This window comes from Pristiophorus japonicus, chromosome 2 (genome assembly GCF_044704955.1).
Source record: "Pristiophorus japonicus isolate sPriJap1 chromosome 2, sPriJap1.hap1, whole genome shotgun sequence".
Taxonomy (NCBI): domain Eukaryota; kingdom Metazoa; phylum Chordata; class Chondrichthyes; family Pristiophoridae; genus Pristiophorus; species Pristiophorus japonicus.
In genome coordinates, this window is record NC_091978.1 from 105,320,377 (window position 1) to 105,608,734 (window position 288,358).

A 288,358-nucleotide genomic window follows, 5' to 3' on the forward strand; every position below is an offset into this window, starting at 1 on the left:
AAAGATTCACCAGATTGATTCCCGGGATGGCGGGACTGACCTATCAAGAAAGACTGGATCAACTGGGCTTGTATTCACTGGAGTTCAGAAGAATAAGAGGGGACCTCATAGAAACGTTTAAAATTCTGACGGGTTTAGACAAGTTAGATGCAGGAAGAATGTTCCCAATGTTGGGGAAGTCCAGAACCAGGGGTCACAGTCTGAGGACAAGGGGTAAGCCATTTAGGACCGAGATGAGGAGAAACTTCTTCACCCAGAGAGTGGTGAACCTGTGGAATTCTCTACCACAGAAAGTAGTTGAGGCCAATTCACTAAATATATTCAAAAGGGAGTTAGATGAAGTCCTTACTACTCGGGGGATCAAGGGTTATGGCGAGAAAGCAGGAAGGGGGTACTGAAGTTTCATGTTCAGCCATGAACTCATTGAATGGCGGTGCAGGCTAGAAGGGCTGAATGGCCTGCTCCTGCACCTATTTTCTATGTTTCTATGTTTCCTCTACAATCTCCGACAGACTGTGGGAGCTTCCTGGGAGCCAGTCTAATATATTCTGGAATTGCTGATGTGTAGAAAGCTTTTTTCTTTCAAATGCTGGGCCTCTCAAGTCTGAAAATCTGTCCTCTTCAGCACAGCTAGGATCTGAGCATGCCCTTTGGAGAGTTGTTTCTTAAGTTATTCTTTCCATTATCACTTTCTTATCACTTGTGCTCTGAGAATCACCCAGTGCAGACTCCTCTATTTCACTAACTATACCACACAGGGTGCCAATTACTGTGTTGGTGCTGGGAAAGGTCTGAACAAGGGACATCTTCAGGAGGGATGTCCCCTTCTGTCTGCTTGGCTGCAGGACCTGAGTTTTCTGAAAAACCCAGAAAAATGGTTGTGGGACAAAAGTTAATACATAATGGGAATGGCAAACAGTAGCAGATGAGTGACAATGCAATCCAGCCGCAGGTTGTCATGCTGTGTATGTGTAAATACGTGAGCTAGAGAGTTAAGTGGAAAGAGTAAAGAGAGGGAAAATGCCCAAACATCCTGCTATGCGTGGCCTACGCCTTGCCATCTCCAATGCAGCATGTCCTCCCTCTTTCAATTATGGGGATGACATAATTCTCTGTTGGAATCAAAGTTTACACCGGAGCGGGACCTTCTCCTGTTTTAGAGGTCTCCCTTCGATTGTGTGTGATCTTCTCCTGGAAGAAGAGTGGGAGTCAATCAATGTGTGCTTTGTTGAAAGGTTGTGAAACTATGTGAGATAGCTTAAAATAGTGTGCACGCTGGGAGGAGAAAGGAGCAAGTGTGAGCAAAAGGGGAAAGTGGTTGTGAAAGGCAATTGGAGGTGTGGAGCATATGAGCATAAGCAGAAAGAGGTCTAGTGAAGTGCCCTGTTGAAATTGGAGGAGAAGCTTGTGGAGCAGGGAGGGAAGGATGGGTGGTGCCAGGGCTAATATAAGGTGTTGCAATGCTATGTAGAGAGTAGGAGAGATGTGGAGAGGAGTCTTACCTTGATCTTACCTGGTAAGGTCATCAAATTCCTACAGCTATGTCCACCTCTCTCACTGCTGCTGACTAATTTTCTGGGTCACCCGTCGTCTATCTGAAAGCCACCTCCTATTTATGAGCTGCACCCAGTAGCAGAGGCATGTTGTAGAACCTCGTCTCCATTAGGTTTGTGACATTCTCCACCTTCCCATTGAACGGCCTGCTCTTATATAACATCTGTAAATCTGTGCACCATCCACCGTAGCACTCACCACACACACCTTGGTGGCACCATTACTTGCCTACATGGTAATATGAGCGAAGGTAGATTATTCTTCAGAAGGAAAAGGCTGCACTCAACTGAAGGAAGGAAATGCACCTGGAGGGTGGCTGTGTTGGAGCATGTGATCTTACCTCATTCGAAGAGAGGGTCCTGGAGATTAATAGACAGGATATTCTTCGGGAGGAGAGAGATGGTGATGCTGGAGGCTGTGTCCCTGTGCAGGGATTGTATAAAACAAATGGTACTTGCTCATTGTCCTGACCATAAGCACAACCACACAAGCTGTGAACCAGTTATAGCAACATACCAGCTTCCTGCCCTTCCAGCTGTGTTCAAAGTCCAGCAGATTTATCTCTATACCTTGTCTATTTAAACATTTGCAGGTATGGTTCATGAAGAACCAGTCGGTCCGAGGAGTAGCCACCAGACACCTCAACTTCCACTCGTCACTGAGTCCTACTGTCACAGGCACCGGCTCATAAGAACATAAGAACATAAGAATTAGGAGCAGGAGTAGACCGTATGGCCCCACGAGCCTGCTCTGCTTTTCAGTAAGATCATGGCTGATCTTCGACCTCAACTTCACTTTCCCGCCTGTTCCATATATCCCTTGATTCCCCGAGAGACCAAAGATCTATCTATCTCAGCCTTGAATATACTCAACAGATTAAGCATCCACAGCCCATTGGGGCAGAGAAGTCCAAAGATTCGGAACCCCCTGAGTGAAGAAGTTCCTCCTCATCTCAGTCTTAAATGGCCAACTCCTTGTCCTGAGATTAAGCCCTCTAGTTCTAGACTCTCCAGTCAGGGGAAGCAACCTCTCATCATCTACCCTGTCAACCCCCCTCAGAATCTTATATGTTTCAATGAGATCACTTCGCATTCTTCTAAACTCCAGAGAGTATAGGCAATCTCTCCTTTTACGACAACCCTCATCCCAGGAATCAATCTTTGTTGCTCTGTCTGCAAGGCAATTGTATCCTTCCTCAAGTAAAGAGACCAAAACTGTGCACAGTACTCCAGGTGTAGTCTCACCAAAGATCTGTACAATTGCGGCAAGACTTCCGTACTCTTGTACTCCAAACCCGTGCAATAAAGGCCAACATGCCATTTGCCTTCCTACTTGCTTGCTACCTGCATGTTAACTCTCTTCCGACTAAAAGTAGGTGCACCTACACTTTTTGAAGATTTTTCTCTGCCCCAATCCATGGGGAGGTGAATTGAGCAGCATTCAGGACTTTCTTTTTTTTTCTCCTTCTGTGCGGTGTTGAGGGGCGGAAGTGGTTGGAGTCATCAGCGCCGTGATGACATCAGCGCAACATGGACGTGCCGCGTCGAACTGATGCATCACAATGTCCCTCCCATTCAGTTAAAGGGCAGGACCACTGCGAACTCTGCAACCACTTCAATGGCACAAACTGGGCCACCAGGGAGGGTTTCGGCCGGGCCAGCGGTCCAGTACCCAAGAGGGGGTGCCAGGCTGTCTGTTGGTGACCCGGCCGAACCCATGGCCACCATTGCCGGGCCAACCTTGCAGTTGGCGATAATTAAAATAAAATGGCGGCCACGGCAGTGTGCCCTCCCCTTTAAAGTCGGACGTGCCACCGAGCCAGAAACAGCTTCCCGTCGGGAAAGCTCTTGGGGGCGCTGACTGGCATTGGCTTCGCTCCCGCGGGTCAATTTCCCTCAGGGGTTGGAAAGGGGGTCGGCGTGCGCTCGACAGGACGACAACACAGGCAGTGCGGAAACCTGTGGCAGAAGATTGCTGAAAGTGAAAAATCACTCAAAGTGTAAGTCAAACTGACGAGGCACATTCTTTGGCAAATACAAATGAACCGAATGTTGATGTCTTTAAATAAAGGTCCTCCAGCGGCCATCCCATTGCACACCGTCTCCTCTTCCCGCCATAGTTGACGGCAGACGCTCAGGCAGGGGGCGAGAGGGAATTTCTGATCCGGCGCGATAATGGAGCACTGCACACCGGATGACGTCACAATCAACAGGGCACTAGAGACTGAGGCGATAAGTCTTAGCACCAGCGCAAAACCAGCAAGACAGTTCCCGGCCGTCGCCCCTATTTAAAAAAAGGAGGCAAACAAAAACCAGGAAACTATAGACCAGTTAGCCTAACATCTGTCGTTGGAAAAATGCTGGAGTCCATTATTAAGGAAGCAATAGCGTGACATTTGGAAAAGCATAATTCAATCAAGCTGAGTCAGCATGGTTTTATGAAAGGGAAATCATGTTTGACAAATTTGCTGGAGTTCTTTGAGGATGTAATGAGCAGGATGGATAATGGGGAACCAGTGGATGTTGTGTATTTGGATTTCCAGAAGGCACTCGATAAGGTGCCACGTATAAAGGTTACTGCACAAGATAAAAGTTCACGGGGTTGGGGGTAATATATTAGCATGGATAGAGGATTGACTAACTAACAGAAAACAGAGAGTCGGGATAAATGGGTCAGTGACTAGTGGGGTACCACAGGGATTGGTGTTGGGTCCTCAACTATTTACAATCTATATTAATGACTTGGATGAAGGGACCAAGTATAATGTAGCCAAGTTTGCTGATGATACAAAGATGGGTGAGAAAGCAAATTGTGAGGAGGACACAAAAAATCTGCAAAAGGATATAGGCAGGCTAAGTGAGTGGGCAAAAATTTGGCAGTTGAAAAAATGTGAGGTTATCCATGTTGGCAGAATAAATAGAAAAGCAAATTATAATTTAAATGGAGAAAAATTGCAAAGTGCAGCAGTACAGAGAGAGTTGGGGGTCCTTGTGCATGAAACACAAATCGTTAGTATGCAGTTACAGCAAGTAATGAGGAAGGCAAATTGAATGTTGGCCTTTATTGCAAGGGGGATAGAATATAAAAGCAGAGAAGTCCTGCTACAACTCTACAGGGTATTGGTGAGGCCACACCTGGAGTATTGCGTACAGTTTTGGGCTCCATATTTAAGGAAGGATATATTTACATTGGCTGTTCAGAGAAGGTTCACTCATTTGATTCCGGAGATGAGGGGGTTGACTTATGAAGATAGGTTGAGTATGTTGGGCTTCTCCTCATTGGAGTTCAGAAGAATGAGAGGTGATCTTATAGAAACATATGATAATGAGGGGGCTCAACAAGGTGGATGCAGGGAGGATGTTTCCACTCATAGGGGAAACTAAAACTAGGGGACACAGTCTCAGAATAAGAGGCCGCCCATTTAAAACTGAAATGAGGAGGAATTTCTTCTCTCAGTGGGTTGTAAATCTATGGAATTCTCTGCCCCAGAGAGCTGTGGAAGTTGGGTCATTGAATATATTTAAGGTGGAGATAGACAGATTTTGAGCGATAAGGGAATAAAGAGTTATTGGGAGTGGACAGGGAAATGGAGCTGAGTCCATGATCAGATCAGCCATGATATTAAATGGCGGAGCAGGCTTGAGGGGCCTAATGGCCTACTCCTGCTCCTATTTCTTATGTTCTTATGTTCTTATGAAGATACAATTGTGAAGGGATGTAGAGGTTGGTGAATCCTGCTGTTGGTGCCATAATGTGCCTGCCCAGGACTTCCTTCACTGATCTTGACAAAGTTCTCAAATGATGCTTGTTGGACTGGGAAAGATGGGAATCCTAAAGTTTGGATGGGAGGCCCAGTCCCTCAGCAGCATCTGAATCGAGTCCCCACCTTTACGTTGGGGCTGAAAAAATCTTACAATTTTATTAGAATCAAGATGGGCCCCACAACTGTCATCCCCAAGGCCTGTGTGCCTTGCTCTTCTGGTTGTAAAGGCTAATAATCCCCTTACTGTTTTTTTTCCAGGGAGGACTAAATGGCCCTACCCCTTTTATACAAATGGTCTCGTTTGTGGTGGCCACAAGCTCTGCCTCCAACAAGGTCAAGTGAGCGCTCTGGTATTAGGCCAGGGTTTGGCATATCTGGGTCCCAGCCTAATTTGTGGCCTTTCAGCCACAGTCCCGCCTGACTTATGGTGACACTGTGCCTGAAGGACCTATGATTTTTGCTCCCCCGCTCTGAAATGGTAGACAGTTATCTATTTGATATGATAGGTAGGTGCTGCTTTTTAAAATCGCGATTATATTTTGAAAGAAATTATAGTTTTTATTAATTTTGCACAAAACATTGCATTTTATACCTGCAATCATGAAGGCAATGTCGAAGAAAATGAAAGGCAGACTATTAGGTTTAACGATTGTTATAAAAGTACCCCAATTTCAGTCAATGAACCCCACTCCCTTTTCCACCTCTCAGAAATCAGGTGGGATTTAAGGGTGCACGTATAATATGTCTTCTTATAAATGGACGGATATATTAGAGGACCAAGCAAATGAAGGAATATGTCATATGATGTAATTCCCATCATTTATAGCTTAGTAATGTTGGGCATCAGGGGTAAGTGTGTGTCTTTGGATGTTCAACTTTTTAAGGGCATTTAGATGCATTTCAACATAAAAGCAATTTCTGGCGATAGACTATTGACAAACACACTATAAGCCCACTGACTCCCACAGCTACTTGGACTATACTTCCTCCCAGCTGGCTTCCTGTAAGGACTCCATTGCATTCTCCCAGTTTCTCCATGTCCGTCTCATCTGTTCTGGCTACATCACCTTCCATATAAGTGTTTCCGAGATGTCTTCCTTTTTCCTGAATCGAGGATTCCCCTTCAGCGTGGTTGACATGACCCTCAGCCTTGTCCGTTCTATTCTCCGCACTTCTGCTCTCACCCCTTCCCCTCCCTCCCTTAATTTGTACTGTGCGCTCTGCTGCACCTTTTGAAGCAGGATGATATGGTGGAACTTTGGTATGTTTCACACCATTTCTGCTCGTGAACTGTGCAAATTTTTTTGAACAAAATTGTGGCCCATTATCAGACACACTTTCTTCTGGGAGGCCATATGAAGAAAACAATCCATGAGTATCCTGGTTTCTGCAATGTCTACTTGGATGATGATACTTCGCGAATCATTGTTAGATACCCTCGTGCTCCTGATGACGTGTTTCTCCAGAACCTCCTCATCCTGCTGCTTCTCTTCAATGCTATGATGATGATTTCCACTTCTAGCATTGAAAGTTGGTTTACTCTTCAGTTGGCATGCCTTCGCAAGATGCCCAGTTTTCTTGCAGAAGAAACACTCTGCCTTCACATATGGACAACTTTGAGCAATGTGCTGTCTGTGACACCGATAGCATGACTTCAATGCTCTGTTACCTTGGCCAGTTGCTGAGGCCTTGGGGCCCAACTGCCTTTTATTTTTAACCTGCAGGCGATTCACCTCGGTTGTCTGATGACTGGAAATGGTGCAAAATTCCCGGGAGTATTGGCCGGCCATATCCATCGATATAGCTGTCTGACAAGCTAAATCAAAAGTCAAGTTAGGGATTGTCAACAACTTTCATCTGATTGCTTCATTTTTCTTCCCCCAAACAAAGCGATCGCGCAATGCTCGGTCCTGAAAGTTTCCGAAATGACAGTGAATGGATAGTTTTTTTAAAGCTACAATGTACTCACTGATGCCCTTGTCAATTAATTGATCTCGTATTCCAAAACAATAACTTTGGGCAATTTCCAGGGGCTCAGGACTGTGGTGCTATTCTAACTTGGTTAGAATCTCTGTCAATGGCTCAATGGGAACAAACACATTTTTCAGGATATTCATACACCTCGGGGTCTGCTTCAGTCATGGAAATAGCTCGTTTTCTTTCGAAAACGACCTGGTAATGGTTTTCATCATCAAGGACTTTGACGATACTATTTGTGATGAAAAATATTTCTAACCACTCCACATTTGTTCCGTAAATTTCTCAGTCATGATGGAACTCACTCAAGTACCCTATTATTCCCATAGGCATGGCCATCTGGACTCTGGCAATGTCGACAGTTCAGGCAAGTGTGCCTGTAATTTACCTTGGATTTTTAGCTGTTCTGCAAAACAAAGAGCCTCTCAAAGGGCCCAAGTTTCGAGCCGCGCCTAGAACGGCGCAGTCCCGACCTGGACGCCCGTTTTTCGCGCCACAAAGTGCGCCTAAAAAAACCCTCCAGATTCTCCAGCTCCCTGCAGGTCCTCTGGCCCTCGGCGCAGCGCAGCACGAGCTGTAGGGGGCGGAGCCAGGTCCCTGCGCTGAAAACAGTGCCAGGACCTCTGCACATGCGCGCTACAGTGGGCACACAAGTGCAGTAGCTCCAGGCGCCCGAAACTGTGTGGGAGGGGCCAAAACACGCAGCCCTTAGCTCTGGCCGAATGGCCTCACTGGGGCTGCGTGAATAAGGCTCCTCCCACGCCCAGCTCCTGCTTCCTCCCGACCCGACTCAACTCCCGCTTCCCGCCTCCGGACCGGACCCGACACCGACCTGACTCCCGCTTCCCCCCCGCACCCCCGGACTGGACCCGACCTGACTCCCGCTCCCCCCCCCCCACCCCCGGACTGGATCCGACCTGACCTCCCTCCCCCCGAGCTGACCTCCCTCTCCCTCCCTCCCCCCGACCCAAACCGAACCGACCTCCCTCCCACTACCCCCCCCCCCCGACCCGCGCTCCCCCCGACCTGACCCAACGCCACCTACCTGTAAATCTGGTGCTGGGAACGGGCCCTGCCCGAAGTCTCGGGCCCGGCCCGTTCAGCCTCCCTCCCCCTTCTCCTTTCCCCCCCACAATCTCCTTCCCCCCCAATCTCCTTCCCCCCATCTTCTTCCCCCCCATCTCCTTCTCCCCATCTCCTTCCCCCCCATCTCCTTCCCCCCCATCTCCTTTCCCCCATCTCCTTTCCCCCCATCTCCTTTCCCCCCCATCTCCTTTCCCCCCATTTCCTTTCTCCCCTTATCCCCTTTTCCCCCCCTTCTCCCCCCTCCCCTCTTCTCCCCCTCCCCTTCTCCCCCTCCCTCTTCTCCCCCCCTCCCCCTTCTCCCCCCCTCACCCTTCTCCCCCATCCCTCCCCCTTAGTCACATTACCACAATAGTCCACTAGGTGCAGCAGTAGTTTACTCGGGGGAGCTCGATTACATGTAATATTTTGAAATAAAGCAGGGTTTTGTTTAGGTCTTGTACAAAAATGCCATGTAGTCCTCAGAGTGTTATCCATTCAGGTTGTGCCTTTACGCCTTCTGCATGGGAGCTCATGCTGCATCACTGTGCCAACACTCTCCAACCGAACTGCAGCATCCTGAGCCTGCTCCAATCTTCAGCCACTCTTAGCTTTTTAAAGGCTGCATTCCTAACTTTCAAGCAATCTCCAGTGCACAGCTCCCATGTTACATGGGAGTTGTGCTACTGAACCACCATTGGATATGCAATTTATGCTGGGGTCAGCGCTGGAAAGGATTGATGAGGTGGAAATAACCCCATCGACTTTTGTTAATTCATGGGGATAAATGTTACCCCTACCTGCCAGGCAGTTAAAATGGACCGGGTGACTTACCCATTGCTGTCCTGCCTGGATCCCACCGTCTTCAACTTTAACCTGCTCTGAGCCGGCCTGAAGCCAGTGGGTCCTTCTTTAAATATACAGATAAGGATCCAATGATATCATCAGACCCAGAATGAGATTTTTAACTCTGACCAGCAAGGGTGCTCCTTTGGGTCCCAGAAGGAGAGTTTAGGCACCACTTGCTCTGTACTGGCCCGCCTTCCGTACCGCGAGACTCGCCACGAACACTCGACCTTACACATACCTGAGTGCTGGCAGGCACCCAAGAGTCGTCCGGTGTTCCACAGGCCAGCAGCTGCTCCCTGTCCACTTCTCGACTCGTGGTTAACATTGCCGTGACCTCATTCTGCTGCGAGTGGGAATCTAGCTAAACCAACGGTTTCCCACCGGAAAACTGATGGAAATAAAAATCGCCCTGCTCCATAGTACTTTTGAAACAAAGCAGGATTTAAAAAAAATCTTATACAGAAATACTGTACAGGATTCAGAGGGCAAAACTGTCTTCCAGTATCTTCATGCCTTCTGTATGGGGAGCTCACGCTGAGTCATATTTACTAAACCATTCAGAACAATGAATTCTGATGAATTACAGGGTGATTGCTTTATTTCACATCGTTTTGCTCTGAGATAAAGGGCACCAACCAAAGTGCTTGAAATGTGTTGTGTCCTTAGTATGTTGGAGATACAGTCACACCAACAGCACAACAACATTTATGAGACTGCACTTCCTGATTATTTTTAATGAGAAGCAGAACCAATTTAAAGTTATGTTTGTGGGCGTTCCTGACCACTGGAATTGCTCTGAAAATCCTACACTAGGACAATCATGTCAAATAATTTAAAACTAACTGCAACCACATTTAAAAATCTGTACTTTTTCCGGTTCAAATTCATAAGTCAGAAACCATTCTCTTGCTATAAGAAAAGTTGCTGTAATGGTGGCATCAACAATACAAAGAACCCGTTTCATCCAGTGGGAGCAAACAGCCCACTCTTAAATGGAAGCATCCCATTAGATTGAGGAACCCAGAAAATGTATGCAAACAGCTCGGCCTTATTCATTTATCATTTCTTACGTGTTTTAATTAATGTTCTGGTGTATCAGACTTTTCTTTACAAGCAGGATGCAAATATTTTGTTGTAAAAAATCCTATAATGTGGAATGTAGGGTAGGGTGAATGATTTCATTAAGAAGTGGACAAATGTCAGCACAGGTGTTTCTAGTCAAAAGTTCCCAGGAGATCAATTTAGGTTGTTTCTGTTTCTCTGATGCATGCTATAAAAGAGTCCTTTCGACATTAACCAAGGTGCCTTTTGTTTGTATGAAGGGTGTCCCTTTTACTAGTGCTGCTGGTACGGCCAACATTTCTGCCTTGGATCAATGACACAAATACTATTTGCAGAAGGGCGAATAGTGTTAAAGCTGGTGCAAATATTGCTCTGGGGTTGAGACGTGAGCTGCTATTTGTGCCTCTGTCAGAATGCTAGCGTTTGCAGATCTGCGGAGGTGAGTATGAAGTCAGCTCTCTTTGTACTGTGTGTCAGATTTTGTTCCCCTATTGTAATCATGAAAAAGGTCTGTTCACTACAGCTGAGACAGCTCTGTTATTGGTGGACTTCAACAAGAAAGAAAATGCTGATATTTACCCTGTATTCAGTTTTCACTTTTTACAGATACCAAACCAAAGCCTGTCTTATGTGGTCAGTATATATATATATAATCAGTCCTTGTTGTTCAATAACATAAGAACATAAGAAATAGGAGCAGGGGTAGGCCATTTGACCCCCCGAGCCTGCTCTGCCATTCAATAAGATCATGGCTGATCTGATCATGGACCCAGCTCCACTTCCCTGCCTGCTCCCCATAACCCTCTACTCCCTCATCGCTCAAAAATCTGTCTATCTCTGCCTTAAATATATTCAATGATCCAGTCTCCACAACTCTCTGGGGCAGAAACTTCCACAGATTACAACCCTCTGAGAGAAGAAATTCCTCCTCATCTCAGTTTTAAATGGGCGACCCCTTATTCTGAAACTATGTCCCCTAGTTCTAGATTCATCCATGAGTAGAAGCATCTTCTCTGCATTTACCTTGTCGAGCCCCCTCATTATCTTATATGTTTCAATAAGATCATCTCTCATTCTTCTGAATTCCAATGTCTATAGCCCCAACCTACTCAACCTATCCTCATAAGTCAACCCCTTCATCTCAGAAATCAAGTTAGTGAAACCTTCTCTGAACTGCTTCCAGTGCAAGTATAGCCCTCCTTAAATAAAGAGACCAAAACTGTACACAGTATTCTAGGTGTGGCCTCAACAATACCCTGTACAGTTGTAGCAGGACTTCTCTGCTTTTATACTCCATCCCCCTTGCAAGCAAGGCCAACATTCCATTTGCATTCCTGATTACTTGCTGTAGCTGCATACTAACATTTTGTATTTCATGCACAAGGGCCCCCAGGTCCCTCTGTACTGCAGCACTTTGCATTTTTTCTCCATTTGAAGTATAATTTGTGTTTCTATTTTTTCTGCCAAAGTGGATAACCTCACATTTTTATACATTATACTCCATCTGCCAAATTTTTGCCCACTCACTTAGCTTGTCTCTATCCCTTTGCAGATTGTTTGTGTCCTCCTCACAATTTGCTTTCCCACCCATCTTTGCATCATTAGCAAACTTGGTTACATTACACTCGGTCCCTTCATCCAAGTCATTAATATAGATTGTAAATAGTTGAGGCCCCAGCACCAATCCCTGCGGCACCCCACGAGTCACTGTTTGCCAACCGGAAAATGACCCATTTATCCCAACTCTCTGTTTTCTGTTAGTTAGCCAATCATCTGTCCATGCTAATATATTACCCCCAACCCCGTGAACTTTTATCTTGTGCAGTAACCTTTTATGTGGCACCTTATCGAATGCCTTCTGGAAATCCAAATATTACTATATACACTGGTTCCCCTTTATCCACCCTGTTTGTTACATCTGCAAAGAACTCCAGCAAATATGTCAAACATGATTTCTCTTTCATAATTCACTCTGCCTAAGTGAATTATGCTTTTCCAAATGTCCTGCTGCTGCTTCCTTAATAATGGACTCTAACATTTTCTGAATGACAGATGTTAGGCTAACTGGTCTATAATTTCCTGCTTTCTGTCTTCCTCCTTTTTTAAATAGGGGCGTTACATTTGTGGTTTTCCAATCTACTAGTAGCTCCCCAGAATCCAGGGAATTTGGCTGGATTCAACTTGTTTTATTAACCGTCCTTTTTCAAGATTTTTTTCATGTAGTGCGTAAGTTTCGCCCTCTTCCTGTTCCTCCCTTTCTTTGCCTTGCCTGGCCTAGCCTGGCCTGGTCTGATGAAAGACGCTTTATCTGCTCTCACACTGACACAAAGAGCCACTGCGACCAGTTACTACAAGGTGCCAGGAACTACCCAAGAATGCTGGCCCCTCCAATTTTGTTTCCTCCCTGCTGGGAGATGCTGCAGGCTCCACTTGGCACATTCGTACAACTCCGACTGGGATCTGAGTAGAGAGGAGGGGGGATTTCAAGCTGCCACCTGTCCCTGCACCATGGTACTACAAGTTACTCGCTCAGTGCTACTGTAGGTTAACGTTCTGATGAGCACCTTGGCAGTGATTATGTAACACTTATCCTGATTGTCAACACAAATTGTGAGAGGAACATATGATAGGCTGGATTTTCGACCTGCTTGCGCCTCTATTAGTACCCCGGAGGGGCAGTAAAGTGTGTCTGAAAACGTAAGGGTTGGTGGCCAGCTTTTACCACCCGGCCGGTAAATTCGGCTCATGGTTTGCGGCGACGCAAAAACTTACCGCTCCGCCATCTAGTTTCACTGAGATCATGACGTCAATCATCGTGCAATGATCCGCTAGTGCCCCGGATGCAAAATGAGGTGCCAACACCGCATTACCTGTCTGTCCCAAGTGACACCGTAAAAACCAGGTGCTCCAACGGTCCATTGAGGGAGGAGAATCCTAAAACGGAGGTCATATTGACTGCAATATTTGCACACAGCACGCTGCATGAAACTCAGACTTTAAAGCGGTAGATTTATCTGCCGTTACCCATCCATCTTCATAGGCAGTCCCTCGGAATCGAGGAAGACGTGCTTCCACTTTTAACATGAGTTCTTAGGTGGCTGCACAGTCCAATACGAGAACCACAGTCTCTCTCCTGACGTTCCAGGTCCCAAACTTCATGTTGAAGGAGTGGAAGATGCCTGTGCATGAGTTCTTTTAACGTGGGGTGGCCGTTGCACACCGCTACCACAGGCTTAGCTGAGCAAGGTCTTGATCCAGTGGCAAGGGGGTGCAAGACGACTGGAGACCAGGCACTGCTGTATGAGCCTAATTGCCTACCGCGAGATGTTGGCTCTGCCATTACAGTGTCCTTACAACGTCAGTGAAAAGATTTAGGGGCCGAAATTGCCCCTTCCTTTAAGGCCTGCGACCGCCGGAAATAGGTGGCCACGCTGCTGAGTGGAATGACCACCATTTTGAAAATTCCGCTCCTGTGGTATCCCGGTGGTGACCCACTCCCCACACTACCACTCCGCTGCTGCTGATCCATCCTAAATACGTCATCAGAGCTCGCACCGCTGATGTTCCCCCCCCGAACGTGGAATTCCAAGCTGAAAATGTTGCTGTCGCTGCTCGGTGCCATCTGCTCCTTCCGGGCTGCAGCAGGGGACATATGCAGCGCCCCCTGCAGGAAACTATAGACCAGTCAGCCTAACATCTGTGGTTGAGAAAATGTTTGAGTGCATTATTAAAGAAGCAGTAGCAGGACATTTGGAAAAGCAAAGTTTGGTCAGGCAGAGTCAGCATGGATTTATGAAGGGGAAGTCATGTTTGACAAATTTGCTGGAGTTCTTTGAGGATGTAACAAACAGGGTGGATAAAGGGGAACCAGTGGATGTGGTGTATTTGGACTTCCAGAAGGCATTTGACAAGGCGCCATATAAAAGATTACTGCACAAGATAAAAGTTCACAGGTTGGGGTAAATATATTAGCATGGATAGAGGATTGGCTAACGAACACAGAAGAGAGAGTAGGGATAAATGGTTCATTCTCTGGTTGGCAACCAGTAACTAGTGGGGTGCTGCATGGATCAGTGCTGGGATCCCAACTATTTACAATCTATATTAATGACTTGGAAGAAGGGACTGAGTGTAACGTAGCCAAGTTTGCTGATGATACAAAGATGGGAGGAAAAGCAATGTGTGAGGAGGACACAAAAAATCTGCAAAAGGACATAGACAGGCTAAGTGAGTGGGCAAAAATTTGGCAGATGGAGTATAATGTTGGAAAGTGTGAGGTCATGCACTTTGGCAGAAAAAAATCAAAGAGCGAGTTATTATTTAAATGGAGAAAGATTGCTGTCATGTATGTAGCCATCATGCAATGGTAATCTTCATGTAACTGTAACTGTATACCTGGGTTTCCAGATATAAAAGGGGAGGTCACACCCAGGGTCAGCATTCCTTGGTCCTGGGAATAAAGGTTAAGGTCACGTAGTGACTGTGTCTGCAGTACATGCCTCGAGTGAATTTGTAATAAGGTGCAGGGACACCACATTTGGCGACGAGAAACAGGAATCACCAAACCACGAGGATGGCCACCGGCAACACAGAGGAATGTTACTGTGTGGGTGAGGACTGGGACGACTTCGTGGAGAGACTCCAGCAGAGCTTTGTCATGAAGGACTGGCTGGGAGCGGTTGACAAGCGGAGGGCACATCTACTGACCAGCTGCGGACCACAGACGTATGCGCTGATGAAAGACCTGCTCGCACCCCAAAAGCCAGTGGACAAGTCCTTTGAAGAGCTCGGCCAGCTGATCAGTGAGCATCTCAAGCCGGCGAGTAGCGTACACATGGCCGGGCACCGGTTCTACACACACCGGCGTCGAGAGGGACAAAACATCTCGGACTTCGTTGCGGACCTGCGGCGCTTGGCCAGTCTCTGTAAGTTCACAGACGCCTGCAGGGGGGAGATGTTAAGGGATTTCTTCATTGAGCGCATTAATCATGCCGGGATTTTCAGGAAGCTCATAGAGGCCAAGGACTTGACTTTAGAAGGGGCGGAATGATAGCTCAGACCTTCATGGCAGGGGAAGAGGAGACCAAACTAATTTACGTGCACAGCCCTGGTCTCAACGTGGTGATAGACCAGGGAGTTAACATTGTGAATGCGGCTAGGGACCCCGCAGGCAGGCAAGGGCATTTCAAAACCGCCCAGGCAGCAACAGACTCCAGGGTGGGCCCGCAACAGGGACAATGGAAAGGGGATCGGAAATTCACGCCATCACGAGGAACAATGCGTCCCGCGATGGGACTATTAACACCCACCATTAGAGTGCTTCGAAACAACCAAATGGGCAATCAGAGAGGAATGCCTGGTAACAGTCCTTTTGTTAACAACAATCGCAGCTCATGCTGGAGGTGCGGGGGTAGACATACTGCGAAAAGCTGCAGGTTTCAGCAATATACCTGTAGGATTTGTAACGTCAGTGGACACTTGGCCAGGATGTGCAAAAAGGCTGTAGCGAGGCTTATCTGCAAGACAGAGGAACCAGACAAGGGGTCTGCAATGCAGAATGATGCCTGGGGAAGAGCCTTCGTTGCTGAAGTTCAGCGGGTTCACGTGGCTGACGTCCACAGCTCATACACTAAAACGCCACCCATGATGATGAAAGTTTTATTGAATGGCATCCCGGTGCGCATGGAGCTGGATACGAGAGCTAGCCAGTCACTTATGAGTGCCCAACAATTTGAGAGACTATGGCCACACAGAGCTAGCAGGCCCAAACTGGAACGCATTGACACACAGCTACGGACGAACACCAAAGAGATCATCCCAGTGCTAGGCAGTGCAAACTTGGTGGTAACACATAATGGATCACAGAACCGGCTGCCACTCTGGATCGTCCCGGGGAATGGCCAGAGCGGTGCTGTATGTGATGCATGAGAAAATTGAAAGTGAATTGGACAGGCTGCTCAGAGAGGGCATAATTTCGGCTGTTGAATTCAGCTCCTTGGGGAGGAGTTGGCTAACCGAGAAGAATTGGAAATGGGGGGATGTGCACGCCATTTCATCTGTGGAGCGAAGTTCATGCTCACAGGTCCTACAAAAATTCGGGTCACTGTTTCAACCCGGTGTCCGAATGTTCAAGGGCACTAAAGTAGTGATACGCATCACTCCGGATGCCAGACCAGTGCACCACAAAGCCAGAGCGGTGCTGTATGTGATGCATGAGAAAATTGAAAGTGAATTGGACAGGCTGCTCAGAGAGGGCATAATTTCGGCTGTTGAATTCAGCGACTGGGCAAGTCCCATCGTTCCTGTCCTTAAAGCAGATGGCTCGGTCAGGATTTGTGGTGACGACAAAGCCACCATCAACCGAGTGTCGCTGGAAGACCAATACACGCTCCCGAGAGCGGAGGACCTTTTTGCCACACTGGCAGGTGGCAAGCTGTTCACGAAGCTAGACCTCACTTTGGCCTAACATGACTCAGGAACTGGCTGAAGAATCCAAGCTTCTGACCACCATCACGACGCACAAGGGATTATTTATCTACAACAGGTGTCCGTTTGGCATTCGTTCGGCGGCAGCCATCTTTCAGAGAAACATGGAAAGCTTGCTCAAATCCATTCCTGGAACAATCGTATTCCAAGATGTCATCCTTATAACGGAACGAAACACCGAGGAACACCTCCACAACCTGGAGGAGGTGCTATGCCGAATGGACCGGGTAGGCTTGCGGCTGAAAAAGGCCAAGTGTGTGTTTTTGGCCCCAGAGGTCGAGTTTTTGGGCAGGAGGGTTGCCGCAGACGGGATCCGCGCACTGAATCAAAAACAGAGGCAATCCGCCGGGCGCCCAGGCCCGGCAACACGTCGGAGTTGCGATAATTCCTGGGACTTTTGAACTATTTCGGGAACTTTCTGCCGAACTTAAGCACATTGTTGGAGCCGTTACACATGCTCCTGCGTAAAGGTTGTGAATGGGTTTGGGGGGACTGTCAAGAACGGGCTTTCAATAAGGCGAGGAACCTGCTGTGTTCTAACAAATTGTTGACCTTGTATGACCCCTGTAAAAAACTGGTTTTAACGTGCGATGCATCATCCTACGGGGTTGGGTGTGTGTTGCAGCAAGGTAATGATGACAGCCGACTCCAACCGGTGGCTTATGCCTCGAGGTCACTCTCCCAGGCAGAGCGTGGATACGGCATGGTCGAAAAGGAAGCACTCGCTTGTGTTTACGGTGTGAAAAAGATGCACCAGTACCTTTTCGGTAGACGGTTCGAGCTAGAAACGGACCACAAGCCGTTAACATCCCTGTTGTCCGACAGCAAGGCTGTCAATGCCAATGCATCTGCTCGCATACAGCAATGGGCTCTCACGCTGGCTGCGTATGACTACACCATACGGCACTGGCCAGGCACCGAAAATTAGGCTCAGCAGGCTCCCACTGGCCACCACTAAGTGGGCGTCGGAGCAAAGCGCTGAGATGGTCATGGCTGTTGAGGCTTTTGACACCGCAGGCTCCCACATCACAGCCCGCCAGATCAAACTCTGGACCAACAGAGACCCCCTCCTATCCATGATAAAGAAATGTGTTCTGAGTGGGGATTGGGCGCCTGCACACGGGCCGTGCCCCGAAGAGGTCAGACCGTTTCAGAGATGGAAGGATGAGCTCTCCATCCAAGCCGACTGCCTGCTATGGGGCAGCCGGGTAGTCATGCCCCAGAAGGGAAGGGAAGCGTTCATCAGAGAACTCCACAGCGAGCACCCTGGCATCGTGTTAATGAAGGCCATTGCCCGGTCACATGTATGGTGGCCGGGGATTGACTCAGACCTGGAACACTCGGTTCGCAAGTGCATAGCGTGTGCCCAGCTGGGCAATGCCCCCAGGGAGGCCCCACTCAGCCCGTGGCCCTGGCCCATCAGGCCATGGTCACATTTTCATGTAGACTATGCGGGCCCATTCATGGGGAAAATGTTCCTGATTGTTGTCGATGCATACTCGAAGTGGATCGAGTACATCATATTAAACTCGTGCACGACATCCATCACCGTGGAGAGTCTGCGTACGGTTTTCACGACCCACGGCTTGCCGGACATCCTGGTCAGCAACAATGGCCCGTGTTTCACCAGCTATGAATTCCAGGAGTTTATGTCAGGCAATGGTATCAAACACGTCCGGACAGCGCCGTTCACCCGGCTTCCAATGGACAAGTGGAACGTGCGGTCCAAGTCATAAAACAGGGCATGCTACGCATCCAAGGACCCTCCCTTCAGTACCGCCTATCGCACCTCCTGCTGGCCTACAGGTCCCGCCCGCACTCGCTCACGGGAGTCCCGCCAGCGGAACTCCTCATGAAATGCACGCTTAAAACGCGGCTGTCCCTCATTCACCCAGCCCTGGCAGACATTGTTGAGGGCAAGCGCCAGTCCCAAACCGAGTTCCATGATCGAAACTCAAGGGGGAGGTGTATAGAAATGGATGACCCGGTATTTGTTCTTAACCATGCTTTGGGACCCAAGTGGCTTGAGGGCACAGTAATCGGCAAAGAAGGGAATAGGATCATAGTGGTCAGACTGAACAATGGGCAGATATGCTGCAAACGCTTGGACCAAGTAAAGAAAAGGTTCAGCACAGACATGGAGGAACCTAAAGAAGAGCATGAGATGTCACCCACACCACTGCCAGTGGAAGAGCAACAAGGACAGTCCACAGCATGCACAGTCCCTGCGGCCAGCCCGGACAGGCCGGAATCACCTCAGGTGACAGAGACACATGCCAAGGCTCAGCCACCAGAGCTCCAACTGTGGCACTCCACGAGAGAGTGTCGACCACCTGATAGACTTAACCTTTGACACAAAAAGACCTAAGGGGTGTGGTGATGTCATGTATGTAACCATCATGCAACGGTAATCTTCATGTAACTGTAACCTTCATGCAACTCCTGTACACTGTACTTATACCCGAGAAATGCACACCCTGACCACAGGGGGTGAACTTGTGGGAGACACTCTTCACCTCGGTTTCCAGGTATAAAAGGGGAGGTCCCACCCAGGGTTAGCACTTCTTGGTCCTGGGAATAAAGGTTAAGGTCACGTAGTGACTGTGTCTGTAGTACATGCCTCGTGTGAATTTGTAGTAAGGTGCAGGGACACCACAATTGCAAAAGTGCCACAGTACAGTGGGACCTGGGGATACTTGTACACGAAACACAAAAGGATAGAATGCAGGTACAGCAAGTGATCAGAAAGGCCAATGGTATCTTGGCCTTTATTGCAAAGGGGATGGACTATAAAAGCAGGGAAGTCTTGCAACAGCTATGCAAGGTATTGGTGAGGTCACACCTGGAATACCGAGTGCAGTTTTGGTTTCCATATTTACGAAAGGATATACTTGCTTTGGAGGCAGTTCAGAGAAGGTTCACTAGGTTGATTCCGGGGATGAGGGAGTTGACTTATGAAGAAAGGTTGAGTAGGTTGAGCCTCTACTCATTGGAATTCAGAAGAATGAGAGACGATCTTATCGAAACATATAAGATTATGAGGGGGCTTGACAAGGTGGATGCAGAGAGGATGTTTCCACTGATGGGGGAGCCTAGAACTAGAGGGCATGATCTTAGAATAAGGGGCCACCCATTTATAAAAGAGATGAGGAGGAATTTCTCCTCTCAGAGGGTTATAAATCTGTGGAATTTGCTGCCTCAGAGAGCTGTGGAAGCTGGGACATTGAATAAATTTAAGACAGAAATAGACAGTTTCTTGAACGATAAGCGGATAAGGGGTTATGGAGAGTGGGCATAGAAGTGGAGCTGAGTCCATGATCCAATCAGCCATGATCTTATTGAATGGCGGAGCAGGCTCGAGGGGCCGTATGGCCCAATCCTATTCCTATTCCTATTTCTTATGTTCTTATGTTCTTATGTCTCTCAATACGCTGCACATCACTGCATTCGTCTCGTCACAATAGCTCTGTACGCTCTCAGAATGGACTTCATAACATTCCCAATGAGCAGAGAGAGCCAGAATGAACAGGCACGTGGGTTTGGCAGAATTGCGGACTTCCCGAGGGTTCAAGTAGCCATTGATTGCACATACGTGGCCCCTCCTCTGTGGGACACTACCCAATGCACCCATGAGATCACGGTGCATTTCCGTGTTTTCCCTGGACATAGCCACCAAGTCCAGGTCCACGTCTGCCTGTTTCTAAGCAAGACTGCTGTGCCGACCCACCCTCCAGGGAGCTGGCCTCTGAGCTTCCCCTCCGACTGGGTGTTGATGCAGGCCAATGGTGCCAGGAGCCTCAGATTCCTCAAATCCCTCTAAAATCAGCCTCCTCCACCGATGTTGTGTTCCCACATGGTGGGACTGATGGGGTCCACTTCCTCGTCATTTCCCCCGTGCCCAGATGTTGATGGCTCATGGGAAGGCTGCTATGCTTCTGGCTGGTCATCTGTAAGCACAACGCAACAGGCGAGCAGCAGGTGAGAGGGCAGGCTGATAAGTGGAAGGAGGCATTGGACAAGTATATGTAAAGTGGGTAGGCCACTTGATATTAGAGGGCAATGAAGTCGCATAAATCGCAAATGCCATTCACATACCATCACTACCCGTAGGGGGCTCGGCCTCGCCACTGGCCACCATGCAAACTGGGATGCCCATGGGGACCGACACTTGCTGCTCCACCTCGGTGAGGTCCTGCAGATCAGATGCTCCGAGCGCTTAGAGAAGGGGCAGCGATCTTGCAACCATGGCAGTGGTCCATAAATGTAAAGGGTACTCACCCTCGTGAGGTCGTTAAACTTCTTGCCGTATTGGTGACAGTTCTAGGTACCATGTCTGCCACTGACACCTCCTGGGCTGTCTCCCTCCAAATCCTTTTGAACATCCTTGGCACGGTCCTCCTTCCACTCACTAGATGCCCTCAGTGGCCATTGCAGAGAAGTGGCATGCTCTCTGTCATCCCTCCTGCTGCGCCATGTCTCCCGCTCTGAGCAAAGTGGGCCGGTGCATCTGCGCATGCATAAACAAAATCCGCACACCCTAAAGTTTCGGCTGGGCCCGGGGAGTTTTGAGCCCGTCTGCGCTTGCACAAACTGTCGAGCTTTTTTAGCACTGTGATTTTCGTCTGGGGCGGCCAAGCACAGGTGTGTAACGCCTGATTTAGCACCCCCAATCATTGAACCTCACTTTCTGCCGAATTTTACAGACGGAGGCGCAAACTTTTTCCAGGCGCTATCAGGACTGCCCCACCATCATTAAAGCCCCGAAATCTCAAAAGCCGAAAATCCAGTCTGATGTGTGCAAGTTATGACTTTCACTTAATGGAAACAGAACATCTAGATGATAGTCATTACACACCAGCGAGTTAAAATGTTTTACAGGAGCTTTTACATGTTTAAAAGACACATTACTTAGCCTGCAGCTAGTGGTACGCAACATAAACTCCTCACATAAGCTATGAGTTATAAAGATTAAAATTGTAAATATTTATATGCTGACGGACCGTAAACCTCCAATTTCCAGAATTTACAAAGGGAAACAAGAAGACTGTAATAACACATCTAACACTGACTCTAGACATTGTGACAAGTTCTAAAAAGAAATCTGTAAATTTGTAATATAGAAATAAGTTTTCTGCCTCATTTATTCATAGTCATCTATTCCTGTGTAACACAAGTTTTTATTTGCATTCATTCGCTCTTAATCCATCTTACAAAAGCAAACTGTGCTGGGACACGTGGAGAATCCAAGGCATTTGATTGTTATTACAATACAAATAGCCTATTCAGACATGCGAAAAATTACCAAAAGCATACAAAAATTTCCTGGAACTTTTCTTTTTAAAGACTAACGTGACAAAAATTGTAAAGGGATGCCCCTCCTTGCCCAACTATTACCAGAAGATTTTTGTAGCCAGCTGCTAAATATATTATTTACCATTACAATCAGAAATGATTCTTTGGGCTGGATTTTCATGGGGAAGGCGGGTTGGGGGCCTTCTGTTTCCCACCCACAGCCAACCAGATGGAGAGGCTGGCTGGCTGCGGGCGAGTAGGCATGTGGCCTACAGAGGAGGGAGGGAGGGTGGGGCCTGGTGCCAGCCTCTGGAGGGGCGTGGGAGTGGGAGGAAGCAAGTGGAGATCGGGACCGTCGAGGGACCAGGATGGGGGCGGAAAGCTGGAGGAGATTGGTGCAGGATCTTGCCGGCCTCAGGATCTGTGGTGGGGGTGGGGGGAAGGGGGTCTGAGAAGGCGATCGGAGTCTTTGTGAGGGGGTGTTCGATCGTGGGAGTTTGTTAGGCAGGGATCCTGTGTCCAGGAGATAGGTGTAAAGGCACTTACCTCCTGGATCCAGCAGTCCCCGCCTGCCTTGCTGGGTTCTATGAAGTGATTAAAACCCGACCAGATGGAGTTACAAACAAAATGGAGGTTAAAAAGAAGTGTCCAGCCTCATTATAATATTTCAGTAGATGCCCTGCCTCCTGAGAGCAGGTTTGCTGCCCACCTCCTGTCCATTCAAACTAGAAGTAGGTGGGTTGGAGGCCAGTTCAGGTCAGGAATCCGATTTTTAACAATTTTACTGCCTCCATGCTCCAATCCTATGTATGTTGAGGTTAAAATACCCCCCCAGAAAAGTCAGATTTCTCAGTTAGAGGCAAAGGGCTGGATTTTCGGATTTTTGCGATTTCGCCCGTTACCGGGCGCAATTTCCGGCGGATTCAAAAATTTAGCGCCAGGTTAGTGTTAGCGCCAGAGCGCGCAACTTTCGGCAAATGCAAGTTCACAAGGAGCATTAGCGCTAACTCTAGCGTTGCACCACACAATGTGTGTGCTGGAGCCGAAAGTTTCGGTGCTAAAAAAAAATCGGCTGTTCTGCGCATGCACAAATTATTTTTTTTCTTTCCACGCTTCTGATCTGCTGTCCGATTTTGTGATACCATCATGAGAATAAAGTAAATCTGAAATCTCCATGGCACCTCCATGGCTCAGTTGGTAGATTCACGGTCCAGTGTTGACCATATGGACCAGGAACGTTTCAGGTTCAATCCTTGATCAGTGCTTTCAGCGAGGGAGGTGGTTCGCACTCTTGCACTACAATTAGCCTCGGTGCACCTGAGCGACAGATGGAAAGAAATAGCCAGGCCTCCCACTCCTGTTCATGATTCAGCGCCTTCTTCTGGAAAACACAGACGTGTGGACATCGGATAAGGATAGGATAGGTTTGGCATCAGTTGTGATTTCTGCCCTCAACGTCCATGGCCGAATAACCTGCCAGCACTCTCTGGCTATGCTCACACATGAACATTAGCCACATGAATGAGGTACACATTATCAACATGCCAAATATGTTCAGCTTCAGGAATTGATCAAAGGAAAGAAGATATTTTATATCTTTAAAATAAAAGCTGAAAAATCCATGTTCATAGTAAAAGTTTATTAAAATCATAAAATCTAACTCCAATTAAATTTTATAGCATTACACATGACTCATATTATGTTTTATAAGGTCCATGTCCCCTGTTTAAAGTGTAATGTTGTGAAATGGAACATGATGCTCCTCACTCTGATCCAAATGACATAAATGGCTAAATTCCCCAAAGACTGGAAAAGCCAACTGATCTTTGTAGAGTTAGGATTTGTGAACTGAACTATTAGATTGATAGGAAAACTTGCACTTCCATTTGGAACAGTATGAATGATGTTTTCAGTAATGGAAGGCTTAGTTTAATTGCATGCCATATCCTTCAGTGTACATCTTCCTTTTCCACAAAATTACATGCTACGGGAGTCTTCTCTCTCACTAATGCCATAAGACTGATATCATACTGCACTCTTGGAGAGTTAAAAAACCTAATCCTTTGCATCATTTCCTTAAGGAACAACTGAGTTTGGAGTAGTGTGGATGCATGGAAGTAACTCAGAATAAAGATGCCAGTAAATATAACCGATAAATCAAAAGGGGAATGGATTGTAACCCTTCAGATGAAGTAAAGTGAATTATTTTCATGAACTACATATTTTTTCAACCTTTTTATTAACTCTACAATTATAATCGCATAATAATTTAATGGTTGTGGAAGCTTGTGAACCTGGTGACACAAGTTATGAGGCACCAGCAGATATTACTCATTGAGTATAATCAACAAGTAGTGTGATGACTTCTCAGTGGGAAGCAAAGCGTTCTCTTTGTCCAAATCTTTCTGTTCGGCTAAAATCATTGAAAGAAATATATGCTTACCAATTTAAAAAGGTGGTTATGTGTCCTATAAGCCAAGAATTAATGTCATTACTGTCACTCTAATGGCAGGTTTTTATTAAGATGATTTCCTGAGCTCCATAAAGAAATAACACCTTTCGTGGCCTCTGGACATTCCAAAACATTTTACAGGCAATGAAGCACTTTTGAAGTATAGCCACTGTTGTAATGTAGTAATCATGGTAGTCAACTTGTGCACACAAGCAGCAATGTGTTAATGACCAGATAATCTGTTTCAGTGATGTTGGTTGAGGAATAAATATTGACCAGGATACTGGAGAGAACTCCCCTTCTTCTTCGAAATAGTGCCGTGGGATTTTTTACATCCACCCGAGAAGTCAGACCGGGCCTTGGTTTAATGTCTCATCCAAAAGACGGCACCTCCAACAGTGCAGATCTCTCTCAGTGCTGCCTAATATTATGCTAAGATTATGAGCTCAAGTCTCTGGAGTGGATTTGGATTCACAATCTTTTGACTCAGAGGTGAGAGTGCTATCCACTGAGCCAAGGCGAAGGCTACAATAATTTGAATGCACATTGACCCATAGCAAAGCCTACTGTGATGCAGTAGAGTTTGGTAATGTTAAAGATACTGAAACAATTACACGCTGTACTTCACTTGTGCGCCAGTTGAGGTGCGGATCCGTTGCAGGGCTATCTAAGAGTTATGCTTTAAAGTAACAATTCCCACTCTAAAACTGTTCCTATCAACTAGCATTTCCATTTGAATGTAAAGGCAACACATTGTTCCTGTTTAATAAGACATTCCCAATAATAGTGTGCCATCTGAGCTGCTTGGTCTGTATTTAATGTTCTGATAAAGATTTAGTGGATGCAGTACAGTGGAGGTCAGATTGGTTCAGCTGAGATAAAAACCCACTTACAAAATTGTTTCCATTCATCTCACTGATTCGCCATTTGTCTCATGATTCAAACTTATAGAGACTACATCCCATTTAACATCACATCTACTATCATTTTAATGTCTATTGATATAAAACCAAAATTTACACCTCTGACCTGATATCAAATTGCAATGCAAATGGGGATGAGCTCCTCTTCCCCCCCGCCCCACCTCTCCTCTGGGTGCTAACACTGGCTAGTGTACTGTTCCTTGGATGATGTCAGCCCTCCTGCATTTCAACAAAGTGATCATTCTTCATGTGTGAGATTATATACTGAGTGTTGCCAGGCTATTTAAACACAGGAGGCATTGCAGTCTGTCCTGCCCTCGCCTGACAACCATACACACACACTTTCCACCAAGACTAATTCAAAAAGAATTAGGATTAAGAACCAATGTTGATTTCTCCTTTTATGCCCAGGATACAGATGATAGTTGTAGTGCCCCATTGCTATTGTTTAAAATTCTTAACCTGATAAGAAAACAAAAGTAAAAATAAATCAATTGTTCGTTTAATATAGGCCCTGAATATCTTCAAAGGGCGAGCATCCCGGCATAAAAAATGAGATGCGCCCACTAATGTTCCCTCTAATTCTTTGCGGTATCTTTTCCAGCTGCAACAGCTGGTGAGCAGCCTGTGTGAGACCTCCCGGTCGCTGTGCGGCCACATGCCCGTGCACCTTAGGGGGAATGTTGGCGCCTGCCCATGACCTCTGTTACTGACCCCACCATAGATTGCAGGGTCAGGAGACCGTCACTGCATAACATGGCAACGGCTGGCGCCTGCACCACGAGGGGTGCATCTAGCCTGCCCACCATGTTAATGGGCCCAGGAAGTCCGGCCAAAGAGTGGCCTGCACAGCGGGGGCCCCAAGAAACATTTGGAAGCTGCCCCCTGTGGCCCTCTTTGCATGTTTAAAAAAAAGATAGAATCCTCTTATGGACTTCAGGCCACAATCCCCGCCAAGACCTCTAGCTAGGCCCTACTTCCTCCATTCTTATCCTGGTACATCTGATCTCACCAGGCATACTGGCCACCAATACTATCACCACCGGCTGAAAGGCTGGGGATTTCAGAACTCTGATGTTTTAAGTCCCTATCCCTGGCCCTGCCTAGTCTTACGCCTCTGGCCTTATAAGCAGTGGGTAGACAGAGGCTGTGCCCAAGTGGGAATTCTCAGACTAGGGCGGATCCTGGTGTTCTGGACCTCAGCCTAGATTCCGGTCCGTCCAGCAGATTCCCTCTGAAGTTACAAAAGGGGTCCACCAGGAAGGCCATGGATTTTTAGGACTATCTTTTGTGATATAAAAAAGGGTCACAATGTCTAATTGTAATTGTCTAAATTCTTATGGTGCTCTGTATTTCTGCTTTACGATGCAAATTATTTTCAATACATTTGCTCTGGTATGAAAAGCGAAGCGGCTCTGTGCTAACTTGATATCTTGGGCATATGCCAATGAGTTAAGGGATTTAAGGGATCATCATTTGAGTCATTCCCATTGCCAACAGCAAGTTTGAAATTATTAACAATTTGTAGATTTGACAGGTTATAAAATATTATTACACACTCTGTGATAAAGATTCTGCTGCAGGACCACTGGAAAATTCATGCAATTTAACTGCTTGAAAAAGATTTAAGTAGGGTTTCATGATGGGTCAATGTGTAAATAAACTGCTACTGAGAAAAACCTTGGTCTGATCCTCAGTCTGTGTTAGTTCCAAATGACTTTCATGCCACACAAAAGGTACATCTTCTTGGCACTACCACAGCAATGTTGAAAATAGATGGCTAGCCATCAATGTCCTAGCCATGATGTGATTTGACAAAAGTTAGGAGTGCAGCACAAATTGACTGGTACACTTTATAAAATGGCTGCACAATCTTCTATGGTACAGTATTCAACAAGTAAACCAGTGACAGAAAAGCTCAACATCCAATATTGACTTTATTTCCATTATTTTACCAAAGAACAAAAGAACTCTATAACTATTAAAACTTACTTAAGATCAGCTTTTCTCTGACTAAATAATTAAATAAATAAATAGTGCTCCACTGTATGCCTATTGTTTATTGTAACCTTCTGTATACTATTAGCCTAAAGGATTCTACTGCTATGATGAATAGAGATTATGACAATAAAAGAAAGGGGACGGAAGAAAGATAGAAATGAATCGTATAAATATATAGTAAAAGTGTTGTGGTCTGGTAGTGTAGTGGTTTAGACACTCCCTTCATGCTGCTGTGGTTGCTGGCTCGGGTTCCAATTGTGGTTGACACTCAAATCTGCCAGCCACATGTATAGTGTGTTTTGAGAATTCTTAGACATCCCTTATGTTTATCAGTGAGTTGTCTTTTTTTTCCTGTTATATTCAGCTCTAGAAAACCTTTATATCCAGAGTGCAGATTCCTGGCTCATTTGCCGAGATACTGCAGTGTCGCTACAAAGTTTGTCTTTTTTTCAATTGGAGTGTAACATACTCTGTGTTGTTAATGTAATAATACAACATGGTTATTACAATTGGAGTGTAACATACTCTGTGTTGTTAATGTAATAATACAACATGGTTATTACAATTGGAGTGTAACATACTCTGTGTTGTTAATGTAATAATACAACATGGTTATTACAATTGGAGTGTAACATACTCTGTGTTGTTAATGTAATAATACAACATGGTTATTACAATTGGAGTGTAACATACTCTGTGTTGTTAATGTAATAATACAACATTATTACATTACAATGTAATAATACAACATGGTTATTACAATTGGAGTGTAACATACTCTGTGTTGTTAATGTAATAATACAACATGGTTATTACAATTGGAGTGTAACATACTCTGTGTTGTTAATGTAATAATACAACATGGTTATTACAATTGGAGTGTAACATACTCTGTGTTGTTAATGTAATAATACAACATGGTTATTACAATTGGAGTGTAACATACTCTGTGTTGTTAATGTAATAATACAACATGGTTATTACAATTGGAGTGTAACATACTCTGTGTTGTTAATGTAATAATACAACATGGTTATTACAATTGGAGTGTAACATACTCTGTGTTGTTAATGTAATAATACAACATGGTTATTACAATTGGAGTGCAACATACTCTGTGTTGTTAATGTTATAATACAACATGGTTATTACAATGAGAAAACATTATGTTACACTCTAATTGAAAACATGCACATTAGAATACATGACAGTCTTATGTCAAAACTCCATGCTTTGTATCTGATGCTTGATATATTCATGTAGCAATTCTGTATTGTAGGATAATCTTTTATTTCAATGAATGATGTAACAGTGCCTTACTGTAAACACTTAAAGATAGTTGTTAAGAAGAAACTGCTCTAATTTCTTGCCAGCTACAAAACCAAACCGCACTTAATTACTAAAGTGATATTTCTCTAAATGCTACACCAAAATCCAGTAGGTTCTGCTATTGAAAACAGGCGCAAAAATGTTGAAGGTTTAGGCCTCTTTACTGGTTATCAGACCAGTCCAAACTGAAGTGCTTTATTTTCCAGTAAACCCTCACAATGTATGTTGTATATGGATTGGTCTGGAAACCAGTAAAGCAGTTATCAAAAAGATGCCTAAACATTCAATGTTTTTGAGTATGTTTTCAAAAGCAAAAATAACAGAGAAGGTTGATGAGGCAAAGCAGTTGACGTAGTGTACATGGATTTCCTAAAGCCGTTCGACAAAGTGCCACATAATAGGCTTGCCAGCAAAGTTCAAGCCCATGGAATAAAAGGGACAGTGGCAGCATGGATACAAAATTGGCCAAGTGACAGGAAACAGAGAGTAGTGGTGAATGGTTGTTTTTCGGTCTGGAGGAAGGTATACAGTGCGAGTGGTTAGGATCTGGAATGCACTACCTGAAAGGGTGGTGGAGCAGACTCAATCACTGCTTTCAAAAGGGAGTTGTATAAGTACCTGAAAGAAAACACATTGCAGGTCTATGGGGAAAGGGTGGGGGAGTGGGACTAGCTGAGATGCTCTTGCAGAGAAACAGCACGGACTTGTGCTGTAACCATTCTATGATTCTATACTATTCCCAAACAACAAAACAAACAAATTGTTTTACAATAACGAAGTATGAAGGGAATGCAGCATCAATATTAATCATATTAGAAATACCTTCAAAAGCAGAACCTTCTGGATTTTGGTGTAGCATTTAGTGAAATATTAATTTAGGTTTGGTTCTGTAAACCGGTAAGAACTTGGGGCAGCTCATTAACAGTTATATTTAAATGTTTACAGCAATGCACAGTTACAATCAGCAATTGTTCTTACAGGGCTTGACAGGGTAGGTGCAGAGAGGATGCTTCCCCTGGCTGGGAGTCTAGAACCAGGGGTCACAGTCTCAAAATAAGGGGCCGGCCATTTAGGACTGATAGGAGGAGACATTTCTTCACTCAGAGGGTGGTGAATCTTTGGAATTCCCTACCCCAAAAGGCTGTGGAGGCGCAGTCGTTAAGTATATTCAAAACAGAGATTGATAGATTTTTTGATATTAAGGGAATCAAGTGATATGGGGATAGTGCAGGAAAGTGGAGTTGAATCGAAGACCAGCCATGAGCTTATTGAATGCGGGAGCTGGCTCCTAGTTCTTATGCTCTTATGTAACGATCACCATGTGACAACAATGGGGAAGAAGATTAGATGGTTCTGATGTCATGGCTTTCCTTACTTTCCAGCAGACCAATACCCACCAAAGTTACATGTTTTGTACCAGATGTTGTAAGGCACCTCCACAGGAAGAAGTAAAGCAATGCTCACATATGAAAGGTAATTTTATGAGATAATGCTCCTGGCTGGGAGTCTTGCCTACTGGGACTGCATATAAAGAGCTCAGTACACAATCCCCTGTGTTTTTTCCTTCATTGAAATGAATGGATGGGAAATGGTGGGCGGCATGTGCCCGAATTCCCATATGTTGTTCAGACGGGGCAAAGCTCTGTGCTGAAAGATCGACTTTGTAAAAATTTCTCCTCTGATCTCTGAACTAATTCCAAGGAATTCTTCACTGTGGTAGTTTCAAAAGGAATTCTTCAGCAAGAATGCCAGATTTTAGAGTCAGGAAAACTATTGTCAACTCCCCTGATGGCCTGGTCAGCAGGTGAACCATGTGGTTTGGTAGTGAGCCGATACAAGCAAGAAAGGGCCAGGGTTAAATCCTTGATCTTGCTGAGTTAGGATATCTCAGCTGCACAACAATGAGGGTGATAAAATTGGCCTATATATTCCCAAAATACAGAGGGCAAAAATTGACCAATTTTCCCACTGCTGATCCAGGGATCCAATGCGAAAGTGTACAAATGTGAATATTAATTCTTTAAAAATGGTTCAGTTGTGATGAATACTCCACAATTGAATAACCCTTCAACCAACTGTCCAGGCCCACACATGAACAATAGTTACTCTGGTGGAGCATTGAAGCATTGTCAGTGTCTGCAGAACCATATCCCAGCCATAAGTCGCTGCTGCTAGTCAGAAGGGAAAAGAGGAGAAAACTGTAAAGAAAATAAAAACATTTCTCACTGGGAAGGTGAAAATTTGGGAAATGATTCTGTTCAAGTTCTAATTCTTTCAACTGAAATACAAATTCTAACTTGGATCTATTGTCCCATGTGTAAGAGACAACCAACTTTATTAAAGAACCCAGGAGAGTGATCAAATGATTGTTTCCACTATGCAACGTAGAACGCATCTTTTGTACAGCTAGTGTTCAAACAAACAACAGATTAAACATCTGACATGCTGGCTAGAAATGCCTGGGATGGCACAAGTTAAATAATCATGGGACACCAGCAACAAAGGGGTTAAATTCTAGAACAAATCTACAATCCAACTTGTCAAAAATTCTTCTTTGTACCAAAAGTACTATTCCCAAACAACAAAAATAAACAAACTATTTTACAATAACGAAGTATGAAGGGACTGCAGCATCAATATTAATCTTAATAGAAATATCCTTAAAAGATTTCGAACAAAATACAATTTGACTACTACTTGTATTTTTCTACTCACACTGCAAAAGAGGCTTAATGCAACTTACAATGTGTTACAATGAGAAAGGGATGTACACTGTTACTATTTTTGACCTGCTCTATCAAAATGAATCTAGTTTTTAGCAAAATGGTTGGGGCCATTTTTAAAAGATTAATAATTGTGCTGTAATATTATCACTATTTTAATGACAAACAAAAGTATTTATTTTCTAGAGATCATTTTCAATCAAGGGTCAGTACCAAGCTAATTTTACAACCATTTGTTCTGTGAAGTCTTGCTGCTTCTGTAACGTAAGCACATTTTAAAATTGAATTTAGAATTGATCAACTGAAGAGCAACTCAAGACTCATTTTGTTAGAGCAGCTTTACATTTCTTGTATTTATATCTACTTGTAGTGCCTGTCTATTTGCTGAAGTGTAGTTACAGAAAGCAGTTGTTCTCACATCTGACCCAAAGTGCTTCCAGATAAACGTTTGCGTGTTTAACCGCTCATTGGATAATCAGGCTTGAATGAGCATAATGTCTTTGATATGGGTTAGTACTCCATAAATAACATCTTCTCACAAAGATCATACAACATTGTACAACTGCAATGCCTCTCGTGCTTTAGGTTGCATCACAAGACATTTTGACATTGCTCGCCAGTGAAATATGTTCTCTCCAATTGCTTCAATCTTTACTGGCATGGGAACTTCTTGTGCCAGTAACAATCATTTGAATATCAAAGGCTTGTTCAAAGTTTTACAAGCAGATGTCTGAGTTTACTGCCTGAGCTCTGATAATGTTCTTCATTAGACTTCCACATTTTAATAGAGTCTTGTCTTGCTTGGAAAGAAACGTAGTGTTGAATTAAGACCAGCAGGACTCATTACTGCGATGCAGTGTCTTCACTGATTCTATTCTGATATTATAGAGACATCCTGTCTCACCACTATTGGTAGAAAATGGGCTGAAGGGTGTTTCCGCCTTGTTTTGTGTCCTCTCCGTGGAGCCCCTTTTCCATTCAAGGCCACAAACATTTGCCGTTCATTGTGCTTCCACTTCATGGAAGCGTAGGTGTTGTAACCATTCTCTTCTATCCTTTCTTTAAGTTTGCAGTCAATATTAAACTCTTTCTGCAAAATTAAAATTAAAACACTATTACAAACATCAAACTCCCAAAATTACACAATATTCCTTAATACTCTGTGCTTTGTGATAATGGATTAGAACATCTTCAAGGCGTTATTTTGGTGTAAAGCCTTGCACCAGAGTTACCAATATTAATAAATTAATTTACTGTGAACTGAATGATTAACATATATTCCGATTAAAGGTCCTACTTGTTAACGAAGTTCTTATGCTAAAAGAAGTTTATTACTTGGTTGCTCAAGCACAAGGAGTGCTCAACTGACAGCCAATGGGTCGAGCGATCATGTGATTAGATTGTGTGTTAGTCCACTTCACTTGCTGCAGTTTGGCAGATCTCAGCTGAGTTGTTGAACGGAGTGTCATGTGGAGGTGAGATATTCCTTCTTGGAGATGGATAGGGACGAAAACTATCATAACCCAGAATAACTTACTTGAATTTCCTCTGTTCCCCCACTGACTAATTATATACAAATCTTCTTCTTATTGCTTTCCACCCTTTGCATGTGCATGTGTTAAAATTCTGATTCATCGCTCCATGCACTACGCCAACTTATTGATACCTGGGACCTCAAAACAATAGAACATCTCACCTCACTAAGTTTTCAAAAACTCAAGCTGGGCCTCAACTAAACACTAATTACTTATCTCACTTTTGTCTCATTTTCTTTCTCAACTTTGCTAGTGTTTCCGACTGAGAACTGCCCCTAACAAATAATAGGTGAACAGTTAAAATGCATTATTAAGTAAATATAAAAACAAAATACTGTGGATGCTGGAATCTGAAATAAAAACAGAAAATAATGGAAATCTCAGCAAGTCAATCAGCATCTGTGGAGAGAAACAAAGTTAACGTTTCAGGTCTATGACCTTTCGTCAGAACTCCTGACGAAGGATCATCGACCTGAAACAATGGCTCTGAAATTCCGTTCGAGCTCTTCCCGCGGGCAAACGACAGAAAAAGAGAAAAAAGATGCGCACTTACCTGTTGCTGCTGCACCCGTTGGAACTTCCGAGCCTGAGGCCTCTGGTGACTGCGCATTGCAGCGCATGCACGTGAGGACATGCGCAGGCCGGGATCTGGAGACAGCAGCCAATCAGGTGAGGTATAGATTCTCATTCATAGTAATAGGAGTTCCGTAAGTCCGAATGAGAAACCCCCCCAAAACACCCAAAACACAATAAAAAATAGAAAATAAACTACATATTTAACATTCATTTAAATTAAAGTTGTTATAAAAAAAAATATTTTCCCGACTTTTTAAAAGTGTTTTTAAATTAAGCCTTAAAATAAACTTACCATAGTGGGGAGGGTTTTTAACAATCAAATGTGTTTTTATAACTTTATTTTAAATTGTTTTTGTGTATTTTTAAACACTTGCGCCTGTAAAAATAGGCTATACGCTTCCTTTTTCAGGCGTAAGATTTTAAAGGACATTTGCAGGGCAAGATATTCGTAAATATTAGAAATCTTGCCCTGCAAGTGTCCTCGCTCCCGATATGCGTTGGATCTGTCAAGCCAGAAACGTGACAGATCTGAAAAGCCAGTTTTCAGCGCATGCGCATTGCGCATTCCGGCTTTTCCGATGCCTTCCCGGGTCCGTAGAAACTACGTACGGATCTGGGACATCGGAATTTCAGGGCCATCTCTCCACAGATGCTGCCTGACCTGCTGAGATTGCCAGCATTTTCTGTTTTTATTATTGAGTAAATGTCTTGGCATAACATTAAGTTTCGGTGTCTCACAAAGCTATTTTTGACCAAAGATTGCCTTGACAATTTTGACACGACTATTTTTTAAAAATCATGTTGAAAGATTTGACTTTTCCTGATTATCTACTATTACTCACTTAAAAAAGTAGATTTAATTGTTTATACAATAACTTGAAGTTAAATGAAAACAAAATAAAATACAATTGGTTTGGCACTAGAGGTCGTGTGTCACCTTATTTTATTCAGATTGGTCATGTGAATAAATTGCTCTCAGACTGCTTATTCATTGCAGCAGATGATCTTAGAAGCCCTATTCCACAGGGAGGGTTATTCAGGTGCAATAGAGTGTGACTGTTCTCAAAATCTGACAGTATCATTTTATATGGACAGGAATCAGAGAAACTGCATACACAGAGCAATCCAGCTATTTCAGGTCTATCACTCTGATTGGGAAGAAGTTACCTGGATGGACAAAAGAAAAACCTGTTGCATATTTTTCAGATCGGCAAGTAATAATTGGAGTACTTGCATCTCTGCTTGTTACAGTGTTAAAACCATCACCCAGTGATTTGTCTGAATTGTATTTTTATGTAACAGATTTTACTTTTTTACATTTATTAGTCTGATACTATTAAAACAGTGTCAATATATTCATTCTAAGTTTAAATCATTTAAGAAGTAGAAAGTTGCCCACGAATTTTACAGAAAAATGTTGTTCTTCAGTAAATAAACCAGAGTTTTGCGCCAAGTTTCCTCTCTTGCCTGTCCATCACCTCCTGTTCTGTCATGTATTCAACTATCATTGTAACTCATGTATAAGCTGACCTAAGTTGTACACCTTGAGAACATTGACCACAAGGGGGTGAACTTGTGGGAGACACTCCTAACCTGGACTTTCAGGTATAAAAGGGGAAGCCCCACCCACCTTCATCACTTGAGGTCTTGGTAATAAAGGTAACTGGTCACAGAGTGACCTTCTCTCAAGTATGGGCCTCGTATGCATTTATACTGTATAGTAAGGACATATCATTGGCAACGAGAAACTGGGATTTAAACCACGCGATCATGGCCACTAGCAGCACAGAAGAGAGGTACTGTGTTGGTGATGATTGGGACAACTTTATTGAGAGACTACAGCAAAGTTTTGTCACTAAGGAATGGTTGGGACAGGATTCGGCCGACAAACGCAGGGTTCATCTCCTGACGGTTTGTGGATCCAGAACGTACTCCCTGATGAGGGACCTTCTAGCGTCAGAGAAGCCGGCGGACAAGACGTTTAAAGAGCTCAGTAAGTTGATCGGGGAACACCTTAAACCGGCGAGCAGCATGCACCTGGCGAGACACTGGTTTTACACGCACCGGCGGCGAGAAGGGCAAAGCGTTCCTGACTTCGTGGCAGATCTCCGGCAACTGGCGAGCCTATGTAAGTTCACAGATGCATGCAGAGCGGAGATGCTGCGAGACTTTTTTATTGAGGGCATCGGGCACGCTGGGGTTTTCAGGAAACTGATTGAGACCAAAGACTTAACCTTGGAAGCGGCGGCTATGATAGCCCAGACATTTTAATCTCAGGGGAGGAAGAGACCAGAATGATGTATGACAAAAATCTTGGCTCAAATACGACAAACGACCAGGGAGTCAACATTGTTAACAGGGCACACAGTTCTCTAGGGGGAATTCAACAGAGACAGTCAGAGACGATCGACTGATAATGGACCTTTTGTTTCCAACAATGGGGCCTCCAGCTCATGCTGGAGGTGTGGAGGCAAACACCCAGCCAGAGCTTGCAGATATCAGCAATATACCTGTAGAAACTGCAACGTCAGCGGTCACTTGGCGCATATGTGCAGGAAGCCTGCAGCCAGATTGATGTATGAGGAGGACTGGCCTGATGTAAGCCGTACGAGGCCAAATGAATACTGGGGGAAATCGCTGGAAGCTGAAGTTCAGCGAGTTCATGTGGAGCACATATATAGTTCATATACCAGGATGCCATCGATAATGATGAAAGTGCTCCTCAATGGCATCCCAGTATTAATGGAGTTAGACATGGGGCCAGACAATCCCTGATAAGTATCAAACAGTTTGAAAGTTTGTGGGTGTCCAAGGCCAGGAGGCCAAAATTATTGCCGATTGACGCACAGCTACGGACATATACAAAGGCGATCATTGTGGTGCTAGGCAGCGCCACGGTAGTCGTGACCTACAAAGATTCGGAGAACAGGTTGCCACTCTGGATTGTCATGGGGGACGGTCCCGCACTACTGGGGAGGAGTTGGCTTGCTGTCATGAACTGGAAATAGGGTGATGTCAATGCAATTTCTTCTGTGGAGCGAGTATCATGCTCACAGGTCCTGGACAAATTTGACTCATTATTTCAACCTGGCATCGGCACTTTCATCAGGGCCAAGGTAGTGATTCATATAAACCCGGATGCCAGGCCAGTGCACCACAAGGCCAGAGTGGTGCTGTATGTGATGCGGGAAAAGATAGAATGAGAATTTGACTGCCTACTGAGGGAAGGCATCATCTCGCCTGTCGAATTCCGTGACTGGGCAAGCCCGATCATGCCGGTGCTCAAGGCGGATGGGTCGGTCAGGATATGTGGTGATTACAAGGCCACCATCAATCGGGTGTCACTTCAAGACCAGTACCCGCAACCGAGAGTGGAGGACCTCTTTGCGATGCTATCCGGTGGCAAACCTTTTTCAAAATTGGACCTGACCTCAGCTTACATGACCCAGGAGCTGGCGAGTGAGTCGAAGAAGCTGACCACCATCACGACACACAAGGGGTTGTTTGAGTCTAACAGATGTCCGTTCGGGATTCGTTCAGCCGCTGCGATCTTTCAGCGAAATATGGAAAGCCTCCTCAAGTCGATTCCAAGGATGGTGGTTTTTCAAGACGACATCCTCATCACGGGTCGCGATACTGAAGAACACTTCCACAACCTGGAGGAGTGCTACGCAGACTGAACCAGGTAGGGCTGCGAATGAAAAAGGCGAAGTGCGTCTTCTTAGCTCCAGAGGTAGAATTCCTGGGGAGGAGGGTAGCAGCAGACGGGATCAGACCCACTGCGTCCAAAATGGAAGCGATCCAGAGAGCACCCAGACCCCGTAACACGACGGAGCTGCGTTCGTTCCTGGGGCTCCTGAACTATTTTGGTAACTTTCTTCCCAAATTGAGCACGCTGTTAGAGCTGCTACACGCGCTCCTATGCAAAGGGCGCGATTGGGTCTGGGGGGACATCCAGGAAAGGGCTTTTGATAGAGCACGCAACTTGTTATGCTCCTACAAACTGTTAACGTTATATGATCCGTGTAAAAAACTTGTCCTAACGTGCGATGCGTCGTCCTATGGGGTCGGGTGTGTGTTTCAGCATGTGAATGCCAATGGTCAGTTACAGCCGGTAGCTTATGCCTCCAAGAGTTTGTCCCAGGCAGAAAGGGGCTATGGGATGGTAGAAAAGGAAGCGCTAGCATGTGTATATGCAGTAAAAAAAAATGCACCAGTACCTGTTTGGCAGGAAATTTGAGCTGGAGACAGATCACAAACCGCTAACGTCCCTTTTGGCTGACAACAGAGGTGGGCACTTACATTAGCTGCCTATGACTACACAATTCGGCACAGACAGGTCACTGAAAACTGCGCCGATGCACTCATCAGGCTCCCACTAGCCACCACTGAGGGGGCAACTGAGCATGATGCTGAGATGGTCATGGCTGTTGAAGATTTCAAAAGCAAAGGCTCACCTGTGACAGCCCGTCAGATTAAAGTCTGGACAAATAAAGACCTGCTACTGTCTTTCGTTTAGAAATGTGTCCTGAATGGGGACTAGGCAGCCACGGGGCACGCCCTGAGGAATTTAAACCGTTTCACAGGCGCAAGGATGAACTCTCGATTCAGGCCGATTGCCTACTGTGGGGAAACCGAGTAATCATGCCCCAGAGAGGCAGAGAGGTGTTTATCGGAGAACTTCACAATTACACCCGGGCATTGTCATGATGAAGGCAATTGCCAGGTCACACGTTTGGTGGCCAGGGATAGATGCAGACCTGGAACTTTGTGTTCGCAGGTGCAACACGTGTGCTCAGCAGGTCCTTTCATGGGAAAAATGTTTTGGTTGTAGTCGACGCCTACTCCATGATCGAAAGTCTACGGGGAATGTTTGCCGTCCATGGTCTACCGGATGTCTTGGTCAGCGATAACGGCCCATGCTTCACAAGCACTGAATTCCAGGACTTCATGCCAGGAAGTGGAATCAACCATGTCAGAACGGCACCGTTCAAGCCGGCCTCAAACGACTAGACAGAACAGGCAGTGCAGATAATCAAACAGGGAATGCTCAGAATCCAAGGGGCTTCCTTACAAAGCCGCTTATCACGCCTCCTGTTGGCCTATAGATCCCGACCACACTCGCTCACAGGAGTTCCACCCGCAGAGCTGCTAATGAAAAGGATGCTCAAAACCAGGTTATCCATTATACACCCTACTATGAAAGAAATTGTTGAGAGCAGGCGTCAGTCACAATGTGACTACCATGACAGGAATGCGAGGACGCGATGTACTGATGTCAATGACCCTGTCTTTGTCCTCAACTACGCTGCAGGGCCCAAATGGCTCACAGGCACTGTGATTGCCAAAGAGGGGGATAGGGTTTTGGTAGTTAAACTTACCAATGGACAAATCTGCCGCAAACACGTGGATCAAACTAAAAGGAGGTTCAGCAACCCCATAGAAGAAGCAGAGGAAGAACACGACATAGAGTTTACTCCACCACAGGTGACCGAACACCGGAACCAAGTGGAGGAGAGCCCAGTCACTGTGGGCAGTCCAGACAGGCCTGAGGCACCGCAAACAGCAGGCACTCAGGCCAGCGCCCAACAACCGGAGCCTCAACTCAGGCGCTCTACAAGGGAGCATAAACCACCAGAGAGACTTAACCTGTGATCCCAATAAGACCTTGGGGGGGTAGGTGATGTCATGTATTCAACTATCATTGTAACCCATGTATAAGCTGACCTAAGTTGTACACCGTGAGAACATTGACCACAAGAGGGTGAACTTGTGGGAGGCACTCCTAACCTGGACTTTCCGGTATGAAAGGGGAAGCTCCACCCACCTTCACCACTTGAGGTCTTGGTAATAAAGGTAACTGTCACAGAGTGACCTTCTCTCAAGTATGGGCCTCGTGTGCATTTATACTGTACAGTAAGGACATATCACGTTCCTTCCCCCTTCCATTCCAACATACCTGTTAAGGTCCTTGTGCCTCAGTAAACTGATTTCAAAGTCTTTAATTTCAAACTCTCCATTTGAAATATCCTCAGTTTCAATCCCCCCCGCCCCCCCCACAATTACTTCACTCCACACTATCTGAGCAATCTTCTGTAGAAATATGTCCTGCAAGCTCTCTCCACTCCTCCACTGCTAATTTCCTGCTCCTTCTCCTCTACCATTGGAGGCCATCCTTTCAGTTATTAGGCTGTAAATTGGATCTCGCATCTGAAAAATGACAATTCTGTGACCAATGTACTGTGCCCCAAGAATGTCTGAATAATGCCCGATCAGGAATTGGGTTGGGCCATTTTTCAGGTTTCTCTGGCAGTTGCCTAAAACTGGCATTAGATCCCTTACATATGTAACTGAGGAGCCTAACATCGGTTTACAGTACCCTCACATAAATTGCGCAGTGATGAATGGGTCGGACGTTGGGCCTGGCCTGCTCAGGATTCTTCAACAGCTGCCAACTCAAGGCAAGTTTTTTTTGAAGTGCTCCCTCGACTCCAAAGTCCTCGCGATTGTGACCTCCCTCACCCCCCCACCGCCCCCCCCATCCGCCGACCCATACCCACTCCAACTCCCCTTCTACGTAACATGTGCAGTGCCTGTGGAGATGAGATAGGTCCCAGCTCTCACAAATAATATTCGAGGCCCATGACCCAATTTTGGGCTGGCCTCGAGCTTGTGCAGCCCCGATCCTCTGCCTTGAAAAGCTTTCCAAAATATAATTCTCGAGATCTCTCCAAATTCCTACTTTTCCAGCAGTTGACCAGCTACTTATCTTTGAAAGTGCTTTGAGGTGTCCTCTTACACCAGCAGCTTTATTTAAATGCTAAAATAAAAACAGACAATGCTGGAAATACTCAGCAGTTCAGGCAGCATCTGTGTAGAGAGAAACAAAGTTAACGTTTCAGGTCGATGACCTTCACTGACCTGAAAGGTTAACTCTGTTTCTCTCTCCACAGATGCTGCCTAACTTGCTGAGTATTCCCAGCTTTTTCTGTTTCTAGTCCAGATTTCCAGTATCTGCAGTATTTTGCGTTTGTGTTTATGTAAATGCTAATTGTTATAGTGACGAAAGCCCAGACACACCACAGCTAAATAATAACATTCTAGAGAAAATTATTTCGCGTCTGTGTTCATGTCAAAGCTCCCAGAAAAATGGTGGTAATATTTGACTTTAGCATGTGATGTTGGGGATTTAATTGCTTTGCAAACAGGACTAAACTTATCCTTTCAAAAGCTGTTTTTATTTTGTTTTGAATCTACAGCACGTACTTTTGGCTTATTTTCAAATACTGAAGGATAATAATGACATATCCGTGACCCTTGTTCAGTGCCGAGTTAGCTGAGTGGCGGTTGGGATGCTACAATTGGCTTTGCTCTCTCTAGACTAGATGGAGGGGTAAATCAGCTCTGGTTCCTGCTCCTGATTGTTCTACTGAAGGAAAACACATGCATGTGGACAAGACTGGGCTGAACTATGACACCGTCACAACTAAAAAGCTGCAAACTCTTATATGAAGAATGTCCCCTTGGACGAGGTGAGGTCCAAGGTCCGGGGGCCACTCAGTACCTGTGGAGCTGTACCTCAGTGTAAGTTGGCATCTTCAGGATAGTTGGGGAGGAAAAAGTTGATGAGAAAAAAAATCGAAGCATTAAAAGAGGTAAGGCTTCTTCAGATCCCACAGTACCCCAGAACCCACAAGAGGAATAAAGTTAATACAGTAATTCTTCAACAATTAGTTCAATTAAATCTAATCTAATCAGTCCAAACAAGCCCAGCAGTAATCTGACAGTTGATATGTTCTGTGATTTAGGCTTTGGCCTATTAGTAACTAAGTCAATTGCTGACCACATTATAATCTGCAGATAATGGAGTCATTAATCATTATAATCTCTTTTTAACTGCTTTATAATTGAAATGCTTTTAAGAGTACTTACTGAGCCATAGATCTTTCCTCTCTTGTTCATGGCCAAATAATAATTGCTGTTAATTGCTTTAATAGCCACAACCCCAACTTCCACAGACGTAATTTTCAGTATACCTGAAACAAAACAAAATAATCTTGTTACCATGAAGACTACAGCTGGGGTTATTTCATAGAATATAGTTTAAATACCGGCTATTGCAAAAAGGAAAATGATTGGAACAAAGGTTGTAAAAATGTCATATTCCTCATGTTGCACATATGCTTTACAGAGGAAACAATGGAAATTCAGGGTGCCACGGAAATGAAGTTTGAACAATATTAGCTAGTTAGTTCGCAATAAACTCAAGTCCTCAAGCACATTTGAATTCTGCACCATGTGATATTAATTTCTCAGTCTCACTGTGAGAGGACAGAAAAAGGAATGCTGTAGCAGAGAGTGTCATTGGAATAGTGGTTGGCTTACAATGCTGAATTAACAAACGACAAATGCTTCATTCCATCTGATTTGAATTTTGTTGTAACAGAACTTAAAGTACTGCCATTGAGTATGAAGTGAGGAAAAAGGCCCAGAAGTACATTTTGGTCTCTCCCTACCCCCAGCCTGCTTTTCGGCAGAAGCAGAGGTGTAGCAAGACTAAAATCGCAATGAGAAGCCTCCTGTTGTCCTTGCACCTAATATGTCCTTACTATACAGTATAAATGCACACGAGGCCCATACTTGAGAAAAGATCACTATGTGACCTGTTACCTTTATTACCAAGACCTCAAGAGGCAGACGGAGGGTGGAGCTTCCCCGTTTATGCCGGAAAGTCCAGGTTAGGAGTGTCTCCCCCTGTGGTCAGTGTTCTCAAGGTATACAACTTAGGATAGCTTATACATGGGTTACAATGGCAGTTGAATACATGACATCACCTCCCTCCAAAAGTGTTATTGGGATCACAGGTTAAGTCTCTCTGGTGGTTTACGCTTCCTTGTAGAGCTCCTGAGTTGGGGCTCCGGTTGTTGGGCGCTGGCCTGAGTGTCTGCTGTTTGCAGTGCCTCAGGCCTGTCTGGACTGCCCACAGTGACTGGGCTCTCCTCCACTTGGTTCCAGTGTTCGGTCACCTGTGGTGGAGTAAACTCTACGTCGTGTTCTTCCTCTGCTTCTTCTATGGGGTTGCTGAACCTCCTTTTAGTTTGATCCACGTGTTTGTGGCAGGTTTGTTCATTGGTAAGTTTAACTACCAAAACCCTATTCCCCTCTTTGGCAATCACAGTGCCTGCAAGCCATTTGGGCCCTGCAGCATAATTAAGGACAAAAACAGGGTCATTGACATCAATGCATCGTGCCCTCGCATTCCTGTCATGGTAGTCACATTATGACTGACGCCTGCTCTCAACAATTTCTTTCATAGTAGGGTGTATAAGGGAAACCTGGTTTTGAGCGTCCTTTTCATTAGCAGCTCTGCGGGTGGAACCCCTGTGAGCGAGTGTGGTCGGGATCTATTGGTCAACAGGAGGCATGATAAGTGGCTTTGTAGCGAAGCCCTTGGATTCTGAGCATCCCCTGTTTGATTATCTGCACTGCTCGTTCCACCTGGCCGTTTGAGGCTGGCTTGAACGGTGCCGTTCTGACATGGTTGATTCCATTGCCTGCCATGAAGTCCTGGAATTCAGTGCTTGTGAAGCACGGACCATTGTCGCTGACCAAGACATCCGGTAGACCATGGGCGGCGAACATTGCCCGTAGACTTTCTACTGTGGCAGAGGATGTGCTTGAATTTAAAATGGCACACTCAATCCATTTGCAGTAGGCGTCTACTACAACCAAAAACATTTTTCCCATGAAAGGACCTGCGTAGTCCACATGGATGCATGACCATGGCTTGGTGGGCCAGGACCAGGGACTAAGGGGGGCTTCCCTGGGTGCGTTGCCCAGCTGAGCACACGTGTTGCACCTGTGAACACAAAGTTCCAGGTCTGCATCTATCCCTGGCCACCAAATGTGTTATCTGCAAATTGCCTTCATCATGACAATGCCTGGGTGCTCATTGTGAAGTTCTCTGATGGACACCTCTCTGCCCACCTGGGACATGACTACTCGGTTTCCCCATAGTAGGCAATCAGCCTGAATCGAGAGTTCATCCTTGCGCCTCTGAAACGGTTTAAATTTCTCAGGGCATGCCCCGTACGTGGCTGCCCAGTCCCCATTCAGGACACATTTCTTAACTAAAGACAGTAGCAGGTCTTTGTTTGTCCAGACTTTAATCTGACGGGCTGTCACAGGTGAGCATTTGCTTTTGAAAGCTTCAACAGCCATGACCATCTCAGCATCATGCTCAGCTGCCCCCTCAGTGGTGACTAGTGGGAGCCTACTGAGTGCATCGGCACAGTTTTCAGTGTCCGGTCTGTGCCAAATTATGTAGTCATAGGCGGCTAAAGTAAATGCCCACCTCTGTGTGTGGGCCGATGGTTTCGCATTTATGGCCTTGTTGTTGGCCAAAAGGGACGTTAGGGGTTTGTGATCTGTCTCCAGCTCAAATTTCCTGCCAAACAGGTACTGGAGCATTTTTTTTTACTGCACATACTCATGCTAGCGCTTCCTTTTCTACCATCCCGTAACCCCTTTCTGCCCGGGACAGACTTCTGGAGGCAGAAGCTACCGGCTGTAACTGACCATTGGCATTCACATGCAGCACACACACCCGACCCCATAGGACGACGCATCACACGTTGAAACTAGTTTCTTACATGGGTCATATAACGTTAACAGTTTGTTGGAGCATAACAAATTGCGTGCTCTATCAAAAGCCCTTTGCTGGCTGGCCCTCCAGACCCAATCGCGACCTTTGCGTAGGAGCACATGTAGCGGCTCTCACAGCGTGCACAATTTGGGAAGAAAGTTGCCAAAATAGTTCAGTAGCCTCAGGAACAAATGCAGCTCCGTCGTGTTATGAAGTCTGGGTGCTCTCTGGATCGTTTCCGTTTTGGACGCAGTTGGTCTCATCCCGTCTGCTGCCTCTGGAGCTAAGAAGACGCACTTCACCTTTTTCAGTCGCAGCCCTACCCGGTCCAGTCTTCGTAGCACCTCCTTCAGGTTGTGGTGGTGTTCTTCAGTATTGCGACCCGTGATGAGGATGTCGTCTTGAAAAACCACCGTCCTTGGAATCGACTTGAGGAGGCTTTCCATATTTTGCTGAAAGATCGCGGTGGCTGAACGAATCCCGAACGGACATCTGTTATACTCAAACAACCCTGTGTGTGTCGTGTTGGTGGTCAGCTTCTTCGACTCACTCGCCAGCTCCTGGGTCATGTAAGCTGAGGTCGGGTCCAATTTTGAAAAAGTTTGCCACCGGATAGCATCGCAAAGAGGTCCTCCGGCCTCGCTAGAGGGTACTGGTCTTGGAGTGACACCCGATTGATGGTGGCCTTGTAATCGCCACATATCCTGACCGACCCAACCACCTTGAGCACCGGCACAATCGGGCTCGCCCAGTCACTGAATTCGACTGGCGAGATGATGCCTTCCCTCAGCAGGCGGTCCAATTCGCATTCTATCTTTTCCCGCATCATGTACGTCACCGCTCTGGCCTTGTGGTGTACTGGCCTGGCATCCGGGTTTATGTGAATTACTATCTTGGCCCCGATGAAAGTGCCGATGCCGGGTTGAAATAATGAGTCAAATTTGTCCAGGACCTGTGAGCATGATACTCGCTCCACAGAAGAAATTGCATTGACATCGCCCCATTTCCGGTTCATGACAGCAAAGCCAACTCCTCCCCAGTAGTGCGGGACCGTCCCCCGGGACAATCCAGAGTGGCAACCTGTTCTCCGAATCTTTGTGGGTCACGACTACCGTGACGCTGCCTAGCACCAGAATGATCGCCTTTGTATATGTCCGTAGCAGTGCGTCATTCGGCAATAATTTTGGCCTCCTGGCCTTGGACACCCACAAACTTTCGAACTGTTTGATACTCATCAGGGACTGCCTGGCTCACGAGTCTAGCTCCATTAATACTGGGATGCCATTGAGGAGCACTTTCATCATTATCGGTGGCGTCCTGGTATATGAACTGTATACGTGCTCCACATGAACTCGCTGAACTTCAGCTTCCAGCGATTTCCAGTATTCATTTGGCCTCGTAGGGCTTAGATCGGGCCTATCCTCCTCGTACATCAACCTGGCTGCAGGCTTCCTGCACATACGCGTCAAGTGACTGTTAAAGTTGCAGTTTCTGCAGGTATATTGCTGATACCTGCAAGCTCTGGCTAGGTGTTTGCCTCCACACCTCCAGCACGAGCTGGAGGCCCCGTTGTTGGAAACAAAAGGTCCATTACCAGTCGATCGTCTCTGACTGTCTCTGTAACTGTCCTTAAGCGCACCATTAGCAGGTGTTGATGGCCCCATTACTGGCCGCATTGTCCATTGCGATGGCATGAATCACCGTTCAGCTAGCCATTGTCTCTGTTGAATTCCCCCTTTGTGTTCGACTGCATGCTGGGGCATGTCCGATTGCCCTTGTCTGCCTAGCGAACTGTGTGCCGCGTTAACAATGTTGACTCCCTGGTCGTTTGCCGCATTTGAGCCAAGATTTTTGCCATAAATCATTCTGGTCTCTTCCTCCCCTGAGATAATTGTCTGGGCTATTATAGCCACTGCTTCCAAGGTCAAGTCTTTGGTCTCAATCAGTTTCCTGAAAACCCCAGCGTGCCCGATGCCCTCAATAAAAAAGTCTCGCAGCATTTCCGCTCTGCATGCATCTGTGAACTTACATAGGCTTGCCAGTCGCCGGAGATCTGCCACGAAGTCAGGAACGCTTTGCCCTTCTCGCCACCGGTGCGTGTAAAACCAGTGTCTCGCCATGTGCATGCTGCTCGCCGGTTTAAGGTGTTCCCTGATCAACTTACTGAGCTCTTCGAACGTCTTGTACGCTGACTTCTCTGGTGCTAGAAGGTCCTTCATCAGGGAGTACGTTCTGGATCCACAAACCGTCAGGAGATGAGCCCTGCGTTTGTCAGCTGAATCCTGTCCCAACCATTCCTTAGTGACAAAACTTTGCTGTCGTCTCTCAATAAAGTCGTCCCAATCATCACCAACACAGTACTTCTCTTCTGTGCTGCTAGTGGCCATGCTCACATGGTTTAAATCCCAGTGTCTCGTCGCCAATAATATGTCCTTACTATACAGTATAAATGCACATGAGGCCCATACTTGAGAAAAGATCACTCTGTGACCAGTTATCTTTATTACCAAGGCCTCAAGAGGCAGACGGTGGGTGGAGCATCCCCTTTTATACTGGAAAGTCCAGGTTAGGAGTGTCTCCCACAAGTTCGCCCCCTGTGATCAGTGTTCTCAAGGTATACAACTTAGGTCAGCTTAAACATGGGTTACAATGACAGTTGAATACATGACAGCTTCCACTGCACTTTTACAACAGCGGGCGAAATAGGCGACCAGGGTTCCTGACGGAAATGGGTGGAAGCCTCATTAATATGTGCATCGAGGTCCTATGACGTTTTCGGACCTCGATGCAGTTTTGAACTGAAAGCGTGCAGCGTCTGCACTGCGCAAGCCCTGATCGCTGATGCTGAGCAGTAAAACCCAGCTTAAAGGGATCACCGCTGGTAGCTCAGAAGATGCTAAAATTCAAGTTTGAGAGGCTGGGTGAGTGTGTTAGCTCTTCCTGTGCCTCCACAAAAATCCTCCTGACTGCTGCTGAACTTTCCGATCCTCATAGTCCTGCCCCTTCACTTTAACGAACCCTCTTCCAGTTCAGGTGTATGGGCTGCTGGGTTTCCCCTTCCCCCCCCCCCCCCACCACCAATCCACAAGCTGCCAATCAGTTTTAGAAATACATGAGCAGTTCACCAGTTTTATGCAAATGAGGTCAAACCAACCAAATCGTTTGGGCCTCTTTCTGGCAACATTGGGTGGGTGTTCTGACCCTTCCAACCACTGACAGCATACACTGAAAATGAAAATAACCCTGACCATTTTTTGCCTCAGCCATTCATTCCTCGAGCAGCAGGCCAGGACACCTTCCCTCTAGCTTCTTGCACTTTGAAGAGAATTTCCATACACTTGACTGGAAATTATCTGGTTTGGCCTAACCGAGACAGACTAATCAACACGAACTTAAACAAACATTTGAGTCAATGCCAAACTTGATGTTGTAATGTTGAAGCTGCGAAGAAAAGCACAAGATGAAAAGTAGATGATTGGAACAGCATACAGGAGACATCATGGATGTACGATGTATCCTCTAAGTTTACTAGATATGACTGTGTTTGTTTCATTGATTTACATCTACATTGTTAAATATCCTAAGTAGGGTTTTACTTTTTTTTAATTAAATATTTTAATAATTGTTCAACATAAACAGTACAGACAACCATCAATTCCAACGTCATTTCATTAGGAATCAGGCAGTATTGATACCAATGAGCAGGCATTTGGATGAAATGTTAAGCAATGTGGTAAGGCAGATTTCGAGCACAAGTTGCTGCATGTCAGCACCCAGGCTTTCTGAGGTCTGAGCTCCGAGAGCTCGCTGACCATGACATCTCAGGAATCCTTGAACCACAGCAGCCCTCCACCTCTGCCTACCTTTGGCTTGTTTGCCGTGAAGGAGTTCCGAGTAGATCGCTTGCTTTGGGAGTCTTGTGTCTGGCATGCGAACTATATAAAAGCTTCATGGCAGCTGCCAGGAAAGTGGGCACAGACCTGCATAATGCGCTATTAGTTATCACACATGAATACAGTGGAAGTCCTTGAGATTCATCGTGGCAAAAGTGCCGGAGCCTGCAGGGCGATATGGGTGCAGTAAGTGAGGGTCTGACTTGGGGGGAGCTCTGCAATCTGTGCAAACCCGAGCGTGCAATCCTGCTGCTTCTGGTTGTCCATAAAGTGATGCAAGTGCTTGCTTTAAGAAACATGACCTCAGTCACCTGCTTAATGCAAGCATGAACTGCAGACTGACTGGTGTTACTGATATCCCCTCTGACAGCCTGGAAGGAGCCGGAGGCAAGGAAGTTCAGGGTTGCAGTGACCTTGACTGCTACAGACAATGCTGCGCTAGATGTAGCAGTTGGTTGTCAGTCATGCCAGAAGGACACCATTAAGAAAAAAGTGCAATGCCAGCAGCCCCTTGAGACTTCAGAACACTCTGCAGTCACTACAGCACTTTGAAATAATGTAAGCAGTAAAAAATCACGATATCATTCAAGCCAAATAGCCCCCAAAACTTTTCAGTGTTTTACCAGAAAATCCCGCCTGCCGAACTTGTACCACCCATGGCTTGTGGGTGGAAGCAGGAATAAGCAATGCGGACGAAAGTGAAAATGATGCTCGGGATCCCAATTACATCAGCTGAGCTTGATTAGTAAATGTTCATTGTGTCCCCGCCAGTTATCGTTGGGAGCTCCAGGCACCTAAATTGTGATGCGCCCGAAAATCAGAATGGACAGATAACCAGCCAGTGGTTCTGTGTCCCATGTGATCATTTTTTCCCACTACCACCCTGTTTTTAGCTGTAAACAGGGTGGTAATAAGATGGAAATCGCCCCCACTAACTCCTTGGGATGATGTTGCCTTTGACAGTTTTAAGATAACCAAATTACAGTGATTGTGCTGCATAATGAGATCTCTGTACTGTCGTACTATAAAACTGGTCACTTACAGATTGACAGTCCCCTGGCGATGGGCTTGGGGGCAATTTTAACCCCCGACCCTACCTGGCGGAAACCGGGCATGAGTGGCAGTTAAAATGAAATGAAGGACTTACTGTCTTCCGTCTTGATCTGGCTGTTTGCAATTTAAATTGCAGATGGCAATGACATCTACCTGAAGAGTTGGATTGAGAGCCAGAAGAGGTCCAGGTAAATTTAAATTCTATATTTTTTAAAGGTTTTTCAAGTGTTCTAAGAGGAACAGGAGTTTTCCCACAAAGAAACGTTATCAAATCCGATTGCTGGTCATGATATATCTTCTATTAGTTGGGGGACATGTTCAGATGATGATACTGTTTGAGTTGAAATAATCTTTTAGAAAAGCTTTGCAGTAAAGGCAAAATTGAAAAAAAAGCAACTTTTTGAAGTCCGCAAAAATACTTGTATATTGGTTACCTCGATGCTTGCTGTGTTTTGGATTAATGTTTAATGAACTACATGCAGTTACCTTGTAGATTTCTTAAATAAGATACAGACTGCATGCAAATTAAATCCTGCACTCACAATTTGATTTTCTTTTTTGATATATTCATAGTTTCCAGGAATTGCAACCAACTGTGATTAAATGGTAAACTTTAGTTGAAGTCATGGGAAAAGACATGTAGTAGGTAATAACAGTTTTAGTTAATGGTCTCTCAAATTATCTTCGGACTCCTTGGGGCTTACATTCTACAGAGATAAGTACAGAGTATGCCCCATTCACATTTCTACAGGAACTGTTTTGTATTTGTTCTGAGTTATTATATACTTGAGCTGTTAATAATTACTTTTCATTTAACATCTTTGACAATTCATATCTTTTTCAATCAAGCAAAATAGTTCCTATTTACTATAATAATTCAAAGCATCTATTTTGACTGTGTGTGTGTTTTGGAGGAGAAGGACTGCCATGCACATAAAGATTTACGAGTTGACAAATACATGCAACAGGCACTAGATTTCCAATCAAATAGGAAGCATGCAGAATAGGCTTCATTTCATTAATAACACGAAGCATTCATGAAAGTTATTGCGTTACGAGCAACATTGGAATAGTGGATCTAGAACTCTGGAATTTAACACCTGCTCGGCTGGATGGCAGAACGTGTGGGCAGACAGACCAGGAGGTGCTGCGGGAGGCCCAGTCCATATTAATGGTTGGACCTCATTTAAACGGCGTCAGTGAGCTGCTCACTCCAAATGGACATCCAGAGGCAGTTCGCCAGGTTTGGGCTGGCGCAATATGGCCGCCGAACAAGTAGCAAGGTAAATAAAAGTTTTAATAACCTTGGGTAGCCTCTGCTTCTGGTCCGATAGCTTCGACTGCGCGGAGTGTCCATAGCGGACATTCCCCTCAGTGGGCCAAAGAAGTGGTTTTGGGGTCCTATCTACACAATAGGATCTCAGTCAGCGTAAATTCCTGTGGTGGGCGTCTCAGCTGCTTGACTTTAAAATAACTGTGGGGGTGGAAAAAGAGCGGTAAGTGGATCACTTTGATTTTAACTCCCATACCACCTGCTTTCTGTTGGGTGAAGGGTGTTTCAATCCTTCTATATTTTTTATATTTAATGCTTTAACAATTTGTCAGGTAAATGTACATCGATGGATTATTCCTACTTCAATGGCTAAAAAAAATTGAATGCAAAATTTATGAAGTAATTGCTCAATTAAATGTTTTAACCTGATTCTCTTTTATGTGCATTATAAATATTGCATTATAAGTGTCAGGTATCCACCGAATGGATATTTCACCTACTTCCAACTGTGTTTCATCATTAAACAGGTTATGAGGTCAACCTTTGTAGAAATAAAATCCACATATTATATCCATTGTGTATCTTACACTTACCGCCGAGAAACAAACTCAAAGATTAAAGGCAGTGGATCTTTGTGAAAATGTGTTTGACAAAGCTTTTCTTTTCATGTTTGGGAGGGGGAGGAATAAAGCTAGGAACTAAACTTTTGTCATGGTGACATCGAAAGGGCCAGTTTTATGGAATCGCTTCCAGGTGGAACCTTGCACACCAACAGTGCTTTTGGATATTGCAGATCGGCGCGCCATGATTTTCCATCCATTAAAATAAATAGGTAAGGACAAAAAAAACACGAGGTTTGTGTAACAGTGCTCCCGTCATGATTGGCTTTCACAAAATTAGCCGTCAGGAAGAAGTGATGTAGAATGATAGAATGATACAGCGCAGAAGGAGGCCATTCAGCCATCGTGCCTGTGCCAGCTCTTTGGTAGAGCTATTCAATTAGTCTTGCTCTACTTTCTCACAGATTCGTTTGGTCACAGATCAGCCATTGAATGGCGGAACAGGCTCGAGGGGCTAAATGGCCTATTCCTGTTCCTATATTCCTATGTACACTTTCCCCATGACCCTGTAATTTTTTCCCCTTCAAGTTTTTATCCAATTCTCTTTTGAACGTTACTATTGAATCTGCTTTCACCACCCTTTCAGGCAGTGCATTCCAGATCACAACTCACTGTATAAAAAATATTTCCTCATGTCGCCTTTGCCAATCAGTTTAAATCTGTGTCCTCTGGTTACCAACCCTTCTGCAACTGGAAACAATTTTTTCTTATATACTCTATCAAAACCATAAATGATTTTAAACACCTCTTAACCTTCTCTGCTCTAAGGAGAACTACCCCAGCTTCTCCAGTTTCTCCACTTAATTGAAGTCCCTCATCTCTGGTTCCAATCTAGTAAATCTCTTTTGCAGAAGGTACAGTAGTGGAGTGGTTATGGTACTGGATTAGCAATCCAGAGGCCTGGTCTAATAATCCAGCGAATGTAAGTTCATATCCCACCAGGAAAGTTTAAGAATTTGAATTCAGTTCAAATAAGCTGGAAATAAAACGCTGGTATTAGTAAAAATCATCATGATTGTTATAAAAATCTAATCTAGCTACTAACCTGGAAACTGGAAACCTGCTGTCCTTATCTGATCTGGCCTATATGTGACTCCAGTTCCACACTAATGTGGTTGACTTTTAACTTTCCTCTGAATTGGCCTAGCAAACCACTGGGTTTCTAGGGATGGACAATATGAATGACCAAATCCCAAACATGAATTTAAAAAAATGAAAATTCTCCCTTGTTTGCTGGTTATAACAGGCCAACATAAAATAAGTGTAGCTAGTCTCAATCCAATTCATGGTGAACATAGGTCATGGCATAAATGGCCCTAACTTGGTGCTAATTGCCAGTATCTACATTGGCAAGATCACTCATATTAAACTGTAACAGCAGAATAAAGGGTCACAAGTTTAACCCAATGGAAACTAAATTGAGGACTTATCTCAGGTGCTTCTTCACACAAAGAATGACCAATATATAGAATAGTCTTTCAGGTAGGGGAATGGAGCCAAAAACTTTGGAATTATTTTGGGCACAATTGCTGTGATGGGGAGTCTGTGGGTGTTTGATGGATAAGATAAGGATGGGCGAACTAGCCCTCCTCATCTGTATCGAACTAATAATCTTCACGGAGGTCACAGAATGGCTGGAGTAGAAAATGGGAAAAAGTCACACTGGTGCAGTATTGATTGCTTTTCTGAGGTTTGGTTGAGGCACAATGTTGGGTGGAGCAGAGGGAACTTTGCTCGTCCCCAAACCATGTTATACCTGATCTCAGAGTGCTTGATGCTTGTGATATATTCACAGAGCACAGCACACACAGCTTCCTAACATGACAGGCAGCTCTCTCGGAAACCTCCGGAAATCTGCCTGGTTCTGTTTATTATTAACCCTGTACTTGCTGTACCCAATACGTCCACATCCACAGTGTGGAGCTACAAACATTACAAGCTTACAAACATTACACTTCTCCCTCCTTAATGAAGAAGCCATCATAACAAACATCAGACATAACTTTCATGTTTATACATAACACAGGATATAAACTTATTTTTTTTTCCATATTTACAAATTTACCTTTACCACTTGTTTTCTGTTTCGAAGAGGATACCTTCGCGCTCGAACTGAACCTTCCAAACATGGCGTCGAATCTAAACTCATTCGAGGCTCATCCTGAGGAACGTTTACCTCCATTGAATTTCCTTGATCTTCATTTGAACTCACTCTAACTTCAGGCTCTTTGTTTTCCTGACTCGGACTCAGACTTTCATTCTGATTCTCTCCTGGATTTGTTTCCAGTACATTGGATTTAGGATTTTCACACTTCTCTCTTTTACTCTACCTCTATCATGATTCTCTTTCTGTCTTAATTGTGTCTCTTCTATGGATTGTGCCAAATTTGGCTTTAACAATGAGAATCTGGTTCGTGGCTGTCGTTTGAGAAACAACTCTGCTGGTATTCTACCAGTAGTTGTATGAGGAGTATTTCGATATGTATTCAAAAAATTAGCCAATTTGTGATCCAATGACAACTGTCGTTTCCTTGGATTTAGATCTAACATTTGTTTTATGAGGGCACGTTTTACAATTTGTACATTGTGCTCTGCTGCACCATTCAAAGCAGGATGGTATGGTGGAACCTTGGTATGTTTCACACCATTTTCGCTTGTGAATTGTGCAAATTCTTTTGAACGAAATTGTGGTCCGTTATCCGAAACAATTTCTTCAGGGAGGCCAAATGAAGAAAATAATTTTCGTAAAATGTCCAATGTTTTACTTGTTGTTATTTTCCATATCGGAAACACCTCATTTCGAATGGCTATCAATCACAATGAACAATTGTTGTCCTTCTAACTCAGCAAAATCAATATGTAGCCTTTGCCACACACTGGGAGGCCATTTCCATGGCTGTAATGGTACTGGTGGTGGTTGCTTGCTTACCGATTGACATGTCGTACAGTGACTCATGATGTACTCTATATCTTTATCAAGACTTGGCCACCATAAATAACTGCGTGCAAAACTATTGGTCAAGCACACTCCCAGGTGCTGGTCATGGAGGTCTCCTAATAAGTTGGACCTGAATTTATTTGGTATAACCACTCTTGCACCCCACATGATACAATCTTTATCGACTGATAATTCATTCCTACGAATGAAGAATGGATGTGTATCTTTGTCTGTTACCTGGTTTGGCCATCCATTTGCAATATACTCATACAACTTTGACATCACTGGGTTACGTTTGGTTGCTGTACCAATCTCTTCAGCTGTGACTGGCAGTTCATCAATGTATGAAAAATAAAACACTTCTTCCCTATTGGGTGTAACTTGTGATGGGGAAGGCAATCTAGACATTGCATCAGCATTAATGTGATCTGCTGATCATCTGAATTCAATATCATATGTATATGCTGACAAAATCAAAGCCCATCTCTGCATTCGGGCTGCAGCTAATGTTGGAACTGGGGACTTTGGATGGAGGATTGCTGTTAGGGGCTTATGGTCCATAACGATGGTAAACTTACGACCATACAAGTATTTGTGAAACTTCTTGACCCCAAAAATTAATCCCAAAGCTTCACTTTCAATTTGCGCATAATTACTCTCACTGGCACTGAGAGTGCGTGAAGCAAAAGCAATTGGACTCTCCTCCCCACTACGTAATACATGAGAGATCCTGAGAGATCACTGCCCCAACTCCATATGGAGAGGCATCACATGCTAGCTTAATCTCCTTAGATATGTCAGAGTGAACTAACATGGTGCTCACTACCACGAGATTCAAGAACTAATAGACTGCAAGCGCAGGGCATTTCTGAGCCTTAAACAGCAACCCAACTCTGGAACAGCAAAGCAGCATTACAGACAGCTAAAGGCTAAGGTCCAACAAAAAACTCGGGACCTAAAGAACAGGTGGTGAATGGAGAAAGCACAGGAGATACAGCAGCTGGCCAACAGCCATGATGTGCGAGAGTTCTTCACCGCAGTAAAGGCCACATACGGACCAAATTCCCAAGGCCCCACCCCACTCCTGGCCAAGAACAGGGAAATACTCATCAAGGACACCGAGGCAGTCAGAGCCCGCTGGAAGGAACACTTCGAAGATCTCCTCAATTGAGACTCTGCCTTTGGCTCGAGTGTTCTCGACTCCATTCCACAGCATGCTACCCGCCACCACTTCAGTGAGACCCCAACACTGCAATAGGTAGAAAAAGCCATAAGACAGCTAAAAAACAACAAGGCTACGGGAGTGGATGGAATCCCTGCTGACGCACTGAAGTATGGCGGAGAGGCACTACTGGCGCGAATATACAACCTCATCTCTCTCATCTGGAGGGAGGAGAGCATGCTGGGAGATCTTAGAGATGCAGTGATCGTTACCATCTTTAAAAAAGGGGACAAGTCCGAATGTGGCAACTACAGAGGAATCTTCCTGCTATCAACCACTGGGAAAGTCTTCGCTAGAGTCCTCCTCAATCGTCTTCCTCCCGGAGTCGCAGTGCGGATTTCGTCCCCTCCGGGGCACAACGGACATGATTTTTGCAGCGCGACAGTTGCAGGAAAAGTGCAGGGAACAGCGCCAGCCCTTATACATGGCCTTCTTCGACCTTACAAAGGCCTTTGACACTGTCAACCGCGAGGGTCTATGGAGCGTCCTCCTTCATTTCGGATGCCCCCAAAAATACGTCACCATACTCCGCCTGCTCCATGACGATAAGCAAGCCGTGATCCTTACCAATGAATCCATCACAGACCCAATTCATGTCCGGACCGGGGTCAAGCAGGGCTGCGTCATCGCCCCAACCCTCTTCTCAATCTTCCTCGCTGCCATGCTCCACCTCACAGTTGATAAGCTCCCCGCTGGAGTGGAGCTAAATTACAAAAACAGTGGGAAGCTGTTCAACCTTCGTGTCTCCAGGCCAGGTTCAAGACCACTCCAATCTCTGTCGTCGAACTACAGTACGTGGATGACGCCTGCGTCTGTGCACACACAGAGGCTGAACTCCAGGACATAGTCGACGTATTTACCGAGACGTACGAAAGCATGGGCATTACGCTAAACATTAGTAAGACAAAGGTCCTACACCAGCCTGTCCTCGCCGCACAGCACTGCCCCCCAAACATCAAGATCCACGGCGTGGCCCTGGACAACGTGGACCACTTTCCCTATCTCGGGAGCCTCCTATTGACAAGAGCAGGCATTGATGATGAGATCCAACACCGCCTCCAGTGCGCCAGTGCAGCCTTCGGCCGTCTGAGGAAAAGAGTTTTTGAAGATCAGTCCCTCAAAACTGTCACCAAGCTTATGGTCTACAGGGTCATAGTAATACCCGCCCTCCTGCATGGCTCAGAGACGTGGACCATGTACAGTAGACACCTCAAGTCACTGGAGAAATACCACCAGCGATGTCGCCGCAAGATCCTGCAAATCCCCTGGGAGGACAGACGCACAAACGTTAGCGTTCTCGTCCAGGCCAACATCCCCAGCATTGAAGCACTGACCACACTTGATCAGCTCCGCTGGGCAGGCCACGTAGTTCGCATGCCAGACACGAGACTCCCAAAGCAAGTGCTCTACTCGGAACTCATCCACGGCAAAGGAGCCAAAGGCGGGCAGAGGAAATGTTACAAGGACACCCTCAAAGCCTCCCTGATAAAGTGCAACATCCCCACTGAAACCTGGGAGTCCTTGGCCATAGACCGCCCTAAGTGGAGGAATTGCATCCGGGAGGGCGCTGAGCTCCTCGAGTATCGTCGCCGAGAGCGTGGAGAAATCAAGCGCAGGCAGCGGAAGGAACATGCGGCAAACCAGGCTCCCTGCCCACCCTTTCCCACAACGACTATCTGTCCCACCTGTGACAGAAACTGTGGTTTTCGTATTGGACTGTACAGCCACCTAAGAACTCATGCTAAGAGTGGGAGCAAGTCTTCCTCGATCCCGAGGGACTGCCTATGATGATGATGATGAGCACAAAATTTACAAATAAAGTGATAAAGTATAGTGCACCTTTAAAATTCAAAGACAATACTGAAAAAAAAATAGTTCTGTCATCATTTGAAAGATGTGCGGTCATTTCATTATGGCAAATTTTACAACCATTTTAATGGTGCATTTACACTCCAGATCTAGTGATGCCGCAGCAGTAGTGAAAATGCACCCTGAGAATATTCTGTTTGAATGAACCCAGTTTCAAATTCAGAAATCTCTGGTGTCAAAAAAGTGAATGCAGTGAAAATGATCACCTGTTGCAAACTCTCTCCACCTCCCAATTTTAAATCTTCTGAATTACACACATCGGAATCAGTCTGATCCAAATACAAACAGCAGACATGCACCAATGTGTCTGTCAGAGGCTGAACCTCTCTCTAATAAACTTAATAAAATGAAAGGCTAAATATTTTTGTCGTAATACAGTACAGACAGTAGTCAAAATAATCTTATAAAGTTAGTTTTTCCTATAATTAATTTATTGTCTTGTTTCAGTCTGTTAGCCCTAGTTAGACTCATTAAAGAATATAATTTTACATTAACTTTAATCTTTTCTCATTGTTTCACATTCATATGCTATTAATACTTTTTGATAGAGTTTATTTTCTATTTCTTTCCTTATTCATCCACTGAAACTTCAGCTACTTTAACATTTAACCATCACATAAGTGGCAAACATTGGCAAAGAACATTTTTTTCCCCCTGTTGACATGTTGTTCGCTGTTTTTACCCATCGACTTGACCACATTTAACTGAGCTGCATTCTGGAAATGATCAAATAATCTTGCTTTAAGGAACATTTATCTGAAACAAAACCTGCGTGTGAAGAGCAGGACTGGCAGTTATAGTTCCATACTTGCTAACTTAGCAAATTATCAAAAGCTAACCACCAGCTTCGAAAAACTGACACAGCCTCTATAAAGTTGAAAATTCAAAAACAGTCCTGAATAGTGGCCATCACATGTAGCTGTACTGAAAGTGCAGTGGCTTCTCATAATCTAAGTTGCAGACACACTTGACATTCCAATAGCCAAGGGGAAGGGAGTATTGATAGTATGAAAATCATTTTCGAGTGGATTTTGGGGGCATGTTACCCTTAAAAAAACCGGGGGTAGAAATTCGGTCGCTTAGCGCCCCTGGAAAGGGTCGGAACAGGGGCGGTAAAGGGTCAGAGCCGTGAGCGGCGGCATTCGCGCCACTCAGCACATTCAGTGTGTCGGTGTTAGCGGCACTGACCACTACCGCCCGGGAGCATCAATCTGGTGTGCAATGCCCCCGGTTTCGATGTGCTATGATTTTTGTTCCGCGCTGACCCTGTAGCGCCCCGTAGCGCGCCATAGTGTGATCGCCTGGGAAAGCGGGTGGTCCAAACTATTCCAGCGGCGGTGAGGGAAGAAATGACTACATGAGGTAAGTGGAATTGCTTTCTTTTTCCTTTTTATGTGATTTATTTTTATGTGGGGTAAGCAAGGTATTGGGGATGTTTTTTGTGATTCTTTGGGTGATTTTTCCTTTCCAGGGAAGCTTCTCTTAGGGCCAGCTCTTTATCTCGGTATTTTCCATTGCTCAGCCAGCCTAGTGCCCGAAGAGAGGTGTGGAATGCCTCCCTTAGCACTTCGCTCCACACTCAAGGCCCAGCTGCTGAATTTTGCGGCTGAGGACACAAACTATTGCCCGGCACAAAATTTACTGTCCCCCCGCCTTTATCGTCCTAAGTAGCCTCCAACCGAATTTCCACCCCCTGATCTTTGACACTTTATTTGGTTCTGTTTTATAGCATTTTGGAGTCTACTGCCATTCAGTTACAGCCAAAAAATATTTATCTTGGAAGGATTACAGATATTGTGAATATGAACATAAAGTAATTGTCCAGATTTCACTATGACTTTATAGACCTCAGTTTTCTTCCATTGGAATGTAACCTCAGACACACAATGTTGGCCTTTATCAATTGTAATTTGTTTCTATTCAATTAACACTGTTGTTGCCTGTTTGTTACTTTCATAGATGATTCTAATCTTTTTTTTGTTCATTCTGATTTGTTATATTAAGGTTACACTGTATTTGATTCCATTTAACAACAATAATCATTTAAAAAAACATTGAAAACATTGGATCCAAACCAGTTAACAGCAGCCAAAAAGCCCACAAACCTAACACAAGGTGCAAAGATGTGATTTATAGTACTTTGAATTCAACTTTCACAAATCATAAATATATTTCTAATAAATTATAATAAATAAAATAAAAAATGAATTAATAACTATAAAGAGCCTAAATCAGTCAACTTTTAAATTATAGATAATAATGTGGAGTCTGAAGATTATCTTAGAAAAGTTCTTCAAGCATGCCAGCTGTCTGGATCTGAGGATATAACAAATTATGCTGCTATTATTCAAATGAAATGACCTGAGCAAATGTTCTACTCTACTGTAAAATACCAGCACCATCGTAGTTGGTCAGAACAAAGGTGTGTAGCTTGCTGGTTGGGAGAGAGTCACAAATCCTTTTTTATTAAGTGTGTCACAGTCTACAACTTACTGCCTCATGTTTGCTGCTGACTAAACCAATGAGCTACCTGATAGAAACATAGAAACATAGAAATTTACAGTGCAGAAGGAAACCATTTCGACCCATCGTGTCCGCGCCGGCCGACAAAGAGCCACACGGCCCTTGGTCAGCAGCCCTAAAGGTTACATATAAACCTATGAACAATGACGGAAAGGCAAAGAGCACCAAGCCTCACACAACTGCGACACCCCTTATACAGAATACCTAATGGAGCCAGGCATGTGCAGAAGAGCTTTTCTGAGGTGCATTATGGGGTGCCGTAAGGGCAGAGTGGACAGTTTAAATACCATGTTCATTTTCAGTAGAAAACATTGAAGTGGACATGAATTGAGAAGTGTTTACTGCGTAAAATGTGGACAGTTGGCATATGTGTAGCTCTTTGATGCAAAATCCATTCTTAGCATTGAATTCTTCAACACTCCGCAGAGTATTGCTTGCATGTTTATTCAAAGCTTTCATACTTTTGAGTATCAAACAGGTTCAGGGTCATACAGTCAAGATTGATCTTACTTAATTCCACGATCCCATGCTCTGTCTGGGGGTGGCATATTCACAAGGAGTGCAGACCAGATATCTGGCTGCAGCTGCTGACACTGGGACATGAAACCAGCCTGTATAGTCTTATCTAAGATGATCTATTTGTACCTCCAATATTCTTCTCTCTTCCAGTTCCACAGACTGTAGGCATCCTCCGGTACCTTTACTAAGTGGCTAGTCCTCATGTGGGAACCTAGAGTGTGAGTGTTGTCAGGCTAATTGACCATACAAGGTATCACAGCCAAGTCCAATACTGTTGCAGCCTGATCAGGTTCACACACACACACTTTGCAACAAGTAGAAGGCATGGAAAATATTTATAGCTTAAAAAAGATAAAAAGGGAAAACACTTGGGCCCCATTATTTTCTCTTGTAGGCATGAGTGCAGAATCAGGCCTCTACATTTAAATTGCATCTGAAAACAAAAAAGCTATTTTTCCAGTGGGCACTATGTGGTTCGACTTTGAATGTTAAAATTAGGCAAACGTCAGGAAGCTGCTGTGTTGTGATACTGTAGCTGAGACATGGCCATTGGCCTCAGGCTAATTGGTCATCACCAGTGCCTAAAATAAGGTAAGTGAGGAATCCTCTGGGATTTTATTATTTTCAGAAATCTCAGATTACAACTAAACATATGTGTTCCTAGGGTGTTGGGCCACCTGTTCTATTGGGCCTCAGAGCCCATTTTCAACTTTGTATCTAGTTACAAAATGGGAGCAAAGTTGTCTTTATGTTTGCTTGTGGAATAAATGCCTGTGGGAACTTCAAGGCCTTTATGTCTTGGGAAAGAGATTAAATCAGTCAGACCCAGACCATTAGTAATAAGCAATTTGTGAAAAGCTGATTGAATTAAATGACGGTGCAGAATTTACAGGACAGAGGAACTTTATGGGATGTCTGTGGTTCATAGTCTTGTGGCACTCACTAATTTGTTAAAAGTATTATCTAATTGTATATTTGACAACGTAATGTGATTAAATTGGTGATCTTATCTTCAGTTTTAATCCACAGAATATATTTACAGGACAACATATTTTGCCCAGTGTAGTAGGTTTTCAATTTCCTGCTCAGGATCCCTTCATGATGATCTAAACTGATTGAGATGGTTTTTGATCAATAGTTAGTGAGTTGAAAAGCTTCTTTTAACATGTTTCAGATTTTGCATATTCTGTTTCCATCCAATCGGGCGCCTTCTAACTGGCACCTTTATAGCCACACTTGGCCATTGAACTTTCTGACAAGGTGTTTTACAGTTCCTTGTAACGCTCACACAGGGCAAGCAGCTACAACTGAGGCAGCTGCTTCCTGTCACAACATGTGCATCGTGTTACTCCCCACAAGTCATCTACCTTAAGCTGAAGCGGGAGATGGGGGTCAAGGCTTTGGGCTTTATATTATAATTAAACTTGACTTTATATTCACTAAGTTCAGACAGCAAGCTAGTTACTATAAGCCGTTACCTCACTATACATCTCAACAATGAGCTAGGCAAATTAAAGACATGCACTATCCAAATGAAGGGCAGATGAGGATAATGTTTGGCAAGAGGAAGATTTGGTGCAATTAATGGAAAAAAGCAATAAAATAGACTACACTGCCCTAAATTACCTTCATATATTTGTACTTAGTTAAATTTGTATCCTCCTTTCATACCCTTGCACTGAAAAATAGTGCAATAAAACTTAACCAAGCAGATGGTTAGGTCAAGAGTGGCAATAATTCATTCGGCTCGCTTGAAACACTCAGGATAAGTGTGCTACTACCTTACTTCCGTATTTTGTGCTTCATATCCTCTGCGACATCACAGAATAATTTGTAGCTTCGCTGGAAGATTTAATTTATTTATCTTTTGTTCTGAGCCCCTCTCTTGTGTATTTCACCCTGTGCAATGGCCACGTTGTCACAGTGACAGCTCCTGATGGGACCTTGACTTCTGCAGCACAACATTGCAACATTTCTAATTAAAACCACAAAATGAAATAATGCTTATATCAGGTCAATGGGCTAAGCTATATAAAATCTACACCTCTCCCTCTCTTCAAAAATCTCCTCAAAACATATGTCCTTGGCCATACCATATGGCTCCCCCATTCATTTTTCATTTCCTGTTTGGTGTCCATAGGGCCAGTTTTAACTTGATTGCGGCCCTAAAATCAGAGAGCTGCACTTACTGCCCCATTCCCGCTCCGATCCTGTCCTCCACCCAGCCGCTTGCCTGAATCAGGCGTGAGCCTCAATAAATTATTGCAAGTCAGAATCTTATGATGTACACAGGACTGATTGCATGCTCAAGCTACAAATGTGTGGAGTGTGTGCCATGTTCCATTTGTACCAGGCGGTGAGTGCCCTAACCAGTAGTTCTTAAAGGGAATGCTGAAGGCTGCTCACAAAATAGCCCTGGAAATATCTAATTTCTTTAGTTGGTGGGGTTAGGAGGAACAGGAGAGGTCCGACTGGGCTCACAAAAAATCCTGGCCGCTGCCGGCCGACTCTGGGATTGTTCCCCGCCCCCCCGTCCCCGGCTCTGACTGTTGGCCATCTCAGCGTGCGCGCCGGACGATCTCCCGTCCTTTCAGAACAGGAATGCTGAAGCGGAGCGCGCCTGTTTGATGACCGCAGCTTGTCAACGGAATGGAAATGAGCCCCCGGCTGCTAAGCGGCTTTGACCTGCTGACGACAAGGGTGGGCGGGCACCTGCCACCTGCTGCCCTCCACCCACCACCCTCTGCCCTCTGTCCACCGGTAGTTAAAATCAGCCCATCTCCCCTCCTTTTAAAGAGATTTCGGCTTGGATTTTAGCTAGGAATGGGTTTCCGGTATGAAACTGCACTGACGAGTTAACTTCCTGCCTGCTTGCGGCAGGTGGAAGCCCTGTCAATTTTATCAGCCAGGCTTTACTTAAAATCCAACCACCAACTTACCGCCTGGAACAGCTTTGGCTGGGTGTCCTTGCCACCTACTCAGGAGTTAAAATTGTGGTTGGCAGGATTGTGGTGGCACCAGGGGTAGATAAGATACTTGGTTGGGTGGGTCAGCTTGAATCACTCCCAATCTTTTACACAAGGCGTGCAATGTACATATGAGATGTAAATAATGTAAATAAATGGACCTATGGTGTTTTGGTGAAATAATGTTAGGTGGGATCCTTACTACACAGTATAAATGCACACGAGGCCCATGCTTGAGAGAAGGTCAGTCTGTGACCTGTCCTTTATTCCTTAGCACTCAAGTGATGAAGGTGGGTGGAACTTCCCCTTTTATACCTAAAGGTCCAGGTTAGGAGTGTCTCCCACCTAGTGGTCAGTGTTCTCCCGGTGTACAACTTAGGTCAGCTTATACATGGGTTACAATGCTGGTTGAATACATGACATCACCTCCCCCCGCAAAGTCTTATTGGGATCACAGGTTGAGTCTCTCTGGTGGTTTACGCTCCCTTGTAGAGCGCCTGAGTTGGGGCTCCGGTTGTTGGACGCTGGCCTGAGTGTCTGCTGTTTGCAGTGCCTCAGGCCTGTCCGGACTGCCCACAGTGACTGGGCTCTCCTCCCTTTGGTTCCGGTGTTCGGTCTCCTGTGGTGGAGTGAACTCTATATCGTGTTCTTCCTCTGCTTCTTCTATGGGGTTGCTGAACCTCCTTTTTGTTTGACCCACATGTTTGCGGCAGATTTGTCCATTGGTAAGTTTAACTACCAGAATCCTATTTCCCGCTTTGGCAACCACAGTGCCTGCGAGCCATTTGGGCCCTGCAGCATAGTTGAGGACAAAAACAGGATCATTTACATCAATACATCGTGCCCTCGCATTCCTGTCATGGTAGTGATATTGTGACTGGCGCCTGCTCTCGACAATTTCTTTCATGGTGGGGTGTATAAGGGATAATCGGGTTTTGAGCGTCCTTTTCATTAGTAGCTCTGCGGGTGGAACCCCTGTGAGCGAGTGTGGTCGGGATCTACAGGCCAATAGGAGGCGTGATAAGCGGGTTTGTAGGGAACCCCCTTGAAATCTGAGCATCCCCTGTTTGATTATCTGCACTGCTCGTTCTGTCTGGCTGTTTGAGGCCGGCTTGAACGGTGCCGTTCTAACATGGTTAATTCCATTGCCTGCCATGAAGTCCTGGAATTCAGTGCTTGTGAAGCACGGGCCATTGTCGCTGACCAAGATGTCCGGTAGACCGTGGGCGGCGAACATTGCCCGTAGACTTTCTACCGTGGCAGAGGATGTGCTTGAATTTAAAATGTTACTCTCGATCCATTTGGAGTAGGCGTCTACTACAACCAAAAGCATTTTCCCCATGAAAGGACCTGCGTAGTCCACATGGATGCGTGACCAAGGCTTGGCGGGCCATGGCCAGGGGCTAAGGGGGGCTTCCCTGGGCGCATGGCCGAGCTGGGCACACGTGTTGCACCTGCGAACACAAAGTTCCAGATCTGCGTCTATCCCTGGCCACCAAACGTGTGACCTGGCAATTGCCTTCATCGTGACAATGCCCGGGTGCCCATTGTGGAGTTCTCTGATGAACACCTCTGCCCATCTGGGGCATGACTACGCGGTTTCCCCACAGTAGGCAATCGGCCTGAATCGAGAGTTCGTCCTTGCGCCTGTGAAATCGTTTAAATTTCTCAGGGCATGCCCTGTATGTGGCTGCCCAGTCCCCATTCAGGACACATTTCTTGACTAGAGACAATAGCGGGTCTCTATTTGTCCAGACTTTAATCTGACGGGCTGTCACGGGTGAGCCTTCGCTTCCGAAAGCTTAACCAGCCATGACCATCTCAGCACCATGCTCGGTAGCCTCCTCAGTGGTGGCTAGTGGGAGCCTGCTGAGTGCATCGGCGCAGTTTTCGGTGCCCGGTCTGTGCCGAATTGTGTAGTCATAGGCAGCTAACGTGAGTGCCCACCTCTGTATGCGGGCCGATGCGTTTGCATTTATGGCCTTGTTGTCGGCCAAAAGGGACGTTAGCGGTTTGTGATCTGTCTCCAGCTCAAATTTCCTGCCAAACAGGTACTGGTGCATTTTCTTTACCGCATATACACATGCGAGCGCCTCCTTTTCTACCATCCCGTAGCCCCTTTCTGCCTGGGACAGACTCCTGGAGGCATAAGCTACCGGCTGTAACTGACCCTTGGCATTGACGTGCTGCAACACACACCCGACACCATAGGACGACGCATCGCACGTTAACACAAGTTTCTTACATGGGTCATATAGCGTTAACAGATTGTTGGAACATAACAAATTGCGTGCTCTATTAAAAGCCCTTTCCTGGCTGTCCCCCCAGACCCATTCGTGATCTTTGCGTAGGAGCACGTGTAGCGGCTCTAGCAGCATGCTCAATTTGGGAAGAAAGTTACCAAAATAGTTCAGGAGCCCCAGGAACGAACACAGCTCCATCGTGTTACGGGGTCTGGGTGCTCTCTGGATCGCTTCCGTCTTGGATGCAGTAGGGCTGATCTCGTCTGCTGCTACCCTCATCCCCAGGAATTCTACCTCTGGAGCTAGGAAGACGCACTTCGCCTTTTTCAGTCGCAGACCTACCCGGTCCAGTCTGCGTAGCACCTCCTCCAGGTTGTGGAGGTGTTCTTCAGTATCATAACCCGTAATGAGGATGTCGTCCTGAAAAACCACCGTCCCTGGAATCGACTTGAGGAGGCTTTCCATATTTCGTTGGAAGATTGCGGCGGCCGAGCGAATCCCGAACGGACATCTGTTGTACTCAAACAACCCTTGTGTGTCGTGATGGTGGTCAGCTTCTTCGACTCACTCGCCAGCTCCTGGGTCATGTAAGCTGAGGTCAGGTCCAATTTTGAAAAAAGTTTGCCACCGGATAGCGTCGCAAAGAGGTCCTCCGCTTTCGGTAGCGGGTACTGGTCTTGGAGTGACACCCGATTGATGGTGGCCTTGTAATCGCCACATATCCTGACCAACCCATCCACCTTGAGCACCGGCACAATCGGGCTCGCCCAGTCACTGAATTCGACTGGCGAGATGATGCCTTCCCTCAACAGGCGGTCCAATTCCCCTTCTATCTTTTCCCGCATCACGTACGGCACCGCTCTGGCCTTGTGGTGTACTGGTCTGGCATCCGGGTTTATGTGAATCACTACCTTGGCCCCCATGAAAGTGCCAATGCCAGGTTGAAATAATGAGTCAAATTTGTCCAGGACCTGTGAGCATGATACTCGCTCCACAGAGGAAATTGCATTGACATCGCCCCATTTCCAGCTCATGACAGCAAGCCAACTCCTCCCCAGTAGTGCGGGACCATCCCCTGGGACAATCCAGAGTGGCAACTTGTTCTCCGAATCTTTGTGGGTCACGACTACCGTGGCGCTGCCTAGCACCAGAATGATCTGCTTTGTGTAAGTCCGTAGCTGTGCGTCAATCGGCGATAATTTTGGCCTCCTGGCTTTGGATGCCCCCAACTTTTTGAACTGTTTGATACCCATCAGGGACTGGCTGGTACCCGTGTCTAACTCCATTGATACTGGGATGCCATTGAGGAGCACTTTCATCATTATCGGTGGCGTCCTGGTGTATGAACTGTATACGTGCTCCACATGAACTCGCTGAACTTCAGCTTCCAGCGATTTCCCCCAGTGTCCATTTCTGCAATTTCTGCAGGTATTTTGCTCATCTCTGCAAACTCCGGCTGAATGTATGCCTCCATGCCTCCAGCATGAGTTGCGGTTTGAAACAAAAGGTCTCTTGCCAGTCGATCGTCCCTGACTGCCCCTGTTATTGTCCTTGAGTGCACCATTAACAGGTGTTGATGGCCCCATTACTTGCCGCATTGTCCCTTGCAATGGCGTGAATCGCTGTTCAGCTTGCCATTGTCTCTGTCGAACTCCCCCTCTGGGTTCGACTACATGTTGGGGCATGCCTGACTGCCCTTGTCTGCCTGGAGAACTGTGGCTGCTTTAACAATGTTGAATCTCTGTCCCAACCATTCCTTAACACAGTACCTCTCGTCTGTTCTGCTAGTGGCCATGCTCGCGTGGTTTAAATCTCAGTTTCTTGTCGCCATTGATACGTCCTTACTACACGGTATAAATGCACACAAGGCCCATGCTTGAGAGAAGGTCAGTCTGTGACCTGTCCTTTATTCCTTAGCACTCAAGTGATGAAGGTGGGTGAAGCTTCCCCTTTTATACCTGAAGGTCCAGGTTAGGAGTGCCTCCCACCTAGTGGTCAGTGTTCTCCCGGTGTACAACTTAGGTCAGTTTATACATGGGTTACAATGCTGGTTGAATACATGACAGGATCCTAAACCTGGTTGAATATAATTACTTCCATGTCATCTGCTATGCTTTCAGTGTATCATATCTGGGATCCTTATTGCGTTATCTTCATGGATAGTGATTATTCCATACGCCCATGAGATAACGATCAAAGATTTGCTATTACATCACATTATACTGGATCTGGACTGACACATAGCTCAACAGAATCATTTCCTCATACATCGCCCGCCAATGTTTATTATGCTTATTCAATATCTACATATTTATCTTGGATAAGGAATGAACACCATCAATTTATTTGATTTATAGCAACATGTTGGAATGAGTAACTCTGCTCATTATGGCTCTCAATATGGTGCCTGTGCGTGATTTATGGATTCCAACACAGCTGCTATAAGTTTTAAGTTAGGGTAACATTACAATGTGGAAGAAATACAGTAGCGCTATTGCCTTATGAGCACTTGTCACTAAAAATCAATTTAATTTCAAATCATGTGATTCCAAACAGGGTCAATTGTTGAATCTAGTAAGCCTTATACAACACCTGATCACACTCAATGGCATTTGTTGAGGTGGTTCTTCCTGTGCAGATGGACATAATGTCTATTGGCTGTCCATTTTCTAGCTCAGCAATATCGGATTAAAACAGGTGCACACAGCTATCCAGAACATTCAGAAGCAACACACAATACCCGTAGGAATAAATCTAGAAGAAGTCAGATTCTAATACAGGTTTAACAATCCTCAAAATTCACAGTGGTAGATGGAGTCAGCGCTTGTTCGAACCAAAAGTGACAAGGATCAATAGAAATTGGTCGTCGGGCTTTATCTGCATATTTGGGATTAGCTGCTGGAGCTGGTTACACCTCCACAGGCAGCTCACCCCACGGGAAAATTCATCTCACCTCACTGACCCACAGGTAAACCCTGGTAGGGAGATTGGAGAGGGCTGTGGGGCAAAGGTTGGGGTGGGGGGGAGAGTTGGGGACAGGGATTGGCAGTGATCGCAACTTCTTTGGAGTCAGGGGAGCAGGTGTGCTCCATGGACACTAATCATCGGCAAGTTTTTGAATTTGATTTCCAAAAACATCTTTCTATGGATCCAGGGAGAGCAGGTGTATATCTAGATTAGCATCCATGGATACGACTGAAGAATACTGATGTAACCAATTTCTCAAAGGTGTCCTTTAACTGGTGTTATGCCCCTAAGTAAAGGGGCCTAAAGCCTGGGTCCCACAAATTTGGCAATGGGACCAATGTCTGCATAGATTTGGTGCAGGATGACCCATTGTTAAATTGGTCTGCTTTGTGCCCGATTCATGCCCGAAAACAGACACATTCTAATTTCTAACTGTTCAGCATAATTGAATAGTTTAAAATTATGTTGCAGTTATTGAATGGATACAGAAGAGAGCAACCAGAATGACTGAGGGGATGGAGGGATTGGATTATGAGGTGTGATTAATTGGGCATGTTCCCACTGGAAAAGAGAAGGTTGAGAGGTGGTATGATTGTTGTTTGTTGGATTCTAAAGGGAATAGAAAATGCAAACCATGACGAGCTATTCCAGAACAGCAGAACCAGAGGACACGGCTTTGAGGGAGGGTAAATTCAAAGCTACGCTACAAAAAGATTATTTCAGTGAGCGAGTGGCCAATCTATGGCTCAGGCTCCCGAGGGAGATGGTGGAAGCAGCTAGTAATGATTTATTCAAATGCAAATTCGATAGATTTCTTTCAGAAAATAACATTTTGAGATACAGTATATGTGTAATTTGATACATGACATATGATAAGTGAAGTATGCTTGTAAGGAACAGGTGACTTTGGACCTATGGTTCTCAAAGCTTTCCACCACTGGGGGCTTTCCTCACCTCACGTCTGGGGTTGTTCTAGAGATTGATTCCTATAATTAGTCAACAACTCCATTATCGTTGTATCAGGATGGTAGAAACCAATCTAGTTCGACTGTAGTCTATGTTCATCTAGCAGTTCCTATGTTCCTAATGCTAATTGTACTCTGCTTATGCAAACAATGTCTCAATGTAATTTTGATGCAGATATTATTCTAAATATGAATTGCATGATTATACTTGACAGAGAATGGCCATGTCCAATCCACCTCTGCACAGTAAGTGTTGTCACTGATTCTCTTACTAACGAAGTCTCATGACTTTACGAAATACATCATACTGTATTGTTCCACATTAGCAATATGGCATATGTCATCATCATCATCTTCGGCAGTCCCTCGGAATCGAGGAAGATTTGCTTCCACTCTTAGCATGAGTTCTTAGGTGGCTGTACAGTCCAATACGAGAACCACAGTCTCTATCACAGGTGGGACAGACAGTGGTTGAAGGAAAGGGTGGGCGGGGTATCTGGTTTGCTGCATGCTCCTTCCGTTGCCTGCGCTTGATTTCTGCATGCTCTCAGCGTCGAGACTCGAGGAGCTCAGCACCCTCCCGGATGCACTTCCTCCACTTAGGGCGGTCTTTGGCCATGGGCTCCCAGATGTCAGTGGGGATGTCGCACTTTATCAGGGAGGCTTTGAGGGTGTCCTTGTAACGTTTCCGCTGCCACCTTTGGCTCGTTTGCTGTGGACGAGTTCTGAGTAGAGCGCCTGCTTTGGGAGTCTCATGCCTGGCATGTGAACTATGTGGTCTGCCCAGTGGAGCTGATCAAGTGTGGTCAGTGCTTCAATGCTAGAGATAGTGGCCTGGTTGAGGATGCTAATGTTGGTGCGTCTGTCCTCCCAGGGGATTTGTAGGATCTTGCGGAGACATCGTTGGTGGTATTTCTCCAGCGACTTGAGGTGTCTACTGTACATGGTCCAAATCTCTGAGCCATACAGGAGGGCAGGTATTACTACGACCCTGTAGACCATGAGCTTGGTGACAGTTTTGAGGGCCTAGTCTTCAAACACTCTTTTCCTCAGGCAGCCGAAGGCTGCACTGGCGCTCTGGCGCACTGTACATGGAGTGGACCATGTACAGTAGACACCTCAAGTCGCTGGAGAAATACCACCAACGATGTCTCTGCAAGATCCTACAAATCCCCTGGGAGCACAGACACACCAACGTTAGCGTCCTCGTCCAGGCCAATATCCCCAGCATTGAGGCTCTGACCACACTTGATCAGCTCCACTGGGCAGGCCACACAGTTCACATGCCAGACATGAGACTCCCAAATCAGGTGTTGGATCTCGTCGTCAATGCCTGCTCTTGTTGATAGGAAGTTCCCGAGAAAAGGGAAGTGGTCCACATTGTCCAGGGTCGCGCCGTGGATCTTGATGACTGGGGGGCAATGCTGTGCGGCGAGTACAGGTTGGTGGAGGACCTTTGTCCTACTGATGTTTAGCGTAAGGCCCATGCTTTCATACACCTCAGTAAATACGTCGACTATGTCCTGGAGTTAAGTCTCTGTGTGTGCACAGACGCAGGCGTCGTCCGTATACTGTAGCTCGACAACAGAGGTTGGGGTGGTCTTGGACCTGGCCTGGACACTGCGAAGGTTGAACAGGTTCCCACTGGTTCTGTAGTTTAGTTCCACTCCAGCGGGGAGCTTGTCGACTATGCGGTGGAGCATGGCAATGAGGAAGATTGAGAAGAGGGTTGGGGCGATGACGCAGCCCTGCTTGACCCTGGTCTGGACGTGGATTGGGTCTGTGATGGATCGGTTGGTAAGGATCACGGCCTGCATGTCGTCGTGTAGCAGGTGGAGGATGGTGACATACTTTTGGGGGCATCCGAAACGGAGGAGGACACTCCATAGACCCTCGCGGTTGACAATGTCAAAGGCCTTTGTAAGGTCGAAGAAGGCCATGTATAACGGCTGGCGCTGTTCCCTGCATTTTTCCTGCAGCTGTCGCACTTCAAAAATCATGTCTGTTGTGCCTCAGAGGTGACAAAATCCGCACTGCGAATCCGGGAGGAGCTCCTCGACCACAGGGAGAAGATGGGTGAGGAGGACTCTAGCGACGACTTTCCCAGTGGCTGATAGCAGGGAGATTCCTCTGTAGTTGCCGCAGTCGGACTTGTCCACTTTTTTAAAGATGGGCATATGTGGTACTTTGTACAAATACTGTTTTACTCTTTCTTTAGTCCTATTCAGAGACTGTGGCTCTCGCATTGGACTGTACAGCCACCTAAGAACTCATATTAAGAGTGGAAGCAAGTCTTCCTCGATTCCGAGGGACTGCCTATGATGGTGATGAGTCCTATTCATACAAACATTGCAGCCATTGGAGGTAATAGATATGTTTGAAACTTACAGTATAATCAGGCATTCAACAGCTTGTCTGGCCATTCAGATTAATGGGTTAAGTTTTCTCAACTGCTATCCAAACATGTTTATGGATCACTGGTTTTGCAGATTATATTTCTATTTTGCTTTAGAAACATTAAATTTAGGGAGTACAGAGAAAACGGAATGATAAACACCTAGAAATAAGCTATGAGGAATGTCAATTCTTGAAAGGTTTTTAAGAATTATATAAAATAAAAAGTACATCATTGGTCATCATTTTAAGTATATTTACAAAATTAGTGGCGATACATGAGGTATAATCTTATAGAAATTATTGTTTGCACATTTAAGTTTGAGCGATGGAATATTTACACATTCGATATGTTGGACGACATCCATATCTGGTAACATTCATTACAAAGCAAGGATTATCAAAAAATAAACCTAATTATATATTACAAAGTGATATGTAGTAGCTGCTTACTAATTTATTCATTCTTTCGCTGTAGCAGCATTAGAAATGTTGTACGAAAGACATGAGAGAGTTATTTTGCAGATCTTCTGCATTTCCAAACATATCAAATTCCCCCCTATCTTTGGAGATGTAAATTAATAGCTTCCCCCTCCCAACCCTCAGGTTCAAGAACATAAGTATAGAAGAGAAGGAAGGTGAAATTAGATGACAGAAGATGCTGGGAGATTTTTAAATCCTTTCCGATCAAAGGTAAACAGTCCTTACGCAACAAAGGGATAGCATGAGAAGTCCATAGTATCTAGTGATTTCTGAAAATGCAAATGCAAAACGCATCTCTGACTATCCTGACCTCTTTTACCTCGGGAATGATACATAATTTCTGGTGCTCCAGATTGGAAAATCAGATACACTTCATAGCATTAAAAGCATTTGTCCTGGCTGCTTAGTCCCAAAGCTTTGATGTGGCTTTTAAACTATCAACAAGTTTTTTTTCCCTCTTTCTTTCCCTCTTGTATGACTGCGCTAAGAGCTGAAAAGCACATAATACAACTGTATTGTAACAAGGCTCCAAATACCTTTGAAATCAAACACAAAGCTTTGCTGCTTACCTCTGTGGCCTTATTTAACAGGGAGCCTGCACAGCTGACCAAAAGCACCTGATTAATTTTTATCAATGGTTCAGCAATTGCATTATTCTCCTTTTCTTATAATTCTTGCACACTAAAAAAAATTGGTTGGTGCTTTGTTACTGCAAAATACTTTGAAGAACAGATGAAGGTGAAATATGAAAGAAGCTCTGGAGCCACCTGCTTGTGGTTATGTGGAAAGAATAAAGAGAGCATTTCCTAAAGGCGAGATGTGGTTGAATAAAAAAATAAAATAGTTAGCGTATGTATACAAATCAGGAATAATAAAAAAAGGTATGTGAATTATAGCAGTTAATCATTTGAAGATACACGACCATGGAAATTTGTATTTTCTTTAGCCATGGAGAAAAGACAGAAGAGTTTTGCATTGTTTTGTTGTGTTTACAGGATCTCACATGTTGATACATTTTTATACAATTTTATGTAATATGTTTGTAAACAAATTAATAAATATTTTGCCAGATACATTGTATAAAGGCGGTGCCTTTAATTGTGTTGGGGAATACATTGTAGAACCATGTATTGATACCAACAGGAGCAAAGCAGTCACTGAATAAAGATTGGCCCTGTGGTATCCTTCGCCTTAGTCAGCACCCACCGACCTTTCTAGTATGGTAATACTGTCAATCGTGTTGTAGTTTTAAGCAAGTATACACTGATAAAATTGAGATGATTCATACTAAGCACATTTCAGTACATTCTTTTATTTTAAACAGTTCTGACATATTTAGAAAAAATAGTATGGTTCATGCTATCAGAATTTGGTTTCTGGTACTGGCTGGGTTTTGAGTTGATAATGGTTTCCAGAAGCTAAACCAAATTTCAGCTTCGGGTTATGAGAGGTGGATCTGTGAATTTTCCAGCCACTGTTCCAAATTTCCATTTTGTTTAAATGTCAGTGGAGATAAGGATAATTTGTGGTTAGTCTTAACTCTACACTCACAATTAAAAGAAAATAGGTTGTAAAGTCATTTCTAATGTTTACTCCCTCAGCTCTCTAATCAGGACCGTCTATAGTATTATGTGGACCACCAGTGCACTTGTGGCACGAGTGCTGCCAGGCCATAACGTGACTATTCTGATATAGGAGCAGTGCCACAAAGTGAAGCAGCTCAATTTTGATTGCTGCATTCCCTGATCAGCTGTGTTATTGCCAGCTCACTGCCATATGCCTTCGACTGGCCAGCTGCAGAGAAACATTTCAATGAGAAATGCAAAGATAATATAGAAGGGGCAAACAGAGAAATTCCAAACCCTCTGAAAAAAAATGATATTATTCTAACCTGTCCCCAGTGAAAACTAACTCTTTTAGAAAATAGTTATCATTTGTGGTAAGCCATTACTGACCACATGGAGGGAAATGCAGATAGATTATTTTTCCATTCATCGCATTGTTTTCAGTAATATTGTTGAATGGAATGTGCACTTTATGATTTTACACAATTAGATGTAAGGATACAAGAGTCTGATTAAATATTTTAGCCTTCTAGTGCCCAAGTTTTGTATGAACAAAGATTGCATTCGGTGTTACACAAAATTATAATTTACCATATCTCATTGCAAAATGGGAACATCATTTGCATTTGATTTACATAAGATACCTCACTTGGATCACAACAACTTACATTTATATAATATATGATTAACTTTATATAATAAACTTTACAACCTTCTAGACTCAACATTGAGTTCACCAATTTTTAAAATATTTATTCGTTCATGGGATGTGGGCGTCACCGGTAAGGCCAGCATTTATTGCCCATCCCTAATTGGCCTTGAGAAGAACCGCTGTTGTTTTTGTAGTGGTTTGGTACAACTGATTGGCTCCCTAGGCCATTTCAGATCATAGAATCATACAATAGTTACAGCATGGAAGAAGGCCATTTAGCCCATCGAGCCTGTGCCGGCTCTCAGCTAGTCCCACTCCCCTGCTCTTTCCCTGTAGCTCTGCAATTTTTTTCCTTCAGCTACTTATCCCTTTTGAAAGCTACGATTGATTTTGCCTCCACCACCCTTTCAGGCAGTGCATTCCTGACCCTAACTACTCGCTGCATAAAAAAGTTTTTCTTATGTCACCTTTGGTTCTTTTGCACTTATACATGGTCTTCTTCGACTTTACAAAGGCCTTTGACACTGTCAACTGTGAGGGTCTATGGAGCGTCCTCCTCCATTTCGGATGCCCCCCAAAAGTACGTCACCATCCTCCACCAGCTCCACGACGACATGCAGGCCGTGATCCTTACCAATGGATCCATCACAGACCCAATGCACTTCCGGATCGGGGTCAAGCAGGGCTGCGTCATCGCTCCAACTCTCTTCTCAATCTTCCTCGCTGCCATGCTCCACCTCACAGTCAACAAGCTTCCCGCTGGAGTGGAACTAAACTACAGGACCAATGGGAACCTGTTCAGCCTTCGCCATCTCCAGGCCAGGTCCAAGACCACTCCAACCTCTGTCATCGAGCTACAGTACACAGATGATGCCTGCATCTGTGCACACACAGAGGCTGAACTCCAGGACATAGTCGATGTATTTACCAAGGCGTACAAAAGCATGGGCCTTCTGCTAAACATCGGTAAGACAAAGGTCCTCCACCAGCCTGTCCTCGGCGCACAGCATTGCCCCCCAGTCATCAAGATCCACGGCGTGGCCCTGGACAACGTGGACCACTTCCCTTATCTCGGGAGCCTCCTATCAACAAGAGCAGGCATTGACAACGAGATCCAACACAGACTCCAGTGTGCCAGTGCAGCCTTCGGCTGCCTGAGGAAAAGAGTGTTTGAAGACCAGGCTCTCAAAACTGTCACCAAGCTCATGGTCTACAGCGCTGTAGTAATACCCGCCCTCCTGTATGGTTCAGAGACGTGGACCATGTACAGTAGACACCTCAAGTCATTGGAGAAATACCATCAACGATATCTCCGCAAGATCCTATAAATCCCCTGGGAGGATAGACGCACCAACGTTAGCGTTCTCGTCCAGGCCAACATCCCCAGCATTGAAGCACTGACCACAATTTGCAGGCCACATAATTCACATGCCAGACACGAGACTTCCAAAGCAAGTGCTCTACTTGGCAATGGCAAACGAGCCAAAGGTGGGCAGCAGAACCATTACAAGGACACCCTCAAAGCCTTCCTGATAAAGTGCGACATCCCCACTGACACCTGGGAGTCCCTGGCCAAAGACCGCCCTAAGTGGAGAAAATGCATCAGGGAGGGTGCTGAGCTCCTTAAGTCTCGTCGCCGAGAGCACGCAGAAATCAAGCGCAGGCAGCAGAAGTAGCGTGTGGCAAACCAGACTCCCCGCCCACCCTTTCCTTCAACTACTGTCTGTCCCACGTGTGACAGAGACTGTGGTTCTCGTATTGGACTGTACAGCCCCTAAGAACTCATGCTAAGAGTGGAAGCAAGTCTTCCTCGATTCCGAGGGACTGCCTATGATGATGATTCCAATCACCTTAAACCAATGTCCTCTGATTCTCAACCCTTCTGCCAATGGGAACAGTTTCCCTCTATCTACTCTGTCCAGACCTCTCATGATTTTGAACACTTCTATCAAATCTCCTATCAATCTTTTCTGCTCCAAGGAGAACAACCCCAGCTTCTCCAATTTGCAATGTAACTGAAGTTCCTCATTCCTGGAATTATTCTTGTAAATCTTTCCTGCACCTTCTCTAAGTCATTCACATCTTTCCTAAAATAAAAACAGATAATGCTGGAAATCTTAGTATCTTTCCTTACTGTGCTGCCCAGAATTGGACACAGTACTCCAGTTGGGGCTGAACCTGTGTTTTATACAGGTTCATCATAATTTCCACACTTTTGTACTCTATACCTCTATTTATGAAGCCCAAGATCCCGTAAGGCTTTTTAACTGCTTTCTCAACCTGCTGTGCCACCTTCAACGATTTGTGCACACATACCCCGAGGCCTATCAGTTCGTGCACCCCTTTAGGATTGAAGCATTTAGTTTATATTGCCTCTGCTCATTCCTTCTTCCAAAATGTATCACTTCACACTTTTATGCATTAAATTTCATCTGCTAGGTGTCTGCCCATTTCACCAGCCTGTCTATGTCTTCCTGAAGTCTATCACTCCCCTCCTCACTATTCACTATACGTCCAAGTTTTGTGTCATCTGTAAATTTTTAAATTGTGCCTGGTACCTCCACATCCAAGTCATTAATCATAACCACTGCTCCAATTTTTTCAGATGGCAGGTGCTGGTAATGGCTCTGCTGTTGCCATTTACAGTCCCTCTATCACATCTTTTGTTTCTTTACTTGCCATCCCCTTTTGCCATTCAATCATTCCTGCCTTCCACCCAATCACAGACCTTCCCTTTTGTTCTTTCCTCCCCTCCAACCTTTCCCTGCCTCTGCACTTGCTTAAAAACTGCTGCAACTCCAACTTTTTCCAGTTCTGATGAAAGGTCATCGACCTGAAATGTTAACTCTGCTTCTCTCTCTGCAGTTACTGTCTGACCTGCTGAGTATTTCCAGCATTTTCTGTTTGTTATTCAGATTGCCAGCATCTGCAGTACTTTGCATTTATATAATGCCTTTAGTGCAGTTTGACAGTTGATGAGTCAGACCCGAATAGGAATAGGTGAGGTGGGAGTCCAGGGCAGCGTCAGAGGCCTATAAAAAGGCCCAGCAGGAGATCGAGGAGGCAATCGGTGAAGTGGGAGTCCGGGGCAGCGTCGGAGAGGCCAGCTGGTGCAGCTTCAGGGGCAGAAGGTAAACAAAGAAGTAGAAAGAAATTGAAAGGTGACATCACAGCCAAGGGGGTAAGTGATTGGCTGGTGAATGGTGAGTGGTTTTTCTTTTCTTTTCCTTATCAGTAGGTAACCTTTATCATTGTTGTTGCCAAATTAAGTTAATCTTGGGGTTAAGTCATGGCAGGAGAGCTCAGACACGTGTTATGCTCCTCCTGTACTATGTGGGAACTCAGCGACCCATCCAGTGTCCCTGACGACTACATGTGCGGGAAGTGTGTCCTGCTGCAGCTCCTGACAGACCGCATTATGGCGCTGGAGCTGTGGGTGGATTCACTCTGGAGCATCCGCGATGCTGAGGATATCGTGAATAGCATGTTTAGTGAGTTGGCCATACCACAGGTAAGCGTTACACAGACAGATACGGAATGGATGACCAACAGGAAGAGCAGTGGAAGGAAGGTAGTGCAGAGGTCCCCTGCAGTCATCCCCCTCCGAAACAGATACACCATTTTGGGTATTGTTGGGGGGAATGACTCATCAGGGGAAGGCAGCCAGCAGCCAAGTCCATGGCACCGTGGGTGGCTCTGCTGCACAGGAGGGCAGGAAAAAGAGTGGGAGAGCTATAGTGGTAGAGGATATTATTGTAAGGGGAATAGATAGACGTGTCTGCGGCTGCAATCGCGACTCCAGGTGCAAGAGTCAAGGATGTCTCAGAGCGGTTGCAGGACATTTTGGAGCAGGAGGATGAACAGCCAGTTGTCGTGGTGCATATAGGTACAAACGATATAGGTAAAAAAAACGGGATGAGGTCCTACAAGATGAATTTAGGGAACAAGGAGTTAAATTAAAAAGTAGGATCTCAAAGGTAATAATCTCAGGATTGCTACCAGTGCCACATGCTAGTCATAGTAGGAATCGCAGGATAGCTCAGATGAATACGTGGCTTGAGGAGTGATGTAGAAGGGAGGGATTCAAATTCATGGGACATTGATACCGGTTCTGGGGGAGGTGGAACCAGTACAAACCGGATGGTCAGGACCGGAACCAATGTCCTTGGGAGAGTGTTTGCTATTGCTGTTGGGGAGGAGTTAAACTAATATGGCAGGGGGATGGGAAACCATCCGGGGAGGCAGAGGAAAGTAGAATGGGGACAGAAGCAAAAGATAGAAAGAAGAAAAGTAAAAGTGGAGGGCAGAGAAACCCAAGGCAAAAATCAAAAAGGGCCGCATTACAGCAAAATTCTAAAAAGGTAAAGTGTGTTAAAAAGACAAGCCTGAAGGCTCTGTGCCTCAATGCGAGGAGTATTCATAATAAGGTGGACGAGTTAACTGCACAGGCAGCAATTAATGAATATGATATGATTAGCATCACGGAGACATGGCTCCAGGGTGACCAAGCCTGGGAACTCAACATCCAGGGGTATTCAACATTCAGGAAGGATAGACAGAAAGGAAAAGAAGGTGGGGTAGCATTGCTGGTTAAAGAGGAAATTAACGCAATAGTAAGGAAGGACATTAGCTTGGATGATGTGGAATCTGTATGGGTAGAGCTACGGAATACCAAAGGGCAGAAAACGCTAGTGGGAGTTGTGTACAGACCACCAAACAGTAGTAGTGAAGTTGGGGACAGCATCAAACAAGAAATTAGGGATGTGTGCAATAAAGGTACAGCAGTTATCATGGGCGACTTTAATCTACATATAGATTGGGATAACCAAACTAGTACCAATACATTGGAGGAGGATTTCCTGGAGTGTATTCGGGATGGCTTTCTAGACCAAAATGTCGAGGAACCAACTCAAGGACTGGCCATCCTAGACTGCGTGATGTGCAATGAGAAAGGACTAATAAGCAATCTTGTTGTGCGAGGCTCCTTGGGGAAGAGTGACTATAACATGGTAGAATTCTTTATTAAGATGGAGAGTGACACAGTTAATTCAGAGACTAGGGTCCTGAACTTAAGGAAAGGTAACTTTGATGGTATTGAGGCGTGAATTGGCTAGAATTGACTGGCAAATGATACTTAAAGGGTTGACGGTGGATAGGCAATGGCAAACATTTAAAGATCACATGGATGAACTTCAACAATTGTACATCCCTGTCTGGAGTAAAAATAAAATGGGGAAGAGGCATATAAATTGGCCAGAAAAAGCAGCAAACCTAAAGACTGGGAGAAATTTAGAATTCAGCAGAGGAGGACTAAGGGTTTAATTAGGAGGGGGGAAATAGAGTATGAGAGGAAGCTTGCTGGGAACATATAAACTCACTGCAAAAGCTTCTATAGATATGTAAAGAGAAAAGGATTAGTGAAGGCACACTTAGGTCCCTTGCAGTCAGATTCAGGTGAATTTATAATGGGGAACAAAGAAATGGCAGACCAGTTGAACAAATATTTTGGTTCTGTCTTCACGAGGGAAGACACAAATAAACTTCCGAAAGTACTAGGGGACCGAGGGTCTAGTGAGAAGGAGGAACTGAAAGAAATCCTTATTAGGCGGGAAATTGTGAGAGGGAAATTGAGCGTATTGAAGGCCGATAAATCCCCGGGCCTGATAGTCTGCATCCCAGAGTACTTAAGTAAATGCCCATAGAAATAATGGATGCATTGGTGATCATTTTCCAACAGTCTATTGACTCTGGATCAGTTCCTATGGACTGGAGGGTAGCTAATGTCACATCACTTTTTAAAAAAGGAGGGAGAGAGAAATCAAGTAATTATAGACCGGTTAGCCTGACATCAGTAGTGGGGAAAATGTTGGAATCAATTATTAAAGATGAAATAGCAGCGCATTTGAAAAGCAGTGACAGGATCGGTCCAAGTCAACATGCATTTATGAAAGGGAAATCATGCTTGACAAATCTGCTTGAATTTTTTGAGGATGCAACTAGTAGAGTGGACAAGGGAGAACTAGGGGATGTGGTGTATTTGGACTTTCAAAAGGCTTTTGACAAGGTCCCACACAAGAGATTGGTTTGCAAAATCAAAGCACATGGTATTGGGGGTAATGTACTGATGTGGATAGAGAACTGGTTGGCAGACAGGAAGCAGAGAGTCGGGATAAACGGGTCCTTTTCAGAATGACAGGCAGTGACTAGTGGGTGCCCCAGGGCTCAGTGCTGGGACCCCAGCTCTTTACAATATATATTAATGATTTAGATGATGGAATTGAGTGTAATATCTCCAAGTTTACCCATGTCACTAAACTGGGTGGCGGTGTGAGCTGTGAGGAGGATGCTAAGAGGCTGCAGTGTGACTTGGACAGGTAAGGTGAGTGAGCAAATGCATGGCAGATGCAGTATAATGTGGATAAATGTGAGGTTACCCACTTTGGGGGCACAAACACGAAGGCAGAATATTATCTAAATGGTGGCAGATTAGGAAAAGGGGAGGTGTAACGAGACCTGGTAATGTCATGGTTCATCAGTCATTGAAAGTTGGCATGCAGGTAGAGCAGGCGGTGAAGAAGGCAAATAGTATGTTGGCCTTCATAGCTAGGGGATTTGAGTGTAAGAGCAGGGAGGTCTTACTGCAGTTGTGCAGGGTCTTGGTGAGGCCTCACCTGGAATATTGTGTTCAGTTTTGGTCTCCTAATCTGAGGAAGGATGTTCTTGCTATTGAGGGAATGCAGCGAAGGTTCACCAGACTGATTCCCGGGATGGCTGGACTGACATATGAGGAGAGACTGGATCAACTGGGCCTTTATACACTGGAGTTTAGAAGGATGAGAGAGGATCTCATAGAAACATCTAAAATTCTGACAGGAATGGACAGGTTAGATGCAGGAAGAATGTTCCCAATGTTGGAGAAGTCCAGAACCAGGGGACACAGTCTGAGGATAAGGGGTCGGCCATTTAGGACTGAGATAAGGAGAAACTTCTTCAATCAGAGAGTTGTTAACCTGTGGAACTCCCTACCACAGAGAGTTGTTGATGCTAGTTCATTGGATATATTCAAGAGGGAGTTAGATATGGCCTTTACGGCTAAAGGTATCAAGGGGTGTGGCGAGAAAGCAGGAAAGGGGTACTGAGTGAATGATCAGCCATGATCTTATTGAATGGTGGTGCAGGCTTGAAGGGCCAAATGGCCTACTCCTAAACCTGTTTTCTATGTTTCTATGTTAAGAGCAAAATTAGGGGAGATAATTAAAAACTTGTCGAAGAGGTAGGCTTTAAGGAATTTTTCATTGGTGGGTAGAGATGTACCAAATTGGAAGAAGAGAAAATTCCAGACTTTTGGGCAAAATGGCTGAAGGTTGTGCCACTATTGGTCGAGAGAAGAGAAGGTGAATTGGAGAACCTAAGAAGGGCTGGCGCAGGTTGCAAAGGTAGGTGGAGCTGTTGAGGGATTTGTAGATCAAGATATGGATTTTGAGATTTGAAATTGATACACTAAGGGGTGGAGAACAAATGAAGATCAGCAAGGACAGGGGTGGTAGAAGAAAGGGACTTTAGGGGAAACAGTGGAGTTTATGTCAGGTGAATCTCAGAAAGCCAGCAGGATGGCTGTGGAGTCTGAAAGTGACAAAGATATAGGGCGGGATGTTGTTGGCACTCAGAGAGCAGGTTTGGAGATGGGTCCGCTGTCAAAATCTAAAAGATTGACAGCTGGGTAGGATCCCACTGTGAACCCACCTCCCTGCCAGTTTCCCATGTGGGAGGTCTGCCTGCGCTTTACAAACTCGACACTAAGCAACGGGAGAGCCAATTGAAATAGTTAAGAGCTTGCTAAAAGTTACTTGAATAGCATTTTACATCTACTCACCATTTTTCCAGCTTTTTGAAGAGTTTCACAGCGCTCGGGGATCACGCCAAGGAAGTAGGGCGGGTTTTCAAGTACTCTCCGTTCCTCTGAACAGGTGACAGCTGAAAAAGTGGTATAAAAGCTACTATTTCACAGCTGTTCACTTTCCAATGTTAGAAGCTGGAGCCTTCAGGATTTGGAATACATTTTTCAGCTTTAGAAAGGTTGGAAGTGTTTGAAGTAAACACTTTATCCAGTGTCACCTCCTTGGAGCAAACTCTCTCACCATTGATAGATCGCTTCTGTCATCTCAACTTCAGCTGCCATCTATTCCATCAGCATCGGTGTTCTTGAAAAAATCTCACCTTGGTCCTCAGAATCCGACCATGATCAGCCCCAACACCAACATCCCCAGGCACACCAACATCACCAACCACAGCACAAACCTTCCCGCAATCACCTGATGCTGCACAGGGCACAGGGCATCAGCACATGATGACATTGCTGCCCGGGAGGCCAAGGATGGCCTCAGCATGATGTCACTTGATGCGGCACACCCTGGCTGCCAAATAATGCACCAGGTTGGCACCTCCCCACACCAGCACCATAAAACATCTCTGCAATGCCCAACCCATTCCTTTCACACTCATCACCATTGCGGGGGGTATCCTTATGTCTCACCATTCACTGCAACTCACTAAGCCACTTCCAAAGGAGCACACAAATCTGTCCAAGAAGGCAAAGTATTGAAAATAAAAATGTCAATGGTTGACAATGCATTAACAGAAACTTTACATGAATATTGGCTAAAATACCCAAGTGCCTATTCTTGTGTGTTAGTTGGTATGATTGGACAAGGATGCGGGTGAGTATGAGGGGCTGGTGAGATGGAGCAGTGATAATGTAGGTAGCGAGAGTGGGATAGGTAGAGGTGCAAGGTAAGTTGGTGTGAGTAAGGATGTGTAGGAGTAGAGTAGGGAAGGCAGAGTGATGGGGATGTGATGAGTGGCACAGCAGGAAGAGGTTGAGTGTGGCGTTGCAGTAACATTTCGTGATCTACTGAGATCATTGAAAGGTTTGCACCACTGCAGCCTGGTCATCCTGACGACATCCCTGCTTGTGTCCTCCTCTGCAATGTGCGACCAGGCTGCGGTGTCCTGGGGAAGTCTCTTCCACCCATTGGAAGGGAAGAGAATCTTCCAGTTTGCTGTGGCTCCTTCCATAAGCATATGGATGGAGTCATGAGAGAGCCGGAGTGCAGCCGTGCACCTTTGTGCATTGATTGTCGGTATTTACAGCGCCTCAATGCTTCGGAACACTGATAGCACAACTGTCAAAATGAATGTGGACATGGTCCCTTTAAGGAAATTGGCTGATGACATGTCATCAGACCCGCTTCCTTTTAAATGGCCGGGAATCTCGCAGGTTTTTCCCATAGGGGATAGTTGTGGGCGAAGCCGTGATGGAGGAAGATGAGCTCAGGGTTTAGTAGGACACTGTGGTTGTGAACTATTGGGTTGTGATTGAGCAGGCATCCAAAAAGTGGGGGAACGGGGTAGTATCAGGGTCTCTGGAGGGGAACACACAAGATGGCTTTAGTCTTGCTAATTTTGGGCTGGAAGAATGTCTGTCACATCAAGAGCCGAATGTTGGTCAGGCAGCTGATGAGCAAAATGATAGTTGTAGTATCAAGGGTGATGATAGAAAAGTAAAGTTGGGTTTCGTCAATATGCATTTGAAAGGTGACCGATACGTATGTACATTCTGCCGAATTCCTGCTGTAACTTCAGTGGTATTCTGCAGATATACACTGGCTCCCTGCCTTACCTGGGAGTTTCCAGTAACCTTGTCTTCACCCACCCAAACAATGCCACAGCCATGGCGGCAGCGGGAGCTAAGGATGAGGACTGCCTATGCTGGGAATTTTCACTTTCTTGGCCTCAATGGGATACGACTAATGGGTTGGAGACAGGCATGCCTGGTAACATAAGGCATTCTGGCATCCCGAAGGGTACAAATGGGCCCCAGCAGGTCCCTTGGTCCCTGAAGATTCAGGACCGGCTATTATTTTTAAAGTGGCTCCCTGAATTTCGCTAGGTTCAGCAACACCTCACCTCTGTGGATTTTCAGGATCAATTTTACCAAGGGAAAATTTTTAGGCGAGGAATGGAAGGGAATCAAGGATGGAAGCTTAGGGCACATCGGACATGTCATTGCAGACCTGAAGGAGAAGGCATTGCGGAAGATGTGCTGGCTGCATTGAGACAACTATAAATGGAACCATGCAAGCGCAGTAACAGTCAGCTTTGGCACAGAATATATGAAATCACAATTTTGTCACTTTTTTTTCTGTTGTGACAGAAGCCAGAGCTCTGTCATGCCGGAACAGAAACAAATGGTATTACAGGCGTTTTTATATATGCAGAGCAATGTGATTTAAAGACTGGTTTGGGATAGTTGTATTCTTAAAAAGAGTTATTTTTGTCTTTGTGGGGAGAAGAACTACACAAAATGATGAATTCGTTTTGAGAGCCATTGGTAATGATACTGCCTGCAATCAGCATCTAATTAGGTCACATTTATTTGGTCAGTTAATGCATACAAACTTTCAGGCTTATGTCAGACATTCTGGATAGTTCCTGTTGCAGCCAGGAGTCAAGAGCAAATGACTTAATAAACAGCCAAAATACCACTGTTCACAATTTCTATGTCAGTGGCAGTAATTATTAATGTTTTGATTGACGAACCATTGAGATAAAATCTGTTCTTTGGAAACCCTGAAGAATACTTGTTTAAGTATGGCATGGAGCACTTCATGAGCATCTCGTTAAAAGATTCTAGAAACAACTTCAAAGAGTTTTTCTCTATTGTTTATGGAATAGTTAAAGTATAAGTCAGGCACTGCACTACTAGATATATACCGGGCAAGGGAGGCAAGGATGTCAGGGGACCAGTGGCAGTTGCAAGTAATTTTGTTTCTTCGAATGCTTTTATTTTACGAAGTAACTATTTGCACTATACTTTTTTGACAGACAGCCATCCGTCCAGCCCCCCACCCACCCCCTCCCGGGCCCTGAATCATTCCCTCCAAGTGGTGCCGAGAAGCAGGACCTGAGGCCCGAGACTCTGCTGATTCCCCGAGGACTCGCCCTCGCTAGGCCCAACTTGCTCGGACTCTCCACTGCCGACTCTCTTTCCTCCCCTCCAGGACTCGCGGAGGACTCTCTAGGCCCCTACTTGTTCCCTTGCCGACTCTCTTCCTTCCCCCAACGCATTCCCTCACCAATAGCTGCGGTCCTGGGCCCAAGAGCGACTGACATGGGCTCGATAGCGAAAGAGAGAGTCTGGAGGGGGAGAGAGGCAGGGGAGAGAGAGGCTGGGGTGGAGACAGAATCCAGGTGTTTGCGGCAGATTTGTCCATTGGTAAGTTTAACTACCAAAACCCTATTCCCCTCTTTGGCAATCCAGTGCCTGCAAGCCATTTGGGCCCTGCAGCGTAATTAAGGACAAAAACAGGGTCATTGACATCAATACATCGCGCCCTCGCATTCCTGTCATGGTAGTCACATTGTGACTGACGCCTGCTCTCAACAATTTCTTTCATAGTAGGGTGTATAAGGGATAACCTGGTTTTGAGCATCCTTTTCATTAGCAGCTCTGCGGGTGGAACACCTGTGAGCGAGTGTGGTCGGGATCTATTGGTCAACAGGAGGCGTGATAAGCGGCTTTGTAGGGAACCCCCTTGGATTCTGAGCATTCCCTGTTTGATTATCTGCACTGCTCGTTCCGCCTGGCTGTTTGAGGCCGGCTTGAACGGTGCCGTTCTGACATGGTTGATTCCATTGCCTGCCATGATGTCCTGGAATTCAGTGCTTGTGAAGCACGGGCCATTGTCACAGACCAAGACGCCCAGGTAGACCCTGGGCGGCGAACATTCTCCGTAGACTTTCTACCATGGCCGAGGATGTGCTTGAATTTAAAATGGCACACTCAATCCATTTGCAGTAGGCGTCTACAACAACCAAAAAAATGTTTCCCATGAAAGGACCTGCGTAGTCCACATGGATGCGTGACCATGGCTTGGCGGGCCAGGACCAGGGGTTAAGGGGGGCTTCCCTGGGTGTGTTGCCCAGCTGAGCACACATGTTGCGAACACAAAGTTCCAGGTCTGCATCTATCCTTGGCCACCAAACGTGTGACCTGGCAATTGTCTTCATCATGACAATGCCCGGGTGCTCATTGTGAAGTTCTCTGATAAATACCTCTCTGCCCCTCTGGGGCATGACTACTCGGTTTCCCCAGAGTAGGCAATTGGCTTGAATCAAGGGTTCATCCTTGCGCCTATGAAACGGTTTAAATTCCTCAGGGCATGCCCCGTATGTGGCTGCCCAGTCCCCATTCAGGACACATTTCTTAACTAAAGACAGTAGCGGGTCTTTATTTGTCCAGACTTTAATCTGATGGGCTGTCACAGGTGAGCCTTCGCTTTCGAAAGTTTCAACAGCCATGACCATCTCAGCATCATGCTCAGTTGTCCCCTCAGTGGTGGCTATTGGGAGCCTGCTGAGTGCATCGGCGCAGTTTACAGTGCCCGGTCTGTGCTGAATTGTGTAGTCATAGGTGGCTAACGTAAGTACCCACTCTGTGTGCGGGCCGATGCATTCACATTTATGGCCTTGTTGTCGGCCAAAAGGGATGCTAGGGGTTTGTGATCTGTCTCCAGCTCAAATTTCCTGCCAAACAGGTACTGGTGCATTTTTTTTACTGCATATACACATGCTAGCACTTCCTTTTCTACCATCCCGTAGCCCCTTTCAGCCTGGGACATACTTCTGGAGGCATAAACTACTGGCTGTAACTGACCATTGGCGTTCACATGCTGCAACACACACCCGACCCCATAGGACGACGCATCGCACGTTAGAACAAGTTTCTTACATGGGTCATATAACGTTAACAGTTTGTTGGAACATAACAAGTTGCATGCTCTGTCAAAAGCCTTTTCCTGGCTGTCCCCCCAGACCCAATCGCGACCTTTGCTTAGGAGCACGTGTAGCGGCTCTAACAGCGTGCTCAATTTGGGAAGAAAGTTACCAAAATAGTTCAAGAGCCCCAGGAACGAACGCAGCTCCGTCGTGTTACGGGGTCTGGGTGCTCTCTAGATCGCTTCCGTTTTGGACGCAGTGGGTCTGATCCCGTCTGCTGCTACCCTCCTCCCCAGAAATTCTACCTCTGGAGCTAAGAAGACGCATTTCGCCTTTTTCATTCGCAGCACTACCCAGTCCAGTCTGCGTAGCACCTCCTCCAGGTTGTGGAGGTGTTCTTCAGTATCGCGATCCGTGATGAGGATGTCGTCTTGAAAAACCACCGTCCTTGGAATCGACTTGAGGAGGCTTTTCATATTTCGCTGAAAGATCGCGGCGGCCGAGCGAATCCCGAACGGACATCTGTTATACTCAAACAACCCCTTGTGTTGTCGTGATGGTGGTCAGCTTCTTCGACTCACTCGGCAGCTCCTGGGTCATGTAAGCTGAGGTCAGGTCCAATTTTGAAAAAGGTTTGCCACCGGATAGCGTCGCAAAGAGGTCCTCCGCTCTCGGTAGCGGGTACCGGTCTTGGAGTGACACCTGATTGATGATGGCCTTGTAATCGCCACATATCCTGACCGACCCATCCGCCTTGAGCACCAGCACGATCGGGCTCGCCCAGTCACTGAATTCAACTGGCGAGATGATGCCTTCGCTCAGCAGGCAGTCCAATTCGCATTCTATCTTTTCCCGCATCATGTCTGGCATGTCATGCCTTGTGGTGTACTGGCCTGGCGTCTGGGTTTATGTGAATCACTACCTTGGCCCCCATGAAAGTGCCGATGCCGGGTTGAAATAATGAGTCAAATTTATCCAGGACCTTTGAGCATGATACTTGCTCCACAGAAGAAATTGCATTGACATCGCCCCATTTCCAGTTTATGACAGCAAGCCAACAGTAGTGCGGAACCATCCCCTGGGACAATCCAGACTGGCAACCTGTTCTCCGAATCTTTGTGGGTCACAACTACCGAGGCGCTGCCTAGCACCGGAATGATCTCCTTTGTATATGTCCGTAGCTGTGCGTCAATCGGCAATAATTTTGGCCTCCTGGCCTTGGACGCCCTCAACTTGTCAAACTGTTTGATACTCATCAGGGACTCGCTGGCCCCCGTGTCTAGCTCCATTAATACTGGGATGCCATTGAGGAGCACTTTCATCATTATCGGTGGCGTCTTGGTATATGAATTCGCTCCACATGAACTCGCTGAACGTCAACTTCCAGCGATTTCCCCCAGTATTCATTTGCCCTCGTAGGGCTTAAACCGGGCCCGTCCTCCTCGTACATCAACCTGGCTGCAGGCTTCCTGCACATAAGCGCCAAGTGACCGCTGACATTGCAGTTTCTGCAGGTGTATTGCTGATACCTGCAAGCTCTGGCTAGCTGTTTGCCTCCACACCTCCAGCATGAGTTGGAGGCCCCGTTGTTGGAAACAAAAGGTCCATTACCAGTCGATCATCTGTAACTGTCCTTAAGCGCACCATTAACAGGTGTTGATGGCCCCATTACTGGCCCCATTGTCCATTGCGATGGCATGAATCACCGTTCAGTTAGCCATTGTCTCTGTCGAATTCTCCCTTTGGATTCGAGTACTTGCTGGGGCATGTCCAATTGCCCTTGTCTGCCTAAGAACTGTGTGCTGCGTTAACAATGTTGACTCCCTGGTCGTTTGCCGCATTTGAGCCAAGATTTTTGTCATATATGATTCTGATCTCTTCCTCCCCGAGATAAATGTCTGGGCTATCAGAGCCGCCGCTTCCAAGGTCAAGTCTTTGGTCTCAATCAGTTTCTTGAAAACCCCAGCGTGCCCGATGCCCTCAATAAAAAAGGCTCGCAGCATCTCCGCTCTGCATGCATCTGTGAACTTACATAGGCTCGCCAGTCACCGGAGATCTGCCACGAAGTCAGGAACGCTTTGCCCTTCTCGCCGCCGGTGCGTGTAAAACCGATGTCTCGCCATGTGCATGCTGCTCGCCGGTTTAAGGTGTTCCCCGATCAATTTACTGAGCTCTTTGAACATCTTGTCCACCGGCTTCTCTGGCACTAGAAGGTCCTTCATCAGGGAGTACGTTCTGGATCCACAAACTGTCAGGAGATGTGCCCTGCGTTTGTCGGCTGAATCCTGTCCCAACCATTCCTTAGTGACAAAACTTTGCTGTAGTCTCTCAATAAAGTCGTCCCAATCATCACCAACACAGTACCTCTCTTCTGTGCTGCTAGTGGCCATGCTCGCGTGTTTAAATCCCAGTTTCTCGTCGCCAATGATATGTCCTTACTATACAGTATAAATGCACACAAGGCCCATACTTGAGAGAAGGTCACTCTGTGACCAGTTACCTTTATTACCAAGACCTCATGTGATGAAGGTGGATGGAGCTTCCCCTTTTTATACTGGAAAGTCCAGGTTAGGAGTGTCTCCCACAAGTTCACCCCCTTGTGGTCAATGTTCTCAAGGTGTACAACTTAGGTCAGCTTCTACATGGATTACAATGATAGTTGAATACATGACATGGGGAGAGAGAGAGGCCAGGGGGAGAGAGAGAGAGAGGCTGTGGGGAGAGAGAATTTGGGGAGAAAGAGAGGCTGGGGGGAGAGAGAGAGACTGGGGGGAGAGAATGGGGAAGAGAGAGAGGCTGGGGGGAGAGAGAGAGAGAGGCTGGGGGGAGAGAGAGAGGCTGGAGGGAGAGAGAGAGAGAGGCTGGGGGTGAGTGAGAGAAAGAGAGGCTGCGGGGGGAGAGAGAGAGGCTGGGGGGGAGAGTGAGAGACAATGGTGGGGGGGGGGAAACACAGGTGAGGGTAAGACGGATCACGTTCTTCCAACCCCCTACAAGGGATATTGTTGGAGTGGATGATATCCAGAAGTCACGACACTGTCACTATTCACTTCATATCCAATAAACCTGTTACCAATCCGTACATAATGCCCCATCTGTGGTGGGGGTGGGGCGGGGGAGGCGGTGGAGGATACACTTGCGCTGGGGTAAGGCACTTTGGCTGGGGGAGGCACGCACTTGGACTGGGGTAAGGTACTTCGGCTGGGGGAGGCATGCACTTGGACTGGGATAAAGCACTTTGGCTGGGGGAGGCATGCATTTGGACTGGGGTAAGGCACTTTGGCTGGGGGAGGCATGCACTTGGACTGTGGTAAGGCACTACAGCTGGCCCTTGCTGTTTTCTGGGGAGCTCTGTTCTCTGTCACTTCAGGAAGTCAAAGTGGATAGAGTTACAATTTGCAAAGTCAGTGTGACCTTGGGATGGGCGGTTCCGGTTACACATTCCTGTGAAACTTCAGGGTGTGGCTTATCCGCCAAGGGGACCAATCATAGACAAAGGGTGGAGTATGGCGGCCATTTTCACAGTACAAATAAGCGCGTCCTTTATTTTATTGTTGGGATACAGGCTTTGCTGGCAAGATTGGCATTTACGTCCATCTCTAGTTGTCCTTGAAAAGGTGGTTGAGGGTCTTCTTCTTGAACCATTGCCATCTGTGTGGTGAAGATGCACCCACAATTGCGATCGGTAGGGGGTTCCAGGATTTTAACTTAACGATGATGAAAGAATGCTAGTGTATAATCCATGTAACTATGGTATGTGACTTGGAGGTAATGGTTTTCCCACGCACCTTTTGCCCTTGCCCCTCTAGTGGTGGAGTTTGCATGTTTGGGAGATGCTGCAGTAGTGTCCCCATCATTCCAAATGGCCACTGAGCAGCTAGAGTATCACTCAGGTGCTCTAATCACAATATGGGGTATTTACATGGTAGTTGGTCAGTGTCAGCTTGGCTCACTGGTCGTACTCTTGCCTCTGAGTCAAAAAGTTGCAGGTTCTAAGCCTCACTCTAGGACTTAACGCACATATCTGGGCTGAGATGTTGGTGCAGTACTCAGGGAGCACTGCATTGTAGGAGGTGCTATCCTTCAGATGAGATGTTGAAGTGATGTTTTTCCTGCCTGTTTAGATGGACATAAATGAAGCTAAGGTGTTAACCCGGTATCTTACCAAAATTCATTTCTCAACCACACCGTCAGGACAGATGAAATGGTTAGTTATCCAGTTTCCTGTTTAGAAAACAATAGTGACTACACTTCAAAAATAATCAATTGGCTGTGAAGTGCTTTGGGACAACCAGGGGATGTAAAATATGCTATACTAATGCAAGTTCATTCTTTCTTTCTATTGAGCCAAATGGACAGCTGTGCACAGGCTCCCAGTTCCCTTTGTGTCCCCACCTACGTTGGGTGGCTCAGGCACATTGCAGGCCTAATATTCCACCATTATATTATCAGCCTCCTCTGTCAGACCTCTCCTTCCACCAGACTCAGATGAAGTGAACACTGCAGTACCGCACTACATTCTATACTTATTAAGGCCCTTAAAGGCTGATTTTCTGAATGTATGCTCCCACTGTACAGCAGTGCCTGCAGGGAACATAATAAGGAAATTGTGGTCATGCTCCCTGCAATTTTTCTTCTATCTGCCTCAGAACATTGTATTCATTCTTGGTGGTTTGGTTTCCTTCTTGGATCAGGATTTTCATAGAATCATAGATTTTGATGAACTTACTGCCCACTGCCACCGACATTCCTCCACTTGAACAGCCCAGTGTCACTTTCGACGTGGTCTGGAGTGGGCGCAAGGGGAGAGCCGCCGGGAAGCGCCCGCCGACATCAACGGACGGCCGATGCGCGTAAGTACACTCCCGCCCACCGAGATGCCAGATTGGTGCGGGTTGGAGTCAGCTGCAGGACGGCAATGGACCGCTGCGTGGAGGTTGATCTGTCCTGAATGGTGAGTGTCAAGACCCTGTAAAAAAGGGAAGTGGAATGTTTTTAAATTATTTCTTTACAGGTACTTACCTAGATGGGGTCCCCTGAAGGTCCTCAGATGTTTTTTTTTGTTGGTGATGATTCCTTTTTTTACCTCTTCGACCCTCCGTGGAGCTGACTCCATCCTCGGCGGCACTTGGGCAGCAAGCGCCTCTGCCGCCGAGAATGAGACATCCCGCCCGCTGCCACCCAGAATAACGGTGTACGTCGTTCATTTGCCACCAGCCAACCTTCGAAGGACCTCGGCGATGAAAATCCCGCTGAACGTACCATCCGGTACCTCGGCAGCCATTGGCAGCACTTTGGTGGCACTTCGGCGGGTGGAGGCCTTGACCAAATTCGGCCCCAAAGAATCATAGAAATTTACAGCACGGAAGGAGGCCATTTTGGCCTATTGGGTCCGTGCTGGCCAACCACGAGCTATCCAGCCTAACCCCTCTTTCCAGCTCTTGGTCCGTAGCCCTGTAGGTTAGGGCACTTCAAGTGCACATCCAAGTATTTTTTAAATGTGGTGAGGGTTTCTGCCTCGACCACCCTTTCAGACAGTGAGTTCCAGAGCCCCACCACCCTCTAGGTGAAGACATTTCCCCTCATATCTTCTCTATACCTTCCCCCAATTAGCTTAAATCTATGGCCCCTTGTTGTTGACACCTCTGCCAAGGGAAACAGATCCTGCCTATCCAGGTCCCTCATAATTTTATACACCTCAATCAGGCCTTCCCTCAGCCTCCTCTGTTCCAAAGGAAACAGATCCAGCATCTCCAATCTTTCCTCATAGCTAAAATCCTCCATTCCAGGCAACATTCTTTTAAATCTCCTCTGCACCCTTTCCAGTGAAATCACATCTTTCCTGTAATGTGGTGACCAGAACTGCACATAGTGCTCCAGCTCCAGCCTAACCAGTGTTTTATACAGTTCAAGCATAACCTCCTTGCTCTTGTATTCCATGCCTCGACTAATAAAGGCAAGTATTCCATATGCCTTCTTAACCACCTTATCTACCTGGCCTGATACCTTCAGGGATCTGTGGACATGCACTCCAAGGTCCTTTTGTTCCTCTACACTTTTCCGTGTCGAACCATTTAATGTGTATTCCCTTGCCTTGTTAGACCTCCCCAAATGCATTACCACAGTTTTATGAAGAAATATTTTAAATTCAGGTAATATTGTATTTGGCTGTTGGAAAGCCTCTTGTAATCAATTTAAATTTCTATGCAACTTTACATCTCCGGCAGTTCTTGAGCATTTTTATATCACCGTGTAAAACCAGTGCTGTCAAAGTCATTAGCAATTGCATCACATGTTTCCAATGGACCAGCCGTGAGGAATGGCAGAGAGAAATCTGAGACTTTAGGCTAATTCAACCCGGCATAGAGAGGAAAAAAACTTTTCTTAAAAAAATGTGCTCCTGAAATTCTGTGCGTTTATAGGCATCCCACTTAACAATGGATGCTCCCATTTTGTTTCATAGCTGAAGTCAATTGGATTTTGGAGCTCCACTCACCAAGTGTGAATGGCTAAGTTGTTGTAATAGCATGTGAAAGGTTGATGCTTTATTTGAATACAAGGGTGTGGATTACGAGCAAAATTTAACCTGCAGTACCTGAAAGGAAAGGACATTGACTGCTTAAGTAAAATGAATTGCAAACAAATTTATATGGTGCCTTTTCAAATCTCTCAGAAAAATCCCTGGCGCTTCGTGAAGTGCAGTCATCTTTGCTATGCAGCTAAATGTAGAAGCCATCTTGTGCACAGCAATAAACCACAAACAGCAGCGAGATGAATAAAAATTAGGTGTCATACACATTTGAATTCATGTCATTTTTTTCTGAAGTAAATTCAACCAAATGCAATTGCTCCCCTCCCCTTGAAAGTAGCATTCAGGTGGTGTGGAACTCAGTAATAGCCCCAGTGTGGTTCTCAGATCTGAACTTCTGATTGACATGCCTTTTCAATTACTTCACAGTTTGTTCAGTAATAAATAGAAGAGGTTCTCTTTAAAGATAACATTTTATGTTGACTTTGCATTTACTGGTAATGATGGTGACTAGCACCTTTGATCTATTCTCTGCTGGTCTCTGCACTGGGCTTTTGTTATGAAGTGGGGGGAGGGCTGACTTCAATTCAATGAGCTGTACCCTGTAGTGGCTGCTCTCATTATTAAGGCATCACATTCTCGTATGTCAACAAAAGATTTAATTAACCTTGCAGTATCACCTACAACCTTGGGAAGGAAAAGCAATATTATAATTATTAATAGTTTTCCACACTTTTCCTATTTCTTTGTCTTCTCATGCAATTCCTGTGTGGAATTTTATCTATTATTGTCGTCCGGTACATTCGCTTCTGAAGTTAATGTTAATCAAATGTTCTTCCTTTGTCAGAAAGTGAACAACAATCGGGAATGCATTTAACAGATACAACCTGGCTGATACATTTTATTTTCTTCCAGTTTTTTTCCTTTCCCTTCTTGAAGGCTGGTTGGTAGGGCATAGTTCCACCAGCACTAGGAACTCTCTGGTATGCTGCCTAAATGGCTATTCTTAATGTGGCAGCCTCATCAGTGAGTGCTGACACTATATTTGACTACAAGTATAATAACTGAGCCTAATCTTATTCTCAACTAGTATCCCACACTTGCAATTTCCAGCAGAGTATTGCGAATATAACAGTCTATAATATAGAGGAAATAAGTTATGCCCTACCAATTCTGTTTCATAAAGAAATGTTTTCGTACTATACCGTGATTCAGGAGCAGAGGCATTTTTATTGTTACCATTTTTATTAGTCTTTCATTTATGCCAACTTATTTTTACTGCAACTACATTTATTGAAACCAAAAATATATGATAATATATTATAAAAGAGTAACAAACCTGTGTCACAAGAACATAAGAAGAATATAAAAGAATGAAGAAAGAAAAAGGCCATTGGGTCTATCAAAATTTGTACCTTGAATTCTAACTGCCCATTCCAGCATCCAACTGCAGTTTGAACATCCTAATATTTGTGTCTCTATTTTTTAAATGTTGCTCTTGGGATGTGGGTACCCTGGCAAGGAAGTATTTACTGCCCATTCCTAGTTGCCCTGAGGGTATTAGAACCCAACCATGTAGTGTGGGACTGGATTAGTCAGACATGACCTATCCTTCACAATGCTGACTATCTTTGATCAGCTCATTCTTGTTCAAGTGCTCAGTCACCCTGTCTCTGGTGATAGATTCCAGTGACTTCCCCACAACTGATGGTAAACTGATTAATCTAGTTGGTTTTTTTTTGGAGGTCACTAGCATGGTTGATAGGGGAGTGTCTATGGATGCTGCCTATATGGACTTCTAGAAGATATTTCTGCACAAGAGATTAATAGCAAAAATGAAAGTGCACTAAATTGGAGGTGACCATATTACATGGGTTGATAATTACCTGGTTTCTCCCTCCCCCCTTTTTTAAATAATGGAGTGACATTTGCAATTTTCCAATCCAAGGGCATAATTCCTGAAATTAGAGAGCTTTGGAAAATTAGGACTGGTGCATCTGCAATTTCCTCACCTATTTATTTTAGTTCTCTGGGTTGGAGAGGAATCTATCTTAATTCCCATTATTTTCTCAATTACCATTTTTTAAACTTATATTAAATCCGCTAAATTCCTCCTCTTGACTTATTTTCAGGTTATCTTATACCATTGGTATTTTGTCCTCTTCCCCTGCTGCAAAAATAGATAAAAAATACTCACTTAACAAGTCTGCTAGTTTCCTATTGCCCATTATAGCATCACCTGTATCTGTCTTTAATGGGTGTTCATTCCCCTTTACCACTCTCTTTCTTAATATATTCATAAAAATTTTTGCTGTTAGATTTGATATCCTTTGCAAGTTTTTACATGTTTCGTTTTACACCTCTTATTACTTCCATTGTATCCCTTGATTTCCACTTGTGTAAGCATTTTCTTTTAGCTTGATACTGTCTCTTATCTCATTTGTTGACTGTGGTTGATGAGGGACTTCAGTTACGTGGATAGACTGGAGAAGCTGGGGTTGTTCTCCTTAGAACAGAGAAGAGTGAGAGGAGATTTGATAGAGACTTCACAATCATGAGGGGTCTAGCCAGAGTAGATAGAGAGAAACTGTTCCCATTGGCAGAGGGGTCGAGAACTAGTGGACACAGGTTTAAGGTGATTGGCAAAAGAACCAAAGGCGACATGAGGAAAACATTTTTACGCAGCAAGTGGTTAGCATCTGGAATGGTGGAGGCAGATTCAATCATGGCTTTCAAAAGGGAATTGGACGAGTACCTGAAGGAAAACACTTTGCAGTGCGATGGGGAAAGGGTGGGAGAGTGGGACTAGCTCAGCTGTTCTTGCAGAGAGCCGCATGGGCTCGATGGGCCAAATGGCCTTCTTCCATGCTGTAACCATTCTTAGATCTATGACCTATGGTCTATGATCTATGGTTGCTTAACTGCACAAGTGGAGCCTGTGCCTATTAGGGATATGTACTGATTTTGTATTGTATTAAATACCTTTGTGAATACTTCCCGCTGTTTGTCTGTAGTTTTACCCATTAACAGTTGAGCCCAGTTTACTGTGGTCAATTAATTTCTCATCCCTTTGAAGTTTGCATTACCGATATTTAAAACCTTGGTTTGTAACTCTCCTGTCTTTCTCTCAAACCTAATATCAAATTTAATCACATTATGATCACTATTTGCAAGATATTCCTTTACCGTCAGATTGTTACATGATTCTGGTTCATTACTCATCAATAAATCTAGTATGGCCTGTCCCCCGGATGGTTTTAAAATGTATTGCTCCAGAAAACTATCCTAAACACATTCTAGAAATACATTACTTTTAATACTTGAACTGTTTTGCTTCTCCCAGTCTATGTTCAAATTAAAATCTCCCATTATAACCATATGTTTTTTTGATATCCATATTTATACATCCCTCCATTACATCATTATCGTCAGGAGGTCTGTTGACAACTCTCACCAGAGACTTGTATCCTTTGCTGTACCCATGGTGTTTCCACTGCCGAATCATCCTGTTGAAATCCCTTCTTTCTACTGCTGTAGCTATGGCCTCAATGTTAACAGGATTGTGGAACGGGTGTGGGGGAGCCTGATATTGGGTGCTGAACTCGGCAAGACCGGGGACGTGGAGGTCCTGATGAATTTTAATAATTATTTAAATAACTCTTCGCAGACTCCCACCCAACACCCAGCCAAATTGACAGCCTGGCTGGCGGATGGGAGTAGAAATTAGTAGCAGGAGGCCGCAGCTGGGGATGGTCGATGACAGTCAGTGGAAGGCGGGCTTTGCGGGAGATCGGGGTTTCCAGTGAGATCGGGGACGCCCAAGGAGGGGCCTAGGGGAGCATTCTTGCTCCTCCTGACCCACAGTGAATTCTAAAAGAAGTAGATCTTTAATACTATCGTGGCCTCCTGCCTTGGATTTGCTGTCGGATGGGACTCACCCTGATGTTTATTTGGTCTTACTAACATATATCTCGCTGCCAGGCATCTATTTTTATATATTTATCACCTTGTATTGTTTACAAAAATGTTCTGTAAATCACCATATTGCTGTTGGTGTATATTTAAGGTTACAATATTTAAAAAAAAAATCTAATTTGGTTTATAGCCATATATCTAATTCAAACAAGAACCTAAATATTGAACCTTTTGGTTCCTGTACCTCATTAATGTCTTTTGTAGTCATACTAGATTTTCCCACAAAATACACATAGGGAGGAAAATAGCAAACATGTGTTCAAACACTCACACAGGAAACATTTCATTTTCTGCAAATTATGACCACAAGCGGTTTTTAATGAGTTTGAAAGGAAGATTTAACTTTGCTTTGTAACAGTGTTATCAAACCACAGCTCATAAAAAAAAATCAGACCTTACAGAATCAGATTTTTAAAAAAACATAATATCACTTCATTTCCCATTACATTCCCTCTCTGCTTTGATGAATTAATGTTTTCCGTGTATAAAATTGACCTATTACAACAAATCTAATTAAAATACAGAGTTCGCTGTCTAGGCTTTACTTTATTCCCAACACAGAAGTTCACATGTTAAAAGCTAAATCTAGCCCTAGTAAAACATGTCTTACTAAAGCAGTATGTGTGGATTGTAAAGTGCTTTCCTCTCTGTGTCACTGGGGATCTGAACTGTTGGTGTTTCACTGGCCTATTTACATGTGTGCCTCACGAGAAACTCCTAAACCAATGCATCTTGTTTCCAAATTTGAATTTGTTTTAAAGAAAAGTGTAACTATTTGCATAAAATCTGCTCTGTGGCTCTAAAGTTTACAGTATCTGTCCTGCCTACATAAATGCGTACATTCTAGATTGCTTTTGGTCAAATACACATTTTCCATTCACCAATGACTAAATAGCATTGAAAATTATATTGCAGCACATGGGGCTCAAAGTGGGGTAAAAAATGCTTGGCAGTCACTAGCCACTGGTGGCCCTATTGACCTAATGTCACAGATCATTTAAAAAAAATCAGTATGTTTAGATTTCAGTACTAAAATAATCTCTTATTTTCATTTTTTGTGAGATAGGCAGTTGATATTAATTTCTCTTTGGGTTGGCTCCTGTTCTGGTCGAGGACATATAAAGAAGGTACACTATAGTTTGTGTGGTTTTAAAGAAAAAAATAGAAGCAGTATGTCACATCAATGCTATTTTGAGCTCACATGAGCACATGCAACATGGAATGTAATGTGGAATAGACAGTCGCTTCTTAAATGGTAACTGAGTCCTAAATGGTGTGTTACATCCAAGGTGCCAGAATAAAGGACATAATGGAGCAGGTACAAAAGCTATTGGAAAAGGTTTCAGGGGTTACCCAGAGGTTATCGTTTATGTTGAGACTATGGGGCAAAATTGGGTGCCTCTGCGGGCACTTATGGGGCGCAAATGGCTTTGCGACCGGACGTGGTGATAACGTCGACTCCCACCGTATTCAACGGGAGTTTTGCAGTGGCACTATGGCGTTGTGCCCCGATTTCCTTTGCCTGCAGATCGTGACGTCGCCGCCATGCACATCGCCCCGGTAGCGCCCCGGACCTGAAATTGAGGTCCGGCCCCTGCAGCAGCGCCGGGCAAAAACACCGTACATCGGGTGGCCGTCCACTTCGGGGGCGAAGCTTAAAGGCGAGCTGGCTGAGGTAAGTAAAAATAAAACCTTCTCTCTTGCAGGTTTTTTCGCGGATTCCTGTCGACAATCGATCAGCCTGGCACTCTACTTGAGTGCTGGGCTGAGCAGGCCGGATCGCGGTTGCCATCGTTGAGAAGGTAAGTTTGTTTTCCTTTGCAGAGCCTGCAGCGATAGCCTTTCCCTTTAAGGGAGGGAAGGAGCCTTTCATTGCGACAGTGCTGCACGGCCCAGTGTGCAATGCTGCTGAACTCACCGCCCCGCCTGCTGCCGATTGCGCTCCAGGAAGGCAGTGGATCATATGGATCATTTCCCATACCTCGGGAGCCTCTTATCAACAAGAACAGATATTGATGACGAGATTCAACACCGCCTCCAGTGCAGCCTTCGGCCGCCTGAGGAAAAGAGTATTTGAAGACCAGGCCCTCAAATCTGCCACCAAGCTCATGGTTTACAGGGCTGTAGTAATACCCGCCCTCCTGTATGGCTCAGAGACATAGAAACATAGAAACATAGAAAATAGGTGCAGGAGTAGGCCATTCGGCCCTTCTAGCCTGCACCGCCATTCAATGAGTTCATGGCTGAACATTCAACTTCAGTACCCCATTCCTGCTTTCTCGCCATACCCCTTGATCCCCCTAGCAGTAAGGACCTCATCTAACTCCTTTTTGAATATATTTAGTGAATTGGCCTCAACAACTTTCTGTGGTAGAGAATTCCACAGGTTCACCACTCTCTGGGTGAAGAAGTTCCTCCGCATCTCGGTCCTAAATGGCTTACCCCTTATCCTTAGACTGTGACCCCTGGTTCTGGACTTCCCCAACATTGGGAACATTCTTCCTGCATCTAACCTGTCTAACCCCGTCAGAATTTTATATGTTTCTATGAGGTCCCCTCTCATTCTTCTGAACTCCAGTGAATACAAGCCCAGTTGATCCAGTCTTTCTTGATAGGTCAGTCCCGCCATCCCGGGAATCAGTCTGGTGAACCTTCGCTGCACTCCCTCAATAGCAAGAATGTCCTTCCTCAGGTTAGGAGACCAAAACTGTACACAATACTCCAGGTGTGGCCTCACCAATGCCCTGTACAACTGTAGCAACACCTCCCTGCCCCTGTACTCAAATCCCCTTGCTATGAAGGCCAACATGCCATTTGCTTTCTTAACCGCCTGCTGCACCTGCATGCCAACCTTCAATGACTGATGTACCATGACACCCAGGTCTCTTTGCACCTCCCCTTTTCCTAATCTGTCACCATTCAGATAATAGTCTGTCTCTCTGTTTTTACCACCAAAGTGGATAACCTCACATTTATCCACATTATACTTCATCTGCCATGCATTTGCCCACTCACCTAACCTATCCAAGTCGCTCTGCAGCCTCACAGCATCCTCCTCGCAGCTCACACTGCCACCCAACTTAGTGTCATCCGCAAATTTGGAGATACTACATTTAATCCCCTCATCTAAATCATTAATGTACAGTGTAAACAGCTGGGGCCCCAGCACAGAACCTTGCGGTACCCCACTAGTCACTGCCTGCCATTCTGAAAAGTACCCATTTACTCCTACTCTTTGCTTCCTGTCTGACAACCAGTTCTCAATCCATGTCAGTACACTACCCCCAATCCCATGTGCTCTAACTTTGCACATCAATCTCTTGTGTGGGACCTTGTCGAACGCCTTCTGAAAGTCCAAATATACCACATCAACTGGTTCTCCCTTATCCACTCTACTGGAAACATCCTCAAAAAATTCCAGAAGATTTGTCAAGCATGATTTCCCTTTCACAAATCCATGCTGACTTGGACCTATCATGTCACCTCTTTCCAAATGCACTTGATAATTGATTCCATCATTTTACCCACTACCGATGTCAGGCTGACCGGTCTATAATTCCCTGTTTTCTCTCTCCCTCCTTTTTTAAAAAGTGGGGTTACATTGGCTACCCTCCACTCCATAGGAACTGATCCAGAGTCAATGGAATGTTGGAAAATGACTGTCAACGCATCCACTATTTCCAAGGCCACCTCCTTAAGTACTCTGGGATGCAGTCCATCAGGCCCTGGGGATTTATCGGCCTTCAATCCCATCAATTTCCCCAACACAATTTCCCGGCTAATAAGGATTTCCCTCAGTTCCTCCTCCTTACTAGACCCCCCGACCCCTTTTATAACCGGAAGGTTGTTCGTGTCCTCCTTCGTGAATACCGAACCAAAGTACTTGTTCAATTGGTCCGCCATTTCTTTGTTCCCCGTTATGACTTCCCCTGATTCTGACTGCAGGGGACCTACATTTGTCTTTACTAACCTTTTTCTCTTTACATATCTATAGAAACTTTTGCAATCCGTCTTAATGTTCTCTGCAAGCTTCTTCTCATACTCCATTTTCCCTGCCCTAATCAAACCCTTTGTCCTCCTCTGCTGAGTTCTAAATTTCTCCCAGTCCCCAGGTTCGCTGCTATTTCTGGCCAATTTGTATGCCACTTCCTTGGCTTTAATACTATCCCTGATTTCCCTTGATAGCCACGGTTGAGCCACCTTCCCTTTTTTATTTCTATGCCAGACAGGAATGTACAATTGTTGTAGTTCATCCATGCGGTCTCTAAATGTCTGCCATTGCCCATCCACAGTCAACCCCTTAAGTATCATTCGCCAATCCATCTCAGCCAATTCACGCCTCATACCTTCAAAGTTAGCCTTCTTTAAGTTCTGGACCATGGTCTCTGAATTAACTGTTTCATTCTCCATCCTAATGCAGAATTCCACCATATTATGGTCACTCTTCCCCAAGGGGCCTCGCACAACGAGATTGCTAATTAATCCTTTCTCATTACATAACACCCAGTCTAAGATGGCCTCCCCCCTAGTTGGTTCCTCGACATATTGGTCTAAAAAACCATCCCTTATGCACTCCAGAAAATCCTCCTCCACCGTATTGCTTCCAGTTTGGTTAGCCCAATCTATGTGCATATTAAAGTCACCCATTATAACTGCTGCACCTTTATTGCACACACCCCTAATTTCCTGTTTGATGCCCTCCCCAACATCACTACTACTGTTTGGAGGTCTGTACACAACTCCCACTAACGTTTTTTGCCCTTTGGTGTTCTGCAGCTCTACCCATATAGATTCCACATCATCCAAGCTAATGTCCTTCCTAACTATTGCCTTAATCTCCTCCTTAACCAGCAATGCTACCCCACCTCCTTTTCCTTTTATTCTATCCTTCCTGAATGTTGAATACCCCTGGATGTTGAGTTCCCAGCCCTGCTCATCCTGGAGCCACGTCTCCGTAATCCCAATCACATCATATTTGTTAACATCTATTTGCACAGTTAATTCATCCACCTTATTGCGGATACTCCTTGCATTAAGACACAAAGCCTTTAGCCTTGTTTTTTTAACACCCTCTGTCCTTTTAGAATTTTGCTGTACAATGGCCCTTTTTGTTCTTTGCCTTGGGTTTCTCTGCCCTCCACTTTTCCTCATCTCCTTTCTGTCTTTTGTTTTTGCCTCCTTTTTGTTTCCCTCTATCTCCCTGCATTGGTTCCCATCCCCCTGCCATATTAGTTTAACTCCTCCCCAACAGCACTAGCAAACACTCCCCCGAGGACATTGGTTCCGATTCTGCCCAGGTGCAGACCGTCCGGATTGTACTGGTCCCACCTCCCCCAGAACCGGTTCCAATGCCCCAGGAATTTGAATCCCTCCCTGCTGCACCATTGCTCAAGCCACGTATTCATCTGAGCTATCCTGCGATTCCTACTCTGACTAGCACGTGGCACTGGTAGCAATCCCGAGATTACTACTTTTGAGGTCCTACTTTTTAATTTAGCTCCTAGCTCCTTAAATTCATTTCGTAGGAACTCATCCCTTTTTTTACCTATGTCATTGGTACCAACGTGCACCACGACAACTGGCTGTTCTCCCTCCCTTTTTAGAATGTCCTCCACCCGCTCCGAGACATCCTTGACGCTTGCACCAGGGAGGCAACATACCATCCTGGAGTCTCGGTTGCGGCCGCAGAAACGCCTATCTATTCCCCTTACAATTGAATCCCCTATCACTATCGCTCTTCCACTCTTTTTCCTGCCCTCCTGTGCAACAGAGCCAGCCACGGTGCCATGAACTTGGCTGCTGCTGCCCTCCCCTGATGAGTCATCCCCCTCAACAGTACTCAAAGCGGTGTATCTGTTTTGCAGGGGGATGACCACAGGGGACCCCTGCACTACCTTCCTTGCACTACTCTTCCTGCTGGTCTTCCATTCCCTCGCTGGCTGTGGACCCTTCTCCTGCAGTAAGACCAACTCGCTACACGTGATACTCACGTCATTCTCAGCATCGTGGATGCTCCAGAGTGAATCCACCTTCAGCTCCAACTCCGCAACGCGGACCGTCAGTAGCCGGAGGTGGACACACTTCCCGCACATGTAGTCGTCAGGGACACTGGTGTTGTCCCCGTGTTCCCACATGGTACAGGAGGAGCATATCACGTGACCGAGCTGTCCTGCCATGACTTAACCCTTAGATACACTTAAATTGCCGACAACAATGTTAAAAGTTACTGACTAATAAAGAAAAAGAAAAACTACTCACCAATCAGCAGCCAATCACTTACCACGTTGGCTGTGACGTCACCTTTTGATTTCCTTCTACTTCTTTTTTGCCTTCTCTCCCAGCTGGAGCTGCACCGCTGCCTCTCTGGACTCCCGCCTCTCTCGATGCTCCCCGGACTGCTGAGCCTTTTATAGGCCGCTGCCTCTCTGGACTCCCGCCTCTCTCGACGCTCCCCGGACTGCTGAGCCTTTTATAGGCCGCTGCCTCTCTGGACTCCCGCCTCTCTCGACGCTCCCCGGACTGCTGAGCCTTTTATAGGCCGCTGCCTCTCTGGACTCCCGCCTCTCTCGACGCTCCCCGGACTGCTGAGCCTTTTATAGGCCGCTGCCTCTCTGGACTCCCGCCTCTCTGATCATGTACAGTAGACATCTCAAGTCGCTGAAGAAATACCACCAACGATGCCTCCGCAAGATCCTGCAAATCCCCTGGGAGGACAGACCCACCAACATTAGCGTCCTCAACCAGGCCAACATCCTCAGCATTGAAGCACTGACCACACTTGATCACCTCCACTGGGCAGGCCAATTGTCCGCATGCCAGACACGAGACTCCCAAGGCAAGCGCTCTACTCGGAATTCCTTCACGGCAAACGAGCCAAAGGTGGGCAGAGGAAACGTTACTGGACATCCTCAAAGCCTCCCTGATAAAGTGCAACATCCCCACTGACACCTGAGAGTCCCCGGCCAAAGACCGCCCTAAGTGGAGGAAGTGTATCCAGGAGGATGCTTAGCACCTCGAGTCTCATCGCCGAGAGCATGCAGAAACCAAGCGCAGGCAGCAGAAAGAGCACGCGGCAAATCTATCCCACCCACCCCTTCCCTCAACGACTATCTGTCCCACCTGTGACAGGGACTGTGGTTCTCGTATTGGGCTGTTCAGCCACCTAAGGACTCATTTTAAGAGTGGAAGCAAGTCTTCCTTGATTCCGAGGGACTGCCTATGATGATGTGTAGTGCTTGATTTAGTGCTCTACTTCCTTCCTGGAGTGCAAATGCCTAATTTTTTTAAAAGCTCGAAATGATTAGCGCCTGCCGCTAATTTTTCAAACTTTTAAAAGTAAAGGCGATACCCAAGTTCACCCCCCATGTCTTCAAGTGGAGATAGACAAGTTAGGAAATTGGGCTGAAAGATGTCAGATGAGATTTGAGGTGGAGAAATATGAGGTAGTACCTTAAGAGAGGAAAAACAAGGAAAGGAAATATAAATTAAATGGTAAATCTTTAAAAAGAGCAGTGGAGCACAAGAGACTTATGGGTTCAGATACACAATTTTTTTTAAGTGGGAGAACAAGATGAAGCTGTAAAATCTTAGGTTTTATAAATCAAGTACTAAAGCGAAGAAATAATGCTAAACCTATGCAAATCATAGGTTGTTAGGACAGGAATATCTGATCAGAAATGGTGATGGAGGAAATATTCACAATAGCTTTTGAGAGGGTACTGGTTAAATATTTAAAAAAAATAAAATTTAGAAACGTATGGAAAAGGGGCAAGGGAATAGAGCTAAGTGGATAGCTTTTTCAGAAAGTTGGCATAGCCGATGAGTTGAATGACCTCTTTCTTCGCTATAAAATTCTATGATTCCCTATTGTAAAGGGTATGGGGAACAAGGATGAGAGTGGGATCAGACTGTGTGGGTCATGTGGAGAAAAAGCAATGCTGCAGGCTTGAAGGACCAGATGGGCTGCTTCTGTACTGAAGACATTCTGATTCTACGCAAATTATCTTGACATTAATTTTGCTCCAGACCTGGGTCCACAGGGGCTGCCCTCTGGCGTGAACTTGCTAAGGTAGAAATGATTCAAAGTGAAACTATAATGCTGATTTTAATGGCTGTATACAGTCCCATTTACACCAGCATGTGTTAGTTGTCTCACTTATCGCTTGACCAGATGACTATTAGTTTAGCTGTACTTGGAAGACATATTGATAACAGTTCCACACTGAACAGTTGAGGGGATACTAGATTTCGGGGGTAAGTTGCTTCAGTTAAGATGCTAAACTTGGGCAAACCTTCCAGTAGCTTAATTTGCAAGGTTCCAACATAAGCGTGTCAGCTTAGCTCTATTGGCAGCACTCTTGCCTTTGAGGTAGAAGGTTGATCTTTCTAAACCCCACCAAGTGCTTGAGTACATGATCTAGGCTGACACTTCAATGCACTGCTGAGGGAATGCTGGATTGTCAGATATGCCACCCATTGAATGAAACGTTAAACTGTTTACTCAACTGGAAAATTTCCACGGCACTATTTGAAAAAAGGGGGATTGTCACATTATTCATTTTTAAATTGGGCATTGTAACTGCCTAAAGAACAACAGTGACTGCATTTCAGAAAATAAGCCATCAGTTGTACATTGCTGAGCAGCTTATAAGGTGCTATATAAGTTCAAGATATTCTTTCCTTCTTTGTTAAATAAGACAAAGAATCATATTGAAAACTCCTGGTTAAACATCCTCAAATAAATAGACCAAGGCAACAACTGGTATGAATTATACTGTGGTATAAAGTTGGTAGTGCAAACTGTGCCAATGTAAAATGATGTATGAAACTGGCATGAAAACTCACCACCTGGGGCCTGAGTTTCAGATTACAGCACTTTCATCTGGTAAGTATAGGCACTGAGCTGGCGTGACATTGGTATTGTTACCTAGCAGAATTTGTAACTCCGCTGGAAAAGAAGACATTGGAATGACGTTAGCAGTGTCTAATGCGATTGCTGCTGGCATTGTCCCAGAACTCACAGAGCACGCAATCTAAAACAATTAGAGCAATACTCCTACTTTAGTGCAACTGTTGATGCTCAGGCAGGAAAAAGCAGGTCCTAGGCAAGCCAGTAATATAAGGAAGATAGGCATACAGGTTGCATAACTCATTGACTGTCTAACCTTCCACAGGGCCCCGTATGGAATACTTACAAGAAAATATTTGATAAACTGTGAAGTACTCTTTAAGGGGAATGCTGTATACCAGCTCTTAGTGCACCTGAAATCAGGCATCTCAGTGAAACACTTGGGTTCTCTCAGATGGAACACAGTTTTAAAGATTATTTTGTCTGAAGTTGAAGTTGATCATGTGCACTGTACTAATCATTAATACTTACAATACACTGAGAAGGCTCGTGAGTTTATTAGATTAAACAAGCACAGGGCTGTTCAGCAGTAACAGGGTGCTGTAAAAGTCAATAAAATAAATTTAAATCTCTTGAGAGACTTCCATCTTTGGTCACACTTAGGGAAGAAATAATCCATAACTTAAAAAAAAGTATTTCCAGTAATATATACTTTCATCTTAGTTTGTGAATGTTATTCATCTTCAGAGCCTTGTTTCCTGTAACACTTTAACTAAAGGGGCATGATTTATAACTACCCACTGAAAACCATTCTGTATCAGTACAATATAATGAATAGGAACGAAGTTATGCAAAGATCCAAGCATTCTTAGAACAATATGTCACCAGCTCCTGTAGGGTTAATTAGCAGGTGTATGCAGCCAGGGCTATTTAACTAAAAAGGGATACATAAAGAAAATTTAATGCTTGAATAGAGTGCATGGTTATACGGTCAAACACCCTAACGGGTATCGCATGGCACAGCACCGTATTAGAAAGCTATAAAGCAGCTGGAGATTTAATACCGAATCTGTAATGGATGAAATCCAGTGCTACTGGCTCAGCTACTGCCTGCTCTCAGTCACACCATCTCCCTCCACTACAACACATGTAATTAATTAACAATATGAACCATTAGTATGCATTCCTGCCTGCTACATAAAAGTTTAGCTCCAGATGGGTTTGACCCTGTCTTTATTACCTTTGATAAATCACTGCCCTTTGTTACATCGACCTGTTTCTGTTCATTACACAGGGCTCAATTTTCCCCAAAGCCGTTTTTTGGCGTACTTGAAGAGTTATGCCCGTTTTTTGGGGCCCAACTACGCCAAAAAAAATCATCCAACTTTCCCCGTTTGAATTGTTGATTTTGGCGCTGTCTAGTCTGTCCTTTAGCTTTGGGGGTAGAGCCTAAGATCTGTGCCAAAAAGATCAGGTTGCCAGGGTAACGAGGGACACACTGCGGGCTGAGGCTGGAAAGTGAAACATACAACACATTCTGGCCAGCTCACAGCAACCTGCACAGGCACCTTGCACATTGCAGCAGCTTACCAGCATTAAATCATTAAAGTGTTAATGCCAAAAGTCTATTCCCCCCTGCCCTTCCCCCTTCCTGGTGCCGCTCCTAATCCTGGCCGAGAGGCCTCCCCGTGCCGGTGCCGGTTGCCGCTGCTAGCCCTGGCTGAAGGGCCTCCCCCTCCTGATGCCGGTTGCTGCAACTAGCCCTGGCAGAAGGGCCTCCCTATGCCAGTTACTGCTACTAGCCCTGGCCGAAGGGTCTCCCTCCTCTGCTGGTGCCGGTTGCCGCTCCTAACCCTGGCCGAAACGTCTCCCCTTCTCCTCTCCCCCCCGCACCCCCCTCTCTGCTGCTGCTGTCCGGGCCGTGGAACTGCATTGGCCACGCTGATTCTCTTACCTGAGCCGATTTTCTTAACTGCCCAGAAGGTTTTTCCAGAGTGGTCACATACACCGTCCTAAGAAAAATTGGAGTAAATCGGAGCTGGCCAAACTTGCTTCAATGGCTAGAACTGGCGTGGGTGACAGGTTACACCCCTAATGATGCAAAAAAAAACTAACCTAAAAAAATCATAACTAACTGAGTTACACTGGCACACAATCTTTGGGGAAACTTGGATATTTTAATTTAGGCCAAAAAAGCGGTGCACGCCAAAGAAACGGTGCAGATAACTTGGGAAAATTGAGCCCAAAGTTACAAATCATGATATTGCCAGGTGATTTCCCCCTCCTACTTTACCTAGTCTTGTTCAGTTAATCCAGGACTGCTTTCTAGATCAGTGCATGTTTCTAGTCGAACAAGGAAAGAAGCATTGCCTGACTTAATTGTGGGGAATTGTGCCCATCACATCATTACATCCAATGTAAGAATGGAAAAGGAAGATAAGGGCGCTGGACTGGGGAAAGGCAAAGTTCATCAAGATAATAGGGGATCTGGCCTAAATTAACTGGGGAAAACGTTAGACCACCGGTGGGAAAAATGAGATGAATAAAATACAAAATAAATATATTCCTACAAGGCAAAAGGTGGTGCATCAAGTATAGAGTTCCATGGATAAAGCAACATTAAAACTAAACTGAACCTGAAAGAAATGCTAAGGATAATCGTGAGGAATATAGAAAGTGTAATGGGGAGGTGAGAAGGGGGTTAGAAGGACTAAAAGGGAATGAGAAACAGTTAATGAGAAAATAAAAGGAAATAGTAAGCATGTAAGATGTTAAAGAGAGGTTATGTCTAATTGTGGCAGGTGAAGGTATAGTAGAGATCTCAAATAAATATTTGGCATCAGGTTTTACAAATGATGGTGGAAGTGAGAATGCAGATGTACTAGAGCAGGATATGGAACAATTGATAGAGATAACAATAAAATCTTAGAATCATAGAATGGCACAGAAGGAGGCTGTAAAGTCCTTACTCTACAGTATGAAACCACACGAGGCACATTCTGGGGACAAGGTCACTCTGTGACCTTAACTCTTTATTCACAGAACTCCAAAGACGAAGACCCTGCGTGGGACCTCCCTTTTTATACCTGTGTGATCAGGTAAGGAGTGTCTCACAAGTTCACCCCTAGTGGTCAAGGTGTGCATCTAGGTTGAGTGTATACAGTAATACAGTGGTGTTATATTGTGGTTACATACATGACAGAGGCCATTCGGCTTGTCGAGCCCGTGTCGGCTCTCTGCAAGAGCTCTTCAGCTAGTCCCACTCCCCCGACCTTTCCCCATAGCCCTGCAAATCTTTTTCCTTCAGCTACTTATCCAATTCCCTTTTGAAAGCCACAATTGAGTCTGCCTCCACCACCCTTTCATCCAATGCATTTCAAATCCTAGCCAGTCGCTGCGTAAAAAAGTTTTTCCTCATGTCACCTTTGGTTCCTTTGCCAATCACCTTAAATCTGTGTCCTCTGGTTTTCAACCCCTCTGCCAATGGGAACAGTTCCTCTCCAGCTACTCGGTCTAGCCCCCTCATGATTTTGCACACCTCTATCAAATCTCCTGTCAACCTTCTCTGCTCTAAGGAGAACAACCCAACTTCTCCAGTCTATCCACGTAACTGAAGTCCCTCATCCCTGGAATCATTCTTGTGAATCTTTTCTGCACCCTCTCTAAGGCCTTCACATCCTTCCTAAAGTGCAGTGCCCAGAATTGGACACAATACTCTAGTTGAGGCCGAACCAGTGTTTTATAAAAGTTCATCATAACTTTCTTACTTTTGTACTCAATGCCTCTATTTATGAAGCCTAGAATCCCGTATGCTTTCTCAACCAGCCCTGCCACCTCCTACGATTTATGCACATATACCCCCAGATCTCTCAGTTCCTGCACCCACTTTAGAATTTTACCCTTTAGTTTATATTGCCTCTCTTCGTTCTTCCTATGAAGATGTATCACTTTGCACTAATCTGTGTTAAACTTTATCTGCCACGTTTCCACCCATTTCACCAGCCTGTCCATTTCCTCTTGAAGTATATCACTATCCTCCTCACTGTTCACTATACTTCCAAGTTTTGTGTCATCTGCAAATTTTGAAATTGTACCCTGTACACTCAAGTCCAAGTCATTAATATATATCAAGAAAAGTAGTGGTCCTAGTACCGGCAACTGTAATTTTAAATTGCAGGCTCCAAGGAGGCCCACGCAAAGCCAGAAGGCTTCTCCTTTAGATCAGATCCTGAAGACATCACTGGGACACAGCGGCCATTTTAATGTTGGCCGAAGTAGCAAAGTGGCTATGGCTGTGGCTTTCCCGGCAGGCTGAAGCTAGTGGGAAGAGGATCAGCAGGAAAAGAAGCCACCCCGCAGGTAAGTTTATTTCTTTCCTTTGTAGGGCCAGCTGGTACCTTCTCCTCCTCTCCCCACAAGGGAAGTGTAGAATTCCTGGTCGGGAAGACGGCCAGCAGCATATAAATGGATCCCCAATATGCCAACAAGCCCCACAATCCTTATCATAAAAGGTGGCCACAAGAGAAGTCATTCTTACTTCTGAGTCTGAAGGTTGTGTGTTCAAGTCCCACTCCAGTCCGAAAAACAACCGTTCACCACTACTCTGATTCCTGTCACTTAGCCAATTTTGTATCCATGCTGCCAGTACCCCTTTTATTCCATGGGCTTTAACTTTTCTGGCAACCCTATTGTGTGGCACTTTATCAAATGCCTTTTGGAAATAAAAAAAGGAATTGATCAGAAAAGAAGTTACTGGGCCAGAATGTATTTGGTAAAGAAGAAAGATTAGCATTTATATAGAGCCTTCATGACCTTAGGACATTACAGCCAATGAAGTGTTTTTGAAATGTAGTCACTGTTGTAATGTAGGAAACGCGGCAGCCAATTTGCGCACTGCAAGCTCCCATAAGCAGCAATGTGATAATGACCAGAAAATCTGCTTTAGTGGTGTTCGTTGAGGGATAAATATAGGGGAGAACTCCCTGGCTCTCCTTTAAAATAGAATTGTTCACATCCACCTGAGAGGGAAGACGGGACCTCGGCCTCTTATCCGAAAGGCAGCACCACCAACAGTGCAGCACTCCCTTGGTACTGCACTAAGGGAGTTAGCCTAGACTTTGTGCTCAAGTCTCTGGAATGGGACTTGAACACACAACCTTCAGACTCAGAAGTGAGAGTCACTGAGCCATGGCCATCTTTTATGATAAGGATTGTGGGGCTTGTTGGCATATTGGGGATCCATTTACATGCTGCTGGCTGTCTTCCCGACCAGGAACTCTACACTTCCCTTGTGGGGAAAGGAGGAGAAGGTACCAGCTAGCCTGACAAAGGAAAGAAATAAACATGCCTGCAGGGGGGCTTCTTTTCCTGCTGATCCTCTTCCCACTAGCTTCAGCTTGCCGGGAAAGCCACAGCCATAGCCACTTTGCTACTTTGGCCAACATTAAAATGGCCGCTGTGTCCCAGTGATGTCTTCAGGATCTGATCTAAAGGAGAAGCCTTCTGGCTTTGGGTGGGCCTCCTTGGAGCCTGCAATTTAAAATTACAGTTGCTGGGATCGGTGTGGGAATGGGTAAGTCTCACCCTCCATTTTATATCTGCTGGTTGGTGTGGGGCGGAGGAAGTTAAAACTCCCCCATTGTAAACATCAAACCATCCTCTCAGGCATTACTTGACTAAAAGTTAACAAGGAAGGGGGGAGGGGGAAAGAGGCTAAAGTTAAACAGAATAATTTATAAATGATTTTATTTGATGCCAAGCTTCCCTCTTTAAAGTAGTGGATCTAAGTGATGTGGTTGAAGGGAGATTTGCTTCTAAGTACAGCACTCCTTCGACCTGTCTATGAATGCTGAGAAGAGATCCAATTTGCTGGTTGCATGCACACTCCTGCTAATGATGCACATAGTTGAATGAAGACTTGGAGAAAAATAAACGACCGAACAAAGATCAGATGATCAGCATTGCGTTTTGTTTCTTACTTTGTGTTTTGAAATTAAGCCATTTGCCCTTCAGTCATTTCACCAATTTTTTTTAACTGAAAATCCACATGGCTCTGCAGCACATTATCTTTAATATTTACCATGTGTAAGTCGGACAGTACTGAGAGGAACCCGTCTTTAAAATCTCTGACAACATTCATTAAAGCTGATGCTCTTGTCTGTTTGATCTATGTTATTCAGACTTCATCTTCACAAACTATTACTTTCCACAGTATATTAATCCTTCCTCACAACTTATTCCAAAATGAGAATCAAACCATTACAGTGTGGAATAATAATGATATTAAAGCAGATTTTCTTCCAAAATCTTTTATATTAAAATAAGCAAGTTTTGAAAAAAATAGTCACAGAATCATTTGATCCGCTTTTTAAGACACTGTTGCTTAATTTAAAGTGCAAATAAATGCAATCATGCTTTACCAGTGGGAAGCAGGAACGATCGATTTGATCATAACACTGGGACGCAAGTGCTGTCGACCATCTTGGATTTGGTTCTGGTACGAAATGAAAGTGGTCATGTTACATCCACCTGTATTGATGTTGATTTTGAATACAGTTAAAGACCTATAAGAATATTTTGTTTTCATGAGATGATTTTGTGTACTTTGAAGTCTTATCAGGCTTCTCTCATTATTACAGCATCCTGCCACTGCGACATCACAACAACAACATTTCTGCTTTAAAACAGCTTTGAAACAAACGGTGTATGGCTTTGAACACAAGAATAAATGTTATTGAAATGCCTACAAAATGGATGATTTCTAAACAGGACACATTTCTCACTGTACATGATACCCTGGGGCCAGAATCCAAAGTGCCAATATCTTGGAGTGAGGACCAGGATGCTTATGCCAGGAAAAATAGAAACATAGAAACATAGAAAATAGGTGCAGGAGTAAGCCATTTGGCCCTTCGAGCCTGCACCACCATTCAATAAGATCATGGCTGATCATTCACCTCAGTACCCCTTTCCTGCTTTCTCTCTATACCCCTTGATCCCTTTAGCCATAAGGGCCATTTCTAACTTTCTCTTGAATATATCCAATGAACTGGCATCTGCAGTAGGGAATTCCACAGGTTAACAACTCTCTGAGTGAAGAAGTTTCTCCTCGTTTCAGTCCTAAATGGCTTACCCCTTATCCTTAGACTTTGTCCCCTGGTTCTGGACTTCCCCAACATCGGGAACATTCTTCCTGCATCTAACCTGTCCAGTCCCGTCAGAATTTAATCTGTTTCTATGTGATCCCCTCTCATTCTTCTAAACTCCAGTGAATACAGACGCAGTCGATCCCATCTCTCCTCATATGTCAGTCCTGCCATCCCGGGAATCAGTCTGGTGAACCTTCGCTACACTCCCTCACTAGCAAGAACGTCCTTCCTCAGATTAGGAGACCAAAACTGAACACAATATTCCAGGTGAGGCCTCACCAAGGCCCTGTACAACTGCAGTAAAACCTCCCTGCTCCTATACTCAAATCCCCTAGCTATGAAGGCCAACATACCATTTGCCTTCTTCACCACCTGCTGTACATGCATGCCAACTTTCAATGACTGATGAACCATGACACCCAGGTCTCGTTGCACCTCCCCTTTTCCTAATCTGTCGCCATTCAGATAATATTCTGCCTTCACGTTTTTGCCACCAAAGTGGATAACCTCACATTTATCCACTTTATACTGCATCTGCCATGCATTTGCCCATTCACCTAACCTGTCCAAGTCACCCTGCAGCCTCTTAGCATCCTCCTCACAGTTCACACCGCCATCCAGTTTAGTGTCATCTGCAAACTTGGAGATATTACACTCAATTCCTTCATCTAAATCATTAATGTATATTGTAAAGAGCTGGGGTCCCAGCACTGAGCCTTGTGGCACCCCACTAGTCACTGCCCTCCATTCTGAAAAGGACCCGTTTATCCCGACTCTCTGCTTCCTGTCTGCCAACCAGTTCTCTATCCACGTCAGTACATTACCCCCAATACCATGTGCTTTAATTTTGCACACCAATCTCATGTGTGGGACCTTGTCAAAAGCCTTTTGAAAGTCCAAATACACCACATCCACTGGTTCTCCCTTGTCCACTCTACTAGTTACATCCTCAAAAGATTCTAGAAGATTTGTCAAGCATGATTTCCCTTTCATAAATCCATGCCGACTTGGACCGATCCTGTCACTGCTTTCCAAATGCGCTGCTATTTCTTCTTTAATAATTGATTCCAACATTTTACCCACTACTGATGTCAGGCTAACTGGTCTATAATTACCCATTTTCTCTCTCCCTCCTTTTTAAACAGTGGTGTTACATTAGCTACCCTCCAGTCCATAGGAACTGATCCAGAGTCTGTAGACTGTTGGAAAATGGTCACCAACGCATCCAATATTTCTATGGCCACTTCCTTAAGTACTCTGGGATGCAGACTATCAGGCCCGGAGATTTATTGGCCTTCAATCCCATCAATTTCCCTCACACAATTTCCCGCTTTATAAGTGTTTCCTTCAGTTCCTCCTTCTCACTAGACCCTCAGTCCCCTAGTATTTCCGGAAGGTTATTTGTGTCTTCCTTCATGAAAACAGAACCAAAGTATTTGTTTAACTGGTCCGCCATTTCTTTGTTCCCTCTTATAAATTCACCTGAATCTGACTGCAAGGGACCTACATTTGTTTTCACTAATCTGTGCTTTAATTTTGCACACCAATCTCTTGTGTGGAACCTTGTCAAAAGCCTTTTGAAAATCCAAATACACCACATCCACTGGTTCTCCCTTGTCCACCATTGGCCCCACCAGAGTATGCCAGGCAAGGGGGTGGGAAAAATCTGAAAACGCTTTGGGGGCAGGGATGCAGGCCCCATCTCAGGTAGGTCTAAGATCCACTGACAAACAGGAGAGTATTCTCCTTCTCGCCTGACATTCTGGCTGGCTGGCTGGCAGATTCCCAGGCTGAGGATGAAGAAACTTTTCTCCTGGGTGTTCCCTTCCCGGGCCAAGCCCTCTCTGGTATGGGTGACTTTGTTCAGGACGTGTAGAATTTCTGTTTTATTTTCTAGGCCTTCCACCACTTGTGTGTCCAACTTACAACAAAATTGCACTACATCACCCACAGAAATTTGAGGCTCATGTGCCTTTGAAATGACGAATAATGTGATCATTAGTTTGATAGAAAACTACACCTTTCATAGGCTTTAAACATTATAGCTATTAGCCATGGTTCAGTGGTAGCACTCTTATCTCCGAGTCAGAAGGTTGTGAATTCAACTCCCACTCCAGAGACTTGAGCACAAAATCTAGACCAACACCCCAGCACGGTGCTGAAGGAGTGCTGCATTGTCAGAGGTGCCATCTTTTGGATGAGATATTGATGTAGTGTATATGGCTTTTAGCAAGGCTTTTGATAAGGTCCCACATGGCTGACTGGTCACAAAAGTAAAAGCCCATGGGGTCCAAGGCAAAGTGGCAAGTTGGATTCAAAGTGGCTCACGGGCAGGAAGCAGAGAATAATGGTTGATGGATGTTTTTGTGACTGGAAGACTGTTTCCAGTGAGGTTCGGCAGAGCTCAGTACTAGCACCCTTGCTTGTTGTGGTATATATCAATGATTTAGCCTTGAATGTAGGGGGCATGATGAAGAAGTTTGCAGATGACACAAAAATTGGCTGTGTGGTTGATAATGAAAAAGAAAACTGCGGACTGCAGGAAGTTATCAATGAACTGGTCAGGTGAGCAGAACAGTGGCGAATGGAATTCAATGTTGAGAAGTGTGAGTTAAGGCATTTGAGGAGGGCTAACAAGGCAAGGGAATACACAACCCTTACCCTAACAGAAATGTAGAGGAACAAAAGGACCTTGGAATGCATTTCCACAGGTCCCTGAAGGTAGCAGGCCAGATAGATAAGGTGGTTAAGATGGTGTTATGTATGTAACCCTTGGCAACCTGTATCAAACCACAACCAGAGGGCCTACCTAACGGAGTCCCAAGGGATCCCAGCATCCCTTCGGAGCATTGTATATAAGCAGGCCTCCCACGCTGTACCAACACTTTGGAGTTTAATTAAAGGAGCTAAGGTCACACTTACCCATTACATACAGTACTCAGTTTCATCCTTTAATATGAGCGTAACAATTGGTGACGAGGTAACGAACAACCGCGTGAAAATGCAAAGAACTGTTGGTATCTTGGAGAAATTCTCAGAAGGGGTCGATTGGGAGGCCTTCGTGGAGAGACTCGACCAATGCTTCGTGGCCAATGAGCTGGAAGGGGACGAGAACGCTGCCAAACGAAGGGCGATCCTCCTTACCGTCTGTGGGGCAACAACCTATGGCCTCATGAAGAATCTCCTAGCTCCGGTGAAACCAACAACCAAATCCTATGAAGAATTGTGTACGCTGGACCGGGAGCATCTAAATCCGAAGGAAAGCGTTTTGATGGCGAGGTATCGGTTCTACACGTGTCAACGGTTGGAGGGCCAGGAAGTGGCGAGCTACGTCGCTGAACTAAGGCGCCTTGCAGGATATTGCGAATTCAATGGATTCCTTGAACAAATGCTAAGAGACTTTTTTGTGCTTGGCATTGGCCATGAGGTTATCCTTCGCAAACTATTGACTGTTGAAACACTGAATCTGAGCAAAGCCGTAACGATAGCCCAGGCATTTATGTCCACCAGCGATAACACCAAACAAATTTTGCAGCAGAAAGAGGTTTCGGCGAGTACGATGCACAAAGTAATGTCGTTTTCAAGCAGGAATGCATATGGCAGAACATACACGCTGGCTGCTGCACGACCTCAGATGACCCAGAGTCTGCCATCAATCATTAATGCGAGGCAGTTAACACCCTGTTGTGGAGGTGATCATCGGGCCCATCAATGCCCCTTCAAACACTACACGTACAAAGGCTGCAGAACAATGGGACACCTCCAGCGAATGTGCAGGCGAGCTGCAAACCCTGCAAAGGAACATCGATCCATGGTGGATCAGGCCGAACTAGAGACTCGAACTGAGGAGGCAGAAGTGTACTGGGTACACACCTTCACCACAAAATATCCACCGATTATGTTAAAAGTTGAACTGAACGGAATTCCAGTATTCATGGAATTGGACACAGGTGCGAGTCAGTCCATAATGAGCAAAAAGGCCTTCGACAGGCTGTGGTGCAACAAGGCACACAGGCCCAAGTTTAGCCTCATTCGCACCAAGCTAAGAACTTATACCAAAGAGCTGATCCCTGTAATTGGCAGCGCAGAAGTATGTCTCCTATGATGGAGCTGTCATGTATCTTACATTATTATATATAATTGTATCCTAACATGCTATACATGACTGTAATAAGATATGACCTGTAACCACCAGCATACCTTACCACCAGGGGTGCACTTGCAAGAGACAGGTATATAAGGACAGGTCTCAGGCAAGTGCAGCATTCCAGAGCTGTGAAATAAAGGTGCAGGTCCAGAGTGACCTTGACTTCACTACATGTCTCATGTGAATCTGTACTGAGGGGACAGGACTTTACAGTGGCGACGAGTTACGGGATTACAGAATCCACAGAATGGCGAACAACGGATCAGATGAAAAGTACAATGCGGGAGACAATTGGGAAGACTTTATAGAAAGGCTCCAGCAAAGCTTTGCAACCAAAGACTGGTTAGGCGATGATAAGGCAGACAAGAGACGAGCCCATCTCTTGACCAGCTGTGGCTCGAAAACATACGCTTTAATGAAGGATCTGTTGGCACCCGAGAAACCAGCAAGCAAGTCGTTTGAAGAATTGAGCACACTGGTAAGAGACCACCTGATGGCCAGACACAGGTTCTACAACTACAGACGCTGTGTGGGCCAGAGCATACCCGACTTTGTGGCGGAATTCGGAGGTTCGCTAGTTTATGTGAGTTCTCCGATGAACTGAGGAGAGAAATACTGAGAGACTTTTTCATTGAAGGAATAGGCCACGCAGGCATATTCTGAAAGCTCATAGAGACCAAGAACCTGACCTTAGAGGCAGCAGTACTGGTTGCACAGACATTCTTGGTAGGGGAAGAAGAAACGAGGTTGATTTACAATGCAGGTACGGCAACTAACGAAATATCGGAACAAGAAGTTCACAGCACTAAACAAGCTACTACCCCCACACACAGACAAAACTGGGAGAACAGGCTCTCGACAGCAGGCAGAAACCATCAAGGGCCACAGGAATGGCCGTTCACACCTCATCAACCCATAATGCGAGCAATCAACTACAAACTGAGAGAAGCTCAAGAGAGATCAGTCAGACGCAGCTCATTCTTTGGAAACACTTTGAACAATGGAACAGGTCTGTGCTGGAGGTGTGGGGGTGGGCACTCGTCAAAGGGATGTCGATTTCAGCAGGCTGTTGGCAGAAATTGTGAATATACAGGGCATTTGGCCCGCATGTGCAAAAAAACGGCAGCTTGGCTGGTATATGAATCGGATGGGTCGGAAAATGGACCAGAAGATGGTGGGAACAGTACCCGGGACACCGATGTACAGCGGGTCAACACGATCAATGGCCACTGCACCTACGACAGGACGCCTCCTATAATGATGAGGGTCCTACTCAACGGGATATCTGTCAACATGGAGCTGGATACGGGAGCGAGTTAATCTCTCATGGGCGCTCAACAATTTGAACAACTGTGGCCGCATAAAAGAGACAGACCAAAACTCACAAGGGTTGACACCAAACTAAGGACCTATACCAAAGAAATCGTACCAGTCCTCGGCAGCGCCATGCTCTCAGTCACACACAAAGGGACAGTGAACCGACTTCCCCTGTGGATTGTCCCCGGAGACCCCCCCAGCACTGCTGGGGAGAAGCTGGCTGGCAAAACTAAACTGGAAATGGGATGATGTCCATGCCATGTCATTGGAGGAACGGACCTCCTGCTCAACAGTTATAAAGCGATTTGAACATCTCTTTCAGCCAGTTGTGGGCACTTTCAAAGGGGCCAAAGTCAAAATCTACATCACACAGGATGCTAGATCGGTCCATCACAAGGCCAGAGCTGTACCCTATGTGATGAGGGAAAAGATTGAACACGAACTGGACAGGCTTCTGCGGGAAGGCATTATATCACCTGTGGAATTTAGCGACTGGGCAAGTCCCATTGTCCCAGTCATGAAGCCTGATGGATCTGTACAAATTTGTGGGGACTACAAATCTACCATAAACAGAGTCTCCCTACAGGACCAGTACCCGCTGCCCAGAGTGGAGGACTTATTTGCCACATTGGCTGGAGGTAAACTTTTCTCAAAATTAGACCTCACATCTGCGTATATAATGCAAGAATTGACCGAGGAATCCAAGCTACTCACCACCATCAACACACATCGAGGCCTTTTCATGTACAATTGATGCCCATTCAGCATCAGGTCTGCAGCTGCCATATTCCAGCGCAACATGGAGAGTCTGCTCAAGTTCATCCCGGGGACGGTTGTATTTCAAGACGACATACTTATCACGGGCAGGGACACCGACTCCCATCTCCGTAATTTGGAGGAAGTACGAAAGCGGTTGGATCAGGTAGGCCTACGAGTCAAGAAATCCAAGTGCCTGTTTCTCGCACCCGAGGTTGAATTTTTGGGCAGATGGATTACCGCTGATGGAATCCGCCCAACAGAGTCCAAAACAGAAGCAATTCGCCTGGCACCCAGGCCCCGGAATGTCTCAGAACTGCGCACCTTTCTCGGGCTACTCAATTACTTTGGGAACTTTATGCAGAACTGAAGCACGCTGCTGGAGCCTCTCCACGTGCTACTCAGGAAGGGGTGCGATTGGTTTTGGGGGAACGCCCAGGAACGCGCCTTCAATAAGGCATGCATCCTTCTGTGTTCCAACAGTGTTTTGAATTTCTTTGATCCAGGTAAAAAGCTAGTTCTCACATGCGATGCGTCAGGGTATGGGGTCGGGTGCGTTTTGCAACATGTCAATCGTGCGGGCAAATTACAACCCATAGCTATGCCTCCAGGTCACTTTCGCGGGCGGAGCGCAGGTACGGAATGGTAGAGAAGGAGGCGCTTGCGTGCATGTACGGTGTCAAAAAGATGCACCAATACCTTTTCGGGGCCAAGTTCGTGTTAGAAACTGACCACAAGCCCCTCATGTCCCTCCTATCCGAGAGCAAGGCAATAAATGCCAACGCCTCGGCGCGAATTCAACGGTGGGCACTTATGCTGGTGCCTACGACTATACCATAAGGCACAGACCAGGCACAGACAACTCATTAGGCTACCCCTGGCGACCATGGAAGGGTCTGACGAACAGGACTGTGAGATAGCCATGGTAATCAATGCCTTTGAGTCCACAGGTTCGCCCATGACGGCTCACCAATTCAGAGCCTGGACGGCCAGCGACCCCACGTTATCTTTAGTAAAAAGATGTGTCCTAACCGGTGACTGGGCAGAGGCTCGCGATGCCTGCCCTGAGGAATTAAAACCCTTTCACAGGCGCATGCATGAGCTATTACTACAAGCAGACTGCCTGATGTGGGGCAGCCGAGTAATCATGCCTCTGCGAGGCAGAGAGGCATTTGTCCGGGAGCTCCACCGCGAGCACCCGGGGATCGTTCTCATGAAGGCCATAGCCAGATCCCACGTCTGGTGGCCTGGTATTGACGCGGACTTGGAGCTCTGCGTCCGAAGGTGCACCATTTGTACCCAACTCAACAATGCCCCCAGGGAGGCTCCACTGAGCCCCTGGCCTACCAAACCGTGGTCGCGGGTGCACGTAGACTATGCGGGCCCATTCATGGGCAAAATGTTACTCGTAGTTGTAGATGCATTTTCAAAGTGGATCGAATGCACCATTTTAAACTCGATCACAACCTCCACCACTGTGGAGAGCCTCGCAACCATGTTTGCAACGCATGGAATCCCTGAAATATTGGTCAGTGACAATGGTCCATGCTTCACCAGCGCAGAATTCCAAGACTTTATAATTGACCATGGCATAAATCAAGTCAAGACGGCACTGTTCAAGCCGGCCTCCAATGGCCAGGCGGAGAGAGCAGTGCAAATCATTAAACAAGGCATGCTTAAAATCCAGGCTCCCAGGCTGCAGGGTCGCCTGTCGCGACTACTGCTGGCATACAGATCTCGTCCGCACTCATTGACTGGGATCCCCCCGTGCAACTGTTGATGAAAAGGACTTTAAAAAAAAGGCTCTCATTAATCCTCCCAGACATGCACGAAATCGCTGAGGCAAAGCGCCGTAAGCTGACTGAGTACCATGACAGAAATTCGAGGGGGAGATGGAATGAGATAGGGGACAAAGTGTTTGTACTAAACTATGGCAGGGGTCCCAAATTGCTTGCAGGGACAGTAACGGGCAAAGAAGGAAACAGGCTACTGGTAGTACAAATGGACAATGGCAAAACCTGCCGGAGGCATGTAGATCAAGTCAAAAGCAGATTTACCAACAACACTGCGGAACCAGAGACAGACTACAATGTGGAACTCGCACCACACCTGGTGGACAGACAGAGGGAACAACCTGAGGAAAGGGCAATCCCAACAGACAGCCCAAGGGAGTCAACAACAATCACACCAATCGAAACAGAAAGCCCAGACGAGATACCAGCAACCACACCCAAAGAAAAACAGACACCAAGGCAAACAACTGAACCACAACTCAGACGCTCCACGCGAGGATGTAGACCACCTGAGAGACTGAACCTATAAAGACAATAAGACCTTAGGGGAGGGTGATGTCATGTATCTTACATTATTATATATAACTATATCCTAACGTGCTATACATGACTGTAATAAGATATGACCTGTAACCACCAGCATACCTTACCACCAGGGGTGCACTTGCAAGAGACAGGTATATAAGGACAGGTCTCAGGCAAGTGCAGCATTCCAGAGCTGTGAAATAAAGATGCAGGTCCAGAGTGACCTTGACTTCATTACATGCCCCGTGTGAATCTGTACTGAGGGGACAGGACTTTACAGGAGCAGTGCACGAACTCCCACTATGGATCGTGCCAGGGGATGGCCCTACACTGTTCGGCAGAAGCTGACTGGGAAAAATCCACTGGAACTGGGGCGACATCCGAGCACTTTCATCCGTCGACGACGCCTCATGTGCCCAGGTTCTGAACAGATTTCCATCGTTGTTCGAGCCAGGCATTGGAAGCTTCTCGTGGGTGAAAGTGCAGATCCATTTGTGACCCATCCACCACAAGGCTCGGGCAGTACCGTATATGATGCGATAGAAAGTGGAAATTGAACTGGACAGGCTGCAGCGAGAAGGCATCATCGCGCTGGTGGAATTCAACGAGTGGGCCAGTCCGATTGTCTTGGTATTCAAATGTGATGGCACAGTCAGAATTTGTGGGGACTATAAAGTAACGATTAATCGTTTTTCGCTATAGGACCAGTACCCACTACCCAAGGCAGACGACCTATTTGCAACCCTGGCTGGAGGGAAGACATTCGCCAAGTTGGACCTGATGTCGGCCTACATGACATAGGAGCTGGAGGAGTCTTCTAAAGGCCTCACCTGCATCAACACGCACAAAGGTCTGTTCATCTATAACAGATGCCCGTTTGGGATTCATTCGGCCGCGGCAATTTTCCAATGGAACATGGAGAGCCTGTTACAGTTGGTTCCACGCACCGTGGTTTTCCAGGACCACATACTGGTCACAGGTGAGGACACCATCGAACAGTTGAAGAACCTGGAAGGGGTTCTAAGTCGGCTAGATCGCATGGGACTCAGGTTGAAATGCTCGAAGTGTGTTTTCCTGGCGCCAGAGGTTGAGTTCTCAGGAAGAAGAATTGCAGCAGATGGCATCAGACTCACCAACGCCAAGATGGAGGCGATCAAGAATGCGCCAAGACCACAGAACATGACGGAGTTGCGGTCGTTCCTGGGACTCCTCAATTATTTCAGTTAATTTCCTACCCAGGTTAAGCACCTTGCTAGAACCCCTACAATTTTAGGTCCTTCATTGAAACACTTGTGAATTTTTTGACATGGAATTAAGTCATCCTCGATTTGGATACAAAAGGCTGAAATGGCCTCCTTCCGTGCTGCAAATTTCTATGATTCTATGTTAAACCGAAGTCCCGACTTCCCTTTCAGGTGAATGTAAAATATCCCATGGGACTATTTTGAAGAAGAGCAGGGAGTTCTCTGTTAGTGTCCTGGGCACTATTTATCCCTCAACCAACATCAACAAAAACAGAATATCTGGTCACTATTACGTTGCTGTTGTGGGTTTTTGCTGTGTACAAATTGGCTGCCGCATTTCCTACATTATAACTGTGACTATAACAACATCTTGGATTTTTATAGCACCTTAAACGTGGTAAAAACATCCCAAGTCACTTCACAGGAGCGTTATCAAACAAAATTTGACATGAGTAACATAAAGAGATATTAGGACAGCTGACCAAAAGAGGAGTGACTTAAAGAAGGAGGTAGAGGTGGAGAAATTTAGGGAGGGAATTCCAGAACATAGAGAGGGAATTCCAGAATATAGTGCCTCGTCAGCTGAAGGCATGGCCGCCAATGGTGGAACAATGAAAATCGGGGATGCACAAGAGGCCAGAATTGGTAGACCGCAGAGATCTTGGAGGGTTGTCGGGCTGGAGGAGATTACAGATAGGGAGGGATGAGGTCATGGGGGAATTTGAGCACGAATCGAGGCATTGCGGGACTAGAAGTCATTGTAGGTAAGTGAGCACAGGGATGATGGGTGAACGGGACTTGGTGTGAGTTCGGATATGAGCAGCAGTGTTTTGGATGAGCTCAAGTTTACGGAGGGTGCAAGGCCGGAGGCCAACCTGGAATGTGTTGGAATAGTCAAGTTTCGAGGTATCAAAGGCGTGGATGAGGGTTTCAGCAGCAGATGAGCTGAGGCAGATGGGCGATATTTTGGAGGTGGTTCAGGCAGTCGCGGTGATGAAGAGGACATCGAGTTGGAGACAATGGCTTCGGTCTTCTCAGTGTTTAATTGGAAGAAATTTCTGTTCATGCAATACTGGATGTTGGACAAGCAGAGTGACAAATCAGAGGTAATCGAGAAGTTGACAGGGGTAGTGGTGAGGTAGAGCATATTTGTTAACCTTTCAACTGATTGAATTGTAGACTAAACTACATTTTAAAAATATTTTGTTGGCTGTAAAGTGCTTTTGGGCATCCTGAGGTTGCTATAGAAATGCTATAGAAATGCAAGTTCTTTCCTTCTTCAGTCAGCAGAGGTAACTGCTGACACTTGAGTTATACTGACTACAATAAGCAAATTGGTGAAAAAGGTGTGAGCACAACATTTTGTTCCCTACTTATTAATATAAACATAGCGGGGTACAGTTTACGCTTTGAGCCCAATCAGCGATTTGGGAACACACTGAACTCAAATTTGCGCCCATTTTAAAAAGTGTTTCTTTTCCCCCAAGTTTCTACTCAAACTCAATTGCATATTGCCGAATGTAAAATCTGGCATAAACCACCGCAAGTGGGCAGCGTTTTAAAACGTAATTTAAAAAAAATAATAATTTAATAAATATTCCTTGATATATTTAGGAGTGGTAACATGGTGAAGTTTGATTAATACAGCTGAAAAATGGGTTTACCACAAATAATAAGCATTTTTAATCAGTGTCAATCCTCCACCTGTGATTTTAAATGACTGAAAATAACTTTAAAAAAATATACAAAATTATTTTCTGCTTAAATTGGGACGCAATTCCTTAGTCAATTAAAAAAAATACATTCAAAAGTCTTTTAAAATATACCTATTGGCATGCTTGCGGACAAAAGATCCAGTTTAATTTTCAGAGCCTCCTGATAGGCCTGCAAATGAGCGCAATTAGCAGAAACTCCCAATGCTGATTAAGTCACGCTGGGGCCGTGGCCAGTTTTGTGGGCGAGGCCTGCTTCTCGAGCAAAGTTTTAAAAACTAGTGCAAAAGATTGTGGAAACTCGATTTGCGCTGAACGCAACTTGTGCTAAAAATTCTGCGATCTTTTGCGCAGGTTGCGCCGATTTTGGGCGAATTGCGCCAAAAAAAACAACACAATCGAGCAGAAATGCCAGGCCATCACATTTACAGCATTCACCTTTTTTATGGTGCATGCATAACATTAGAAAATCTTTATTTTCCCCCCTTTTTCAGTGCAATTTAAAAATGTTCAGAAGTGTTGGCCAAATTGAGACAAAACAGTGAAAATCTAAGTGGAGGATAAGACTATTGCAGGAGGGTACAGGTAGTAACTAGGTTTACTAAGTGCTGCAGTCAGTGTTTTTCTCTAGTTAATAAATATTTTGATGAAATCAACAGAGTGGTTTACCCAACTGAAGTTAGCTCCCGGAATACTCCATCATAAATGAGGGATCAGTCATTCGACTATAATAACGATTTATAAAATAGTTGAAAGGTCAACAAATAAGCTTAAGAGTTCTGATGAAGGGTCGTCGACCCGAAACGTTAACTCTGTTTTTCTCTGCACAGATGCTGTCTGACCCGCTGAGGTTTTGAGCATTTTCTGTTTTTATTTCAGATTCCAGCATCTGCAGTATTTTGCTTTTGTAAGTTTAACAACCTATTTTATGATTGTCAGTGTTTATTTCTGTATTTTATAAAATAATAATCCTTCACTTTGTGATGTGGAGTAATTTATAATATAGTACATGGAAATTGGTCTCTTCAGGTTGAGACTGCCAATCAAAAATAATCTTGCTGCTGCTCACTTTCTGCCATGATTCAGGGGCCCCATATTTCCTCTGGTTCTGCTCTGCAGCTGTAGATTTGGCTCGATGGGATTTCTGCCCTCTCACAACTTGTAATCCTGACCCTGGTCTATTTTTCCGGCTCAAGGGCATTTTGGGGCAGGCACCCATGCCATTCACAGCAGCGATGAGACGGTCGCTTCAGGTTAAGGGCAGGAATTCTGCCGCGGTGCCATGTCGTGGTATAAGCGGCCCCTGTGGTCCAGGCTTGGCAAGTCCAGGAAATGTTAAAAGTCCCCTGAGGTTGTGCGTGGCAGTTTTCCAAAAATAAGCCATTACTCCAGCCTTTTAAAATTGATGGCCTAGAAATGAGCCTGATTAGCGCTTTCCATTAGTGCCTCTGGGGGGCAGTAATGGGGCGCTAACTGGGTTGCGATCGGGCGCGGCAATAGCACTGATTTCGCCATATTCGCTGGAAGTTTTGTGGCAGCGGTAAGAGGTTGCGTCCAATCTCCTTCGCCCGGAGATCGTGACGTCATCACTGTGCGCATCACCCCAAACCCGAACTTGCATTCCGCCCCCTGCAGCGTCGCTGGGTGAAAACACCAACAGCCGCAGAAGGCATCTATTGGGAGGCCGGGCGCTTCAGGGGCGATACTTAAAGGCGAGGTGGCCGAGGTAAGTAAAAAAATAACTCTTGCAGGTTTTGTCGTGGGTTCCTGCCCGCGATCGATCAGCCGGCACTCTGCTTGACTGCTGGGCTGATTGAGCGAGCTCGCGGCTGCTGTCGGGGAGAAGGTACGTTTTTTTTCTTTGCAGAGCCTGCAGCGATAGCCCTTCCCTTTAAGGGAGGGAAGAAGCCTTTCAACACCGCATCGCTGCACGGCCCAGTGTGCAGCGCTGCTCCACTCACCGCCCCACCTGCTGCCAACTGTGCTCCAGGAAGGAAGTGGAGTGCCTGATTAAGTGCTCCACTTCCTTCGTGGAGCGCAATCGGCAAATTTTTTTTAAGTTTGAAAAAATCCCGAATTTCTCCCCTTCCTTGGGGGCCCTTGGCAACTCGAGATGCCAGGGATGCATAAGCATTACTTTGAGTCTAATATTGCTAGGGCACAAATAACTGCTAATATGTTGTAAGGCATATATCCCACATTAGCATGGCATCATAATGAGCTCATGTATTATGCCGCTCTGAAAAGATGCGATGACCCAGTGTAACAGGCTCCAGGCCCACCTCATGCTTCTCACCCACATTACATTAGTTTACAAACATAACGAAGGAGGAAACATGGGACCAAGAAGTCCAACTAGAAAAGCATTCATGATCTTAGAACCATATGGGCCCAAACTTGGTCAGAGCTAAGGCCTGCCCATTTCTCGGCAGTCCCTGGGCGGAACTTCAGTTTTTACCGCCCGCTGCCACTGCGGCCAGTCGGGCGGGAGTTTCGGCGTGGTTCTGTTGGCGGCAGCGGCAGTGGGAGTTGGCGGGTGAGAGCTGACGGGAGCGGGCGTGAACGGGTGGCGGCAGTAGTGGGCGGTAGGTGCAGGCAACTAGACTCAGCAAACATCGGAGGCCGTGCACCGTGCATGTCCGAGATTTGTTTTTTTTGTAGTTTCTTGTGGGCGATGACATCACTTTTTCCGCGATTGGGATTGATTGCACAGCTGTGCATGCTCAGAAAAGCTGAGTACTCACTTGCACCTGCTAGTTACAGAGAGGTCATATTTGGAGAGAGAGAAATAAAATTATCATCAGCCATCAATCTTGGGAATTTATATTGAGTGCAATAAAAGCTTCCAAGAAGTCTGATGGAGGGAAACCCAGAGCACCCTGGTTTAATGAGGAGGAACTGGAGGAACTTGTATGTGAGGTGGAGCGCCGTTATAAAACCCTCACCCGACATGGTCATGGCAAGCCTCCACCACCCCAATATAGACGCTTTTGGGGTGAGATTGGTGAGGCTGTGTCCTCAGTGGGCAACATTGTATGGGATGGAGTCCAGTGTCAGAAACAATGGAACGATGGAACGGTGTGTAAATGTTTATTGTTGCACTACTCCAAAAGGTTCTGTGGCAGTTGTGTATGTGTGTGTGTGTGTGTGTGTGTGTGTGTGTGTGTGTGTGTAAGTGTGTCTGTGTGTGTGTGTGTATGTGTGTGTGTGTGTGTAAGTGTGTCTGTGTGTGTGTGTGTGTCTGTGTGTAAGTGTGTCTGTGTGTGTGTGTGTATGTGTGTGTGTGTGTGTGTGTGTGTAAGTGTGTCTGTGTGTGTGTGTGTATGTGTGTGTGTGTGTGTGTGTGTGTAAGTGTGTCTGTGTGTGTGTGTGTGTGTGTGTGTGTAAGTGTGTGTGTGTGTGTAAGTGTGTATGTAAGTGTGTCTGTGTGTGTGTGTGTAAGTGTGTCTGTGTGTGTGTGTGTGTGTGTGTGTAAGTGTTTGTGTGTGTGTGTATGTGTGTGTGTTGCATGAGCAAAACGGGTAAAGGCTGCAACTTTTCTTTCTGCAGAAGAAAAGATCAGCCAATGTATCAAGCCTGAGTGGCACGCGCCCATCAGATGTCATCGAGTTGACCAGCCTAGAGGAGCGTGCCTTGGCATTGGTGGGTGACCACCCCCATGCCACCACAAAGGGTGCTGTAGATTCCCTGCTAGAACATGGTAAGCTTATACTAATCTCCGGTCTACGTTACGCTCATGTCATGCAAGGTCATGCAATGTTAAGTCAAATGCCTTTTAACGCACTGTGCATCGGCCATTAATGGTGTGCTCATGTAGCGATGGAAGTCCTTGAAGTAAGAATGTAAAATGTGACGGATCACATGTCAGCTTGAGCAACCCCACCCCCCAGCTATACACTGAAATGTTGTCCTCTACTTGCAGATATTGATTCGGACATCACCGAGCAATGCACCCCATCCACCTCTGGCACACAAAGACAGAGTGTGCCACCAATGCCTTCCACCTCGACGTTGTCAGCAACCCAACACACCAGCTCCTTCGTCCAACCCCCCCACCCCCAAGATCACCCATATCCACCGCATCCACATCCGCCACCCAGCGATATGAAGACCAGGAGGAAGAGGAGGGAGAAGTGCCAGTCTTCGAACCACTTGAGTTCGCGCAGCTGCAAGAGGAGGACTCCAGCCTCCTGACATGTGTGCCACCTGTTCGGCCAACATTGGTGTTGGGGTCTGACTTTTTGGGATTCAAATCGGACGATGCAGGAACAAGTGCTGGGAGGCACAGAGGCCGTGCTGGAAAAGCCACCAATCTGCAAGCACCCAGGACGATGCAACAATCTGATGAGGATGGAGGATGGCTCGCAGCAATTCAGGAAATGGTCCAGCTGTCGAGGACGAGCGTTGACCTAGCTCGAGATGTGCTGCAGACCATGGCTGGGATAGCTGTCCAGCATCGCCACCTTTGGTGAGCAGCATACTGCCAGTATGTTGCGACTCATTAGTGCGGTAGAGTACTCTGTAGAGGCGATGAGGCAAGCGATACTTTCGGGATATGTCATGCAGCCCCCCATCGAGCCCACGCCATCGAGGCCGACAGACCCCGAGGAGCCGGAGATGCCAGCGGCTTCCATCTTGCCCCCTACATTCTCTCCAAGATGAACACGGCAGCAGCGCTCCGGCTGCCCTCCTGCACAATGTCATGGAGCAGAGGCGGTGAGGGACAGTGGTGCTGCTCGCCATGATGAAGGCGGAGCCATAAAGAGGATGATGGGCCTCATATCAAGGGGGGCAAGAGAGGTGGTGGTAGTGGGTTGGGGGTTGGGTGTTGGTGGTGGAGCTGTAGTTTACTCTTCATTAAATTGTAGCTGGTGTTTCACATGGTTCATTGTCAATGTGACTTGAGTGGTTTCTGAGATAATGTACATATGTTGGATTCAATTGTTTGCTTGTTCTGTCACTTTGGCATGCTGCATTATTCAATACTGTCACATTGTTCACCTACTCTTCATCAGTGTCTCACTTTTATATCATCTGGGGTACCTGCTGAGAAACAGACAAATCTCCTTCAGGTGCACTGCTAGCTGAGGAATATCTTGCCATCCACATATGATGCGACTCTTTCATCAGGCGATTGCACTACGACAAGTAAGGGTGACCAATGCAGGAAGGCTACGATTGAATGAGAGACAGTTGCACAACTTGGAGGGCACACAGTAAAGCTTGCACTTCAGGCCACATTTTCTTAGGTCCAACATTGCAGAGTTGCACCCCTGATATGACATGTTCCTCAGTGGCCTTGCAGTCCATTATGTATCTTTTTCCGTCTTATATACTTGAGCTCATGCTGTTCTCACTATCACATCCTGCCATCTTACAGAGCATTACATGATTTCATTATTGCCTATATAGTTTGACATAAGCTTATACCATGTGTGCACTCACATTCTGTCAATAATTCTGTTGTGCCTGCAATCATCTCAAAATCCTTAAATGCTCATCTCCATAGAGCCTTGACTGTGTTTCAGAACTCATTGCCACTTCCTATACCACACCTGCCCATCAACGGAGTACTTTTAATTTACATCTGTGCAGTTTAAGGTCGATCTGAGAACTGATTCTGAGCCTCTGATAGTGGTGCAGGATATGAACACTACCTGGGATGTGCAGCACTGGAGCACTCTGCGCGATTCCCCCTGCTGCCTGATTTACCGCCAGCTCAGATCACCTTTTTGCCAGCGGTCGTTCTGGCAGGCAGGAGCACGATCTTAGAGGATCGTGCACAAGGAAAATCCCATTTTTGGAGCCTCCGAGATGGGCGGGCGGCAGGAAGTTGCACCGGCGGTACTTCACGGAGGAAACTCCTGCCGGCGGGACCTGGGCAGCAGATAGGCGGTACATCAGGAATCTCTCGCAAAACAGTTTTATCGGGTGGTACCGCGGCGGCTGTGGACGGTACTCTGACCAAGTTCAGGCCCATAGAATGATACAACACAGAAGGAGGCTATACGGCCCATTGTGCTGGTGCCGGCTCTTTGGTAGAGCTATCCAATTAATTTCACTCACCTGCTCTTTCTCCACAGCCAAGATATTGGCATCTTTACTCTTTCAGATGATGCTGGACCTGCTGTGTATTTTCAGTATTAGTACTAAACGAAGGAAATCAAAGCAAAAGCAAAAGTTCTGATGAAAGCTCATTGACCTGAAATGTACAGGGCTACTTTTAACCTAACTCACTGGGCAGGAAACCCATGGGATTGGGTGGAATGCTGATTTTACAGCCCGCCCAATATTACTCTCTATTGACTTAAATGGAGAGTAAAACCGTGCAGGGTGTAAAATCAGCATTGCACCAGATCCCATCAGTTTCCCGATGGACAGCTTAGGTTCAAATTGCCCCTGTTAACTCTGCTTCTCTCCACAGATGCTGCTTGACCTGCTGAGTGTTTCCAACATTTTCTGTTTTCATTTGTGGAGCAGGCTCGAGGGGCTAAATGGCCTACTCCTGCTCCTATTTCTTATGTTCCATATTCGGAGTTTCAACATCCGCGGTATTTTGCTTTACTTTTAAGGCGAAATATGGCATTTAGCTCCTTTCCCTCCTTCCAGAAAAGTTTAACTACTTTTTCATGAAAATAGTGCCTCTTTAGTGAGTGCCCCAATGTTAAAAGTAAACAAAATATCTACAGATGCAATGTGACTTGAACAAATAAGTCACAATTCTTTCCATCTGTTCAAAGTTTCTCTTGCCTGATTTTAAGAATTCCTTTTAAGGTGCAATATACTGTTAATCTTGCTGCTATTTGCAATTCTAGAGTGTGACTTTGACTTTGTGCGGAAGTGTAAAATGGGTGATATGGCAGCCCCTTTCACATCTCTCCTGATTTTTAATTCCATTGAAGTTAAACTTGAACCAAAAATGGGCACGCCCAAATTTCTAGCTCATAAATTCTTTAACCACCTGAGTAATTGTGTTAAAAGTGGCTGCAGTGGACAGAATAACCAGGGAATGCTGGTAAACAAACGAGATTTGGGCTGTCCCCCATACAAGTGCAGCATGCTTCGCTGCATATGTACATATCTACTTGCACAAAAATGCTGGCTTGTCAGCAGCAAATATCTGGGTTGGTGAGTTACACAACAACTAAGGGCCACTGACTCTGTGCTTGGGAGAAGAATAATTAATAAAGTGCTGAAAAAATTTGGATGATGTCAAGAAAAGCTCCAAGGTAAGGGATTGCAATGTAAGCTGCATTCTGTACCATACAGCATCATTTTTTCCATCCAATAACGTTTGAAGAATCTTGTAGCAATAGATGCAGCTGACAAATAAATCATGCCTTTAGGGAAAATAGTGAAGCTGTCATCTTGAGGAATTCCATATAAAGAGACTAATTCATCATTTATGAATGAATCATCCACTAAGCCATGAGATTCTTCAACTTGAAATTGTTGAGCAATTGGTGTTTATACAGGAAGACAATATAAAATTGGAGAAGAGTAACTAACTTTTTTATTCCTGTGCACAATTGTATGGGGCAAAAAGGAACAATGTGAGTAATGGCAGGATACTTAGGCTGAGCAGGACACATCTATCTATACTTTATATGTACCATAACAAATTTGCATAGGGCTCATGCTCCATTGAAACCTGCACCAGCCCCCTCCCTGGTTCTCTTTTTAAAAAAGGGTAGCATATTTCCCTCTTCTGTGGTACTGCTCTCTTTTATAACAAATCCTTCAGTATCTCTGCTCGACCTGAGTATCCTATCTGATCGGCTGCTTTATTGGATCTTATTCAAGCACCCCGCTGTCCGCGCAGTAGTAACGTTAATTTTATTACACTTCTCAATCTGCATTTCTTGGAACAATCATTTTTCTTCTACCTTGATATGGTCTGTTTCATTTTCAAATACCAAGCTGAAAAATTCATGTAATTGTTCAGTTTTGTGCACATCTTCACGACCCTTGATTATTGTTTCTATACCCAGTAGCTCGATAGTCTCATGTTTGTTTCTTCTCCCCTGATGTACTTAAAAACAACATTATTTTTTTATTTTTATTTCTGTAGCAATTCTAGTTCCCTATGCTTATTTTGATCTTTTAATAGTCCTTACATTCTCACTGAATTTTCCCTTAAACTGATCCGTATTACCCTCTACCCAGGTGACTTGCCCGATAGGATTACCTTTCCTCTGTCTTTATCAGCTTTTGTTACCGTCCCTGGAATCCATGGCTTACTGTTCTTCCTACAACTTCTAGTTATACATATCACCACTGCTCTCACAACTAGATTTATATGCCTATTCCATTTAGCAGCCACTCTGCCCCATTTTCCTCTGACTGTGTGCACATTGTTTGAAAACCCACGCTACCAAATTTTAATGTTTAATACTACAATTTGTCTTTGATTTTTCTTTCCTTATCCTGAACCCTATGACAGTGTGATTAGTATTGCTTCCCCCTCAGTTCTTGCTATAATGGGCGAAAATTTGGCCCTCCGGTTAAAACGGCACACTTCCCTGAGGTGCGGCAACTTTGTATTCTAAAGACGGCGCCGAAAATGTAGCTCCGAATTCTCCCTGCTCCATGGACTGTCGTGGCATGGCATGGCGTGGCAAACACAGAGGGGGGGCGGAGCCAGGTCCCGGTGCTGAAAACAGTGCCGGGACCTCTGCACATGCACGCTAGAGTGTGCGCGCATGCGCAGTAGCTCCTCACACTCAGAATCTGTGAGTGTGCTCGGCAGGCTGTGTGGGAGGGGCCCGAAGCATGCCGCCCCTATCCCTGGCTGAAAGGACTCCCACACCAGCCGAGGCGGGCCCGCTGTGGATCTCTCTCTTCCCCCCCCCCCCTTCACCGATGCCGCGTTCAGCCTCTTCCTTCCTCCCCCATTCACAGATGCCGCATTGAGCCTAGCCTCCCAGTATGCATCTTACCGTCCCTATCCCAGGCTGAATGGCCTCCCGCACAGGCCGGCCGCTGCCGAGTTTAGTTGAAGGTAGGATTTACTTCAGTTCTTTATTTGTTAATTGAATTATTTACTTCAGTTCTTTATTTTTTATTGAATGCTTATTCATTTTTGTGCTGTGTTTAGTGCTTTGTCAGTCTTGGTGCTTTAGGTGCAGGGTTCCTTCTATTTTTTATTTGTTCATTAATTGCTTTTACTTTTTGTGCTTTGTTTAGTGCTTTGTAAGTCCTGGTGCTAGGTGCAGGTCCTCTCAGCTTCCTTATATTTTTGATTTGTTATCGAATGCTTATTTTTGTGCTTTGTTTAATGCTTGGTGCTTTAGAATTTAATTACCTGCACTTGATTTCTTAACTCTCTGCTAGGGTTTTCTGTGTGGGCCACAAGTGGTCACATACGCTGGCTTCAGTTAGTTTGGAGCAACTATGAACTGTCTAATCTGGCTTAAATGGCCACAACAGGCATAGGTGGCTGGTAACGCCCCCTTTTGAAAAAAAATTAAACGAAAAAATATCCTAACTAACTCACTTACACTGGTGCAAATTAAATGGGCAGAATTGCGATTTTTAAGATACTCCAAAAAAATCAAGTTGCTCCAAAAAAAACGGAGCAACTCAACAGTCCTTCGTCACATCCCAAAATTCCTCGTTTTATTGCTGGTACTACCCCAACTCCACTTAATACCCGCATAGTTAAAATCCACTATTGTTAAAACAGAACTTTTGCTGGATAGGTAGCTTATTTCTCTGTAAAATATCTGATCAATGTCAGTTGTTGGTCCAGTGGTCTGTAGCAAATTCTAGTAGTTTCCTTGGTTTCCTCACTTAACTGAATCCAGTGTAAGTCTTCTCAACTATTTTCTGGCAACTTTTTTATTTTCCTTTGTATATAATTCCATCCCCCTTCCTTGTGCTTACAGCCATCTCTTCCAAAGTGACACTTTCTTTTAATTGTCGGCATCCCTTTAACTTTCACCTACACACAATGTATAAATATCGGGGTGGGAGGGGGGGTGATATTGATTTCTGCTCATTTGGCGTTCTATGTTAGAGGGGACGTGTTAGGGAAAGGTTGTTCCTTATTTTAATCAAATTCTAGCAATTCCACTGCTTCTTCAGGATTTTAGTGTCAGGTAATTGCTGTCCACTTGGACTTACTGGTCTGAGGGCTGAAAACATGCAGGGGGATAAAGGTGGACAAATCTTTCCTCTATCTGCGGCTACTTGTACTGTGCCTGGTTACTTTCTTTTCCACGTAAATATTGGCTTCTACTGACGTTTTCTGTCCTGTCACTTTCTTTGCTCAATTTGAGCATTCACTCAAGATGCTGTTTGGGCCGACATGTAGCGTTAGGTGGTGCCCCATTTTGACAGTATCACCGACAGGTGCAGTATCTTGGCAGTTCGGAGACCATTTTTATCATATTATAGAAAGGCCAAATTTCACATTGTATATGAAAATTGTGCTAGGCACGCTGGCTAAATTCAATCTATGAACATACAAAAAGGCCAGGAAAAAGACATTCTAGGAAAGAGGATAAGTCCTAGGAAGTAATAATTACTTTCTCCAAAGCACTAATTTCCCCCCTCCTTGAGTATTAGTTAAAGCTCCAGACACCATTCCAAAGAGAGGATATCCTGGGCATGGCAGGAGTACAAACAAGGATATCTAAATTGATAAGCTGGATGGAGCTACTGTGCTATGTAGAATGACTATCCTCAGTATAGATGTTCACTTTGGAAGAATGGTGGCTTAGAGGTGATTTCATTGAGGTACTTAAGATTCTGAAGGGTTTGGATGAGAAACGATGAATACACAGTTAATGCATAGCAGCAATTTTCTGCTTGGGCATAATTTAAATCAATGGAAAATCGGGTAGACTCCAATAGACAAGTACAATCATCCCCGTCCCATTTTCCTCTATGTGCTGTGGTTACAAAATTGGTCAGGGAGGATTGCACATGTCTATTGCAGCCTACCCTATTTTCCATTGATTTAAATCAACCCTTTGGTATCCATTGTTCTCAATGCAGTAAGAGGAAAATCTGCCCCATAACTTCTTATCACAGGGGTGATGAATGTATGGAATAGCCTATCCAAGGAGGCAGTATAAGCTGCAGACCTTTGTTAAGTACTTTTAGTGATGCCACGGTCTCCTGAAGATTGTTTGCTTGCCGTAGTTTTTGAAAAAAAATGGCCACTGATGTTTTTCTCCATATTTTTCTTGCGAGAATTGCCAGAGATTGATGATTTCACTGTCTAATAGGTTTGATAGTCTTCTTTTGCCCTTTTTCTATGTTTGTATAAGATCCAGAAGTTTGGGGCTAACAAAATAAGCCCATAATGACTGGATTGAAATATTTGGCTCTGTACACACTTGAACCAGTGTCCTTGTGGAAGTTCTCAACCAGCTGCACTGATAGAACTCAGAAAATTACCTATTTGTTTACTGAAAATGAAACATTTCAATTTACCTGTTAGAGCGAAGATTTGCTCTGAGCATGTTTGACATTGCCTGTTCTACATGTTGCTGCAAGTACAGCCGCCAGCATTATGTTGGTTGTTTCACACAAAAAAACTCCATATTTATCTTGGACTGCTGCACTAATAATCCCTTTATGGTGTAATGACTTGTCTAATTCGGGTAACCTTTGACACGTAACTTGGAAACAGAGCAGCCACCTAGTAAGTTTTCCACCGCTGCAGTTCCTCTGGAGAATTTCCACATTCCCACAGCTTCCTTTCATAACTTCTGTGGTTGAATTGAATCCAATTATTTTTAATAACTTACAACTAATAGTTCCCTTTTGTTGAGCATTTTCTAAATGCCTGGATTTCGTAGCTACTGGGTTGAGTGAAATGGCCTTTGACTCTACAATGGAATAATTTACTAGATGTTTGATATTTGATTTCTAAATACCTTCAATCTATAGAAATTTACATTTCGTGTGAAATCCTTTGATGTTTTTCCCATCCCCCTCCCCGCCCCCCCCCCCCACCCCCCACAGTGTCACTACCTCTTGTTGAAAGGGCAGATGACCCATTCTGAGGCCTTGCCAATGGCATTCTGAATCAGCTGGCAGGAGAGACATAGGACTGAGTAAAGGATAGCTCTCACCTGGCTTTCCCAAACACCCACCTCAGAGAGGCACTTGGTTTCCACTCAATATCCCTTCGTGTCGACGCAGCTGAAATCAGGAAATGAAGGGTCTGCACCTGAAACTTTAGCTTATCGTTTCCTTTTTCCCATGTTGATGGGACTCCTGTGTATTTCCAGCATTTTCTGTCTTTTTTTAATAGAGATCAATTCAAAACACTGATTTCATGGAACTACACGTGTGTCACAATACGCTGAGCCATTGCACTACCTCTCTCTGTCTGCTTGGATTAATGTGCATTTGATCACTGTCTTTTCAAATGATAAAAACACATTACATTTGATTGCTTGGCTTATATGCAAAATAACAGAAGGTTATAAAAAGCCAGGCCGTGGAGTTCAATATGTTTATAAAGGTGAAAACATTTGAATATTTTCCTCAGATTGTTGAAATTTGAGTTCTGTTTAAGCAGATAAAATTGGTGCCATTCAAACATAACTAAACTTTAGGTCCTGTTAGTGTGAGTTTGTCAACAAGCCATATTTTCCACACAACATAAGAGACCCATTACTAAGGCAGTCAAAAACAAGATTGAAACATTTAATTAAGTAGTTGCTGATGAAAACCAGATGAAGGGAGTGTTATCTTGTAAAGGAAAGGTCACGAATTGGTCTCTTTGTCTTGAATTGTATGTCATTTCAATGACAATTAACCAAATTCAGAATCAAACATTTTGAATCTTAGTTAACTGAAAAAAATTCTCAAAGGCAAGAAGGTGCTCTCATTCAGAACAGTCGAACCTTCATGTTCGTCTATCTTGATCTAACTCTTTATTTGTAATTAGTTATTTATAGTGCTTACAGCGAAGGATTTCCCATTGAGAACAGCAGTTATAATATACTTTACCTTACACGCTGTTTCTTTTTATTTCTTTCTCTAATATTTACCAATCAACAGAATATTATTCCCTCAAATTTATTGAACACAATTTTTTTTCACCAGTTTTACAGATAAACTAGCATTCAAGAGCTCAATTTGTAAAGCAATATTTGCCGAATGCATCAAGAAAAGGGTGAACTCTACAGTGCGGCAGAGATTCTGGGACAGGTCACCTGTTGCTGCAGAGCTATGCTGGCTGTATTACACACTCACGATCATCACGCCAATCCTATAGGAATGTGCCATTTTTAGCCTGCAGCAAACTATAGAAATATCACAAGATCAGCAGGAGGAAGGAAGTAAAAAGTTGGTTACTCTGACCCACTGAACGGAAATGAATATAGCCCATCATCATCAAGAAGCACTTTAATAATTATTGAATCTGTAGAGAATGCAGCATTCCTATTGGCCCAAGTGAATTACTTTCAAAAGCTGCATAACACCTGGAAACAGCCTCTCGTCCTCGTTTCAAACACACACTCACATCTTGCTTGCTACCTTCACAGCAGCTACTAACAGCATTCTGTTCTCACATGGTAGCCCTCTTATTCTCGAGGAGAAAACTGTGCACAACACAAGGGAGAGATGTAAGACTGGGGGAGGAATACTCAGTAAATTGGCCCTCACCCAAATGGAGCAGGGAGCACTGGGAATGAATGGTCTTTCAAAAACGATGAGCGTTGGAGCTGGCAAGGCTGCCAGCTTATCTAGCCAGTCTCTGACTATTACTTATACCCCTTCATGCACAGAAAATGCATATTCAGCCAGCTGGACAATATCAAGCTGCAATGTGAAGCCTCTCATCTGCTACTGTGCAGCCTGTCAGTGCCATGCCAACTCTTGGCCCTTTTTTCTTTCCTCTAGCTCCTTCTCAACAGAAAAACTCTGAACAATGCTCGCAGCTGAGTACCCTTTTAAATACTGCTGCCAGTGGCCCTCTGAAACCAATGCTGCTAGTTTTACTCAGTGGGTTTGGCACTGGGCAGGACCTGTGCTGTTATCCATTGATACTTTCATCAGGGCCATGATGTGCATGTATTCATGAGGTGATCACCTGCTTCTGCCTCGGCCAACTAAAACAAGTATGCAGTTAAGATTGGAGGCAAGGTGAAAGTGTGCAGGAATGAAATGGTAAGTGCTCCAGGCTCTTTTAACTGAGTTCCCGCCCCATTTCTGCGGGGTGGGGTCAAAATTCCCACTTTAGTGTCAATATTGGCTCAGGGGTAGCATTCAGGAGGTTGTGGCTCGAAACCCCATTCTAGGACTTGAGCACATAATGTACTTCAGCATCTGCTTCCTTTCTCTGAGGCTCGAAATTGCTTTGATCCACCATGGACCGATCTTCCTCTGCCACGTGGTGTTTAGCAGGTTTTGCAGAACTTGCAGCTCGTCTGCTAGCTCGTTGCAGGTGCCCCATTGTTCCACAGCTCTTGCAAACATACCCCTTGAAGCGGCATGAATGGACTGAATGGAAGCCTTCACAACGCCAAAAAAGTGTGAATTGCCTTGCATTCATCCTTTGTTGCGGAATCTGAGTCATCTGGGTCACCTGTGGCTTGTTGGCAGTTGCAGACTCGTGGTTTCTGCCCTGTACGTTTCTGCTCGCAAACACAGTTCCAGTTAATTTATGAAGATTGCTAGCACTTGTGTGCTAAGAGATTTTTTTGGTGTTATCAGTGGTGAACATAAATGCCTGTGCTATCGCAATGGCCTTACTGAAGGTCGGTGTCTCAACAGTGAAAAGTTTTTGTCGGATGGTCTCGTGGCCAATGCCCAGTATAAAAAAGTCTCTGAGCATCTGCTCCAGGTAGCCATCAAACTCACAATGTCCTGCAAGTCGCTTTAGCTCGGCGATGTAGCTCGCCACTTCCTGACCTTGAGATCGCTGGCACGTGTAGAACCGACACCTCGCCATTAGCACGCTCTCCCTCGGGTTAAGATGCTCCCGAACCAGTGTACACAGCTCCTCATACAACTTATCTGTGCGTTTCACCGGAGCCAGAAGATTCTTCATGAGGCTGTAGGTCGGTGCCCCGCAGACTGTGAGGAGGACCGCTCTTCTTTTTGCAGCACTTCCTTCTCCGTCCAGCTCGTTGGCTACAAAGTACTGGTCTAGCTGTTCAACATAGGCTTCCCAGTCCTCACCCTCCGAGAACTTCTCCAGGATGTCCACAGTTTGCTGCATCTTTGCGTTGGATTTGTATACTTGTCGCCAGTTATTGTGTTCCTAACACAGATGAGACTGCACACAGGGAGGTTAAAGTAACAGTGACCTCAGTCTTTATTAAGACACTCCAGAGTGAGGAACACGCCTTAGGGGCCGGCTTATATACAGTGCTCGCAAGGGATGCTGGGATCCCTTGGGACTTCAGTGAATGCGCTCCCTGGTGGCGGAACATGAGAGTGCATGCTTTGCAGATACACAACAATTATATTCATAGAAATTGACTTCTTGAATGCCACCTCCTTTTTTCCTGTACTATGAGAAGAACTCAGGATTTAACGGGCTGATTTAAGGCCTAAACTGTGTTCTCAGTTGACCTAAATACACACTGGTTTCTCTTCAGATCATATAAATCTCTTGGTGTTTACTAAAGAACTGAATATGCTCATTGTTCTGCACAACACAAGCAGCTCCCGTCGATGATTAAATACTGAAATTATGGATTAGTTGGGGTAAAGTTTATATTTATATTCTGGACTTTATATTGTCGTGATTGTTGTGATAAACCACTCGAATAACTTCACATTAGTTATGTTGCCACCGTTTGGTGCAAAATTGTTGTTAATTTTCAAGATCAGTTGACCTTTGTTTCAGTGTTGTGGTTCTGGTGTATTGTCCAGGCTGACCTTTCCGCAAATAACAAGTCACTGCACTTGATTAACTGCATGTGAACACTTGGAGACATTTTAACGTGATAAAGCACTATATCAATGCAAATAGTACCTGCTATTTTCTCCTCCATATATTTATTGTAAAGTCCTTCACCAACAGTTATCAGCAAGGAATATGTACTGACTGAACCTTGAAGCGTGCACCCATCGTACCCATCCAGAAATAGTGAAAGCCCTGGATGGGTGTACTCTATGAGGGTTAAAATTGTGCTTTGTCACATCTGTAATAATTAACATATTCATATGAAGTTCCTTTGTCCACTATTTTAAGGAACACTTTAACATATTTTTTTTAAAACCTTTATTAAAATAGTGGACAGCGGCATTTCACGTGAATGTGCTAGTGTTTGTTGCTAATTTTGCATAGTGCAATTGCACTTCATTCATTGTCCAGAGGCTAGGAACATTTTCCTGCTAAGGTTTCAAATGTTTCATTCATGCTTTACCTTCCTTCAGATCTGTTTGCTCTAAAACATTAAGATTATTGTGTAATGCTTTTCCAAGCCTGCAATACCAGTTTAGCTGATAAATTGAGTGATACATGATCTTAATATATAATTACAACATGATATGTGAGACGGTTAAAGAGCTATAACTTGCAAAATATCACTACAATAATTCCTTAAACTATATACAACAAATGTTTTCTGTCATCAAGAGCCAGCTTGCAGCCTGGCACATTTGCTAGTAATGTTACACACAACGGCAAACTTCACGTAGAACCTGAGGCAGCACACTGAGACACAAGACAAAGATAAATGGGTTTATCACTCAACTGCAGAGCTTCCATTTGGTTTGATAGTTTATAAAGACTTTACAACTCGTACTTCAAATCCTCAATAAACATTTACCATGATTTCCCATAAAAGACATTCATCGCTCCTGACATCTGAAATGCAAATTTTTCTTTAATGACCATGAAATTCATACATTGCAATTTTTGTATTTGAAAGGAACACGGATACATAAAAGAATTAGGAATTTTGATAAAAACTGTAATTTTCTGCGCCTTTGTAAGCCACATGCAAGCTGTCATGCATCTTCTTGCACCTAAGGGAACAGGAAGATCTGAGGAATAAACTTCTCCATCAAAAACTTCTCCACAACCACTGTCAATACTGCTCCATAACCAGTCAGAGGGAGGAATCGTTCAAAGTTGGCAAACTAGACAGTGCTAATTTCTTCTGCTCTTCCATCTAAGAACTGAGCACTTTTAGCAGATCATCCTCCTCCCTGAATGACACGACTGAGAATTTTGCAAACACACCAATAGGAGGCTGGCCAAGTTTAAGGAACAAAACCATCCTGGGACTTGAAACTTTTGGTGCGATTGAAGTATTTGAATATTTGAGTAATGAGGATATGTGTGCATTTTGAATTTTGCAAAATATAATCCTAAAAAAATGAACGATGTTGTTTTAAGGGTCACCTCTCTCAGTGGGGGTTAGTAGGCATTGGTCGTGTCTGGCCCTCATTACATTTCAGTGGGTCAGCCAGTTTCCTTTATGGACAGGGGAAAGTAACAAGCCACTACAAGCCTGCTGTGGGATTCTGACACTTTTAGTGCCTTGTGACATATGATCTGTGAAGACTGGGCTTTCTTCAAAAAGAAAATGCCAGGTCAATATGTGGGATGTCAAAAACTATGAGGGGCTACAATTTCACACATTGACCCGACAGTGTTAACCTCCACTTGCAATGAATAGAACGCAGTGAAAAGAACAAGGACTCGGGTAAACAGAAGCAAGCATTTTAGACTAATCATTTCTTTTTAAGAATGAGATTTGGACTCCCACATATTTTTCAAAAAATATTTTAATCTTGATGAAATATAAAAACATCTGCAGAAAATAAAACAGCGGGGAAAAAAATCTTTCGGAATTTCTACAAAGTTATCAGTTCTATAGACACAGTAACTGGCTATGCTGTGTTCTAAAAGTCTGGGATATAAGGAAGATTGATTAAGTCACAGATTCACTAAGAATATACAGTAGGTTGTCATTCAAATTATTCACACTCTCAGATCAAAGACTCTCTTTCTGCGGCATTGGAGATGTGGCTAACCAGACGGTAGACAATTACACATCAACTTGATTTAAAAATAAACAGGTATTCCTTCAGAAACAGCTTTCCAATAGCTTGTAATATATTAACAATAGTATGCGCCTTTCACCCAATTATACCTCAGAACAATGACTACAGCAATTACGAATTTTACAATTCCCACCAATTAACAACTTCAGAAATGAGTTATCACTTTTATAAATGCAGATCCCCAAAATCCACATTGCTATTGGCATGATAGGGGTGTAATGTGACACGATAGAGGTGTACTGTGACATGATAGAGATATAATGTGACATGATAGGGGTGCAATGTGACACGATCAGGTGTAATGTGACACGATAGGGTGTAATGTGATACGATAGAGATATAATGTGACATGATAGGGGTGTAATGTGACACGATAGAGGTGTACTGTGACACGATAGAGATATAATGTGACATGATAGGGGTGTAATGTGACACGATAGGGTGTAATGTGATACGATAGGCGTGTAATGTGACACGATCAGGGTGTAATGTGACACGATAGAGATGTAATGTGACAGGATCGGGTGTAATGTGACACGATAGAGGTGTAATGTGACACGATAGAGATGTAATGTGACACGATCGGGTGTAATGTGACATGATAGGGTGTACTGTGACATGATAGGGATGTAATGTGACATGATAAGGGTGTAATGTAACACAATAGGGTGTAATATGACATGATAGGCATATATCACTGCTAACCTGGCGACCCTTGATGACCCCGAGATGCAGAGTGCCCACAGCGCTTGGTCTGCCCTCCAGGCCACCATAACCAGTGTCTGCGAAGAGACGCTCAGTCACTCAACCAGGAAACTCCAGGACTGGTTTGATGAGAATGATCAGGAGATCAAAGAGCTAATAAATCCGCAAGCGCAGGGCATTTCTGAACCTAAAACAACAACTTGGGAGCAGAAAAGCAGCTTCACAGACGGCTTAAGGCCGAAATTCAACAAAAAACCTGCGACCTAAAGAATAGATGGTGGGTGGAGAAAACACAGGAGATTCAGCAGCTGGCCGAGTGCCGTGATGTGCGAGGATTCTTTATCGCAGCCATGTCCACCTACGGCCCAAGCACCCAAGGGCCCACCCCACTGTTGGCCAAGAAACGGGGGAGACACTCACCGAGGCAGTTGGGACCTGCTGGAAGGAGCACTTAGAAGATCTCCTTAACTGAGACTCTGCCTTTGACTCGAGTGTCCTCAACTCCATCACGCAGCATGCAACCCGCCACCATCTCAGTGAAACCCCAGCTCTACACGAGGTAGAAAAGGCCATCCATCAGCTCAAGAACAACAAGGGAGCGGATGGAATCCACGCTGAGGCAATAAAGTATGGCGGAGAGGCACCATTGGCATGAATGCATGACCTCGTCTCTCTCATCTGGAGGGAGGAGAGCATGCCGGGAGATCTCAGAGGTCCAGTAATCGTGACCATCATTAAAAAAGGGGACAAGTCCGATTGCGGCAACTGCAGAGGAACCTCCCTGTTATCAGCCACTGGGAAGGTCATCAGTAGAATCCCCCTCAACCGTCTTCTCCCTGTGGCTGAGGAGCTCCTCCAGAACGGATTCCTTCCACTACGGTGTACAATGGACATGATCTTTACCGCGTGACAACTACAAGAGAAATGCAGGGAACAGCACCAACCCTTGTACATGGCCTTCTTTGACCTTACAAAGGCCTTTGACACTGTTCACCATGAGGGACTATGGAGCGTCCTCCTCCATTTCGGTTGCCCCCAAACGTTTGTCGCCATCCTCCGCCTGCTCCACGATGACATACAAGCCGTGATCCTGACCAATGGATCCACCTCAGACCCAATCCACGTCCGCAGGGCTGTGTCATTGCGCCATCCCTCTTCTCGATCTTCCTTGCTGCAATGCTCTACCTCACACTCAACAAGCTGCCTGCTGGAGTGGAATTAAACTACAGAACCTGTTCAACCTTCGTCATCTCCAGGCCAGATCCAAGATCGTCCCATCCTCTGTCATCGAACTACAGTACGTGGACGACGCTTGCGTCTGCGCACATTCAGAGACTGAACTCCAAATCATAGTCAACGTCTTCACTGAGGCGTATGAAAGCACAGGCCTTACACTAAACATCCGTAAGACAAAGGTTCCCCACCAACCTGAACCCGTCACACAGCACTGCCCCCCAGTCATCAAGATCCACAGTGTGGCCCTGGACAACACGGATCACTTTCCATACCTTGTGAGCCGATTATCAGCAAGGACAGACATCGATGACGAGGTTCAACACCGCCTTCAGTGCACCAGCACAGCCTTCGGTCGCCTGAGGAAAAGAGTGTTCGAAGACCAGGCCCTCAAATCAGGCACCAAGCTCATGGTCTACAGGGCTGTAGTAATACCCGCCCTCCTGTATGGCTCAGAGATGTGGACCATATACAGTAGACACCTCAAACTGCTGGAGAAATACCACCAGCGATGTCTCCGCAACATCCTGCAAATCCCCTGGGAGGACAGACGCACCAACTTTAGTGTCCTCGATCAGGCCAACATCCCTAGCAGCGAATAACTGACCACACTCGACCAGCTCCGTTGGGCAGGCTACATTGTTCGCATGCCTGACACAAGACTCCCAAAGCAAGCGCTCTACTTGGAAGTCCTACATGACAAGCGGGCAGAGGAAATGTTTCAAGGACACCCTCAAAGCCTCCTTGATAAAGTGCAACATCCCACCGACACCTGGGAGTCCCTGGCCAAAGACTGCCCTAAGTGGAGGAAGAGCATCCGGGAGGGTGCTGAGCACCTCGAGTCTCGTCGCCGAGAGCATGCAGAAATCAAGCGAAGGCAGCAGAAGGAGTGTGCGGCAAACCAGACTCCCCACCCACCCTTTCCTTCAACGACTGTCTGTCCCACCTGTGACAGAGACTGTAATTCCTGTATTGGACTGTACAGTCACCTAAGAACTCACTTTTAGAGTGAAAGCAAATCTTGCTCGATTTCGAGTGACTGCCTATGCTGAATGTGACACGTAAAGGGTGTAATGTGACATGATAGGGGTGTAATGTGACATGATGGATGTGTAATGAGACACGATAGGGTGTAATGTAATACGATAAGGGTGTAATGTGACACCTAAAGGATGTAATGTGACACGATAGGGCGTAATGTGACACGATAGGGTGTAATGAGAAACAATAGGATGTAATGTGACACGATAGGAGTGTAATGTGACACAATAAGGTGTAATGAGAAACTATAGGGTCCAATGTGACATGATAGCGGCGTAATGTGACACGATAGGGTGTAATGAGAAACAATAGGATGTAATGTGACACGATAGGAGTGTAATGTGACACGATAAAGTGTAATGAGAAACTATAGGGTCCAATGTGACACGATAGCGGTGTAATGTGACACGATAGGGTGCAATGAGACACAATAGGGTGTAATATGAAACATTGTGGGCCACCCCGACCTGCGAGAGAACACCACTGCAGGTCGGGGCTAGAAGTAGAGCTGGAGTGTGCCACTGCAGCTTCCAGCGTGAGCCGCTCCAAGTGTGCGACGGCTTCGAGATGGGCGACTGGGTGACATCAGCAGGACCCAGGTCATCGTTTGGAGCTTGAGCAGGAGCATTGGCTGGGCCCTGGTAAAGCAGAGGAACGGGAAGGTTGTGGCAGACTTGCGATGAATGATCGGGGTGGAGGAGTAATGAGGGATCGTGACTGAGATTTGGTGGGTGATCGTGACGGAGGTTCGCCGAATGTTTGGTGCGGAGGTACGGCGAGAGATCGTGGCAGAGGTGCAGCGAATGAGGGTACGTGGCCCAGAAGAGCTGAGGGCCCAGGGACAGCACAGGCCTGCCCACACTGCGATATGTGTGCACACTAGGTCTGTGATTCAGAGCAGGTCTCTAGTCGTCCTGGTTAACCCTTGCCACTGGATAAAGGCCGAGCTCTGTCGAGCCCGTGTGGTGGCTGATGTGCAACGGTCACCCCACATTAAAAAAATCCACGCACAGGCATCTTCCACCCCCTCAATTGGAGTTCAGGACTGGAACATCGGGTCCTTCATTGAAACATCTGTGAATTTATGTGGAAGCAAGCCAACCTCGTTTGAGAGATCGCCTATGATGATGAATATGACACAATAGGGTTTAATGTGACACGTTAGGGGTGTAATGTGGAATGATAGGGGTGTAATAAACATAGAAACATAGAAAATAGGTGCAGGAGTAGGCCATTCGGCCCTTCAAGCCTGCACCACCATTCAATATGATCATGGCTGATCGTGCATTTCAGTACCCCATTCCTGCTTTCTCTCCATACCTCTTGATCCCTTTAGCCGTGAGAGTCACATCTAACTCCCTTTTGAATATATCTAACGAACTGGCCCCAGTTCTTTGGTAGAGAATTCCACATGCCCACAACTCTCTGAGTGAAGAAGTTTCTCTTCATCTAGGTCCTAAATGGCTTACCCCTTATCCTTAGACTGTGACTCCTGGTTCTGGACTTCCCCAACATCGGGAACATTCTTCCTGTCCAATCCTGTCAGAATTTTATATGTTTCTATGAGATCCCCTCACATTCTTCTAAATTCCATTGAATACAAGCCTAGTCGATCCAGTCTTTCCCCAGGGCCTGATGGACTGCATCCCAGAGTACTTAAGGAGGTGGCCTTGGAAATAGTGGATGCATTGACAGTCATTTTCCAACATTCCATTGACTCTGGATCAGTTCCTATGGAGTGGAGGGTAGCCAATGTAACCCCACTTTTTAAAAAAGGAGGGAGAGAGAAAACAGGGAATTATAGACCGGTCAGCCTGACATCGGTAGTGGGTAAAATGATGGAATCAATTATTAAGGATGTCATAGCAGTGCATTTGGAAAGAGGTAATATGATAGGTCCAAGTCAGCATGGATTTGTGAAAGGGAAATCATGCTTGACAAATCTTCTGGAATTTTTTGAGGATGTTTCCAGTAGAGTGGACAAGGGAGAACCAGTTGATGTGGTATATTTGGACTTTCAGAAGGCTTTCGACAAGGTCCCACACAAGAGATTAATGTGCAAAGTTAAAGCACATGGGATTGGGGGTAGTGTGCTGACATGGATTGAGAACTGGTTGTCAGACAGGAAGCAAAGAGTAGGAGTAAATGGGTACTTTTCAGAATGGCAGGCAGTGACTAGTGGGGTACCGCAAGGTTCTGTGCTGGGGCCCCAGCTGTTTACACTGTACATTAATGATTTAGACGAGGGGATTAAATGTAGTATCTCCAAATTTGCGGATGACACTAAGTTGGGTGGCAGTGTGAGCTGCGAGGAGGATGCTGTGAGGCTGCAGAGCGACTTGGATAGGTTAGGTGAGTGGGCAAATGCATGGCAGATGAAGTATAATGTGGATAAATGTGAGGTTATCCACTTTGGTGGTAATAACAGAGAGACAGACTATTATCTGAATGGTGAAAGATTAGGAAAAGGGGAGGTGCAGCGAGACCTGGGTGTCATGGTACATCAGTCATTGAAGGTTGGCATGCAGGTACAGCAGGCGGTTAAGAAAGCAAATGGCATGTTGGCCTTCATCGCGAGGGGATTTGAGTACAGGGGCAGGGAGGTGTTGCTACAATTGTACAGGGCCTTTGTGAGGCCACACCTGGAGTATTGTGTACAGTTTTGGTCTCCTAACTTGAGGAAGGACATTCTTGCTATTGAGGGAGTGCAGCGAAGGTTCACCAGACTGATTCCCGGGATGGCGGGACTGACCTATCAAGAAAGACTGGATCAACTGGGCTTGTATTCACTGGAGTTCAGAAGAGTGAGAGGGGACCTCATAGAAACGTTTAAAATTCTGAAGGGGTTAGACAGGTTAGATGCAGGAAGAATGTTCCCAATGTTGAGGAAGTCCAGAACCAGGGGACACAGTCTAAGGATAAGGGGGAAGCCATTTAGGACCGAGATGAGGAGGAATTTCTTCACCCAGAGAGGGGTGAACCTGTGGAATTCTCTACCACAGAAAGTTGTTGAGGCGAATTCACTAAATATATTCAAAAAGGAATTAGATGAAGTCCTTACTACTAGGGGAATCAAGGGGTATGGTGAGAAAGCAGGAATGGGGTACTGAAGTTGCATGTTCAGCCATGAACTCATTGAATGGCGGTGCAGGCTAGAAGGGCCGAATGGCCTACTCCTGCACCTATTTTCTATGTTTCTATGTTTCTATATGGCAGTCCTGTCATCCCGGCAATCAGTCTGGTGAACCTTTGCTGCACTCCCTCAATAACAAGAATGTCCTTCCTCAGATTAGGAGAGCAAAACTGTACACAATATTCAAGGTGTGGCCTTACTAAGGCCCTGTACAACTGTGGTAAAACTTCCCTGCTCCTATACTTGAATCCTCTTGCTATGAAGGTTAACATGCCATTTGCCTTCTTCACTGCCTGCTGCACTGTCTGCCAACCTTTAATGACTGATGTACCATGACACCCACGTCTCGTTGCACCTCCCCCTTTACCAATCTGTCACCATTCAGATAATAATCAGCCCTCCTGTTTTTCCCACCAAAGTGGATAACCTCACATTTATCCACATTATACCGCATCTGCCATGTATTTGCCCACTCACCTAACCTGCCTAAGTCACCCTGCAGCCTCTTAGCATCCTCCTCGCAGCTCACACTGCCAACCAGCTTAGTGTCATCTGCAGTCTTGGAGATATTACATTCAATTCCTTCATCTAAAGCATTAACGTATATTGTAAATGTTGTGTATCTGTAAAGCATGCGCTCTCATGTACTTCAGCATCTGCCTCCTCTCTCTGAGGCTCGAAATTGCTTTGAAGCACCATGGACCGATCTTCCCCTGCCACATGGTGGTTAGCAGGTTTTGCCCCATTGTTCCACAGCTCTTGCAAACATACCCTTTGAAGCAGCATGAATAGGCTGAATGGAAGCCTCCACAACGCCAACAAGTTGTGAATTGCCTTGCATTCATCCTTTGTTGCGGACTCTGTGTCATCTGGATCACCTGAGGCCTGCTGGCAGTTGCAGATTCGTGGTTTCGGCCCTGTACATTTCTGCTCGCAAACACAGTTCCAGTTAATTTATGAACATTGCCAGAACTTGAGTGCTGAGAGATTTGTTTGGTGTTATCACTGGTGGACACAAACACCTGTGCTATTGCAATGGCCTTACTGAGGGTCGGTGTCTCTACAGTCAAAAGTTTTCGTAGGCTGGTCTCGTGGCCAATGCCCAGTACAAAAAAGTCTCTCAGCATCTGCTCCAGGTAGCCATCAAACTCACATTGTCCTGCAAGTCACTTTAGCTCGGCGACGTAGCTCACCACTTCCTGACCTTCAGATCGCTGGCACGTGTAGAACCGATATCTCGCCATCAGCACGCTCTCCCTCGGGTTAAGATGCTACTGAACCAGTGTACACAGCTCCCATATGACTTATCTGTGGGTTTCACTGGAGCCAGAAGATTCTTCATGAGGCTGCAGGTCGGTGCCCCACAGACCGTGAGGAGAACCGCTCTCCTTTTTGCAGCGCTTCCTCCTCCGTCCAGCTCATTGGCTACAAAGTACTGGTCTAGCCATTCGACATAGGCTTCCCAGTCCTCACCCTCCGAGAACTTCTCCAGGATGTCCACAGTTTGCTGCATCTTTGCGTTGGATTCGTATTCTCGTCGCCATTTATTGTATTCCGAACACAGATGAGATTGCACACAAGGAGGTTAAAGTAACAGTGACCTCAGTCTTTATTAAGACACTCCAGAGTGAGGAACAGGCCTTAGAGACCGGCTTATATACAGTGCTCATAAGGGATGCTGGGATCCCTTGGGCCTTCAGGGGGTGCGCTCCCTGATGGCGGAACATGGGAGTGCATGCTTTACAAATTTTTTAAAAAAATCCAATTTCTTTCCAGATCAACTCTAACGCCAAAGATCACTTTGCGCCAATATATTTGATCTTAGGCCAAAAGGCCGAGAGACGAAGTTGCACCGTTCCTGGAAATATTGCAATACCAGGTCGGTGCATGGAGTGGACGGGGCATGCCCCTGATCCAGCTCCCTGTCCAAAAATCAATTCAATATCATGTCCCCATAGGGGATATTAAACTGATAAGAACAGATACTACACTTGATCTTAGCCAAAAGGCCGAGAAGTGCTTTACAGATACACAACATTGAGCCAGGCATTGGAAACTTTTCCGGGGCGAAGGTGGGGATCCACTTGGTCCCAGAGGCACGACCCATTCACCACAAGGCGTGAGCGGTACCTCACATGATGAGGGAGAGAGTGGAAATCGAGCTGGACAGGCTGCAATGCGAGGGCATCATCTCCCCAATCGAATTCAGTGAGTGGGTCAGCCCGATTGTTCCAGTACTCAAAAGTGATGGCACGTTCAGGATTTGCGGCGATTATAAAGTAACTATTAATCGTTTCTCGCTACAGGACCAATACCCGCTACCTAAGCCAGACGACCTATTTGCGACGCTGGCAGGAGACAAGACGTTTACCAAGCTCGACCTGACTTCGGCCTACATGATGCAGGAACTGGAGGAGTCTTCGAAGGGCCTCACCTGCATCAACACGCACAAGGGACTGTTCATCTACAACAGATGCCCATTTGGAATTCGGTCGGCTACAGCTATCTTCCAGAGAAACATGGAGAGCAACTCAAATCGATACCATCCATGGTGGTTTTTCAGGACGACATATTGGTCACAGGTCGGGACACCGTCGAGCACCTACAAAACCTGGAGGAGGTCCTCCAGCGACTGGATCGCGTAGGGCTGCGGCTGAAGAGGTCGAAATGTGTCTTCATGGCAACAGAAGTGGAGTTTTTGGGGAGAAAGATCGCAGTGGACGGCATTTGGCCCACAGACACCAAGACAGAGGCTATCAGGAACGTGCCCAGGCCACAGAACGTCACGGAGCTGCGGTCGTTCCTGGGACTCCTCAACTATTTTGATAACTTCCTACCGGGGTTAAGCACCCTCTTAGAGCCTCTACATGTGTTATTGCGTAAAGGTGAGAACTGGGTATGGGGAAAAAACAAGTAATTGCTTTTGAGAAAGCCAGAAACATTTTATGCTCCAACAAGCTGCTTGTATTGTATAACCCGTGCAAAAGACTTGTGCTAGCATGTGATGCGTCGTCGTACAAAGTCGGGTGTGTATTACAACAAGCTAACGTTGCGGGGAAGTTGCAACTTGTCGCCTATGCCTCCAGGAGCTTGTCTAAGGACGAGAGGGCCTACAGCATGATTGAGAAAGAGGCATCAGCGTGTGTGTTCGGGGTAAAGAAAATGCATCAGTACCTGTTTGGCCTCAAATTTGAGCTGGAAAACGATCACAAGCCGTTCATATCACTATTCGCTGAAATCAAGGGGATAAATACTAATGCCTCAGCCCGCATACAAAGGTGGGCACTCGCACTATCAGCATATAACTATACCATCCGTCACAGGCCAGGCACCGAGAACTGTGCGGATGCTTTCAGTCGGCTACCATTGCCCACCACGGGGGTGGAAATGGCGCAGCCTGCAAACTTATTGATGGTGGCGCAGCCCGCAGACTTGTTGATAGTTTTGGAAGCATTTGAAAATGATAAATCACCTGTCACGGCCCGCCAAGGACGTGGACCAGCCAAAATCCTCTGCTGTCCCTAGTAAAAAACTGTGTACTGCATGGGAGCTGGGCCAGCATCTGCGTTGAAATGCAAGATCTAATCAAGCCATTCCAGCGGCGAAAGGACGAGCTGTTCATTCAGGCAGACTGCCTGTTGTGGGGTAACCGCGTCGTGCTACCAAAAAAAGGGCAGGGAGACGTTCATCTCGGATCTCCACAGCACACACCCGGGTATAGTAATGATGAAAGCGATAGCCAGATCCCACGTGTGGTGGCCCGGTATCGACTCTGACTTAGAGTCCTGTGTACGGCGATGCAGCGTGTGTGCTCAATTGAACAACGCGCCCAGAGAGGCAGCACTAAGTTTGTGGTCCTGGCCCTCCAGACCATGGTCGAGGATCCATGTCGACTATGCGGGCCCGTTTCTCAGTAAAATGTTCCTGATGGTGGTGGATGCTTTTTCAAAATGGATTGAATGTGAAATAATGTCGGGAAGCACCGCCACCGCCACCATTGAAAGCCTGAGGGCCATGTTTGCCACCCACGGCCTGCCTGACATACTGGTCAGTGACAACGGGCCATGTTTCACCAGTGCCGAATTTAAAGAATTCATGACCAGCAATGGGATCAAACATGTCACCTCGGCCCCGTTTAAACCAACCTCCAATGGGCAGGCAGAGCGGGCAGTACAAACAATCAAACAGAGCCTTAAACGAGTCACAGAAGGCTCACTCCATACTCGCCTGTCCCGAGTACTGCTCAGCTATCGCACGAGACCCCATTCGCTCACAGGGGTACCCCCGGCTGAGCTACTCATGAAAAGGACCCTTAAAACCAGACTCTCGTTGGTTCACCCCAAACTGCATGATCAGGTAGAGAGCAGGCGGCAGCAACAAAATGTGAATGATGGTCACGCCACTGTGTCACGGGAAATTGATCTGAATGAATCTGTGTATGTGTTAAACTGTGGACATGGTCCCAAGTGGATCGCGGGCATAGTGATAGCTAAAGAAGCTAGTAGGGTGTTTGTAGTCAAACTAGACAATGGATACATTTTCAGAAACCCACCTGGACCAAACGAGGCTGCGGTTCACAGACTGCCCTGAAAACCCACAGCAGACACCATCTTTCTGAGCCCACAACACACACCCAAAGGATCAACGACACCACCCCGGACCAGGAAATTGAACCCATCACGCCCAACAGCCCAGTAAGGCCATGCTCACCCAGCAGCCCTGCAGGGCCAACAACACACCAGCCCAGCGAGGGCACAGCCAACACACCAGAACAGACATTTGTACCGAGGCACTCCACCAGGGAAAGAAAGGCTCCCGACTGCCTCACCTTGTAAATAGTTTTCACTTTGACTTTGTGGGGGAGTGATATTGTTTATCTGTGAAGCATGCACTCCCATGTTCTGCCACCAGGGAGCGCATCCCCTGAAGTCTCAAGTTATCCCAGCATCCCTTGGGAGCACTGTATATAAGCCGGCCCCTAAGGCCTGTTCCTCACTCTGGAGTGTCTTAATAAAGACTGTTACTTTAACCTCTCTGTGTGCAGTCTCATCTGTGTTAGGAACACAATAGTAAATAGCTGGGGTCCCAGCACTGAACCTTGCGGTACCCCACTAGTCACTGCCTGCCATTCTGAAAAGGACCCGTTCATTCCTACTCTTTGCTTTCTGTCTGCCAACTAGTTCTCTATCCACGTCAGTACATTACCCCCAATACCATATGCTTTAATTTTGCACACTTATCTCTTATGTGGGACCTTGTCAAAAGCCTTTTGAAAGTCTAAATACATCACATCCACTGGCTCCCCCTTGTCCACTCTGCTAGTTACATCCTCATAAAATTCTAGAAGATTTATCAAGCATGATAAAATGACACGAAAAGGGTGTAATGTGAAACGATAGGGTTGTAATGTGAAACGATAGATTTTAATGAGACATGATCGGGTGTAACGTGACATGATAGGGGTGTAATGTGATATGATAGATGTGTAATGAGACACGATAGGGGTGTAATGTGACATGATGAGGGTGCAATGGGACATGATCGGGGTGTAATGTGATATGATCGGGTGTAATGTGACACAATAGGAGTGTAATGACACGATGGGGTGTAATGTGACACGATAGGGTGTAATATGACATGATAGGACTGTAATGAGACACGATAGGGGTGTAATGTGACACAATAGGGTGTAATATGACACAATATGGGTGTTATGTTACACAATAGGGGTGTTATATGACACGATAGGGGTGTAATGTGACACGATAGGGGTGTAATGTAACACGATAGGGGTGTAATGTGACACGATAGGGGTGCAATGTGGAACGATAGGTGCAGATCTTCGGAGCCATAGTCAAAAATATCCCTAGCACATTGGTGGAAAGAGCATCATCATTTTGATCGAGCTCAAAGAATTACTTAAATATGTTAATACTATGTTATACATTTTTTGACTAATAGCGCCTGTACACTGCACATCCCATGTTATTGCAAAGTAATTTCCACATCACTACAATGCAAGGTGACCTGGAGTTGAACTGGAATCAGTTGGGCATTTTCCAATTTGACTGTTATAACTGCAACAGCTGCAAAGTCACATTTTTTTTTTACAAAATGTCTTTTAATGCCCAGTGTTAGAAAAGATTGTCCTGTCAGTTCTCTTCAAACATTAGACATTTGACAAACAGCCATAGATTGGTGAGCAGAGCTCGAATTCACCTGATCAGGATTCAGTATGAACATCAGTAGAATTCTGATCTGCTGACTTACGCAACTCTAGAAATGATGGTGTTAACCTTGTAAATGCAGAATAACTGCTATAAATTATTTTATATCACAGGATTGGATTGATCTGGGAATGAATGCAGATGTAAATATTAACTGAGATATCAACATTGATGTCTGTATTGATGCAGGTTTAGTACAGTTGGAAAATTTTAGTATAAATTGAGCTATCATTTTGGACCTCTGTTAATTGCATGTATGTATTAATGTATATTTTAGCATTAATTGACATATCAATTCACATGTCAGTATTAATTTTGATATTAATTAACACATTAGTATTTGTTGGTGGCATCTGGCAAAATTCAACTAATTCATTTCTATGAAAATGAGCTGTAATTGTTAACATGCATCTTTGGAATTAAACAGCCTGCCAGACTGTGAGTTGAGCAATAAATTAGGTCTGGCTTATTAACCAAATTAATTTGGAAAATGATACAATTTGGGCTATGTGCTACATGGTCTTAATTCAGGAAAATTCTTGAAAATAACTTCACCAAACATCACCCACATGTCAAAATCACCTCCAATCTTTGGTTTGTTGTGAAACATTGTATTAAAATGTCTCAGTATACTCCAATCAATGGATTACTATTGTAGTTTAGTGACTATTGTCTATTAAAGTATTATATGAGCTAATCCCAAAAGAAAAGTGTGAAATCAACTGACAGCCAGTGCCGGCTGAGATACAGTGAACATCGTTGCTTATGCACTCTCTGTCCGTAGGGTAGATGGCAGAAGAGAATGCTTAGGTGTTGTTAAGGATCGTAGGGAAGCATATTGAAGTGATGCACAGATCAATGTAATGACACTTACATCCTGAATATTTCTGTTCAAGAATTACCAGTCAGAAAACATTAACAAATAAGTATTAAAATAAATGATTATTCAAGGCACAGTTCCTGTAACAATTTAGCCCTGTTACCTAGTTATCTTATGCAAGTAACCATTAAAAATACACAGTGCAAAGATAATATTATTGGGAGGCGTGATTAACAAAAGTTTATCAATTCATTCTCTGCATATGATCCCCAACTGCCATTGTGGACTCCTGGGAAGATGTTGACTATTGCAGTAACTGCAGTTGTGCTGAGTGGGCATGGGCTGTTGCAGGAGATACTGTAACGTTAATGCCCAGTGAATGAGTCAAGAGGAAAATATGGATACAAAGATGGCAATGTTTATCAAATAACAATTGATTTGCAATATTTCATCAAATTTGATGGATCTTGGCACTTGGTTAAAGACCAACGCCAAGGCCGGAATTTACCTATTAAAAAATGGATGGGTTTGGAGCATTGGGGCAGTTAAATTCTACTAAAATGGGATTCCCGACCTGATCCCGCCTCTGTCCTGTTAAGTATGGAAGAACTCCACAAGGCTGAGTACTGTGAGCTAAAATTGATGTGACCTTAGTCTCTTTAATACAACTCCAGAGTGCCTAAGCAGCATGGCAGACAACCTTTTATACTCCCTTGCACGAGGTGTGCAGGTGACCCTTGGGCCTCCAACAGTTGCGCCCTCTGGTGGCAAGTCTTACACAGTTACAATGTTTACATACATTACATCACTCCCCCCCCACCCCAAAGTCTTTAATACAAATTATTTACAAGTTGAGACGATCCGGGGCCCTACGCTCCCTGGTTGATCGTCTAAGTTCAAACTCTGGCATGGGTGAGTTGGTCGGACTATTGCTGCACTGCGGCGCGGCTGGTCTGACAGAACTGTTGGGAATGGTGGGTTCATCCTCTTGATTGACAGCGAGGTCGATTACTGTTTGGGTGTGTGTTGGTGGATCAATGATGGTAATGTTCTCTTCAGGTTGTTCCTGGTTGTCGGTGAACCGCAGTTTGGTCTGATCCAAATGCTTTCTGCATGTTTGTCCATTCAATAGTTTGACTATAAATATTCTATTCCCCTTCTTGGTCAAGACAGTGCCAGCAACCCATTTAGGACCATGATCGTAATTCAGGACAAACACAGGACATACCAATGTCACGCGATACAGCTGCGTGATCGTAGTACATGTTTTGCCGGTGATGCCGGGTTTCCACATGATCATTTAGATCGGGGTGGACGAGGGAGAGCCTGGTTTTGAGTGCTCTCTTCATTAACAATTCTGCAGGGGGAACCCCAGTGAGCGAGTGGGGTTGCGTCCGGTAGCTGAGCAGAACCCGAGATAAGCGGGTCTGCAAGGAGCCTTCTGTCATGCGTTTCAAGCTCTGTTTGATAGTTTGGACTGCCCGTTCCGCTTGACCATTGGATGCAGGCTTAAACGGGGCAGACCTGACATGCTTGATGCCATTATGGATCATAAACTTGTTGAATTCCGAGCTGGTGAAGGTCACTGACAAGGATGCGGGCAAGCCATGGGTGGCGAACATAGCCCGGAGGCTTTCAATGATGGCAGTGGATGTGCTGAATGACATGATTACGCATTCAATCCATTTAGAGTAAGCGTCCACTACAACTAAAAACATCTTTTGGAGAAAGGGGCCAGCAAAATCTACGTGGATCCTGGACCAAGATTTGGAGGGCCATGACCACAGACTCAATGGAACCTCCCTTGGTGCATTGCTCAGTTGTGAGCATGTGTTGCACTGGTGTACGCATGACTCTAAGTCCGAGTCAATGCCGGGCCACCAAACATGCGACCTTGCCATAGCCTTCATCATGTCTATGCCTGGGTGAGTATTGTATAGGTCACGTATGAACGTTTCCCTGCCTTTTTTTGGCAAAACCACGTGATTACCCCATAAGAGACAATCTGACTGGATGGACATTTCATCTTTGCGACGGTGAAATGGCTTAATTTCATCTTGCATTTCCCCGGGAACGGCCACCAGCTCCCATTGAGGATGCAACTTTTTAACAAGTGATAGCACAGGATGCTGGCTGGTCCAGGTCCTGATCTGGTGAGCAGTGACGGGTGACCCCACGCTCTCAAAAGCATCCATGACCAGAAGCAAGTCTGCGGGCTGTGCCATTTCCACCCCGGTAATGGGCAATGGTAGCCGACTGAGGGCATCAGCACAGTTCTCTGTGTCTGGTGGTGGTGGATAACATAGTCATAGGCGGACAATGTTAGTGCCCATCTTTGGATGCAGGACCAAGCATTGGTGTTTATATCTTTGATTTCTGAAAACAGCGAAATGAGTGGTTTGTGGTCGGTTTCAAGTTCAAACTGAAGTCCAAATAGGTATTGGTGCATTTTCTTAACCCCATATACACATGCTAACACCTCTTTCTCGACCATACTGTAGGCCCTTTCAGCCTTAGACAGACTTCTAGACGTGTATGCAACCGGTTGAAGTTTGCCCGATACATTGGTTTGCTGTAACACACAGCCGACCCCGTACGAAGATGCATCACAAGCTAGCGCTAATCGTTTACATGGGTCATACAGTACAAGTAACTTATTAGAACAAAGTAGGTTTCTGGCTTTCTCAAAGACTGTCTCTTGAGATTTACCCTAAACCCAGTTGTCACCCTTACGTAGCAACATGTGCAACGGTTCCAGCAAAGTGCTTAACCAGGGTAGAAAGTTACCAAAATAGTTGAGGAGTCCCAGGAATGAACGCAGCTCCATCACATTCTGTGGTCTGGGTGCATTCTTGATGGCCTCTGTCTTTGAGTCCGTGGGTCTGATGCCATCTGCCGCAATCTTTCTCCCCAAAAATTCAACCTCTGGCGCCAGGAAAACACACTTGGAGCATTTCAGCCTGAGTCCCACTCTGTCTGGTCGACTTAGAACCTCTTCCAGGTTGTGCAGGTGTTCGGTGGTGGCCCGACCGGTGATCAGGATGTTGTCTTGAAACACAACGGTACGCGGAACCAATTTCAGCAGATTCTCCATGTTCCTCTGGAAGATGGCAGCAGCCGAGCGAATCCCAAAAGGGCACCTGTGGTATATAAACAGTCCTTTGTGCGTGTTGATGCACGTCAGTCTTTTCGAAGATTCAGCCAGCTCCTGTGTCATGTAGACGGAGGTTAGGTCCAACTTGGTGAACGATATCCTCCCTGCTAACGTTGCGAACAGGTCATCCGCCATAGGTAGTGGGTAGTGGTCCTGTAACCAGACTCTGTTGATCGTTACCTTGTAATCTCCGCAGACTCTGACCATGCCTTCGCTTTTCAACACCGGAACAATCGGACTGGCCCACTCGTTGAACTCGACTGGCGATATGATTCCCTCTCGTTGAAGTATGTCCAGCTCGATCTCGACTTTCTCCCTCATCATATATGGAACCGCTCGAGCCTTGTGATGAATGGGTCTTGCATCGGGGACTAGATGGATCTGCACCTTGGCGCCTGTGAATTTGCCGATACCTGGTTCAAATAATGACGGAAACTTGCTCAGCACTTGGACGCACGAGGCATCATCCATTGAAGATAGTGCTTTGATGTCGTCCCAGTTCCTTCGAATCTTTCCCAGCCAGCTTCTGCTGAATAGCGTTGGGCCATCGACTGGTACAATCCGCAGTGATCCACCAGCTCCATCGTATGATACCTTAACTGCCGCACTGCCAATGACTGGTATGAGCTCTTTGACGTACGTATGCAGCTTTGTCTGAATTGGGCTCAGTTTGGGCCTTTGTGCCTTGTTGCCCCACAGTTTCTCAAAAGCCTTCTAGCTCATAATTGACTGACTCGCCCCCCGTGTCCAACTCCATTGATACTGGAATACCGTACAATTTGACTTTTAGCATATTAGAAGAGCTGTTGGTGGTGAAGGTGTGTACCCCATACACTTCTTCCTCGGGTTGAGTTGCCTCTCATTTGTTCTGCGTGATCTGTGCCGGATTGATCATCCTCTGCGACTCTGCCATGTGGGTGAGTCACAGCACTCTTGCACATTCGCTGGAGGTGCCCCATTGTTTCGCAGCCTTTGCACACATAGTGCTTGAATCGACATTGATGGGCTCAATGATTACCCCCGCAGCGCCAACATGGTGTTAATGGATTTGCATTCATGCCCGATGGCAGACTCTGATTCATCCCAGGTCTTGCAGCTGCAGATGTGTAGGCCCTGCTATATGCAGTTCTGCCTGCTAGCGACGTTATTTTATGCACAGTACTTGCCGGTGAGCTTCGATGCTGGGAAGATATCTGTCCGGTATTATTGCTTGTGGATATGAATGCCTGGGCTTTCATGATGGCCTTGCTCAGGTATAGGGATTCGGCGGACAGCAGCTTGAGAAGAATGACCTCGTGGCCGATGCCAAGCACAAAAAAGTCCCGCAGCATTTCCCCCCAAAATCCAGCAAATTCGCAAGTTCCTGCAAGGCGTCTTAGGTCGGCAACATAACTCGCTACGTCCTGGCCCTCGGAGCGGTGGTGTGTGTAGAAGCGATACCTGGCCATTAAGACGCTCTCCTTCGGCTTGAGGTGGTTCTGAACCAGCGTACACAACTCTGTGTATGTCTTCTCCGCTGGTTTCTCCGATACTAACAGATTCTTGGTGAGGCCTTATATTGTGGACCCACACACGGTGAGGAGAATCGCCCTGCGCTTGATCGCTTTATCGTCCCCATCCAGCTCATTGGCCACGAAGTACTGGTTGAGACGCTCAACGAAGGCTTCCCAATCATCACCCTCTACAAATCTCTCTAAAATACCAACGGCAGCCATGACCGCGTGAAAATTCGTAATCTGTTACTCGTCGTCAATTGTTAAGTATGGAAGACTGAGTACTGTGAGCTAAAACTGATGTGACCTTAGTCTCTTTAATACAACTCCAGAGTGCCTCAGCAACATGGCAGACAACCTTTTATACTCCCTTGCACGAGGTGTGCAGGTGACCCTTGGGCCTCCAACAGTTGCGCCCTCTGGTGGCAAGTCTTACACAGTTACAATGTTTACTGACATAACACAACCCATTTTGCCGGAAGTGGGACAGGGGCGGGAGGGGGAGGTGTGACCAACCCACTTCCAGCAAGCGTAACCTCAATTTAAATATTTTAATGAGGCTGGAAGCCTCTTTTTCCCCTCCATTTTGAATTTAACTGCCTCGAGACGGACGTGAAACCCAACAGTTAAACAGGGGCGGGGACTGCTGCAACCAGGAGATAAGTGGCTTCATACATACCTCATGGATCAAGGGTCCCGACCATATCCATCCCCCACGATTGGTGAGCCCCACACGAGGCCTCTGATCACATTCCCTGGCCTCATTCCCAACCTCCCAGATGTCCCGCCCACCTCGGACCCACTCCCTGCCCCCAACCCGCTTCCCTGAAGAAAATTCCGGCCCATGCTATGGTATCATTGGCAACACAGATAGTCAGCGATATTGTACGTAAACAAGAGCAATCATACAAAGATGACCGAGAAAGAGAATACTTTTATATTTAAGAAAATATTCTGGTAATATACTGAAGAGAATGTCCTTGTAGATTATTCTGCCTATAAATCACTCTGCAACTCTCAGACAATGATTATATCACCTTTCTTCCTGTCACATGATGTAAATGTCACAACATGATATACACAAGAGTAAATCAGAATGGGCTTATTGCATTCAAACAAACTGAATGTTACATTGTATAAAATAGCTGATGGCTGGCAGTGAGTTGAAAAGTTGCGCCTTAACTTTCCTGTTTTGATCCCATTTAAGGGACAGTTATATCATAAGTGCCCTATGATTTCATTACATTTTATTTATAATACAGTCTCAGCTATCTGTTATTGTACATATACAACAAGTTAGAAAGATGTAAATCACAAAAGCAGATTAAAAATATGAAAGGAGGGAGCATGGGAAGACTGGAGAGGTGATGAGGTGAAAGTTCAAAACTGAACAGCTTCGACAGGCAGTAAAATATACGGTTCCCCACATGTTCATAAATCTGGTATATATGTTTGTTTACATAGCTGGAATATAAAATGTGATGCTAAGATTGGCAGGAGACTTTGCAATTCCAGATAGCATTAACCTACTCTATAGCTAAGAATGACATTGACTAGGAGAGGCTGAATTCATGACAGATTATTTTCTGAGCTAAAATGGGAACTCATTCCCTGGTATTGAAAAAATGAATAATCACCTAAATATTGTCAAAGCCTTTTGAGAAGTATTGTTACTATCTCTGATCAGTGCATGTTTTTACTTGTATAAAATAACAGAGTCCTCTCAGTTTACCTGTGGTATTTACTTTAAACTTCCTCCTTTCCTGAAGGCAGTGATATGCTTTCATAAACATCATCCTGGTGACCAATCTTCATGTTTTATGGCCTTGCTATCCTCTGTGTAACCATAAGGCAATCTCTGACCATTTTCTCATATCACTCTCTGCCCATATTCCCCTTCCCCGTCCTGAACCCACTTCTTTTCGTATCCGCCCCTGCTATAAACTCTCCCTCAAGTCCCTTACCACTGCACTTTCTAATTCCCAACCACCTAGGTTTGGCTTACTATTCTCTATGACATCTCTGCAGCTACTGATTTAATAAATCACAACCATTCCATCACCTTTGATGTCCTTGTCCCCACTAAAATCATTGCACTCTTCTCACCCAAGTCATTTCTCCTGGTATACCCCTCATCTCCGCTCCCTTAAATCCAAGGGATGCAGACTTGAACGTCTTTGGCGGACAGCTAGCCTAATCATCCTTCACCAGATTTGGCTAGATCATATGCACTGCCGGGTCCTGCTCTTTGTCACTAAAGCTGTCCACTTTTTTAAGAGCATCCAGGCTGGAAAAAATAACACCAGGCTTCTCTTCTCCACCACTAACCGTCTTCTCAAATCACCCTCTCCTGCCTCCTCCTCCTTCACCTCCAACAATAAATGTGAGGCGTTCAAGGACTTTTTTGTTAAAAAGATCGATAACATCCGTTCAACTGCTTCTGCTTTCAATTCCCTCTCCCCGCCACCCCAGCCCACCGGACCTTACTTCCATTCCGTGCCCCCCCTGACTAACACAATTTTGCATATTTCTTTAATTTCTCTCATATCTCTCTCCTTTCCCATTCAAAGCTCAGTTTGTCAATCAGACTGACCTCCAGTTTCTCGAGCCTATTCCTACTAAATTGGTGACCACCCAACTTTCCTTCCTGGCTCCCATGTTAGTGGATATTGTTAATGTTCTCTCTCCTCCGGTATTGTCCCTCTTTCCCTCAAATCTGCCGTCATCGTCCCTCTCCTCAAAAAAAAACCCTCGGCCCCTCCGTCCTTGCAAACTATCGTCCAATCTCCAACCTCCTTTTCCTCTCCAAGATTCTTGAACATGCTGTCACCTCCCAAATCATGCCTATCTTTCCCAGAACTCCTTGTTTGAATCCCTCCAATCAGGCTTCCACCTCTGCCACAGTACTGAAACTGCTCTGGCCAAGGTCTCCGATTACATCCTAATTGTCTGCGACAAAGGTATCCCTTCTCCTTTTTTTGCACCTGTCCGCAGCCTTTCACACAGTTGACCACAAAATTCTGCTCCATCGCCTCTCCACCATCGTCAAGCTGGATGGGACTGCACTCGCCTGGTTTCATTCCTATCTTTCCAACTGTAACCATAGAATCACTTGCAATGGCTTCTCTTCGCTATCCCGCACTGTCAACTCTGGTACCCCCCCAAGGATCAACCCTTGGCCCCCTCCTATTTCTTATCCAAATGCTGCCCTGTAACACAACATGTGTTTTCACATTTATGCTGATGATACCCAGCACTACCTCTCCTCCACCTCTGTTGAACTCTCCACCATCTCTGTACTGTCAGACTGCTTGTCCAACATCCAACATAGGCTGAGTGAAATTTCCTCCAATTAAATATAGGGAAGGCCGAAGCCATTGTCTTCGGTTCACACCACAAACTACGTTCTCTTTCCACTGATTCGATCTCTCTCCCTGGTAACTGTCCAAGACTGACCAAGTCTGTTCACAAACTTGGTATCATATTTGATTAAGCTTCTGACCTCATATCCATTCTATCAATAAGACTGCCCATTTCCACCTTCGTCTATCACCCGTCTCCACCCTTACCTCAGCTTATCTGGTGCTGAAGCCCTAATCCATGCCTTTGTTACCTCTAGACTTGACTACTCTAATCCACTCCTGGTCAGCTTCCCTAGATTTATCCTCCATAAATTTGAGGTGATCCAAAACTCTATCGTCCGAGTCGTAACTCGCACCAAGTCCCGCACACCCATCACACCTGTGCTCACTGACCTATACTGACTCTCAGTTAAGCAACGCCTGACTTTAAAATTCTCATCCTTGTTTTCAAATCCCTCCAAGGCCTCACGCTTCATTATCTCTGTAATCTCCTCCAGCCCGCTAATCCCTCTAGACCTCTGCACTTCACCTATTCTGGACTTTTGAACATCCTCAATTTTAAATGCTCCACCATTGGCGGTCGTGCCGTCAGCTGTGTTATGTCTTGGATAAGGAGTCAGACTAGATACTGCAAGCTCAAAGTAAGTGTGACTGTAGTCCTTTGTTACAGATCTCAGAGAGTCTCTCCAGCATATGAGACCTCCTTATATACAGGTGCTCCCAAGGGATTGTGGGATCCCTTGGGACTCCAGGGGATAAGCCTTCTGGTGGTTAGACATGGTAATTACAGGTTTACATACATAACAACACTCCCCCCCCCACCCCCAAAGTCAATAGTGTAACTATTTACAATGTGAGTCGATCTGGGGCCTTCCTTTCCCTGGTTGATCGTCTCGATGCAAATGCTGGTGTTGGTGAGTCATTTGTTGGGCCTTCGCTGGGCTGCTGCGCAGCTGGCCTTGCTGGACTGCTGAGGGTGGTGAGTCTTGCTGGGCTGTTGCGGGTGATGGGTTCTGCTTCATGGTCAACCGCTGGGTCAGTTGCCACTTGTGCGTGTGTTGGAGGTTCGAAAAAGGTAGAGTCTATTGTGGGTTGTTCTGGATAGTCTGCAAATCTGAGTTTGGTTTGGTCGAAGTGTTTTCTGCAGGTGAGTCCATTTGTGAGTTTGACCACAAACACCCTATTCCCCTCTTTGGCCAAAACAGTGCCAGCAATCCACTTGGGACCTTGTCCATAGTTCAATACAAATACAGGATCATTTACTTCAATTTCGCGTGACACATTTGCACGATAATGATATGTATTCTGTTGAAGCCATCTGCTCTCTACCTGTTCATGTAGATCAGGGGACTAACGAGAACCTTGTCTTAAGTGCCCTTTTCATGAACAGTTCAGCGGGAGGGACCCGAGTGAGCGAGTGGGGTCTTGTGCGGTAACTAAGCAGGACTCGGGGTAAGCGAGTCTGCAGTGAGCCTTCAGTTACCCTTTTCAAGCTCTGCTTGATTGTTTGAACTGCTCGTTCTGCCTGACTGTTGGACGCTGGCTTAACCGGGGCAGACGTGACATGTTTGATCCCATTGCGGGTCATGAATTCCTTGAATTTGGCACTGGTAAAGCACGGCCCATTGTCACTTACAAGGACATCAGGCAGGTCGTGCGTGGCAAACATGGCCCGTAGGCATTCAATGGTGGCAGCAGATGTGCTTGCTGACATTATCACACATTCAATCCATTTGGAGTACATATCTACAACCACTAAAAACATTTTTCCCAAGAATGGGCCTGCATAGTCGACATGAATCCTAGACCACGGTTTGGAGGGCCAAGACCATAAAATTAGTGGCGCCTCCTTGGGTGCATTGCTTAACTGGGAACATGTATTACATTTGTGCACACAGGTCTCGAAGTCTGCATCGATATCGGGCCACACACGTGGGATCTGGCTATCGCTTTCATCATTACAATGCCTGGGTGGGTACTGTGGAAATCACTAATGAAAGTGTCCCTGCCCTTTTTGGCATGACTACTTGATTACCCCATAGGAGGCAGTCAGCCTGTATAGGCATTTCATCTTTGCACCGCTGGTACGGCTTTATTTCTTCCTGCATCTCTGACAGGACACTAGACCAACTTCCATGGAGCACACAGTTTTTTACTAAGGACAGTAAGGGGTCCTGGCTCATCCAGGTTCTAATCTGTCGGGCAGTAACAGGTGATTGCTCACTCTCGAATGCTTCCATTACCATAACTAAATCTGCGGGCTGTGCCATTTCCACCCCGGTGGTGGTCAATGGCACAGAGCATCGGCACAGTTTTCTGTGCCTGGCCTGCAGCGGATGGCGTAGTTGTATGCGGATAACTTGAGCACCCATCTCTGGATGCGGGCCGATGCATTCGTATTCATCCCCTTATTTTCAGAAAAGAGGGATATAAGCGGCTTATGGTTGGTTTCCAATTCAAATTTGAGCCCGAACAGATATCGATGCATTTTCTTTACCCCGTAAACACACACTAACGCTTCTTTTTCGATTATACTGTTGGACTTCTCGGCCTTAGACAGATTTCTGGATGCATAAGCAACCGGCTGCAATTTGCAAATTCATTAGCTTGTTGCAATACACACCAGACCATATACGATGACTCATCATATGCTAGTACCAAACGTTTACATGGATCGTACAACACAAGCAATTTGTTTGAACATAACAGCTTCCTAGCTTTCCCAAATAAATTTTCTTGGCTTTTACCCCATATCCATTCATCTCCTTTATGCAGTAAAGAGTGCAGGGGTTCTAACAATGTGCTACGAACCGGTAAGAATTTACCAAAATAGTTCAGGATTCCGAGAAACGACCGCAGTTTCGTCAGGTTCTGTGATCTTCGTGCATTTTTGATTGCCTCCGTCTTCGAATCGGTGGGCCTGATGCCGTCCGCTACGATTCTTCTCCCCAGGAACTCCACTTCAGGCGCCAGGAAAATGCACTTCGAGCATTTTAGCCTGAGCCTCACATGATTAAGCCGACTAAGAACCTCCTCCAGGTTCTGCAGGTGCTCGACGGTGTACCAACCTGTAACCAAAATGTCGTGCTGGAAGACCACGGTGCGCGGGACCAACTTCAGCAAGCTTTCCATGTTCCTCTGGAATATCACCGTGGCTGATCGAAACCCAAAGCGGTATCTGTTGTAAACGAAAAGACCTTTGTGCGTGTTGATGCAGGTGAGACCATTCGAAGATTCCTCCAGCTCCTGCGTCATGTAGGCCGAGGTCAAGTCCAGCTTCGTGAAAGTTTTTCCTCCCGCCAGCATCACAAATAGGTCATCTGCCTTTGGTAGTGGGTATTGATCCTGCAGTAAAAACAATTGATAATTACTTTGTAATCACCACAGATTCTGACGGTGCCATCTCCCTTGAGGACTGGAACAATCGGACTGGCCCACTCATTGAATTTGATCGGCGAAATGATGCCCTCTCATTGCAGCCTGTCCAGCTCAATCTCCACCCTCTCTCTCATCATGTAAGGTACCACTCTCGCCTTGTGATGGATGGGTCACGCCCCCGGAATCAAATGGATCTGCACTTTTGCTCCTTGGAACTTCCTGATGTCTGGTTCGAACAGCGAGGGGAACCTGCTTAGGACCTGGGCACATGAGGTGTCGTCGATGGATGGCATCGTCCCAGTTCCAGCGTATCTTTCCCAGCCAGCTCCTGCTGAACAGCATGGGGCCATCGCCCGATACCACCCAGAGTGGTAAATCATGCACCGCTCCATCGTAGGAGATCTTTACGGTAGCACTGCCAATTAAGGGAATCAGTTCCTTTGTGTACGTTCTAAGTTTGGTATGAATGGGAGTCAGGACTGACCTTGAAGTCTTGTTGCACCACAACTTATCGAAAGTCGTTTTACTCATTATGGATTGCATCCGTGTCTAGCTCCATGGACACCAGGAGTCCATTTAATTCAACCTTCAGCATTATCAGGGGACACTTTGTGGTAAATGTGTGCACCCCATAATACCTCTGGTTCCTGTCTGAGGCTCTGGTTCGTCATGATCCACCGTGGATCTGTCCTCCTCTGCAACATGGTGGTTTGCAGGATTAGCAGGGTTTGCAGCTCGCCTGCACATATGTTGGCGGTGTCCCATTGTTCCTCAGCCCTTGCAAACGTATCCTTTGAAGCAGCATGAATGGAATTAATGATCACCCCCACATCGCCAACAAGGTGTTAATTGCCTTGTATTCACCACCCTTGATGGCGGACTCTGAGTCATCTGCGGACGTGCAGCTACAGACGTGTAAGTCCTGCCATGTACATTTCGATTTGAAAACAATGTTACTTTCTTCACAGTACTTGTAGCAGCACTAGTGTGCTGGGAAATTTGTTTGGTATTGTCACTGGTGGAGATAAACGCCTGGGCTATCGCTATGGCTTTACTCAAGGTTGGGGTCTCTACAGTCAAAAGTTTGCGAAGTATTAGTTCATGGCCAATGCCAAGTGCAAAGAAGTCCATGAGCATATGCTCGAAATGTCCTTCAAATTCGCAATGTCCTGCAAGGCACCTTAGCTCGGCAACGTAGCTCACCACTTCCTGGCCTTCAGACCTCTTGTACGTGTATAACCGATACCTCGCCATCAGAACGCTTTCCTTCGGGTTTAGATGCTCCCGGACCAGTGTGTACAATTCATCGTACAACTTGTCTGTGGGTTTTGCTGGAGCGAGCAGGTTTTTCATGAGGCCATATATTGGTGCCCTGCAAACGGTGAGGAGGATCGCCCTTCGTTTGGCAGCGTTCCCTCCTCCTTCCAGCTCGTTGGCCACGAAGTATTGGTCAAGTCGCTCCACGAAGGTTTCCCAATCATCTCCCTCCGAAAATCTCTCCAGGATGCCCACAGTTCTCTGCATTGTTGCGTTGGGGTTCGTCATCTGTATCTCATCGCCAGTTGTTATGTCTTGGATAAGGAGTCAGACTAGATACTGCAACCTCAAAGTAAGTGTGACCGTAGTCCTTTATTACAGATCTCAGAGTGTCTCTCCAGCCTGTGAGGCCTCCTTATATACAGGTGCTCCCAAGAGATTGTGAGATCCCTTGGGACTCCAGGGGAAAAGCCCTCTGGTGGTTAGGCATGGTAATTACAGGTTTACATACACAACAAGCTGCCAAGGTCCTAAGGTCTGGATTTCCCTCTCGATATCTCTCCGCATCCCGACTTCTCTTTCTTCCTTTAAGACTCGTGTTAAAACCTATCTCTTCAACCAAGCTTTTGGTCATCTGCCCTAACATCTCCTTATATGCCTCGGCGTCAATTTGCTTTGATAACACTCCTGTGTGGCGCCTTGAGTCGTTTTATTATATTAAAGGCGCTATATAAATATAGGTTGTTGCTGTTTTTGTATAGTGCAATTATAAAGTCGTCTTTGATATGTTAATGATGTTATTATGAGAGAAAACACTATTTTGGTGTCCAATTATTGTATATTTTAAAGGATTTATTCTTTTAAGTTTATTAATGGTTATGTCTGAATATATATTAAACAAAACAGATGATTAGTGCTGGGGCTTTGATAATAAAGTTCTTCATTTATCAGATGGTGGGATTTAAATGTGAAATCTGTACCAATTGAATTTTAATACCTGGTTATTTTAATTCATATTTATATGGTACAAAATTACAATATAACATAACCTGTTTATTACCATACACTATTAAGGTCTACTGGATAGCAGCCTTATCAAGGGGCTCTCATGATATCAAAACCTGCCAGAGCGAAGTTTGGATCAGATTTCTGCCTGGAAATCACCCTTGTTTCTCTGTTCTTTATTATAATGTATGTACAGCAGAGGCAGGAGGTAGTTTATTTCATTTTCACTTCAGTTGCCTGGGGCTTCTTGAGGTTTGAATGGTCAGGACGCTCTTTGTAGTTGATGTGTTTTGACATCCTGATTGAAAAGAAAATGATCTTGACATAATCACTGCAGGTTTATTGATCATCTGCAGCTGATTACTAATCATTAACCGTCAGTTCAGATTATATCGTGATACACTTATTATCCCAGAATTCCGAAACCACCAAACAATACCCTATTCATTTCTGTATTTTAAAAAATATCTCTTATCTGGAAGGAGGAGACCATGCTAGGAAATCTCAGAGATGCCGTAATCATGACCATCTTCAAAAAAGGAGACAAGTCCGACTGCGGCAACTGCAGCGGAATCTCCCTGCTATCGGCCACTGGGAAAGTCATGGCTAGAATCCTCCTCAGCCGTTTTTTCTCTGTGGTTGAAGAGCTCCTCCCAGAGGCATACTGCGGATTCCGTCCACTAAGGGGTACAATGGACATGATCTTCACAGCGCGATAACTACAAGAGAAATGCAGGGAACAGCACCAACCCTTGCACATGGCCTTCTTTGACCTCACAAAGTCCTTTGACACTGTCAACCGCGAGGGACTACGGAGCATCCTCCTCCATTTCGGCTGCCCCCAAAAGTTTGTCACCATCCTCCACCTGCTCGAGGACGACATGCAGGCCGTGATCCTGACCAACGGATCCATCACAGACCCAATCCACGTCCGGACCGAGGACAAGCAGGGCTGCGTCATCGTAACAATGCTCTTCTCGATCTTCCTCACTGCAATGCTCACCTCACATACTACAAGTTCCCCGCTGGAGTGGAACTCAACTATATAATGGGAACCTGTGAGGTTGGGGACAGCATTAAACAAGAAATGTAGAAACATAGAAAATAGGTGCAGGAGTAGGCCATTCGGCCCCTCGAGCCTGCAACACCATTCAATAAGATCATGGCTGATCATTCACCTCAGTACCCCTTTCCTGCTTTCTCTCCATACCCCTTGATCCCTTTAGCCGTAAGGGCCATATCTAACTCCCTCTTGAATATATCCAATGAACTGGCATCAACAACTCTCTGCAGTAGCGAATTCCGCAGGTTAACAACTCTCTGAGTGAAGAAGTTTCTCCTCATCTCAGTCCTAAATGGATTACCCCTTATCCTTAGACAATGTCCCCTGGTTCTGGACTTCTCCAACGTGAGGAACATTCTTTCTGCATTTAACCTGTCCAGTCCCGTCAGAATTTTATATGCTTCAATGAGATCCACTCTCATCCTTCCAAACTCCAGTGAATATAAGCCCAGTCGATCCAGTCTCTCCTCATATGTCAGTCCTGCCATTCCGGGAATCAGTCTGGTGAACCTTTGCTGCACTCCCTCAATAGCAAGAACGTCCTTTGTCAGATTAGGAGACCAAAACGGAACACAATATTCCAGGTGAGACCTCACTAAGGCTGTGTACAAGCGCAGTAAGACCTCCCTGCTCCTATACTCAAATCCCCTAGCTATGAAGGCCAATATACCATTTGCCTTCTTCACCACCTGCTGCACCTGCATGCCAACTTTCAATGACGGATGTACCATGACACACAGGTCTCGTTGCACCTCCGCTTTTCCTAATCTGCCGCCATTCAGATAATATTCTGCCTTCGTGTTTTTGCCACCAAAGTGGATAACCTCACATTGATCCACATTATACTGCATCTGCCATGCATTTGCCCACTCACCTAACAAGGTCACCCTGCAACCTTTTAGCTTCCTCCTCACAGCTCACACCACCACCGAGCTTAGTGTCATCTGCAAACTTGGAGATATTACACTCAATTCACATACAAATAATTGATGTATATTGTAAATAGCTGGGGTCCCAGCACTGAGCCCTGCGGCACCCCACTACTCACTGCCTGACATTCTGAAAAGGACCCGTTTAACCCGACTCTCTGCTTCCTGTCTGCCAACTAGTTCTCTATCCACATCAATACATTACCCCCAATACCATGTGCTTTAAGTTTTCACACCAATCTCTTGTGTGGGACCTTGTCAAAAGCCTTTTGAAAGTTCAAATACACCACATCCACCGGTTCTCCCTTGTCCACTCTATTAGTTACATCCTCAAAAAATTCTAGAAGATTTGTCAAGCATGATTTCCCTTTCATAAATCCATGCTGTCTTGGACAGATCCCGTCACTGCTTTCCAAAGGTGCTGCTATTTCATCTTTAATAATTGATTCCAACATTTTCCCCACCACTGATGTCAGGCTAACCAGTCGATAATTACCCACCTTCTCTCTCCCTCCCTTCTTAAAAAGTGGTGTTATATTAGCTAGCTGCCATGCCATAGGAACCGATCCAGAGTCGATAGACTGTTGGAAAATGATTACCAATGCATCCACTATTTCTAAGGCTACTTCCTTAAGTACTCTGGGATGCAGACTATCAGGCCCCAGGGATTTATCGGCCTTCAATCCCATCAATTTCCCTAACACAATTTCCCACCTAATAAGGATTTCCTTCAGTTCCTCCTTCTCACTAGACACTCGATCCCTCAGTATTTCCGGAAGGTTATTTGTGTATTCCTTCGTGAAGACAGAACCAAAGTATTTGTTTAACTGGTCCACCATTTCTTTGTTCCCCATTATATATTCACTTGAATCTGACTATAAGGGACCTACATTTGTCTTCACTAATCTTTTTCTCTTCACATATCTATGGAAGCTTTTGCAGTCAGTTTTTATGTTCCCATAAAGTTTCCTGTCATACTCTATTTTCCCCCTCCTAATTAAACCCTTTGTCCTCCTCTGCTAAATTCTAAATTTCTCCCAGTCATCAGGTTTGCTGCTTTTTCTGGCAAATTTATATGCCTTTTCCTTGGATTTAACACTATCCTTAATTTCCCTTGTTAGGCACAGTTGAGCCACCTTCCCCGTTTTATTTTTACTCCAGACAGGGATGTACAATTGTTAAAGTTCATCTATGTGGTCTTTAAATGTTTGCCATTGCCTATCCACCGTCAACCCTTTCAGTATCACTCACCAGTCTATTCTAGCCAATTCACATCTCATACCATTGAAGTTACCTTTCCTTAAGTTCAGGACCCTAGTCTCTGAATTAACTATGTCATTCTCCATCTTAATAAAGAATTCTACCATATTATGGTCACTCTTCCCCAAGGGGCCTCGCACAACAAGATTGCTAATTAGTACTTTCTCGTTACACATCACCCAGTCTAGGATGGCCAGCCCTCTAGTTGGCTCCTCGACATATTGGTCCAGAAAACCATCCCTAATACACTCCAGGAAATCCTCCTCCACCGCATTGCTATCAGTTTGGTTAGCTCAATCAATATGTAGATTAATGTCGCCCATGATAACTGCTGTACCTTTATTACACACATCCCTTATTTCTTGTTTGATGCTGTCCTCATCCTCACTACTACTGTTTGGTGGTCTGTACACAACTCCCACTAGCGTTTTCTGCCCTTTGGTATTCCGTAGCTCCATCCACAATGATTCCACATTATCAAGGCTAATGTCCTTCCTTACTATTGCATTAATTTCCTCTTTAACCAGCAACGCCAACCCAACTCCTTTTCCTTTCTGTATATCCTTCCTAAATGTTGTATACCCCTGGATGTTGCGTTCCCAGCCTTGGTCACCCTGGAGCCATGTCTCCGTGATGCCAATTACATCATATCCATTAACTGCTATCTGCGCAGTTAATTCGTCCACCTTATTGCGAATACTCCTCACATTGAGGCACAGAGCCTTCAGCGATGTGTGCAGTAAAGGTACAGCAGTTATCATGGGTGACTTTAATCTACATATTGATTGGGCTAACCAAACTGGTAGCAATGCAGTGGAGGAAGATTCCCTGGAGTGTAATGGGATGGTTTTCTCGACCAATATGTCGCGGAACCAAGTATAGAGCTGGCCATCCTAGACTGGATGATGTGTAATGAAAAAGGACTAATTAACAATCTTGTTGTGTGAGGCCCCTTGAGGAAGAGTGACCATAATATGGTAGAATTCTTTATCAAGATGGAGAGTGACACAGTTAATTCAGAGACTAGGGTCCTGAACTTAAGGAAAGGTAACTTCGATGGTATGAGACGTGAATTGGCTAGAATAGACTGGTGAGTGATACTTAAAGGATTGACGGTGGATAGGCAATGGCAAACATTTAAAGATCACATGGATGGACTTCAAGAATTGTACATCCCTGTCCGGCGTAAAAATAAAAAGGGGAAGGTGGCTCAACCGTGGCTAACGGGGGAAATTAGGGATCGTGTTAAATCCAAGGAAGAGGCATATAAATTGTCCAGAAAAAGCAGCAAACCTGAGGACTGGGAGAAATTTAGAATTCAGCAGAGGAGGATTAAGGGTTTAATTAGGAGGGGGAAAATAGAGTATGAGAGTAAGCTTGCAGGGAACATAAAAACTGACTGCAAAAGCTTCTATAGATAGGTGAAAAGAAAAAGATTAGTGAAAACAAAGGTCCTTTGCAGTCAGATTCAGGTAAATTTATAATGGGGAACAAAGAAATGGCGGACCAGTTAAACAAATACTTTGGTTCTGTCTTCACGAAGGAAGACACAAATAACCTTCCGGAAACACTCGGGGACTGATGGTCAAGTGAGAAGGAGGAACTGAAAAATATCCTTATTAGGCGGGAAATTGTGTTCGGGAAATTGATGGGATTGAAGGCCGATAAATCCCCAGAGCCTGATAGTCTGCATCCCAGAGTACTTAAGGAAGTAGCCCTAGAAATAGTGGATGCATTGGTGATCATTTTCCAACAGTCTATCGACTCTGGATCGGTTCCTATGGACTGGAGTGTAGCAAATGTAACACCACTTTTTAAGAAAGGAGGGAGAGAGAAAACGGGGAATTATAGACCGGTTAGCCTGACATCAGTGGTGGGGAAAATGTTGCAATCAATTATTAAAGATGAAATAGCAGCACATTTGGAAAGCAGTGACGGGATCTGTCCAAGTCAGCATGGATTTATGAAAGGGAAATCATGCTTGACAAATCTTCTAGAATTTTTTGAGGATGTAACTAATAGAGTGGACAAGGGAGAACCAGCGGATGTGGTGTATTTGGACTTTCAAAATGCTTTTGACAAGGTCCCACACAAGAGAATGTTGTGCAAAATTAAAGCACATGGTACTGGGGGTAATGTACTGACGTGGATAGAGAACTGGTTGGCAGACAGGAAGCAGAGAGTCAGGATAAACGAATCCTTTTCAGAATGGCAGGCAGTGAGTGGTGGGGTGCCGCATGGCTCAGTGCTGGGTCCCCAGCTATTTACAATATACATTAATGATTTGGATGAGGGAATTGAGTGTAATATCCAAGTTTGCAGATGACACTAAGCTGGGTGGCAGTGTGAGGAGGACACAAAACGGCTGCAGGGTGACTTGGACAGGGTAGGTGAGTGGGCAAACGTGTGGCAGATGCAGTATAATGTGGATAAATGTGAGGTTATCCACTTTGGGGTTAAAAACACAAAGGCAGAATATTATCTGAATGGTGGCAGATTAGGAAAGGGGGAGGTGCACTGAGACCTGGGTGTCATGGTACATCAGTCATTGAAAGTTGGCATGCAGGTGCAGCAGGCAGTGAAGAAGGCAAATGATATGTTGGCCTTCATAGCTAGGGGATTTGAGTATAGGAGCAGGGAGGTCTTACTTCAGTTGTACAGGGCCTTGGTGAGGCCTCATCTGGAATATTGTGCTCCGTTTTGGTCTCCTAATCTGAGGAAGGACGTTCTTGCTATTGAGGGAGTGCAGCGAAGCTTCACCAGACTGATTCCCGGGATGGCAGGACTGACATATGAGGAGAGATGGGATCGACCGGGCCTGTATTCACTGGAGTTTAGATGGATGAGAGGTAATCTCATAGAAACATATAGAATTCTGATGGGACTGGACAGGTTAGATGCAGGAAGAATGTTCCCGATGTTGGGGATGTCCAGAACCAGGGGACATAGTCTTAGGATAAGGGGTAATCCATTTAGGACTGAGATGAGGAGAAACTTCTTCACTCAGAGAGTTGTTAACGTGTGGAATTCCCTGCCACAGAGAGTTGTCGATGCCAGTTCATGGGATATATTCAAGAGGGAGTTAGATATGGCCCTTACGGCTAAATGGATCAAGGGGTATGGAGAGAAAGCAGGAAAGGGGTACTGAGGTGAATGATCAGCCATGATCTTATTGAATGGTGGTGCAGGCTCGAGGGGCCGAATGGCCTACTCCTGCACCTATTTTCTTTGTTTCTGTGTTTCTATGTTCAACCTTCGTCGCCTCCAGGCTAGATCCAAGGTCATCCCATCCTCTCTCATTGAAGTACATTACGCAGACGACGCCTGCGTCTGCGCACATTCAGAGGCTGAACAGCAACCCATCATCAATATCTTCACTGAGGTGTACAAAATAATGGCCTTACACTAAACATCCGTAAGACAAAGGTCGTCCAACAATCTGACCCCGCCACACAAACTGCCCCCTGGTCATCAAAGTCCACTGTGTGGCCTTGGACAATGTGGACCTTTTTCTATACCTCGGGAGCCCACTATCAGCAAGGGCAGACATCGCGACGAGGTCCAACACCGCCTCCAGTACGCCAGCGCAGCCTTCGGTTGCCAAATCTGGCACCCAACCTATGGTCTACATGGCTGTGGTGATACCCACCCTCCTATATGGTTCAGAGACATGGACCATATATAGTAGATACCTCAAAGCACTGGAGAAATACCACCAACGCTGCCTCTGCAAGATCCTGCAAATCCACTGGAAAGATAGATGCATCAACATCAGTGTTCTCAATCAGGCCAACATCCCCAGCATCGAATCACTGACCACACTCGACCAGCTCCGTTGGGCAAGCCACATCGTTCTCATGCCCGACACGATACTCCCAAAGCAAGCATTCTATTCAGAATTCCTACACGGCAAGCGAGCCCCAGGTGGGCGGCAGAAACGTTTCAAGGACAACCTCAAAGCCTCCTTGATAAAGTGCAACATCCCCACCGACACCTGGGAGTCCCTGGCCCAAGATGAGGAAGAGCATCCGGGAGAGCACTGAGCACCTCTAGTCTCGTCGCCGAGAGCATGCAGAAAACAAGCATAGGTAGCGGAAGGAGCGTGCGGCAATCCAGACTCCCCACCCACCCTTTCCTTCAATGACTGTCTGTCCCACCTGTGACAGAGATTGTAATTCCTGTACAGTCACCTGAGAACCCATTTTTAGAGTGGAAGCAAGTCTTCCTCGATCTTGAGGAACTGCCTATAATGATGATGAAAAAAAACATATTTTGCATCCAATTTAATGTTATATTATCCTAGAAATTTCTGTGTGTTATTCAGGATTGTGTATTATTAAAGTTTCTGGGACAATTCTGGAATAATGAAGATTGGAGGTGCTATCTCACTGAAGGCCTTGGCTAAGACCCAGGCTTTAGCAGGTAAGTATTGGGGACCAGACTCTCGGGAGTGGAGGATACTACATGACCCTCTCCCTCTATGGGGACACCACAAGGCTATTATCACCTCTTCCCACTATTGCCACCATTTCTGTGACAGCCAAAGCCAGTGGTGAACAAAGAAAGAGGGAGGGATATCTGCCAGGGACCTGGGCCCAGCGCCCCCACTGCCATTTACATGCAGCCAGATTGTGGAGGAGAATCTCGGTCCTGTCTGAAGTTGCCAATGGTAGTCTGTAGATGAGTAAGAGAAGGGAACCAAGCATGAATTCTTAAGGGACACCGGAGGTAATGGTGTGGGTGTGGGGCAAAATGCCAGTGCTCGGGATGTTCTTAATGTGATTAAATAGATAGAAGTGAAAAGAAGCAGGAGCAGTCCTAAAGAGCAGGCAACAGCAGTCAGTCACCACAGATGGCTGACCCACAACCAGGACTCTATTAATGCAGAATCCAAGGAGGTATCTGGCCATCACAAATCCAGCAGGCGGTCAGTATAAATCTGGGCTAGGCAGCACACTTAGTCCTGCCAGAAGGAATCATTTAGAAGGATTAGGAGGTTTGTTATCCCACATCTGAAACAAAGTACAAGCACTAAGGGGCACGCTATTGCCAACTCAAAACTGCCAACATTCTCACACGACATAACGGAAGAAATAAATGATAACATGAGCATTGTGCTGAGTATTTATTTGTCATTGGTTACAATATAGCAGGAGTGCAGTATTAAGATGTTTTTTTCAAGAACTGAGTATGAAAGTATAGGAGAGGGCGGTTTGGGTAAGGCTACTTGGCAAATGCAATTTGCCATAGAACAAATGGTGTTCCTTCGAAGCCACCTGGAGTTTGTGCCTGGTGCACCGGTCTTCCTTGCTCTATGGCAGGTACTACTGCTAATCCCACTTTGACATTTCCACCATTTACTCTGCAATTGCTTTGATATCATCCCTGTGATCGCTGACCTACATTGGCTCCTGGTCCGGCAACGCCTTGATTTTAAAGTCCATATCCTTGTTTTCAAATCTCTCCATGGCCTCATCCTTCCCTATCTCTGTAACCTCCTCCAGCTCTACAACCCTCCGAGATCTCTGCGCTCCTCCAATTCTCACCTCTTGCGCATCCCCGATTTTAAACGCTCCACCATTGGTGGCTGTGCCTTCAACTGCCTAGGCCAAAAGCACTGGAATTCCCTCCCTAAACCTCACCTCTTCTCTCTGCTCCTTTAAGACACTCCTTAAAACCTATCTCTTTGACCAAGTCTGTCCTAATACTTCATTATGTGGCTCGATGTCAAATTGTGATTGATAATGCTCGTGTGAAGCACCTTGGGATGTTTTACGATGTTTAAGGCACTATATAAATGCAAGTTGTTGTTGTTGATATCCTGGTCATTGAGCTGCGTGCTGAATCCTCTTTCAGGGTAAAGTTATGGAGGCTACAGCAGATGACAATTATTCCGGATAGGGGTCTGTAGTGTAAGGCTCCCTCCGTTCAATCCGGACACGTGAAGCAGTACTTCACGACGCCAGAGCTATGTTTGATAATAATTCTGGTTGCAGCATAAGCCTCATTGCACTTGCAATCTGGCTGTGGTTGGTACTTGAGTGTCATATGCCATCACTGCATATGATGTGATGCCACTTCTGATTTCCCTTCAAATAAAGATAGCCCAAAATGATTTATTTCAAATAAAGGCATCAGACATGCCAACTATCACTGTTTTGCCTGGTGATGGGACAGGAAGGAGAGGGGCAGAATGCTTGGCAAGTGGAAAATAGCTGACGAGGGAAAGGAGTGAATGACTAGCTGTGAGAGAGGTGTGGGTGACAGCGAAAGAGGGAAAAGGATGGAAATGAAGGGGAGGGTGAAGGTGGAAATGAGGGGAAGAGGGAAAGGGGCATGGATGGTAATACAAGTGAAAGGATGTTGTGTACACCAACAGCTTCAATTACAAAGTCTGTGTAGCAATTGTTTTTCATATGTATGCCCCCTGTTCTTGCGCTGTCAGCTCTTTGGAGGCTTTGTCAGCTTGTTTTGGTTGTGGTTGCTCAGCTTTTGCTCTCTTTCTGGATTGGCAGGAGGTATTGTGTAGTTTCTGGAGAAGCAGGAACTGACCTTCATGATTTTGTGGGGAAGGTAAAATACCATATCCACACATTGGGGAGCCTATGTAGATCAGTGAGGACAGGAGTGATGGAAAAGTGTAACTAGTGTGGCACTCCAGCAAGTTGGAGTTTATGAAACACAGAGTGTCATCACCACCTAACTGTGTCGAGTACAGGAAATCAGGTAGGTTGCACGGTGCCAGGACTAGCCGGTACACCACCCTTGCCACTTGACATTACAAAGATGCTTTACCTGCTCTTGCTTGCCCTTCTCAGTCCAGAGCACTGAATTAGGTCCCCCTAGCAGCTACAATTTGGAAACAAGGTTTGAATCTACTCACCTTTAAATGAAAATTCCAGCTTTCTTAGTACAGCTTCTCCATTAACACTTGTTCCATCTGAGCGACTTTAATGCACCTTACCAGTGATGAGTAACTGCAACAAAGTATGCGTAGTCCCCTTAAGTACCTTATCTGACTCTAGTCCAATGATTTGGGTACATTAATGCTTGCACTTAATTCTTGTCCTCTCGCAGTTAGTGTCAGGAAACAAAGGGTAAAAGTGTATACTGCACTCCTGATATTTCCTGGTCAATTGCTATCAGCATAAAACTTTAAACCAACAGTAATTTCTAGATTGTTGTTGCTAGGTTAAAGAAACTCAACTCATACGGACAAAAATAACTTGATTTTGCAGAGATACCTCCTTGAACTCCATTGATATCAAAATGGTCTCTCCAGAGACAGTTATGAAACCTGCCTCTGAAGGTAAGGCATCACAGCGTCAAATGTAAATCACTGCACCACTGGCAATATTTAGTGTTGGGACTGCTACTTTGTTCTGCCTCTCAACCTGCCCATATAGATGAGCAGTGCAATTTCACATTCTGGCCTGTTAGATCTCCTCCTGATATTGTAAAATTTGCAGTCAGGAGTGTAACTTTGCAAATATGACTTTAGAGCAATTACACATGCACTAGTTCCTTTTAGATACATCCTGGACTTTAGATTAGACTGAAACACCTTGGGACGTTTTATTATGTTAAAGGCGCTATATAAATATAAGTTGTTGTTGTAGTAGTAGATTAACCATGAATATATGAATCTTGTGCACAAGCAATTGTTTTGTGCACATATGTCTCAGAATCCACCTTGCAGAATTTGGAACACAGTTTGTGGAACATTGCCACTAGAAGCAGTTCTGCAAGATAAAACAGATGCTAATCTTCTCACACCGTGTCTGAGTGTGATTGACTCTGTGAGTACTTTAAAGAATGGACCGATTACTCCATTAGTATTTGAGTGGAACAACAAGGCATCAGGAGCAGATGGAATCCCCGCCAAAGCACTAAAACATGGTGGAGAAGCAATACTAGCGTGGATTTATGACCTCATCTCTCTTGTCTGGAAGGAGGAAATCATGCCAGGAGACCTCAGAGACATTGTAATCGTGACCATCTTCAAGAAAGGTGACAAGTCCGATTGCGGTAATTACAGAGGAATCTCCCTGCTGTCGACCATCGGGAAAGTCATCGCAAAAATCCTCTTGAATCGCCTTCTCCCTGTGGCTGAAGAGCTCCTCCCAGAGTCGCAATGCGGATTCTGCCCACTAAGGGGCACAATGGACATGATCTTCACCGCGCAGCCATACAAGAGAAATGCCGGGAACAGCACTAACCCCTGTATATGGCCTTCTTTGACCTCACAAAAGCTTTCGACACTGTCAACCGTGAGGGACTATGGAGCATCCTCCTCAGATTCGACTGTCCACAAAAGTTTATCACCATCCTTTGCCTGCTCCATGATAACATGCAAGCCGTGATCCTGACCAACGGACCCATCACAGACCCAATCCACGTTTGGACCGGAGTCAAGCAAGGCTGTGTCATCGCACCAATGCTCTTCTCAATCTTCCTTGCTGCAATGGAGTGGAGCTAAATCACAGGACAAACGAGAATCTGTTCAACCTCCGCCGCCTCCAGGCCAGATCCAAGGTTGTCCCATCCTCAAATTACAGTACGCAGACGACATTGCATCTGCGCACACTCGGAGGCCAAACTCCAAGCCATCATAAAAACATAGAAACATAGAAAATAGGTTCAGGAGCAGGCCATTCGGCCCTTCGAGCCTGCACCGCCAGTCAATATGATCATCAACTTCAGTACCCCACTCCTGCCTTCTCTCCATACCCCCTGATCTCCTTAGCCGTAAGGGCCACATCTAACACCCTCTTGAATATATCCAATGAACTGAACTCAACAATTTTCTGTGGTAGAGAATTCCACAGGTTCACCACTCTCTGGGTGAAAAAGTTTTTCCTCATCCTGGTCCTAAATGGCTTACCCATTATCCTTAGACTGTGACCCCTGGTTCTGGACTTCCTCAACATTGGGAACATTCTTCCTGCATCTAAGTTGTCCAGTCCCGGCATAATTTTATATGTTTCTATGAGATCCCCTCTCATTCTTCTAAATTCCAGTGAGTATAAGCCTAGCCGATCCAGTCTTTCTTCATATGTCAATTTTAACATCCCAGGAATTAGTCTGGTGAACCTGCACTGCACTCCCTCAATATCAAGAACATCCTGCCTCAGATTAGGAGACCAAAACTGCACACAATACTCAAGGTGTGGTCTCACTAAGGCCCTGTACAACTGCAGTAAGACCTCCCTGCTCCTATACTCAAATCCTCTCGCGATGAAGGCCAGCATGCCATTTGCTTTCTTTTACTGCCTGCTGTACCTGCATGCCTACCTTCAAAGACTGATGTACCATGACACTCAGGTCTCGTTGCACCTTCCCTTTTACTAATCTGTCACCATTCAGATAATAATCTGCCTTCCTGTTTTTGCCACCAAAGTGGATAACCTCACACTTATCCACATTATACTGCATCTGCCATGCATTTGCCCATTCACCTAACCTGTCCAAGTCACCCTGCAGCCTCTGAGCATCCTCCTCACAGCTCACACCGCCACCCAGTTTAGTGTCCTCTGCAAACTTGGAGATATTACATTCAATTCCTTCGCCTAAATCATTAATGTATATTGTAAATAGCTGGGGTCCCAGCACTGAGCCTTGCGGCACCCCACTAGTCATTGCCTGCCATTCTGAAAAGGACTCTTTGCTTCCTGTCTGCCAACCAGTTCTCTAGCCACGTCAATACATTACCCCCAATACCATGCGCCTTAATTTTGTACACCAATCTCTTGTGTGGGACCTTGTCAAAAGCCTTTTGAAAGTCCAAATACACCACATCCACTGATTCGCCCTTGTCCACTCTACTAGTTACATCCTCAAAAAACTTTAGAAGATTTGTCAAGCATGATTTCCCTTTCATGTCACTGCTTTCCAAATGCGCTGCTATTACATCTTTAATAACTGCTTCCAACATTTTCCCCACTACCGATGTCAGGCTAACCGGTCTATAATTCCCTGTTTTCTCTCTCCCTCTTTTTTTTAACAGTGGTGTTACATTAGCTGCCCTCCAACCCATAGGCACTGATCCAAAGTCCAGGGTATTTTGGAAAATGACACCAATGCATCTACTATTTCTGGGGCCACTTTCTTAAGTACTCTGGGATGCAGACTATCAGGCCCTGAGGATTTATTGACCTTTAGTCTCATTAGTTTCTCTAACACCATTTCTTGACTAATAAGGATTTCCTTCAGTTCCTCCTTCCCGCTAAACCCTCAGTCCCCGAGTATTTTCGGGAGGTTATTCGTGTCTTCCTTAGTGAAGACAGAACCAAAGTATGTGTTCAATTGGTCAGCCATTTCCTTGTTCCCATTATGAATTCCCCTGATTCTGACTGCAAGGGAGCTACCCTTAGTCTTCACTAATCTTTTTCTCTTCACATATCTATAGAAGCTTTTGCAGTCAGTTTTTATGTTCCCTGCAAGCTTACTCTCATACTCTATTTTCCCCCTCCTAATTAAACCCTTAATCCTCCTCTGCTGAATTCTAAATTTCTCCCAGTCCTCAGGTTTGCTGCTTTTTCTGGACAATTTATATGCCTCTTCCTTGGATTTAACACGATCCCTAATTTCCCCCGTTAGCCACGGTTGAGCCACCTTCCCCTTTTTATTTTTACGCCGGACAGGGATGTACAATAGTTGTAATTCATCCATGTGATCTTTAAATGTTTGCCATTGCCTATCCACCATCAATCCTTCAAGTATCATTCGCCAGTCTATTCTAGCCAATTCACGTCTCATACCATCAAAGTTACCTTTCCTTAAGTTCAGGACCCTAGTCTCTGAATTAACTGTGTCACTCTCCATCTTAATAAAGAATTCTACCATATTATGGTCACTGGGGCCTCACACAACAAGATTGCTAATTAGTCCTTTCTCATTACACATCACCCAGTCTAGGATGGCCAGCCATCTAGTTGGTTCCTCGACATATTGGTCTAGAAAACCATCCTTAATACACTCCAGGAAATCCTCCTCCACTGTATTGCTACCAGTTTGGTTAGCCCAATCTATATGTAGATTAAAGTCACCCATGATAACTGCTGTACCTTTATTGCATACATCCCTAATTTCTTGTTTGATGTTGTCCCCAACCTCACTACTACTGTTTGGTAGTCTGTACACAACTCCCACTAGCATTTTCTGTCCTTGATATTCCGAAGCTCTACACATACAGATTCCACATCATCCAAACTAATGTCCTTCCTTACTATTGCGTTAATTTCCTCTTTAACCAGCAACGCTACCCCACCTCCTTTTCCTTTCTGTCTATCCTTCCTGAATGTTAAATACCCCTGGATGTTGAGTTCCCAGCCTTGGTCACCCTGGAGCCATGTCTCCGTAATCCCATTTATATCATATTCGTTAATAGCTGCCTGCACAGTTAATTCGTCCACCTTATTACGAATACTCCTCACATTGAGGCACAGAGCCTTCAGGCTTGACTTTTTAACACACTTTGCCCCTTTCGGATTTTGCTGTAATGTGGCACTTTTTGATTTTTGCCTTGGGTTTCTCTGCCCTCCACTTTTACTTTCCCTCTTTCTATCTTTTGCTTCTGCCCCCCTTTTACTTCCCTCTCTCTCCCTGCATAGGTTCCCATTCCCCTGCCATATTAGTTTAACCCCTCCCCAACTGCACCAGCAAACACTCCCCCTTGGACATGGGGGAGTTGAGTGGAGTTGTCCTGAAAATCGAGTCACTTTCTACTTGTTGTTTTCACTGATGTCCTTTCTATTACATGTTTATTTCTGTTTCCACCCTTTAACAATACTTTACACCCATCTTATAGGTTAGTGAATTGAGGGACCGCCTATGATGATGATGAAGCATACTGTGGGCTATGCATCAACTGCAGTCAAGAAGGTGGGTGGACAAGCAACCTGTGCCAAGGCCTCCAAATTAACTGAAATAATTATTGCCTCATTATTATTATAGATAGAAACAGTGCACAGATTGTATCTTTATTCTTAAAGGCATTGGTTCCTATAACACTCCATAATTAAAGAGCTAATTTGTCATTAATTTCTGAAAGGCTGCTCTGAACCACACGCTAGGAAATAATTGAGATAGGTCAGGGACAACTGCCTCTCTGTGTTTTCTTTCCTTCACTGCCTGGTCTTAGCACCCTGCTCCCCACCCCATACAATGCCATTATTCAGACTGGGGAAGTCAGTTAGTATAGGATTGCCTCAATCATTTTTCACCAGCTCAGTCAAGTTTTTGCAATTGTTGCTTCTTGATAATGTTAACATGTCAATATGGTGGCCATTTTAAAAAGCATCTTGAGAAATGTGGGAAATCAGCCACTTGGTAACTGTACCAATAGTTAGTCATATGACTGGAAGAGGCATTCCATGTTTAGGTTGTCTCACAATTTAAGTAATAAATTACAACTGCAATTGAGTCTTATAACAAAACTTTCGCTAATTATCATGTATATTGGAATTATAATAAATTCAACTGGAGGTATTTCTGACTCATTATTATCTAACATCGTTGAAGATAAAAAAAACATACAAGTTGCACCTTTCCTCAAAAAGGCAATCAGTCCGATAATATAATTAAAGAGCTAATTTGTTGCTTATTTCAAATAAAAGTAGCCCCAAGCACATCATTCAGGTTTGAGAAATGGTACCAGCATCATAGGTTAGAAACCATAATAAGGGATCAATTTGGAAGGATGGCATTGGGCCGACAAAGCTTTGTTCCCTTGTAAATTACATAGCATTAAGACAACATCTTAATGACACTATACTTGTGTTAAAATAACCATCCTAGCCAATAATTATGATAATATCTTAATGTCACATAGTCACACATCACTCCAGAACCCATCATTTTTTCTCATTTGCTTTCTTATGTTGCCAGTGATATTAAAGGTCATGAACTGAAAATCTCTTTCCAGGTTACGTCAAAAGTTTTAAAATTCAGAAATTAAAGATAATGGGCCAGGATTTGCGGCCTCGCTGGGTCCGTACGAAGTTCGCATGTATCCAGCGAGAGCTGGTTCTTGGCTCGCGTAGCGCATGCACTGAAAATCAGCTTTTCTGATCTGTCAAGATTTCTCCGTACAGATCCTGTGCATCACTGGGGGAAAGGACATCCGTGCGGGAGAGATTGGGCTATTTGCCCAACTCATGCCCAGCGAATGTCCTTCAAACTTTTACGCCTGGTAAAATCAGGCATAAAGCCTACTTTTACCAGCGTAACACTTTAAAACATATAAAAATTTGATTTAAACATTCATTTTTACATTAAAAATCCTGTCCATTAAGGTAGGTTTATTGTTAGCCCTATTAAAACACATTAAAAAATAATTCCCCCCCAAAAAACTTTTTTTCTAAAACATTTAATTACATTTAATTTCAATTAATTTTAAATCTGTGAGGTGTTTTATTTATTCATTATGCTATGTTTCAGTGTTTTAGGGGTTTTTCTTATTGATAGTAATGGGAAGTCGTACAAACAGAGTTCCCATTTTTATCAATGAGAATACTAGATAATGATTGGTGGTCCAAGTCCACGTGACTCCAACAGCACGTATGTACATGAAGGACATCTCCCTGCGCGCTGCGCAGCGAATCTGGGCCTCCGACCAGAATCCTACGTTCCTCTGGGACCACCAGGTACTTTTGTAGATTTCTTTTCGGGTCGGAGGCGTTCGTACGAAGGAAGCCTCCGACCGCAATTGTCCCCCCATTCAATCCCTCATAATTTCACTTAAAATGACTCTCAATTGACACTATTTTCTGTGTTTCTTTTATCCTGGTCCTTGCCCAGGATTGAAATGATATATTTTCTAAACACCTCACTACAACTTTATTGGAATCTTTGAGGAAAATATTCCAAACTTGAAACATTAATGATCCTTGAAGTACAGCAGATTCAAATTGGGTGCAACACGTTTGTTTTGCCTTCCAAGATAATCACAAATGCAGTTAGATTCCATTCTAACATTTTTGTTTAATTTACTATGAAAGAGATGCCCATTAACTGAAAACTGATATTAATTTAAATTCTAATATATTTTCTATACCCCAGTGGCCACTGTTGCATAACTGATTATAAGCGTATGATTACAAGCCTAGGAAACCACAAACTAAATATGATTGAAGAGGCAGCTTATTCAGACTCAAGAGTCATAAATTCATGGAGCAAATTGCCACCAAGTGTGGCGAGTGCTGGGTCTGCTGAATCACTGACAAAAGGAATAGACACGTTTTTGATTAGGGAGCGGAAGGTACAGACTTACTGTTGTCACAGGAAACAAATAAAATAGCCTGTCAGCGACACAAGCACAGAATGCTGGCAAACTCTGAAATGAGCTGGATAGACTGAATGGCCTTTTCACATTTCCCAGTCTTAATATGTTCCTGCTGTTGAACAACAGGAACAGAAACAATATTTAATAACCTTGAAAGTTACTGTGGTATAGATTTTCATTCAGATTAATTCCGTTCATTGGTTAAAAGTGATTATTAGTTAAAAAATAAATGATCACTTCGTCTATTTTGCATTTTATTCTGATAAAGCAAGACCCAAAAGTGAAAGATTAATCTATCTCGTTCAGATGCTGTTTGACCTACTGTGCGTTTTCAGAATTTTCTTTCTCTATACTGTGTTTAAACTGAAAATATATTTTAAGATGCAGTTTCATTAATAAGTAATCGTACATTTTTCCTCCACTCCTTTATTTATTATGCAATAGTGATTGTATACTTAAGAGATTCCAGAACACAGAAACAAGACTTGTGCATTTTGGACACTATGAAACAATAAATGGGGCCAAAGAGACCACAATTAATCTAATCTGGTCTCATGGTAAATGTTACTCTTGCGAAGGAGAGGAAAGATGCCAAAACATTGACACTGATAACGTCAGATGTTATGTTGAAATAAAAAATAAATCTTCCATTTAACTAACTAAATGCCACATTTTTTCTTCAAGTTTTTAAGATACTCGACTTTAAGCTAAATCATTGTTTAATACAAGACTCACGCAGAAGGAAAACATGACGATTTTGAAAGGATTTATTCTTCAAATAAACTGAAATGTACTGTATTTGCATTGGCATATATTTTTCTGATGTAATGTTTAGAAGCTTAAAATGCTACAAAGTAATATGACAAGAACTCATAAAATTATAGAATACCATAAAAGATCCAAAGTGCCACATATGTTACTGACGATACAGACATGGAATAGTATCGAGTTACCAGCAAGAAGGCATCGGAGAAGACAAATAGTAATGTCTTAACTTTGCTTCTTAAACTGCAATCACTCAAAGCAACATGCAGGAAAAGAAATCAAAAACAGAACCAGGCACTTTTTTTAAACTTGTAAAAGACTCAATCAATGTCCTTAACTTTATATAAAATGGCTTCAATGGTACTCAGTAATTATTTTAAGGCTTTGGTAGCAATTTAGAGATTCCTTGGATAATATTAACTGCTATAAAAGAAAATAATTACGCAACAATCATCCCAGCAATTATACAAGAACTACTAATAACAGGCAACCATTCATGGTTTAAAGCTCCTGCTTCAAGCATGCAAGAAGTCTGTATTTATGAAATAATGTGTTCTTGCTAAAAAAATAAAAATTAGCTGTTTCATTTAAAATAAATAAAACTAAAGTAAATATTTTATTGTCTAACATTTGGAAGAAATGGAATGAGGATTCCATACTCACTGAAGGGGCAGTTTTCCTTCTTTGTTCCGCCGACCTTGCCATTCCTATCGATCTTGAGAAAGTACTTGGTGAAAGAGAAGAGTTTCCTCCATCGCACATCTCCTTCCAGGTATTTGTAGCTGCGCACATGCCTTCCCAGGCTGGATGAAGAGCTTGTGATATTTGGAGACAACATATCTCTGCTGATGTCATTGCAGGCAACAGACGAAGAACAAATGAGGAAGAGGAGAAAGACATAAGCCAGGTGTGTAAAGGCTGAGGCACCCTTTGTCAGTATCCATTTCCACATTGTACTGAAGCTCTTGGCACTAGAAAAAGTCTCATAAAAAGAAACATGCTGGAATGCCAAGGACACTTATGCGGCAGGTTGAGAGTTTGTTGCAGGTCTTCTCTGTCTGACCCCTGTTATCCTTTGAATGAAGTTCATCAATATCCATAGCTCAGGTGATAAATCATCTCCTGTGTGGGATCTCTTTTGCCACCTTCCACGTTTTGCAGAATTACTGTGCTCCTCAAGTATTCCTTCAGTGTGTTCTCTTTATTCGTTTGGTCACATAAGGATATTTTTGTGAATGCCCTGTTCTGAGAACTGGTTGATAACGTAACTCCACAAAGATGTACGATGTGCTGCAGCGACCTCACTTTGTCTTGGCTATGGCACACAAAGCTGGTTTGAATCTGTTGAAGACACCCGACAGCTCAAGGGAAGCTGGTGGCTTTGAAGAGACAGAAGTGTTTTGCCTCGAAGTAAATAGGTCAAAGCCTGGTGAAAAATGTCAGTGATTACCACACTGAGGTGGGATGTGCTTACCGCAGTGGTCAGCCTGTTATGGATCAGGCAGCAGTGGACATCTGAAACCATGTACTGGAAGAAAATTCCTTCTGAGGGAACTATGCAGATCACTGATTGTAAGCCTTCTGGAGCTTTCAGTCTTGCTAATTGCCGTTACTGTTCCTCTTTCCTCTGAAAGCCGGCCACCAGCATGGGTTGTATAGTCATGCTTTACTAATCTCACTCTCTTCCGGGCTGAACCCAACTCCCTCTAGGGAGCCCCTTTGGACTTGCTTTCCAGCGTGGGCTTTTTTGGCAGCGAAGTACTTGAGAGCCACCTGGAGCTTGCTGCTTTCTGACTGTTCCTGCACATGTGAAGGAGACCAGTCTGCAGAGTCCTGCAAGCCAGATTATATACTGGTCAGGAAGAGCAGAAAGACACAATTAGTTTCTTTTTTAACCTTTGCCAGCTTTGAAGGAGGTCCTAATTTAATGAATCATCTGCTCTTTGCTTCCGTAGAAGAAACAAAGTATTCACACTTCTAGTCACTACTTTTTTCTTTTTTAACCATGTAAGGTTTCCTGTCTGTTTAAGAGCTTCTTATGCTCACAGGATTAAAGAAACCTCTGTAAACAGTTTGTAATTGCTAACATGAGTCATTCTCTAAGTTACGTATTCTCTTCAAAGCTCATGCATTTTGTATTATTACAAATGTTTTAATCATAAAACACAAGTCTGTCTCTTTTGTGTTTAACAAACTGCAAAACATGTAGAGAACACATTTTTCTAAGGCACCTTGTGATGCTGTCTGTATTATAGATCTCAATACACATTTATGAGTCATTCAAAAATTCTCGACTTATTTTCTCCTTTTTCTTTCAATCCCATCTACTGCACCAGTATCGCAGCGTCCCTCAGTGTCCGACTGCATTGTATTATTGGGTCACCTACTGGATTAACTTGAGAAAGCCTGAGAAAAGTTCCAGAGTAAAGATGCACTATGTAACGGAATTCAATCTCTCCCAATAGATTCAAGTCACTAACATAAATGTATGAATGTAGATTATATCTCTGTAATGAGGCCCGATTCATACTCAGTTACTTCAAAGGACTGAAATTCTACCTCCCTCTTAGTGGCAACAATCAGACCTTAATAGACTCCATTATTAATTGTTTCTCTGTCCTATTTGAAAAAGGATTGTCCCTAATACAAAGTTTCAAAGTTAAGGTTTGAGTTTAAATTTATCTTATTTTGCTTTTAAAATGCACTACATTTTTTAAGTTGATCCTTTACAGATAACCATTGTGATGAATGTTCAGTTTATTTGATCAGGTAATAATTAAGACAGTACCCTAGTATTCTATACATCAGTGTCAGCTTTTTTAAGTCTATATATATAAATATAAAACTGTCTATGATCTGATTAGTAAGACACAGATCTTTCATTGTTGTTTTGTGCTGTGATTGAATAGGAAAGGTGGTTTCAATTCAGGGCAGAGGTGGCCGCACACCCTTCAGTGAGAAAGACAGTCATAAGAGACAGAAGAGGAGACTGAAAGCTCCAGCAGGGAGGCCTCTGAATCTGTCACTCTGTTATCAAAGCTCAGACAATAACATTCTTCACTAAACCACACTGATTGAAATTAACTCTCTGTGAACTACCAGACAGTTCCCACCTTGACCACTGAGCAAGACAATCAGCCACAGCTATGTAATTAGATAACAGAGAATTGCTTCCCAGTTTAGTCCATTTAAAGATCCCCAATGCCTTATAAAAACTTTCATAGTTGTGACTTAAGTAGCTGCAGTTGCCATGAGCATATATCTTAATGTCAAACTGACATGATACTAATAGCAAAGACATGTCATGGACGTGCTTTTTTATTTTTATATACATCCTACTTCTTTCCAATCCTAAGATGTCACTGATATTAAAATAAATGCTATATTGATTAAAGACTGATGAAATCATTGTTCATGAGGTAGGATTTACAGAAGCCCCATAGTATAAGGTTTGTTTTGCAATGCAGTTATAATGAATTCAACTGTAAAGCTTGTGCTATAAACTCTTTCCACTGACAATGGTACAACGACTCTCCCTTCTGGCCACGAGTTCCACACTCACTGCTGTTGCTGTAGTGTATAGATTTGCCTATAGTCATACTACAGAGTTTTGCTTTTGATCTTTGCCATATCTCAAGGCACCTGGGCGCCTGCACAGCTGGATGTGCAGTAGGGTCCAGATGTGCAGTAATATAAATACTGTAGATGTGAAAGCTTACTCAGCAACACCTAGATGAAGCCACACTGGCAGTTACTCAGGGTTCGATAGTACGATGTACATGCATTCACATGTATGGTAACTTTTGCCATTCCTCAGTTGCAGGATGAATACCGTACAAAATTAAATGCTGCATATTATGACGAGGTTGATAACGAAGAATACTTTGAACAACTCAAAAGTTTATGAGATTGTTGTTCAGTGACTGTGAAAAGCAGTACAGTGATACTCCAAAGCTATTCTGACTTGAGACTTCTGACTTATTGGAGAGAAGTTTTCAGCCCTCTGTACTAAGGAGACTGATGCTTGCAATTTTATGCTGCAACAAAGACTAACAGGTTCTAGAAGTGCAATACTCTTTTACAGTGGTGTGAGTGTCAGAAGTTGGACAATTTTTACTTGTTTTTTCTTAACTATTAATTTAAACCATTTATATTCTCAGTAACAACGTGAAATTTTAGGGATTTAAAAAAAAGTGTTACCAAAATATACTCTCTTTTATGTTTGTTGTGGTGATGTAAAACAAATTCTACACCAGTTACTGCTACAAATCAAAGTTTGCTTGAGGGATATATTTAGGCAGCATTGGATACTTTTATGAAAGCAGTATTTGGACAAATGCATTGACATTTTAGTGCCAAGAAAGCCATCTTTATATTTCTAAGCTGTTATTGCCATCTCTTCACACTCTTTTCTTGGAGAATAGCGTGAAGTAGTGGAAGGATTCACAGGCTGATTAACAGTCTGCAATATGACAGCTCCTTTCATGGCTGTAGCCATCTTTATACCTTTATAGTCACCTACAACCTATACAATGAAGAGGAGCATCCACAGCCCACTGGCTACAAGTAGCCCACTGGATGTCAACCTGGAAGTGAGAGCCAGCTTGAGCTGCAGTCTCCACACACCAGGCCTGACAGGAGCAGGGTTTGACCCTTGCACCTTCTGACTCAGAGGCAGGAATGCCATCACTGAGCAAAAGGCTCACTCCATTTACGAGCTGTTATCAGGTTAGACCTGGTGTCACTCCATCAAAAGAACACATTTAATATACAAGTGACTTCCATCCCTGGAAAGACAAGACTAAATGAAGATCATTTTTAAACCCACATTTTCAAATAAAAAGGGAAAAGGAAACTGTCCCTTAACTTAGCTCAACTCTTTAGGAGTCATTCTTCTGGATGGCAAATACAAAATGGTGGCTTTGCCGTCTGTAAATAGTGATTTGTTTCAAAAAAGATAAAATCTGTTTGTTTCTCAACGCCACAGAGTGTCGCAAAATGTAAAATTAAATGTTGCTACGCTTGCTCAGCCGTAGCACGCCCACCATTGAGACTGAGCTGTGGCGTATAAAGTATGAAAGCATGGCCGTGAAATTTTGCATTGCAGCCCTTTTAAAAAATATATATTCGCTTTGCTTCCTCCCACTTCTGGCAGATTTGACGCATGCCATTTTTGATGTCATCTCTCCATTCAATGTCCTCTCCTGAACATGCACAGCTGAACATGAGGAACCTGCACCAGTGCTATTTAAAGGGATACATTCAACTTGCAGGTAAGATGATTATTGCTATTGTACTGGGCCTTGCAGAGTTTGTAGAAGTACTGGGTTGCTGGAAGACATTTAGAAAGTTGTTAAAGTATACAGCAAGTGCTGCTGGACATTGAGAAAGCATTGGCTGCTACTGGAAGGCCTCTGAGTACAGCACTTGCTCCCAGTCATGGGGGCTCTAGTTGCAGTCCCACTCCTGCGGCAGTCTAGATTCATAGAATCTTAGAAATTTACAGCACAGAACAAGGCCATTCAGCCCATCGTGTCCATGCTGGCCAACAAAGAGGTGTCCAGCCTAATCCCACTTTCCAGCTCTTGGTCCGTAGCCTTGTAGGTTACGGCACTTCAATTGCATATCCAAATACTTTTTAGATGTTATGAGGGTTTCTGCTTCTACCACCATTTCAGGCAGTGAGTTCCAGACCGCCCCACCCTCTGGGTGAAAAAAATTCTCCTCAAATCCCCTCTAAACCTCCTATTAATTACTGTGAGTGTCAGATCAATTGATGGTGTCTCTTTTTCTCCATCACTCTCTTCTTGCTCTTCCTGCACTGGCTGGGAAGTTTGTAGTTCTTCGGTATCTGAAAGGAGAAAGGCACAAGGGTAGGGTTGTGATGAGGGGAGTGGGGGAAAGCAATATATGCATCTTACACCATCAGCAGCTTGTAAGCGAGAAGAAATTGTGGGATACGGGGCAAGTGAGTTATTAGAAGGAGGATTAGGTATGAGCATACTGTCATCATCAATGGTTTCAGCCTCGCCAATCACCACAGCCTCAGTGACCGCACCCCCCCCCCCCCAATAATGTCGAGCACGGTCTCCTTCAGCTGGGTCAGGATATTTAAGCTTGCCGTCCCTGCCAGTTAGCTGCTCCTGTCTGCGGTTGTAAGCTACCTTGCCTACAAGAGATAGGGAAGTGTGTCAGTGAGTGCGGTGCAATGTTTTATGTGCCTGTCATGGTTGAATAGCTGGAAGTGTGTGCAAGGTGTGAGATGTGGGTGTGAGGCTTGCAGCAGTAGTAAGTGTGTGAGTGTGAGGTGAAGCTATGATTGTAAGGTGTGAGTTGTGATTGATAGAGATTGTCAGTAGATGAATGATGGGGGTGTGGTGCATTGAGCAGTGCGTGAAGGTAATGGTGCAGTTGGTGGGCTGTGGCATTTGAAGACCACTCGTGTGAGGTCATTATACTTCTTTTGGCACTGGATCCAGTTCCTTGGGGAAAGACTGCTGGCAGTGACTGCTTCAGCTATCTGCTGCCACTGCTGTCTTACAGTGAGTCTGGATGACCTCCTGGCCTTCTGCATGTAGAGGACCTTCTCCTCCTGTCTACCCCCTGCACTAAGGCCCCGAGTGCTGCTTCTGAGAACTTTGGTGCCCTTTCTCTGCCCTCTTGAGCCAAAGCTACCTTACAGTTGCCTTCACAACAATTTCAATGAGGTGCTTATTTCAGAAAGCACCTCCCCTTTAAGAAGTGCAACCTGCATTTCAAACTGGAGGCAAGCTTTAAATAGAGATCATCTCCCACCTACCTGAGCCCCCTGCTGAGCGCATAGCCACTCAGCAGCGCTCTTAGCACGGAGTGAATGCATCAATCATGTTAATAAGCAGGCAGCGCAAATATAGCATGTTGCCTGCATTACCTTCAATGGGCGCGTGCAGACCATGCATCATAATCCCCGCGCCCGTTTTCAGGCCTTATCGAATTTTTAACTCCAATTCTCTGGGTTGAAATTTTTAAATTTAATTTCATGTCAGGTCCAGATGTTGCACACTTTACATGCTGAAAATAATTACAGCTAACAACTGAAAATACTGGATTTTTTTCAGTTGCCTTTTTTTTCTATGCACACTAGAATCTGGACAATCACATACTTTAAAGAACAAAACTCTAATCCAGGCATTGAATGATAATGTACCATTCCAAATCACTTCTGTAACATAGCAGCCAAGCTGAATCCATTGGATTTCATGGCAAATTAGTTATGCATTTATTTGGATCCAACTGCACTGTAAAAACTCTGCATCAATGAAAAACGTCTTTTCCAAATAAACACAGTGGCGGCTTCCTACACTGTTGTCACTTGGAGCCATCCAAACAGCTTGTAGTTGTAAAGGTTGAGAGAAGGGGCTTGATTTGATATTCTTCATATCAGCGTTATCGGCGTTATCGTATTCAGCGTCCCAAACATTTATTAGAGATAGATAAAGATTGTTTTTAATACTTTGCTTCCTCTGTAATTTTAATTTATTTGTATCCCCTGCTTTTGAACTCTTTTGCTTCTCCCCAAGCCACAACTATGAGAGACAGGTAGCCTGTTGCCAAGATTCTGCTAATGCTTCTCAGTAACTGGCTATTGGGAAATGTGTGAGAGCAAACAGCACTATCTCAACCTCTGACTTTTCCTCCTTTCCCTGAGGAAGCATCTAGCCAATACTTGATTCTAGACCTATTTTATGTGTGTCACCCTTAAAAGTACAGACAGCTCTAAGGGCTAGATATTGCATTGCGCTTCAAGAGGAAAGTGGAGCGCTAAATCAAGTCCTACTACTTCCCTTAGAGGGCTAAAGGGAGCGAGAGGAGCGGTAGCGGCAGAGACTGCACATTGTTCCGTGCACCGCTGCCGGCTTTACAGGCTCCTATCCTCCCTTAAAGGGAAGGATCAATTCTGCGGTCATTGAAGGCTAAAGCAGGGAATGGTCGTCGATGGCACCTGCAATATGTGCATAGCAGCTTCAAGCACTCGAAGAGAGTGCAAGGCTGATCAATTGTGGGCTGGAAAAAAATCAAAATACAGCACACTGGGGACATTATTAAATTTTGCCCTACCTGACCACCACTGCCTTTAGTTAGCACTCCCTAAGCGGCCAGCGAGGTGACAACGCCTCCTGCAGCTGCCATTGTTGACGCCCGGTGATGCTGCAGGGGGCGGAAGCAAATTTTATATCCAGGGCGATAAGAGGGCGCTGCGCACTGGATGCGTCATGATCTCCGGGGCGCAGGAGATAGTGACGGTAAGTTTTAGCGCCATGCTAACCCACGATGGAGGTTTGCGGGCGTCGGTAATTTCACCGCGTCCAGTCGGTAAGCCCTTAGAGCCCCGTTATCACCCCCCCCGAAGTGCTAACGGAAAGCGCAAAGGAGGCTAATTTTCCCCCCCATGTGTTTAAATGGGATTGTGATCTGTCAATATATTTTTTTCATTTCTCATCCCATGAACGAATAAAAAATATATAGTTCCTCGATGTTGACAGTTGTGCCGTGTAGACTAATTGAGGTGAGGAGCTCAGTTTGTGTGAAGTCTTATGTGTAGTTACATTCTGGAGGTATTGCTTTATTACACTGTACTTGTGAGTTAGTCCATTATGTTACTTTTTAGTTAATAGCAGTTCTATAGCTTTGTGCAGAAGAACAAATGAAGGGACAGTTCCTTTATTTTCTTGATCCCATCTGTAAAGTCCCGTCCCCTCAGTACAGATTCACACGAGGCATGTAGTGAAGTCAAGGTCACTCTGGACCTGCACCTTTATTTCACAGCTCTGGAATGCTGCGCTTGCCTGAGACCTGTCCTTATACACCTGTCTCTTGCAAGTGCACCCCTGGTGGTAAGGTATGCTGATGGTTACAGGTCATATCTTATTACAGTCATGTATAGCATGTTAGGATACAGTTGTATATAATAATGTAAGATACATGACATCACCCTCCCCCAAGGTCTTATTGTCTTTATAGGTTCAGTCTCTCAGGTGGTCTACGCTCTCGCGTGGAGTGTCTGAGTTGTGGTTCAGTTGTTTGCCTTGGTGTCTGTTTTTCTTTGGGTGTGGTTGCTGGTATCTCGCCTGGGCTGTCTGTTTCGATTGGTGTGATTGTTGTTGACTCGCCTGGGCTGTCTGTTGGGATTGCCCTTTCCTCAGGTTGTTCCCTCTGTCTGTCCACCAGGTGCGGTGCGGGTTCCACATTGTAGTCTGTCTCTGGTTCCGCAGTGTTGTTGGTAAATCTGCTTTTGACTTGGTCTACATGCCTTCGGCAGGTTTTGCCATTGTCCATTTGTACTACCAGTAGCCTGTTTCCTCCCTTGCCCGTTACTGTCCCTGCAAGCTATTTGGGACCCCTGCCATAGTTTAGTACAAACACTTTGTCCCCTATCTCATTCCATCTCCTCCTCGAATTTCTGTCATGGTACTCAGTCAGCTTACGGCGCTTTGCCTCAACAATTTCGTGCATGTCTGGGAGGATTAATGAGAGGCTTGTTTTTAAAGTCATTTTCATCAACAATTGCACGGGGGGGATCCCAGTTAGTGAGTGCGGACAAGATCTATATGCCAGCAGCAGTCGCGACAGGCGACCCTGCAGTGTGGGACCTTGGATTTTAAGCATGCCTTGTTTAATGATTTGCACTGCTCTCTCCACCTGGCCGTTGGAGGCCGGCTTGAATGGTGCCGTCTTGACTTGATTTATGCCGTGGTCAATTATAAAGTCTTGGAATTCTGCGCTGGTGAAGCACGGACCATTGTCACTGACCAATATGTCAGGGATTCCGTGCGTTGCAAATATGGTTGCGAGGCTCTCCACAGTGGTGGAGGTTGTGCTCGAGTTTAAAATGGTGCATTCGATCCACTTTGAAAATGCATCGACAACTACGAGGAACATTTTGCCCATGAATGGGCCCACATAGTCTACGTGCACCCGCGACCACGGTTTTGTAGGCCAGGGGCTCAGTGGAGCCTCCCTGGGGGCATTGCTGAGTTGGGCACAAATGGTGCACCTTTGGACGCAGAGCTCCAAGTCCGCGTCAATACCAGGCCACCAGACGTGAGATCTGGCTACGGCCTTCATGAGAACAATTCCTGGGTGCTCGCAGTGGAGCTCCCAGACAAATGCCTCTCTGCCTCGCAGAGGCATGACTACTCGGCTGCCCCACATCAGGCAGTCTGCTTGTAGTGATAGCTCATGCATGCGCCTGTGAAAGGGTTTTAATTCCTCGGGGCAGGCATCGCAAGCCTCTGCCCAGTCACCGGTTAGGACACATCTTTTTACTAAGGATAACGTGGGGTCGCTGGCCGTCCAGGCTCTGATTTGGCGAGCCGTCATGGGCGAACCTGTGGACTCAAAGGCATTGATTGCCATGACTATCTCACAGTTCTGTTCGTCAGATCCTTCTGTGGTCACCAGAGGAAGCCTGCTGAGCACGTCGGCACAGTTGTCTGTGCCGGGTCTGTGCCTTATGGTATAGTCGTAGGACGCCAGCATGAGTGCCCACCATGGAATTCGCGGCGAGGCATTGGCATTTATTGCCTTGCTCTCAGATAGGAGGGACGTGAGGGGCTTGTGGTCAGTTTCTAATGTGAATTTGGCCCCAAAAAGGTATCGGTGCATCTTTTTGACACCGTACACGCATGCGAGCGCCACCTCCTCTACCATGCCGTACCCGCGCTCCGCCCGCGAAAGTGACCTGGAGGCTTAAGCTATGGGTTGTAATTTGTCCGCACTATTGACATGTTGCAAAACGCACCCGACCCCATACGCTGACGCATCGCATGTGAGAACTAGCTTTTTACCTGGGTCAAAGAAAGTCAAAACACTGTTGGAACACAGAAGGTTGCATGCCTTATTGAAGGCGCATTGCTGGGCGTCCCCCCAAAACCAATCACATCCCTTCCTGAGTAGCACGTGGAGAGGCTCCAGCAGCGTGCTTAAGTTCTGCATAACGTTTCCAAAGTAATTGAGTAGCCTGAGAAAGGCGCGCAGTTCTGAGACATTCCGGGGCCTGGGTGCCAGGCGATTTGCTTCTGTTTTGGACTCTGTTGGGCGGATTCCATCAGCGGCAATCCTTCTGCCCAAAAATTCAACCTCGGGTGTGAGAAACAGGCACTTGGATTTCTTGACTCATAGGCCTACCCGATCCAGCTGCTTTAGTACTTCCTCCAAATTACAGAGATGGAAGTTGGTGTCCCTGCCCGTGATAAGTATGTCGTCTTGAAATACAACCGTCCCCAGGATGGACTTGAGCAGACTCTCCATGTTGCGCTGGAATATGGCAGCTGCCGACCTGATGCCGAATGGGCATCGATTGTACATGAAAAGGCCTCGATGTGTGTTGATGGTGGTGAGTAGCTTGGATTCTTCGGTCAATTCTTGCGTCATATACTCAGATGTGAGGTCTAATTTTGAGAAAAGTTTACCTCCAGCCAATGTGGCAAATAAGTCCTCCGCTCTGGGCAGCGGGTACTGGTCCTGTAGGGAGACTCTGATTATAATAGATTTGTAGTCCCCACAGATTCGTACGGATCCATCAGGCTTCATGACTGGGACGATGGTAAAGTCCAGTCGCTAAATTCCACAGGTGATATAATGTCTTCCCGCAGAAGCCTGTCTAGTTCGTGTTCAATCTATTCCCTCATCACATAGGGTACAGCTCTGGCCTTGTGATGGACCGGTCTAGCATTCTGTGTGATGAAGATTTTGACTTTGGCCCCTTTGAAAGTGCCCACACCTGGCTGAAAGAGATGTTCAAATCGCTTTATAACTGTTGAGCAGGAGGTCCGTTCCTCTAATGACATGGCATAGACATCATCCCATTTCCAGTTTAGTTTTGCCAGCCAGCTTCTCCCCAGCAGCAGTGGAAGTCGGTTCACTGTCCCTTTGTGTGTGACAGAGAGCATGGCGCTGCCGAGGACTGGTATGATTTCTTTGGTATAGGTCCTTAGTTTGGTGTCGATCCTTGTGAGTTTTGGTCTGTCTCTTTTATGCGGCCACAGTTGTTCAAATTGTTGAGCTCCCATGAGACTCGCTCCTGTATCCAGCTCCATTTTGACAGATATTCCGTTGAGTAGGACCCTCATCATTATAGGAGGTGTCCTGTTGTAGGAGCAGCGGCCATTGATCGTGTTAACCTGCTGTACATCGGTGTCCCGGGTACTGTCCCCACCATCTTCTGGTCCGCTTTCCGACCCATCTGATTCATATACCAGCCGAGCTGCCGTTTTTTTGCACATGCGGGCCAAATGCCCTGTATATTCACAATTTCTGCAAACAGCCTGCTGAAATCGACATCCCCTTGATGAGTGCCCACCCCCACACCTCCAGCACAGACCTGTTCCATTGTTCAAAGTGTTCCCAAAGAATGAGCTGCGTCTGGCTGATCTCTCTTGAGCTTCTCTCAGTTTGTAGTTGATTGCTCGCATTGTGGGTTGATGAGGTGTGAACGGCCGTTCCTGTGGGCCTTGATGGCTTCTGCCTGCTGTCGAGAGCCTGTTCTCCCGGTTTTGTCTGTGTGTGGTGCAGCAGCTTGTTTCGTGCTGTGAACTTCTTGTTCCGATATTTCGTTAGTTGTCGTACCTGCATTGTAAATCAACCTCGTTTCTTCTTCCCCTACCAAGAATGTCTGTGCAACCAGTGCTGCTGCCTCTAAGGTCAGATTCTTAGTCTCTATGAGTTTTCGGAATATGCCTGCGTGGCCTATTCCTTCAATGAAAAAGTCTCTCAGCATTTCTCTCCTCAGTTCATCGGAGAACTCACATAAACTAGCCAACCTCCAAAGTTCTGCCACGAAATCGGGTATGCTCTGGCCCACACAGTGTCTATAGTTGTAGAACCTGTGCCTGGCCATGTGTAGGCTACTTGCTGGCTTCATGTGGTCTCTTACCAGTGTGCTCAATTCTTCAAACGACTTGCTTGCTGGTTTCTCGGGTGCCAACAGATCCTTCATTAAAGCGTATGTTTTTGAGCCACAGCTGGTCAAGAGAAGGGCTCTTCTCTTGTCTGCCTTATCATCGCCTAACCAGTCTTTGGTTACAAAGCTTTGCTGGAGCCTTTCTATAAAGTCGTCCCAATTGTCTCCCGCATTGTACTTTTCATCTGATCCGTTGTTCGCCATTCTGTGGATTCTGTAATCCCGTAACTCGTCGCCTCTGTAAAGTCCTGTCCCCTCAGTACAGATTCACACGAGGCATATAGTGAAGTCAAGGTCACTCTGGACCTGCACCTTTATTTCACAGCTCTGGAATGCTACACTTGCCTGAGACCTGTCCTTATATACCTGTCTCTTGCAAGTGCACCCCTGGTGGTAAGGTATGCTGGTGGTTACAGGTCATATCTTATTACAGTCATGTATAGCATGTTAGGATACAGTTATATATAATAATGTAAGATACATGACACCATCTTTGTCCTCTTTTCGGCTAGTCTTAGTACACACACTATTCTCCTATTGAAAATATGTCTTCTGTCCAGGACTGGGGATCTTATTCTCCAATTTTCCCTTAGGATTGCACCCTCGTAATACCCCATCTAATGACTCTTGATATAAAGTAGGGCTGCTGAGAAGGCAGTGAGAAAATGTAAAGTGCTTTTCTAAAGGGAGGACAAGAACGAAAACCAGAATTCGAGTTTACCCAAATTACTCTGGTATGCTGGCTGCTTAAACAGCCGCAAAGGCAAAGAGCTGGGACCATGTTACTTGCTCAGCCCATTGCTAGTGGAAAGGTGTGTGATAAAAACAGCAGAAGAAAATACATTTGGAAAGTCAAGTGGTGATTAAATTGTTACTGTGGTATGAATCAGGCAGTCTTTCCCAATTGTTGCAGCTAAATTAAATAGCACTTTGGATGCTACTGAGTCCTAGAAATCACAACTCCTAGTATTGATGTCACCCCTTTCATGTAACAAAATGTTCCAAGGCACCTTACAGTAGGAGTGGCGGACAGTGAGCAAGAGGTAGGAGAGGTTAACAGAATGGGGTTAACAGAAAGCACGATTAAAGAGGACGGTTTTGAGGAGGCTTTTGAAGGAGAGGGAAGAGGTTCCGATGGGAAGAGGTTTAGAAAAAGAATTCCAGAGTCCAAGGGTAGGTTGCCTGAAAGCTCGAGCATCAACAGTGAGCAAGGGAAAGAAATATGCAGTGGACCAGAGATGTGCCTGGAGGAGATGACACAAATAGGACAAAACAAGGGCATGGAGAGGTTTATACATGCGCCAGGGGTAATGGGTGTGTGGGATTTTGTTTTGGACAGGATACAAGACCCAGAGATGTGGCTGAGTTGGAGTTTGCATCGGTTAGAGCTGGGATGGGTGGGCTTGAGTTGACAAAGGTGTGGGTAACGGCCTCAGCAGTGGAAGGGGTGAAACAGAGGCATAGATGGGAAATGTTCCTGGGGTACAAGTAAGTGATCTTGGCAAGTGGCCGGATGTGAAGTTGAAGATAAGTTTAAGGATGAATAGGACATGGAGACTGTGCACCTGAATGCAGCCTGAGTGAGCAACAATGACATATATTTATATAATAGCGTCAACATATTAAAACATCCCAAAACACTTCAAACAAAACTGATGCTGAGCAGTGGTGCAGAAAGAGTTTGGGGAAGCAACTCAAGGCATAGTGAAAAAGATAGATTTCGAAGAGGCTTTTGAAGGAAAGGAGAAAGGTTTTAAATATTATTTTTACGTTCCTTTTGAGGACAGGAGGAACAGGATGGAAAATTGGGCAGACTGCATTGCAGGCTTGTGGTCCATTCCAACTCATTCTCCCTATTATATGTTCCATACATGTGATGCTTTATGCCTAAGCACTTAAAAGGAAATTCTGCTCAAATATTATTTAATACTTTTTTTATGGTAAAGGGTAAGGGTCAGTTAGGAATCAGTATAGATTCCATTTGTCCTAACACTTAGGCAGTAAAAAGCAAATGCACCTCTTTCTCTAAGTCTCATTTATTCTGAATTCTGCTGTTTACAGGTAAGGTCATTAATAACACATTGTACCAAATGGTACTCAAAAAATAAGGAATAAATTACATCTGATCTGCGATTTGTCATTGTGTTTTGACTTTTGAATATTTCTTTCAATTTTACATTTGGCATAATCTCACAGACATCAAACATCTGGCTAGCTTGGTTCCTTGAAAGAACTGCTTGCCCTCTCAATCACTTTTTTCTCTTTCTAAATGTATATTGCTGACATCTTTACCTAGCTCACCAAATGTCAGAATAGTTATTTTTGAGATGTTTCCCAGTACATGTAGAATAATAAATGGTCCAGAGTGAATTGCAAATGTGTTTTATTACATAGAATGATATAGAATTTACAGCATTGAAACAGGCCAAACTATGCACGTATTTATGCTCCACACAAACCTCCTCCATTCTATTTACTTCATCTCACCCCATCAACAGATCCTTCGATTCCTTTCTCCCTTGTGTAACTTCCCCTTAAATGCGTCTATGCTATTGGTCTCAACCACTCCATTTTATTTAGTTTATATCAGATGTCATTTCTACATAAACAATTTTTATTAAAAATTAATTTTCTTTGCAAAATATCTAATCAGCTTATGGGGCTATTCAACCTATCACTATCAAATACTTAAATTGTCACATAAATAAATTGATTACAATATTACCGTGATTACAAGTTACATTTATCTGTTGCATTAAAATATGTCTCGTACACCCTACAATTTCAGAACATTGAGCCTTGGAGAATTAGAGTCCAGAATCGACTGCTCACAACATTTCCATTGCTAGGCTCCTGTGGTCAACTTGTCCCATTGCCCACATCCCATTCCACACTAAATTTATCTCCCATATCATCTCTGTCCTCACCAACCCGGGTTCCTTCCAGTGCATCAAAATCCTGTTCCTTATCAACACGTCCCTCCGTACTCTAATCGCTCTCCACCTTTACAACTCCCTTCATCTTTATGTTGCAGCATGTGCCTGTCTGCTTGTTGAACTCTGGCCTCCACTTTTACCCTCAGAGCTTTCAGTTCTCTCATGTCTATGCTTTGGAATGCTCTCTAAACCTGTCTGCCTTGTAAACTCTATTCCTTGATTCAAAAGTCTCAAATCCTTCCCCTTTGTTAACATCTTCGATTACCACCCCCAACACATTTTGCTATCTGGTTCTTTTTGCCTCTGAAACACTTTGGGGCTGTCTCTTATGTTAATGCTGCTTTTTTGCTGCTGTTAACTTAGGGATTTTTCCACTATCCCTACAATTCTGTTTCATTGAATCTTAGAAAAATTAACCTTCAAGGTATTTCCTCTGATCATTATTATAAAGTAATATTCGCAAAAATAGACAAAACTACAAAATATTTCTTACTTCACAATATTCTTGAAAGGAACTACAAAGTTGAAAGTTTAATTTATTTATCTTGGATTTAGATGCAGAATGAATGCTGTTTGAAATGATCGGTATGCAATGGAGAAAAACTACAACCCAGAACATGCCATAAAGCTGCAGTTAAAGGGTTAACCCACGCACAAAATATGCTTGGCACAGCTTTAAGAAAACATTGAAGTTTTCAGAAGAAACACAAGCAAATCAAATTTGCTAATGCACTATTGAAACTAATCACAAAATGAAGCTTTCCTTTGCATCCCAGCTCTCCAGGGAACGTGTCCAATTTGACGAGTTGAATTGAAGGCAGAAGTATTTGAGACTAAATGCAAGAAAATGAAATAGCCAGAGTTTCAGAAACCCCAAAATTGTCTAAGAATGTCTGTTTTATAATATTTCACCAGAGGAATTGCTCTACAATACATGATGTGTACTGTGGTTTATGCTTTCTAAAGGCTTTGTGCCCTTACTGACTGCACATTCTCTTCCTTTACTATTGTGTACCTTTTTTCTCTTTTTTTAAGAAGTCTTTGTTCATTGTGTTGAGAGCCCACAAAAGAAACTGCAAATCTAGCCTTTTGTGCAGACAGTTGGATACCATGTCAAAGTGTTCGGTTTAGCCAAATGGAACTCACATCACTTTGGCCATTGGCTGGGTCTCCAGTTGTGGTTTGAGACTCACCTGAGTAACTTGAGAGTTCTGTTCAATTTCCCTTCACTTGGCTTTCACAGACCAGTACTTTTTATTTCACCTCATCTGTCTGCTATCATGTTAACAAGCTGAAGTGAATCTCTGCAGTGTATTGACAACATAATAAAACAGGATTTGGATTTCACCCTATGAAGAATGACTCACTTCTTGGGTTTTAAAATTCTAGCTAGGTGCTTTCATCTGCTTCAGTGATCAAAACAGCTGACTTAGCGGATGACCAAATGAGAAACAAAAAGGTATCTTAGTTTCACTGTCCAAACGAAGGTCTTGTCCTCTCTGAATCTGTCTGCTTACAGGTACCCAGTGTAAAGAGAAGAGGGCAGTAAGCGTAAACCTTTCATTAAAGGTGCAAAGGTTCATGGTGGTGGGAGGGGTGATGGGAGAAAGGATCTACGACAACTTTTTAAAGCAACAATTTTTTCCAAGATCGTAAGGGAAATGATCCGTAAAGGCAGCAAGAGAAAAATAAAACACTAATGATGACAAGACATGAATTATGGTTGTTACAATTATTACCACAAAAGTGACAGTATTGTCCCCATTTAAATCAGGAAGAACACCAATTGAACTTCTAATTATGTTGTTGTTGTGTTAAATTACAGTGAAACCCTGATGAGATGACATCATTAGGATGGATTGAAACTGTGCTCTGAAGGTAATGTTATCAGGTTTGTTTGAACATTACATATTAAAATGGTGGAAGTAAAATGAAGCTTAAAGTACTTTTAATTAGTCTTTGACATTCTGACTAGTTTTTGACTGTAGTTAAATTTAACACAATGTTGTCATAGACCTTCAGGTAAGCGCTCCACCTGCCTGTTTCTCCCTTCTCTAATGAAGACAATGTTGGGGTGATAGTCACCCTCTGGTACTTTGTCAAAGTGGCTATTCTTGAGCCCAGACAGTGAATGTTGGCAAGATATTTGACTACGGGAAAATTATAGTTCAGCTCGGTCCACACCTCACCTAACATCCACTTTGCTGCATCAGTCATAGGACCATGGTCAGTGTGGGAATTCTGGCTGAAGACATTTGTAGTTCCCATACAACTGCCCCTGCTGAGATTAGCTAATTTAAGTCAGCCCAGGGATTGAATCTGAGAATTTCAGACAAAGGATTCTGAAGGTCCAGAAATTGCGGTCGGAGGCTTCCCGCAGATGGATGCCACTGACCTGAAAAATTTCTACAAATTTACCTGGTGGTCCGGGAGGTTTGGAGACTTGTGGTCCTGGGCCTCTGTGCGAAGGTCTGCGGAGAGGCCCACGTATCCCAGGGATGTAGGCGCTTCACATGAATCCCTGGGATCACGTGGGCTGGCCCAACCAATCAAAGTAGGCATATTCCCACATACTTGTGGAATCACCATAAATAAGGGGAATACCCCCATTAATACATAAACACTTCAAATAAATAAAAAAATTAGATGTTTAAAATTAATCAAACGTTAATTTAATTATTTATTTTTGAAAAATAAATTTACATATTTTAAAGGGTTTATAAATAAACTTACCTTATTCCTAAGGTTTTTAAATGTTTAAATAATTGAAAAAAATGTATTATTCTGTGCTTTGAAAGTTTTACGCCTGCTTTTATCAGTCGTAAAAATTTCAAGGGCATTCGCTGAGCAGAAGTTGGGCAAATAGCCCAACACTCCACCCGTGGAAGTCCTTTACTTTCAGATGTGAATTCTTGACAGATTGCAAGTTCCAGGTTTAGGTGCATGTCTTGACCCAGAACCTGCGGGCCCCTATGGTGTGTGCGCGGGCCGCGAATTCAGTGCCGTTGTTTCAACTTGATTTCTTCCTACTAACTGCATATCAGGCAATACATAGAGATGTCTGAGAAATATTATTTCATGTTACTGATACTGTAAAGTGATTAACAAACTTTCCAATCAAGTCCCACGTGGTTTGCTTACAGTTAGTAGGAGGATGTGCTGTTTAGAATGATAAGAGAGTGATACCATGTATCGCATGGTGTATTATTCTGCTGCTAAGGTGGAGATGTGAGTAATTTGGAAGATCCCATTAAAGCTACAACATATAATTGCTGTAATCTATCTGGGAATAATTGACATTAGGCAATTTCTGAATCAAATTACAGGTCAATTGCTGGGGAAATGTTTCTGTGAATATTAAATTCAGTACCTAGGCCATCATTTTATTGAAAATTCATTGTAAGTACTTGCAGTAGCTGCTACTCTTGTAAGTAGTGCTGGGACAGGTATTTTCAATGTTAGTGGTGATACTGTACAACACAAAATAGCAGCTATTTAATAGAGAGAGTATACTACCTTGTGATGATGTAATCTGGACACCACAAAATGCTCAGAATATTTTGTGAAATTTGTTTTCATCTGTTTTTTTTTCTCATTAACTGAAAATTAAAATTTTACAAAATAAAGATTTAAACAAAGTAAAAATGGTCAAAAGGTACACATTTTACAATAAATGTATCCACTGAATTGTCTTTTTTGTATTTTAGTGTCTTCATTAAAGTTTTTACTGAAAGGCTTTAAACTCTTCCAAAATGCTGGACTTGGACTTGATATTTTCGTCTGGAGCCGTAACTCTGATCTGATTTTGGATTGAGCAGTCTGAGCATGTGCATTGTGACTATTTCCCAGGATCATTCAGTCAGCTGTACTGATGGAATATTTTTATTTAACTTCCAACAGTCAATGGCTTCTTTTTCAAATAATTTTAAAAACTTGAAGTATAATTTACACTCATTTAAAAAAAATAATAGATTATATTTGAGAAAAATGATAAAGTTCTGATCGCACACCTCTTGAAGCTATTGATTTGAGTTCTATAAACATTAGAACATATATTAATAAAGCCAAGGTAGAAATGGTGAGGGGGAGAGAGAGGAATGTAATGCTAGTTAAATTTTCAAAAAATGTTCCAACTAGTTATCCACCTGCATTTTATTAACAGTTCGAAAAGATTGTTGCTCAACCTGTGTGCAGGAGAGCGAGAGAGGCAGACACTGTGGCCTCAAGTTTCGGACTCCTGCTGGAACGGCGCACATTGGAGCGGCCCACCTAATTTGTGGAACAGAAATTGCGCCGAATACTTACCTCGCGATTCTGCGATATATGTTGGGCCGTTTCCAGGTCGGCGCGGTGCAGCAGGAGCTGCTGGTGGTGGGGCACAGGCGTTGCAAGGAAAAACTGCCGGCAGGGGGGTGGGGCTAGGGCCCAGCATCATTTTTAGTGCTGGCAGCGTTGCGCATGCATGTTGGAGCGGCGCGCATGCGCGTGGCACAGAAACATTGGCAATCGGCCATCTTTAAAGGTACATGAGAAGAGTGATTTTTGGTTCTGTGGAGCTGTGCAAAAACTTCTGACTGATTTTTTGTGCCTGAAGGAGTGCTTTTAACAGTACTGTGGAAAAAATCACCTGCTGAAATCAGTGAGTGCTGTTTGTTGCTGCTAAACTTCCAGAACAAGTGCTGCATAGGTGCATGCAAAATAAAGATTGTGTGTTTTGAAAAATTAGAGTGTCAATTCATTACAGCTATGGAACAATGTCCACCAAGAACAAAGAATTTCTTGCCTGAGGAAGTGGAGACATTAGTTAATGTGATTGAGCAGAGATGGCAGGAGCTGGATACCAGCAACAGAGGTCGCACAAAAGTGCCACCCAAAGAAATGAAGAAATGCTGGAACCAAGTTGCAGAAGATTACTGCGCAGTGGTGCATACCTGGAGATCAGGAAGCCAGTGTAAAAAGAAATGGCACGACCTTGGTCAAGTAGTTTCTGTAAGTAATATTTTCATTTTTCAATGGAATCTAAATTGTAAATGTGACCATCTGTATATGTCCCACCTTGCAGAAAGACACACTCTCTAAAAAATTATATTTTAAGCTTTGCAGAAGAAATTGGCCCACAACAAAAGGGAAAAAACTCGAACAGGAGGCGGCGTGCCACACCTGCATCCACTGACACCCTTGGACCAGAGGGTCGCTGCTTTGATGAGTCGTACATAGAGAAAAACAATCAGTACAGCACAAGCTGGGCCCACACGCGAGGGAGAGGGTAAGTCCTGAAAATGCATCGCGGCCCTTCAAATCAACCTGCTGCCTGGCCTGCTATGTGTGAGACTACTCATGCCACCCATCCTGCCCCCTCCTGTGCTGCTAACCATTTGACTGTTCTGATATATTTTGTAGAAGATGATGCCAATCCTGAAGATCCTGAACATACAGAAGAAGAACTAGAAGAACCAGATGCGGACGATCCAGACGATCCAGACCAAGCGTGGCTGCAAGTGTTGACTGAAATGTCTTCAGGGGAGACCTTAGAATTTAATATTTATGAGCCCACATCAATGGACATCAGTGTTTCAAACCCTTGCATAGGTTCTGGTGGCACATTCTATGGTTTCACAGATTCTGACGTTGTGGGTCCCAGTTGTGCTGGTGGTGTAATGCAGCAGTTTACACCCACTGCCCCACTATCCCAGCCCGCACCTCCCACTGGAGTGGTGCTGCGAGGCAGACCCAGGCAGAGGAGAAGGAGAATCGAAACACGCTCTCCTGAGATGCAGCGTGCAACAGATGCGGCTCAGGTTGTGGCATTGGGTGTGGAGAACAATGACCTTACCCGATCACTAGTGGGCAGTGTCAGTGCAGTGAGTGAAGAGGTAACGGTATTGACGGGAGAAATAGTAGTAATGACACGGGAAACGAGGGAGGGAATGTCAGAGGGAGTGCAAGTGATGGCACAGGCCATCAGGGAGGGCCTGGGTGAGGTAACTGCTGCAATAAGGGTACACAGCCCGGCCAATCAAATGACATCCCCATGAAGAAGTGAACATTTACCGAGATGTGGATAAGAGATGGTTGCAGCCTTTCTTTGCTGCTTTTGTTCTTGTTCTTGATGTAACCGTAGTAACTTTTTTCAAATTGAAATTGTTTTGTAAGTTTTGTAACTTTACAACTGATAAGTGATCTTAGGGTATTTAAGTGATCTTAAAGAGTCATATTAAAGTAAAGTTTGATACAAGAAATATTTTATTACACTAACGTGAACTTTCCAATAAAATATTTTTACATTAAAAGTGAATCATGTTCCATTAACACAACACAACGTAGGAACAACTCCAAAGAATAAACATGTCCATGCACAACAGTGGTCGCAGAGCCCTCAGGCATCAGTAATTGAAGCGTTCACGGATGAGCTGCTGGCGCAAGGCTCGAGCAATCGTTAAAGCAGCACGATGGACCACCCTCCTCCGACCTCGTGCTCCGGCATCAGGCACTTGCATGCTTTCCCGATCGTCGTCATCATCCTCATCCTGCTATCAGGCACTGGCCCCTCATGTGGGTCTTCTGGTTCCACTACCAGCTCCTGTTGCTTCATGATGGCTAAGTTATGAAGCATGCAGCACACAACAGTGAAGTGACCCACAATCTCAGGGGAGTATTGCAAGTGGCCTCCGGAATGGTCCAGGCATCGGAAACACTGTTTCAAGATGCTAATGGTCCTCTCAATGATACTGTGCGTCGCAATGTGCGACATGTTGTATTGATGGTTAGCTTCCGTCCGGGTTACGTGTAGGGGGCGTCATGAGCCAGGTGGCGAGGCCATACCCTTTGTCTCCCAGTAGCTAGCTCTGCCCTTCTGGCTGCTGCTGAAACATGTCAGATATAACGCTGTCGCGTAGGATGAACGTATCATGGGTGCTGCCAGGGTATCTCGCATCGACTGACATGATGCGCTGCTTGTCGTCAAACATGAGCTGCACATTAATGGAGTGGAAACCTTTTCTATTCCTGTACTGCTTGGCATCCTCCACAGGTGCTCGCAAGTTGATGTGGGTACAATCAATGCAGCCCTGTACCTTTGGGAAGCCAGCAATCCTGGAGAAACCCACAGCCCTGTCACGCATTGCTTGGCCGGTCATTGGGAAATTGATGAAGTCATTCCTCCCCGCATACAGTGCAGCCGTGACCTGGTAAACGCAGGCATATATTGCACGTTGAGAGATGGCGCACACATCTCCAGTTGTAGCTTGAAATGATCCCGAGGCATAGAAGGAAAGCGCAGCAGTTACCTTCACTCCTTCACTTCAACAGACAAGGCAGTCGGCGTTCTACTTCTTGGCTGTAAATCTGCTCTCAGCATATCACAGATCTCAATGATAACTTCTCTGCGGAAATGCAGCCATTTGGCACAATCAGCCTCGCTCATGTCCAGGTACGAACACCTGGCTCGATATTGTCGATGTGGGTAAGGTCTCCTGCCCATCAGCCGATAGGCTATGATGTTCCTGGTGCGGTGAGCTCTAATCAATTCTCTCCTATGCAGTGAATTGATGGTGAACCATTGCATAATCCGTGGCATTGATAATGCAGCACCCATACTTGAAGTACAAATTAAACTTTCAAACTGGCTGACTGGCTGGCTGGCACTTCACGCCTTCCCTATCCCCGGCCGAACGGCCGAAATATCGCAACTCGCTTTGCTGCGGGCCGGGCTCTGCTGACGTCGCTCTCCCTCCCGATGCTCTGCACGCCGACCTTATCCCCTGGCCGAACGGCCGAAATATCACAGCTCGGTGGCTGTTGCCGGGCTCTGTGGACATCGCCCTCCTTCGTCGGTGCTTTTCATGCTGACCCTATCCCCTGGCCGAATGGCCGAAATATTATAGCTCGGTGCCTGCTGCCGCTGCTTCAGAGAAGTAGGAAAATTTAATTTATTTTTTAATTGATTTATTTATCATTTATTATTGATGATGGCTCTTTATTGGTAAAAGTGAAGTGTTTAATGCTTGTAAAATCCCCTAACTTCTCTCTAACTTCCTTCCCCACCCCCCGCCCACCATCTCTCGCTCCCTGAACCTAATTCCTAAAATGTAGGCAAGGTTTTTCCTGAGTGTACGAAAATCTACACTTACTCCATTCTAAGTTAGAAACATAGGACATAGAAAAATAGGTACAGGAGTAGGCCATTCGGCCCTTCAAGCCTGCACCACCATTCAATAAGATCATGGCTGATCATTCACCTCATCCATACCCCTTAATCCCTTTAGCCGTAAGGGCCATATCTAACTCCCTCTTGAATATATCCAACGAACTAGCATCAACAACTCTCTGCGGTAGGGAATTCCACAGGTTAACAATTCTCTGAGTGAAGAAGTTTATCCTCATCTCAGTCCTAAATGGCTTACCCCTTATCGTTAGACTATGTCCCCTGGTTCTGGACTTCCCGAACATCGGGAACATTCTTCCTGCATCTAACCTGTTGCGTCCCGTAAGAATGTTATATATTTCTATGAGATCCCGTCTCATCCTTCTAAACTCCAGTGAATACAAGCCCAGTCGATCCAGTCTCTCCTCATATGTCAGTCCTGCCATCCCGGGAATCAGTCTGGTGAACCTTCGCTGCACTCCCTCAATAACAAGAACGTCCTTCCTCAGATTAGGAGACCAAAACTAAACACAATATTCCAGGTATGGCCTCACTAAGGCCCTGTACAACTGCAGTAAGAATTCCCTGCTCCTATACTCAAATCCCCTAGCTATTTGCCTTTGTCACCGCCTACTGTACCTGCATGCCAACTTTCAATGACTGATGTACCATGACACCCACGTCACGTTGCACCTCCCCTTTTCCTAATCTGCCGCCATTCAGACAATATTTTGCCGACTTGTTTTTGCCACCAAAGTGGATCTCCTCACATTTATCCACATTATACTGCATCTGCCACGCGTTTGCCCACTCACCTAACCTGTCCAAGTCACCCTGCAGACTGTTAGCATCTTTCTCAAAGCTCATACTGCCACCCAGCTTAGTGTCATCTGCAAACTTGGAGATATTACACTCAATTGCCTCATCCAAATCATTAATGTATAATTGTAAAGAGCTGGGGTCCCAGCACTGAGCCCTGCGGTACCCCACTAGTCACTGCCTGCCACTCTGAAAAGGACCCGTTTATCCCAACTCTCTGCTTCCTGTCTGCCAACCAGTTCTCCATCCACGTCAGTACATTACCCCCAATATAATGTGCTTTAATTTTGCACACCAATCTCTTGTGAGGGACCTTGTCAAAAGCCTTTTGAAAGTCCAAATACACCACATCCACTAGTTCTCTCTTGTCCACTCTACCAGTTACATCCTCAAAAAATTCTAGAAGATTTGTCAAGCATGATTTCCCTTTCATAAATCCATGCTGACTTGGGACGATCCCGTCACTGCTTTCCAAATGTGCATCTATTTCATCTTTAATAATTATTCCAACATTTTCCTCACTGCTGATATCAGGCTAACTGGTCTATAATTACGTGTTTTCTCTCTCCCTCCTTTCTTAAAAAATGGTGTTACATTAGCTACCCTCCAGTCCATAGGAAACGATCCAGAGTTGATAGACTTGGAAAATGATGCATCCACTATTTCTGGGGCTACTTCCCTAAGTACTCTGGGATGCAGACTATCAGGTCCTGGGGATTTATTGGCCTTCAATCCCATCAATTTCCCTAACACTATTTCCCACCTAATAATGATTTCTTCAGTTCCTCCTTCTCACTAGAGCCTCAGTCCCCTAATATTTCCGGAAGGTTATCTGTGTCTTCCTTCGTGAAGACAGAACCAAAGTACTTGTTTAACTGGTCTGCCATTTCTTTGTTCCCCATTATAAATTCACCTGAATCTGACTGCAAGGGACCTACGTTTGTCTTCACTAATCTTTTTCTTTTCACATATCTATAGAAGCTTTTGCAGTCAGTTTTTATGTTCCCAGCAAGCTTCCTCTCATACTCTATTTTCCCTCTCCTAATTAAACCCTTTTTCCTCCTCTGCTGTGTTACAAATTTCTCCCAGTCCTCAGGTTTGCTGCTTTTTCTGGCCAATTTATATGCCTCTTCCTTGGATTTAACACAATCCTTAATTTCTCTTGTTAGCCACGGTTGAGCCACCTTCCCCATTTTATATTTACTCCAGACAGGGATGTACAATTCTTGAAGTCCATCCATGTGATCTTTAAATGTTTGCCATTGCCTATCCACCGTCAACCCTTTAAGTATCACTCGCCAGTCTATTCTAGCCAATTCACGTCTCATACCATCGAAGTTACCTTTCCTTAAGTTCAGGACCCTAGTCTCTGAATTAACTGTGTCACTCTCCATCTTAATAAAGAATTGTACCATATTATGATCACTCTTCCCCAAGCGGCCTCGCACAACAAGATTGCTAAATAGTCCTTTCTCATTATACATCACCCAGTCTAGGATGGCCAGCCCTCTAGTTGGCTCCTCGACATATTGGTCAAGAAAACCATCCCTAATACACTCCAGGAAATCCTCCTCCACCGCATTGCTACCAGTTTGGTTCGCCCAATCGATATGTAGATTAAAGTCACCCATGATAACTGCTGTACCTTTATTGCACGCATCCCTAATTTCTTGTTTGGTGCTGTCCCCAACCTCACTGCTACTGTTTGGTAGTCTGTACACAACTCCCACTAGCGTTTTCTGCCCTTTGGAATTCCGCATCTCCACCCATACCGATTCCACATCATCCAAGCTAATGTCCTTCCTTACTATTGTATTAATTTCCCCTTTAACCAGCAAGTTAGTTTGGAATAACGTTTTGTTGCCTAAACTTGCAAAACAGGCGTAAGTAGCTGGTAACACCCCCTTTTGAAAAAGAAAACTGTTCTAAAATGAAATTATTCTATCTAACTAGAATTGGAGCAAATTAAATGCCGAGAATTGCAATTTCTAAGCTACTCCATACTAAACTAGTTCCTCCAAAAAAATAGGAGCAACTCGAGCCGAAACTTGAGCCCTGTATTTCTGCATTCTAATTTGAATTTTTTTTAAAAAAACAATAAGTTGAAGTTCCAAAGCAAACAAATCCTTTTTAAAGGAAACATATAAGAAGGGAGTGCAGGAGGGAAACAGGTTGAAATTGCGGGGACTTGGACCCTACGTGAGTTACTATGAGCAAGGTCATGGGTGATCAACTGATATATACGTATGAGCAGATCTCCCTATGGCATTGTACATGATGTTGGATGATGCACTGTTTAGTAATAGTAGTAGTCTTATGCCATATAATGCGTTATATAGTATTCTGCTCTTAGCCTATGCCTTGGTCAAAAACTCGAATTGCTGTACATCTTGAGAACAAGTAAACCCTTGTTGCTATTTGAGAGAGATGTTTGAAGTTTGAAAGATGTTTGTAAATTTCAATTTTAATAAAAAATTAGCAAGAAATAACTGCCTTTCTTTCTGTCATACTTTCTTTCTTGCTAATTTTCATACTCGGACGTGTGATGTCTGAAGTGTGATGGACTCAAACTATAGATAAACAATTCAGCCTAACAATTTACCTCATTTTCTGTTGCTTTTCCCATGTTCCTTAAGCTTCCCTAAACTATAGACTGTGCTCCAACGCTGAAGATTGCTTGTGCCAATGGAATTCTATAACGGGTTGCAAGCAGGTGTACAAGAAGGACATGGTTGACTTACCCTCTGACTTTATTTGTATTCCTGAATTTTCCCTTTAATAACTCCCTTCAGCACAGAGGGCATAAATAAAGGTTGAGCTCTCTCTGCCTTCTATAAATATTGCTCCACAATCAGCTAGTCGAGAGTGAACCTGGAGTGAAGTGCAGTTGACCATCTCCCTTTCTCACGAAACTGAATTTGTTTTCCCCAAATAGTTACTTATCGAGGTATTTTATTATTTACAACAACAACAACTTGTATATATAGCGCCTTTAACATAGTGAAACGTCCCAAAGTGCTTCACGGAGTATTATGAGATTTAGTGTAAAATTGCTGAGAACTCCCTTTTAGCAGATCAGCAGAAGTTCCGTGAAAGGAATATATATGTCAGTTAGTCCAGAATGCAAGATAGAGGATCCTATCATAGGCTGAAGGGCAATCTAGCAGACCGAATAAGTACTGACAGAACTAACTCGCCGCTAGTAGTATCAGACAGAACAAATAGGAAAATAATACTGGCAGTCAATCCCTACAAGCATCCGGTTGTAAAGCAGGCGCTCCAGTGCCTGAGCTGGGAGTGCTGACCTTTCCAAGTCATTGTATTCATGTAGCTTAGTGTACAAGGTGTCTCGTGGTGTCTGGCTGGCAGCCGGAGGTAAAAGTGTTTTTGATTAACTTTAAGCGATAATGAAAACCATGACAGCACTCTTACTAAGACATTAGTTCTTTCTGATGTCTCATATAAAACTACGGAAGTCTGACTGTATTTTACACTCTTTCCGAGTCTTAAGCTCAAAACAATTATGGCATTTCTCAGTACAATTTCATCAGGGACCATTATCTTTGTCAGACGTTCTAGAAGTCAAAGATTCATCATTGCTATGGAAGATGAGGAAATTCAATGTGCAAATGAGAAAGGAGATCCTATTATTTCTCCCTCTATGCTGGGTGTATGGAAGCTATTAGACGTGGGATGCAAATTAAAGATTGTTGGCTGTGCCTACAGATGTCAGGGTAATGGATAGAGAGGTGAGTAAATGCAAATGAACATGCATTAAGAAATTTCTTCGGATAGCCCCAACATTTATTTTGTTTTTGTAACAGTGCAACAGTTTAGAAGATAGAAATAATTGAATTTCATGAGGGATTATCATTTTACGTACTGACCTTCTCCCTGATTGTATTGTGACGACATGAAAGATTTCTGTCATAAAACAGAACCACGGGGCCACAGACTAGGAGGCGTGGTTCACATTGCGGAGCACTGCATGTTATCAAATAATAACCAGCCCCACAGGAAGTAACAAACTTACAAACAGATTACAAATTGTTCTCGTTGGTGAAAAATTTACATAAAACAGGGAATCATATAAAAAAGATGAACTACAATTTGTTACAATTAACACTAATTATTATTCGAGCATGTTAGTGATACTGCCTTCACCCTTATTGCTTCGTTAATGGCACCTTAAAAGAAAAAAAGGATAGGTAATATGAGGAGCTGCTGTTTCTAAAGTACACCATAGAATGGGGAAGACTTTCTCTGGTTGCTATGGGTTAGTAACATTATAAACAGTGTTGAGATTTCCTCTGTTTACTAATTCTAGTGAGATCATAAATGCATTCTTTTAAAATGCATTTAAGATTTCAGCTGTTATAGTTAACAAAGGAACTCCCCCACTAGGCTGACAATATCACTAACCAATAAGAAGCGAAGCAAATCTTCCCTAATAGTGACTTGTGAGTATCTGGTTGGGAACAGCTACAGGCTGCACTTTGATGCACTTTTCATACATTGTAAACCTGAACTGATGCAATTGTACAATTATAATTTAGTCAGCTGGCACCTTTACACAGATGCAGTCAATAAACTGGGGGCTAGAATTTCCCATCAGCCTGCCAGTGCCCGATTGTCGCCTCCGGGAACATAAAAACTGACTGCAAAAGCTTCTATAGATATGTGAAGAGAAAAAGATTAGTGAAGACAAACGTAGGTCCCTTGCAGTCAGATTCAGGCGAATTTATAATGGGGAACAAAGAAATGGCAGACCAATTGAACAAATACTTTGATTCTGTCTTCATGAAGGAAGACACAAATAACCTTCCGGAAATACTAGGGGACCGAGGGTCTAGTGAGAAGGAGGAACTGAAGGATATCCTTATTAGGCAGGAAATTGTGCAAGGGAAATTGATGGGATTGAAGGCCTATAAATCCCCGGGACCTGATAGTCTGCATCCCAGAGTACTTAAGGAAGTGGCCCTAGAAATATTGGATGCATTGGTGATCACTTTCCAACAGTGTATCAACTCTGGGTCAGTTCCTATGGACTGGAGGGTAGCTAATGTAACACTACTTTTTAAAAAGGGAGGGAGAGAGAAAGTGAGTAATTTTTGTCTGGTTAGCCTGACATCATTAGCAGGGAAAATTTTGGAATCAATTATTAAGGATGAAATAGCAGCGCATTTGGAAAGCAGTGGCAGGATCGGTCCAAGTCAGCATGGATTTATGAAAGGGAAATCATGCTTGACAAATCTTCTGGAATTTTTTGAGGATGTAACTAGTAGAGTGGACAAGGGAGAACCAGTGGATGTGGTGTATTTAGACTTTCAAAAGGCTTTTGACAAAGTACCACAGAAGAGATTGGTGTGCAAAATCAAAGCACATGGTATTGGGGGTGGTAACTGACTTGGATAGAGAACTGGTTGGCAGACAGGAAGCAAAGAGTCGGGATAAACGGGTCCTTTTCAGAATGGCAAGCAGTGACTGGTGGAGTGCCGCAGAGCTCAGTGCTGGGACCCCAGCTCTTTACAATATACATCAATGATTTATATGAAGGAATTGAGTGTAATATCTCCAAGTTTGCAGATGACACTAAACTGTGAGGGGGCACTAAGAGGCTGCAGGGTGACTTGGACAGGTTAGGTGAGTAGGCAAATGCATGGCAGATGTAGTATAATGTGGATAAATGTGAGGTTATCCACTTTGGGACAAAAACACAAAGACAGAATATTATCTGAATGGTGGCAGATTAGGAAAAGGGGAGGCGCAACGAGAACTGGGTGTCATAGTTCATCAGTCTTCAGTCATACAGGTACAGTAGGCAGTGAAGAAGGCAAATGATATGTTGGCCTTCATAGCTAGGGGATTTGAGTAGAGGAGCAGGGAGGTCTTACTGCAGTTGTACAGGGCCTTGCTGAGGCCTCACCTGGAATATTGTGTTCAGTTTTGGTCTCCTAATCTGAGGAAGGACGTTCTTGCTATTGAGGGAGTGTAGCGAAGGTTCACCAGACTGATTCCCGGGATGGCTGGACTGACATATGAGGAGAAATTGAATCAACTGGGCCGTTATACATTGGCGTTTAGAAGGATGAGAGGGGATCTCATAGAAACATATAAGATTCTGACGGGACGGGACAGGTTTGATGCGGGTAGAATGTTCCAGATGTTGGGGAAGCCCAGAACCAGGGAACATAGTCTTTGGATAAGGGGTAGGCCATTTAGGACTGAGATGAGGAGAAACTTCTTCACTCAGAGTTGTTAACCTGTGGAATTCCCTGCCGCAGAGAGTTGTTGATGCCAGTTCATTGGATACATCCAAGAGGGAGTTAGATATGGCCCTTACAGCTAAAGGGATCAAGGGGTATGGAGAGAAAGCAGGAAAGGGGTACTGAGGGAATGATTAACCATGATCTTATTGAATGGTGGTGCAGGCTCAAAGGGCGGAATGGCCTATTCCTGCACCAATTTTCTATGTTTCTATGTTTCTATGTTTCTATGTTTCTATGTTTCAAAAGACCGCTAAGACTGGGAAGATTATCGCCGGCGAAAACTACCCCCCAAAAATCGGCCGAGCGAAAAACATGGACCTTGCCCCCCATTCTGGGCGAAAAAGTGAAATTTCGGATCGATTGGGCAGTTCCTAAACAAAATGAGCGATAAGTCAAAAAAATCATTAAAAATTTAGCCCGAGGCTGCAGGTTAGGCTTCGCAGCAGAAAAACAATAACAATAATTTTTCAAAAAACATCACCTAAAAAATCGAAAGAACATTCCCAAGACCCTTTTAAACTAAATCACCACAACAGATTTTTAAAATAAGTAGTAAAAAACCAATTGCTAACCTTTTTCTTGCAGAGCTATTCACCTACTGTCCAGCTCCGCTGATCCCTGTGGCCGCTGAGCCAAGTATCGCACCAGGGCGATCTCAGGATGGTGCACTCTGACGGTTCGCTCACCAGCGGTACCTCGAAACCGCCGATGTAACTCAGGTCAGGAATTTTCCACTTCCCTGATTAGCGCCCACAATGGCCAATATCGCCCAGAAACCGTGCGGTAAGCCATTGGAAATTCCAGCCCTGAATCTTATGATAGGCAGGTTAGTCAAAGACTCTAATAGCAAGTAGAATCATCTGTAGGCTAAACCTTCCATTCTGCTTTACAGTACTGAAATAAATGTAGATGTGAGGGCATACTAGCAACAGTTATTTAAAAAAAAATACTCCTTTTCTATCCCCTCTGTTGATTGAATGCGATGAGACATTCATGTAACTCTATCCAACAATTCACATAGAGTAAAATATCAACTCAGTAATGAAAAACAAAAGCCTTGTCAGATTTTAAACCATTGTTACAGGCTTCCCTTCTTTAGGCACGAGGCATTGGGCTAGTTTTCAAATCGGTTTCAAAACGAACACATTTGTGCTCTGTACAAAGTGCAGGGCACTTGACCAGGGTTTGGCTTTCACTTCATGTCCACAGCCACAATCTCAGGGAGTCGGAAATGATTCACATGTTGGGAAAAATGCATTTCGTCAACGCTGGGAAATGTTGCAACTTTAAAGAACAAATTAGTGACCAGTCACAAACCTCTGGAAAATAGGGGATGTGGGAACCCATAAATGAAGATGATGCTTGCCTAGCAAGATTTCCCTACCACATACTGTCATACAGTCATTAGAAGTTTTCATAATGCTTTTCTGTTATTTAGAACTCCATGTTAGATTGAAAAATGTGGTTTCTTATGTATCTCCTATTCTCCAGAGGTCTGTGCTTCATCACTACTTTATAGCCCAGACAATGGGTCAAACTAAGGAAAGGGGAAGAAGAAAACAGAAATTAAAAGAAATAATAGTACTTAGAATTTTTGCTCATTTCTATAAGGTATCAATATGTAGCAAACTAAAATCAGATGTATTCTGGTTTTAATTTCTCCTGTTTTATTTCCATTAACTTTTTTTTTCCAAAAGGCTTCTCAAGTTGTACATTTAAGGGTGCATTCTGAAATGTAAGGTGACAAATATTTCAGCAGACTGTGCTCTATTGGATTTTTCTTGTGCCTATTTACAGTGATGAACACTTTTTCTCATCAGAATTTAGTAAACTTAAATCATTTCAAGAAACTTCTCTGTCACCTTGGAATTTTTGTGAGTGCTGCTCACTTTTCCAGTTAGCCCATTTATAAGCAGTTCATCAATGTCTGTTCCCTATGTCAGCCAGAGAGAACGGATGGCCTCAGTCATATATGTCTCCACAAACTGCCATCAATGTCACAGTAAGAGCAGCCAGTAGCAGAGGCTCAGGTCAAGGAGGGCAGGAGTTTCCTCCTTTGAGATTGAACACCTTGCTTCTGTATGACTGTCTGCCTGGGAACTGATTAAAGTCACCCAACTGAGGTAAGCAACCAAGGCTCAATTCCATTCTTTTATCTGGGAATCAAGCACTCAGTCATTTTAGTTATTAGCTCGTCCAGACCTACTCATTAATATTATGTTTAAATACTGGTAATTTGACAAAATTCAATGCAGATATTTAAGGTATCATGATAATTTAAAAAAACTTTCTTTGGAGTGTAAACGTTAGCACCTATTTTATAGGACTAAGGCCTTTTGTGCTATTAAACTCTGCTTAAAACTCACCACAGTGACCAGGCTCTTGGTTTCTCCTCCAAATATCTCCTTCTTTTGCTTGGCATCTTATTTTTTTTCTTATGCCTCTGTGAAGCACTCTGTGATGTTCTTCTATGTTAAAAGCACTACATAACTGCAAGTTAATGCATTAGCTCTTATAATAGACTGCCAACATCTCATTTAATATCTTGTTGAATAACTATTTTTTAATCAATATATGATATGATTTTGGTTAGTGCATCCTAATCCAGAGGCCATTGTTTTAGTAACACAAATGATTACTCAACCAAGGCATCTTGACTTCACTTTAGTGAAGGGTTTAAATATCAGGTGACACATTTTAACAATTAGGAAGTTCGGAGTAAGGAGAGCCTAATTGGTTGAGGGATAAATATTGACACGGGGGAGAACTCCCCTGCTTTTCTTTGAAATAGTACCAAGGGATCTTTTACATCGGCCTGAGAGGGAAAACAAAGCCTCAGTTTAACATCTCATCTGAAAGATGGCACCTCCAACAGTGAAGCACTCCCTCAGTACTGCACTGGAGTGTTAAATCTCTGGAGTGTGTCTTGAACTCACAGCCTTTGGCCTCAAGAGGCGAAAGTGCAACCACTGAGCCATGGCTGACACTTACACCCCAAATGGAAAGGAAAATTGGGTAGGGTATATACCAGGCACCCGCCAAAGTTGAAAGTTCTGCTATAAAGTCGTGGAATAAGTTATTCGGGAAGAAGAACAGTATAGTGAATAATGTAAATGAATCCAAGACATAATCTGATGTGTTCCTGGAGAGAAAACAGCTTGAGGGATACAGTAAGAAGGTTGTAACAAGGCTGTTGTAAAAACTGCAGAGAGGTTGCGGATGAACATAACAACATAAGAATTAGGAGCAGGAGTAGGCCATACGGCCATTTGAGCCTGCTGTACCATTCAATAAGATCATGGCTGATCTTCAACCTCAACTCCACTTTCCTGTCCGATCTCCATATCTCTTGATTCCCCTAGAATCCAAATATCTATCCATCTCAGCCTTGAATATACTCAACAATTCAATATCCATAGCTCTCATGGGCACAGAATTCCAAAGATTTGCAACCCTCTGAGTAAAGAAATTCCTCCTCATCTCAGTCTTAAATGGCTAACCTCTTATTCTGGGACTATATCCCCTAGTTCTAGACTCTCCAGTCAGGGAAACAACCTCTTAGCATCTACCCCGTCAATCCCCCTCAGAATCTGATATGTTTCAATGAGATCAACTCTCATTCTTCTGAACTCCAGAGAGTATAGGCTCAATCTACTCAATCTCTCCTCATATGACAACCCTCTCATCCCAGGGATCAATCTAGTGAACTGAAATTGCTTCTGTTAATATGTGTTTTGTGCTACCATGGTGGCATATCTGAGAGAGAAAAGAAGAATAAACTACGCACATAAGGGATTGTGACATAGAACAAATAGAGACATACCGACTGCTGCATAGGTCTCTGAGATAAGGTGGCCAAGGTTAGTGGGAAACTAGAAGATTGGGAAAATTTTAAGCAACAGCAAAGAATGACTAAAAAAGCAATAAAGAAAGGAAAGATAGATTACGAAGGTAAACTTACGCAAAACATAAAAACAGATAGTAAAAGTTTTTACAGATATATAAAACGGAAAAGAGTGACTAAAGTAAATGTTGGTCCCTTAGAAGATGAGAAGGGGGATTTAATAATGGGAAATGTGGAAATGGCTGAGACCTTAAACAATTATTTTGTTTCGGTCTTCACAGTGGAAGACACAAAAACCATGCCAAAAATTGCTGGTCACAGGAATGTGGGAAGGGAGGACCTTGAGACAATCACTATCACTAGGGGGGTAGTGCTGGACAGGCTAATGGGACTGAAGGTAGACAAGTCCCCTGGTCCTGATGAAATGCATCCCAGGATAGCAGATGCATTCGTTATAATCTACCAAAATTCTCTGGACTCTGGGGAGGTACCAGTAGATTGGAAAGCAGCTAATGTAACGCCTCTGTTTAAAAAAGGGGGCAGACAAAAGGCAGGTAACTATAGGCCAGTTAGTTTAACATCTGTAGTGGGGAAAATGCTTGAAAGTATCATTAAGGAAGAAATAGCGGGACATCTAGATAGGAATAGTGCAATCAAGCAGATGCAGCATAGATTCATGAAGGGGAAATCACGTTTAATTAATTTACTGGAATTCTTTGAGGATATAACGAGCATGGAGGATAGAGGTGTACCGATGGATGTGGTGTATTTAGATTTCCAAAAGGCATTCGATAAAGTGCCACACAAAAGGTTACTGCAGAAGATAGAGGTACGCGGAGTCAGAGGAAATGTATTAGCATGGATAGAGAATTGGCTGGCGAACAGAAAGCAGAGAGTCGGGATAAATGGGTCCTTTTCGGGTTGGAAATCGGTGGTTAGTGGTGTGCCACAGGGATTGGTGCTGGGACCACAACTGCTTACAATACACATAGATGACCTGGAAGAGGGGACAGAGTGTAGTGTAACAAAATTTGCAGATGACACAAAGATTAGAGGGAAAGCGGGTTGTGTAGAGGACACAGAGAGGCTGCAAAGAGATTTGGATAGGTTAAGCGAATGGGTTAAGGTTTGGCAGATGGAATACAATGTCAGAAAGTGTGAGGTCATCCACCTTGGGAAAAAAAACAGTAAAAGGAAATATTATTTGAATGGGGAGATATTACAACATGCTGAGGTGCAGAGGGACCTGGGGGTCCTTGTGCATGAATCCCAAAATGTTAGTTTGCAGGTGCAGCAGGTAATCAGGAAGGCGAATGGAACGTTGGCCTTCATTGCGAGAGGGATGGAGTACAAAAGCAGGGAGGTCCTGCTGCAACTGTATAGGGTATTGGTAAGGCCGCACCTGAAGTACTATGTGCAGTTTTGGTCACCTTACTTAAGGAAGGATATACTGGCTTTGGAGGGGGTACAAAGATGATTCACTGGGCTGATTCCGGAGATGAGGGCTTACCTTATGATGATAGATTGAGTAGACTGGGTCTTTACTCGTTGGAGTTCAGAAGGATGAGGGGTGATCTTATAGAAACATTTAAAATAATGAAAGGGATAGACAAGATAGAGGTGGAGAGGTTGTTTCCACTGGTCGGGGAGACTAGAACTAGGGGGCACAGCCTCAAAATATGGGGGAGCCAATTTAAAACCGAGTTGAGAAGGAATTTCTTCTCCCAGAGGGTTGTGAATCTGTGGAATTCTCTGCCCAAGGAAGCTAGCTCATTGAATGTATTCAAGTCACAGATAGATAGATTTTTAACCAATAAGGGAATTAAGGGTTACGGGGAGTGGGCGGATGAGTCCACGGCCAGATCAGCCATGATCTTATTGAATGGCGGAGCAGGCTCGACGGACTAGATGGCCTACTCCTGTTCCTAATTCTTATGTTCTTATGTTCTTATGAGACCAAAACTGGACACTGTCTAACTGATGCCTAACTAAGGTTTTGTACAAGGACAAAATGGTAGAATTTGTTTTATAGTGAATTGTCCTGTAATACAAACTAGAACCCTATTTGCTTTATCTATAGCTTCATAGCATTGATCATGAAGTTTTAGAGTGATGCAACAACAACAACAACTTGTATTTATATAGCACTTTTAGCAGAATGAAACCACTAAGGTGCTTCACAGGAGTATTATGAGATTAAAAATTTGACTCTGAGCTGTATAAGGAGAAATTAGGGCAGGTGACCAAATGTTTGGTCAAAGAGATCGGTCTTAAGGAGCATCTTGAAGGAGGAAAGAGAGGTAGAGGGGTGGAGAGATTTAGGCAGGGAATTCTAGAGCTTAGGGCCTAGGCAACAGAAGGCACGGCCACCAATGATTGAATGATTATAATCAGGGATGCTCAAGATGGATAAATTAGAGGAGCGCAGACATCTTGGGGGTGTTGTGGGACTGGAGGAAGTTACAGAGATAGGGAGGGGTGAGGCCATGGAGGGATTTGAGAACAAGGATGAGAATTTTGAAATCGAGGCATTGCTTAACCGGGAGCCAATGTAGGTCAGCGAGCACAGGGGTGATGGGTGAGCGGGACTTGGTGCGAGTTAGGACACAGGCAGCTGAGTTTTGTGTTGAGTAGAATGTTGAGTTTATGTTGAGTAGAATGTGGGAGGCCAGCCAGGAGTGCATTTGAATAGTCAAGTCTAGAGATAACAAAGGCATGGATGAGGGCTTCAACAGTGGATGAGCTGAGGCAAGGGCGGAGACAGGATGAAAGCCATTTAAACTAATCAGAGATGGCTGAGCCAGACCAGACAGCCACACGTGTGAGGAGAGTCAATAAGAAGCTGCCCTGGAACCAAAGTCTAATTGGGAGGCTTCTGAGGACTTTGAAAAACGCAAGCTAGGAACTTTTCTCTCTCTTCTCTCCCTGCTGGACATATGGCAAAGGACCTCCTGCGTGTGTTTTTAATAAACTGTGCCAATTGTTCTGAAAGAATCGTCTCACTGTCAAATGTAAGCCCAGAGAGATTCAGAAATCCTACAAAATTGGTGGAGAATGCGGGCAACTGGCGAGACAGCTTTTTGATGATTATTTTGAACAATTGGAAATCTTGGGAGTTGCGATTCTAACCTGTGTTGCGATTATAATTGAAAGAATTAAACAGTTCGGGAGTTGTGTCTTGGACAGAAAGTCAACAATATAAAGTCATGTTGAGCTAGTTTATCAGGAAAAATTATCCAAAAAGCTCCCGATACAAGATGCAGAAGAGTTAAGGGCACAGGCACAGCACGAGAGTAGCCCTGTGCCATTTGGGAAGATGGTGAGAATTATCTTGGAGAGGGTAGATAGGGGAGAGCTGAGATCAAAACGGGCAAACAGTCTCGTGGTGTTTAGCGCTTTTTATTGTGCCAGAAGAGATGAGGAATTAATGAGGCAAGACGTCAAAGTGATACAAGATTTGAAAGAATTGCAAGTAAAAGAGATTCAGTGAAAAGAAAGAGAGATTGAAGTTATAAAACAGCAAAAGGAAGAAGGCTTCCAATGGTGAAGCAGTTAAAAGGGGGAGAAATACAGCATTAAAGACAAGAAATTGGCCATTTAAGCCACAGTATTAATCAATTAGAAAGAGGGGCCGAACAGGCAGCTTCACTGCTACAGCAACAAAGCCTTTGAAATTTAAATGCCACCGCAGCCGTTGTTGAAGCAAATGAAAACAAATCAGAGTTAAAAAATATATAAATTGGAAAACTTGAGGCTCCAGAAGAGATAGAAGATGCTAGAGGTGCATTAAGAAAAGTCATTAAGAAGCCACATAGGGAAGCAGATCACTCTCAGTGCCAACTAGAAATAGCGAGGCTAAAAGTAAGTTGGGGAGCAGCAGGCCCTAGTATCCGCAGTAACACGGGGAGCCATAACAGAGACAGCAGAAGTGGAAAAGGAGGAAACAGACTGGGAAGAGGAAGGAAGTCAGTATAATCCCCAGGAGAGTGGTATAGAATGGGATACCTTGGAGACACAAGAGCCAATTGTAGTTGTAATAACCATTTCTTCACGACGTAATGCGCACGGCAACATCACCAGTAACCATACCGACTCATGGCCCAAATCTGGCACTGACGTCACGGCGTGTAGCCACGAGTTGGGGCCCATGAATGATGGGGGCGACCCACCGGAAGTTAATAGGAGGTGGGCAAATTTCGGGAGGTGTCACCCCGAGTTGGAAGAGAGAGACTTAACACGAGTCTCTTCTTGGCCTGTTCCACTTCCCTAAAAGATAATCTGCCAGACGCAGTCCTCCAGGCTGCCGCAACGGCCGATGTACTCATGACCGAGATCCTAAACCATTTAGGGATCCGAAACTTGAACTTAGTGGTTCTGCTTAATCAGACCAAGCAACGGCCAGAAGAGACCCTTAGAGCCTTCAGTAGTCACATGTACGATATCTATCAACGTACGCAGAACCAGGCACCCACAAATGCTACAGTAGGAAAGAATCAGGAACAATTTAAATCAATGTTCCTGACCCAATTCCACCCTTTAGTTAAAACCACCCTGGGAATAGCCATGAGGCCCACCAATCAGTGGATAGATATAGAGACCAATGCTCAAATAGCCTGGGAGATGGTAAAAGACCAGTTAAAGGGGAAGTCACCATCTATTGCAAATAAACCAGTGTCAATAGTGGAGGGATCTCGAAATTATCCCTTTAAGGGACAGTGCTTTAATTGTAAGAAGGTAGGCCACTTAGCAAAAGACTGCAGCAGATCCAGACCAGCACCGAACCATGGTGCAATGCATAGATACCTCCCGAGGGAGAAATCCAAGCCCTCTGGGACAGATCAAAGATTGGATAAATTGATAACGATAATACAAACCCAAATTGCCATGGGGAAATTGCAAAATCATTTACCGGTGCACGTAATCGACAATGCATGCTCATTAGAGAGACCCATTCCAGGATCGACCCTATGACAGGGTTCAGCCCCCAAAGATTGGTCGGAAGTGGGGAGACCCGTAGTCCTTGTTGTCTTAAAAGGGGGCAAGCAGCAGCTTATGTTTATCGATACTGGCTCAGCCATTACCATCATCCACACCCCATACCCTGAATGCCATGCAGCGACGGGCAAGGGTTGTATGATCCTAAGAGGGTTTAACGGTGACACAACCACCGCATATACAGGGAAGGCCACTGAACTTCAGATGGGAGGCCTCACCTATAAGGTCCCAGCACCTATGCTGATGACCACCCCCGATGGAAGGGGAATTTTAGGGACTGATATGTTGGATCAGTATGGCACGGTGATAGATTATAATCAGGACTGTGTTTGGATGGGATTGAGAGATAAGGCAGGAGTGATAGAAATTTCAGATGCTCACTTGGGTTTTGCTATTAAAAAGCCATCTGAGTATGACGCTCCCGAAAATGAAGCTGTGGTGAAATTAATTCGGGAACACCTAGCGGTGTTTGCTATGTGCAAGCATGACTGTGGAAAAATGGCAAGCGAGGAATCTATTCAGGGACCCCCCCCCACTCATCCACTGAACAATACCCCATCCCAAGGGAGAGTCACCCTTACATCCGAGACACCATAAAATCCCTAGTCGAGCAGGGTGTTCTGAGGACAGGCACTTTCACGACCAATTCACCCGCATGGCCGGTTAAAAAGCCTGATAGCAGCTGGCCACTGACTATTGATTACAGAAAGTTAAATTCTGTAACACCAGCCTGCTCACCGGTAGTAAGAGAAACTCCCACCATATTATCTCAAATTCCTGCTGGTTCCAAGTACTTCTCGACCCTCGACATCGCCAATGGATTCTGGAGTATCCCTGTTAAAGGGGAAGACCAGTACAAATTTGCGTTCACATTTGAGGACCAGAGCTACACCTGGACATGCTTGCTTCAGGAGTTCCACAATGCCCCCACGATATTCCACAAAAGAATGGCTGCAATTCTAAAAGATTTTCCCGCCCTACCTGCTTGCTGCAGTACTTAAATGCCCTACTACTGGCAACCGACAGCATGGAGGAGCATCTGTCCCTTTTGCACGAACTTTTGACATTGTTGGCTCAGGCGGGACTAAAGATGAATCCCCGTAAGGCTCAATTAGTAAAAGAACGAGTCACCTTTCTAGGAGTGTCCATTTCTCCAGAGGGATCATCCTCCGACTCTCACAAGGTGGAGATAATACAGTGACTGCCATTACCCACTTCGAAAACAGCCCTACGATCATTCTTGGGTTTGGTGGAAAACCAAAGGAACTTTATCCCAGGCTTTGCAGAGTGTGCAAAGCCTCTGTATGATTTAATAAAACTGCAGGGTGATGACATATGCCCAACATGGACTGATACCCACATCTGTGGCTAAATTAAAAACTGCAGTGATTCAGGCCGCATGTCTGATCCCTCGTGACCCCATTCCATTTGGAGGTCGGGGCCACAGAGCAAAGCCTCACTGCAGTTCTGTGCCAAATGCGAGCTGATCGACTGCAGCCCATTGCATATGCGTCTCGAATCCTGCAGGGGGCAGAAAAGACGTATACCGCATGTGAGCGCCACCTACTGGCTGTCTTCTGGGCAGTACATCACTTTATTTTTATTACTGGGTTACAGGCTACCATTCTGCACAGCGGACACACACCTCTGAAACTACTGATGAAACCTGGAGATTCGCTAGTTTCCTCGCAGCGCCTCAGCAAATGGACATTGGAATTTATGGAAAGAGACATTGATACCATTTCCAAACCCACCACCTTGCTGCCACAATTTCTGATCTATGAGGGGGACTCACAAGAATGTCCGTTACTCCTGATTAACTTTGAGACCCATCCTGTGCAGAGAGAGCCCATACAGAGTGTCCCAGATGTCTACATCGATGGGTCCTCATATCACATTGAAGGATCCCCTCACACCGGATATGCTGTGGTATTACCAGAAAGAACCATCCAGCGAAGATGCAACAGACAGTCTTCATAATATGCAGAAATCACTGCACTTCTAACTGCTGTAAAGGAAACCTCCGATAGACCCATGAATATTTGGTCAAATAGTGCCTATGCTATAAACACTATGCTCTCTTTGCCCCTATACCACAAAAATGATTATTGTACGATAGACGGTAAGGCCGGGGTCCATGGGCCCTGGTTACGCCTGCTCTGGTCATACCTTAAACAGCAATCCCAGCCCTGCTTCGTAGGAAAGGTAGCAGCCCATAGAAAAGGGGGTCCACATAGTGAGGGAAATTCCAGAGCAGCCAAGGATGCTGCAATTGATGGGGAGATAGAGGATATAGTTGTTGAGCCCTGCAATGTTGTTAGCAAGGCCTCTCCAACAGATCACCTAGATTTAAAATCCCTGCAGAAGCAATACTGGTCATATGCTGTTACATAGAAACATAGAAATGTAGAAAATAGGTGCAGGAGCAGGCCATTCAGCCCTTCGAGCCAGCACCACCATTCTATAAGATCATGGCTGATCATTCACCTCAGTACCCCTTTCCTGATTTCTCTCCATACCCCTTGATCCCTTTAGCCATAAGGGCCATATCTAACTCTCTCTTGAATATATCCAATGAACTGGCATCAACAACTCTCTGCGGTAGAGAATTCCACAGGTTAACAACCTGTTGTAAGTGCCTGGCACGAGGAAGGCAGACCTCTTCCTCAACTAACAGCTTGGGCTTCCAATACCATACTAGCCACTGCCCCTGACTCAGATGAGCAGTTGCTGATGTTCAAAAGAAAGCCAAACACCTGCCCGGTGGTGTGTGTTCCACCAGAGATGGGTCAGGAACTGCTCTCCCTCTTTCACTTCCACCCCACAGCAGGGCACTATTCGGCCTTGATAACCTTCTACAAGTTAGCAACCATAGCTTGGTGGCCTTCCATGAGAGAAACAATCGACCAATACGTGGCACGATGCCTACCGTGCCTGCAACACAATCCTCCCGCATGCACTAACCGAGCCTTGCTTCAAAGCGCACCCCCACCTCAAGAGCCATGGACTCACCTCCAGATAGACTTCATTGGGCCACTTCTACAGGCGCAAGGCAATTTTCAGCATGCCCTAGTGGTGGTGGATCAATTCACTAAATGGATCGAAGCATTCCCCTACCACTCCAACACCGCAATCACAGCAGTCAAAACACTATTGAATCATGTGTTTTGTAGGTGGTGAGTACCAGTACAAGTGGACAACGATCAAGGTTCACACTTTACCGGTAACATTTTTACCCACCTGCAGGAAATGTTGGGGATAAAACACAAATTATATATTGCTCACCACCCCCAGTCATCCGGAGGGTTCGAAAGGGGGAACAGGACCCTCAAGTTAATGTTTAAAAAATTGTGCGCGGTCCACCCCACTCAATGGGCTAACATGCTGCCAATGTGCTTAATGGCAATGAGGTCCACACCTCATAGAACAACAGGGGTCTCCCCATATCAGGCCATGACAGGGAGGCTCATGAGAATGCCAGGCCAGCTAACACTAACAGGGATGAGTCTCCTGACAATGAAAACATGTCATTCCAAGTGGTTGGAACAAGTGATAGATCAGATCAATCGATTTGTGGCCGCCAATTGGGGAAGTCAAAAAGACAAGTTAAAAAGTACTTTGACAATGAGGTGAGAGACTCGGTAATGATTCCAAATTATGGGAAAAAGAAGCATGCCTTTGAGCCCAGGTGGTGGGACCACATAAGATTATAGACCGATTGAACCCCACGGTTTATTTGATTCAGTTACCGGGGAAAAGGGTGTTAAGTACAAGAAATGGTTTCACATTAATCAGTTAAAAACTGCCGAAGAGTAAATACTGTACTGATCTTGTTTCGACAGACCATGTTACGGATCCTCACGATTGTCAGGACGACATTGGCCACGACCGAAGCCGAGGGAAGATGGAGAAGCGGGAGCTGCAGCATGACTCACGAACATCATCATCATCAATGTGCTTCGAGAAGCGACGGTGCACTGAAGATACGGGAAGGGGGGAGTCTCCACTGAAGATGTGATTGGACTATAATAAATCCCTTACACCTTACGAGGTGGGGACCAAGAGAGGCCACCCACTTTTCTTCCTCTCCCCCTCAATGCTTATAATATATGAGGGGTCAATAAGGATATTTCCCCCTTAAGGTGGGGAGTTTGTAAGAATAAAAGTGTTTATTAATGATTAAAATTGATTATGTGTATGTATAAATGTTAAAAGTGTAGATTAACAGAAAGGCATGTTTGTGTTGAGATAAAATGGAAGCCTACAGATTGCCAGCATGGGCTAAGTTTTGTAAGAAACAAAATGAAAGCCCCTAGAGCTGCCACATGGGTTTTGTGTATTGAAAAGTCATTTAAACTAATCAGAAATGGCTGAGCTAGACCAGACAGCCACATGTGTGAGGAGAGTCAATAAGAAGCTGCCCTGGAACCAAAGTCCAATTGGGAGGTTTCTGAGGACAATGGCCTTGAGGAATATAAAAAACAAGCCAGGAACTTTTCTCTCTCTTCTCTCCCTGCTGGACGCACGGCAAAAGACCTTCTGTTGAAGACCAGCCAAATCAGCATGCTGTGCATTCAAACCAGCCAGCAAAAGGGGCATAACGTATATCACTTTTTATTATAACCTCATTGTCTCTCTGTTGTAACTAAGGTAGAGCTATAGGATATGTGACGACTATTGTTAAATGCATGTGTGTGTTTTTAATAAACTGTGCCAATTATTCTGAAAGAATTGTCTCACTGTCAAATGTAAGCCCAGAGAGATTCAGAAATCCTACAAGGCGATGTTACGGAGGTAGAAATAGGCGGTCTTAGTTATGCTGTGGATATGTGGTCGAAAGCTAATTTCAGGGTCAAATATGACAACAAGGTTGCGAACAGTCTGATTCAGCCTCAGAGAGAAGTTGGGGAAAGGGATGGAGTCAGTGGCTAGAGAACGGAGTTTGTGGCGGGGACCGAAAACAATGGCTTCGGTCTTCCCAATATTCAATTGGAGAAAATTTATGCTCATCCAGAACTGGATGTCGGACAAGCAGTCTGACAATTTAGAGACTGAGGAGGGGTCAAGAGAAGTGGTAGTGAGGTAGAGCTGGGTATCATCAGCGTACATGTGGAAACTGACATTGTATTTTCGGATGATGTCGACTAGGGACAACATGTAGATGAGAAATAGGAGGGGGCCAAGGATAGATCCTTGGGGGACACCAGAGATAACAATGCGGGGGCGGGAAGAGAAGGCTTTGCAAGTGATTCTCTGGCTACGATTAGATAGATAGGACTGGAACCAGGCGAGTACGGTCCCACCCAGCTGCACTAAAACACCCAGATCTCATTCTTTCGCCACTGGCTTCAATTCTGTTTTCTGTAGGGTGAATGCATATTTAGCATTAGATCTGCCCATGTGCATAACAATATACTTTTCAAAGTTAAACATAATTTGCCAAACACAGTCCCATTTCCCAACACATCGAGATCTGCTTGCATTAGCTGAGCATCTTCTACAGTTCTAACACTCACACATCTTGGCTTTTTTTTAAATCCTTTCTGTGGAAAAATGGCCCTCCAAAATTCTGAGAGATCAGAATGTTGTTCACAGGAACAAAGCTAACCAGACGATGAGTAGTGGTTCAAGACAATTTAAGGGTATTAGACTGAAGACAAGATTAATGAGATAGGTTTTATGTAGTCTTTTGAAATAGGTGAGATAGTTAGCAACTGGTTGGGTTTAGAGAAAACGTTCCAGAGTGTTGGGTCAGGCCTCCTAAAAGCTTTGCGGTCAAAAGCAGAACAGGCGGGCGATGCAAGGGGAGCCAGAGCCCAGTGAGTGGAGGGCACTTGCTGGAACAAAGAACACAAGGAGGTTGTAGAGGTAGAGAGAGGTGAGCACATGGAGTATTTTAGATGATGACAATGATGTTGACATTATTGCATTAGCAGAAGGAAGCTTTTGAAGTTTGGCAGAGATAGGAATGATGGGGAGAGTTGACATTTGTGAAGGGCAAAATCCTTAACTGTTTTCATTAATAATCTGAAAATTTAAGATGCACAGGGGGTTAAGTTCGAGAGCACACAGTTTTGCGTGCCCCCCTTCGGCCCAGGGTTATTACAATTGGTGAGATCTGAGGAGTTCCGGATATTGGACAACGGAGGAGGCAGCACAAGATATGTGCTCCAAGATTCGGCCCCTGCAAAAGCAGGGTAAGTGGTTCGGTCTTTGGACCTGTCATTGCAGGGGTCGGGGAGAGAGGGATTGTTTTGGGGGTCAGAGACCTGGGACCTGTTGTTTCGGGGGTCGGGGAGTGATCGAGGGCCTCGGACCTTTTGTTTTGGGGATAGGGGACCTGGAACCTGTTGTTTCGGGGGTCGGGAGAGGTCGGGGGCCGCAGACCTTTTGTTTTGGGGATCGGGGACCTGGAACCTGTCGTTTCAGGTGCCGGAGTGGTGTCGGAGACATGTTGTTTCGGGGGTCGGGGATAGGTCGGGGACCTGGGACCTGTTGTTTCAGGTGCCGGAGTGGTGTCGGAGACATGTTGTTTCGGGGGTCGGGGATAAGTCGGGGACCTGGGACCTGTTGTTTCAGGGGTCGGGGAAAGGTCAGGGACCTGGGACCTGTTGTTTCTGGGGTGGGGGAGTGATCAAGGGCCTCGGACCTGTTGTTTCAGGGGTCGGGGTGGTGTCGGAGACCTGTTGTTTTGGGGGTCGGGGAGAGCTCGGGGACCTGGGACTTGTTATTTCAGGAGTCGGGGAAAGATCGGGGACCTAGGATTTGTTATTTCAGGGGTCGGGGAGAGGTCGGGGCCGCGGACCTGTTGTTTTTGGGGTCGGCGAGAGGTCGGGGACCTAGAACTTGTTATTTCAGAAGTCGGGGAAAGGTCGGGAACCTAGGATTTGTTATTTCAGGGGTTGGGAGAGGTCGGGGGCCCGGACCTGTTGTTTCGGGGGTCAGGGAGGGATCGGAGGCCTCGGACCTGTTTCGGGGGTCGGGGAGAGGTCGGGGACCTGGGTCCTGTTGTTTCGGGGGTGGGGAGAGGTCGGGGGCCCCAGACCTGTTGTTTCGGGGGTCGGGGACCTGGGACCTGTTGTTTCGGGGGTCGGGGAGGCATTGGAGGCTTTGGGTGGCCTGGAAGTTGTGGTTGGGAGGGAGGGAGAGAGACCGATGGGTCTGGAGGTTGGGACCGGTGGGAGGGACATCAGAGGTCAGGGCCAGTGCCTGGAGATCGGGGATCTCAGGACAGAGAGTGGCAGCAATGTAGCTAGTGATTGTGGTAAGTACTTAACATTTTAACATTTTTGCGATGTTTAGGGTTGGTTTTAGGGCAAACCAATGTTGGAGTAGGGATCTGAAACCGGCATTCGGCCGCTTATTTGAATATGCAAAGGGCCTTAAGGACTTTTTCAGCCAGTGTTAAAGAGCTCTTCTTGTTTGTCCTTATCCAATATGATGGGTGTCTCGCGGGTGCATCCTGCTCACCATTATTGAGCCTTGGGAGCCCAACTGAACCTCTACATTGTTTTTTCCACAATAAATAGCTTATTGTTAATGTAATAGTGCTGTTAATACCTGGAACACTGCTCCACAATGCAACCCCCCATCCAGTTCATCCTATTGAGGCAAATATATTTTATGAAGTACATGAGGCAGGTGAATAAAAATATAAACTGAGGCCCTATTGTCTTGCTTAAATCGGAACCACTCCATTGCCACAAAATGACTGAACCTCAGTCAGTATCTCGCTGCCTGTTTTATTTAAAGCACACATTCCAACAGTTGCATTTCAACATCAGAATGTTCACCAAAAAAATCCAAAGAAGAGTAATGTTCTTATGTGGTTGCTGCCTCACCACTGCTCCATAACACTGTAATTAGTAGCACTGTTTCAGAGGATGGTGCAGACACATGTTCTGCACATTCTCAGACATGCTTTTATTACAGTATATATGTCTCAAAGTACTTTATCTTGATTAAAGACCTAGGGGCCGAAATTCATCAACTGCCGTCGGGGACAGACCAGCCTCCAGCCAGCGCTCTGCCGCCCACTGCCACCGACATTCCCCACGAAGATCCACCCAGTGCCACTTTGGAGGTGGCCTGGAGCGGGCGGGAGGGGAGAGCCGCTGGGAACCGCCCGCTGACGGCAGCGGATGGTCGAGTGGCGCAATTGACCTCCCGCCCGCCGAGCTCCCATATTCCTGTGGGTGGGAGTCGGCGGGAGTTGATGGCAGAACGGGGGTGGACCACTGGCTGGAGGCTGGCCTGTCCCCGACGGCAAGTAGGAAGAACCTGAAAAAAAGGTAAGTGAACATTTAAAAAAAATTTCAACAGCGACATGGGGTCCTCTGAAGGTCTTCAGATATTTTTTTTATTTTTTTACTGTTGATTTTTTTTTCAGGTCTTCGACCTCCTTGGGCTCGACTCCATCCTCGCGGCACTTGGGTGGCAAGCGCCTCTGCCGCCGAGAATGAGACTTCCCGCCCGCTGCCGCCAAGATTGGCACCGTACGTCGATCATTTGCCGCCTGCTGACTTTCGAGGGACCTCAGCGATGACTATCCCGCCCGAAGTACTGTCCGATACCTTGCCGGCCTTTGCGGCACTTTGGATGACACTTGGGTGGGCGGAGGCCTGGATGAAAATCGTCCCCCTAATATATATATTACAATTCAGACTTTGGATGATGCTGAAAAGCACACTCTGAAGGTAGTTTAAGAGCTGGGTGGAATAACACTTAACATTAACGCTGGATTGCGGGATGAAGTATACCGAACCCAGTTTATGTGACGTGGCTGTTAAAGAAGAGCAGTATACTATTATTTAAGATGATTGATTAATTAGAGATGTCCTTAAAACTAACAACACAGGTGGAGAATAGAAGGTTAGAATTCGAAAGAAAAAATGCAAATACTGAAATAAAAACAAAAAATCCTGGAAATGCATAGCAGTAAGTCAGTGCTTGAAAGAGAAAAACAAGCTAATGTTTCAGCTGAGAAACTTGATTAGATCGTAGTTCTGATGTTGGGGCTTCATGCGGAACATTAACTCGTATTTCTCTTTCAAAAATTGACTAAGCTGATGTGTATTTTTAGAATTTCTGTCTTCATAAAGGTTAGCTTAGGCAAGAGGCAGAGCTGACCAACTGAATTAACTCAAATATATAGATGATTGACTAAAATGAAGCATTCTTCAAGCTCAGAAGAAGGAAAGTGAACAAACAGTTTAGATATAACTATTTCACATAGAAGGTGGTGAATATATGAAACAGACAGCCCATGGAGATAGTAGATAGTGTTGGTAAATTGCTGAATAGCTTGTTGTGAAAGAAGTAATTGAGGGATATAAAAGAGAGATACAGTTAATATTTTTTGAACATTTGGACCAGTCTTATGGACTGAAATGGTCTTTTCTGGGCCTGTACTTTCGTTTGTTGCTATGTTTATTAAGTCTCTACTGGGCACAATTTTAACCTCTAGAGCAAGGCAGCAGTGCTGTTTGTGCCAAAGTGCAATTTCCAAAGTTCAGGAGCAAAGCAGGGTTTATGCCAGACCATTGGGAATAAAATAGGATTGTGTTTCTGAGCAAAATGGGAGTGTAAACAGGGAAGGTTCAGTGTTCCCTGTGCTTCAATGAAGAAATATCTGTAGTATAAACTGATGGATTTTACACCAGGTATGAAATGGCTCCCTATTTTCATGTTTGAAAGTAGAAAAGGAAATCACAGAAAGGAAACAATATTTAACTCATAAATAAATAACTCTTCTGGTTGAATGACACGGGGATCTTATTTGATGCTGTTTGTATTTCTCCACAGATCACTCTCAGAATTGGTGGGGTAGAATATTCTGAGCCATAGTTACCTGCAGTATTAGTAGGTCTCTAGGCCACATTCAGGTCAGCATGAAAAGTAGATTTCTGCATCTAGGTGCAACAAGGGTACAGTTGTGCCTGAAATTATGCTTGTGCTTGTCAACTTATGAAGACATCAATTTTATATTAAGACATCAGCTAAGCCTGATCCTGTCCTCAACTAAAATCGTTTTTTTTTTCAGCAGGAGTCACTGGTCAGTGATCAAAAGTGAGAACCCTGTCTCCTTTTTGCTAGATCAAGGAAAATGATGTCAGCTAACTCAGCACAGACCAGGGGTTGAATTTGCGATCTCCCTGGTCCCCATGGCTCAGTACCACACTTAAGTGATGCAGTTACCAATTGAGCCATTGATTTTTTTTTCCTGATCAAATAAAGCATAAACCTTCAGTCATATGTCTGTTCATTAAAGAAACCACCTCTGGTATAATCTCAATATCTTGGATTCAGACGTTTAGAAATTGTTCAGCCAAAGGTTGATTGTTACGTTTCATGTTATGGGCGATAGGTAATGTATGATGTGCCAAACACATGAACCTTCCTTGCAAGCTGGATAAGATTACTAAAGATTACTAAATGTGTGCACCTCCCACAAATTGCCAAATCCGTTTTTAATGGATCATTTAGCTCCTTATTGAAAATCCATTATGTAAGGATTAAAAATCAGGGGAAAAAAACTCAAACCAAAACAGTTTAATTTACTGCACGATATTATTCAATGATGCATTGATGCAGAAAGAAAGTACAAATAAGCCAAAGATGATTTCAGATCCCTGTACCCTATGCAGCACAAATGTGATCTAATTAAAAGCTTGTGAATAATGTATAATCAAGCACCACTGCTAAATACTGTTATTTCATATGAATGTATGACTCATGCTTTTAGAAATGCTGAAAAGAATGATCAGGGCACAAATAAATTCATCAATTAAATCAATTTCACACGAAATACATCAAACGCGGTCTAATGCAGGCTGATGGGAAGGCATTTTGTGCATGACTACCTTTCATGTGCGCAGCACCAAGTGACCATTTAACAGCTGAAGGAACTCTCAAAACCTAAACACTCCTAGTGGGAGGGAACAGCTCTAGAAATTGCTCTCCCCCAAAGTTGTGAACTTAAATAAACTGCTGCCATCATAAAGGAACCCCAGCATGAGTGATTAAAGTCACACACAAAAAAACTTCAAACTTATCTGTTTCTCTTGTATAATAATAACAGTGAGGTGCTAAATTACAAGGCATCAGGTTAACCAGATGTAGTTTGAAATGTTTTATCATGAATTAATTCAGGCTTCAAATTGGCATAACTTTAAACAAATTGACATCAATGTCCATACAGCAAGAAAAAAAGGATTTTCAGTTATTAATGATAAGTCACTTGAATAGATTATTTGACCAAAGATACCGGTCCATTATTTTTGAAAAACAAATACATGAGCTAATACAATGTTTTATTTTAAATAAATGCTTCTAAAATATACCAAGTAAAACTACCATGCTTCACAGATCTAAAACAAATTCTAACATGCCATCCCATTTGTCTAAATAATATAAATGAATGAACATGGTGATTATATTTTATTCATGCAGTCATTTTTTTTCATAACATTGAAGCATAAAATTGTATTAGACAACTTGGTATATTCAGCAATATTCATATGCTAATAACATGGTGACTATAATACTAAAGATCTTCAATGGCTTAGGGGAATGCTGACTGTATTGCAGACCTTACTCTAATCTATTTGTATAGAAATAACACAGTGAATAATATTACCGTTCACTGTTAATACAATAAGCAAAATGAGTTTGTAGTGGGATTCTTTTCCAATCATAATTCTATCCATTTTCCAAAACTATTTCCCTCTTTAAAGACTGTTAAACAGGACAGCTCCTATCAGCTACCTTTCTGATTACAGTTTACACATAAACATTAATGGTAGTCTCGTGCTGTTCTAAAATTGTATTTTACTTTTCTGACAAACAGAAGAAGGCTGTAAAACCAATAGATTTTTCTTCTATTGAAAATCTTCACCTTTTTGAACAACCTTTTTTGATGGAACATTAAATCAGATGAAAGCTATGCCTTGTGACAATAATGAATGAAATTCCAAAGGGCTTTGCTATGTCTCATGTGGTTTGTATGCCCATGGAGTGCACTAAAGAATAAATACAATTGAGGATAATGTCTGAAGCAATATGGATTGAGAAGTCCTTTAATGCCATTACTGTCAGGTGTGCGAATGAACTTTTCAGACCGTTAATGTACACAATTTAGTGTGCAGCAGAATCTAGAAAAATCCACAGTAAAGTCATATCTTTGCAAGGCAAATAAAGATCAGTTTATGGAAATAGTCAGATGTATATACAGCAAATGGATCAAAACAATTTCACAGCAGTCTTCCCCACTTCTCTCCTTTAAGTTTATCGATTGGGAAAAGTGACTGCCACCTGCTTAACAGGCTCTACTCATCTACTTTGAAGACACCTTTATACAAGGCAAACAAAGTCACAGATCTGTCATGAGATGAGCTAATCTGGGTTGAGTGCCACATTTTTTGTCAGCAGCATTCAATGTTATCTTATTCTTTCACTCATTATATCTTTTAACTTTATCCAATTACATTTGAGCAATGCAACTATTATTGATAGATGGCTGCACAGAAAAATCTAAATAAATTTGTACAGGGCTAAATTTACAAATCTGTCACATGTTTCAACTAATCTTGGATCAGTCTTGTCATTCCTGGCCATTTTAAAATACTTTTTTTCTTTCTCCTTAGGATAAAAGCAGAAACATACTCACCCTGCAGTGCAGTGGTTAAGGGAGATCACAGCAGTCTAGCCTCTCGATCTGGATCTCATTAGTGTCATAGCACAGCAGATCCTACTTGGCAGCAGGTTGGTGTCTCTGCAGTTAACAACCTCAATGAACTGTACCTCACCAGCTTGCTACAGTTAACTAAACTCACCGTAACTCAAGAGTTTGTTCCAGCGCACAAATTGCAACAAAAGGATTGGTGTTAACACAACAGCCAGTGTGTAACTGTTTGAAGTCTTCAAATTGACTCTAGTATTACAGTATTTCATTGGGCGGGGGGGGCGGAGGGGGATTGGTGCTCCTCCTCCAAGACTTCCTAACCCGCCCTCTTAAATGAAGCATAAGATATGTCAACTTGTCAGCCCTATACTGAGACGAGACACTCTGCTGGTGTTTCTGTAGTTTAGCTCCTGTCTTTTATTCTCTCCTGCTATTTGAACCATATCTGACTACGTTTTTGCTCTAGAGCTATACACCCATTACATTACCAGTCAAGTGAACAGCAGTGACTCTAAGATGAGAGCTAAATGTAATTGCTTTAGGGCAAAATGCAGTTCTTTGAACTGCTGTGTGATGTTACTTTACAGGTAGGCTAAAAAAGAATGAAACAAATCTTTAAATAAATTATTACACTGACAGATGGTATAAAGTCGATACCTTTAGAACTGAGTAAGCAAATTCCTATCATTCAGCTTAGAGCTTTGGAAACTTCAGAGGTTTTTTTTCGGTCAGAATCATTTTAAATATCTGCATCATCTGACACAACAGTTCCAGTTATTGGGTTATAATTTGCTTTCACAATAACAGTGAGGCTCATGGTGCTCGCTGATATTTATGTGCAAATGTTACAGCAACTTCAGGCGAGGGACCGGTGCGCGGTTAAACTCAAATAGCCGAAAATTGCTGTCCTGGTTGCGCTGCTCCCATGTTAAAAAGGTATCTCGCCGACTGGCCCACTATTGAATAGCATTGAATGGCGTGAAGTTGTTGTACTTGCACAGTAGATATGAATTAAACTCACCACAGTAAGTTAAGTCTTTTAATTTCAGTCTAAGTACCCTTTTAACAAGGTGATAAGTGTTAATTACTGCTAGTCAACCTCTCCTGCACTGAAGATTAACTGTTACAAGTATGGAATCTCATTCCTTCAGTTTTTAATTGTTGTTGGAGATTTCACTTACCTGAGAGCAGTTGTGAGGCGAGCAGATGCCCAAACTTGGTGCTCTCTTCACCGGCTGGCTGCTCCATTGAAATTAAGCCTGATGCCTAATATCGAGGTTGCCTCGGACTTCACCATTCAAGCGCAGGTTTTGCACGCTCAAAGATGGGACCGTCCGAATTTCTATTCCAATGTTCCACTGTATTGCTTGGTTGTAGCACAGATACAATGAAATGAAAATAAATTTGGTGCGGTGAATTCAGCGGTGCCCATGAACTTCCTGGGCGGCTTTGGGCTCGCACTAACACTTACTGCCATGCTATCTTGTGCCCCGGAGATCGTGACGTTATCGGTGTGCAGCGCCCTGCTACCGCCCCAGATGCAATATTCGCTCCCGCCCCCTGCAGCATCACCGGATATCAACAACGGCAGCTGCAGGAGGCATTGTCATCTCGGCTGGCCGCTTGGGAAGCTCTATTTAAAAGCAGTGGTGGTCAGGTAGGGCAAAATTTATTCATCTCCTCAGTGTGATGTTTTTTGCTTTTTTTGGGCACAGTGATTGCTCAGCCCTGCATTCTCTTAGATTGCTTGGGGCTGATATGTGTCACAGGTGCTGTGTGTAGGTTCCATGTGTAAGTTCCATGTGTATGTACCATATGTATATTACATGTGTAGGTTCCATGTGTGGGTTCCATGGGCTAGACTTTTGTGCAGATCGCCCAAAAATGGGCGTTACTTCCAATGTTGGCAGTTAATATGGATTTTGAGAGCACCGGATTATTGCTCATTTTCAAAACCCCAACTTTCCACTTTATAAAACGGGCGTTACCGCGAGCGATGTGAAATGGAAGTTTGACCTTAGAAACATAGAAACATAGAAAGTAGGTGGAGGAGTAGGCCATTCGGCCCTTCGAGCCTGCATCACCATTCAATAAGATCATGGCTGATCATTCCCTCAGTACCCCTTTCCTGCTTTCTCTCCATACCCCTTGATCCCCTTAGCCATAACTCCCTCTTGAATATATCCAATGAACTGGCATCAACAACTCTCTGCGGCAAGGAATTCCACAGGTTAACAACTCTCTGAGTGAAGAAGTTTCTCCTCATCTCAGTCCTAAATGGCCTAACCCTTATCCTAAGACTATGTCCCCTGGTTCTGGACTTCCCCAACATCGGGAACATTCTTCCCGCATCTAACCTGTCCAGTCCCGTCAGAATCTTATACGTTTCTATGAGATCCCTTCTCATCCTTCTAAACTCCAGTGAATAAAGGCCCAGTTGATCCAGTCTCTCCTCATATGACAGTCCAGCCATCTCTGAAATCAATCTGGTGAACTTTCGCTGCACTCCTTCAATAGCAAGAACGTCCTTCCTCAGATTAGGAGACCAAAATTGAACACAATATTCCAGGTGAGGCCTCACTAGGGCCCTGTACAACTGCAGTAAGACCTCCCTGCTCCTGTATTGCAGGAAGAATGTTCCCAATGTTGGGGAAGTCCAGAACCAGGGGTCACAGTCTAAGGATAAGGGGTAAGCCATTTAGGACCGAGATGAGGAGAAACTTCTTCACCCAGAGAGTGGTGAACCTGTGGAATTCTCTACCACAGAAAGTAGTTGAGGCCAATTCACTAAATATATTCAAAAGGGAGTTAGATGAAGTCCTTACTACTAGGGGGATCAAGGGGTATGGCGAGAAAGCAGGAATGGGGTACTGAATTTGCATGTTCAGCCATGAACTCATTGAATGGCAGTGCAGGCTAGAAGGGCTGAATGGCCTACTCCTGCACCTATTTTCTATGTTTCTATGTATTCAAATCCCCTAGCTATGAAGGCCAACATATCATTTGCCTTCTTCACCACCTGCTGTACCTGCATGCCCACTTTCAGTGACTGATGAAGCATGACCCCCAGGTCTTGTTGCACCTCCCCTTTTCTTAATCTGCCGCCATTCAGATAATATTCTGCCTTTGTGTTTTTGCCCCCAAAATGGATAACTTCACATTTATCTACATTATACTGCATCTGCCATGCATTTGCCCACTCGCCTAATCTGTCCAAGTCACCATGCAACCTCTTAGCGTCCTCCTCACAGCTCACACCGCCACCCAGTTTAGTGTCATCAGCAAACTTGGAGATATTACACTCAATTCCATCATCTAAATCATTAATATATATTGTAAAGAGCTGGAGTCCCAGCACTGAGCCCTGCGGCACTCCATTAGTCACGGCCTGCCATTCTGAAAAGGACCCGTTTATCCCGACTCTCTGCTTCCTATCTACCAACCAGTTCTCTATCCACATCAGTACATTACCCCCAATACCATGCGCTTTGATTTTGCACACCAATCTCATGTGTGAGACCTTGTCAAAAGCCTTTTGAAAGTCCAAATACACCACATCCACTGGTTCTCCCTTGTCCACTCTACCAGTTACATCCTCAAATAATTCCAGAAGAAATGTCAAGCAGGATTTCCCTTTCATAAATCCATGCTGACTTGGACCAATCCTATCACTGCTTTCCAAATGCGCTGCTATTTCATCCTTAATGATTGATTCCAACATTTTCCCCACTACTGATGTCAGGCTAACCGGTCTATAATTACCCGTTTTCTCTCTCCCTCCTTTTTAAAAAAGTGGTGTTACATTAGCAACCCTCGAGTCCAGAGGAACTGATCCTGAGTTAATAGAGTGCTGGAAAATTATCACCAATGCATCCACTATTTCTAGGGCCACTTCCTTAAGTACTCTGGGATGTAGACGATCAGGCCCTGGGGATTTATCGGCCTTCAATCCCGTCAATTTCCCGAACACAATTTCCCGCCTAATAAAGAAAATCTTCCGTTCCTCCTTCTCATTAGACCCTCGGTCCCCGAGTACATCCGGAAGGTTATTTGTGTCTTCCTTTGTGAGGACAGAACTGAAGTACTTTTTCAATTGGTCTGCCATTTCTTTGTTCCCCGTTATAAATTCACCCGCATCTGACTGCAGGTTTGTCTTCACTAATCCTTTTCTCTTCACATATCTACAGAAGCTTTTGCAGTCAGTTTTTACGTTTCCGGCCAACTTCCTCTTGAACTCTATTTCCCCCCTCTTAATTAAACCCTTTGTCCTCCTCTACAGAATTCTAAATTTCTCCCAGTCCTCCGGTTTGCTGCTTTTTCTCGCTAATTTGTATGCCTCTTCCTTGGATTTAACACTGTCCTTAATTTCCCTTGTTAGCCACGGTTTAGCCACCTTCCCCGTTTTATTTTTATTTCGGACAGGGATGTACAATTGTTGAAGTTCATCCATATGATCATTAAAGGTTTGCCATTGCCTATCCACTGTCAACCCTTTAAGTATCATTTGCCAGTCTAATCTAGCCAATTCGCGCCTCATACCATCAAAGATACCTTTCCTTAAGTTCAGGGCCCTAGTTTCTGAATTAACTTTGTCACTCTCCATCTTAATAAAGAATTCTACCATATTATGGTCACTCTTCCCCAAGGGGCCTCGCCCAACAAGATTGCTAATTAGTCCCTTCTCATTATACATCACCTAGCTCTCTGGTTGGTTCCTCGACATATTGGTCTAGAAAACCATCCCTAATGCACTCCAGGAAATCCTCCTCCACCGCATTGCTACCAGTTAGGTTAGCCCAATCAATATGTAGATTAAAGTCGCCCATGATTACTGCTGTGCCTTTATTGCACACATCCCTTATTTCTTGTTTGATGCTGTCCCCAACCTCACTACTACTATTCAGTGGCCTGTACACAACTCCCACTAGCGTTTTCTGCCCTTTGGTGTTCCATAGCTCCACCCATACCGATTCCACATCATCCAAGCTACTGTCCTTCCTTACAATTGCATTAATTTCCTCTTTAACCAGCAACGCCACCCCGCCTCTTTTTCCTTTCTGTCTATCCTTCCTAAATGATGAATACCCTTGGATGTTGAGTTCCCAGCCTTGGTCACCCTGGAGCCATGTTTCCATGATGCCAACCACATCATATCCGTTAACTGCTATCTGCGCAGTTAATTCGTCCACCTTATTCCGAATACTCCTCGCATTGAGGCACAGAGCCTTCAGGCTTGTCTTTTTAACACACTTTGACCCTTTAGAATGTTGCTGTAAAGTGTCCCTTTTTGTTTTTTGCCTTGGGTTTCTCTGCCCTCCACTTTTACTATTCTCCTTTCTATCTTTTGCTTCTGTCTCCATTTTATTTCCCTCTGTCTCCCTGCATAGGTTCCAATCCCCCTGCCATATTAGTTTAACTCCTCTCAAACAGCATTAGCAAACACTCCCCCTCGGACATTGGTTCTGGTCCTGCCCAGGTGCAGACCGTCCGGTTTGTACTGGTCCCACCTTCCCCAGAACCGGTTCCAATGCCCCAGGAATTTGAATCCCTCCCTGCTGCACCACTGCTCAAGCCATGTATTCATCTGAGCTATCCTATGATTCCTACTCTGACTAGCATGTGGCACTGGTAGCAATCCTGAGATTACTACTTTTGAGGTCCTACTTTTTAATTTAACTCCTAGCTCCCTAAATTCGTCTCATAGGACCTCACCCATTTTTTACCTACATCGTTGGTACCAATGTGCACCACGACAACTGGCTGTTCACCCTCCCTTTTTAGAATGTCCTGCAACCGCTCCGAGACATCCTTGACCCTTGCACCAGAGAGGCAACATACCATCCTGGAGTCTTGGTTGCAGCCGCAGAAATGTCTATCTATTCCCCTTACAATTGAATCCCCTATCACTATCGCTCTCCCACTCTTTTTCCTGCCCTCCGGTGCAGCAGAGCCAGCCACGGTGCCATGGACTTGGATGCTGTTACCCTCCCCTGGTGAGTCATCCCCCTCAACAGTACCCAAAGCGGTGTATCTGTTTTGCAGGGGGATGACCGCAGGGGACCCTTCCTTGCACTGTTCTTCCTGTTGGTCTTCCATTCCCTATCCTTTTCCTGCGGAAAGACCAACTCGCTAAACATGCTATTCACATCATTCTCAGCATCGTGGATGCTCCAGAGTGAATCCACCCGCAGCTCCAGTGCTGCAATGCGGTCCGTCAGGAGCTGGAGGCGGCTATACTTCCCGCACACGTAGTCGTCAGGGACACCGGAAGTGTCCCTGAGTTCCCACATAGTACAAGAGGAGCATAACACATGTCCGAGCTGTCCTGCCATGACTTAACCCTTCGATAAACTTAAATTGGCAACAACAATGCTAAAGATTACTTACTGATAAAGAAAAAAAGGAAAAACTACTCACCAATCACCAGCCAATCACTTACCCCCTTGGCTGTGACATCACCTTTCCATTTCTTTCTACTTCTTTTTTGCCTCCCTGCTGCAGCTGCACCGACTCTGGGCCTTTTGTTGGCCTCTGCCGCTCCGACCCCGGAGCTCCCGCCTCTCCTCGACTCTCCGACACCTCACTGACTCTGGGCCTTTTGTAGGTCACTGCCACTCCGACCCCGGAGCTCCCACCTCTCCTCGACTCTCTGACACCTCACTGACTCTGGGCCTTTTGTAGGTCACTGCCACTCCGACCCCGGAGCTCCCGCCTCTCCTCGACTCTCTGACACCTCACTGACTCTGGGCCTTTTGTAGGTCACTGCCACTCCGACCCCAGAGCTCCCGCCTCTCCTCGACTCTCTGACACCTCACTGACTCTGGGCCTTTTGTAGGTCACTGCCACTCCGACCCCAGAGCTCCCGCCTCTCCTCGACTCTCTGACACCTCACTGACTCTGGGCCTTTTGTAGGTCACTGCCACTCCGACCCCAGAGCTCCCGCCTCTCCTCGACTCTCTGACACCTCACTGACTCTGGGCCTTTTGTAGGTCACTGCCACTCCGACCCCGGAGCTCCCGCCTCTCCTCGACTCTCTGACACCTCACTGACTCTGGGCCTTTTGTAGGTCACTGCCGCTCCGATCCCGGAGCTCCCGCCTCTCCTCGACTCTCTGACACCTCACTGACTCTGGGCCATTTGTAGGTCACTGCCACTCCGACCCTGGAACTCCCGCCTCTCCTCGACTCTCCAATGTCTCACTGACTCTGGGCTTTTTGTTGGCCTCTGCCGCTCCGACCCCGGAGCTCCCGCCTCTCCTCGACTCTCTGACACCTCACTGACTCTGGGCCTTTTGTAGGTCACTGCCACTCCGACCCCGGAACTCCCGCCTCTCCTCGACTCTCCAATGTCTCACTGACTCTGGGCCTTTTGTTGACTGCTGATGCTCCGACCCCGGAACTCCCACCTCTCCTCGACTCTCCAATGTCTCACTGACTCTGGGCCTTTTGTAGGCCTCTGCCGCTCCGACCCCGGAACTCCCGCCTCTCCTCGACTCTCTGACACCTCACTGACTCTGGGCCTTTTGTAGGTCACTGCCACTCCGACCCCGGAACTCCAGCCTCTCCTCAACTCTCCAATGTCTCACTGACTCTGGGCCTTTTGTTGACTGCTGATGCTCCGACCCCGGAACTCCCACCTCTCCTCGACTCTCCAATGTCTCACTGATTCTGGGCCTTTTGTTGACTGCTGATGCTCCGACCCCGGAACTCCCACCTCTCCTCGACTCTCCAATGTCTCACTGACTCTGGGCCTTTTGTAGGTCACTGCCGCTCCGACCCCAGAGCTCCCGCCTCTCCTCGACTCTCCAATGTCTCACTGACTCTGGGCCTTTTGTAGGTCACTGCCGCTCCGACCCCGGAACTCCCACCTCTCCTCGACTCTCCAACGCCTCACTGACTCTGGGCCTTTTGTAGGCCTCTGCCGCTCCGACCCCGGAACTCCCGCCTCTCCTCGACTCTCCGACACCTCACTGACTCTGGGCCTTTTGTAGGCCACTACTGCTCCGACCCCGGAACTCCCGCCTCTCCTCGACTCTTCAACACCTCACTGACTCTGGGCCTTTTGTAGGCCTCTGCCGTTCCGACCCCGGAACTCCCGCCTCTCCTCGACTCTCCGACACCTCACTAACTCTGGGCCTTTTGTAGGCCACTACTGCTCCGACCCCGGAACTCCCGCCTCTCCTCGACTCTCCAACACCTCACCGACTCTGAGCCTTTTGTAGGCCTCTGCCGCTCCGACCCCGGAACTCCCGCCTCTCCTCGACTCTCTGACACCTCACTGACTCTGGGCCTTTTGTAGGCCACTACTGCTCCGACCCCGGAACTCCCGCCTCTCCTCGACTCTCCAACACCTCACCGACTCTGGGCCTTTTGTAGGCCTCTGCCACTCCGACCCCGGAACTCCCGCCTCTCCTCGACTCTCCGACACCTCACTGACTCTGGGCCTTTTGTAGGCCACAACTGCTCCGACCCCAGAACTCCCGCCTCTCCTCGACTCTCCAATACCTCACCGACTCTGGGCCTTTTGTAGGCTTCTGCCGCTCCGACCCTGGAACTCCCGCCTCTCCTCGACTTCTGCCGTAAACTGTTGGTGTCCATAGCATCGCCATGGCAACGATCATTTCCCGCATTTCAGGAGGTCAGGGGTCATCAATACATGCGTAGAAGAGGAGAGAGAGAGGGAGCAGAGAGGAACTGAAAGTATGTGTGGGTGTGTTGTGTGGTTGTTTGGCTGCTGTGGGAGGTAGGAGGAAGATTTACCAGCAGCAAAAATAATTGAGTGCACAAATAACGTTGTTCGCATGGAGTTGCTGGGGAAAAAAATATAGTTAAAATGGAAGGGTTGGAGGAGGCGACACAGCACACTGTGGAGACTGAGGATGCTGGTGAAAGCAATGAGGTGGGAGAGGAACTATTGGGAGGACAAAAACGAGCTCGGAGATTCTCCGACAAGGCAAATGCCTCCCTCCTGCAGGAGGTGAAGTCATGCTGGTGTCAATTGACCCGGGGTGGGCGTAGGAAGCCCACCCCAAAGGTCTACCAGAAGATATGGGCTGACATAGCCGAGGTGGTCTCATCAGCGACGAACGAGGTGCGTGACGGCAACCAGTGCCGCAAGCGCTGGAATGACCTTGTTGGATCCACTGGAGTAAGTATTACATTTTTTTAAATGTACTTATATGCTTATATAGTTTGAATTGTAAGTGTAATGAGTGATTAAAATCAGATGTGATGTCTTGCATTTATACCGGGAATGTTTTACTCAAAGCCTGCGTTGACAGTGTACGTCATTTGGTAAAGGATGATCATGTTCGTAACAATCACGATTAAATCTGTCAGTTATGTGTTGTATCAGTCTCTGTGACAGTACCTAGCAATGATCTATGCAATGATCTCATGCCATGTCGTGCTGGTGTTACCTTTTACAGAAGAAGCTTTCGAAGAATAGGGTTGAGCAACGGCGAAAGGGTGTCATCAGCGAGCTCACCAACATCGAGGAGCGAGTGCTGGCGCTAGTGGGGAGTCCCCTGATCAGCCACACATGCAGCTGCAGAATCTGATGTGATGCCACGTGAGTAAAGTATACACCATTGCATGATGTAAAGTCAATAGATGCCACACCCACTCATATCCAAACAATTATATATGACAGATGATTGATAAAAGTGTTCTCTAAATAATGGTGGCCTCATGAAAATCATTGCAATGCAGAATTTGGTCATGGTGATGTGATGTCTGTGATGATTTTGATAGCAGTGGTGCTTTTGTCGTGCATATGCTGTGTGTAGCGTTGGAATCACCTTGTGACCCAAGCACCCCCTTCTCCTCTAATAACCTCATTTATGTATTGTAGCTCAGCCAGCAGTGCAGCCCCATGCAACACCACTGAGCCCAGAAGCTGGGGGTCTGGGGCTGAAGTCTCCGGACAATCTGGTGCTGAGGGGCACCGATTATCGCCCGTGGAGCTGCAGGGTGCCTTCTCCACGGATGACGGTGCGGACTTCGAGGAGCCTGCATCACCAAACTCCATAATGCCTTCGATACTGATTACATCTTGTGCTCGTGTGGCCATGTCCTCCTCCACTGTGGAGGTAGCAGGCCCAAGCACCTTGCCGCAGGGCAGTCGAGGTGTCTACATGACGGCGCCTACCGTACGGAGGTTGGTTCGATGCAGCACGTCTGCTCCACGAGCGGTAAATCTGAGCAGGGACATGGTACACTTGTCCAGGAGGAGTGTTGACATAGGTCAGCAGGTCCTCCAGACAATGGGGAGCATATCCCAACAGCTGGCCAGCATGTCCGCCACCATGACCGAGTATGTGCCGCGGATGGCGGAGGCCTTGGAGGTGATAGCCAGGAACACTGGTAGCAGAGGGCACTGCACCCCAAGGCGTCGCAGCCCCATTGCCAATGACACGAGAGCCAGGAGGAAGATCTTGCTTCTGGCTCGGAGCACGTTCCCACCTCGGGACCGTACTCTCCCGTATCCGGCCAACCCGCGGATCTGCCATCATCCCCCCCAATGAAGCAGTGCCTGAGGACTCCTCGGCCAGGCGGCTTGGAGTCAGGAAGGGAAGGGGAAGGGGTAGAGTTGGGGAGGAGAAGTGGAGGGTGGGGGGCAGGGGGCGGGAAAGGAAAGTGAGCTGCATGGCCGCAGGAGTTGTATTGCTTACAGTATTTTTATGTTGTGGTTGCTATTTTGTTGGTAGGTTTGGGGGAAGGGGGGAGGGGAATACCTTGGTTTTTTTGCATTTGTGTTCTATGATTATGAAGTTTTGTTTGAAATGTGAACACTTTTATGAATGATATAAATGTTATCAATTTGTCATGCGGTGGCTGGGGCTGGGGTTGGGGTGGGGTGTTTTTTACAGTTATAATTATGATTTTATACAAATGTTCTCATTAAATGTTTTTTATTTCACATAACCTTGTTGCACATTGTCTCAGATAAGACCACCTCTCCCTGTAAGTGCGTGGGGTGTAAGTTCTTGTCCTCCTCAGTCTGTCACCTCTTTGATTGGGCACATAATGCTCTTGAATATACCTTCTGCCATCTCTAGTCTGCAGCATGTGTGTCGTGGTCAAGACAGGCTGAGAAATTACAGGCCCTGTTACAATCACAATCAGTATTATACCTATTGTTCACAAGCAATAAATTTACCCACTAAAACATCTAAAATAAATTTAAATCGCCCACAGTATGATAAGATGTTTGTTCAGATGTTCAAATCACCTTAAAAGAACTGCACTGTACAGCAAAACTCCCCAGAACTTGAAGCAGCCTTTTATATGAACCGACCTCCGATTTGCAACATGCATCCATACCTTGGGTTTAGTTCAGGCGAGAGCAACTTTTTCTCAGCGTTTTTTTTCGGCGAGCGATATTTTTGGCGATATGTGGCCGAGGTGCCGAAAGTAACGCTTGCCGATATTATGGCCGTTAGTTTCACCCATTCTGATTTTTACGGCAAAAAAAGGTGGGTGGGCGTTATTATTAATTCTCGGCGTTAACTACATGCCAAAAGTAACACTGGGTGATACATGGGCGTTAGTTTCCATTTTGTTACTAAATGGGCGATATCTGTGCATTACACCTCATCTCAGCATTAAAATGGACATTCAGTGGGTGGCATCGATGCAAAAAAAGTGGAAAGTCTAGAGCGATGTGTGAGTTCCATGTGTATGTTCCATGCAGGTGCCGTGGCCCAACACAGAGAGCAGGAAAATTCAGTCACCTCAGCATTAGCCCTTCCTTTAAGTGGGGAAAGGAATCCTTGCAAGCGGCATGTGTTGCGCGGAACATTGTGCAGCGTCTGCCGATACCGCCCCTCTCACTCCCTTTAGCGCTCAAAGGAAAGTGATAGCACTTGATTTAGCGCTCCACTTCCCTCTTGGAGCACTAAAACGGAAGTTCTCGTCAGCTAAAAATCTTTTTCGCCTGCCGATACTTTTGCGCTCCAGCAAAATTCCTCGCCCCAAACGAGGCACTATGCAATTTCTCGCCCAAAATTCCTTGTATAGAAAATGAGTCAAATACTATTTTTGTTCGGCAGTGCTAAATTAAATCATATAATAACAGGCAAGCATCTTGGAGACCTGTTGTATACAGCTGGCAGCTTATTAGCAAATCACTGGCACAATGCCCGATCTTCCATCCAGTGATTTCAATGAATGGAAAATGTGTGGCAGAAATTTTCTGATAAACCACCTGCTGCCTCCGAGGCTCTATATGTGGGTTATATGCAAAACAGCCCCATTAAAAAAGTAAGAAACCAACCCTATGATTCTTATAATCTTCAAGACAGTTACATTACAATGCATAAACTGTTTTTTCATGTAAATCAAATTAACTTTTCTTCAGAAGAATGGAGCTTGTTTTCAGTGATGTGGTTTAAATTTGCTATTTGGAGTTTGAAAATATCATTGGAGTAAAATGAGATTTTAACACTATTCATTTTGGAGGTGTATGAACAAAGTAGCTTCTCAGATTTTTCCAGTCAGGCTTGTAAATTAGATGGGTTTATCTGGATAAGTGTGACTACATTGATACCAGGACATAGTTACATGATTAGAGATTACGTGACAGACAAGTGTCTGACCAAATGGTGTTTTCTCAACTCATCAGTTTAAATATTTAGGTGGAAATTGATGCTCCTATTTACTGTAATAGAAATTGAGTTTAAGGAAACATCCTACTCTCGGAATGTTTCTCTACAGGACATGAAAGCAAGTTTGGTATAAAAAGGTTATTGTGAAATTAAAACAGACATGTTTTGCTGCCATTTTATTAATTGTGAAACTAGGGATTTATTGATTCTGTTTGTTAAAATGTTTTTAATGCTCTTTGATTTCTTCTTCCCTTTCATGATGTTGTTAATGTTTCCTGTGTTATGGTTCCATGTGTATGTTCTATGTGTGGGTTGCATGGGCTAGATTTTCCATTATGTTTGCATGCATACCGCCCACTTAACGTTCATGTTAACGCTGAAATGAGGTATAACGCCCATATATCGCCCATTTAGCCACAAAATGGAAACGGACGGCCATTTTTCGGACACTTGTTGCCGAGCATTACCTTTATCATGTATGTAACGCCGGGAAAAAATAATACCGCCCGCCCACTTTTTTGGGGCAGAATCATCAGAATGAGTGAAACCAACACCCAGAATAACGACCAGTGTTACTTTCGGCATGTAATTGATGCCGAGATTTAATAATACCGACCGCCCACTGTTTTTTGTCATAAAGATCACATTTGCCGAAACTAACGCCCAGTATATCGCCCATCCTTACTTTCGGCACCTTGCACACATCTCGCCGCAATATCACTCGCTGAAAAAACCACTGGGAAAAAGTTGAACTAACCAGAACTACTCACAGCGGTATGGACGCCATGTTCTAAATCGCAGGTTGCATCATTTAAAAGGCTGCTCTGCTTCAGCCTCGGGGGAGTTCAGATGTACTCTGGAGGTGTTTGGAGGTGATGTGAACATCTGAACAAATATCTTTTCATACTGTGGATGATTGGAATTTACTCGGTGTCTTAGTGGGGGGATTCATTCTTTGTGAACAATCAGTTGGAAACAGATAGCTGTTGGAATGGGGCCTGTCATTTCTCACCCTCTCTTGATGACCACTCACATGCATCAGACTCGAGATGGCAGAAAGTACACTCAACAACATCATGTGCCCAATGCAAGACGTGGCAGACTGATGAGGAGGACCAGATGTTACACCCCCCCCCCCCCCCGCAAGTACAGGGAGAAGCGGTCTTATCTCAACTTGTGCGACCCCACCTGCGTTAGGAGACTGCGCTTCCACACAGAGGTTATCAGTGAGATATGCCAGCTCATAAGGGGAGATCTGCAGTCTGCCACCACCATCAGGACTGCACTGTCCGTCGAAGTCAAGCTCATCGCGACACTGTCGTTCTATGCGTGGGGTTCCTTTCAGGCCTCAGCTGGTGACAGTTGCGGTATATCTCAGCATGCCACACATTGCTGCATTAGACAGGTCACTGAAGCCCTGTACGCATGCAGGATGGACTTTATCAGCTTCCCTATGACCAGGGAGGCTCAGACTGAGAGTGCTCTAGGATACTACTGAATTGCTAACTTCCCCAAGGTGCAGGGAGCAATAGACTGTACGCACATCGCGATGCAGGCACCTTTTCAGGATGCAGAGGTTTTCAGGAACCACAAGGGATTCCACTCCCTGAATGTGCAACTTGTCAACCACCAGCAAATTATTATGGCAGTGAATGCTAAATTTCCGGGCAGCATCCATGATGCTCACATCCTACGTGAGAGCACTGTATCTGACTTGTTTAACAATCAGTCACAAGGTCAATGTTGGATGTTTGGTAACAAAGGATATGGCCTCGCCACCTGGCTGATGACCCCTCTGCATGACACCCACACCAAAGCCAAGAGGCGATACGAGAGCCACAGAGCCACTCGCAATATCGTTGATAAAAGCATTGGAGTGTTTAAGCAGCGCTTCAGATGATGCCTGGACCACTCAGGAGGCGAGCTCCAATACCTAGCTCAATTCGTAGTCGTGTGCTCAATGCTACATAACTTGGCTTTCAGGAGGGGGCAAGACTTGCCAGAAGAATCTGATGGTCCACCTCAGGAGAGAGAGGAAGAGGAGGATGAGGAGGTGGACGCTGACATCGGCCCAGACAATCAGGCTGATGCTGAAGCCATGCCCCCGCCACCCTGTAGACCGCAGGAACGGGCTCGTGGTGGCTACATAGCTGCAAGACTCTTACATCAGGAGCTCATAAATGAGCGCTTTGTCTGAAAGAACGTTGGTGGTATTTACAAAACTGACACATTGCTGATCGTGCAGGTCACACATCAATGGTGGGCATCACCTTGGTGACAGTTAAAGTTTAAGTTGATTCAAGTTAAGTGTAATTATCCCCTTTCATGTTAAGGAATCACTAGTGTGTAACGGTGCAGCTATCTGAGCCAATGTGCAACAAGGTTATGTTAAATAAAAAACATTTCATCTGACCATTTGTCTGAAATCATAAGTATATCTGTAAAAACCACCCCACCCCACCCCCGCCCCACCCCACACAAATTTATCACATTTACATCATTACAGTGGTCTCCATTTCCAGCAAAACAGAACACAAATGCAAAACAACAAAGTAGCCCCCTCGCCCCTTGCCCCGTCCCTCCCACCAAAATAGCCCCAGCAACCTAAAAATATGCCCCAGACAACACCTGCGGCCATGCACCTCACTTTCCTTCCCTCCCCCTTCCCCCCACTTCTCCTCCCCACCTCTACCCCTTCCTCTTCCCCTCCTGACTCCAAGCCGCATGACCGAGGAGCTCCTCAGGTGATGCTTCATTGGGGGGGATGAAGGCAGAACCGCTGCTTGGACGGATACAGGAGAGGACGGTCCCGAGGTGGGAACGTGCTCCGAGCCAGAAGCATGATGTTGCTCCTGGCTCTCATGTGTCTTTGACAATGGGGGTGTGGCACCTTGGGTGCAGTGCTGCGCTCTGGGACCACTGGGAATCCTCTGCCACCAGTGTTCCTGGCGATCAGCTCCAGGGCCTCGTCCATCCCTTCCACGTTATGTATTATTTGTTGGACAAAAACTCGTGCCAACTATGTTCTTGTTACTTAGTAGGCTTTTTGCTGCTGGTGAATCTCCCTCGTGCCTCCAACAACAGCCAAACAAGGACACACCACACCCACACACGCTTTCAGTCCCTCTCTGCTCCCTCTCTCTCTGTCTTCTCTTATGCGCATGTAATGATGACCCCTGATCTCCTGAATCTTGGGAATCGAGCATGCCATGCCGTTGCTAAGGACGGCGATACTTTACGGCAGAAGGTCAGAGAGATTTAATGCTACCGCCCATTTCATATCGTTCACGGTAATGCCCAATTTTTAAAATGGAGACTAGGGGCTTTGAAAATGGGCAACAAGCCGGCGATCTGAAAACCCATTTTTACTGCCCACGCCAAAAATAATGCCCATTTTTGGGCGATCTGCACAAAAGTGTAAAGTCTAGCTCCATGTGTATGTTCCATGTGTGGGTTCCATGTGTATGTTCCATGTGTATGTTCCATGTGTATGTTCCATGTGTAGATTTTATGAGGGGAATGTTAACCTGTTGGTTTAGATGGGGGTGGGGGTTTAATATTGGTGAAAATTCGCTTGTCTATGGAAATAATACCCATTTTTGGGCGATCTGCACAAAAGTGTAAAATCTAGCCCCATGTGTATCCAACCCGCTGACTTGAGGGTTTAACTTGGGCGCGTTCGGCTGGTTGCATGAAACCACTCTGGAGAGGCGGCTTAACAATTTAAATGTATAAATGCATTAATGCCAGTTACGTTTTAACCGGATTTTAAATTTAAAAGTGCATCCATGTGTTTCCCCCGCTTCATGAAACTCGCCATTGAAACCAAGGCGAGAACAGAACAGCAATTTATGGGGCTCATTAAAAGTCAGGCAAATACAGCAATAAATACTCAGTGCTCATTTCAGCTTTCTTACCATCCACTGGGAAAGGGTTTGTTGAGATTACTTGTGGTGAGAGGCTAATTTCTGCACTTTAGAGGTATTGAGAGTCAGATCAAAATGGTTGATACTCTGGCTGCCTTAGATTGGACCTTGGACGAGGAGCAAGATGGCCATTAGCTGTAGCAACAGCCTGCTGTGGTGAGACCTGCAGGTGTTGAGCAGAGAGGAGGGCAGCTCTCAGGAGGCACTAGCCATGTGGCAGGCTGTACAGGCAGAGGCTTAGCTTCATTGACCTCTCAGAAGAGCGGTGCTTCCAGAGGCTAAGATTGTCGTGTAAGATGGTGTAGCTCCCAGTCAGCTGCACACAAATGGCAGGTCGCTGATGGGGTGTTTGCCAGGGCCAGCAATTATATCAACTGCACCTGTGAAAACGCCAGCTAGAATGAGCACGCCATCGGGTTTGCGCCTCTTGCTGTCTCCCCATGGGTGCAGGGCATCATCGACTGCACTCATGTGGCAATCCGTGCACCCCCATATCAACCAGGAATGTTCGTAAACATCAAGGGATTTCATTCCATCAATGTGCAGCTGGTATGTAACTACAAGAAAAGGTTTATGCAAATGTGTTTGTGGTCTGAGATAGGATTTATCCTTTCTTATGCTACTTGTGTCTCTACCTGGGGTTTGAAGCAAAAGGTGGGATCTTTCACTGAGCACCAAGTGTCACTGTGTACTCCATACCGACTTTTGCTGATGGTGACACAGTAGGCTCCGTTCCCCTTCTACGCAACCTGTGGAGGGGCATGGTCGTCAGCCGTCACTTCCATGATACAGCTTATAGGCTGCCTGTCTCCGTACTCAAACCCACATACCGGCCGGTCGAAAGGATTCAAATGCTAGGGACACAATACCACATATGTCCCTCCTCTCTGACCTCCCTCCAGACGAGCACCGGTTATCGAGTCTCCCAACTTCACCAGATTCTGAGGGCTTTTATGATGTTTCACATGTACCCCGTTCCGAATTACCCCCAATGTTTTCCACCTGGTATACCGGTACAGGTCATTGCGATTGATCCATCATCGGCATCCTAAGAACTATCCCCATTATAGATTTTTTGCTCTGACCACAGTTGACCGGGACTGGGTACGCTTCGGAGGCTGACTGCAGCTGACACGGATTCAGGAGGTTGTCATAAACACTTAAAGCCTTTAGGTGCTTGTTACTGATCCATGACAGCACGTTTTAAATCTTTCAAATTACTGCGCCCCTCATTTAACAACCAGGCTCCGTACATAACACACACATCATTTTGGGCAGCCCGATCCGACGCATTCCGACCCTCCTTTATTAATACATTGATGGTCTGAGCGTGAGTCTCCATCTCAGCCACCATCTCCTCTAGATGAATTGTCATCACCTGGTCTTCCTGTAGTTCGTGACTCTCAATGTCACTACCCTCCCCCAGTATTTTCTTTGGCTGGTCCCTTAGAGTATTTACTTGCAATTGTAACTGCGCCTTGTCCATGCTATTGACAAGTGATGTCCCCGTATTAAACGCCGTAGCCACATCATTAATCAGTCCCCTTTTTCATCTCCTCCAGCCCGTGTGGCTGTTGTTTATTGGTTTGTATGCTTCCCCCTGACATTCGTCCCCAAAATTCTTCTGGTTGAATTGTTTGAACATTTCTTTTAACAACCGCTCATATAGCTTTCCCGTCTCTGGCGGGCACCACCGGGGCAATTATAACTCTGTTAGATTAAGAATAACCGACGCTACTTCATAATACATGGTATGATGCAGCATTTTCCCTGTTGGGATTAAAACCAGCCCATTTTTAGGTCCGGGTGTCGTCATGGGACATTTAAATTCTTTACCCTGAGTCTTCTAGATTTTTGGTAGAGGCTTTAACCTGCTCTCAATTAGTTCGGTCGCATTAACTGCTTTTGGAGGATCCAAGGTCACGCAAGAGTCAAAACCCTGCGTCTAATTCATACCCGACCCGGAATCCTGCCACTGCCATTCAAAAACAATAGCCACACCCACCTTGCAGTTGTGGCCCGACCCGACCACACACAAATAAATCCCTTGCTTTGTCTTCCACCATTTCTCCCAACACTACTTCACCCCTTCCTTAGGTCCCATGGTCCGCCTGTTTGAGTTATTACCCAACTTCACCCATTCCGTAGATGCGTTAATTTTACTCCTGTCTGTTTTCCGTTACCATCACCACCCTCCCATGGGGGTGCTCCCTTTACATTCCAGACATAAGAACATAAGAACATAAGAAATAGGAGCAGGCCCCTCAAGCCTGCTCCGCCATTTAATACGATCATGGCTGATCCGATCATGGACTCGGATCCTCTTCCCCGCCCGCTCCCCATAACCCCTTATTGCCTTATTGTTTAAGAAACTGTCTATTTCTGTCTTAAATTTATTCAATGTCCCAGCTTCCACAGCTCTCTGAGGCAGCGAATTCCACAGATTTACAACCCTTTGAGGGAAGAAATTTCTCCTCATTTCAATTTTAAATGGGTGACTCCTTATTCTAAGATTATGCCCTCTAGTTCTAGTCTCCCCTATCAGTGTAAACATCCTCTCTGCATCCACCTTGTCAAGCCCCCTCATAATCTTATATGTTTCGATAAGATCACCTCTCATTCTTCTGAATTCCAATGAGTAGAGGCCCAACCTACTCAACCTTTCCTCATAAGTCAACCCTCTCATCTCCGGAATCAATCTAGTGAACCTTCTCTGAACTGCCTCCAAAGCAAGTACATCCTTTTGTAAATATGGAAACCAAAACTGCACACAGTATTCCAGCTGTGGCCTCACCAATACCGTGTATAACTGTAGCAAGACTTCCCTGCTTTTAAATTCCATCCCCTTTTCAATAAAGGCCGAGATTCCATCGGCCTTCCTGATCACTTGCTGTACCTGCATACGAACCTTTTGTGTTTCATGAACAAGTACCCCCAGGTCCTGCTGTACTGCAGCACTTTGTAATCTTTCTCCATTTAAATAATAACTTTCTCTTTGATTTTTTTCTGCCAAAATGCATGACCTCACACTTTCTAACATTATACTCCATCTGCCAAATTTTTGCCCACTCACTTAGCCTATCTATGTCCTTTTGCAGGTTTTTTGTGTCCTCCTCACACATTGCTTTTCCTCCCATCTTTGTACCGTCAGCAAACTTGGCTACTTTATACTCGGTCCCTTCTTCCAAGTCATTAATATAGATTGTAAATAGTTGGGGTCCCAGCACTGATCCCTGTGGCACCCCACTAGTTACTGATTGCCAACCCGAGAATGAACCATTTATCCCGACTCTCTGTTTTCTTTTAGTTAGCCAATCCTCTATCCATGCTAATATATTACCCCCAACCCTGTGAACTTTTACCTTGTGCAGTAACCTTTTATGTGGCACCTTGTCAAATGCCTTCAAGAAATCCAAATACATCACATCCACTGGTTCCCCTTTATCCACCCTGTTTGTTACATCCTCAAAGAATTCCAGCAAATTTGTCAAACATGACTTCCCCTTCATAAATCCATGCTGACTCTGCCTGACCAAATTTTTCTCTTCCAAATGTCCTGCTACTGCTTCTTTAATAATGGACTATAACATTTTCCCAACTACAGATGTTAGGCTAACAGGGCTATAGATTCCTGCTTTTTGTATGACTCCTTTTTTAAATAGGGGCGTTACATTTGCAGTTTTCCAATCTGCTGGGACCTCCCCAGAATCCAGGGAATTTTGGTAAATTACAACCAGTACATCCACAATCCCTGCTGCTACTTCTCTTAAGACCCTAGGATGCAAGCCATCAGGTCCAGGGGATTTATCTGTCTTTAGTCCCATTATCTTACTGAGTACCACCTCCTTAGTGATTGTGATTGTGTTAAGCCAAACCCACCTACCCTCTTTCACTCGTACCTTCTTGATCATGATGTTCACCTTTGGGCAGGACATTGATCCCTCCCCAAGTTTGTTTCTGGTTTGCCTTGAGTATTTGGTCGAATTTAACCCTAGCCACCCTGGCCAACTTCCAGCTTGAGCGTAGGCACTTGTACTCTTATTACTCCGTATTGCCCGCCCCCCCGAGTTACGATGGGGCCGGTTCCTCCCATAGACTCATATGTAAGGAATGTTTCGGTGTCTCCCCGATCTTCCCATCCTGCTATAATCAGTATCATCCACACGCTCATCTGCAGCGTTCACCTCATCTTGCATCCTTGACTCGAGCCGCTTCTATAAAAACCAAATAAACGAATACCACTGCTCTGTGAGTGGTCTCCCCTTCACAGGTCCCACATAAATTACACACATATTTACACTTCACGTTTTGATATGCTTTACGTTCTGATCACCGTTTCCCTTTTCCCTTGTCCCAATGCTCGGGCTTCTTGAGGCTCGGGGGTGGAGTAGGAGGAGGCGTCCAAAGCAGCTTGGGTCTCGGCACCCGACCACTCCGTCTCCCCGCTCCGTCCCTGAACTTTCCTCATCCTCATCATTCCATAGCATGGGTGGAAGGCTTACATTGATCAAGCTCATTATAGTTCCTTGGGCCTTGGCTCGCTTTTTACTTCTCTTTTCGGGGTTATGCAGCTTGCATTGGTTTATATGAAATCATTTTACTCGCTTTGGTAGCTGGATCGCACAGACCATAGGACTCGCCTTATCCAATGGCTTTTTATATTGGCTCAAATGCTCCTCCTCTGGCATAATTCCTGATCATTACCTGATCCCCTAACTTCCATTCCTGTGTTGCCTGTGGTTCCAACAACATTTTATTCTGTTGGTGCTGCCTTCCCATATTGTTAGCTGCCCCCCAATGCAGCCCCCTCAGAGTATCGTACAGATCTCTGACAAACTTGTCCCATATGACCTCTTTAACCTGTGTTTCGGTCAGGGCTGGTGCCAACACATGAGTCGGGTTTCTCATTGGCTTCCCTGTCACCAGCTCATGCAGGGAGTGTCCTGTACTTTTAGTACTTCATCAGTACTCGGGGGTAGGAGCTCATCCCATTTCTTCGGGATCTCACCTATTTGTTTCCTAAGCCTCTCTTTCAAGGTCGGGTTCTTCCTCCCTATCGGACCCGCTGATTAGGGGTTATACATCACGTGCCACTTCCCTGTATTCCAAGCAGTTTCAGGGTGGCTTGCATTACTAGTCCAGTGAAATGACTTCCCTGATCTGACTCTACTATCAGGGGCAGTCCCCACCGAGAAAACACTTCCCTCACCAGAATCTTTGCCGTGTTTAATGCTGTCGCTGCCTTACAAGGATAAGCTTCTACTCATTTCGAAAAGAGATCCACTATAACCAGACAATATTTGTTGCTCCTACTTGTGGTGGGCAGTGGCCCAATGAAATCTACCTGCATAGACTGCCATGGTCCCGCTACCCTTCTCGTCTGCTCTCCGGTGGGGGTTTGGATTATTGGCTGCACACACTAAACAGTTATCGCAATAATCCCTTACATCTTCCCTGAGCTGGGGCCACCATCCCACGACCTCCACTTTATTCCAAGTCGTTTCTGGTCCTAGATGTCTGGCCCCGGACCCCCATGAGCTAGCTGCAAAAATTCTTCCCTGCACTGCACAAGCACGACCCATCCATTCCCCTTGAATAACATTCCCTGTCTCACTGCTACATCTGCAGCCCTGAAAGGTTCCTCGACAGGCTTCCCTCTGACCTTATCCCTAATCACCATTTTAAGATCTGCATCTTGCAGCTGAGCCTGTTTTAAATTGGGCGGCAATTGTACCTCTTCGGGTTCCTCTTTTCCCTTTACAGCTGTGATCTGTCCAGATCGAGTCCCAAGGTAGCCCTACCCCTGCCCCCGCTTTGGCCAGTATATCAGCCTTCTGATTCCCTTCCCACTTAGGCTCTGTCTTGGAATGCGCTTTAATCTTTTGGATATAGTAATCCTGCTGGTTTCATCTAGAATGACTTTTAACAGAGGGACCATCACCAACGGCTTCCCGGCTGTTGACTTGAACCCTTGCCTAGCCCATATCGCTAAATACTCCGTGCAGGAGTTGCAAGTGAACATAGAGTCCGAACATATCGTATAGGGGGTTGGGAATTCACTGGGGTGTGTGAGTATATAGGTTACGGCCGCCGGTTCAGCCTGCTGTGCACTCAAAGTGTTGGGGAGTTTTATGGCCTTCTCTATCCCTGCTTCTGGATCATAAATCCTGCAAGCTGTCTTTCTTTCTCTGTTCATCACTGAACTAGTCCCATCCACACCTGTCGGGTGTTCCCCGGCCCGGAATCCCACAACTACATCCTACACTCCTTCTACTGAACACACGTGAGCCGTCCCCGGATAAACCAGATTCGGGGCTAGCTTGGGTTCCCCTAGCCTCTCCACCTTTAGCTGAGAAAACTACAACGTCCAACGAGTAATCCTGTTACTGCTCACTGTTCCATCCTTCATTCTACTGTCCAGTAACATTTGTGTCGGGGTGTGACAGGTCAGTAGGGTCACTGTAGCTAACCCTGTGAATGACCAAAAATGTTTGATTGCTCAAAAGGTCGCTAAAAGATGCCGCTCACAATTAGAAAAGCTCTTTTCGACCTCTGTGAAAACTCGGGAGGCGTAGGCCACCGGTCTCAGCCTGCCATGTCGCTCCTGAAGTCTGCACTCAAACTGTCCCCCAGTAACCGCCACCTCCACGCAAAAGTCCTGGTCCCCATTTATTGCTCACAACGCTGGTGCCATCTGTAAGTCCTCTTTTAACTGAATGAAAGTTTCCTGACAACTCTCATTCCATTCCCATTCTACTCCCTTCCTATGAAGCCTCAACAAAGGAGCTGCTGTGGCTGCATATCCTTCGATAAATTCCCTACAGTAACCCGTTATTCCCAGGAAAGACCTTATGCCAGACACGTCCTTTGGAACGGGTAGTTCCTGGACTGCCTTTCTTTTAGCGCCATCTATGGCTCTCTCTCCTGCTCTAACGGTCAATCCGAAAAACTGCACCTCCCCTTCGCCAACTTGGACTTTCTTCGGATTTACTTTGAAACCTGCTTCTTTTAACAAACCGAATGATTCACTCATTAATGGCCCGTGATCCTCTGCACTTTTGGAGAATAATAACAGCTCATCCACATATTGGATCAGCCGGTCAGGCTGACTAAAACCTTTTAGTGCCTAGGCCAGACTTTGGTGGAAAATTGAGGAACTGTTGTGAAACCCTTGTGGAAGACACGTCCACATTAACTGCTGTCCTCCCGCCTCATGGGAATGGACCAAAACCCATTTGAAATATTCAGCACGGTAAAGGTTGTTGCGACCGCGGAATACTCCCTATCAGATCTGCCATTGCTGCTACCGTGGGCGCACAGGCTGGAATATTTTTATTCAGGACTCGGTAATCTACCGTGGTCCTCCATGAGTTATCGGGCTTCTTTACCGGCCACAGGGGTGAATTCACATGGGTAGTTTTCGTTCTTAATACATCTTGTTCCACCTTGAATTTATAGCAGTTTCCAAATCCTTTCCTGCTTCCCAGAAAATTATACTGTTTCTGGGGCCGTGACATTGGGTCCCCATCTCCCCTCACCTCTATCCTGTCACCCTCCCGCAATCATGTTTGTGCGTGGCAAACGCGTCTATATTCTCCCGTACATGCCCTTGATACCTGGCTGGGATGCTATCGACTAATCGTTCCAGGTCATAGCCCCTTTTCGGCTTCATTGTGCAGGTGCTGCCTTTATCTTTACTGTCCCTGGGAATCACTACAATCTCACCTATCCTATCTGCATCAACTGCCGCCCCCCCACCCGACATAGACAGTTGTTTCTCATATCCACTATGGCGTGGTGTGCCAACATGTAGTCGGCCTCGAGAACTCCAGAACCGGGCTGTTCCCACTTCGTCAAAAAGCATTCCTATTTAGTTACGCCGGGTCCTAATTCCAAAGTTAAGGCTCTCGACACTGCTTCACCCTGCTCATTACCCATAAAGCCTGCCAATGTAAATGGGACCCCGCTCGATCACGGGGAAGCGGTTGGATTCGGTGAGTGGTCCACCGTACTCATCGTCATAGGCAGTCTTCGGAATCGAGGAAGACTTGCTTCCACTCTTAAAATGAGTCCTTAGGTGGCTGAACAGTCCAATACGAGAGCTACAGTCCCTGTCACAGGTGGGACAGATAGTCGTTAAGGGAAGGGGTGGGTGGGACAGTTTTGCCGCATGCTCTTTCCGCTGCCTGCGCTTGTTTTTTGTATGCTCTCGGCGATGAGACTAGAGGTGCTCAGCGCCCTCCCATTTCAGATGCCCCCAAAAAATGCAGTTCCTCCACTTAGGGCGATCTTTGGCCAGGGACTCCCAGGTGTCAGTGGGGATGCTGCACTTTATCAGGGAGGCTTTGAGGGTGTCCTTATCTGCTTGTCTGCCCACCTTTGGCTTGTTTGCCATGAAGGAGTTCCGAGTAGAGCGCTTGCTTTGGGAGTCTCGTGTCTGGCATACGGACAATGTGGCCTGCCCAGCGGAGCTGATCGAGTGTGGTAAGTGCTTCAATGCTAGGAATGTTGGCCTGGTCGAGAACGCTAATGTTGGTGCGTCTATCCTCCCTGGGGATTTATAGGATCTTGTTGAGACATCGTTGGTGGTATTTCTCCAGTGACTTGAGGTTTCTACTGTACATGGTCCATGTCTCTGAGCCATACAGGAGGGCGGGTATTACTACAACCCTGTAGACCATGAGCTTGGTGGCAGATTTGAGGGCCTGGTCTTCGAACACTTTTTTCCTCAGGTGGCCGAAGGCTGCACTGACGCACTGGAGGCAGTGTTGAATCTCGTCATCAATGTCTGCTCTTATTGTTAAGAGGCTCCCGAGGTATGGGAAATGGTCCACGTTGTCCAGGGCCACGCCATGGATCTTGATGACTGGGGGGCAGTGCTGTGCGGTGAAGCAATGCTGGTGGAGGAACTTTGTCTTATGGATGTTTAGCGTAAGGCCAATGCTTTCGTACGCCTCAGTAAATATGTCAAATATGTCCTGTAGTGCAGCCTCTGTATGTGTGCAGATGCAGGTGTCGTCCGCGTACTGTAGCCCGACGACAGAGGTTGGGGTGGTCTTGGATCTGGCCTGGAGACGGCGAAGGTTGAAGAAGTTTCCACAGTTTGGTTCCATTCCAGCGGGAACTTATTGACTGTGAGGTGAAGCGTGGCAGCATGGAAGATTGAGAAGAGAGTTGGGGCGATGATGCAGCCCTGTTTGACCCTGGTTCAGACGTGGATTGGGTCTGTAATGGATCCATTGGTAAAGATCATGGCTTGCATGTCATCATGGAGCAGGCGGAGGATGTTGACGAATTTTTTGGAGGCCTTCGAAACGGAGGAGGACGCTCCATAGACCCTCACAGTTGACAGGGTCAAAGGCCTTTGTAAGGTCGAAGAAGGCCATGGCTTCATCTCTCTCATCTGGAGGGAGGAGAGCATGCCGGGAGATCTCAGGGATGCAGTGATCGTGACCATCTTTTAAAAAGAGGACATCATTATAGACAATCCCTCGGAATCGAGGAAAACTTGCTTCCACTCCCAAAGTGAGTTCTCTGATGGCTGAACAGTCTAATACGAGAGCCACAGACCCTGTTACAGGTGGGACAGACATTCGTCGAGGGAAGGGGTTGGTGGGGCTGGTTTGCCATGCGTTCCTTCCGCTGCCTGCGCTTGACCTCTTCACGCTCTTTGTGTTGAGACTCAAGGAGCTCAACGCCCTCCCAAATGCACTTTCTCCACCTTAGGCGGTCTTCGGCCAGTGTCTCCCAGGTGTCAGTAGTGATGTCGCACTTTACCAGGGAGGCTTTGAGGGTGTCCTCGTAAAGTTTCTGCTGCCCACCTTTGGCTCGTTTACCATGAAGGAGCTCTGCATAAAGCATTTGCTTCGGGAGTCTCGTATCTGGCATGCGAACTATGTGGCCTGCCCAGCGAAGCTGATCGAGTGTGGTCAGTGCTTCAATACTGGGGATATTAGCCTGGGCAAGGGCATTGTTGTTGGTGCGCCTGTCCTCCCAGGGGATTTGCAGGATCTTGCGGAGACATCGTTGTTGATGTATCTCCAGCGACTTGAGGTGCCTTCTATACATCGTCCATGCCTCAGATCCATACAGGAGGGCGGATATTACTACAGCCCTGTACACCATGAGTTTGGTGGTAGATTTGAGGTCCTGGTCTTCAAACATTCTTTTCCTCAGGCGGCCGAAAGCTGCACTGGCGCACTGGAGGCGATGTTGAATCTCCGCATCAGTGTCTGTCTTTGTTGATAAGAGGCTCCCGGGATGTGGGAAATGGTCCACATTGTCGAGGGCTGTGCCGTGAATCTTGATGATTGGAGGGCAGTGCTGTGCGGCGGGGACAGGCTGGTGGAGGACCTTTATCTTCTGGATGTTAAGCATAAGGCTCATGTTTTCATATGCCTCAGTGAATACATTGACTATATCCTGGAGTTCAGCCTCAAAATGTGCGCAGACGCAGGCGTCGTCCGCATACTGCAGCTCAACGACAGAGGTTGAGGTGATCATGGACCTGGCCTGGAGGCGGCGTAGGTTAAACAGCTTCCCACTGGTTCTGTAGTTTAGTTCCACTCCACTGGGGAGCTTGTTGATTGTGAGGTGGAGCATGGCGGCGAGAAAGATTGAGAAGAGGGTTGGAGTGATAACGCAGCCCTGTTTGACCCCAGTCCGGATGTGAATTGGGTCTTAATGGATCCGTTGGTAAGGATCACGGCCTAAGGGGGTAAGTCTGACTGCGGCAACTACAGAGGAATCTCCCTGCTATCAGCCACTGGGAAAGTTGTCGCTAAAGTCCTCCTCAACCATCTTCTTCCTGTGGCCGAGGAGCTCCTCCCGGAGTCACGGTGCAGATTTCGTCCCCTATGGGGCACAACGGACATAATTTTTGCAGCGCGACAGCTGCAGGAAAAATGCAGGGAACAGCACGAGCCCCACCGTACTAGAGGCTCCTGTATCTACCAAATACCTTCCTCTAATGGTCTCCACTTTCACATCTACACGTGGTCTGCTCCACTCATCATAGATGAGCGGACACAGGTACTCTGGCTGGGCCCAGCGTCAGAGTAGAGGTGCAGACACGCTCTGTCACCCACAGCAGCGTCCAGTTTCCCTTCATCCTTGCCCATGACCTGCTGTAATGCGGCCACTAGGATTTTTATTGAGTCGTCTTCGACCTTCCCTTGGTTCATTTCTACCTTGGGACCTTCGTACCCTGATTTCCCCCCTTTCAGAAGCTTACACTCCCTACTCCAGTGTCCCAATGTCCCACAGTTAAAACACGCCTGGGATCTACCTGCATTACTTCCCTCCTGTCTCCATTCCCTTTTACTCCTCACATTCCCTTTCACTTTGTACCCCTTCCCCCTGTAATATCAACAGGATTATACAAAGTTAACAAGGAATTATGAAAGGAAAATCATGTTTGACAAACCTACTGGAATTTTTTGAGGATGTAACTGATAGAATAGATAAGAGAGAACCAGTGGATGTAGTATATTTGGATTTTCAGAAGGCCTTTGATAAAGTCCCACATAAGAGGTTAATGTGCAAAATTAAAGCACATAGGATTGGGGGTAATGTATTGGCATGGATTAAAAATTGGTTATCTGACAGGAAACAGAGAGTAGGAATGAATGGGTCTTTTTCGGGGTGGCGTGCAGTGACTATTGGGGTACCACAGGGATCAGTGCTTGGGCCCCAGCTATTCACAATATATATAAATGATTTGGATGAGGGAACCAAATGTAATATTTCCAAGTTTGCTGACAACACAAAACTAGGTGGGATTGTGAGTTGTGAGGAGGATGCAAAGACACTGCAAGGCGATTTAGATAGGTTGAGTGAGTGGGCAAACACATGGCAGATGCAGTATAATGTGGATAACTGTGAAGTTATCCACTTTGGTAGGAAAAACATAAAGACAAAGTATTATTTAAATGGTGATAGCTTGAGAAATGTCAATGTACAAAGGGACCTGGGTGTCCTTGTACACCAGTCATTGAAAGCAAACATGCAGGTGCAGCAAGCAGTTCGGAAGGCAAATGGTATGTTGGCTTTCATTGCAAGATGATTTGAGTATAGGAGCAAGGATGTCTTACTACAGTTATACAGAGCCTTGGTGAGACCACACCTGGAGTATTGTGTGCAGTTTTGGTCTCCTTACCTAAGAAAGGATATACTTGCCATAGAGGGAGTGCAGCGAAGGTTCACCAGACTGATTCCTGGGATGGCAGAACTGTCGTATGAGAAGAGATTGGGTCGACGAGGACTGTATCACCAGAGTTTTGAAGAATGAAAGGGGATCTCATTGAAATGGATAAAATTCTGACGGGATTGGACAGATTGGATGCGGGGAGGATGTCTCCCCTGGCTGGGAAGTCGAGAACAAGGGGTCACAGTCTCTGGATATGGGGTAGGAAATTTAGGACCGAGATGAGGAGAAATATTTTCACTCAGAGGGTGGTGAACCTGTGGAATGCTCTACCACAGAAGGCTGTGGAGGCCAAGTCACTGAATATATTTAAGAAGGAGATAGATAGATTTTTAGAAACAAAAGGCATCAAAGGGTATGGGGAAAAAACGGGAATATGGTGTTGAGATAGAGGATCAGCCATGATCATATAAATGCTGGTGTAGGCTCAAAGGGCCGAATGGCCTACCAGTGGTCTTATTTTCTATGTTTCTATGTGTTTCTCCTCTTCCCCTTGTCCTGACTTGAAAGCTAGAGTCAACTTTCTCAACACATCCACCTCCATATTGTGGAGGTGGTCTGCGTCAAAGCATGTCTCGGTCCTTGCCCTAATTTGCAGCAAACTGTTGGCCACTATGGTTCTCAGCCAATGATTTCTGGGAGCCCCTATTAAGTCTGCATGTACTAGTTTCCCTCCAGCGGCCCTCAAGTAAACTGACCATAGTCTATCTGCAAACGTATCTGGCGACTCGGCTACTTGCTGTTTCTATCTGCCAGAACGGACGACCAAAATTTCTGTTTTTAAGCCATGCATGGTTCCTCCCCCTAACTTAGTGCCTGCTGACAAACTCTGATGTAGCTTCCCATCCAGGGAGAGTAGTATCAGCTTCCTCATCTCCTCCTCGTTACAGTTATTAATGCCACCTATCTGCTCTAGGTTGACAAAATGAACAGAGGTATCCCCTCCCTGCTTCAGTTTAATCCCCCCCCCACCTGTCAGCATTTCCTGCAGTGGAACCGGTGCAAATGGGAGCACATAATCACTCTGCAACGGCGCCGGACCACCGCCTTGTGGGGGTGGACCAAACTTCTGTTGTCGCAGGGGACACATCGATCTCGAGGGTCCCGGTGCCTCGGGAGCTGGCCGATGCTCGCTATACTGGGGCCCATCGTCTGAGTCCTTCCCCTCTAGATCCCAGTCTTCCCCAACTTCTCCAGGCACCATGAGACAAACCATCCCTTTGGCCCCATTTAGCTTTGAGGTTAACTGACAGAACTGTAATAAGAATAAACAGTTCAGGTCACCTGACTGTGGTTCCTGAAGTTATCAGCCATCTTAAATCTGTGTGTATTTGTGATGTCGTACTGAAAACATAACAAATGATGATGAGAATGGGATAATCAGATAACAAAGCTGAAATTTTTGTTGGTGAATGATTCAGTCAACTGACAGAAAGATTTTGAGAGCTTCTCTGTTTTGATTAACAGCTAAAAATCCAAGGTAAATTACAAGCACACTTGACTGAACTGTCAGAGTCCAGATGGCCACGCCTATGGGAATAATAGGGTGCTTGGGGGAGTTTCAACACAACTGTGAAAGTTTCAAAGCATATGTGGAGTGGCTAGAAATGCTTTTCACCGCAAATAGTATCATCGAAGTCCCCAATGATGAAAACCATAACCGGGTAGTGTTGGAAAGACAATGGGCTATTTTCTTAACTGAAGCAGGGCCCGAGTGTATGAAACCCTGAAAAATGTGCTTGTGCCTGTCAAGCCAATTCTCTTAAGCTGATTCTAACTAAGTTAGTCCTGAGCCCCTGGAAATTGCTGAAAGTTATCATTTCGGAATACGAGATCAGTTAACCGAAGAAAGTATCAGTGAGTACATTGTAGCACAAAAAAAACTATCTATTCTCTGTAATTTCGGAAACTTTCAGGACCAAGCATTGCGTGACTACTTTGTTTGTGGAATGAAAAATGATGCGATCAGAAGAAAGTTATTGACAACACCTAACTTGACTTTTGATTTAGCTTGTCAGACAGCTATGTCAATGGACATGGCCGACCAATATTCCCGGGAATTTCACACCATTTCCAGTCGTCAGACAACCGAGGTGAATCACCTGCAGGTTAAAAGTAAAAGGCAGTTGGGCCCCAACGTCTCAGCAACTGGCAATGGTAACAGAGCATTGAAGTTATGCTACTGGTGCCTGGGACAACACATTGCTCAAAGTTGTCCATATGTGAAGACAGAGTGTTTCTTTTGCAGGAAAACTGGCCATCTTGCAAAGGCATACCGACTGAAGAGTAAACCAACTTTTAAAGCGATAAGTAGAAATCCCCAGAGACTACATAGAATGGAACAAGAACAACAGGACAAGGAGGTTTTAGAGCTACACATCATCAGGAGCACGAGGGCAACTAACAGCGATTTAAAAAGTATCATCATCCAAGTAGACTGAGAACATTGGGCTAGCGCCTCCACTTTTGAGCTTATCACCAAAAAATGGGCGTTATTTCCAGCATGGGTGGTAAAAAAGGTTTTTCAGATTGCCGGCTTCTCGCCCATTCTCAAAACACCTAGTTTACGTTTCTGAAAATGACCGTTACCACGAGCAATATCAAATGGGCGGTAGCGTTAAATTTTTTTGACCTTCTGCCGTAAAGTGTGGCCGTCCTTAGCAATGGCATGGCTACACTTGATTCTCGCGATTCTGGAAGTCAAGGGTCACCATAACATGTGCAGAAGAGGAGACAGAGAGAGGGGGAGCTCAGAGAGACTGAAGGCGTGGCTCGGTTTGGTGTGGCTGCTTTGGGAGGAAGGAGGGAGACTTTAGAGCTTCACAGCAAGTAGACAAACAAAAATTAACTGTTACCAGCTACATATTTGACCGAATTTGCCTTATAATGGAGAGAGAGGAGGAGGTATCACAGCACGCTGTGGAGATTGACGCTGGAGAGAACAGTGAGGTGGGAGAGGAGCACATTGTAGGCCGCAAAAGAGCCAGGAGGTTCTCTGATGACGAAACTGCCTCCCTCCTGCAGGAGGTTGAATTACGTTGGGGTGATTTGACACAGGGAGGGTGTGGGAAGCCCACCCCAAAGGCCTGCCAGAAGATACGGACTGAGATAGCAGAGGTGGTCTCGTCGGTGACCAATGAGGTGCGTGAGGGCAACCAATGCCGCAAACGATGGAACGACCTTGTGGGATCCGCAAGAGTAAGTATTACATTGATTTACATGTACTTATGTATTTATATAATTTGATTTGTGACAGTCATGAGTGACTATCAGCAGATGTGAGGTCTTGCACTTTTACCGGGAATGTTTTACTCAAAGCCTGCGGTCACGGTGTACGTCTTTAGGTAAAGAATGATAATTTTCATAATAATCATGATTACATCTGTCGGTTATGTGTTGTATCAGTCTCTGTGACAGTAGCAATGATCCCATGCCATGTCGTCCTGTCATCTTTTACAGAAGAAGCTATTGACGATGAGGTCCGTGCAGAGGCGAACAGGTGGGGGGGCGCCATCAATCCCCAGCGACATCACAGAGATGGAGGAGCGAGTGCTCGCACTCATGGGGAACCACCCACGGACAGCCACGGATGTAAAGTCTATAGATGCCACACCCACTCATATCCGACCAATCATATATGATAGATGATTTCTAAAAGTGTCATAGAAATAATGCTGGCCTAATGAAAATCATTGCAATGCACAATGTGTTGATGGTCATGAAATGTGATGTCTGCGATGATTTTGAGAGCAGTGGTGCTTTTGTCGTGCATATGCTGTGTGTAGCGCTGGACTCACCTTGTCACCCTAGCATCCCCTTCTCCTCTAATAACCTCATTTGTGTTTTGCAGCTTAGCCAGCAGCACTGCCCCAGGCAAGGCCACAGAGGCCAGAAGGTGGAGGCGCGGGGCAGGAGTCGGCGGACGATCCGACTACATCTGGTGCTGAGGAGCTCCGATTCTCGCTCCGTCAATCCGCTGGGTCTGTTCTCCACGGATGAGAGCGCGGACTTCGAACAACCTGCATCGCCACGCTCCAGAAGCCATTCCACTACAAGACCATCTAGTGGTCCTCCCGTCATTCCCGCCTCCACTCTGGAGGTGCCGGCCCCAAACACCTCTCCACAGGGCAACCCATTTGTCCCCAGAATGGCACTGACCCCGCGGAGGCCTCGTGGATGTGGCAGGTCTGTTCCATGAGTGCGACATGACAGTGGAGAGATGGTACAGTTGTCCAGGAGGACTATAGACATTCGTGACCAGCTCTTCAAAGCATTGGGGGGCATATCCCGACAGCTGGCCACATGGCCGAATACATTTTGTGCATGGCAGAGTCCCTAGATACACCCTTAGGTGCCGCACCATCACTGTGAATGACAGATGAGAGCAAGGACCAAGATCCTGCTTCTGCATCAGAGAATGTTGCCTTCTCGGCACCTCCCCGCTCCCGTGCCCGTGCAACCACCGCATCTGCCTTCATCACCCCCAATGAGGCACCGTCTGAGGAGCTCCTCGCCCAGGCGCCGTGGAGCGAGGAGGGGAAGGGATAGAGGTGGGGAGAAGGAGGAGGGGGGGGGAAGGAAAGTGAGGTGCATGTGCGCAGGTGATGGCTGTGTTACATCTCCATCTGGGTATATGCAATTTGTTGCAATGTATGGGGGCTGGGGACCATGCCTGCTTTGCCTTTGTATTGTGTGTTGCTGGACATGTTGACCATGTGAGTTATGTCAATGGTAGAAAAAGTGGGGTGTGGGCAGGGGTTGGGTGTGATACTTATCATTTCAGACCAATGTTGGTATTAAATTTTTGTTATTGAACATAACCTTGTTGCGTATTGTCTCAGATAGCTAGACCGTTACACACTGGTGATTCCTTACCGTGAAAGGGTTAAAGACAACTTAACATCAATCAACGTAAACTTTAACTGGCACCAAGTTGATGGGCACCATTGATGTCTGAGCTGCACACACACAGCAGTGTGTCAGTGTTGTCACTCACATCAATGCTCTTTCAGGAAAATCTTTCAGATATCAGCTCCTCACGTAAGAGTGGAATTTAACTAATGTCAGCCACACCGCTGGCTTTCTTTCCGGTTCGTTCCACTTTTTGTGGGCGGTTTTTTGAGTGAGCGATATTGTGGGCGATGTGTGCGTGAGGTGGTGAAATTGACGATGGCCGATCTCCATGGTTGCTAGTTTGGCAAATATGCTCTTTACGACAAAAAACAGTGGGCGGGCGTTTATATTGAATCTTGGCGTTAATTCCTTGCAGAAAGTAATGCTGGGTGATATTATGGACGTTGATTTTGCCCATTCTGCTGATTCCGCCCCAAAAATGTGGGCGGGCGGTAATATTTTTACCCGGCGTTAAGCCCATGGGGAAAGTAACGCTCGGCGATAAGTCTCCTAAAAAGCCCGTCAGTTTCCATTTTGTGCCAAAATGGGCGATATATGGGCGTTATATGTCATTTCAGTGGTAAAATGGGCGTTAAGTGGCCGTTTAGCATGCAAAAAAAGTGGAGGTTTTAGCCCATTATCTCTAAGATAGATCTATATAATTGGGCTCCACCCATTGTTGTTGTACCTAAGTTTAATGGTAAGGTAAGGTTATGTGGTGATTATAAAGTAACCGTAAACCAGGTTCTAGAGGGTAATCTCCCCAATAAATTGCCAAATGTGGAAGATGGTCAGATCTTCTCAAAGTTGGATCTTACAAATGCCTACTTACAACTTGAACTTGATGAGGATTCCAAGTCATGCTTGACTATAAATACTCATCTAGGCCTGTATCAATTTAATAGGCTACCATTTGGAGTGTCTTCCATCCCTGCCATATTCCAACGGTATTGAAGGGGTAGTATTTTATTTAGATGACATACTAATATCAGCACCAAACAGGCAAATTCATAATAACATATTAAATGATGTCCTCAAATGGCTGGAGAAGCACAGAATACAAGTGACTGCTCGCAAGTGAGTTATTTCAGTGGAGTACTTAGGGTACAGAGTAGACAACAATGGTTTACATCCAACCAGGGGAAAGCTGATGCAATCAGAAATGCATCCACTCGCAAGAATGTCACTGAACTTCGATCATTTTTGGGTCTTTTTAACTATTATGGGAAGTTCCTACCAAATTTGGCTGCAGTGTTACATCCACTGAATATACTATTGAAAAAACAGGTCCATTGGAAGAGGTCAGAAGAATGCGACACAGCATTCAAGGAGTATAAATGCAAATTGGTAGAGAGCACCATGTTAGTTCACTATGATGTATCTAAGGAGATCAAGCTAGCATGTGATGCCTCTTCATATGGAGTTGGGGCAGTGATCTCCCATGTACTACGTAGTGGGGAGGAGAGACCAATTGCTTTTGCTTCACACACTCTCAGTGCCAGTGAGAGTAATTATGTGCAAATCAAAAGGGCAGCTTTGGCATTCATTTTTGGGGTCAAGAAGTTCCACAAATACTTGTATGGTCGTAAGTTTACCATCGTTACGGGCCATAAGCCCCTGACAGCAATCCTCCATCCAAAGTCCCCAGTTCCAACATTAGCTGCAGCCTGAATGCAGAGATGGGCTTTGATTTTGTCAGCATAAACATATCATATTGAATACAGATGATCAACTGATCACAGTAACGCTGATGCTATGTCTAGATTGCCTTCTCCATCACAAGTTACACCTGATAGGGAAGAAGTGTTCTATTTTTCATACATTGATGAACTGCCAGTTACAGCTGAAGAGATTGGTAGGGCAACCAAATGTGATCCAGTTATGTCAAAGGTGTATGATTATCTTGCAAATGGCTGGCCAAACCAGGTAGCAGACAAAGATATTCAACCATTCTTCATTCGTAGGAATGAATTATCAGTCGATAAAGATTGTATCATGTGGGGTGCAATAGTGGTTATACCAAATAAATTCAGGTCCAAATTATTAGTTCTTCATGACCAACACCTGAGAATGTGCATGACCAAGGTTTTGCATGCAGTTACTTATGGTGGCCAGTTCTAGATAAATATATCGAGTACATCATCAGTCAGTGTACAACATGTCAATCAGTAAGCAAGAAACAATCATCAGTAGCATTATAGCCATGGAAATGGCCTCCCAGGGTGTGGCAAAAGTTACGTATCAATTTTGCTGAGCTAGAAGGACAACAATTGTTCATTGTAATTGATAGCCATTCGAAGTGGGTCAAGGTGTTTCCAATGCGGAAAATAACAACAAGTAAAACATTAGACATTTTTCGAAGATTATTTTCTTCATTTAGCCTCCCAGAAGAAATTGTTCCTGATAATGGACCACAATTTTGTTCAGGAGAATTTGCACAGTTGACAAGCAAAAATGGTGTGAAACATACCAAGGTTCCACTGCACCACCCTGCTTCAAATGGTGCAGGAGAGTGCACAGCACAAATTGTAAAACGTGCCCTCATCAAGCAAATCCAAAGAAACGATAGTTGTCATTGGACGACAAATTGGCTAATTTTTTAATTACGTATCGTAATACTCCTCGTACAACTACCGGTAGAACACCAAAGAGTTATTTCTCAAACGACATGAATCAGATTCTCATTGTTAAAACCAAACTTGGCACAGTCCATAGAAGAGAAACAATTAAGGCAGAAAGAGAATCATGATAGAGGTAGAGTAAAAGAGAGAAGTGTGAGAGAAGGGATGGGAGTAAAGCTGGAATTAGAAAGCAAAAATAAAGAAAGTGAGTTTGAAGGAGAGAGGAAACAAGTACGAAAAAAGGGTAAAAAAACAAACTTAAAGGCACTTGGTCTAAATGCACGTAGCATTTGTACAAAATAGATGAGTTGATGGCACAAATTGAGACAAATGGGTATGATCTGATAGCCATTACAGAGACGAGGTTGCAAGGCGACCAGGACTGGGAATTAAATATTCAGGGGTACTTGACAATCTGGAAGGACAGACAGAAAGGAAAAGAAGGTGGGGCAGCTCTACTGATAAAGGATGGAATCACTGCAATAGTAAGAAAAAATATTGGCTCAAATGATAAGGGTGCTGAAACAGTTTGGGTGGAAATAAGGAACAATAAGGGGGAAAAAAAATCACTGGTGGGCATAGTCTGTAGGTCCCCTAACAGTAGCAACTCTGTTGGTCGGAGCATAAACCAGGAAATAGTGGGAGCTTATAAAAAGCGAATAGCAATAACCATGGGTGATTTTAACCTCCATATTGAGGAGGAGTTCATAGAGTGTGTCAAGGACGGGTTCCTTGAGCAGTGTGTAACGGAACCAACCAGAGGGCAAGCTATCTTAGATCTGGTCCTGTGTAATGAGACAGGATTAATAAACAATCTCCTAGTAAAGGATCCCCTCGGAATGAGTGATCATAGCATGGTTGAATTTCATATTCAGATGGAGGGTGAGAAAGTTGGATCTCTAACCAACGTACTAAGCTTAAATAAAGGAGACTATGAAGGTATAAGGGCAGAGTTGGGTAAAGTGGACTGGGAAAACAGATTAAAGTGTAGGACAGTTGATGAACAGTGGTGTACATTTAAGGAGATATTTCACAACTCTCAAGAAAAATATATTCCAGTGAGGAGGAAAGGGTGTAAGAGAAAAGATAGCCATCCGTGGCTAACTAAAGACATAAAGGATTGTATCCAATTAAAAACAAGGGCAGACAAAGTGGCATAAACTAGTGGGAGGACAGAAGACTGGGAAGCTTTTAAAAGCTAGCAAAGAATTACTAAAAAAACTGATTAAGAAAGGAAAGATAGACTATGAAAGTAAACTAGCACAAAATCTAAAAACAGATAGCAAGAGTTTCTATAGGTATATAAAAAGGAAAAGGGTGGTTAAAGTAAATGTTGGTCCCTTAGAGGACGAGACTGGGGAATTAGTAATGGGGAACATGGAGATGGCAGAAACTCTGAACAAATATTTTGTATCAGTCTTTACTGTAGAGGACACTAACAATATTCCGACAGTGGATAGTCTAGGGGCTATGGAGGAACTTAACACAATCACAATCACTAAGGAGGTGGTACTCATTAATATAATGGGACTAAAGGCAGATAAATGTCCTGGACCTGATGGCTTGCATCCTAGGGTCTTAAGAGAAGTTACGGCAGGGATTGTGGATGCTTTGGTTGTAAATTACCAAAATTCCTTAGATTCTGGGGAGGTCCCAGCAGATTGGAAAACTGCAAATGTAACGCCCCTATTTAAAAAAGGAGGCAGACAAAAAGCAGGCAACTATAGACTAGTTAGCCTAACATCTGTGGTTGGGTAAATGTTGGAGTCCATTATTAAAGAAGCAGTAGCAGGAAAAGCAAAATTCGGTCAGGCAGAGTCAGCATGGATTTATGAAGGGGAAGTCATGTTTGACAAATTTGCTGGAATTCTTTGAGGATGTAACGAACAGGGTGAATAAAGAGGAAGCAGTGGATGTGGTGTATTTGGACTTCCAGAAGACATTTGACAAGGTGCCACATAAAAGGTGGTAATATATTAGCATGGATAGAGGATTGGCTAGCTAACAGAAAACAGAGAGTTGAGATAAATGGTTCATTCTCGGGTTGGCAATCAGTAACTAGTGGGGTGCCACAGGATCAGTGATGGGACCCCAACTATTTACAATCTATATCAACGACTTGGAAGAAGGGACTGAGTGTAACGGAGCCAAGTTTGCTGACGATACAAAGTTGGGAGGAAAAGCGATGTGTGAGGAGGACACAAAAAATCTGCAAAAGGACATAGACAGGCTAAGTGAGTGGGCAAAAATTTAGCAGATGGAGTATAATGTTGGAAAGTGTGAGGTCATGCACTTTGGCAGAAAGAATCAAAGAGCAAGTTATTATTTAAATGGAGAAAGATTGCAAAGTACCGCAGTACAGCGGGACCAGGGGGTACTTGTGCATGAAATGCAAAAGGATAGAATGCAGGTACAGCAAGTGTTCAGGAAGGTCAATGGTTTCTTGACCTTTATAGCAAAGGGGATGGAGTATAAAAGCAGAGAAGTCTTGCTACAGCTATATAAGATGTTGGTGAGGCCACAGCGGGAATATTGCGTGCAGTTTTGGTTTCCACATTTACGAAAAGATATACTTGCTTTGGAGGCAGTTCAGAGAAGGTTCACTAGGTTGATTCCAGGGATGAGGTGGTTGACTTATGAGGAAAGGTTGAGTATGTTGGGCCTCTACTCATTGGAATTCAGAAGAATGAGAGGTGATCTTATCAAAACGTATAAGATTATGAGGGGGCTTGACAAGGTGGATGCAGAGAAGATATTTCCACTGATGGGGGAGACTAGAACTAGAGGGCATGATCTTAGAATAAGGGGCCGCCCATTTAAAACAGAGATGAGGAGAATTTTTTTCTCTCAGAGGGTTGTTAATCTGTGGAATTCTCTGCCTCACAGAGAGCTGTGGAAGCTGGGACATTGAATAAATGTAAGACAGTAATAGACAGTTTCTTAAATGATAAGGGGATAAGGGGCTATGGGGAGCGGGTGGGGAAGTGGAGCTGAGTCCATGATCAGATCAGCCATGATCTTATTAAATGGCGGTGCAGGCTCGAGGGGCCGTATGGCCTACTCCTGTTCCTATTTCTTATGTTCTTGTGTTCCTAAATCAGAAAGTGAGAGCGAAGTACCATCACCATAATTAGTTAAAGTGGTTACCAGGAAGAGTGTTGAAGGTATCTGATCCTCGCACATATTTGGTCAAGATGTTTGTTCATGGACAGGTTAGGTTTGTTCATATTGATCATATTTTACCTACAGATGTGGAAGGAGTTGAAGGTTGGAATGATTCGATTATTTCTAACTCATCAGATAGTTTTGATACAAGGTATCAGTAGCATATCCTACATCAAATGTACTGGAAACAAGTCCAAGAGAAAATCAGAATTTAAATCTGAGTCCGAGTCAGGCGGACAAACAGTCTGAAGTTGTAGAGAGTTCAAATGTAAATCAAGGGCATTCTTTGGAGGAAAACTTTCCTCAGGATCAGCCTAGAATAAGTGTAAGTTCAATACCATGCTTGGAAGGTTCTGTTCGAGAGTGAAGATATCCTCTTCGAAACAAAAAACAAGTGGTTCAGCTTGATTTGTAAATATGGCAAAATAAGTCCATATCCTTTGTTATGTATAACCATGCAAGTTTTGTGTGATGATTGTTTGTTATAATTACTTCTTCATTAAGGAGGGAGAAGTGTAATATATATATAGCTCCACCCAGTGGCCTACTGGGGCATTGCAGTCAGTGCTGTTTACAAGAATAAACAGTTCAGGTCACCCAGAATTTATCAGCCATCTTAAAGCTGTGTGTGTTTGTGATGTCGTACTGAAAACATAACAGGATCCTTTTCGAACAAGGCCCATGATCTGTCCCCTCATGACCCTGATTCTGAGCTACTTCGTACGCTATTTTTATACTCCTTAATCGTTCCTCCACTTCTTTGGCTCTTTCTAGATTTCTTTCACTTTGTTCACAGAAAGTCTGCCGCTGCCTCTTGCACTCGGTCACTTGACATTGCAAATATTCTAGATTGTTCCGCGCCATTTCCTCCTTCACTGTTTGCTCATGCCTTTCCTCACTTAAATCTTTCATCAACCACTCTACTACAGTGTCCTTATCACTTATTTTGCTATCCAATTCCCTTTTCTCGTCCTCCACCTGTCTCACCTTTTCCCTGAGAAGCTGGGTTTTCTTCTCTCGGCACATTAACCAAATCGTCTTCTCTCTTGACCTTTTATGGTTACTACTAACCGTCCACTCTGCCGCTTTTTCCTGCAGGTCCTCAGAGTGTAATATGGCATGGCTCAGAAATGTCTACCTTATTACAGATGTACGAAGCTACCTCAGCCTCCATAGACTTCCTACCATTACCACTAGCCACCCACTCTGCCGCTTTTCCCTGCAGAGAGTCCATTTCCTTTGCCCCGGTTTGGAAATATTTATACCACCTTGGCCTCCCTGAGACTACCTCGGTCTCCCTGAGACTACCTTGACCTCCCTGAGACCACTTCGGCCTCCCTGAGACTACTTCGGTCTCCCTGAGACCACTTCGGCCTCCCTGAGACTACTTCAGCCTCCCTGAGACCACTTCAGCCTCCCTGAGACACCTTGGCCTCCCTGAGACCACTTCGGTCTCCCTGAGACTACTTCGGCCTCCCTGAGACTACTTTGGCCTCCTTGAGACTACCTCGGTCTCCCTGAGACTACTTCGGCCTCCCTGAGACTACTTCGGTCTCCCTGAGACACCTCGGCCTCCCTGAGACACCTCGGCTTCCCTGAGACCACTTCGGTCTCCCTGAGACACCTCCGCCTCCCTGAAACACCTCGGCCTCCCTGAGACCACTTCGGTCTCGCTGAGACTACTTCGGTCTCCCTGAGACCACTTCGACCTCCCTGAGACACCTCGGCCTCCCTGAGACCACTTCGGCCTCCCTGCGACTACTTCGGCCTCCCTGAGACGACTTCGGCCTCCCTGAGACACCTCGGTCTCCCTGAGACCACTTCGGTCTCGCTGAGACTACTTCGGTCTCCCTGAGACCACTTCGGCCTCCCTGCGACTACTTCGGCCTCCCTGAGACGACTTCGGCCTCCCTGAGACACCTCGGTCTCCCTGAGACTACTTCAGCCTCCCTGAGACACCTCGGTCTCCCTGAGACCACTTCGGCCTCCCTGAGACCACCTCGGTCTCCCTGAGACTACTTCAGCCTCCCTGAGACACCTCGGTCTCCCTGAGACCACTTCGGCCTCCCTGAGACCACCTCGGTCTCCCTGAGACCACTTCGGTCTCCCTGAGACTATTTAGGCCTCCCTGAGACTACTTTGGCCTCCCTGAGACTACTTCGGCCTCCTTGAGACTACCTCGGTCTCTCTGAGACTACTTCGGTCTCCCTGAGACTACTTCGGTCTCCCTGAGACACCTCGGCCTCCCTGAGACACCTCGGCCTCCCTGAGACCACTTCGGTCTCGCTGAGACTACTTTGGCCTCCCTGAGACCACTTCGGTCTCGCTGAAACTACTTCGGTCTCCCTGAGACCACTTCGGTCTCGCTGAAACTACTTCGGTCTCCCTGAGACCACTTCGGTCTCGCTGAGACTATTTCGGCCTCCCTGAGACTACTTCGGCCTCCCTGAGACTACTTCGGCCTCCCTGAGACACCTCGGTCTCCCTGAGACACCTCGGTCTCCCTGAGACACCTCAGCCTCCCTGAGACCACCTCAGCCTCCCTGGGGTTTTTTGCCCTCACTTTGTGCTTGTTTTTGTTCCAAACCTCAGAGTCCCGTCATGGTCATCATTTCTGTAAGGTTTTTGCTTTCCTTGTCCTTTCTACAGTTCGTTGACTCTGGAATTTACAGGAACAAAATATACACAACACAAAACTACCAGTTTATTAAAACCAACAAAACCCCTTAGAGATTTGGTTGAAACATACAACCACCCAATCTGGCTGGTCGTCACCGATGTCGATTGTGGGCCCTGGAGCGGGAATGACCGATCCCCGTCCATCTTCACCTGACTGCCGCAGTCCTCGAGAGCGAGAGACTGTCTTCCTGTGTGATTCCCTTCCATCTTAAAGGGCCAGACTTTCCATAAAGACCCTCAATGCCCGATTGCCCGCTGAGAAAGATCGCTCAGTGAAAAAAGCGGGTGAGATTTTCCATTTTGAGGGTAAAGGTAAGTAGAACTGATCGCCTGGTGAAAAAATGGGCATTGCATCCTCATTCTCAGTGGTCTTCTCGGCAAGTAAGTGCAAAGTTAGCCAAATGTGCGGCCGTTACTAGAGTGGACGGTAAGTACAAAAATTTAGGTCAAGGCAATGGTTGGGCCTACGGCGGGGGGGGGGAAACCTAAAGAAAAAATTATCATTAAAAAAAACCACATGGAAAGCATTCCCAAAACAGTTTCAACCCTAATCGTATGGTAACATTTTTAAAAAAATAATTAAATGACCTTTAATTTATCTTTCTTTGCAGGGTCCCCCCTTACCGCGGGTCTCTCGGCGATCTGGAGGTCGGTGGTTGAGCCCAAACTTACGCCCTAGCGGCTGTTCTCGGCGTTGCACGTGGGCGGTCTGGTCCCGGCGGGCGACTTCAGATGTCGGCAATAATGTTCAAAAATTTACCTGGAAACTCTCGCTGGTCGGAAAATCAGCTGTAATGCCGAGAAAATTGCCGACAATGAAGCCGAAAGTCTGGCCCAAAGTCTTTTTGTCACAAAGCCCTCCCCCAACCGTAGTTTCAGTTGCTGGGCTTCTGAATGGCCGACATTCACACATCATCAACCAGTAATTTAACCACTGGAGATATGCGGAGTCTGCGAGATTGAAGAAGACTTCTCATCTTTGTTTCCTGCTCCCTGAAATACACATTTAATGTGGTTTCCTCTTACTGTTGATGGGTGTGTCTGGTCGTCGGCTCACGGATAAACATTTTTCTGATTCAGGCCATGAAGTTAATCTGATCCCATTGTTTGAGTGAAACCTAGAGCATTGTCCAGATGCTAATTTCTCCCATTGAAATCAATCGAGGCTTGCTCAAGATTCCAAGCCACATATTTCCATAAATGCTCCTTTTCATAGTCAATCAGAAAAGCTTTAAAACATTCCAATGTCCAGTATCAATGTTCTTCATCGATTGACTGTCACCTTTTCCTGTGCTTCAAGTTTTAGTCTCCAGACCTTGGCATCTTCCTGTGCTCTGAGTCAAATATCTTTGCGAACCTTACACTGTTATATTTTGCAGAACTTGAGGCCAACCCTGACGATGCAGAAACAGATTCAGGCGAGGATGAGCCTGAAGAGGAGAAATTCTTCGAATCCCACTTTCCAGACCAAGAGCATGAGGGTGAGGGGGAGGGGGAGGGAATGGATGAAGTCCACAGTTTGTACTTACTTTGGAGGTGGTGCAGATGCCGCCCATTGAGGTGCCAGCCCCTTTCCTGAGTGATGGTTTGAGTGTTGATGGGTCATTCCATGGTTTCCCACCGTCCCAGGCTGCGGGTCCCAGTGGGGTGCAGTGAGGCACACCTAGGGCCCCACCGTCGATGCTGGGGGTCCCAGTGGGATGCAGCAAGGCATGCCTAGGGCACTACCGTTCGATGCTGGGGGTTCCAGTGGGATGCAGTGAGGTACACCTAGGGCCCCACCATTCGATGCTGGGGGTTCCAGTGGGATGCAGTGAGGTACACTGCAAAAAGGAGAGCTGCAAAAAGGAGAGCGGTCCTCCTCACGGTCTGCGGGGCACCGACCTACAGCCTCATGAAGAGTCTTCTGGCTCCGGTGTAACCCACAGTTAAGTCATATGAGGAGCTGTGTACACTGGGTCGGGAGCATCTTAACCCGAGGGAGAGCGTGCTGATGGCGAGGCATCGGTTCTACACGTGCCAGCGATCTGTAGGTCAGGAAGTGGCGAGCTACGTCGCCGAGCTAAGGCGACTTGCAGGACAATGTGAGTTTGATGGCTACCTGGAGCAAATGCTCAGAGACTTTTTTTACTGGGCATTGGCCACGAGACCATCCTATGAAAACTTTTGACTCTGGAGACACCGAACCTCAGTAAGGCCATTGCGATATAGCACAGGCATTTATGTCCACCAGTCATAACACCAAACAAATCTCTCAGCACACAAGTGCTAGGCAATGTTCATACATTAACTGGAACTGTGATTGCGAGCAGAAATGTACAGGGCAGAAACCACGAATTGGCAACTGCCAGCAGGCCTCAGGTGACCAAGATGACTCAGAGTCCCCAACAAAGGATGAATGCAAGGCAATTCACACCTTGTTGGTGTTGTGGAGGCTTCCATTCAGCATATTCATGCCACTTCAAATGATATGTCTGCAAGCCTGTGGAACAATGGGGCACCTCCAACGAGCTTGCAGACGAGCTGCAAGCTCTGCAAAACCTGCTAACCGCCACATGGCAGAGGAAGATCGGTCCATGGTGGACCAGAACAATTTCGAGCCTTAGAGAGAGGAGGCAGATGCTGAAGTACACGGGGTGCACACATTTTCGATGAAATGTCCACCTATCATGCTAAACGTAAAATTGAATGGCTTACCCGTAGCCATGGAACTGGACACTGGCGCGAGCCAATCCATCATGAGTAAAAAGATGTTTGAGAGACTGTGGTGCAACAAGGCACTCAGACCAGCCCTGAGCGCCATCCACATGAAACTGAGCTTATCACTGACCTGGGCAGCGCCATGGTCAAGGTCACCTACGAGGGCACGGTGCAAGAACTGCCACTCTGGATTGTCCCAGGCGATGCCTCCACACTACTTGGAAGGAGCTGGCTGGGCAAAATCCGCTGGAACTGGGATGACATCCAAGCGCCATCACATGTCAATGAGGCCTCATGTACCCAGATTCTAAACAAATTTCCTTCCCTTTTTGAGCCAGGCATTGGAAACTTTTCCGGGGCGAAGGTGCAGATCCACTTGGTCCCAAAGGCATGACCCATTCACCACAAGGCGCGAGCGGTATCTCACATGAAAAGGGATAGAGTGGAAATTGAGCTGGACAGGCTGCAACACGAGGGCATCATCTCTCCAATGGAATTCAGCGAGTGGGCCAGCCCGATTGTTCCAGTACTCAAAAGTGATGGCACGGTCAGGATTTGTGGCGACTATAAAGTAACTATGAATCGTTTCTCGCTACAGGACCAATACCCGCTACCTAAGGCAGGAGGTAAGACGTTCACCAAACTCGACCTGACTTCGGCCTACATGACGCAGGAGCTGGAGAGTCTTCGAAGGGCCTCACCTGCATCAACATGCACAAGGGACTGTTCTTCTACAACAGAAGCCCGTTTGGAATTCAGTCAGCTGCAGCGATCTTCCAGAGAAACATGGAGAGCCTACTCAAGTCGGTACTACTTACGGTGGTTTTTCAGGACGACATATTGGTCACGGGTCGAGACACCATCGAGCACATACAAAACCTGGAGGAGGTTCTCCAGCGACTGGATCGCGTAGGGCAGTGGCTGAAGAGGTCGAAATGCGTCTTCATGGCAACAGAAGTGGAGTTTTTGGGGAGAAAGATCATGGTGGACATCATTCGGCCCACAGAGGCCAAGACAGAGGCTATCAGGAATGCGCCCAGGCCATAGAACGTCACGGAGCTGCAGTCGTTCCTGGGACTCCTCAACTATTTTGGTAACTTCCTACCGTGGTTAAGCACCTTCTTAGAGCCCCAACATGTGTTATTGTGTAAAGGTGAGAACTGGGAATGGGGAAAAAAACCAAGTAATTGCTTTTGAGAAAGCCAGAAACATTTTATGCTCCAACAAGCTGCTTGTATTGTATAACCCGTGTAAAAGACTTGTGCTAGCATGTGATGTGTTGTCGTACGGAGTCGGGTGTGTATTACAAGTTAACGTTGCGGGAAAGTTGCAACCTGGCGCCTATGCTTCCAGGAGCTTGTCTAAAGCCGAGACGGCCTACAGCATGATTGAGAAAGAAGCATTAGCATGTGTGTTCGGGGTAAAGAAAATGCATCAGTACCTGTTTGGCCTCAAATTTGAGCTGGAAACTGATCACAGGCCTCTTATATCCCTGTTCGCTGAAAACAAGGGGATAAGTACGAATGCCTCAGCCCGCATACAAAGGTGGGCACTCGTGCTATCAGCGTATAACTATACCATACACCACAGGCCAGGCATCGAGAACTGTACGGATGCTCTCAGTCGGCTACCATTGCCCACCACGGGAGTGGAAATGGCGCAGCCTGCAAACTTGTTGATGGTGGCGCAGCCCGCAGACTTGTTGATGGTCATGGAAGCGTTTGAAAATTATAAATCATCTGTCACAGCCTGCCAGATTAGGACTTGGACCAGCCAAGATCCTCTGCTGTCCCTAGTAAAAAAAACTGTGGACTGCATGGGAGCTGGGCCAGCATCCCCGTTGAAATGCAAGAGCTAATCAAGCCGTTCCAGCGGTGAAAGGACGAGCTGTCCATTCAGGCAGACTGCCTGTTGTGGAGTAACCGTGTAGTGCTACCAAAAAAGGGCAGGGAGACGTTCATCTCGGATCTCCATAGCACACACCCGGGCATAATAATGATGAAAGCGATAGCCAGATTCCACGTGTGGTGGGCTGGTATCGACTCTGACTTGTTGATGGTGGCGCAGCCCGCAGACTTGTGTACGTCAATGCAGTTGAGCAACACGCCCAGAGAGGCACCAGTTTGTGGTCCTGGCCCTCCAGACCATGGTCGAGGATCCATGTCGACTATGCGGGCCCGTTTCTCGGTAAAATGTTCCTGGTGGTGGTGGATGCTTTTTCAAAATGGATTGAATGTGAAATAATGTCGGGAAGCACCGCCACCGCCATCATTGAAAGCCTGAGGGCCATGTTTGCCACCCACGGCCTGCCTGACATACTGGTCAGTGACAACGGGCCATGTTTCACTAGTGCTGAATTTAAAGAATTCATGACCCCCAATGAGATCAAACATGTCACCTCGGCTCTGTTTAAACCAGCCTCCAATGGGCAGGCAGAGTGGACAGTACAAACAATCAAACAGAGCCGTAAACGAGAAGGCTCACTCCAAACCCACCTGTCCCGAGTACTGCTCAGCAACAGCAAAAGACCCCACTCGCTCACAGGGGTGCCCCCGGCTGAGCTACTCATGAAAAGGACACTTAAAACCAGACTCTCGCTGGTTCATCCCAACCTGCTTGGTCAGGTAGATAGCAGGCAGCAGCAACAAAATGTAAACGATGGTCGCACCACTGTGTCACGGGAAATTGA

At 45.2% G+C, this 288,358-nt stretch overlaps 1 protein-coding gene and 1 pseudogene across 1 annotated transcript; both read right to left on the reverse strand.

The window, feature by feature from the left end:
• Positions 1–31,447: 31,447 nt before the first annotated feature.
• On the reverse strand, positions 31,448–189,283 carry fgf10a (fibroblast growth factor 10a). The gene is made up of 3 exons (XM_070862511.1): positions 188,909–189,283; positions 41,517–41,620; positions 31,448–32,563 (listed from the first exon to the last, which is right to left on the reverse strand). Exons 1-3 carry the CDS (start codon positions 189,195–189,197, stop codon positions 32,345–32,347), a joined length of 612 nt encoding a protein of 203 aa, XP_070718612.1. The 5' UTR covers positions 189,198–189,283; the 3' UTR covers positions 31,448–32,344.
• LOC139253177 (U2 spliceosomal RNA) lies at positions 151,091–151,269 on the reverse strand (annotated as a pseudogene).
• Positions 189,284–288,358: the final 99,075 nt, after the last annotated feature.

Coding starts and splice junctions, on each gene's coding strand:
- fgf10a (XM_070862511.1), bottom strand. CDS start 189,197: ATGTGGAAATGGATACTGACAAAGGGTGCCTCAGCCTTTACACACCTG. Junction 41,621..188,908: donor GAAGGAAAACTGCCCCTTCA/GTGAGTATGGAA, acceptor GTTTTGTTTCAG/GTATACTGAAAATTACGTCT. Junction 32,564..41,516: donor GAGGAAAGATCTATGGCTCA/GTAAGTACTCTT, acceptor TTAATTTTGCAG/AAAGAGTTTAATATTGACTG.